The sequence below is a fragment of the Vicugna pacos genome, chromosome 7 (genome assembly GCF_048564905.1).
Source record: "Vicugna pacos chromosome 7, VicPac4, whole genome shotgun sequence".
NCBI lineage: Eukaryota > Metazoa > Chordata > Mammalia > Artiodactyla > Camelidae > Vicugna > Vicugna pacos.
In genome coordinates this window covers 76,582,726-76,863,516 of record NC_132993.1, presented here as the reverse complement: position 1 = coordinate 76,863,516, position 280,791 = coordinate 76,582,726, and the positions used below count along the sequence as shown (strand labels likewise).

At 46.0% G+C, this 280,791-nt stretch overlaps 1 protein-coding gene, 1 long non-coding RNA gene, 1 other non-coding gene and 1 pseudogene across 9 annotated transcripts; 2 read left to right on the top strand and 2 right to left on the bottom strand.

The window, feature by feature from the left end:
- Nucleotides 1-12,473: 12,473 nt before the first annotated feature.
- On the bottom strand, nucleotides 12,474-12,546 carry TRNAA-AGC (transfer RNA alanine (anticodon AGC)). Its single transcript has one exon. It is a non-coding gene; the product is annotated as a tRNA-Ala (tRNA).
- Nucleotides 12,547-52,669: 40,123 nt separating this feature from the next.
- On the bottom strand, nucleotides 52,670-62,390 carry LOC116281331 (uncharacterized). Its single transcript, XR_012074572.1, has 4 exons — nucleotides 62,121-62,390; nucleotides 61,892-61,956; nucleotides 54,087-54,167; nucleotides 52,670-52,878 (listed from the first exon to the last, which is right to left on the bottom strand). It is a non-coding gene; the product is annotated as an uncharacterized lncRNA (long non-coding RNA).
- A 185-nt stretch (nucleotides 62,391-62,575) lies between these two features.
- Nucleotides 62,576-276,646, top strand: ATXN7L1 (ataxin 7 like 1). Of its 7 annotated transcripts, XM_015234556.3 has the most exons (13): nucleotides 62,576-62,783; nucleotides 63,296-63,364; nucleotides 140,344-140,448; nucleotides 231,044-231,266; nucleotides 248,996-249,279; nucleotides 252,475-252,557; nucleotides 253,428-253,684; nucleotides 262,888-263,080; nucleotides 266,397-266,518; nucleotides 267,934-268,239; nucleotides 270,780-271,722; nucleotides 274,676-274,750; nucleotides 276,386-276,646. In XM_015234556.3, exons 1-13 carry the CDS (start codon nucleotides 62,603-62,605, stop codon nucleotides 276,425-276,427), a joined length of 2,883 nt encoding a protein of 960 aa, XP_015090042.1. In that variant the 5' UTR covers nucleotides 62,576-62,602; the 3' UTR covers nucleotides 276,428-276,646. The 7 variants fall into 7 exon arrangements, with proteins under 7 accessions (XP_015090042.1, XP_015090050.1, XP_015090049.2 ...); XM_015234563.3 differs by lacking the exon at nucleotides 267,934-268,239 and having other exon boundaries at nucleotides 62,603-62,783; XM_015234561.3 differs by lacking the exons at nucleotides 62,576-62,783; nucleotides 63,296-63,364; nucleotides 140,344-140,448 and adding an exon at nucleotides 221,274-221,358.
- Nucleotides 200,357-200,926, top strand: LOC140697585 (putative large ribosomal subunit protein eL32'; annotated as a pseudogene).
- Nucleotides 276,647-280,791: the final 4,145 nt, after the last annotated feature.

Below are 280,791 nucleotides of genomic sequence, written 5' to 3'. Positions count from 1 at the left end.
GTCACTTGGAAGCAGGAGTGGAGAAAGGAGGATTTTTTCTGCTGTCCTGAAGTGATGAATAGGACTTGGAGTTGGAGACTAAAGCAGTCATTCTAAAGAGAGGAGCCAGGAGCTGGGAACCAGACCCCTCCTCAAGGCTGACCTGTGGCCATGGTCACTGCCCTTTGATTCCATCCACCACCCCTCCAGCCCTTGAAGAAGCCTGTGGAGGAAGATTGTTGGAGGAGGCTTCTGCTGACGCGGGAGCCATGTGGCCCATCCCCTGGGGCCAGGCATCACCCTGCGTAGTGCTTTCATGTCCCATGCAGCCCTGGGCCAGGTTACAAGGTCTGGTGGGTGAAACACACCTGGAGTCCAGCCTCCACTCAGACGGGGAGTGATGGCGGTGCAGAGGAAGGACAGCGGTGGGGCAGGATGTCCCCTCAACGTGGTGCAGCGGGAAGAGTAGTGGACACAGAGGGAGAAAGTGGGACTCGGACACTGTCTCCTGCTCCTTTCACTCTGGGAGAGCGGCGTCCAGCAGCCCAAGGCTGGTGGCAGGAGAGGGTGGGTGGGCATTGAGCTGGATCCTTCGCACCAGGGATGTAAGCCACAGGAAACCCATGGGTGCTCTGAAGACCACCTATGCCCCGCCAGTGAACCAGCACTTGGATACACAGAGGTCACCCCTGGCCACTTAGTCTGTGTGACACCAGAGAGCTGCCTCCACCAATGGAGGGAGACGGCAGTGAGGGCCAGCTAGGGCGCATCACTGACCCCTTTCCTCCCCCTCCTCCCCACCTTCCTCCCCAGAGCCAGGGAGCCGGAACACAGTCCCACACACAGGCTCCAACTCTGGAGCAGGGGAGAGGCAGGAAAATGAGATTCAAGTCAAGTTTGAAATGGAAGTTGTGAAAACTATCAAGGACAATGAGTAACTGACAGTCACCTGGACGCAAACTGTTAAGGGACAAGAAAGGGAGATGGAACAGAGGCAGATTAAAAACAATGACCAGAAGCGACATAAAACCATTTCTGTGTATCTGCCCCTGAATTGGGACTGCTAAATACACTGGTTAAAGCCCCTTCCCGGCACAAGGAAACTAAGGCTCAGAGAGGGCGACTTGCCCATCACATCCAAACCTTCACCAAACCCTCCTCTAGCCTCTACACTGCCCCCTGCAGCCTCTCTCTCTGCAGGCCAGCTGCCACCACTCGGGCTTAGGTCCTGGCCTCTGACCTGGACTGTCTCATAGCACTCCCCGCGACCTACAGGAAGCCGTCAGGTTAATTTCCCAAAAGTACAATTCTGATCACTCACTATTGCCTCGGGAAAAGTTGATGCCTCCTGTATGAAACAGGAAGTAAAGATTCAGAATGTGAGTCTGTAGGTTTCTGTATGAAATAGGTAAATGGCAGAAAACATGAGTTTTGCTATGTGACTTTAGGCAAATTACCTATTCTTTCAGAATCTCAGTTCTGCTTCTGTCAATCAGGGAGAAGATACCTGTGATGCAGTATTATTGCAAGCAGTACATGAGATAACGAAGTGAAAGAAACTGGTCCCTAATCTGTACTCTAGTATTTTTTTTTCCCGAATAAGACATCTATACTACTGTGGCAAAGGCTGAGACACAGTAGGTAGTCAAAAAACATGGGCTAAAAAAAAAAGATGAATAAATAGTTGCCAAGTTACCAATTCTCACCTCTCAGTTTTTCCTGTCATATTAGTTGCTGTAAATAATCCATTTCATTATGCATAATTAAAGCTGAAGTGATGGCTCAGATTAAGTTAAGGAAGATGTCAGAATAATTAAGCCTTTGAATTAAAGAAACTCACATCTGTTTAAATTTCAGCCTGACTGCACAGTGTTCTTCCTGTTGCCCTGTTTTCACCAGGATAGGGCAAGTCTTCCCCTTCCTGCCCCTCCCTGGTCCAGAGATCATAAGGGTCAGATTTTGGAGTTTGTTGTGAGTTTTTTCTCCTGTGATTACAGTGTCTGTTTCCAGCCCTGAGGCTGTTTCTGCCACTATGATGTTCTATTGTCCATTTGTCGGCTCCCATCTCCTGAAAGCACGAGGTCCCAGCACCAAGGACCCAGCTGAAGGGGACCCTGAGGTGCCTTGCTCTTGTTCCTGACCTCCAAGGTGCTGAGTCCTCCTGATCCCTCCCACCTGAGTCTCAGCCAGGTGAGATAAATCGGGTAGCTTGAGGGCAGGACTGGAACCTTTGGGGCAGGGACCTCTCCGGCTTTGCATGAAAGACCCAAGGAGTTTCTCCCACATCATGTCTGGCCCAGCGATGGTTCACGCCCTCAAAGTACTTAAACGGACTTCGCTGGGCTCCAGCTGCTGCAAGTATCTGATTTGCTAGCAAAGGAGTCATGTTCCAAAGATTCGCTGACTTAGAACTTGGAACACACTTTCCTGTGGATGAATGGATTGCTCGCAGCAAACCCTTAACATTATCTACAATGTGCTTGAAACACTATAGACTTAAGATGAGAAGCGGAAGCACTGCTGTGAATGTTCGAAAGCCCAGCACCTTCTAGCATCCCTGCATCACAGGCCCTCCTTAGGAAGAGGGCACTCAGGGCCCAGCCCACACTCCCAGTGATGGTGGCCACGCTGATGACACGAAGCTTCCTGCAGAGATGGGAACCAGCCCTCTACAGTATCTTCCCTGAGGACCGCTGCACCAGGACGTGCTCCACTCCCACAGTTCGCTCACACATCTGTCTCCAGCCAGTCTCACGGAGCTTTTCCAGGCCACAGACGCTCTGATACTTTGTTGCATCCCTCCTGCTTCACATGCAACAGAGTCAGGTGCAGAGCCAGTGTTCAAACTCTAGTGGACTTACTAAATTAACCTTCTCCTCCCTTGCCCTATACCATTCTCTCCGCCACCTCAAACACCCATCTGGTAGAGCCCTTCAGCTCTTGCGGGGAAGGATACATGCATTTAATTTTTTTGATAGGTGTTGCCAAAATATTCCTTAGAAGTTGCTCCAGTTTATACTCCTACTAAGAGAATGTGGAGCATGAGAATGTAGGAGAGTCCTCAGACCCTTAAGAACACAGTGTTCTTAGACATTTTGCTTTTTGCCAATCTGTTAGGTAAAAATCAGTATCTATTTTTTTAGGGGGTAATTAGGTTTATTTATCTGTTTATTTTTTGAGGAGGTACTGGGGATTGAACCCAGGACCTTGTAGAGAGCATGCACTCTACCACTTGAGCTACACCACCCCCCTAGTATCTCTTTTGTGTTTGCATATCCCTTCTGATGAGTGAAATTGAGCATCTTTTCCCAATATTTAGGAATCAATACTTCCTTTTCTGTGAATTTTCTGTTCATTTCTACCATTTTTCTACTGGATTGTTTGGAACATTTCTTACTGGTTTGTAGGAAGTCTTGATATGTTAAGGAAATTAATGCTTTTTCTGTAATATGCATTGCTGATATTTTCCTAGTGTACCATTTGATTTTTGACTTTGTTTGAGGGATTTCTGCCATCTAAAATTTTTAAAATTTTTGTGTACTCAAATGTATCATCTTGTGTTCTGTGGCTTCTAGGTTTTGTGTGCTACTTAGGCAGGCCTTCTCTCTGAGATAATTTTTTGAATTTCATATTTTCTTCTAGTACTTTGCTATGATCTGGATGTTTGTGTCTCCATAAAACTCATATGTTGGAATCCTAAAGCCCAGTATAATGGTATTAGGAGACGGTGCCTTTGGGAGGTGGTGAGGTCATGGGGTGGGGCTTTCCTGGATAGGGTAGTGCTCTTACAAAAGAGACCCCCTCAGAGGCCCCAGAGAGCTCGCTCCCCCTTCCCCCGTGTGAAGATACAGCAGGAAGAGAGCCCCGACCTGACCACGCTCGCATCCTAATCTCAGACTTTCAGTGTCCAGAAATGTGAGAAACAGATTTCTGCTGATTATAAGCCACCCAGTTTGTGGCGTTTTGTTATAGCAGCCTGGATGGACTAAAACATACTTTTGTGATTTTTTTTGTCTAGTGGAGGCCTCTAGTTTCTTTGGAGTGGTTCCTTCAGGCGTGAGGCAGGATTCAGTGGGAACTTCTCTTTCTAGCAGCTGTCTCTGAGTTTTCTTTAACCAGCTTAGCCAGAACCCTCCTGATCTGCTCCAGGACTTGACAACAATGGAATACTTCTTTTTCTTCATCTCCAAAGGGTGGTTAAGGTTAGGCTAGAACTATGAAACTGAGGAAATGTTCCTCTACCATGTTTCCCACTGGACCAGGAAGAAAAGATGGGGGAAGTTCCTCCAGCCCCGAATGGGCCATTCAAGAAATTTGGGACTTGCCCTGGCATGAGAGAATCAGGCCATGACCAGCTTTCCCTGGCCTTGGTTCCCTTATTTGCATGGACACAGTTGACTGGATGTTCTGTGCCTGTCCACAGTGTACACAGTAATCCCAGCCTACACAAAGCATGGGGCTGAATAGATGGAGAACTGACTCGTCAGTGTTCCTAACTCCCTTGTGGGCACCAAAAATGGGTCTGATTCTTCAGGATCAAGGACACAGTGTTCTCCAACCTCTCAGCCTTTGCCTAAACAGGAAGCTACGTCCTTCTGCCCTTACCTGCCTGCAGTTGAGAAGGCGAGAGAGACTGAGGAGCTGATATACATTCCCAGCCCACTAGTTAGCAGTTCTGGCTTTGAACCTCTTCACAACAGCAGGAATGGCTGAAAATAACAAGTGTTGGCAATGATGTGGAGCGACTTGAACTCTCATATATGCTGGTGGGACTATAACGTGGTATAGCCACTCTGGAAAACAGTATAGCAGTTTCTTAAAAATTAACCTACCACCCAAATGTTCATCAACTGATGAATGGATCAACAAATGTGATATACACATATGATGGAATATTATGCAGACATAAAAACACCAAGAGTAAACTATGGACTTTGGTGATAATGTTGTATCAGTATAGGTTCATCAGTTTTAATAAATGTACCATCTGGTGGGGGTTATTGATGATGGGGGAGGCTGTGCATGTGGTAGGGGGTAGGAAAACTCTGTACCTTCTCAGTTTTGATGTGAACCTAAAATTGCTGTAAAAATGTCTCAAAAAGAAAAGAGTGAAACATCTGCCAATGTATATGAACTAATGAAAACATTACAGTAAATGAAAAAGTCACAGAAGTCCACAAATTATAAAATTCCATTCATATGAAAGTCCAGAATAGGGAAATCTTCAGAGATGGAAAGTAGAGTAGTGGGGGGAGGGTATAGCTCAGTGGTAGAGCACATGCCTAGCATGTGCAAGGTCCTGGGTTCAATCCCCAGTACCTCCATTAAAAATAAATAAACCTAATTCCCCCCCCCAAAAAAGTTTTTAAAAATAAATAAGTTATTTTTAAAAAGAAAGGAGATTAGTCGTTGCTTTGGGCTGCGGATGTGGGGGATGTGATGACAAAGGGATAATAGTTAAGAGGGCTTTTTTTCAGGTGATGAAAATGTTCTAAAATTGTGATGATGGTTGCACAACTCTGAATATACTAAAAACCGTTGAACTGTACACTTTAAAAAAATTTGGTGGGGTAGAGGTAATTAGACTTACTTATTTGTTTATTTTAATGGAGGTATTGGGGATTGAGCCCAGGACCTCATGCTAGGTGTGCACTCTACCACTGAACTATACCCTCCTCCCCAAATTATACACTCTAAATGGGTGAATTATGTGGTAGGTGAATTATATCTCAATCAAAAGGTTAAAAAATAAATCAAATATGGAGCTATTCTGCTTTTAAGTATTTACCCAAAGAAGTGAGAACACGTGTCCACATGAAGACTTGTCCACATAAAGGCTCATAGAGCTTTATTCATAACAACCCCAAACTAGAAACAACCCAAACGTTCATCAGTCGGTAAAGGATACAGACATTGTGGTATATCCATAAGACGGAAGACTGCTCAGCAAAAAAGAAAAAGGGAAACAGAACTACTGACACATTCAACAAGATGGATGAATCCCAAAATCATGCTCAGCAGAAGCCAGGCACAAAAGAGTATATACTGTTTGATTCCATTTCTATAAAATTCTAGAAAATGCAAACCAATCTATACTGTCAAAAGACAGATCAATTCTTGCCTAGGGATGAGGGTGAAGGAAGGGGTAAACTTCAGAGGACCTGGGGTCACAGAAATATTCTGTGTCCTGATTGTGGTGGTTTCATGGGCATATACAGTTGTCAGAACTCATCAGGTTGTACACTTTGAAGGTACACAGTCTATTTTACATGACTGTACCTAAACAAAAAAATGTTCCAAGTCCACTGTAAACTGTAGTGCCCAGGATGTCTATTTACTAGGGGGGAGTGGGAATACCTGTGTATCTTTGGGGAAGTCAACTGGGCCCTGTCAACGTAATCATCTTACATGTAAAATTAAGTGGTGGGACTAGATCATTTCAAGTGCTTTTCCAAAATTTCCTACCTTCCCTTTCTGTGAGCATTTACTGAATACCTACTATGTGTAAGGCCCTGTGCTAGTAGTGGGGGTGCGTGAATGAAAAAGCTCTTGAGGTGCTAACAGGCTGGCTCGGAGTCTCTGACACCAGCTCCCAATGCAACTCTGTCCTGCTGTTGAGGAGGGAAACCAAAAATGCTTTGATAAAAGTATTTTCCTGGTATGTCTTTCTCTGTCTTAAACTTTCAATATAAATTTTTGATTGATTCTTGATTGATAGGTTATACCCTGATTTTTAAAATTCAACCTAAAAGTCCCTTTCTTTTAACAAATAATTTCATTTATACTTATTGTGGTTAATGATGTATGTAGTCTTATTTCTACTCTTTGTTTTTTTACTATTAACCTAAGTTTTTCTTTTATTTTTTTCTCTTTTTCTAACACTGTTCTCTTTATTTTCCTTTTTCTTCCTTCAATCAACTTGGAAGATACACATTCCATTTCTATTGTTTTTGTGACATACTTTATTTTAATATAAAGCATAACTTTATATTTTTCCAAAAAAATGTTAAAATCATTATTATTTTTATCTCCCTCTTCCCAAAACAGACTTGGCTAGTTTTTAACTTCCCTCAGAAACCCCCCACTCCAATTTTCTATGTTTTCTGTATTACTTAACAGTTATATTCCTCCTTGTTTTAAACACAAAAAAGGGTTCGGATTTTTGACCATCAATAGTGTCAATATTTATATTTACCAAGATATTTTGCAGATTGTTTTGCATATCTTTGCTTCTTACATCTCAGTCCTTTTTTCTAGTTTCATTCTCCTTCTGATTTACATCCTTGAGTAGTTCTTTCAAGACCAGTTAGTACTTTGTAATAAATATCTTTGATTTCATCTGCACTTGGACCAAGCCCTTCTTGGCCCAGGGCCTTTGCACTTGGTATTTCTTCTCTCTGGACTATCCATCCCCTTCACTTTCCCCATGACTGGCTCCTTTTCAACACACAGATCTCCAATTAAACGTCCCTCTTCAAAGAGACCTTCCTTGACCACCCACTCCTGATCACTCTCCCTCCAAGACCCCTTGCTCCATCCATCCACAGGGCTTACTTTTCACTGTGTATTTCTTCGTGAGGTCATTTGTTTACAGTCCATCAGACTGCGAGCGCTGTGAAGCAGGGGCCACATCTGTTTTGCTCCTGACTGGTGTCCAGTGCAGGTCACAGTATCATTTACTTGTTAAACAAATGGATGAATCAACACAGGAATGTTGGACCTGAGCTTGCACCAGGGGCAAGACTCTGTAGCAACTCCATCCCAGATGAAGGCTATTACTGAGAATTCAGTCATAAATGGACCACTGATTGTAAGCACATGAATCAATTAAAGCCCTGTTTACATTTCTTTGTCAAACATAATCACTTAGTGTTTGAATTAAGGTCAGGCTCATTGTTTACAACCTTGACTGCACATCAAAAATTGATATGGATTCCACAAGCTTCAACCGCTTGATTCCCACGTAGGGGGCCCAGCCTTCCTCATCCAACTGTGAGGAGCCAGGAAGTACCAGCTCCTCTCATTTTTCCTCTGTAGAATCTGAAGAAGTTAAGCATCTTGTTCCGTCACAGGATAGGTGGAGGCAGAGAAGGGAAGCCGTGGGCTTTGATTTAACCTGGAACCCTGCTCCCTCACTTACCTGCTTTGTGACTGGGCAGGTCACACGATCCCCCTGACTCTGCTTCCTCATCTGTAATGTGGTGAGAAGCAAAGCGAGCATCTGTGTGAAGCACCTAGTCCTGGCACGTTGCAGCTGCTCAAAAACCGTATTCTTGCATCCCACACAGAGTTACTGAGCGGCACAACATTCCCGTGATTTTTAGCAGGGTCTCACCCACTCACGGGTTAGGACGCTTTCCACTGCACCACCATCTTCAGCACACAAATAAATGGAAGAAAGAAAGCAGTTTTTCCCTGAGGTTAAAAATGACTATCCTTTACAAAATTACTACAAACAAGGCCTTCATTGAAGAATTTTCCAGTTACTGTCACTATTCAGCCACTGTCAATCTTTTTTGGAAGTAGCCGGATATTCATTATAAATACATTATACAGGAGACTTGCTCCTCTCTGATAAGCTGTGACAATCAAGTTTATAGTAATGGGAACAGCAGTCATATCACAGCTGTCGATAAAACAAGAGCAAGTACTTTATACAGTGCTCTGGGACAGGCCAGACACCGCTCTACGTGCTGTCTGTGTATTACCCTTTTAGTCCCCACTTGAGTCAGTGGTACTAATATTATGCCCCATTTTACTCAGTGTGGAGGCCAAGGCACAGAGAAGTTCAGTAACTAGCCCAATGTTACAAATCCAAGAAGTGATGGAGCCAGGATTCAAACCTTGGCAGTTGGGCTCCAGAATCTGGGTACCAGATCTCTGCATCGGCAGCATATCTGCCTGAATTACTGTGCTACACAGAACACCTACATACACAAACAGCCCATGTGTCCTCAGATAGCATGGTGTCCCCATCTCCTCCCACCTGTTATCTCTTATTCCTACCCCTGTTTTGTGGAAAAGAAAAGTAACCATGTGGAGGGGTGTAGGGGAAGTACCTCCAAAACTAAGAATTAAATCTGGTTTGGTTCTTTTGTTTGTTGTTTGCTGCTGTAGCAAGAAGCCCCACTGTCAATCATCAGACAGGTAGGTTGGGGATGGGTTCCGTCGTCAGGAAGAAAAGGAAGGTGTCTCTGGGAACTGGGTGCTCGTAGCTCTCAGAGATGGACAGGCTCTTCAGTGTTTCCAGCTCAGGGATCTTCTATTGGACATCAGAACCTGCCGATGAATCATCCAGCTTGACTGTGCAGGAAGGTGAATGAGCGCTTTGTGGACTTTGTTTGGAGAGAGAAGAAGAGACCCAGCCCCGAGCGGATCCCCAGGCAAAGGCCTGGACAGGGGGCTGTGAAGGCAGACAACTGAGCCAGCCAGAACCAGTGTCTCTGCAGTGAGATGCCCCCTAGGGTCCACGGCTGATCCGAGACCAACAGGGCCCCTTTCCCGGGGAGGGGCTCTGGTCCAGTTGGCCTGTGGAACTGCCAGCAGTCCTAGACATACACCTGGGGCAGCAGCCTGAGAGCCCAGAGGCCCTGCCCTCTCGTTGGTGGAGGTCTCCCGGGCTTGGTGGCCAATCACACAGGTCTGGACCCTTGGCACTTGAGAAGACTCGCCAGGGCAGCTAGACTGAGGTGAAGCTGAAAAGAGGAGAGTTTTCATTCAGTGCCCTTGGTTTTGGACACTTCTCCAGCAGGCTTCCAGGAGAGAATATTCCAGCAAACACTTATCTAATTATTCCCAGAAGTCAGTGAGTTCTCTAGGCGTATGAACTTGAGGGGAGAGGGAGGGGAGAACAGGCAAATAGTTTTTACTCAGGTGTTCCCTATTCCGACCCTAACAAGGGGGTCTGGGAAGGAATCTAAGCCTTTTCTCTTTAAGTGTTTCTGAGGGCTTCAGTCTGGCAGGGTCCTTTCTGCCTGAGATGTCTCCATTTTGTCTACATTTTCATTGAATGGGGATAAAGACTCTGCGTTCCATTAAGGGGACATGAGGGAAGAGGGAAAAGACAGGCAGGAGGGAGCCATCGGGGTCTGCGCGGGAGCTGCCCCATCTCTGCCTCTGCAGAAGTGAGTGGTTCCCCAAGCCGAATCCATGGCTCTTTTTGCTTCATTGCTTTATCTGCTTGAGGATCCCTGGCTGCTGTGATCGGTTGACACACTGGTGTCCCTGGGAAGGTCCAAATGATGCAAACAGGCACAAAAGGAAACGCAGAACCATCTGAGCTTTCTTTGGACCAGGCTAAGGACAGCTTTGCTTTCATGAATCAGTTCCCCAGGGTTGGTAGCTTACACTGAGGTCTAGTTAGAGCTGGGGCAGAGGCCAGAGTTCCCTTGGAGAGTCTCCTATAGAATAGGGTTGGTCGTGAGCTCCTTGACTCACAGCCTTTGACAGCGTGTGGTCTGTGGGGGAGAGAATGCACAGTTCCAGCCACAGGGGCACCCAGAGTTGGTGGGAGTGGCTGTCGCTGAGGACAAGTCAATTCAGACCTCCTCAGGCTGCAACCGGGAAGGTGGTATTTGTAGCAGATGAGGTTTCAGAGAAAGATAGCCAGAAGACATTTCTTTACAAATCAGATCAAGGAAGACACATTATGTGTGTATTTGAATGTTGTAATTTGAGTGCCTGGCCTTTGGCAGTAATTCTTGGATTGGCCTGATCAATTACACATGGTGTGCATGCGTGTACCTGTGTGTGAACACACACACAAGAGTAAGTAGGAGTGGGGTGGGCATGCCAGAGATACTGGTCAGAGCCTCCCCATCTCCATCCTTCTCTTGGGGAGCTTGTCCTCCCATGGCTCCTAGCAGGAGGAGCCCATTTACCTGGCTCGTACCACACCCCTGGCTACAGATAACTGGACCATAGTGTTCAACCAACTCAAGGGACATCAGGACATAAACAGGGCTCTGCCTGTCATATTTTCTCTTTCTTTTTTTCTCTCTCAAGTGATCTCCTAAAAGACACGGAGATGGTCAAATGATGGTGGTTGTGTCAAATTAAGACTGGGGAAGTGTGCCAATGAGTAAGTGGACAGGCAGAGAGAAATAGGAGACAGGAGCCAATACCGAGAAAAGCAGAGGAGAGCTGGAGGCTCCAGGGGAGAGGCAGGGAGCCTGAGATCCCAGCACCCCAGCTCCACCCAGAGTGACCAGAGAGCCTTCAGGGCCATCTCGGGGTCTGGAGGTTGCCCATTGAATCCTTGTATCCTGACAGTAACCCTCATTAAACTCAAACTAGTTTGATAGTTTCTGTTCCTTGCAACTAAATAATCCCTAAGATGGTATGATTGGACAGGACGAGGGAGTAGATGTCTAACACCCTAAAGAAGAGCACATCAAAAAGAGAGTTGTTGGGATGGATACCTGTGATTTACTTGGGAACACTTCAGCAAGATACAGTCGATCACATTATTTGTGTGCCAGTTCGTTTAAGCTTTAAGTTTTTACTCCAAGGGCCATCAGTTGCTCTAATGGAAAATTCCACTCCAGGAAAGTCAGCTAGGATTTTATCAGAAAAACCACACTCCAGAAACCTCAAGTGCTTCTGTGATCGATGTCTCACTGAATACCTAAGGCTTTGTTCATTAGCCTAGTGAATGTCAGAAATGGATTTTTACTGTTGAAATTAGTTCGTTGTTAATAAGGAAGATGAATGTTAGAAATGGACTCTGGGTGAAATGAAAGGTATTCGAGATGTGTGGGTTGGCTAAGATGTTTTAGCCAGGTACCGTTCTTCACAGCTCCATGAGATGTGCCGCCCAGGAAGGGCTCACTGCCTGCTGCTTCAGTGCTGCCAGGAGACCCCTCCAGTCACCCACTCCCTCAGGGTTGGCTTCGGTTGTAGAGAGCCTCCCACCCGAGGCCCCCTTCCAGGGGCAGCCCTGATCCAGTGACTGAGCCAGGTGGGGAGAAAGTCCCAACCATTTGACCCAAGGCAAGATGACCCTGATGGGCAGTTCCCAGTCCGGAGCTCAATGCTGGGTCAATTGTGTGTTATTGTTCAACTTTTCCCTCTGCCCGATCTTGATCCCTCTTTCTTCCTTTTAAATTATCTTAAGTTTTATTGAATTTAAATTCTTCTAACTGAAGCACATTCAAATATAGCAGTTACTATTAATAAATAATAATGTATTTTATTAGATTCATAGTACATTAAGTTATTAGCATTGATAATTCCCTCCATTTCTGTAGATTAGAAAGCCCCATCAATTTGGAAGTAAACACCTAGTTACATAGTATTTTTGATCAGCTAGCACAGGAAAACAAGTGTGATCAGTACAGTGAAGTTAAAAGGTCATCTGTACTCTTGTGATATTCAATTATTTTGAGCTTTTTAAAAATTTTAAGCAGAACTTGGTGGCCATATATGTTAACTGGTTTCATGTCATTTGCGTTCATTTATCTTTTTAAAAATCCTGTCTTTCTTTTTTTTTTTAATGGAGGTACTGGGGATTGAACCCAGGACCTCATGCATGCTAAGCATGTGCTCTACCACTGAGCTATACCCTCCCTCACTTTGACAAAAATTTTCTCTGCATTCATTTCTGCTGATGGATCCTTGCCCTTCCTTTTATAGGATCTGATCCCTAATAAACATTTTGCACCCCAAACTCAGTCTCAGCACCAGCTCCCAGAGAACCTGACTGGTGACAAACGGGATAGGAAACCAGTGAGGCTTGTAGCCCTGTGTTCGTGGGCTGGGGCTGCTGTAACAAAGCACTGCAGACCGGGCAGCTTCAACGACAGGTATTTACTGTCACACAGTTCTGGAAGCTAGAAGTCCAAAATCAAGATGTGGGCAAGGTTGGTTCCTTCTGAGGACTGGGAGGAAAGGATCCTTTCCAGGTCCTTCCTCGGCTGTCTTCCCCCTGTGTCTCTTCACGCTGTCTTTCCTCAATGCAAATCTGTGTCTGTGTCCAAAATTCTAAGACCTTGCCAGAAACATCATTAACATTCACATTGCTAGCAACATTCTGTTCATGATGATGTATGTCTTTTCTAAGACAATAGAAACTTTCTCCACAGCTTTCTTTTCTGAGCTCTCACCAGAGTCTTCTTTAACATCAGTATTTCTACCAACAACTTCTTCAAAGCAATCTAGGTTTTTGCTGTCATGCACTTCAACTTTGTCCAGCCCCTACCTTTACTCAATTCCAAAGCCATGTCCACATGTTTACATATTTGTTACCTCACTTCCCAGCACCGAAATCTGTATTTGTCAGGGCTCTCGAGAGAAACAGAATTAATAGGAGATTAGATAGATAGATAGATCATATAAATTGAGAAAGAGAGAGAGAGATTGAGATTTATTTTAAGGAACTGACTCACATGATTGCTGGGGGTAGCAAGTCCAAAATCCAAAGGACAGGCTGGCAGACTGGTAATTCAGGAAAGAGCTATTGTTGCAACTCTTGAGTCAACTGGTGAGTCTGAGGGCTGGAAACTCAGGCAGAATCTCCATATTGTAGTCTGGAGTCAGAATTCCTCCTCAGTGATGTCTCAATCTTTGCTCTCAATGCCTTCAACTGATTAGATGAAGCCCACCCACATTATAGAGAGTACTGCTTTACTCAAACTTTACTAACTTAAATGTTATCACATCTAAAAAAATGCCTTCACAGTAACATCTAGACTAACATCAGCAGCTAAGCACCATAGCCCAGCCAAGTTGACACATAAAATTAACCATCACAAACGTGTACCCTTAAGGATAGCTTGATCCTGGATAGTCAACCTTCTGGGCCTTGGTTAGGAGGAGCTCTGGTCACCTGCTGCTAATTCTCAGTATATCAGGATCCTGTCTCTGGTGGGTTGTTGCCTCTACCTCAAGTGGCCCTTTCACACAAGGTGGCAGTAAGAGCTCCTAAAAGGACAGAGTGCTGGATCTCCCCTGAGCTTACCAAATAGTCTGTGTAAATGATTTTAACCTGTTAATAAAAAACTGCTTAATAACTTTCTGTATGCATGACCATATTTGGGAGATTTGCTTCCTTTACAAACCAGGAGCTAGATTGTAGGGTAGTGGTTTACCCTTATGTACCTCAATCTTCTTTTAAAAGCTATTTTCAACTAGCAAGAGCCTAAGAGCTGTGCACCCCGACCAAACTGACTCAGACCAGTTCATAATAATGGAGATAACGTGGTTTCATCTTAGCTCAGGATTCTCACCGGACTCACCCTCTCGTTTCATTCAGGTCTGTCTGTTCAAATGTCATCCTTTCTGAGCAGCCGTCCTTGATAAATCTAACTTAATCAGCCTGTAGAAATACACAGTCTCACACAGGAGCCACTATCTGTCAGTACGTCCAAATCCTGCCTCGTTCTTCTTATTGGCACTTAATCAAACCTGAATTATCATTAGCAATTTGTTTATTTGTTTTTGTTTTTCTCCACCTCCAGTATGTAAGCATCATTAGGGCAGGTACCTGGTTCACTGCTGTAAACCTAGATCATGGAACCACATGGGCATATGTTAAAAGTTAACCGTTGTGTCTTGATTAAACACATAAATGGACCTTTGCAAAAAAACTACATCTGTCAGGTGGCAACTATAAGGAGCTGGGGCTTTAAGGCACAAAAAGGGTGGTTTGAAACAAGTGGCTAGCCATCAACTTTTGGTTCTGTAACTCTGCCTTGCCATCCTCACCCGCTTGAACACCTGGATTCCTGGTCTTTCACATAAGTTCAGCTAGGTTCAATTTCTGGTTCCTAAGAAACAGTTTATCTGACCAGACCAATTGCATGAGAAGTTCAGCAAATGCTGTTTCTACATCAGGTGATATGTTTTGACTCTTCATAGGTCAGTTGGTGTGCCTCTACAGAAATACTGAAATACAGTGACAGGTTGCTAATTAAAAGGACAGAGCCTAGGGGGTGGGGGGTGGTTGCTAAGCAGAAAGAGTGTGCAAAATAAATTGATAAAGCAAACAAAACTCTGGAGGATATTTTCAGTCTACATAGAAGGACATTCTGTTTTCAAATATTGCTTAAGTAGATAAGAAGCAACTATTTATCTAGCAAAAAAAAAATTGATATGTCAAATACAAATCATTCTTCATTAAAGTAATTCTCCTAAGTTTCTTTACCAGACAGCAGGCATCAGTTTACTAATCAGGTTGTAGCATATATTAGAAAGAAAGGAAAGAAGGAAAGAAAGAAGGAAGGAAGGAAGGAGAGAAAGAAAGAAAGAAATAAAAAGAAAGAAAGAGAGAAAAAGAAAGAAAGAAAGAAAAAAGAAAGAAAGAAAAAGAGAAAGAGGAAAGGATGGAGGGAAGGAGGAAGGAAAGAAGGAAGAAAGAGAAGAAAAAGAAACGATATGTATCATCTCTAAGTAGATCACTCCTCCCAGAATTAGTTTGAATAAAGTTAATTTTCAGCACCAACAAAAATAGCAACATGTGTGACTCAATTAGTGGTGGTGATGGTGATGATAGTGATTGTGGCGATGGTAGCGGTGGTAGTGGTAGTGGTAGTGGTGGTGGCAGTGATGATGGTGATGATGGTGGTGGTAATTTCGGTGATGATAGTAGTAATGGTGGTGGCAGTGATGGTGATAGTGATGGTGGTGATGATGGTGGTGGTATGGTGGTAGTGGTAGTGATGGTGATGATGATGGTGGTAGTGATGATGGTAGTGATGGTGGTGGTAGTGGTAATAACTAACACCACTGAGTTCTTCCTATAACCACAGGCCCTGAGAGATGAACTGTTGAGTTTCCCCCTCCCACCAAATATGGCTTTAGTCCTCTCATTTCCACAAGTTCAGGTTTCATAGAATGTGTTGGGATTGGCAGCTGTGAGGGTTGACCTTCAGGTCCTCATCTTTGCTGAGTTTAGATTTGGAGAAATGTTGCCATCTAGTGCCCCACAGGAGTCTTAACTCTTTAAGCCAATAAACCAGTCTCCCTCTGCCTGGTTCTAGCCACCCTCCCAGATGAGAGATCAGATACACCACACCCCAGTACTGGTCAGCATTGCCCCCTGACCTACAGTAGGAACCATGGAAATGTCTCCAGAATTTTTTTTAAAATTCCTTTTCCCTTTACAAAATGTACAAAGAGTAAGAGCTAGACAGAGGCAAAGGATAGCAACAGAATTAAAATTTAATAAGGAGTTAATATTTACTTATAGAGCTTATTAAACTCAGTGACAAATGGAGGAAAGAAATTAAGGAGAGTTGCAGATACAACAGTGAAATAAGTGAAGGGAGTCATTGGCATGACCTTCACTTGTACTTTGTCACCTCCCTTCTGAACCTTTCAGACCCTCCAGGCCCAGCAAGCTGTAAACCTTCCCACCCTCTCCCACCTGAAGCTCCCCGTCAGTTCTCTCAAGGTTGTCCTCTTGCTTCCTGCAGTAACATAGCTAAATCCATCAGCTACTTTCTGCTCTGTCTCTTGACCCTCCCCCGTCAGGAAGAAGACATGACAACAACAATTAGCTCCATAGAGTGGTGAGTGGCAAGCCAGGCTGGTGGTGGAGATGCTTGAAACAGGAAGCATCTCTAGTACTTCTTGAACCCCAGGCCTGCTGGGCATCTGTGATCTTGTTTTTCATGGCGTATATATCTCATTTAGATTGATATATTCATTTGTTTGCTTAACACTAGCCTCCCCAACTAGTCTGTTAGCTCCAGGGAGTGTGGGCAGGTCCGTTTTGTTCACTGCTACATGCCCAGAGCCTCGCATAGCGCCTGGCACACAGGAGCACCCTGACAAATGCTGAAGAGAAAAACCTCTCGAGTGATATTCGGGGTAGTGAGTGGAGACTGGGAAGTGGAGCCTGGGCACCAGCACTGCCTGAGTAGAAGGAATGCAGTCTCACGATTCTCAGATTGTTTACCCTGGAGCCCTGGGTTCACTTGAAGTCTTAAGCTGAAGCCCCCTTCTCCTTTTGGAAGAGAGCATCGCTTACCATCCCCTCGCCCCCTTCCTCTGGGCCCAGGCAAGCCTTCAAAAGGTTCCAGGCTGCACAGTTTGAAAATAACTGATTCAGTCCCTTTGTTCCCCAGAGCAAGAAGCCCATGGAGAGCGGAGACATGTGGAAAGACGACAAAGGTAAGAGACCAAAGACAAGAAAAGTGTATGTCAGAGAAAGAAACTGCTCTCATCTTTGCCCCTTACCATTCTCCGTAATTCAAGAACACTTGGCATAATCTGTTCTCCCTCACCCAGGAATACATGGTGAGAAACATCCAGGCTGGTCTGGAAACAGAAGAGGCCTGGAAAGAGTGTCGGGGTGGGAGTAGGGGGGCTTGGTGCAGAAGAAGAACCAGGAGGCCAGAAGAGGTTGCGTCGAAGATCCTGATGGTGAAGAGGGTGTGCGCATCGTAAAGGGCCCATCTGGGAAATAGCCGGCACGTTGAGACGTTGAGGACAAAGGCTTTTTTGTCCTTTGCCACCCGTAAAGCAGTGCTTTTCTGAGCAGCTCTAATTATAAATCCCTGTCCCGCTAAGATGGGTAAACTTGGCAGCATCCGAGATCTGCCTTGTGTCTTAACTATTTCTCAGTTGGTTGAGGTTTGGCAAAACCCCAATTGCATTTTGCCAAGCACTCTTTCCCTTAATTTCTAATCCCCCGAGTGGCTTAAGGGAAATTTCATCCATATGTTTCTGAGTCATTTACTGTGAACTCATCTTTTGGTAAAAGAAATATGTTCCCAAGCCAGCACAGTCTAGAGAAGAGCAAATTTTTCAGGCTGAAACAGGTCATGCTTTCTTTGGGAAGAATTTCCTGAATTTTCTGAGTGCCAGAAGGAAGGAAGGAGGGCGATATTTCCTGTCCTCTGCCTGCAGGTCTGTTTCTAAGGTTTACTTGAAAACCTTCTCTATTGTCTAGGGAGCTGGTGAACGCCATGTTTGCATTTGGATCGAAACAAACTACAGATTTGTCGTTTCCGATACAAATTCTCTGTTTTCACCTACGCTGGAAAAGAAACAAGCAATTATTGAATGTATATACTACGTGGCAGGTGCATCTCAGCAGCCTGGTGAAATATTATCTCATAGATAAGGAATCTGAGACTAAAAAACATTAAGTTAGACAAGGCATGGACTTAATAAAAGGCAAACTAGAATTCAGATCTGGGGCTGTCTGTTTCCCAAGTTCACGTTCCTTCCACTGGTCCATGCATGTCCTCATGCACAGAGAAGGGGCTCAACACGGTCTGTTTGGTAATTATCATACAGCTAATGATGACTTCTGGTCAGATGTTTTTGGTAAAGTCAAAAGAAACTAGAGTTGATATTATTGCAAAATAATTATCCTCTTTTTTGATTGCCTCAGGAGAGTCTGGGACCTGCCTTACTCACCATGGGGAGATGTCTTATGTGGAAACTGCTTGTCTTAAACATGAAGTCCTCACCATTACTAATAGTGATGGGGAGGCTCCAGGTGTAATGATCAGCTTACAGAAATGACAGGTAATCAAGGAACACGGTAATCAATACCACGAGGGTGCAATCAGCAAAATCCAGAATGTTGAAAATTCCACAAGACAAAGAGCCCAGTTTCTTCAATAAACAAATGGCTTAGGAGGAAAAAAGAGGGCAAGGAAGCCTATAGATTAGAAAATGCCAGAGATAGTTCAATGGAATGCAATGCATGGATCTTATTTGGGTCCTGATTTGAGCGAACCAAGAAGAAAAAGAAATTGTGAGATAATCAGGGAAATATCTCCACGCCTGAGTATTTTATAATATTCACAAGTTATCATCATTTTTTAGGGTATTGTGATTATGTTTTTTTAAAAGATAGATAGGCCTTGTCTCTTAGACATACTACTTAAGTATTTGCAGATGAAACTTTATGATGCCTTGAACTTGCTTTAAAATAATATAAGGGGGGATGTTGGGAATGGGGTTGGGGGACAGATAGAAGGAGATTGGCCACATATGAACAAGGATAGAAGCTGGGTGATAGGGACAAGGGGTTCATTGTATTAATCAGACAGAGGTTTATATGTTCAAAAGTGTCCATAATAAAAAATTGTTATGATTATGATGATCAAAATGATTCTAATTAATTAAAAATTTCCCCTTTCTCCCACATTTGTATCTTAATCTTCACAACAATTCTATGAGGTCTGACATGAACATGCTATGGGTTTTTGTGGTGGTAGTTGTGGTTTAAAAGAAGAAAAGGAAGGAAGGAATGGAAGGAGGGAGGGAGGGAAGAAAGCTGAGCCAGTGGAGGGGAAAGGAAGTAATTTCTTGACAAAGAGAGTCAAGTTTCTGAAGATTCAGGTCCCCAAAAGCACAGCATTCCTGTGCATTCTGTCTTGGCCTCTTGCCTCTCTGACATCTGGATCACTGAGCTGAATTGCAGGCGTGGGCCTGGGTGCCAGAACCCTTCAGAGCTAAAGGAGCACTTCACCTTGGCTTCTGTCCCTGACTCCATGGAGTTTCCCTGAATGTTGACATGTTAAAGCTGCTCTCAGTCATCTGCGCCACCAAGTATATTGGACCGCAAGAGGCAGGCGTACTTGTGAGATTCTTTTCTTAAAAAAACAACTCCCAGATATTTTTTTTCTGGGTGAAGTTATTGAGGAAACAATTTTGAGTGATCTTAGGCAAATGGTCGAGTAAATATACACTCTCTCTCCAATATCACATGAAAATGAGAGTAAGAACTTTACATTAAGTTGTATAACATCACATGTTCTCTTTTGTAACTTTTTAATGGACATTTTCTGACATACACAAAGAGAATGCATGGATGTGACGTGCTCTCATGAGGTCCAACTCCAACAACTGTCAGTAGCCAATCTTATTCCATACATCCCTTCCCTCCCCAACCCCCGATGGATTTTTTTGAAAACAAATTCCAAGCGTCCTTATCATTATCATCTGTAGAACTTCTGTATGCATCTCTTCTTTTAACTGCAGATTCATGGGATTAATAGATGAGCCTCATGTGGATTTGTAGCATGAAGAGTCCACCCAGAGATAACCAGTCTTGTGGATTTGGAGGTTCGAGGAGACAGGAGGGCAGTTGGCAGAGGCTGTGAGGAAGAGCCGTGGGGGGTTCCTGAGTAAACAGTGAGAACGGTAGATTAGAGGCCTAGAGCCCTGCCTGAGGGCTGCAGTTTCAAGGAGGGGGGCTTCCCTAGCCGATGTCCAGAAGCCAGGCAAGGGCTGGTTACGGAAGAGGAGAAGGACCTCTATGAGCCATGTCATGTGATCACATCATAGCTGCCAGGAAGGGCACCATGCCCAGAGAAAGTCAAGGTTTGGGAGACTGAAACTTGTTCACTTGGACTTTCAAAGCGTTTATTCCCGCCTAATTCAATCGAAGCCTTTCTAAACCATATTACACACTCCTCTGCCTCCTTAAGGAGAGAAGTATAGGGAACATTTAGCCATTTCTTCATGACTTCAGGGCATTACCATCAAGGACAGTTTCGTATTGACCTCAGATATGGTCAACACTCCAGAAACTGAGAATTATTTTACATGTGTGCTCCTAGACCAAATGGCCACTGGATTTTTCTATCTTTTAATTTTTTTAATTGAAGTATAGTTGATTCATAATATTGTGTTAGTTTCAGGTGTACAGCAAAGTGTTTCAGTTTCTATATACATATATTTTCAGATCATATTCAATATCTTGTAACAATCTGTCTTTTTTATTTTAACAGGATAAGGTGAAGACGGAAGCTGTTTTCTCTTCCATCAGCTGTCCATTTTTACCGCTATCAACATGCCTGCTCCTAAGAACCACCTCCATTCTGCTTATAAGTTGGTGCCTCTAACCCGGCTGTGAAGACTGTTGCACGTGTGTCTCAGGTAAGAATAAACTGACTATGAGTGAAAATCCAGGGGACTGGTTTCTGAGCAAAGTGAATGGATTTGGTAGCACCAATTTTGTGTCTCCAAACTCTCTTTGTGGCTTACTTTCAAGTTATTAGCTGAGTCCCGGACAGTTAAGACTGCTGAGTAGGTGATCTGTTACTTCTGTATTGCACAACTGTTTGACACAAGATCAGGAAAGTATTTAAGTCAGATCTCAGCATCTCCCAGCGATAAGAAAATATGATGAGGCATAGGAGATGAAGAGGAGATAACCTGAAAATCGAGATACACCCTCGTAAAAAAAAAATCCTCCTCGATATCTCTGGGTCTTGGTGGGAGTTGAGAATGGAAATAATAATTTTTAGAAGTATGTTTTATTTAAAATATATGTATCTAACAAAAAGAGACATGGAACTTACCTTTACTAAGAACACATTCAACTACATCAAAATCAGTAAGTCTAGGAGTGAGAAGATTCTCATGCAATGAAGTGGAGAAAGATGCTTTCCCAAAACATAATATGAACCTTTGCTTATAAGTAAGAGAACAAGGCCAGAGGGTCAGGTCCTCACACATCTGCTACAAGTCTCAGTTGCCCACAGGAAGAGCAGGGGGTCACCTTTCCAGTTACCTTCCTGATAATCCCTTGCTCAGCAAGGAGACCATATGTTTTAGATTTATTTTGACCAACAAGGGCATGTAGTTGGTGTGCTGGAAATAAGAGACACATTAGGTGAGAAGTTCCATGTTCTGGGTTCTGTACTACAGGAGAGTGGGATGCAGGCTGCTGACAGACAAGGAGCCCAGACGTTAGGAAAGAAGGGTTTCAAACTGCAGAGAAAAGAGAGAAGACACTTTATGCACTGAGGCCCCACTGACTCCCTTCCCGTGCAGCATAATTGTCTGGGGACATTTTTTTGTTGAATTTTCCTGGTTGAGGTATAATTTTTCTAAATCAAAGTGTGCAGAGAGAAATGTACCATATTTAAGACCCCACTTTGAAAGTAAATTTGGACAAATGCATATGCTTTGTAACCCACAATGCTTTCTAAGATATAGGAAAACTCTGTCACCCCAGCATAATCCCTCATGTGCTTCCCAGAGCCCCCTTCCTAGAGGCAACCTCTGTTCGGATGCCTTTCTCCATACCTTACTTTTGCCTCTTCAAGAACTTCATGTAATGGAATCATAAGTAGGTACTTTGTGTGTGTGTGTGGATTCTTTCACTCAGCATCATGATTTTGAGGGCCATCTGTGCTGTCACCTGGATCAGTAGTTTTTCTCCTTGTCTGTTACTGGATCGTATCTTGTGTGGATATACCACAGTGTGTAACTGAGGGATATTTGGATTGATTCCAGTTTGGGGCTATTATTACGAAGCTGCTAAGTCTTCCCATGTATACATATGTTTTCATTGCTCTTGGATAAACACCTTGAAGGAGTGTTGTTGCCATTGGGTCGGTGTGTGTTTCACTTTAGGAGAATGGGCCAGACCTATTTCCAAAGTGGTCACATCATTTTGTTTTGCCAGTGGAAATGAATGAGAGTTTGAGTTGCTCTGCAGTATATGGTTTTGGTTTTAATTTGCATCTCCCTGATGACTAATGATGTTGAATACTTTTTCATGTGCTTATTGGCTGTTTATATTTTTTCCTTTGTGAAGGGCCTAGTCCAGCTTCTTGGGTAATTTTTCAATTGGGCTGTTTTTGTTTTTACTAATAAATTGTAGGAATTGCTAAGATACTCTGGGTACAAGTCTTTGGTCAGATACATGTGTGGCACATATTTTCTCCCACTTGGTGACTTATTTCTTCTTTTTATTAGCAGTATCTTTTAGCGGGCAGAAGTTTTTAATTTTTATGAAGTCCATTTTAACACTTTTTTAATTTTACTTTTATTGAAGTATAATCAGTTACAATGTGTCAATTTCTGGTGTACAGCATAATGTTTCAATCATACATATGCATACACATATTCATTTTCATAATAGGTTACTATAAAATATTGAAAATAGTTTTCTGTGCTATATAGAAGAAATTTGTTGTTTATCTATTTTGTATATAGTAGTTACTATTTGCAAATCTTAAACTCCCAATTTATCCCTTCCTACCCTCTTTCCCCCGCAGTAACCATAAGTTTGTTTACTATGTTTTTAAGTCTATTTTGTAGGTAAGTTCATTAGTGTCTTCTTTTTTTTTGAAGATTCCACATATGAGTGATATCATACGGCATTTTTCTTTCTCTTTCTGGCTTAGTTCACTTAGAATAACAATCTCCAGATCCATCCATGTTGCTACAAATGGCATTATTTTATTCTTTTTTATGGCTGAGTAGTATTCCATCATATACATATACTACATCTTCTTTATCCAGTCCTCTGTTGATGGACATTTAGGTTGTTTCCATATCTTGTCTATTGTAAATAGTGCTGCTGTGAACACTGGGATGCATGTGTCTTTTCAAATTAGACATTTTAACACTTTTTAAAATGATTATCTGGGTAACCTAAAAAAATAAGTCTGGGCCCTACCCCAGAGATTTGGTTCAACTAGCTTGTGTTGGAGCCAAGTGTCTGTGCTTTTTAAAGGCTGCTTAGTCTTTCCACTGTGCAGTCAGTGTTGAAAATCCCAGAACTAAAAGGAAATATGACTTGGAATATAGAGGGCTCTAAAAAATGAAATTCCGAAAATATAATAAGGCATAACCCAAATGAACACCAAAGAGGTACCTAAAAAATCCCTGTGTGTCAGCACGGGGAATGTTTCAGTGAGGAGGTGGAGAAAGCAGGTTAGAACAGAACAGAAGAGGCTGTGATGCTGTTACAGCTCTAGCCTCAGGCCTGTGAAATGCTCAGAGAGAAAAAAAAATGGACCTCAGAAAATTGCCTTTGGGGCAAGAAGATGAACAAGAAAGGCGACAGCCTGGAGTGGCCAGGGAGACAGGTGATGGGGAGACAAGGAAACTGCCCAGCTGTGGTTTGACTTCTGGCCTTGCCATCTGGAAGCAAACTCTCCCACACCAGTAAAATGGAACACAGGTGGTTAGCAGGGAACAGTAACTGGAGATGGATAAAGAGACAGTAGGGGAGCCCCAAGCAGCTCTTAAATGAGTTCAGGTCTCCAGGGCTCCTGAATTAAAGCCCTGGGAACTGGAGGACCTTGAGAGGTAATTGAGGAATCACATTGCAGTCTCTGAAAATCACGGAGCAAGGGAATAATGCCAGAAAACCTGACATGAGAAAATGCTCCTTCAATGCAGCTTCAAAAATGGGGCTGTCAGAAACTGTCAGGTCATGGCAGGGTCCAGCCCCTTCTCCAGGGCTGTGCCCCTTGAGGACTGGGCAGCTCCCAGACAGTGGTCCAGGAAGCTCAAACTTACCCTGCCCACAGCAGAAAAGCAGCTTTGACTTCAAATCCAGATGACAAGACTCCTCTCAGGATAAATCCTGTGAGCACAGACTGGCACAGCCCCACTTCACTAAATATCTGAGTAATAATCCTGTCCTTAATTATTTACATTTATTGAGCACCTACTCTATGCTAGGCTTGTGTTTCTCAAGTTCAAAAACTCTGGAGTCCTCCAGAATACAGCCCAGACAGAGACCCAAACATCCCCAAGACAAGCACTGATTAAAAGTTAAGAGCTGGTGAATGGATAAATAAACTGTGGTACAGCTAGACAATGAAACATTGTTCATTAAAACAAAATGAGCTCTGAAGATAGAGAAAGGCACAGAGGAACCTTAAATGCATATTACTAAGGAAAAGAAGCCAATCTGAACAGGCTAAGTAGTGTGTGATTCCAACTATATGACATTCTGGAAGAGACAAAACTAAAGCGACAGTAAAAAGATCAGTGCTTGCCAGGGGTGCAGCGGGAGGAGAGGAGGGATAAATACACAGAGCACAGAGGATTTTCGGAGAAGTGAAACTACTCTGTATGACACTATAATGCTGCACACATGTCATTGTACTGTTATACCAACCCATAGCATCCACAGCACCCAGACGGAGCCCTGATGTCAACTATGGACTTTGTGTGATAGTGATGCTTCAGTGTAGGTTCACTGATTAAAACAAAAGTACCATCTGTTGGGAGATGTTGATCGTAGGGGAGGCTCTGCATGTATGGGGGCAGGAAATATATGGGAACTCTGTACTTTCTGCTAATTTTGCTCTGAACATAAAAATGCTCTTAAAAAAATGGTCTATTAAAAAAAAGAAATCAAGAACAGAAAATCAAATTTTGGTAGAGAAGATTTGGACTCCTCAAAGTACATCCCTGAACCCAGTTGAAGAAAGTGTGTGAGGTGCTTCATATGCATTGTCTAATTCTTAAAATCACCTACAGGATACATATTATTATTTTTCTAATTTTAGAGATGATTTAACTGGGACAGTTTTAAGTAAATTGACCCAAATCACATTGCAAGTAACTGGCAGGACAGATTACACTTGAGTCTTCCACGAGAATGAAAAACGCATGCTCCTGACCACAGCTCCTCACTGCCTCCCACTGCGACCTCAGCTTACCTGCTGGGCACTTACCTGGCTTCAGCTTGATCTCAGACCTGTGTCAGCCTGCTATGTTTGCGGTAACTGGTAGCAACTGCAATAGAAAATTAATCCACTTTTCATAGGGTAGAGGGTTATTAAATAACTTATTTTGAAAAATATAACTGTTAAGAGGATGAAATGTTCATGCTCACTGATGAATGCATTCTTAACTTGTAGACGTCTTGTATGAAATCAGACTATAATAAAATTGTTTCTTGGTGAGCATAGGAAGCCTGCTTAGTGATTAGGATGAGTCCAAGAGGCTGTTATGTCTGCTTCTACCCCTTACTTACCTGGGCAGGTATAAGGCCTCTGAAAGTGTAATCCAGTACAGGACACGTCTGCCAAGAACTGGCCTAATGAACTGAGCAGCAGTCACACATGGCTGTGGCATTAAAATAGCCTTAGCTCCCTAGTTTTGTTTTTTCACCAAGAAGACCAAAGAAGATGGATGGAAAATAAACCATTGTGTGAAAAGCTTGGTCTTGATGAACCCTCTGTGGGCACAGCAGGTGGGTGCCGTGGAATATGTACCCCAGTGCACACCTGTGAGGTGGTGGTCATGCTCAGGATCACAGGTTCTGAGGACTGACCTTGTTCCCAGCTCTCACATATGAAATCAAGAATGGCCTTGACCCACAAAGTTATTATCTTGGTGTTTTGTAAATCAGAAGTTTAAAATCAAAGTGTGGACAGGGCTGTATTTTTTTTTTTACCGTGGCTCTGCAGGAGAATCTATTTCCTTGCCTTTTCCAGCTTCTGGAGGCCTCCAGGGGCTCATGGCCCCTTCCTTTATCTTCAAAGGCAGCAACATTACATCTCTGTGACCTTTCTTGTGTTGATCACATTTCTCTCTGTGACCACAACTGGAAAAGTTCTCCACTTTTAAGGCCTTGTATAATTACATTGGGTCCACCTGGGTAATCCAAGATACTCTCCCTACCACACAATCCTTAATTTAATCACATCTACATAGCACCTTTTTCCAAGTGAAGGAACATATTCACAGATTCTGGGGATTAGGACATGGACATATTTAGGAGACCGTCATTCTGCCTACCACAAAAGTAAAGGGTAATCTTAATCATTCATACTTCAAGTGCCTCTCATAATGCCAGGATTCGTGAAGTAGAGTTTGAGATTGGTATCGTCTATCTTGAAGGACCATCTTTCATTTGTTAGGTGTAGCAGTATCACAGAACAAATTATTCATTCAAGGGCATTTGCCAAAGCCTACAATATGAGAACAGATATCATCTAGGGAAAGTAGTGCATGATCTTTTAGGGAAAGGCTTTCAAGTATATGTTAATTTCTCACTCCTTGTCCAGAAGGCCCTCACATGCCTCTGGATTTATAGGTTAAATACAAAAATTGTACAATACATTTTTTTTACCTGGTGGAAGTCAAATTTCCGGGCTCTCTCAACTTCAAGCTAATAATCATGGATAATGATACTGGATCAACATTATTCCCAACATAACTTCCCCCTTCAGCTCCAAGATCATCAGTATATCTTAAGAACCTTCTACAAAAAAGCAACTCCCCAAAATTTATACCTTTCAGGAGTCACCCATCGGATCTTTGAAAACCTGAAGAAATGATTTACTTCTCTACTGACTCATGGCTACCTTTCCTGGGAGAGGGAGGGCCCCTTTGTTGTCACAGATGAACCCCTCCTGTCCTCACCTGTTTTAAAAACCACCAGCATGGTGACTGTACAGGAGTACGACTGTCCACAAATTCTTCTTCAAAGAGACCTAGACCAGCACTGTCCAACAGAATCTTCTTCCGTGATGGAAAAATTCTGTAATCAGCACAGTAGCCACTAGCTTCTTGTAGTTACTGAGCACTGGAAATGTACCTCTTGTGACTAAGCAAATGGATTTCTTATTTTGATCAATCAATTTAAATTTAATATAAACAGTCAAATGTGGCTGCTGGCTGGCATATTGGACAGGCCAGATCTGGACCGTCTGGGGAAAGGAGAGCTTGGCCATCAAGGTCATATTCTGACCCTGTTGATCCCATCTAGAGGGATCAGGGATGGGGCATTCTATCATACTATGCGTGGATCACTGCAAACAAGCATTTCCAGAGTCTGAGAAGCTAAGCACCAAACGTACTGAGTCAGCATCAACACACAGCTTCCAGAGCATCCAGAACAGCAGGTTTTCCATTCTGGCCCACAGGACCTGGCCCTGTTCAAGGCAGCAGGCTCACTGTGCAAGGATGCCCAGAAACTTGCTGTCTTTGCATCTCTCCACAGAGAGCAGCAGCAGCAAAATGCACAGCCCACGGCCACTGCTTGGCCACTGTGCCAACCACAGGTTATACTTCCTGTCTAACCCCCAACACCCAGGTGTGGTGGCTGTGCCTCATGTCTCAGTTTGTACCTGCTGTTACCTTTTGTAAATTGAAACTTCTAGCAGTTCTAGAAGGAGATGCCAACGAAAAAGGGGCATATTCAAGGAGTGTTCCTGCGTCAGCTTTTCAGTTAGTCTCTGCCACATGCACAGTAACTCAAGCCAGTGACTGAGTTTGAGTGTAACCGGTGTTATCCTGTGCTCCCAAAGGCAGAGCCTTTCACTGCTAGTCATTGTGTTGGCTCATGCATTTGAAATATAGCTCACTTTCTGTCATACCCACAAGAAACCCAAAGTGACTACCACTGCGTAAGTGTACATATGAAATACATCTCTTTTTATGAGTCCTCCCATAGGTGGATTCAGTTCTGTAGCCTCAGTTTATACCCCAATTTTTGCAAAGCAGGAGTTAAAGATGACTTTTCCTCTCTGCTCTGTTGCCACCATCACCAAGCTGTCGCTGCTCCTTACAGTTAAACTTTCCCTGTTTGTTCTGCTACATTTACCCCAGTTCCTGCCAGCCCCCAAACTCTTAAAGCTGTCCTGATAGGAATAACTACCAGTACAAACATCCTGTGGAGAAGCCAATTTATACATCGCCTTACCCCAGATCAGCTCTGTCTGTAAGATTAAGTTGAAAAAACTGCCTGCCTGGGGAAACTCCCCATGTCAGGAACCTAGTATAGATACTCATCAAAATCCCCAGTTCACCCAATTCTTCCATATACCTCAAACTCTAAGAAGATGAATAACTTCTCTAGTCCTGTTTCCCATTGTCTAGGTCATCCATTCTGTTGGGCTGGAGCCATAGACCCTCCCCACCCACAAAGCCCACCCTCTTCTTATCATCACCTCCTCTAGGCCACCAAGCTTGATGCCTTGTCACAGCAGACTGTTCTCTATCCTGGTCAAAGGCACTAAAGAATTCCAGCGAAAAAAGCTTTAGTTCCCTGTCACTTACCGTGGGTCACTTACCTCAACTGGCCCTCGGTCATTTCTAACACTGGGAAGATAACTGCTCCGTAACGTCCTCATGAGAGAGCATCTAAAAGACAGATCTATACCATAAACTCACTCCAACCATATTCAGAGATGGACAACCAGGACCAGGAGCCCAGACATGACAAGAGAGGTCCTGAGAAGGAAATGGTCCTTGTCTTCAAGTGTTTGGGGGAGAAGTAGAAATAACTTTTTTCTGTGCTGCTCTAAAAGGTATCATTGAGACCAATAGGTAGAGAGTTTTGTAGTGGAAATGCCTTTCAGTTCGCCGTAAGGAGGAACTGTTTCAGCTCAGGCTGCTTGTGAAAGCAGTGAGTGTTAGTGCCCCGTGGCCGGAGGTGTCCCAGCATGGGCTGCGCATGTAACCACCTGCCAGAGACGATGTGCAAGGGAGCCCTGCCCTGCAAGCCTGGTTAGGTTAGCAGTTCTGAAACCAGGCTGATCTTTAGAAGCACAAGGAGAGCTTTTCAAAATGCAGTTTTCATGTCCACCCACAATGGAATCAGAACAGTTGTGGGGGCAAGGACGTGTATTTTAGAAAAATTCACCGAGAATCTGATGAAAAGTCTGGCTTGGAAGCTAGTGGGTGATGACCCCTCTATTACCTTGAGTTTAAGAATCCACGATGTGACACTGAATGAGTTGAATTTCAAAAAGTGAAGCAACAGGAAATGAGGGCCAGAGTGTCTTTGTAGGGAATGGGGACGGGAAAAGAGTGCAATTAAGTGGGTAGCCCCATCCCTGCGACAACCCAAGCACGGCCAGGAAACAAGGACTCCTCAGCCAGCAGGTGAAGTGGATCCGCGGGGACCCTGCTGCCCTCTGACAAGTAGGTCTGTGTCTACTTCCTGCAAACCACTAGCATACAGTTCCTTTGAAAACCATAGTCCCAAATAATCCCTCCCTGGTGGGAACATACGACAGATTCCTTTGTGAGAAATGAGCCAAGTCTTAGACTAAACTAGTCTAAGAGCAGCAGCAGCAAAATGCACAGCCCACGGCCACTGCTTGGCCACTGTGCCAACCACAGGTTATACTTCCTGTCTAACCCGACAGAGGCCGATGTCAGGGTGCTACGGCCGATGAAGGGAACAGAGGAGAGGTGCAGCCTTTGTCACTTTTTAATTGGAAGAAGATGTTATTTCGGGCAGCAAGACATTTAAGAAATGCCATTAATTGTTTGCTGCTGTCACTGATGAGGAGAAGGTGAACAGGCAGGGAGGAGACTTAAAATTAACCGTCTTCAAAAATTAAGGAGGAGTTCCTAGGCCTAGTGGGGAATAAGTGAGACTATTCAGTACTAGTGAAGTGTAGTTACAACAACAAGCACTTTCCTAGTCGATGTAACTAGGTAGGTGCCTCTTGGTTATAATATGGGAATATTAGATGTTCTGGGAGCAGCATTTCCTAAATCTTGTGCAGAGGAGGACATCTGAAAACTTGAGAACTCAAATATGCACCAAACTTTGTGTGTAGCTGGATAAATTAATCTCCCTTGTAATTTTTACTATGATTTCTGAAACTTGTGTTGACGCTATTGTAATTAAGAAAATGCATACATAGTTATTTACAACTTCATTGAACTCAAAGCAGCTTTTCAACAAGAAACTGTCCCGGACAAGGGGTACCCAAGTATAAATGCTATCATCTGTGCGTGCACAAACCTCCTGCGTGAGAGAGTGAAGACGAAGCTCACTCCCGTCGGAAGGGTCTGTTTGTGTTCATTTTCCTCCCATGCACTCCACAAGTAGCTTTTCCTTGGTTTACGTTGAGCTGGTGTCAGGTGTCGACAGGAAACAGATGGGAGTATGGAGAGAGGTTGGAGGAAAAGAGCAATGATTTAGCTGCTTTCCTTGTGTGGTGTGGGGAGGTCTGCTTCCCACCAAGTGAAAACCTTCATACGTTTTGCCAGCAAACAGAGCTCTCTGAGGCTGCCAACATAAGTGAAATAAAGTACAGTTTAGTTTATTTTTTTTAATCCTCTGCCATTAGAAAACCTAAGAATTATTGGGGAGAGGGATCGCCTGAATTATTCATTGCTTCAAACAGTAATCATTGATTTTCTACGATGTACAAGGTTTGTAAACTGCCCTCCAGCAATTTAACAAAATAGCAGGGATGGCACCAGAAAAGGAATTGGGAAGGAATGTTATGCAGACCGACAAGTCAGACACAGTCATTTATTGGCTTATGTTAAATTAGATTATAGCTCTACAATTTGTAAACCGCTTTCAAATTATGAAATTCAGAGCTGGCAAGTGATTGAAAATGATCCACCCACACCCCATGGTAGCAATGTAAATTGATACAACCCTTTACGAAAGCAATTTGATGGTGCACTCAAGAGTCTTAAAATGTTCAGACCCTTGGTTCTGTTGTTTGTGGGAATTTAATTTTCAGTAAACAAGCCAAAGGAAGTTAAAAGTTACATGCAGAAACATTTTCATTGACAATAAAGAAATATTAAACTAAATTACAGTAAGGCTACCAATTAAATATTATACAGCTGTCAGTAATGAGGAACGAAGAAACATGACAAAATGCAGAAGATAAAGCACTGAGTGAAGAAAAGAGAAAGAAAAATAGTATCTATGCCATAATTGTAGCTGAATAAAAATATATTGTCTCTGTTACCTACCAGTAAGGACTGAACAGAAACAGGAAAAAATCTGAATGATTTTATTGTTAGGAATTTGTGAATTTTATCCGTGTTTATCTTAGAGCATATTTACGTCATTATAGAGCTTGCTACACAAAAGAAAGGCTGAGTGTAAGGACAGAAAGGATTTCTACCAGATTTGCCATCTCCTCCACTTGCATATCATAGACTCAAGAGGTCCTTGTCACTAATTCCCAGCCTAAACGTGTCCTTCCCCTTGCAGGGAGGGGGGAGTGGGTGAGGGGAAGAAAATTGAATCTGGAGTGCAGGAGACTGCAGTGTTAGGGTTTTGCCACAAATAAGGCACGGGGTCTCCTTCTGGTCTAGAAGGAGATACAGAGAGATGCATGTTGACAAAAGAGCATCTCACATTGTTATAACTGGGAAACGGGCCTGTACCATGTAAACTGGCCTCACAAAAACCTTATGAAATGTGTTCTTTCCATAGGAGAAAACAAATGCTCAGAGAGGTTATGTGGTTTGCCCAAGGTCACACAGCTAGCTTGTAGTGGAGCCGGTTTTCAAACTTGATTCAAAGCCTTCTCATTCTACTCTCCACACCACTTCCAAGCCAGTTTGGGAGAAGATGAAGGGGTATTGTCTGTGATGAAGTTCAAGTCAGTCTGCACATAGATCGTCAGCCCATCTGGCCCTTGAAGTTTCAGGCTAGTGTCCTGTCAATCCTGGTTGCACATTAGAATGAGGTACTGGGGGTAAACTTTAAAATTTTTGATTCACCTCCAGGAATTTTGACTTAATTGATCTTAGGAGCAGCTAGGAGAGGGGGATGGTTAAAACAAACAAACAAAAAACACCCCAAAACAAATTCCCCCAGTGATTCTTCATGCAATAAGGGCTGAGAATCACTGATTTAGGTCTTTGCATTTCTAACTTTTATCCTGTAACCCTTTCAGCTGGCCCCACAATTTGAGTTAGAATACTCCATTCATTCTTTTCATTATTTTTATTGTGGTGAAATACACATAATGTAAAATTCACCATCTTAGGCATTTTAAAGTGTACAGTTCAGTGGTACTAAGTACATTCACAATGTTGTGCAACCATCATCACTATCTGGTTCCAGATGTTTTCTTCATCCCAAATGGAAACCCAGTCAGCAGTCACTCCCCAGTACCTACTGCCCCCAGCTCCTGACAACCACCAATTTGCTTCCTATCCCTATGAATTTGCTTATTCTGAACACTCCGTATCAGTGGAATTATGCTATATGTGCCTTTATTTGACTGCCTCTTTCATTTAGCAAGCTGTCAAGGTCATCTGTGTTGTAGCGCAACTCCATACTTCACTCTTTTTATGGTTGAATAATACTCCACTGTGTGTATATATTGCGTTTTGCTTCATCCATTCATCTGTTGATGGACATTCGGGCTTCTTCTGTCTTTTGGCATCCATTCACTCTTCTCCTCAAATCTGAAGTTCCTGAGGGCACACCTTTACAGAAAGGAGAATGGCAGAGGAAAGGCTTCCTGAGTTCACAATGGGCTCTGGAGTAGACTCATGGTTCTCAAAGTGTGCTCTCCCACCAGCAATGTCAGTGTCACCTAGGAACTTGCTAGAAATGCAGATTCTCCATCCCTACTCCAGACCTACTGAGTCAGAATCCCTGTGGATAGGTAGTTATAAAACTCTGTTTTAGTAAGCCCTCTGAGTGACTCAGACATAGGCTGAAGTTTGGGGGCCACTGGCATAACTGACACTAGAGTGGAGTTCAACTTGGGGTGTTTCTGCTGCCCTCTCTCAAGTCAAATGGGCCCACGCTTCAAACGAAGCCCCTTCAGAGCAGCGCGGTCCAGCCCCAACAGCGCGGTCCCTGGTGGCCCAGTAACCGCACCCCGTCTGGCGGAGCCCAGGGTGCTAGTGTCCCTGAGTTCAGCTGGTGCACGAGACAAGGTTGACATGACACCATCCAGTTATCACAGTTCTCTGTAATAAACAGACACGTGTTGTAAGAAAATAGACTTCATTAGAGAGCTGACAGCCTAGCAGTTTACATTGTTGAGTGTCATATGCAGGGAACCGCCAACAACATGTTCACTTCGAAAATTCAGAAAAAAACTGGCAAGGTCTCTGCTGTCAGTGTCCTGCTCCTGCCCTCGCCTGCGAGGGTCCTGCTCTTCGCGCCAGCCTGGACTCCTGCTAAGCCCGCAGTCCTGGGGTCGTATGTCATGCCACCCCCGTGCCTTCACTCAGGCTGTCCTCCTCCCTGTGCCACCCTCCTCCCAACTCCCCACTCATTGAAGCCTGACCATCCCTCGTCACTCCGTCACCCTTTCTCTCCTGAGAGCCTGGTGGGGCATCCCAGCGGACAACCGTCTCTTCTCCTCCCGTAGTTCTGCATCACCATTCTCTGCTTAATCATACTGTGTGACCATCTTCTGTTTGGGGCAATTAAAAAAAATTTCATCTTTTAGAGCAGTTTTAGGTTCTCAGCAAAATTGAACGGAAGTACAGAGATTTCCCTTACACCCCCCACCTTCACACACAGCCTCCCCCACTATCAACACCTCCACCAGAGGGGACATTCGTGACAGTTGATGAACCCACACTGACACATCGCTGTCACCCGATGTCCATACTTCACTTTATGGTCCCTCTCGGTGTTGTCCATTCTGTGGGCTTGGATAAATGTATAATGACACATACCCATTACAGTATCATACTGTAATCATTTCACTGTCCTAAAACTCTCTACCCTTTCATCCCTTCCTCCTCCCAAGCCCTGACAAACACAGATCTTTTCACTGTCTCTTTAGTTTTGCCTTTTCCAGATCCTCATATAGTCGGATTGGCTTCTTTCACTTAGTAATATGCATTTAAGTTTCCTCCATGTCTTTTCATAACTTGAAAGCTCATTTCTGGTCATTTCTATTATATTATTATTTTGTCCTTACTTTGTAAAAATTTAACTCGCAACTATTCTGTAAGCTCTGATTCATACGAGGTAGCAGGGGAAACACTATTCAAAACCATGATTGTGACCACTTTCATATATTAGGACATGAATTATCTTCCAGTGAAGAAACACACCCTGTGCGCTTTGATAAGACTTTCGGTGAAACGGGGAGCTCTGGGAGGTAAAGGGGGAAATGGGGAATGAGCTCAGTTCTGCTTTGGAGGAAAGTGACTGGAATTCGGGGGTTGGAAGAAGCAATTAGCAGGCTGATGGCAGCTCCTGGGGAGGAACAAGCCCACGAAGATAGTGACAAGCCAGCGGCTTAAGGAAACATGGCTTGTGATTTCAATAAGGAGCAGGACATTGTGCCTGTACTATGCTGTGCTCCAACTCCTCTGCGTTAGACCAAACTTCGAATACAGGTGGGCTGCCTACACAGCCAAAGGCACAAACGAGGAGGGAATCGGGGCCCTGAAAGGCAGCGGGTGACACGAACAGGGAAGTCACCGCAGGACCTGACACCCTGGTCGGGGGTCGTGGGCTGAGCAGGGGACCACTAGCCCTCAGGACAGTCTCGGGAAATCCTGAGGAGGGCCCGGCTCTGCCAGGAGAGGAGACAGGACTCTGCTGATGAATCTGGATCCCAAGAAGAGGATGAGCCTGGTAGGCTGGACCACCCAGAGTTCTGCTTGTGTCAGTTGCAGCCATGAAATGTCGACCAGGCAGATGCTACATTTGGCCTTTCTGGATCATTCTGCTGTGATGCTGGTCACATAGGGGGAGAGGAGGAATTTGGGAATGTTTCCTGCCAGATAGTTTAGGGGATCCAGTGTACTAGTCAGACATCACAGTAAAAGGAATGAGCGCTGAGTAGACTACAGGTGCCATGTACAGTTGCCCCCTGCCCTTACCTGCAGTTTCACTTTCCAAGGTAGGATTCCCTGTAGCCAACTGTAGGCCGAAAATATTACATGGAAAGTTCCAGAAGCAAATGATTCATAAGCTTTAAACTGTGCTGCATTCTGAGTAGCGTGATGCGATCTGGAGCCATCCAGGTCTGTTCCTGCAGGCTGGGAATCGTCCCTCTGTCTAGCATAGCCCTCCTGTTAGTTGCGAAGTAGCCGGCTGGGTTATCAGATAGACTGTCTTGGTATCGCAGTGCCCGTGTTCTCGTCACCCTGATTTTACTGATAATGGCCCCAAAGCACAAGAGTAGTGAGGCTGGCAATTCAGATATGCCAAAGAGAAGCTGTAAAGTGCTTCTTTTAAGTGAAAGGTGAACTTCTTCAACTTAATAAGAGGAAAAACTATATGCTGAGGTGGTAAGATCTAAAGTAAGAATGAATCTTCTGTCCGTGAAATTGTGAAGAAGGAAGAAAGAAATTTATGTTAGTTTTGCTGTCACACCTCAAACGGCAGAAGTTATGGCCACCATGCATAGTAAGTGCTTAGTTAAGATGGAAAAGGCATTAAGTTTGTACAGTAAGGTATTTTGAGAGAGACCACATTCTCATAACTTTTATTACATTATATTATTATAATTGTTTGCTATAATTGTTCTGTTTTATTACTAGTTTATGTGGTTAATCTCTTACTGTTTCTAATTTATAAATTAAACTATCGCAGTTATATAGGTATAAGAAAAAAACATAGTATATATAACGCTGGGTACCATCCATGGTGCTAGGCATCCACCAGGGGTCGTGGAATGTATCTCCCTCAGATAAGTGGGGACTACTATATTCATTATTTTCCAAATAGCCAAAACAGGAACTGAACTGCCTTGACACCTTTTCAGACTAAAATGATCACAGCCATGATCACAGAGAACTTTGGGTCCACAAACACCCATGTTTCTATGCATTAATGGACTGAGGGTCTGTTTCCAAGGCAAATCTGGCCCTGCTGGCCCATGTGCCCTCACCTTTTCTAAGCCAAGGTCATGAGCACCTTCAGGTCAAGCCTTGAACACATCTGTCAGTCTTATCCTGTCTTGGCTGATGGGGAAAGCACACCACTCCACACTGACACACCGTGCAGAACACCTGCCCCCCAGGAACTTGTCAGGATTTAGACATTTTCTTGAACTCATTGCTGCCTAAGATTTGACAAAGACCATCCCCAGGATGCTGAGTCTAACCAGTTTTCCAGAGCGACAGAGGGGCCGGGGCACAGGCTCCAGAGCCTGTCTGCCTGGCTATGAATCCTGGCTATGGATCATGAGCTCAGGTACCTTAGTAGCTTTCTCAGCCTGTTTTCTGGGCCTCAGTTTCATCATCTGCAAAATGGGATGATCATATCATCACTCTCATGTGGTTGTGGTGAGACTTAAATGAGGCAGTACACGCGGAGGGCTCAGCGCTCTCACTGGCCCTGGGGATGCTCAGTAAGCGTCAGCTATTATCGCCCTGGGGAAGTCACAACTGCCCAGAGCGCCTTGCCTAGACTCTATTACGCTGGCTCTCCATGGAACGCTTCCGGTTGGATTATGCTGTGCCTTGTTGCCATTGGCCTCTTTTAAGGGACAGCCAGTGGCACTTGGTCTCTAGGTTTACTCTGAAGTTGTCAGGGACACCATTTATAACATCGCAGTGTCCTCCTTGGAAGGACTCAAGAGAGATCTTCTCATCTAAGCCAGAGAAGCTGCCCCTCCAGAGCAGACTGGTTTCCTCTTATGAGCGCTGCGAATGATTTAACAACCAGGTGTCTCTCCTCCCGCTGGTCCGGAGGAAGTAAGAACAACTTTGTGATGGGTATTTCTGTACGGGCCTCACATCTGGCTTCATCCCATGATCCTGCCCCTTTGTTTTCCCTCCATTGCATCATTCTCCACCTGGTAATAATAACCATCCACTGAGCACTGACCGTGCGCCAGACTTGCTCTGGGAACTTTATGTGAACTGCCGTCAATGTTCACCCAGTTCTACCAGGAAGACATCATTTCCCATTTAAAGATGAAAAGCCTGGGTGCAGGACACTGATGGGATGTGTCTGGTCCCTGGGAAGAGGAGTTGGGAGAGCAGGGATTCCAGCCACACTGTCACACACGCCTTTCCCGGGTGTGAGGCACTTGTGTGTACTGTCAGAAATCCTTTAGGAAGCAAGGCATGCTATAAGTAAGTAAACAAATCACACTTAAATGGTGTCTTCCCTTTCTAATTCCTTTATTTTACTGGTAGGGCTTTGATTGTGGTGTCTGTAGCTTCACAGCCTTCCAAAAGTCCCAGGATACCCTGACCAACTGCCCTGAGGTGAAATAGAGATCAGGAGGCACCAAAAGCACAAGTGAATTCTGCTGCTGGTGCCATAGATGTGATTTGTTGATCACTCCCCTCCAGGCCCCAGAAGCAACACCAGTTCTGATGGGGTTAGCACTCTGTGTCATGCCTCTAGTTGTTTCAGATCAGTTACATTATCATACTCGGTCCTCGGTTCTCCCCATGTGAAGTGTGGGATCGGGGGATGTTCCCACATGTCCCTGGAGGAGGTAGCATGGCATGGCTGATAAGACCCTGCATTTGAATTCAGGACTAACTACTTCCTCTCACTGTGCCTCAGTTTCCTTATCTGTAAAATGGGTACCATAATAATACTAAAACCGCCTGATGGGGAGGTACTGTAGTATATTAGTTAAGAATACAGAGCCCAGTGATCTTAGTTTGAATCCAGGCTCTGACATTAGCCAAATGACCCTGATCAAGTTACTGAACGTTCCTGAACTCTTCTTCATCTGTAAAATGAAGACACTGATTGTTACTACTTGAGAGAAATACCAGGGAATAACATTAATATTTATTGAAAATTTTAAAACTATGCTTGGTACATAGCACCATGTAAACTGTTAGTTATTACTATTACTGTGCATGCAATGAGCTTAGAGTGGCTGGAATTGATGTTAGCTAGTATCCCCTCCCTGGTTATTAAGACTGAACCATCAGCAGCACTCTGGGAAACCGTGGTCTCCTCCAGGATGTGCAAGGGCAGGAACTCCTGAGCAGCTCTTCTCATGGGAAGCTGAGTGCAAATCCTCCCAGTTACTCTGGCCTTGCTGAAGCACGGAGGGAAGGCTGGAAGGAGAGAGGCGCGTGAGGACAAATCATCTTAGATGCAGCTGAACGAGGCTTTCTCAGCTCAAGACAGAGAGCCTCACCTTTGAATCTCCAAACTAAATACACCCGCAAACTCGGCTCTAAGCAGTAAGCAGACAAATGAGCTCCAAGACCTAAGGACTGAGGATGTGTTTCTGATGTAAGATCACATGAACAAATAGAGCCCATTCTTCTTCCTTTTCCAAGTGACTCAGCCTGGGAACAAGAGGTCAACAGTGGGTGAAGCAGGGGTGAGGCTGCCTCCCAAGGGGGCCCACACCAGCCTTTCCTCCCCCTGCTCCTCACAGCACCTTTCCTCCCCTCTGCCCTCCTCCATCATCTTCTCTTATGATCACACCTCCAGGCACAGAAAGTTACCTTGGCAAATTGGAGATGAGGTCAGAAATAGACATGGGGCATTTACTGAGAAGCATTTCTAAGGAGAGAAAACAAACTATAGAAACAGGTGCTCTAGTAGAACAAGAAGAGGATTCTAAGGTTTCAGGTAAAGAAATAAACATGATAGAGAAAAACACAAATAGGGGAATAGGATCTGAGAATCAGGAAGTATGATCCTGTTTATTATTTAACATTTCTTAAATGCTCGCTGTGTGCCAAGCATACATGCATCATCTCATCTGATCTTTGGAGAAAGGTGGATAGTATGAGCCTAATTGCTTTATAGGTGGGGAAACTGAAGTTTAGAGAGGATTGGAGATTTGCCTGCTTGTTGCTGTGCCCAGTGTAAATCAGGAAAGATGGAAGATTTGGGGAAAAATCCATTAGATAAAGAAAGGATCTAAAATTCCTCTCCTTACAAGAGAAGAGGCCAGCCTTTCTCAGGTTCCTTCCTCTTGTCAAGGATGCAGATGCAATGGTTGGTGCTCCAGCAGTCATTCTGTACCCTGATGTGACCTTGAGAAATGGAGCCACGCCCTAAGATGTGGAGCATCAAGTTAGACATGAGGGCCCATGACATGATAGAGCCACCATACCAGTCCTGGACTGCCTATCTCTGAATTTCTCTTAAATAGAGGAGAAATATACTTTTATCTTGTTAAAGCTACTATTATAGTAGCTTTCCCATCACATAGAATAAATTCAGTTATGACAGATGGACCGAGACTTCTGCTGACATCCAGCTTGCAAGTATAAAGGCAGACTTGGAATAAAACTGATACCATGGGTAGCAGGGCAGAAACAAAAAGAAACTGGATCTTTCAATGTATCATGGAGCTGCTGGGTCAAGCTTTTCCTGAAGCTAATTTTATCACAGGACTTTACAGTTCTGTGAATCAATAAGTTCGATTTTTCAAAGCTAGCTGAAGTTGGGATTTTACAACTTGTAACAAATCATCCTAGTGGATACATGCTCAATAACACTCCTTAGGAGATAACACATTAGCACAGTATTTCCTTTCCAAGGTAAGCAGTATAAGCAGAAGTGTATTTAAAATGCATTTGGGCTATCCTTACAGTGGAATCATCAAACACACAAACAGGGCTGAATGATTTTTTTAATCATTTAACATTTAACATTTATTGAATCCCTACTAGGGACCAGGTATTTGATGTAAATTTTCATTCATCCCTACATCAGTGCTGAATGGCAGACATTATTATTTCAGTTTTGCAAATGAAGAGATCAAGGCCTAGAGGTTTAAGTTTGTCATCCAAGGTCTTGTAACTAATAAGGACACAGCTAGGACTGGAACCCAGGCCTGCAGGGGTCTCACACCCAGGATGTCTGCACTGCCCAGACACCTGGCTGCAGATCCTTCTAGTCCTAACATTCTGCATCTCCTGTTTCTTAATCTTTGCCCTTCAAAACCTCACAGCATGGACAGTTTTGAAGAGCATCTGTATCTGTCTCACCTGCGTGGGTGACCAGCATCTTCCTGGTCAAAGGTACACTTGTCTCCTCTCTTTCTTGCCCCGCCTTGCCCTCTCCCACTCTCTGGCTCTCTCTGGGGAATGTGCACTTGGCCATGTTGACTGTTCTTTCTTGGGACTAGACAGTGTGGTGAGAGCTCCCGTCCTAGATACTGGCTCCAGCTCGTTGTCTGTCTTAAATTCTACTGTCTCACCTCGGCTCAAAGTCTGAACTTCCTTTTCATTTAAGATTTACAGTTGGGCCTTATGCTCTAGAATGACCTTGGCACCGGCACCAGCCAAGTGCAGATGTAGCACATCCAGACTGAAAGTGTGTGATATGCAATTCACACTGGGTCTTTGGGCCCTATTTTTTGCCTATGAATAGACACACTGAAGAGTTTCATTTAATATTTATTGAAGTTTGTCTTGTTCATGTCATGTTCATTGGCTGATATAGGTACTTCGGTATAAGCTAATGCTGATTCCAAGTGTGAAATCATGTGAGGTGTGCTACCTGTGACTGGAGGCTATTTAGAAATGAGCCCCTTCTGTTAAATATTCTTAAACATTTCAAAGCTTTAAAAAAAAAAAAGACAGATAAATAAAATAAAATTTCTTTCCCTTCGCCAAATAGCCATATTTCTTCTTTGAATAAGTCACTTCACGATCACCAAATGAGGTAGTATTAGGAAAAGTGGCATATAAAAGAATATATAAATATTAGTCGCTAACATTTCTTTAATGACTAATGACATTCTGTCTTCCCGGACAAGTCAGAATCTCAAGCTTTCTATACATATACCACTGGAATATGATTTATTGTGGAAATCTCACTACACAAAATGCTATCCAAGCAAGTCTCCCAAATAAACCAATTCTCTAGTGTTTACCACTCCCATGGTCCACTTAAGAGCTTCACTAGTAACAAATAACAGAAGCAACGGGCATTTTTCTACATCCAGGAAATAGGTATTTCCAAATAAGCAACTTAAAAGCAAGAAATTCAGCCTTAAATATATTTTATACGTCCATACCACATCTAGCAGAGCATACTATTAAAATAGTGTACATTCGAGAAATTGAGACAAGAAGCCACAGACTGGGAGAAAATATTTGCAAAAGACACGTCAGATAAAGGACTTTTATCCAAAACAAAGAACTTCTAAAACTCAACCATAAGAAATCAAAAAACTCAATTTTAAAAATCGATATAAACAGACATCTCACCAAAGAAGATATACAGGTGGCAAATTAGCATACAAAAAGATTCTCAATTTCTTATGTCATTAGGGAATTACAGATTAAAACAACAGTGAGCTACCTTTCCATACCTATTAGCATGGCCAAAATCTAGAACACTGACATCACCAAATGTTGGCCAGGACACAGAGCAATATTCCACATCCTCCCATTCATCGCTAGTGGGAATGCAAAATGGTACAGTCACTTCAGAAGACAGTTTGGCAGCTTCTTGCAAAACTAAATATACTCTTCCTATGTGATCCAGCAATCGTGCTCCTTGGTGTTTACACAAATGAATTGAAAACTTACTTCCACACAAAAACCTTCACATGGATGTTTATAGCAGCTTTATTTATAGTTGCTGAAACCTGGAAGCAACCAAAATGTCCTTCAGTAGGTGAATGGATAAATCAACTGCGGTACATCCAGACAATGGAATATTATTCAATGCTAAAAAGAAATGAGCTATCAAGACACAAAAAGACACAGAGGAAACTTAAATGTATATTACTAGGTGAAAGAAGCCAATCTGAAAAAGCTATGTACTGCACGATTCCAACTATATGACATTCTGGAAAAGGCAAAACTACAGAGACAGTAAAGAGATTTGTGGTTGCTAGGGGTGAGGCAGTGAGAGGGATAAACAGGCAGAGCACCGAGGATTTTAGGTCAGTGAAACTATTTTGTACGATTGTATAATGGTGGATGCATATCATTGTACCTTTGTCCAAATCTACAGAATGGCAACACCAAAAGTGAACCATAAATGTGAAGGATGGACTTTGGGTGACAGTGATGTGTCAGTGGAGGTTTATCAATTGTAACAAATGTCCCCTCTGGTGGGGGACATTGCTAGTGAAGCAGGCTGTGCACATGGGAACTCTTTACTTTCTATTATATTTTGCTATGAACTTAAAACTATTCTAAAATAAATAAATAAATACAGTCAGTTTCACCAGGTAATAGCAAAGGCTCGACCAAAGCCAATTCGAACTAAAGACGCCACCATATGCCTTCATTATCCTGAAGGAGGGTAGCGGAGGCTCTTTTTCTGAAATGCAAGAAGTAATACATTTCCACTGGACACAACCATGGAAATAGACTAGAGAAGTTTCTGTAACCCTGGAAACAAAGCCAGATATATCATTTCAGTCTAAAGGGCAGATTCTAAAGAGCCCCAGCGCTATGAAACGCCATTGTTAATGCTGCACGTGTAGTTTCCATGCTACACATGCCAGTCGTGGGAGGTGTGGCAGCAAAGTCCGGATGGAAAGATCAGTCCCTCTGGTCCGAAATTAAATAAGTGTGGGAGAACGTTTAGTGCGAATTATTTCTCTTCTGAAGCTTAGAAAGGTATTTTCTGACTGGTCAGAAAGGCCCTTTACAACTGCTGCCGGCTAAAAGACTAAAAGAAACAACCCCATGGGGAAAATAATTGTCCTTCCTCAAGACTTCTGAGGAAGTTTGTGATCATCAACATGAAAGTGGACGCAAATAGCTTACACATCATGCTAGACACTGCAGTTTGGAGGTTCATATTTAAATGAAAATAACCATATAGTCCAGCCCCCTCCCTCCTTTTTAGAAGCTCTACCAAGACCCAGACTTACAATTTTGGGTTCTTTGAAAGGACCTTGAAAGGCATTTAGTCTAACTTGCAACCCAATGCATGAATCTCTTCTACGACAGAAACCATCTTGCTACCTTTGCTTACGGAGAGAGAATTTGCTTTTCTCTAACACCCCTCATTCCACTGGGAGGACATTTTTGCTTATTGTTAGCAAATCCTGCCTCCATCCAACTCCCAATCACTGGGGTTTGCCTGCCCTCTAGAACCGGAGAATCGGAATATTCCTCTTCCTGGCTCTAGCCCTGATTTGCTGTGTGACCTTCAGCAAGTTACTCAATTCCTCTGTGCCTCTGATGTATCCATTAAAAGGGAGATGATACCTCCTAGGGTGGAAATGAGGCTGACATATTAGCAGGATGCCTAGCTTATGATCAGCAGTCCATAATTATTAGCGTTTATTATAATTAGGTGTTGTAAACAACCACCCTTCCAATAGCTATGAAACAGTGATTCTATCATAAGGTTTGCAAGGAGTAGAGCCATTCAGATGACCTCAGTCAGTGATTGACAGTCTTCCTGTGGATGGCCAGATTTGGGGGCTACACACTTCAAGGGTTTAAATGACATCCACAATTATCCTGGGATCCACCTGGTCCCCTTCTGCATCACTATTTGGATTTGACCTCACTTCCCCAACAGACAAAGTTCTCACATGTTCTTATTTCTTTGGCACCAGCTTGCCAGGAGGTTCCACCTTTAACCCCTGACCTCTGACCCACAGCAAGCTGGACTCTGGCTGTGCACCAATTCACGGTAGTGCTCAGTTTAGCAATCTCACTTTCTGGAATTGCATAACAACAGAGATGCTAAAAAAAAAAAAAGTCTTACATGTTGCCAAAATTTGGCAGCACACACTTGGGGAGAATTTGAGGCTGTGCAGGAGACTACCATGCATCAGTTGAGAAGCACTGTCTTAATTAAAAGGACTTTATCTGGGGGCCCCCCTAAGATACAGAGGAATCCAGACTCTCCACCGCAAAGCCAGGCCTCGTGGAGACCAGAGCTCCATCCAGGAGCTGGAAGGTTGCTTAGGATACAATGTGGCTCTAACAACTGGGTTGTAACAGTAAATAAAATTGCCATCTGTTGCGCTCTTAATATGGGCCAGGCACCATGCCAAGCATTTTACAAGTGCTAGCTATCTTTGTTTTAAATCTGTTTAAATTGTGGAATAAAATACTCTTAGATTAAAGTGTTGAAAACAAATGTAACAGCATCATGAACAATCACAAAGCAAACACTTGTCTAACTACCTCCTCGGTGAAGAAATAGATTACCTCCAAGCACAGCAGAATCCCCCTCCCCTGGGGACTCCCTCTTGGCCCCAGAGCCCTCCCATCCCCCAGAAGCAGCCACTCTTCTGACTTTTGTAGTAATCTCTTCTTTACTTTTCTTTATAGTTTTCTCAACAATATATGCCATACAACAGAATCTGTACAGTATAGTTTATAGTTTAGTTTTGCTTATTTTTAAGGTAAAATTATATACTATGTATTATTTCTTCGGTTTAACATTGTGTTTATAAGAGTCATTCATACAGTTCCCTATAGCATAGCTCATTCATTTTCAGGGCTGTAGAGTACTCCATGTGTGACTCTATCACAGCCTGCTTATTCATTCTACAAGTGATGGCTATCTGCATTGATTCTAGCATGAGGCCATGAACAGAGCTCTGGCCACGAAGTTGCATATGTCCCAGTGTACATGAGACATTCCTCTTAGGTACCTCCAGGAATAGAATTGTTGGTGATGGAACGTGCATGTGTTCGGTTTTACTAGATAAATGCCAGGTGTTTTTCCAAAATAGTTCTACTCATCTACATCCCACCCCCCACAGCATAAGGATTTCCTGTTGCTCCACATCCTCACCAACACTTAATGTTATCTGATTGTTCAAATTTTGTCAATCTGATGTGTGTGTGTAGTTTTAGTTGTAGTTTTAATAACTATTTAAACTTTAAATACAATAACTCATACTTCGTACATTCACCTCTATCTTATGACGTTAGCTTAACATTGTGTTTATAGAATTCATCCTTGTAATTGCCTGTGGAATCTCACTGTATTTCCCTTGTTATTAATGAGATTGATCACATTTTCATATATTTTTTAGCGATGTTAATATCCTTTTTTGGAAAGTGCTTGTTCAAATCTTTTGCTTGTTTTTCTACTGGGTTGGCTGTCTTTTTCTTATTTATCTGTAGATTTTTTTTTCAACTTTTAATTCTGGATGCTGGTTCTCTGATGGTTTCATGTGTTACAAATATCTCATGTATATCTATTTAAGCCTTACAACAAGCCTGATAAATAAATACCATGGTGTCTATTTTATAGTTGAGGGGAACAGAGCAGTGCCTTAGAAAAGTCTAGTGACTTCTTCAAGGTCATCCAGCTAATCAGCATCAGAGGTGGAAAATCAAATGCAGATCCACTCAGCTTGAAAGCTGGCTCTAAACCACTTGGCTGTGGTCAGGGCTGGGGACCACCAGCCCCTCTTTACTGCTCTGTGGGTCTTCAGCCACTTCTCTCCTCGGCTTTTGTCTTCTCTCCTCCTTCCTTGCTCATGACTTGGGCTTACTCATGACTTCCTCTTCCTGCCTTATTGTATGACCTTTCTTATGTCCCCTAGTTCCAAATGTTGCCCATCACTTGAGTTCTTCTTCACATTCCCTGAAGGAGGTGTCATCAGCTCCATCTGGCACTGTCCCCTTCAGGGCAGGCTTTCATGCCGTAGCATGGTCACACTCAGGCATTCTCTGGGTCCAGTTGGCTGTGGATTGGGGGCAGAATTACATGGTCACTGGCCTCAGGTGGAGCTGTGGGCTTCACGGCTGCTCTCCAAAGCAGGTATCTCCACTGGATCTTCACTTTTCAGGCTAATCCATCACCTGCTCCTTTGACATCTCATCATCATAATGACGCCTCCCACTCCACCTGTCCCACAAACCTGGGAGTCTTCTATGATACCACCCTCTTCCACACTCCCCACCCAAGCCCATTGAAGCATCAGTTCCTATCCATTCTGTCACCTAAATAACTCTTAAATCTACCCACTTCTCTCCACTTCTGGCCTCCACCTTAGTGGTACCTAATCCAGGTACCACCATCTCTCATCTGGACTCCCCAAATAGCTGTCTCATGTTACTTTCCCCTCTTCCTCATCCAGTCTCCACACAGCAACCAGAGGGATCTGTTCAAAATGCTGATCTGATCATGTCATATTTTTTGAAACTTTTCGTTGGCTTCCCTTTTCCCTTAGGATAAAGACCAAAACCCTTAAGGGAAACCCCAGGGCCTGGCAAGATTTGGCCCTTGCCTCCCCCTTCACTCTCCTCCTTGCTCTCTGCTGTTTGCCCTCTGGGAAGGTTTTTAGTCCTGTTGATATGCCAAGCTCCCTCTTCTCCCCACAGGGCCTTTGCATGTACCGTGTGAACTGCCTGGCATGCCCTGGTCACTCCTCCCCACACCTCTGCATGGTTAATTTTAGGCCACAGCAGGGCTGGCCTTTCTGACTTACACAGGCAACCTGCACATCCCTGTGTAACTGCTATTTTCAGTTGTAGGCCAAAAGTGGTTCATGTAAACAGCGAGATATTCTCGTCTTTGTATCAGACAGGCAAAGACTGAAATGACTGATCATATCCTGTGCTATTGAGGCTGCAAGAAAACATGCACTGTGATTTGCAGTCTCATTCAGATACAATGAGTGGTAAAAAATATAGTAGCATTTATTTTTTAACATTTTCATACTTTTTGAGCTAGTATTTCCATGTCTATGAATTTATCCTTTAGAAATCAATACTCCCACCATATGTAAAAAGATATGCAGAAAAATGTTCTTTGCCACATTTTACAGTAGTGAAAAAGTGGAAACAATACATGTCTATCAGTAAGACACTAGTCAAACTGGTACATCCATAAAATGGAGTATTACTCAGACATTTAAAAGAATGAGGTAGATTTCTTTGTATTCCTGTGGAAGAATGCCTAAAATATAGTAAGCTAAAAAACATATATTAAAAAGAGTATAGTTCCCTTTTTATGTGTCTAAAATATATTGCATTTGTGTTTTAAAAGTTGGAGGAAAATGCACAAGCCTATTGACAGTGGCTGTCTCTGGGGAAAGATGAGTTTTTTTAGCAGGGGTTTTTTTCTGTATTATGTATTTCTGTAATGTTTGATTATGCTATTTTGTTATTATAAAATAATTTATAACCTGAAAATATGTAATGCAGAGAAAAATATAATTACATCACTAAAATATAATTACATCTATGTCTCTCTTCTCCCTAGAATATAAGCTCTCTGAGGTCAGCAAATGCTTCTATCCTATTCAGTGCTATTTCTTCACAGCCCAGTCAGCGCCAGGCATATAGTAGGTGCTCATTAAACACTTATCAGCGGCATGAATAAATGAATGAATGAACTGTTTGTATGACCCTCTAAAGCGTGGTATTCACTCAGAACTCCAGAAACAGCCTGTGCCTACCTCCCCACCTTGAGCTATACTCTGCACTTTAAAAACTTGTATAAGTGCCTCACCTTTTACAACAGTCCCATCAGGTTCTTTGCTGAGGCTGAGCTTAAGGGATGTGGTTCTGCTCTACCACTCCCCACCTCAGCACCCAAAAGGAGAAATAAAGTGGGCATATAATTCCTTTAGTATAACTGGCTTCCCCAGTTCACAGATTCTCGAGAAGCCAGAATGGGTTTGGAGAATGAGGAATCTCTTCATAAGTGATCTCCATCTGACATGCTGCCAATACCCATTGGGAAGGAGAAATGCTTTTGAATGGGTAACAAGACTGAAATTATTTACAAATGAGCCTTGCCCACTAGAGAGGGTTTGGGCTTTGCTTGTATTTGATTTCTCTCCCTCCCCTGCACTCTGGGGATGCTCGTACTGTAGCCAAATGAATGCTTTGGCTTTTGTGATATTGAATAAGAGTATGCGGAGAGGGAGACCAAATGGCACTGACTAGGGAGAAGGGAAATTGGCTTATCTTCCCCCAGTTGAGGGATCCCTAATGTACCTCGTATAGAAGTATAGTACTGGCGGAAGAGGTCACTCAAATCCATAGGAGGGTCATTCCATAGTAAAAGTACTTTCAAATCCCTGGTCTGGTCCTGAGTGGCATCATAAACCTGATTCTTTGCTGATGGAGCAGTTATTGCATGAATTACTCTTTAGAATTCCTTGGCAAAACCAGACAGTAAAGACTACTGAGGTGGAGCCTTAGCCCCCATCCCCAGACTGCCACCATGATGGGGTGCTCTTGAGAAGCTGTCAGTTTGTGGGGTTTGGTGTCCTGAGATTGCAGCTGGGCTGGCCCCTGGAGGCCCCTCTGCTAAACAACAGGGGAAGAGCTCTGAGAGCTGAGAATGGAGACAGGTTGCCTTAACTCAGCATCGTGCTGGTGGTGATCATGGCTCTTACATGCAACCCTCACTGATGCTCAAGACCTCCCCTTCCCACCCTAGAGGAAGCAGGCCTTGGATGAAGCCAGCCAAGGGGACTTCTGTGAGGTCTGTAAGTGGGGGGACTCCCTTCTCTTCCTGGAATAAACACTGAGAGGGCCAAATATGCACAGAGAGGGCCAAGGAGAAAGCAGGAGGTGCAGGTCTACCTTGAGAGATGAAGAAGGGGTCTTGGGGGCTTGCATGGGGTTCAGTGCAGCCCACCAACGTGGAAGCCTGGATACAAGCTCACCTACAATGGTCCCAGCTGGAACTAGTTTGGCTGGGGTGCTCTCCTTACCACAGAAAAGTAGCTCTGCCATGAAGCCTAGGGACACCTTTCTACAGAAAGCAGCTTGCTCTGGGGGAGCTATGACAGCCTGTGGCATGTCCTTGACTGTGTATTAGAATCTTGGGTTGCTGCCACAGTTCCTGAGAACACATCAGTGCAATTGTAAAGCACATCAATGGGACAGTGATTCACTCAGCAGAAATCTAAACAAACTACTCCTTTCTGACTCCCATTACAGCTTTTCATGAAGGGAGGCGTACGTGCTTTATAGTAGAGGAAAAGAATGTGTATCACCAGTTCTTACTTGCAGTAACTTATCTGCAAATTAGTAAAGTGACTAAACCCCTTCTGGGAGATACACTGAACCATGGAAATGGAAACAAAAATTATGCCTGATCTATCTACAATGCCTACACTGGAAGATTCGAAACAAGGGGCTCTAGGGGTTTGAGAGTATCCGATAAAATCCTGCAGATTTCTCAGGTTAATTTTGTTGAAAACCTAGTCCTTTAAAAAGAAGTCCATAAGAACATAAGAGGAAAGACTGATGAGTACAACTACAAAAAGTAAAGATTTCTGAATCTACATGTGTGAATACCCCTACACACATATAAGCCTATCATAAAGTTAAAACGCAAATAGTAAGTTAGGAAAAATATCTTGCAACTTATAACACAAAGGGTTATGTAGTTTAAAATACAAAGCTTTCACATTTCGATGAGAGAAAGATAAACACTCTAATAGAAAAACGAGCAATTTATTAAAAAGAAATACACATCATCAACAATCAGAGCTACAACTCAAATAACCAAGAGATGCAACTCTTTACTGTCAGACTGAAAAAAATGAAAAAGAATAACAGATACAGCACAGAAGAGGCTATGAGTGGGAACTCTCATACATGTGGCTAAGCTTGACAATTTAAAAATTTTAAATGCACATCCCCTTTTACTTATCAATGTCACACATCAGAAAGCATCCTAAGCAATCAAGAATGTGTGAAAACATTTAGCAGCAGAACACATTCATTACAATATTGTTAATAATAAATAAAAAGGAAACAACCTAAGTGGCTCCAACTGAGGATTTAAATACGGTTTCAGAATAACCTTTCACTAGAATACTATGCAGCCTTTAAAATTGATTATTTTAAAATGTGATTACATCTGTCTATTTAACTATGTTATTATATAGTCCTAAATATATGCTTTTATATAGTAGCCATATCTAGATATGTATATATGGAATGCTCCTCCAAGTGGCTTGGTTTGGAGATTGGCAAGCTGAAATATGTAAATATGACAGATCAATAGATAGAGATATGCATCTTTATCAAAATATTAACACTTATTTGTGGGTTTATGATATTCATCTTATTTATATGATATTCATCTTATTATATCTGAATTTTTTGCAAAGATTGCTTTATATGCAAGGGGAAAAAAACCCCCAACCATTTCAAAAATACAGAATGCACTTCTTGGCAAATACCCTTAAGCTGGAAGCATCCTTTTGGCCATGAGGATTCCCAGAGTAAGCAAAAAAAGTCCAAACTAGATCACTTAGAATTAGGGTAGCCATACAATTTATCATCAAAACAAGACACTTTAGAGACTGAAAGGGGAAGCTACTAATAACTTTGCATAACCCAGGACTAACTAGGCAAGCTCAGCCTTTTCATCAGCCTACTTAGAATGGAAGGTCTGTTGAACTTGTCTTTGAAGATGACCCAGTATTAGAATGTTAGAGGTGAACCACAAACACAGAGACTGCCCTTTTATCAGTACAATTGGGTACAATTTCTCAACATGCCGGCCAGATGGCTAAAGAGCCTGGAAAATTTCAAGTTTCTCACCTAATTAGCTCATTCAGATCTATAGAGTCCTAATTTTAGAAATTTGTTCTTGATTAAATAGTATTTCTCAAAGAAATATGCCATTTGATTAAGAACACACAGTATTATTACCCATCTTATCTCACCCTATAGATTTTCATCTTGGAAGCATCGTGTTCGCAGTTTGAAACCCTGTCTGATTCCAAATCCCCACGTGTCTTGCCTTTTTCCACCAAGAGCTTTGTTTGAGGAAACCAACTACGTGACCTGAGGTGCTTTACTTAAGATGGTCACTGTTCCCATCCATCACTCTTCTGCCCACTGGCTATTTATATCTTCCAGTCTTTTGCAGCCCAGTTCAAATTCCTCCTCTCTCCCATGCCTTCACCTTTGCTGCCCACCACAGTAACCTGTCCTGCTCAGACACCTACAGCATCTATTATCTGCACATCAGATCAGCACCTCCTCACAGGCTAGTCTGTTTTCCAGTGATTGATGGCTTATGCATCACCCTGAAGCAAGACTGTAAGCACCTTGTGGACACAGCTACTCACCTGGCACATAGCCAGGCAGGATCAGTCCATCAACCTCTCTTATTCTAATCATAAAATGAGGGTTGTAATTCCTTTAGATACTCCGCCTCTCACCCCACCTTGGGTGTTTGCAAAGCATTATAAGAGACAATCATTAGATTAGCCAAAGTTTCTGAATGCCAGGGTATTTGCATAGGTGAAAAAATGAAAGGCTTCTCAAGTGAGGCAACCGTGTGATGTCTTTCCCCCCTTAAAACACCGTGAAATGGCACAATGAAGATTCAGAACAAAGACAGAACAGAATAGTTCTGTCGTAGAGTAGTGTCTGCGTGTTCAAGATGGTCCCGTGGGTACAAAGGATGAAAGCTCGGACAGGCTCTGTCAACACATGCAACACTATCACTTCAATCTTACAATATTTTACTTGTACTTTGACTCTCCCTGTACAGGGCCAAAACAAGGAAGCTCACCTGGGGATCGATGCTCCAACATCTGCCCTCACTTCCTAAGAGTCCAGCACCTGCCATCACTTGGCATCGATCACAAACTAGGCAGCACAGGGTTGCTAATCAATCGTGGGTCAATCCATAATTGAGACGATACTCTTTGCACCTCCTGCTGCCAAATTTGTTAAACTGATAGACGTGTCAACGTCTCTTCCTCCAAGCCAAGTTTAGGATGACTTAAGCTGTAGCTGAAGGGTGAACAACCAAACTGAGTTACCAAGATCGTTTCATTTCTACCATCCAAAGCATTGTGTTTCTCATACATGGGAGTCTTCTTGGGAAATCTGCCACCTCAAATGCATTCATTGTAACCCATATCATTCTACAGTACTTTACAATTACACACATGGTCAGCAAGGGATGGTGACCCCCGTTCAACCAAAAAGTAAAACTCCTAGTTGAGCTGTTAACATAGACAGAGAGAGACCAACAACCCGCTTCCTTCTGCTAGTTCATCTAACACCTTAGTGAGCTTTTGGAAAAGGCGCAGCTTCTTCAAGAAACTTTATTTCCACCTGTTAGAAGATAGTCTTCATATTCCTGATTTTGTTAGAACAAGGCACTTTTGTGCCATCTGCCAGGAAAATTGTTACAATAAATCTACGATGTCTGCGATGTGAATGGCAGTCCCTTAAAAGTGGCCCAACTGTGCAGTGCACAACCAATGCAGCAGCCTGGCCAGGGGTAACCTCAGTGAGAGAGAGCCGTGCTTTATTTTACATCCTCTCTGCACCTCAATTTCATCATCTATAACCTGGCAGTAATAAAAGCTATCCAGCATGGTTGTCAGCGCTGATCAACCTTCCCATTAAAATAGGAAAGCAATGGTCTGTAAAGGATTCAGAGAATAAGACATGAGCACATTACTTGATTATCGCATAAGAACTACTTCCATAAGATAAAGAGCTTATGTTTTCCTTGATTCTACAAACACAATTCATCCAATAACATAATTTGCCCTTCATATGTTGAAAGTGAAAAGACTTGGGTTTCTCTCGTAGCAATGACGGGTCCCACAGCCCCACCACACCCTCACCAGGTGTTGGCGTGATGGAAGAAGCCCACGATGGCAAAGTAGTAGATGAGGGCTAGGTGTTCATTGTCTGGAAACAAAAAAGAAAAAGAAGAAAATTGGAAATTAATCGCCTTACATCTGGATTTCTGGATCCCCTCACTGTCATTTGGGGATGGATAAACCTTCATTGTTGGGGAGATGGCTGCGTATCGCATGATAGAATGTTTGCCAACATCCCTGGTCTCTGCCACTGGATACCAAGATACCATTAGAACCCCTCCACTCCCTGTTACAACAACCAAAAATGTCTCCAGACATTGCCACATGTCAGGGTGGGGTAGGGTAGAGAAGGGGGAGGCAGCATCATCGTCCCTGGTTGAGAAACACTGGCCTGTATGGAAATGTAAATTTAAAGTCTTAGAATCATTTTTGGGAAGCAGTAATCTATGAGTGAGCTGGCCTCCAAACAACGGGGACTTTGAGCAAACCTGAGCTTAGCTCTGCAATGGCTAAGGATGGCTTAGCTTTATGGCTTTAAAGACACTACGTTTCTACTTCCTGTCATAAAAGTATAACCCAAACTTCAGCCTCTCATTTCCAGGATTTCCTCCTTTTGAGGTCTGGGGCTGGAGGAAAGGTGTTAGATGGGGATGCTGGGGGCTGACCTGAGACATTTTAGTCTAGGCAACCCCTCTTCCCTACTCACTTTGTACCTGGCCACCTCCTGGGGCCTGAGGACAGCCATCTTCTCTTGAATAATGGTGATGGCACTATACAGGACTGGCATGAAGTAAAACTAGCAGCTTTCAACTATACTACTCTGACTTTCATATAAGTATAAGCCTGTTGCTTAATTTCCCACAGCACAGGTACCTATGACCAGGTCATTAGAAAACTTGAGGGAAGCAAGAGAAATGACAGCCCAGAAAACCATAAAATGGGATGGATACTGGGTTGAGGGATTCTAGAGTCATAGCTAGGCCATCCCAGTCAGTTCCCCTTCTGGACGCTCCCTGGCCAGCTCGCATCCCGCAAGAGGCTCTCACCTGCGTCTTCCCACCACCTGGGGGAACTTTGGTCCTCTGCTCTCTGGGAGGTGCAGGGGGCCAGTGCCTGTCTCAGGCCTGCTCCCTCCCTCTCCTCCAGGCTTCACTTTCCATGGCTCTTACTCCTCTCCCAGCATGACTGACAGATGGGAACATCCACAGAGTCTCCCCCACTACCCACAGGGGTTGGCTTTTTCAGAACACTCGAAAGACAACCTCTCAGCAACTCAGTTCCTTAAGTCTGATATACCTGCTTTGGAAAATCATCTTGGCAGAGGCTTTCACCAAGAGTCCAAGCTGGGTGTAGCCACTGGGTTCCCCTTTGTGGTACCTGGTGAACAGGAAGTGAAGTCAGGCTCTGATGATCTTCTTGACCTGGCCCAGTCTCCATCATGAGATGTCTTATGACAAATGCTGAACAACGACACATTTAATGCACCTCTCAGCAATAAAAAAAAATACTTTTTTAAGAGATAGAGTGCTATGGTCTGAATGGTTGTGTTCCTCTCTGAAAATTCCTGCTATAGTCCTAATCCCAAAGGTGACAGCAACAGGAGGTGTGGCCTTTGGGAAGTGATTAGGCCATGAAGGTGGGGTCTTCGTGATTGGGATTATAAAGTGCTTTTATAAAAGAGACCCCAAAGAACTAGTTCACCTCTTCTGCCATGTGGGGACACGGTGAGAAGGGGCCATCTATGAAGCAGGAAGCCCTCACTGGACATCAAATCTGCCTGCTCTGTGATCCTGGATTTTCAACCTCCAGAACTATGAGGAATAAATTTCTGCTGTTTTAAAGCCACTCAGTCTGTGATATTTTGTTGCAGCAACCCGAAAGGTCTAAGACAGAGTATCCATAATGAAGAAAAACCATTTTTTTCTAACAGACAGCAAAACATATTATAAAACAAGAGTAATTAAAAGAGGAATTGGTGCTGGGAAAGACAATTCAAGCACTGGAACACAAAAGATCTCAACACTATTTACAATAGCCAAGACGTGGAAGCAACCTATATGTTCATTGACAGATGACTGGATAAAGAAAATGTGGTGTATACACACACACTGGAATACTACTCAGCCATAAAAAAGAATGAAATAATGCCATTTGCAACAACATGGATGGACCTAGAGATTATCGTATTAAGTGAAGTAAGTCAGATGGATAAAGATAAATATCATATGACATCACTTATGTGTGGAATCTAAAAAAGAGATACAAATGAACTTATTTACAAAACAGAAGTAGACTCATAGACACAGAAAACAAATTTATGGTTACCAAAGGGGATATAGGTGGAGAGGGATAAATTAGGAGTTTGGAATTAGCAGATACTAACTACCATATATAAAATGGATAAACAACAAGGTCCTACTGTATAGCACAGGGAACTGTATTCAGTATCTTGTAATAGCCTATAAGGAAAGTGAATATGAAAGAATATATATGTCTATATATAACTGAATCACTATGCTGCTCACCAGAAACTAACACAACATTGTAAATCAACTGTACTTCAGTTTAAAAAAAAGAGCTCAAAAATGAACCCATGTATTTGGGAGGTAAATACATGATGGATCTTTATAGAAGGGATAAACTATTCAATATATGCCTGGGAAAATTGGTAACTGTTTGGAAAAAGATCAAAAATTAATTTTTAATTTAGTATCATTAGCTAAAAATGTCTGAGATCTAAATGTAAAAACAAAAACCTATTAAGCATTAAAAAAAAAAACCACGAAAATATTTTATGACCTTGGAGAAGCTCTTCTTAAGCAAGACACAAAAAATAAAAGGCCTCAAGGAAAAGCCTGATACATCTGACTACATTCAAATGAAAAATTAAAAAAAAAAAGTATAGAGAAAAGATGCCATAAACAAGGTTAAAAGAAGAAAATCAAAAAGCTTGAAAATTATACTATTTTCAAACAGACAAAAGACCTAAATCTTGAATGTATAGAGAATTCCTACAAATCAATAAAAAGATCTTAAAAAAAATACCAATAACAAATCATTAGAAGATACTAACAGCAATTTACAGCGTGAAAATACAATGAACATAAGCACGTGTGCTCAAAAACATACCAGAAATGAGGGAAATGCAATTAAACAAGCTACTTTTACCATAACATTGGCAAAAATTAAGATGCTTGAAAATGTGGAGTGTTAATTAGGGCGTGAGGAAATGGGTGCATTCCTCTGCTGTTAGTGGGAGTATAAAGTAGTCAGCTACTTCAGAAGACAATTTGGCAGAACTATTAAAATTTAACATGTACATACCCAGCAATTCTACTTTCAGGGAGAAATACTCCCTCATGTGCTCAGAAAGCATATATAAAAATAAAGATGTTGATCACCCTATTTTTGTAAAACCAGAAACCTGAATGTCAATCAATAAGATAATAGATAAATAGACTCTGGAACATTTTATGGAATATTAGGGAACAGTTTAAAAGAATGAGGTGTTTCCATATGTAATGACACATAATAGTATGTGTGAAAAAAGAAAGTTGCAGAAAAATAGCTGCAAAATGGTCTGTTGCATCTGTCAGTCTTATTTATGCTCATGCAAGGCTTCTTTCTCAACCACGGATAAAAAAAAATATACACACACACACACACACACACTATATGTAATACATATACACACACATATATACACATATACATACATATGTATGTTTCTCTACAAAATGATGCTATTCATGTTATTTAAAAAATAGAAAAGAATGAATACACAGCAATATCATCTACACCTGTAATGATAAATCCATACAGGTGGTAAATGTATAGAAAATGGTATGGAAAAAACGTCTTCAGATCTGGGGCCAGGGGAGTGACCAGTTGGAAGGGGATATTCAAGGGGAATTTCCCCCTTATCTCTACTGTTTTACTATCTCATGAGAACACATTTATACATGATTTTTAGAATTCAGTACTAAGTTTCTTTTACAAAAGAAAATAAATTTTTCTCAGAAAAAAATTAGTCAGAGACACCAGTCGATTTACTATTAAGACAACTGTTTACATTGTCATGCAAAGACTATTTCGTCTCCACTCACACTGGGGATTTGGCAGTTCTTTTGCATAACAAAAGGGTCTTACAGGGTCTTCCCAGGACAAAGGGATATTTACCCTGCCCTAAAGTCAGGATGGAGTTTCAGGCAGAAGAAGTTTCAGACAGAGGTCTCCACCAATTGATGCAGGGCAGCAGGGCAGCAGCCCCATACAAAGGAAAGAGAAGAGCTTTCGTTCCCTTTCTAAGGAGGACATAATCAGAAACAAACACAGAATCAGAGGTTCGGCCTGTTTCTGACTGACAGCTGTTGTAACTGCATTGCATGATGCAATGCAACTAAAGTCATAATCATATGAACATTTACAATTGTCCACTGCATGCCAGGCCTATGCTGAAGGCTCAGTACCGGGAATCTCTCTTAATCCTTGCAACGATCTGAAGAGAAGAATCTTAGTACCCATTTAACAGATAAGGAAACTGAGGGTCAGCTGGATTAACAAAGATTCTCAAGCAAATGACTCAAGCGCAATTCTAATTCGTGCCTACCAATCTTAAGCCTGTGCTCTGGCCTCCCCAGCACTGCCTCCCCAACCACAACACTGATGAGTTTGGAAGGGTGGGCAGGCTTTGCTCCAATTAATGTGTGTACAGTAATGTTAAATGTATTTACTTAAATTTAGGTTAAGGGCTCAAAGTGATTTCTACAACAATACTAAAGAGAAGCTATCTTTTCTTCTGCCTTACCCCTGAGACAGATCAGTGGTTAGGGATGGGGCTGGCTCTACAACACAGCGGGGAGCAGAGGTCTCCTCAACCTGCAGCATCATAGCTGGTCCAGGGAGCCCCAAGTGATCAGTCACAGTCTTCTGGGGGTTTCAAGGCAGCTCTACCTCTAGGTAACATACTCCAGTGTTGGCTTTTCTGCCCTAGTCAGAATGCAAATTTCAGGTTTTTGTAGTGATGTTTATGAACAGAGTCCATATTTATTCAGATCTGGCACATGGCTAGGACCTTATATGGAAACCAATAACCAAGAGCCTGGAATTCCTATTTTTTTTTTCTACTCCTGTTGCTACTGGGGTCTTTGATCCCCGTCCTGTTTGATCCAGCAGCAGGAGAGGAGGGGGAGGGGAAGAGGCGGGCAACCTTATCTAACAAGTCGAGGGAGAGAGCACACCTGCCCTCCAGATGCAGGGAGCTTTTATAAAAGGTAACAACGTATGTAACAAATTTCCCCCCAAATTACAATTCTCAGAGAGAGTGGGTTAGGGAAATAAATTTAGAGAGAAGAGTGGCAGATGGGATAGATGGATTCAATTAAGGCAAAGAACATCAAACAATTCCAGGGATGCCTCATTTTAATGGAACATGTCATTTTCTCCTCGTTGCCTCCAGGTAACTCCCAACAACAGACTACGTAGGAAGTAGGATGCACACACAGCGCCTCGACCCCAGCAGGAGTGTAATATCCTCAAATGAGAGAGCTAATATTGCCTCTTCTCCTATTCTCAGTAATGTGGTGAAACAGCACATGAATCAGACTAAGCGAATGCAGGCTCCATATTTGATGCACATTTCCACAGAACCAGGTGGTAGTCAAATTAAATAGGTATTTTCCATTGTCAACTCCGTTGAAATGATTTCTTTATTTGGTCTATGGGAGAGTCTCCTTTTTAATTAAACCAACAACTGTCATTTTTCTAAGAAAGATAATAAAACAATAATAAAATATTTACACCCCTTTTATCTTCCTAGACATCAATCATGTGGGAAGAAGGTGTTACGCCTTTGTTAGACAGTTTTATCACACAGACATTATACTAACATGCTTTAAATTACTGTTTTGCAGGTCAGTTTGTTCCTATTAAGGATGTATAAGATTCTTGTTGTCACTAAGAATATTTAAGACTATTTGCTATCAAAAAGAATTCAAGTCCGCAATAAATTTCCCATATACATAGTTGATATATAAGTACGGACATGTAAATAATAATATATATGCACCATGTTGACCCAAATATGACTCCCAACTGACTTCAATTTTCATCTAAAGTCAAGTATAAAAGTCCAGTAGTTGAATGAGCAACGTTTTCTTCATTCTCTGGCTCCCAGCGGTGTAATTTAATTGACAGCCATGTTATCCATAGTTACGAAGTCATAGGTGGGTTATAGTTTCACAAAGATGGTATTATCTCTATAGTTGGAGAAACTGTGGCAGGCTTTGAGTAGAAACTACAATTATACCCTATAACTCTAACTGCAATCATGCATACATGGTCTGATTATTAAACATGCTATGTTATCCAAAGTCTTATTTTGTAGAGATGCCAAATCACTTTTAGATTCCAGCCCATACTCTACTAGGTTGCAAACTAAAATCCTCCCAGCTAGAAAGGAATACTATTTGGGCTGTCATACCATCTTCAGGGTGCGTGCAGAAATAACTTCAACTTGAGAAATGCAGCTAGGGGAGTAAACTCATGTTAAAATAGTGAACTGTGGCTTTGTTTCTTCTGCATGTTAGGTGCACTGACTTTTCCGATGATAAACAAGCTTTGATTTTGGGGTGGTGGTGGCTTAAAGTGGCTTCCAGGACGGGAGACCGAACTTTCTAGAAGCTCAAGTCACTGGCTCCCAGCCCTTGGGCTTGAGTCCCTTCATTACTGTACCCTCCACATACGTCGAGGAAGGTAGGATGGGAACAGCCACCAGTTTTGTGGCATCACTGTCAGTAAAGACTTTCTTCCAATAGTTACATCATGACCTTGTTGTTGGCGAACTCTCTATAAAGTAATGATTGAATTTATATATATATATATATATATATATATATATATATAATTGAAGCATAGTCAGTTTACAATGTTGTGTCAATTTCTGGTGTACAGCACAATGCTTCAGGTGATTGAGTTTAAGTAGCAAAAACTCAAGTATCCAAAGGATAAAGATAAGTTACAAAACTGAGCGTGTGGGAGATACTAGTGTAAACCAGTCCCATAAAGCTGCCAACAAATTTCGAGGATGATACACAATTCACAAGAGGCTCAAATGGGGAACAAGGGAACGCTGCTCAGACTTTTTCTTTGTTTAATATAGTAAGGTTTTTTTGTTATTCCATCACTTTCCACCCAAACCATTCTGTATTGGTTATGTATTGCTATGTAACAAGTTACCTCAAAACTTAACAACTTAAAATGACAAATATTAATGAAAAAGGGGAATGTTCTAACTACAGAATCTAATTACGTCTACCTTTGAGCTCTCTCTCTTTTTTCCCCAAACCCAGCCATACAACATACTCTCCAGTGAGGCACTTTCGCCAGTGTCTCTCATGTTTGTCTCCTCTTCTCCACCTCCATGGGACCACCAAAGTTCAGGGCCTCATTTTTTTCACACCAGGAATAGGGCAGCACTACTTTTCTTACCAGCTTCCATAGTCCAATACATCCTGGACGCCAAGGCCAGAGTAATCTCTCTAAATCACGCTTTCTACTTATCCTTTTTACCGCAGAAAGCCCACTAGTGGCTCCTCTTTGTCAAACAAAACCCAAACTCTTTAGGCTGCCATCCCATGCCGGCCATAATTTGACCCAGGCCTGACTACAGAAACTCATCGCTCCCAGGCCCCAAATAATAACCACTATCCCAGGTAAACCACACTTAACACCCAAACACACCTCATTCATGCTCAGCTTAAAGCCTCTGCTAACACAATTACTCCCCCTTCCCTTTGCAAGGCCAGTCTTCACCTTACCATTATCAATCCTCCCCCATTTCTAAGATGTGGAGCAGATCCTATCTTCTCTGTGACACATTTTCTGATTACTCCAAACTAGACTTCAGCTCCTCCCATGGACAGGCACAGCTCTGAGAGAGCATACCATTCATGGCCCAGGCCAGTCACTGGGTACCTGTTGTCTTTTCCAAGGATCTGGTTAAGTTTCACACCTTCCTTCTTCCTTAGAGACCACCAGACTGCATCTCTGCGAGAGCTGGGCTGGGTCTCATTTGTCTTTCTCTGCTGAGGACGGCTAGTCCATGACAGGCAATATTTGTTGAAAAGACGGATGGATGGATGGAATGGATGGATGATTGGGTGGAAATGTCAAGCACTGTGTCTGGCATATAAGAGGTCAACAAGAAATAAATATTTGCTAACACCACCAATCCTTAAAATGAGAATTCTCCACTCAGTGACACCTCAGCCTTTTAATGGTTCCTATGTAGGAACCGTTCCAAAGACAGTAAAGGCAAATGAAATTTATCTGGGTCTGACCAAGCCCGTTCACACAAACATTGTATCTGAAGACCAATCCAGAGCTCCTCCTTCATCACCCATCCTAACTCTGACTTTGAGGTACAGGACGCCAGGTGCAGGGCCGTTAGGTGGCACAGCCAGGGCAGAATTTAGTCAGTACAGAACAACTCCAAATCCATGTGCTTCAGCCATGGGGCAGAAACAGAAGTTGTGAGAACTAAAAGGGTGCTGGCGGAAATGAGGAAAAGATATGGATTGGGGGGTAGTGTCCATATATGTTAGGTAATTCCTAGTAAACAAAAGGATTTTTTTTTTTAAAGAGAGAGATATTAGATGACCTTTTAAGCCTTTGCTGCAACCCCCTGAGAGGGGAGGGGGGAATCTCAAAGCATCAAACGTCCAAAATCCAGAGAAAATCTAACGCTTCCTTTCCAGCTGGCCAGAGCAGTTAAACCTGAAGTGAATTCTCCCAAGAATCAGATTCCTGGCCATGGGTTGCCTGCGCTAATCCGGGCCACTCTTACCTCACAGTGTGGAGCGCTGGAAGCTGCTCCAGGGGCTTGGCCCCCCTAGCACTATCTTCTGAGAGTGGGTGAATCCGCTCCCCACTATCGTGATCTTGGAGCAAAGTCTACGCAGTGGTTCCCTGAGAGCAGTGGTTCCCTGAGAGCCAGAGACACGCATTGTGCGGAGAATCTGGGGGGACCGCGGCCCTGAGTTTGAGCTTGGAACGCCCGGCACCCGGAGATGATAGGGCAACTCCTCTCGCCCCAAACTCACCTGCTTTTTAGAACCACTTCCATCTACCCATTGGTTTCAGCTCCCAAAGGCATCCGCAGAATCCTCTACAGCCCAAGGTCCACCGTGAAAGAGAAGAAAGGGTGTAGGGAGTGGTGGCGGGGAGGAGAGGTCACCAGGGTCCCCTCCCTGGTTTGGGGCGGTCATCGGAGGAGGTGAGCTGCTCGGCTCCTCCCCACTAAGCAGGGAGATCCCCGCGGGGGCGCCTCACCGTGGGCGACCGGGACTGGCGAGGGAGGGACGCGCTGGAAGGGCTCAGGCAAAAACTTTCCGTCCTCTAGCGCAACTCTGATGGGAAGACCACCCTTATTACCACGGTCCCCAGGTAGCGCCGCTCCCAAGTCATCCCCGACCCCCGCCCGCACGCCCGACCCCTCCGACCCCCGCTCGCGGCCGCGGGGAGGCCGGCAGTGGCGGCGGCGGCGGCGGCGGCGGCGCCGCAGCATCCCAGCGGCCGGCACGCTGCAGCCTCCGGTCCCGGGCACGCGGCCCCTCCCCTGGCGGCGCGGGTGCGGGCCTCGGGGCGCCTCTCTGCTGCCTCTGGCGGCCGCGGACGCCGAGAGCCGAGACGAGCCGGGCCGGGAGCCGAGCGCCGACTCCTCCTCCTCTCTCTCCCCTCCTCCTCCTCCTCCCTCCTCCCATCCCTCCCTCCCTCCCCCTTTTCAGAACACTCAATGTCGGAACGTTCCGAAGATGACGTCGGAGCGTTCTCGAATCCCGTGTCTCTCGGCTGCTGCTGCCGAAGGAACAGGGAAAAAGCAACAAGAAGGAAGAGCAATGGCGACACTGGATCGCAAAGTGCCCAGTCCGGAGGCGTTTCTGGGCAAACCCTGGTCCTCCTGGATCGACGCCGCCAAATTACACTGCTCCGACAGTAAGAACCCCACCGCCTCCTCCTCCTTTTATTATCCTGTAACCTTTCCATTCACCTAGAGCCACTGGGAAAAAGTGTGTGTGTGAGAGAGAGAGTGGCCCCCGGTGTCCTCCATGCTTCTCCCTCTCTCTAAATAAATACACACAGAGACAGATCATCAATGCACAGAGAGAGGCCCTGCTGCCAGAGCTGTCTGTCTGTCTGTCTGTGCCCGTTCCCCGTGGCAGCCCGCGGGGTGGGCTTTCACAGCCCCACGGTGTATCCGTTTAAAAGGCTACTCTGTTGCTGCTTGCATAGTTTTTTTTTGGTACCTATCTGGGCCAGGTAGATGGAAATCCGGACTTGGGAGAAAATGTTGCATTGTCAATTTTTGAAAGATTTTCATATCCAGTATTTATATCGATTTGTTTGCAAATAAACACTCTCCCTCCCCCCCCCCGACTTTGGCTTCCCCCCCTCCTTTTTCTCTTTTTTTCCTTATTTTCTTTTTTCCTTTTCTTTTTCATCTGCAGATGTAGATTTAGAAGAGGCTGGAAAAGAGGGTGGAAAAAGCAGGGAGGTTATGAGGCTTAATAAAGAAGGTAAGTGGAGCTACTGGCATTTTAGTGTTAGCATGTGTGGCAGAATCTTCACAGGATTTCGACTATAATGTGAATTGTTCTGCTGGGTACAGAGTGACTAAGGCTTGTCAAAAATTGAGCACGCCCAGGTGACTACTGCTTCACGTTAACTTCTCTCAAAGTATAAATACAACTGGGGGGTAGATGGGGGGAGGCTGTTGAAGGCAGAAGTTTCCTGCACTTCAGCTGGAGTCCACGTTTGGACCTTCCGATGCACATCTGCCATTGGCCTTTGGAGCGTTATTGCCAAATGATGTGGGGCCGAAATCTCTGAAATGAGGTGCAGGGCTTCCTCCACAAGCATCCCAGGCTTCCTTGTGGGTGAATACACAACAGCTCAAGGAACCACACATGATCAGTCATTCCAGCAGCTACTTCTCCACTCTCCACAGAAAATCATGGTACATGGCAAACCTTTGCAGCAAGTTCCACTTGACCCACTTTGTGTTTGGTCACAGATTATTATGTGGGGAGCAGTGTTAGGGGTGTCTGTGTTTGCAGTACCCCCAGCCGGTCACCCGTCTCTGTTTCCCCAGCCTGGAAAAACTGTACCTGAAATGGGACACAGTGACTAGATAGGTCATCCCAGGCTGAGGCATGCAAGTGAAGCCACAGCATGCTGGAACTGGACATCAAACACATATGGTCATCATAAATAAATCATATCCTGTTCGCCTTTGCAAGCCTGCCATATGTAACTCTGGCCTAGGGGCTTCACATGGAGCAACTCCAGAGGCCACTTGCTGCTGAACAGATAGATGGGTTCATTTGAATTGTGATTTACTGACCGATGTCTTGTAAACGCAGTTGGCTGAAATTGTGGTGGGCGGAGGTGCCGGGGCAGAGAAGGTTGGCGGGAAGTGTTGCAAGAGTTCAGCCATAACTAGGCCATAGGAGCCAGGCTCCTCGAAAATGAATGGAGAAAAGGCCGTTAGATGCTGAGGAATGGTCTCGCTGGAGAACTGGGATGTACCCCAGTAAGGCAGCGGAATCCTGCTTGAAAAAATGGAATTCATTTTGTGGCTTGACACCTCAGACAGTTGGTTTTCTATGCCCCATCATATCCTGACCATCCAGTGAGAGGAAAACTTGTGCTTCAGAAAAAATGACATGGAGGTTGAAATGCATGCATATTCAAGGACGGCTCTCTAGCGTGGTTTCTGCTAATTAAGCACTTTGGGAACGAAAGCTTATTCTAAAGATGTTTGCCTCTAAATATCTTCATGTGATCTTGACATGTGTCTTTAGGATGCACAAGGGGATGGTGTCAAGTGGACTTGTTACCAGTGGCAGCTTATTTGTGCTAGATGTCTATGCATGTTGGCATTGGAAAGTGTCGCTAGAGATTGTCTTCACAAACTCTTGAGATCTTTAGAGGCTTATGGGACTCAGTTACCAGACCACTAGCAGTGAAAAGGTTTCCACGAAAGAAGACGAGGTTGTGAAAACCTTTAAAGTTGAATAAAGGTCATGGTCTGGCCCAGAATTGGCACCTCTCAGGCCTGATTGATAGATGATGTCTGTAGCACACCAAACCCAAATCCCACATCCTCCTCCCGGCTTCTATTTCAAAAGATTCTGATTCTCAGAGTCTTTTTGCCTCATGAGAAATAAATTCTTTTAAGGAAAAAAATGCAAAGCTCTCCTTTCTTCAGAAGTCACAAGTGGTACATCCTACTTATTGTATCCTTTGTCCTGTAAAGGTACAAAGATTTAGCTCTTAATTATATACATTTACATTAAGGACCCCCACTGTTCAGTAAAACCTGCAGTTGCTGAGTTCACCAAATAGCCATGTATGGGCTGAAATCTCTTTGTTTGTGGGCCTGGTGGAGCAGACCTGGGTTAGCAATTCCTGAAGGTCTTCCTGGTAGGTACATACAGTTTTCTTTATGGATAGAGTATACATGTGCTAAATACATATCTCCTCCCTACAGTGAGTTTAAAGGTTGAGCTGAAACTCGATGTCAGGGCGTTTGGTTGCCAGGATCCCCAGAAACACTGCTTGCTTTAGTCTTGCCATTGGCCTTCTTGTTGGAGTCGTCATGTGGGATGTCTCAGGATGGATACATATGTCTGGATGGGTCTCTGCAGGACTCAGCATGGCCTGGGTGTGATTGTGTTTCTCCATATGTGTGGATATACGTAGATTGACCTGATATCATTGGTAGTAAGCAGGTCTTGAGAAAAGATTCGTGCTTTAATAGCAGTGAACGAATAAAACTTAGGAATTCCAATTAAGAAATGAAGGTATATGATTCAGATTTTGATTTTTTTTATTGTGGTAAAATAAACATAACAAAGTGTTACCATGTTAACCATTTTAAAGTATGCAATTCACTGATACTAAGTATGTTCACAGTATTGTACAACCATCAGCCCTGTCCATTTTCTGAACTTTTTCTTCATCCCAACCAGAAACTCTGTCCCCATTATACACTAATTTCTCATTCCCCTTCTCCCAGGGCTGAGCATGGGTAACACCATTCTGTTTTCTGTCTTTATGAAGTTGCCTATTCTAGATACTGTGTATTTGCAGTATTTGTCCTTTTGCCTGACTTCTTTTGCTTAGCATAATGTTTTCATGGTTGATCCATGTTGAAGCATGTATCAGAATATCATTCCTTTTTATGGCTGAATAATATTCCATTGTGTGTATATACCATATTTTGTTTATCTATCCATCTTTTTTGTTGTTGTTGTTAGGGGGGAGATAATTAGGTTTACTTATTTATTTATTCTTAGAGGAAGTACTGGGGATTGAACCCAGGACCTCATGCATACTAAGCATGTACTCTACCACTTGAGCTATACCCTCCCCCCTCTATCCATCTTTTGATAGCCATTTGATTCGTTTATACCTTTTGACTATAGTGAAGAATGCTGCTATGAACATTGTGATATGATTTATTTTATAGACTAAGCTCAGAGAAGAAAAGTTAGACTGGAAAAGTGAAAAAAGAATCATTTTGCCTTCTGCCTTCATCTGGCCACAGTTTCAGAAAATATAGGAAAGTCTTGCAGACTTTTGAATAATCTGTAATAAATTTCCTTCTCCAGTCTTTTTACCTTTTTCTACTTCAGTTCTCCACCTATATCAATATGGAATATTAACTGAATACTTTGAAATTTCTGTAATAAAGTCATCACATCCATTTTACTATTTCATCCAAAGTTAGCTAAAATTATGGTCAAAAGGAATTTGGCAAATACTTTTGAACCCTGGCAGATCATTACCTGGGTTCAGAGGTGTTGCTAATTCCATGCTTGGACGTGGTCAGCCTGCAGCAGTGGAAAAGCTTTGAGTCTGCTCCCTAAATTCCTGTATATGACCTTGGGAACATCACTTCCCTTGTCTGGGCCTGTTCTCTTGCTTGTAAAGTAAGGGGGTGGATTAAACATCTCCTGAGGTCCCTTGGAGACCTCTGAACTTAAGTTTCTCTATTGAATGTACCTACATTTTGAGATACAGTCATTTAGACAGGCTCTTTTTGAGGAAACTTTAAAAAAAAAAAAAAGGCAAGCTCTCACATTAAAAATATCTTTACTACATACTGGGTTTGTTTTCTCCTTGTATAATCTCTTGATGGCAAAAATCACTGCATCTCATACAGAAGCATATTCTGCTACAAATAGTTTGTGACTGGTATGTGGCCTTTAGGCCTCTGGGAAAACGGAGGGTCTTAGTCCAAAACCCAGGGTGATGTGTTCCCGGTAGTGGAGTGGGGGTTGACCTCAGTCAGCCTGGACCTCTCAGGCACTGAGATTTCCTAAGAGGAGGGGTCTCAGAAACCTGATTATTCTAAAATAAGATGTGAACTGCAGTTACAATAGAGAATTCCAAGGAAGGCCATTCATCTAGCTAACCTTTTAAAATAATCTTTTCTCTCTAGCTTCAAAGATTTATCTGCAGGCTTTTTTCAAGCTAATTGGGGGAAAGCTCTGTGATTTAAAACGGTACCTCCTTATTCTAATTGCCTCACCTGAACTTTTTTCTTAAGAATGTCAATTCATAAATAAGGACCAGGTGCACATGGCTCATAAGTGTCCTGAACTATATAAGGAGATAATAACAGGGTTGTTGTGAGGATTAACTGAGATAATACGAAAGGGCTTAGCACATAGTAAGCGCTTAATGATTATGTACCTTTATTGGTTTTTTAAATCTTTTTGTGATTATCATCATCATGAATTAATGAAGCTAGTTCTAGAAAATTTATTATAATTAACTAGGATTTTTAACTATTCAGTGATGAACAGAAAAGACATACTCAGTCAGAAATTTCATTTTTAGAGTAAACCATGTTATCATAATTTTATAAAGCTAATGATTTTTTAAAAACGGATTTTTATCCATATTTTTAATGGAGTGCCTTTAAATTGTAGTCATGGATAAGTTTTATCAAGAGCTAGGGAAAAATACTTTGGCAGTTTGGGGCTTATGGCTAATGGGTTTACAAAGTTCTTTCTGAGAACTGGGAGGTCTGAAAAATAATTTCCAAAATAATCGATGCATTGTTTTATCTGATCAGTGAGGACAGAAAGTTCTTAACAGACCATCCATTGGGTCTTTTGGAAGCCTACCCGAGTTACTTCAGGCATTTGTCTGTGTTTCAGTGTTCCTAGGTGTTTTGATTTGATGTAGGTAAACTTGTGGAACGCTTCCAATTTGAGAAGTGTTCTGGGGCTAGTAAGATCTTGCTGTGACTCCTGAAATGCTAAGAGTTTGCTGTTCTCCTGAAATGCTGGTGGAGTCAGGCTGGAACACAGGAGGAAGCAGGGAACGTGGCAACGTGTTCAGTTCAGGTTTAGGAGTCTTGCAGTTATGGCTGGATGGGGGCAAATGGGAGAAAAGATGGCAGCCGACCTAGTAAGAACGAAACGTTCTTAGAAGCCAAGCAAGGGCAGCCAGAGACAAGTGGTGGAGATTTATGGGAACCTGTGGACGGCTCTCCTTTATCATTATACAGACAACTCTGTTATCTATGCTAATAGGAGATTGGAAGACACCAAGTCCACAGGTTACACCGATAAACCTCATTTTCGCCATTAATTTCAACTTCTTTCTCCAAGAAGCCCACCATCCTCTCCTTTTACTAATAAGTGGCAACATTTGTTCACTTTGGCGTTTCATTATCTTCTCCCTTCTCTTGTCCAGCACTTGGGATGAAAGGACAGGGGAGACAGAGTGGCCTCAAGGTGGTAGGGACAAAAGATAAAAAGGAAAAGGAGGAGAAGGGCTTGAAGAATGAGTCAGCTTCACAGTTGCTTCCAGCCGACAGAGAAGGGGGAGCGGTGTGACCGAGACAGCGAAGCTGAGAGAGGGCATTTCCAGCCCCATCTAGTTTTGAAAATACAAAGCCTCTAAAATGAGTACCTCTTTACACATACAAGCATTTCTTGTGTCTGGGGTCTCATGGGGAGAAAATGTGGCTCTGGCTCCTCCCAAAGCAGGAAGTTGGGCGGGGAGGGGCAGGCTTTGAAACCCTGTATGTGATATTCCCTTCTCGGCACTGTTACCCTGTGCTGGATTCTTGTCCTGTGTCAGTCTACAGGAATGATGCTTTAATCTCTGGAAGATGTAGATTGTTACTCTCTCTCCCCACCCCCCTCATTTAAATGCTTCTTTTTTAACAGAATAATGCTCACGTTACAAAATTGAGAAGGGTATGCAGTGAAAAGAAATTCTCCCTCCCACCCTTGTCCCTATTGCTTGTGTATTCTTCCCAAGATAGTCTGTGTGCATCCAAGTAGATACGTATATAGCTTTTCCCACACGGATGATAGCATCCCCTAAGTATTGCCTACCATCTTGCCATTTCCATTTATCTTAGAGAGCAGTCCACATCAGTTCATAAGGAGCTGCCACATTCTCTTTTTGGTGCATAGTGGGAGGACAGTTTAAGCCCCTGGATGTCTTGCTTACTTTTTAATAACCTCTCCTGCTTTCTTGGCCTCCATCTTGCATTTGAGACTGGGTGACGGTGGGCGGGCACTGGGCTGGGCCTGGGGGGACAGCAATGAAAAAGCACAGCCCCTGCCCCCTGGCACTCCCATCTGAGCAGTGAAGGCAGATATTAGAAAAGTCACGGGCCTGTGGTGAGTGCTCTGAAGGGGGAAATTGGGGTACTGTTGGAAGACACAGCAGGGGGGCCAAATTTAGGTTAGGGGCTCAGTGAAGAGATTTCATTTACGCTAAAACCTGGAGGACGAATGACTGGAAGTTATTCATGTGCAGGGCTGGGTGGGGAGGAGTTAAAGGAAACAAAATATGTGAAGGCTCAAAGTGTGAGAGAATATAGAATGTTCTAGAAACTGAAAGGTCTGTCACTAAGAGTGGTCTAAAGTTTCTCAGCCGTGGCATTACTTCTTTGTGGTGTGGGATGGAGTCCTGGGCGTTGTAGGATGTTTGGCAGCATCCCTGGCCTCTATCCACTAGATTCGAGCGGCACCTTCTCTTCCCCTGAGTTGAAAAAACCAAAAATGTCTCCAGACGTTGCCAAAGGTCCTCAGAGAGGGGTCGGGGGCCAAATCACCCTGACAGAGAGTCACTGGTATAAAATGAGTCTAGAAAGGTAAGAACACAAGAAAATAGACTCAGCAGAATTCTGCTACTGTCTGTCCCTGTCTCAGGCCTAAGTTCCAGGTGAGGCGACCTTACTGAATTCTCAGCAGGTGTGTGTGGAGCTGTGACTGTTCCTTGCACAGGGCTACATTTGGGAGCATCTAAAGAGGGAAGACTCCATCCCTCAAGAAGCTCTCCTCCATTGGTTTCCAAGATGACCCCTCCAAACCCTAGAGTCCTTTCTGTAGTAAATGGTGACAGCAGTGAGAGGCAGGTTCTATTCCTGGGTGGCCCAACCCTCCCTCGTGGTGGGTGGAGGAGACCCCAAGGCGCTGATTCTGATAATGATGGCATTTATCGTCCGGGGGGCCCTGATGTCAGCAGCAGCACGGTGAAGCATTAAGGATTTCAGTTTATATTTAAAGACAGGCTGGAAATACAACTGGCGTTCTGTGCAGTTGATTACCCAAGGGATTTGTCTGAAATGGGGATGCGCCTGGTGGAGGGCAGAGCGGCTGGCTTCAGGATTTCCATGTTAAGGGCTAGAAAATAGGAAGGGCAGACGAGGGTGATTCCTGAGGGCTCCTGGCTGGGGTGCCCAGTGGTCTGCGGCATTACTTAGGACCCAAGGGCCTTGTTCACACCAGCCAGTGGCTCACAGGAGCCTGCAGTCTCTGCTTCAGAAGCGATTTAGGAAAGTTAGAAAGCAGACTTGGGTTTTGCCTGGTTTTCTGCATGTGTACATGGTGTTTATACCCTTTGGGCTAACCTTGCATTCGTGGTGCTTTATTTCATTCGTGACATCTTTTGGAAGTAGACATAAAATGGCAGCAGCAGACACAAGGAGACCCTGTCCTAGTCACATCTCTTTTATCCAAGGACCTCATCCTCTGGGGTGGCCCAGGGTTCACATCAGGAAACTAGGATCCTTTAGTGATGCCATAGAAGTGATGTCACCAAGATGGTGACATTGGTCATTCCCGACTTTGCTTCTCCTCACAAGAATGACTACCAACCTTTTGTGGACAAGACACCACTGAGAAAATCCTGGAACATGGCTTTGAGGCTGGAGCACACCCCTGCACCACAGAGAGCAAGACAGGCGGCTTTAGAAGGTTGACGGGAGTGGCTACATGTGACTGCATACCCCTCCCCCAGGCCAGTCCCCTCTCCTTGCAGACAGCCCAGCCTCCTCCAATGGGAAGAGAGCCAGGGGACATCCAGCTCCCCCAGTGTTGTGGATCACTTCTTGGGATCCCTACTCCGGTCCTGCCTCACAGGGAGTGTGGAGGACTCCCTGGGGCTTGACCACTGGGAATCCAGTCGTGACTGCAGTAATCGATGGTAACCATGATGGAGAGGGAAAGGGATGGTCAGTGGGTTGGCCTTTCTCCGAACTGTAGAAGCTGAATGTCAAGGACTGACTTCCGTGTCTCTCTCTCCTAAAACTCTTGGTGGGATGTTCTGCTGAGGATGTCCCAGCTAATGCTGTTCAGCTGGCGCTCTCTTCCTCTCTCCTGTGGAAGAGCTCAGATTGACCCCTTCAGCCACGTGGACCCGGAGGCACCGGAACTAACGATGAGAGCCTGGGAAGTCCCCTCCTGCATGGGGGCTGAGACAGAGGCCCCTTACCCTTCAGGCTCCAGCAGCTGCCTCTAAGTCAAGCTGGAATTCCACTGTGGGGGAAGCTTTTGTTTTTCTGTAGATGCTTTATCCTTGTACATGTAGTTTCATAACACAATTCTGCTTGCCAATTTTAGGGATCAGGTGCTTGCAGAAAAAAGGAAACCAAGTAAATAGTCCCTAGGGCAAGACACAGTAACACCAGGAAGATGAAAGTGCCTCGGTGATGGGCTCTTTGAACATAGAAGCAGTTATCAGCGTCCCTGCTCCACGAAGCTAATTGTGGTTCTCTGAACATGAGCAGTTCAGGGACACCTTGGGTGGGGGTTGGGGGGAGCAGGGAGCTCTGTGACCCTGCCCCAATACACCTGTCCCGGAGCTCTGCAGTGTGGGAGGGAAGACAGGACCAACTAGGGCATGGAAGATGGTTGAGACACCTTCCTAGTTTGGTCCTGTCAGGCTGAGGTGGTGTCTGGGTCTTTGTAAGAGCATATTGGCCACAAAAGACGAATACTGTATGATTCCACTTATATGCAGTTCCTAGAAGAGTTAAATTCATAGAGACAGAGAGTAGAATGGGGGTTTCCAGGACTGGGAGAAGGGGAAGTGGAGAATTAATGTTTAAATGGGTACAGAGTTCCAGCTGGGAAAGATGGAAAAAAGTTCTGGAGCTTGATGGTAGTGACAGTGAACTGTGCACTTAAAAATGGCTAAAATGGTAAATTTTAAGTTATATGAATTTTATCTTAAAACTACATTGACAGCACAGAGTTGGATGCTTCATGGGGCATTATTTAAATCTTGACTCAGCCGCTTAGTACCTGTATAGTAAGATAACTTTTCTGAGCCTCAATTTCCTCATTTTCAGAATAAGAATAATAGTGTTCTCAGGGTTGATATGAAAATAAATGAGATACTATCTGGCATACAGTAGATACTTGATAATGTAAACTTTTGTTATGATGGTTGTTTTCATCAGGCACTTTGTCCTCTTCCTTGTCTTAGCGAGCTGCCACTTCCGCAGGGCAGATGGCATCCTTACTGCTCCGGAAGTATGCCTGGGGCTCGATAGCCATCTTTGGTCAATATTTTGTCCTTGCTTAAGGATTCCAGGAATAAAAACAAAAGGATCTGGACCCATGTCCCTGCACTGGGAGTTTTCAAGAGTGAGTCAGTTTCAGTTTTCCAAAGTGTGGGCATTTGGAGGACCCTGTGTTGAAATCACCTAGGTACTTAGCATCCCAGGATGCAGTGACACTGAATCAGAAGCACTCGGAGTGGAACACAGAAATGTCCTTTTTTTTAAATTTTAAACAACCTTATTGTGGTATAATTCCTGTACAGTGAACTACACACGTTTCACATGTACAATTTGATGAATTATGATAGATGTATATACCTCTGAAACCACCGCCACAATCAAGATACTTAACATCAGAAATGTCCTTTTTAACATGCTCTCCAGGTGGCTCTGATGTTTACTGCACTTTGGTTACAGGAAGTGGTTCTTGACTCTGCCCACCTTGGGAATCCTTTGTGAAGCTCTTTAAAAACAGACACCAGGACCACTCCTAGATACTTGGATTCCATTGGTCCAGTTTAAGGGGTTCTGGGGAGCTGCTTATGTGTTTTTAAAATTTTATTATTATTTTGCTTATTGTTTTTAAAAATAGCAATCCTAGCTGTCATGTATGGGCATTGAGTAGGTGGCAGACACAAAGCTAAATGTGCATTTTTCTCATTTAATCCTCGTGAACACCCTCCAAGGCAATTCCTATAGCAACCCCATTTTAGAGATTAGGAAACTGAGGCTCAGAGAGGTTAAGTGGTTTACCCCAAGGTGATACAGCAGGGAAGTAGGAGAGCTGGGATTCAAACCCAGAGACGGCCAATTCCAGAGGCAGTACTCTCAGTACCGTGCTATTGTGTCCTAATGTTGCACTAGGAGCAGGGCTGGACTAGGGTGAGGCCGATGGGGCACCTAGGACACACGGTTAAGGAGGGGCACAGACAGGCTTCTACAAGTGCAGAGCAAGGGCCTCTGTAAATGTTGTGCCCTGGGCACCTCACTTGCCTCGCTCTAGTACCAGCCCTGCCTAAAAGATTGTGTTCTTTAACCAAGATGGTTACAGTTTTCATCCCCCTCATGCGTGTAAGCCAGTGGCCCACCCATGGGGCCCCAGATCTCACTGAAATGCTGTCTTATCCCAAGGCCCCAGTGGTCAGAGCCCTGGCCTCAGGGAAATCTCAGGAGCTGACTCAAACTGTTCCTTTTTGGGAGAAGGTGTTAGCAAAGATGGTTGCCAAGCAACTCCAGGGCATCTATCTACAGTGATGATTTCTCTCTTTTTTTTTCCCCCTTTTGAACATCTCGAGGCCGCTTTTCAGTTTCCCTCTTGGCGTTGGGATTGTTAGTGATTTCATGAAGGGTGTGCTCCTTTGGATGATGGAACAAGGCTTCCTTTTCAATACCCGCTGGTTAGAGGTGTCCTTTTGATGGGCAAAGCGCCTGCTAAGTGGGTGTGAAAGACCTTTGCCTTCTTCAGCCATGGAGATACCCTAGTTGTCATTGGCTCTGAGGGACAGTGACAAGATTCCGTGACTGGAGTGGCCGAGAGAGAGGCACAGAATGTATCTCCCATGTGAGGACAGGGGGACACAGGGATGTTCAGTCCATGACTGGATTTCACATTCCCTCTATTCACCCAGGCACTTAGCATTTTATACATGGGGACCTGGCTGGTCCTAGAGGAGCTGGAGTTCTCTCTCTCAGTGGTTTAAAAGACCTGGGGGCCCTTGACCTGTGTTTCCTCTTCAACGCTGTCCCTCCTGCTCAGTCCCCTCATCAGTGTGGGGTTTCAGGTGACCGTTGATGGGTCCCTGTCACTTGGCCTGCTGGCCCACATTTTGATCCTCCTGGAGAGGACTGAGAGCTCGTGGGCTGGAGCACTTTTCCCATATGACAGAACCTGCCCCAGACTAGCAGGCCGAGAGGGAAACATCAGGAGATCGAGACCGGTCACACTGGGTGAGGTTGGCTCTATTGGGTCCACCCACCAATGTCCCTGGCACCACGACCTTGACCTTGACCTTGACCTTTGTGTCCTTCCTCATGCGTCCTCTTTTGTAGAAGCAGGGCAAGACCCAAAGAGAATATGGAACTCAAATGAGTCCTGCCACTTTGGGAGGTTCAGACCAGACACTTAATGGCAGAAGACCGTTGAAAAGAGACATCCACTCTGTTTTGTGCAAACCCAATTTGGAATAATCCAGCCTTGGACAGATTAGGGGGCTATTTGCTTTCCAAATGAAATTACTGGGGACTTCGTTAAATGGTAGAGTGCCCTAGAGCTTTCTGGACACCTTAGTTTTTTCTTCCAAAGTTTTGGTGATACCCACTTTGACGCCTCTCCTGCTAGCTCCTCTCCCCTCTGTGTGGTGATGCTAGCATGTCTACCTCCAGCCCTGACTTCTCTTCCACAGAGGGCCCGCTCACCCCTGTGGTGTACTGCGTCCGACAGCCCCTCGAGGGCATCCTTACTGCACCCCCAGCCCCCCTAGACCCAGTGCAAGTGCAGAGCCTTCCTTGGGTCTTCCCTCATCACTGTCTCCCTCCCTCCCGCTCCCCTCCGAACAGCCCTTCTCTGCATCTCTCAGTCTCTCCGTTTCCCTCCACTCTCTCAGCCCCCACCCTGCTGGCCTGCTTTGCCTCATAGCCTACCTCGGTTTTTATAATAGCTGCTTAATTGGTCTCCCTGTCTCTGTCTTCCCAGCATACCAATTCAGAATTAATCTCCCGATAAGTCACATTTTATCAGGTTGTTCCTGAAGTGAAAACCTTTCATCACTTCCCCCTAGACCACAGTTAACGCCGTGTTCCAGGTCCCTGGTGCCTCAGTCCCGTCAAACCCTGACAGGTGGCTCACCCCCAACAAGCTCCGTTCCTTCCTCATCCCCATCCCTGCCTCTGCGGGGTTCTCTGCTTCTAGTGCCTCCCTGTCCCTTGGCTGCTCCTCGTTCTGTGAGGCCCAGACCACATTCCCCCTCTGAGGAAGCCTCCCTGGCCTCTCAGGCTGCACAGCCCAGAGCTGCTGTGGACCCTGTGCTGCTGGCCATCCCCACCACATTCTGGCCCCTACGTCTTGTACTTCCCAGACATTCCATTGTTAACCTGATGTATTTTCACAACTGCGTTATAATCTTGTGGATTTGGGGGTGAGGAATGGGGGACTGTATCTTCCCTTTTTCTTTCCTGAGTTATTTTCAACTCATAGAGTGTTACTATTCAGCTAGGCATCCAATTTGGCTTTTAAGTATGTGTCTTGATATACCTGTATTTTCATTTCTTTTCTTTCTTTTTTTTAATGTGGTAAAATACAAATAACATAAAATTTATTGTCATAACCGTTTTTAAGGGCACAGTTCAGTCATGTTAAGTACATTCACATTGTTGTGCAACTCATCTCCAGAACTCTTTTCATCTTGTAAAATGGAAACTCTATATCCTTTAAACAACTCTACATTTATATTTTCATTTTTAAAAGCAGTCTGGAAATGACCTGTGAGTCCCTTTGATTTAGCAGCTGATTTTTTGATGTTGTTGAGATTCTAAGAACTGGCAGGCCTCCTGAAGTTTCTGTTCAGGTGGCTATTTGGAGCCACAATGCAAAAAGGCCCAGCTCAACATAGTTGTAGCCCCAGGACCTTCCATGGGCTCTGCGTCAGTGTTGAAAACCCAGTGGAAAAGTGCTGCAGTTTGGGCCAGAATCACAGACACCTTGGAGCAACCTAAAGTTTCTCAGTTCAGCTTTGGTAGTAAACCCCTACCTCCTGGCACCCTTATTTCTTTTTCTGCCTCACCATCTTGATGTACAAATCAAAATTTTTCACATACATAAAAAAAGTTGAAATGATTGTACAGTGGTCATTCATCTGTGCAGCACCTAGAGTTAAAAACCAGTTCACATCTTATCTGATGTGCTTTCTTAGAAAGATAGCTATTTCTGCACCATTTGAAAATCAGTTGTAGACAGCATGACACTTCACCTCTAAATATTTATCATTTTGACACATCTTGATTGTGTAACCTTGAGCTACTCAAGTTCTCAGAGCCTAATCTTATGTAAATAGGTGTGTGTGGCTTGCTGAACCCTTTGGAAGTAAGTCACAGACCACATGACACTTCACCTCTAACAACTTCAGGATGCATCTCCTAAAAATAAAATCATTCTCCGATGTAATCATAATACCCGTATCACACATAGAAAACTAGTGGTAATCCCCAAAGAGCATCTAATATCTGGTTTGTATTCAAATTTTTCCAATTGTCCCCCCACAAAAAGCTACAGCTGCTTTTTTCCATAGACTTTTTAAAATATATAACCAGGACCCTGTCAAGGTTCACACATTACATTTGGTCGATGTCTCTTTAGTCATTTTAAATCTGGAACAATGCCCCCCACCATGTGTGTGTATATATGTGTACATATATATGTGTGTGTGCGTGTAGATGTGTATGTGTATATATATATATTTTTCTGTATATACGTATATAAAAATTGTCCTTTAAAATGCTTCTCATTCTGATCTGTCTGATCACTTCCTTGTGGTGTCATTTGCCTTCTTTTTCTCAGCCCCACTTTCTCTCCATACTGGAAGTTAAAGCTAAAAATCTCAGCTTCAGGCTTGCTGTTTCGGTAAGAATACGTCCAGGGACGTATTCTTCATTAAACATCTCATCCAAGGACACATGGTGTCGGGGTCCCCTTACTAGGTACTGATCACTTGGTAAGTTGGTGCCCACCTCTTTCTATTGCAAAGATATGTTTTCCTTCTGCGATCAGTATGTCATTCTGTGGGTGATGTTTTGGCACCGAGTGGGTACCCCATTCCCTAAAAAGAAATTTCGTGGGATCGCCTTGTTCTCCATTGATGATCCTTGCTGGACCAGTTGTTTCTCTGCGAGTTGTAGAATGGTTATTTTCAAATTCTGTCATTCTGATCTACATTTATTGGCTGACATTCATCTATAAAGAAGACTTCTTACTCATCAACAGGGATGAACTATTAAATTTCTTCTTAAAAAGGCAGGAGGAATCTTTGGTTTGGGGTCAGGGGTTCTTTGGTTTGTGGTCTGTCTTGAGCAAAGTGAAGGGTTTTTCTAATTACCAGTTTTCAGAGTAAGGAGTTGAACACCCGTGATTTAAAGCTAAGGAGGGACAAGGGCAAGGACTGGGCATATTTCACTAAGATGCATGTATAATGTGAACCCCAGTAATCAATGGGAAATTGTCGATAAATAGAGTGAGCTTTGTGTGCAACCCTCTGAAGTAAAAGGGGACCACTTCTTGGTTGGTAGAGTATGAGCTTAAAAACACTGAGAAACATTAGCACACCCACTCAGGTGAGCCTTTTCTTTGACTGGGGGAAAGAAGAAAATAATTATGCTGAAAACAACCCCTCTCCCACCTTCCAGCAGGAGCCCAGCATTGAGCCTGGGTCCGGTGACCTGCTGAAGGGGATTGCAAACCAGGATGAGGGATGCTCTTGAGGTTCTGAAGCCAGAGTGGCTCTTCCTGCATCACCCGTTCACTGGAAAGTGAGCGAACGCCCAGGCACTGAGTGGGCTGGTGTGCAGGGTGTACCAGTGGAATAGCCCTGGCCCCTGCCCTCCAGAAACTGAGGAATGAAACATGAAATTCATTCACTTTGTGAATGTGCCTTGAATGCATGGGACCCCGAGAAGGAAGAGGTTTCAGTCTGCTGCCTGCAAGACCTTTGACCTGGGGGGAGGGGCTCTCTGGTTTGAGGTTCTATCTGGAGCACAGTGACTGGTGTATAATGGAAACCAAGTTAATGTCTGAAGAATGAATGAATGAATGCATGCATGCATGCCCCATCATGCAAGGCTGGGATTTGGGTTAGACCTAGTGAGGGCTGCCGCTCCTAGGAAGTCGCTTTTGAAAAAAGGAGTTAGGATGAATTCTGGGTCTACCATTAATACTGAAGAGAAGACAGTTTATAATATATTCCAGTTGCACACCTACTTAATACCGAACACAATTCAGTTTTTTATGGCGTTTTCAGGAAACAGCCACCTTTTTTGGTAATGTTTGTGTGTGTGTTGCTGTCTCTATTCAGTGTGCCGGGGGCAGGATTCTCTCTCTTTCCCTCTCTCACACACATATATATACACACATTTTTAGGTCTTGCTGCTCAGTTAATCTGCAAGTTCTTTTCTATCACAATCAATGTTGTGCTAGTAAATGTTTAACAACCTGCTCTCTAAATAAATTTCCCCATGTACCTGTGTATGTTTATCCTACATTTTACTGATAAAAGACTGTTTAGCATAACAATTTACAAATAATAAAATATTTAACACTCTTTATGGTAAATTTCATATCATCAGTTGATTCTCACCAAATGCTTTTGTTGATTTTTGCCAAATTCTTTTGTCCCTGGCCAACCTAAGATCAAAACTGACAAACAGGTGTCAGTCTGATGTCAGTGTTGGTTGATGTCTTCATTTAAGTCAGTGAGGAAGATGAAAGTGAAAGAACAAAGATGTATGTTGGAGCTTTGCTCGATGGTTGGTGACAAGAGTGACTTCCTTGCTGAATTGGATAATAGTTCTTGAGCACTGAGAGAATATGTCCTCATTTTTGTGTGCTGCTCAAATACAGCTGTATCAACATGATATACTTAAAAATCTGCATTACTGAAGTTTTCTACGTCACTTTCTTAAAACTGGGTAATCAAATCAATAAGAAATCCAGCCCTGATTTGTAGCATTTGATGACTTCTGTGGTATAAGCTCTCCTAGCCCCACATTTCAAGCTGTTAGTGTGGGACTCCGAGTTGGGAAGAGGCGGGCATTAGAACACTGTCACGTAAGATTTCCTCCATACAGAGACAATAGATGTAAATAACTTCAAGAGCAGCAGTCAGCAAACTGTCGCCCATCAGCCAACTCCTTGGCTCCTGTCTTTGTAAATAAAGTTTTACTGGAACACAGCCATGCTCATGTATTTATGTATTGTCTCTGTTACTTTTGCACTCAGCACCTCGGCAGAGTGGGATGGCTGAGACAAAGACACTCAAAATAGTTACTCCCTAACCCTTTCTAGAAAAAGTGATCAACCTCTGCTCAAAGCATAGATCATAGTAAAATGTAGCAAGGTATATAGAAGTGAGAAGTTTTGAGCATTTATTCTATTTTTTAAAATAGAACACACTTAATTTTAGCTTATCTCATCTTAAATCATTTCTTAATGATTTGTTAAATTTGGCTTACCGAATACCTAAAAATTTAATAATTGGCTCTTACGAGCCTATACAGGCCAGACCCAGCTCCCTACTGCAATGCTTTGAGGGCTCCAGCTCATAAGGCCAAAAAGCGAAGCTGTCACTATTAGGAAGAGGCAGCTGGCAACACCAGATTGGAGGGGGAGCCACATGAGAAGGATTGGAGCTGCTTGAAATTGTGGACTGATTTCCATAGAAATCCGAAGAAAGCATTCTTGAGGTTAGTTTTCATATAATGTTTTTCCCCCCTCTTCAGGCCTGGGGTTTGTTTTGGCTTCTCAAAGGAGTTTCCTTCAGAGCTAATTTAAAAACTCAGTACAGCATGGGTTTCTGACCAAATTTTGCGTGCATCTGTCTCAACCCCATTTAGCCCGTGACAGGCGCCCGGCAGCTTTCAGAACTCGCACAGATGCTCTGTGTCCCGCGAAAGGAGGACTTCCTGTCGCTGGCCGCGGGCGAGAGGAGTTGCCTGGTGCACGGGTTTTCCTGGCCACCACTTCCTGCCGGCTGCCTTTGAATGGATTACACAGGGTTAGAAAAAGACTTCTTGGCACAGCGAGAGGACCAGTCTCTCGTGCTTTGTGGGGAAGGATTTGTAACAGGATGGCAGTTGAGGCCGCCCCAGAATGCGCCTGGCTGCCCCAGCCTTACTGGGGAAACCAGCTGCCTGTGGGGACGGGGTCTGTGGAGGGAGGGAAGGGGCAGAGGGGAGGGGATGTTTACATTCAGGTGACACCTTTCATCCAGTGGGATCTCGAATAGCCATGTGTCCAAAGGTGTTAGGCCCCTGAGGAGATGAGGCTCCTGGGGGTCAGGTATTGAGGTCATGTTCTTGGTGTGTCAAGCCCTTATGGGAAGTTGAATAAATCCTCATGTCTTGTCAAAGGGAGGTAAAGGCAGGTGTGGCTGTTGCCTTTTTTTTTTTTAAGTCACTATATAGAGCACATTTAATCTTTAAACTTTAAAAAATACATGTAAAATAATATTTACTATTTTAACCATTTTAAAGTGCTCCATTCTGTGGCACTAAATACATACACAGTGTTGTGCAACTGTTACCACTGTCTGTTTCTAGAAGGTTTCCATCATCCCAAACAGAAACTCTGTACCCATTAAACAGTCACCCCCCCCTTCCCCCTCTCCCAGCCCTGGCAACCTCTACTCCACCTTCTGTCCCTATGATTTGTTCTAAGTACCACAGATAAGAGGACTCACACAGTGTTAGTCCTTTTGTGACTGGGTTATTTCGTAGAAAGTGGCGTAAAACAGATGGCTCTGTTCTTTGACCAAAGATGGTGCTGGAAGGTGGGGGGTGAGGGGGAGAGTGGTGGCATTTTTCTTTAACGAAATTATTCAGCACTGCATGCAGAGCCTCTGCAGGGGTGTCGGGGAGAGGGGATGCAGGACCAGGATCTGACTTTGTGTGTGTGAAGCCCTCCGATGCCCTGAAGACCCACGGAGGCACAAGCGTGGAGTTTGTGTGCCCACTTTTTTTGTGTGTGGGGAGGGGTTCTGTGGCTTTCCTGAGATCCTCCTCAAAGATTTGGCACTCCCTGCCCCTTTCCCCCCAAAAAAGGTATTTAAAGAAATTTCTAGCTCATGGTGGAGAAACACATGCCCAGATATAACGGTCTACACAGGACAGGGATCCAGGCAAGCAAGTGATGTGTGTGCTGCTTGCAGAGGTGAATTGTGGTCTTAGGGCTCATGACAGTTTTAAATCTCCCTGGAGGAAGAGTCCTCCCTGGGTGGGGGTGGAGTGCAGGGGAGAAGGCAGGGTAGTGGAACCACTGGCCCTATTGACGTGACTGGTACTCAGGCTTTTTAACCAGAAAGAGAGACAGAGACACAGAAAGAGATAGCGTGGTACACTAGATGAAGAAGCCACCTGTGAGTCTCATCCCTGTGTATAATTGATGCTGGTAGAGGAGCTTGTTGGTGGAAAAGGAAAAACACAGACTTGGCAGGCAGATCTTAGATTACATCTTGGCCCCAATGCCTGCTTGCTGTGTGACTTTGGGCAAGGCACTTCACCTCTCTGTGCCTCAGCTGGCTCATTATGACTACAGTCTTGGTGCCAGGAAGGGTTCGGGATAACTCAAGAGCTGGCACACCGCTGATGGTCAGGAAATGGCAGCTGTCACTGTTGCCTGGCAGAGGGGGCAGGTCTCAAAAGTCCAGTAGTTTCCACAGGTTAGCTGCTGGGTTTTGCATGAACTGTAGGGTGAGCAAAAACGGGCCAGAATTTGAGATCGAGGGGAGGGAGGTGTTGTGGGAAGGTAAGTTTGGAAGCTTCTAAGTGAAAAGATGGGTTAGAAGGAAGGGGGCAACAGGAAGAAGTAAGAATTTACATGACTAGTTTGGGAGCGGAGACCTGCTTTTTGCCTCTTTTGATATGGACTTTCATTCTCTCTGGTCTCCGACTTGATCTGGTCCTCCAGCTCCTGTAGGCAAATGAGGATTCCAAAAGGGCAGACCATGTGGGTCCCGAGTGGGCCTGGGATGTTTGACAGCAGATGTCCCATGCTTGCTCTGTGCCTCCTGTCTGGAAGCTCGAGGTGGTGGGTTGGGGCGGGAGGGAGAAGGTAGAGCCTAGTGGTAGAGCATGTGCTTATTAGCATGCATGAGGTCCAGGGTTCAATCCCCAATACCTCCATTAAAAAATTATTTTTTTAAAGAAAAAACGAAAAGACAGCTCAGGGGTCAGTGCTCCACCTCTTGAGTTAGAGAGACCTGAGAAGTCAGATCACCCCTCAGAGCCTCGTTTTCCCATCTGTAAAATGGAATAATTTCAGGACTGTCATAGGCTTATTGGGAAGGTTGAATGAAAGGAACTTCCAGCACTTAGCTCAACGCACAGCCCATGGGAAATGCTCAGTATACATCTTTCATCGCCATTGCGTCTCCTCCAGAGTGGGGGCTGAGGGGTGCAGTGCCTTGGCAAGGGGCTGTGTTCTGGTGCTGCTGGACTTGACAGCTCATAAGGGAACACCATCTAGAAATGGCCCTAAAATTGGGGACCTAAGCAGGGAGCTGGCAGTTTGCACACCTGGTCCATCATTCAGAACATCAGTTCTACTCCAAGGTTTCTAGGAAAGTATTACTTTTTTATCATTATATTTCATAGGAAAAAAAAACTGCCAATTAAACTATAGCCACTATTGATTCTAAGAATCCATCCGGATTTTAAAGATGTTACAGTGACATGGTGGCGAGGGAGGGGAGTACAGCTTAGAATGAATGCAATGTAGTGGGGCTAAAATAGAGTGTAAAGCAAAATTTACATTAATTTTTAAGATTAAAGCATGAAAGTTTGAAGGGAAACACCGAAAGCTTTGGTATAGCCCCAGAATGTGAGAGTATGTGTGAATTTGCCTCCACTGTCAGAGTGATTCAGTTTAAAGGTTGAGGGTGGGGAGGGAGGAACGGCCGGATTTGATCTCCTTGTAAGTTTAGGTGGAGAGTGGGCGGTGGGGGGAAGGGACCACAAACTCCAGAGTGCTCTTTGTCATCCTGGGGCCCGAACATCCTCAGGGAGCCATGGTGTGTGTTCACTTCACTTGGGGGAAAATTTGCACACAGTACTTTCAGAAGGAAGGGACCATCATGAAAGCATGCAAATAACCCCACACCTCAACAGTACTGGAAACCACAGAGCACGCCCACCCAGGGAGAGAAGCTGCTTCCTGTGAGCCGCAGAGCAGCACCTCTCCCAGTGGGTATTTGGTAGAGATTGTGGGGGACACCGAATGTTGCCCTTTGGCCCTTAAAACTTTGTGGCATGTCTCAGGTGGTTAGAAGGGGTCTAGTGGAGCTGCCTTCTTTCTGCCCGGGCCCCTCGGCTCCTACCTGCACAGCACCACGTGGAGACAGGCCTCTGGGCAGGGCTGGTGTCAGAGAGCCTTCTGCCTCGTCTTTGGCAGGGAAGTGGGATCACACCTCCAGGCCCCATTGAGGCTAACAATAGACTGGTAATAACGGTGCCACCAACTTCAACAGAGTAGTTCTATCTGTCATCTGTCGGAGTGCTGGGCTCTGAGGGTTGGAGGGGAGGCTGGCATTGTGTCAAGGAGCTGGCAGGTGGAGGAATGGAGGTGCTGAGAGACGTGTGATTCCCTGAGCTGATTATTAGTGCAGGGGAGGATCCAGAGGAGCAGACCCAGACCTGAGGACACCCTCTGCGCTGGAGGAGGAAGGGACTTGAAGGTGGGAGTGGATATTCAGCAAGCTGAGGAGCCGCGTGCACTAGGCTGGGCACACTGAATGGGCATTCGTGGAGGGGTTGGCGACTCTATGAGTAAATATATTTAGAAAAATTTTTTTTCCTGATACAAAAGTACGTGATCACTGTAGATAATACACACCAACAAAAGAAGAAAAAAAATCAGCCAATAATCCTGTCACCTAGAATTAACCAGCACTGGTCTTTTTTTTTTTTAAGTAATTTACAAAAAATGAGATAATTTAATTATTGTTTCGATTATAGAGAGCATCTTTCCAAGCTATTAAGTATTCCATTGTATACGTGTTCCGTAATTGATTTTACCAGTTCTCCTTCATTGGATATACTGGTTGTTTTCAGCTTTTCTTTATTAAAAATAATTTTGCAGTCAGTAAGTGAATATCCTTGTAGCTGAATGTTTGCACACGTTCATGATTATTTCCATAGTATAAAATCTTGGAAGAGGAGTGCTGAGTCCTGGAGTATGCTGCCACTGAGGCTTTTGATACTCATTGCTAAATTGCCCTCTAGGAATATTGTACCAATGAACATGCCCATCAGGCGTGTATGAGACTGGCTGTTTTCTGACCTTTGGCCGATACCTCACTGAAGATTTTCAAATATTTGATTATTTAATAAGTTCAAATATTACCTTGTTTTCATTTGTACTCTCATGATTACTAATGAGGGTGAAGATTTTTCATGTATTTATTAGCCACTTGTGTACTTGCGTGAGTTGTTTTTCTCATGGTCTTTGCTTAGTTTTCTATTGGCCTCTTAATCTTTTTCATATTGATTGGTAATATATATTAAAGCAAATTTACCATGTCTGTTATTTATATGTGGATCATATGATTTTTGAAATCTTATAGCTCCAAAATTCTGTGGCTCTCTGATCTAGCCTGGAAGACCAAGTAGTTAGGAAAGTAGAAATTCCCAGGTGATTCCCAAGCCATAGGGCAAGTGTTACTAAATGCTGGCAAGGGCCACTGGTGTTAATAATTATGCGACAGAACTAGGAATAAGAGCTGTCATTTACTGAACAACTGTTATTTAACAGGCATTTTGCATATAGCAGCCTTTCCCTCCTATCATCCTGCAGAGAGCTGAGCAAACTGGGGCAGAGAAAAATTAAGTCCCTCACTTGCGTTTACCCAGCTAAGTGGCAGAGCCAGGATTTGAACCTTGAACTGCCCAACTCTGCCCCCCCCCCGGCGTTCTGCTCTACCAAGCCGACTCTCATTCTCAGCGTGAACCATCATTTTCCAAGTCAGACCTTCCTCAACTACTTCCACAAAGAGTGGCGAGTTGGCAAGTGGGTGATAACTGGGCATTTAAAGATGCCCTTGCAGTGAGCTTGCCTCCCAATGTAGTCTCCCTCTGCTACACTTGGCTAACCCTGTGATTCGAGGGTGTATGTGTGTGTGTTAATAATAGCTTTATTGAGATATAATCCATATACCATAAAATTCACCCCTTTAGGCAATTCCATGTTTTTGGCATATTCACAAAATTATGCAAGCAACACCACTACCTAATTCCAGAACATTTTAATTATCAAAAAAAGAAACCTCATACCCACTGGCAGTCACTCACCATCCCACCTTCCCCCCACCCCATCCCTGGCAACCACTACTCTGCTTTGTCTTTATGGATTTGCTTATTCTAGACATTTTATATGAATGGAATTATACAATATGTGGCCCTTTGTGCCTGGCTTCTTTCACTTAGCATGATGTTTTTAAGGTTCATCCACGTTGTGACATGCATCAGTACTTCATTCCTTTGTATAGCTTAATAGTATTCCATTGTATGAATCTACCATATTCTGTTTACCCATTCATTGGTTGTTGGGGTTTTTTCCCACCTTTTGGCCATTGTAAATTGTGCTGCTATAAAATTCTGTACAAGTTCTTGTGTAAACATAGTTTTTCACTTCTCTAGGTTATATAGGAGTGGGATTGCTGGGTCACATGGTATCTCTATACTTAACTTTTTGAGGAGCTGCCAAACTATTTTCCAAAGCAGCTGCATCATTTTATCTTCCCACCAGCAATGTATGAGGGTTCCAATTTCTGCACATCCTTGCCAACATTTGTTATTGTCTGTCTTTTTGATTATAGCCATGCTAGTGGGTGGGAAGCAGCATCACATTGTTGTTTTGATTTGCATTTCCGTGATGACTAGTAATGTTGAGCATCTCTTAATATGTTTATTGGCACATATTGCCAATCTTTTTTTTTTGGAGAAGTGTTTTTAAAATTTTTTGCCTAATTTTTAATTAGGTGGGTTTTTTAAAATTAATTTGTGAAAGTTGTATTCTGGATATAAGTCCCTTATTAGATATATGATTTGCAAATATTTTTTGAGTTGTCTTTTTGCTTTCTTGATGGTATCCTTTGAAGCATGAAAGCTTTTAATTTTTATCATGTCATGTGTATCGAATATTTCTTTTGTCACTTGTGCTTTTGGTGTTATATCTAAGAATCCATTGTCTAATCTAAGGTCACGAAGATTTACTCTTAAGTTTTCTTCTAAGAGTCTTATAGTTTTAACTTCTACATTTAGATCTCTGATCTCTTTTAAGGTATTTTTTTGTATATGGTGTGAGGTAAGGGCCCAGTGTCATTCTTCTTCATGTGGTTTTCCAGTTGTCCCAGCACCACTTGTCGAAATCCTTTCCCTCTTTAAATTGTCTTGGGATGCTTGTTAAAAATCAGCTGACCATAGATGTAAGGGCTTATTTCTGGACTCGCAGTTCTACCCCACTGATCTGTAATGTCTATCTGTACGTACCAGACTATCTTGATTACTGCAATAAGTTTTGAAACCAGGAAATATAAATTCTCCAATTTTGCTCTTTTTCAAGATTGTTTCAGCTTGAAACAATATGAGCCTTTAAATTTGCATATGATTTTTAGGAGCGGCTTGTTAATTTCCACAGAAATGTAGCTAGAATGCTTATAGGGATTGTGTAGATACTTCATATGACTATGGCCTCAGCCGACATCTGATCCTAAGGAAAAACTGCCCAGCTGAGCCTAGTCAATCCACAGAACTTTGAAAGATATAACAAATTGGGGTTCTAAGTCACAAATTCTGGGGGTAGTTCATTGAACAATAATAGATACAGCAGGAATCCACTGGCCTGACTCTTTTAGCCATACCTTTCTGCAGGAACTGTGCAACTGACTGTACAGTGCTGTTTTTCTTCTTTCCTCTTTTTGGAGAAGGCCCTGAAAAATGATGAAATGGCCAGAGGCAGCAATAAAAAGAGGCACCACTGGGCCCAGGGCACCCACATCTAGGTTAACCATCCTACACCATGGTGGTGAGTGGTCCATTTTCAGAAAGGTCCTTCCCCAGCTGGACTCTGCATTTGCTTTCTGCAGAGTGACTCAAAACTCACAGTGTTCATGTATCAGTCCACCTGGGGCCACTTTGCTGCCCCTGTACCACAGGAGGGTTTTGCTTCAGTGTATGCCCAGCCCTGACTTTGGCTGGCATTTCAAGCCATCTGCTCCCTTAGCTTCTGAGATGAAGTGGTCGGGTGGCATTTATCCCTAGCTCCCCGGCTTTTCTCAGGCCTGTGATTGGTTCACCAGCTGAGCATCTCACAGCATCCTTTTCATCCCATCATCAGCCCTTGGGCAGAGTCAGGTTGCCACTCTAAAGGTAGAGGCAGTCACCAAAGCCCATGAAAACAGATGTGCCCCCAATAATTGGCAAGAGGAATGGAGCAGGATGGGCCCCAGATGGATGTGAGAGCTCTTGTGAGCCTGTGCAAATTCCCAAATCCCTCCTCACCCCTAGAGTCCACCATTTGCTTCCTATACCTAGGAACTAACTGACCAGGGATCCTATCTGTTGTGTATGAAGTTTCCCTGCTGCCATCTGCATGTCGGTCAGCTCTGTGCCCAGATACCAAGCCCCATCTTCATCTAAGAAAAGAGGCTTCATATCTTTATCTCAATTACTACAATATCAAGAACATAAAATTGTAATGCACGTGAAAAAATGCTCAACATCATTAGTCATTAGGGGAATGCAAATCAAAAGTGCAATGAGATATCACTTCACATCCACTAGGATGGCTATAATATATATATTTAGGGGGAAAAGAAAATTGTAAGTGTTGGCCAGGATGTGGAGAAATTGAAACCCTTGCACATTGCTGGTGGGAATATAAAATGGCATAGCCACTGTGGAAAGCAGTTTGGCTGTTCCTTGAAAGGTTAAAGGTAGAATTACCGTATGATCCAGCAATTCCACTCCTACGTATATAGCCAAGTTCACCCAAAACTTATACACCATTGTTCATAGAAGCACCATTCACAATAGCCAAAAGGTGGAAATAACCCAAATGCTCATCAACTGATGAGTGGATAAACAGACAGTGGTGTATACCCTACAATGGAATACTATTCAGCCATAAAAGAGAACGGAGTATGGACACATTGCAGCATGGATGAACCTTGGAAGTTATGCTGAGTGAAAAGCCAGAAGCAAACGTATCATATGATTTCATTTATATGAATTGTCCACAGTAAGCCTAGAGACAGAAAGTCGACAATGGGTGCCATGGGCTGGGGAATAAGGGGAATTGGGAAGTACAGGCTTTCTTTTGAGGGGTAGTGAATATTCTGGAAGTAGATGATTGTAACGGTTGCACAACATTGTGAATCTACGAATAACCACCAAATTGTATACTTGAAATGATAAATTTTATATTGTATGAACTTTATCTCAATAAAACACTTCCAAAAGAAAAAAGATACACTCTAGCGGATATTGCTGTAGATGATGATATACATTGTTTTCCTTGTAAAGACCCTTTCTAGGGAAGGCTAAGGAACTTGCTGGAGAGTAAGTGCTTCCCAGAGTACCTTGATGTGTCATAAACAGTGTGGCCTAGGAGCCGAGGAATTCTAGTTCTGCACCTCACATGCCGGCCAGGCAACCTCAGGCAAGTTCCTCAGCCTGTCAGCACTGTGTTTAAGTCATCTCTGAATTGGAGATCTTTCTCTAATAAATGCTTATAAAGTGCTCACTCTGTGGAAAGCATTAGTGTTACTCCCATCTGGAGAAACTGAGATGCGAGGAGGTGGAATACTTCTCCAAAGTCAGAGCCAGTGAATGGCAGAGCAAGGTTCCAACCCTGGCATCCGCAGCAGAATCCGTGGTCTCACTTTCTTCTCCTAGGACTTTGTCACCCCGCTACCTCCCGTGTCGTCATGGGGATCTGAGGCAATTACACACTGCGAGATCCTCCAACGAACATGAACACTATAGAGCTCACACAGCCCCAGTGTTACTCCTGCCTTAGATATCAGCAGTTAGAATTATAAGAAAAACACCTGGGGCTCCTCCGCCCCAGCGAGCTGTCCTCATCCTACCCTAAATGCATTTCTTCTGGACTTCACCAAGGAAATTAGGATTATCATCTCATGTCCAGATTTCTCTGGTCACAGAAAAATATCCCAGAAGTGCTTCTGGGAAGACGCTAAGACTGCCTCACTCCACAGGGCCCAGGCTTAGGGGGAAAAGGTAGACCAGATAGATCCTGGAGTTCCTGCTACTAGCTGGAGCAGGTTAACCTGGAAGGGTGACCTCATCTCCAGTAAGTTATTTGTGGCTTGTATTTGGCAAGGGGCCTATGTGTAGGATCAAGCAGGGAGGACACCCCATTTCCTTCTTGGAGCTCTGGTCCTGGAGCCTGTGGAGATGCAGCAGAGGACAGGGAGGCTCCAGGGCCCTACATCTGACACTTGGGTGGGTGAGAGGTTTGGAAGCCGTGGGGGGCAGGATGCATGATCTGGAGAAGATATGAAAGGTAGAGCTGGAAGCCAGAACGCTGCTCAGATTCTGGCAGGGGTGAATCTGAGGATCAAGGAAGTTCAGAAAACGTGGCAGTGAGAGATGGTGTGTTGGCAGGCTGGACAGAGACCAGCTTTTTAACCTAGTGGTGCCCAAGCAGGCCCCAGGCAGTCCTCTCTCCCCTCCTGCCTGCAGCCCAGAAGCACTTCTGCCCTGGCCTCCTCCTCCTCTCCCTACTGTGGCAACCGTGGTCCACGCCCTCATTCTCTAGAACCTTTACCACAGCCTCCTAACAGATCTCCCTCCTAGTTACTGCCTCTCCAATCTAGTCTTACCATCTCCGGAATACTTTTTCCAAAACTCAGGGCTGATTGTCACTCTGCTCAGAGCCTCCCTGGGGTCGACTGAGTGAGGCGGGCATGTGGCCCTTCATGCAGCCCCAGACCCCACTCACCTTTGCCTCTTGTTCCTCGGTTTCTCACTCTGTCTTGGTCTACCTGGCCGCTGCCCATGCATCCATGCAGACCCAGTTCAAATGAGGTTTCCCAGACCCAGCCCCACCTTCAGCCCCAGGCATGATTAACAAAGTCCTGTCTGCTTCCTGGTACATTTCAGGGGGCTCTGTAATGGCATCGAGCATGTCTGGTTTCTTATGCACCTCTTTGCTCTGAGTTCCTTTAAGACAGGGTCTGTGTCTCTTGTGTGTTCTTCTTTCCCGTGCCTGACACATAGTAGGTCCTTAATAGGTGTATTTTCCTGTGCGTGTTCACAGGCATGTAGACTCCTTGATGTTCTCTATCCTGCATGCAGGGCTGGACGTGGGGCTGCCAGCCCTCATGGGGCATTGAAGTTTTCCCTGTCCTCTGGGGATGCTGAGATACAGGGAGAAAGGGAGGAAGACTCAGCTCCTTCTGCCCTGTGCTTGAACTAACAGCTGCTGTTCAGATGCCCCAGATGGACCGTCCGACATATAGGCCAAATGGCCGAAACAGACTCATACGTGCTAATCAGGTACTGTCTGGAACCCAGTCCAAATGCAGAAGCTGCCAGCAATTATACCCATGTGCCCAACAAGTCAGAAGTGAGGTCCAGTAAAGAGCATGTTGGGCTGAGGCTTGGAAATCCTCACGTTGGATTTGGAGTGCTTAAGCCAGGGAGAGATGCCAAGCCATCAGGCAGGCATCTTCCAGGTTCAAATTTTGATATTCGTTGTTAAGTGCACAAAATCCAGACGCTTCATTTTTTCCTCTTCTTTCTTTCCTTTTTTTTTTTTTGGCATGCAGCAGCAACAGCTTCCTAAAAAACCTCTCTCGGCTGAGCTGCTGCCCATAACAGCATGCCGTTTGGCCTTTGCAAAAGGCAAAAACCTCTGTATTTGTATCTAGAACACCCACAGCTGAATGTGTCAGATGTTGTTGGCTCCTTTGGTTGGTTGCTTTGCAGGGGTGCCTCCCGCTGGGGCTGGCTTCCCTAAAGTTGAGTGGGCAATTCGAAGAGTTTTTCAGTGTTTTTGTTCAAACCAAGGAATGCATGTTTGAGCAGGGCTTACCTTTCATGAAGGAATGGATTCTTTTGCTTTTCTGTTGGGAGTGACCAAGGTTTCTCAGAATCTCTCTCGAGTGCAAAGCCGTGCCCCCGCCAACCCTTCAGATGGGGCAAGCAGGTTGATAATGGCTCATTCCTAGATTCCCAGAGAGCTGGCTGGCTTGGCTTCCAGGGATCCAGGAGTCCAGGTCATCTCTACACGGTCCAGGCCTCTTGCTCCCATGCCAGACTCAGAGAATAATTAGAAGGGAGTGGAACATTCCAGGGAAAATTAAGTCGCCGGACTGAGGGCTTTTATATTGTCTACCGGTTGAGTAGGGGCTGATCCAGGTGGGATGGAGTCAGTTATACCTGGACTCCCAGCCCCAGCTACTGCTCCTGGCTGGGATCTCACAGAATCTAACAGATCTCCGCGTTGGTACTCCCCTGGTACCAAAAGGCTGAAATCCCTCGGGGTGTGGCCTATGGAGCAGCTGTTTCTCCTGATTTCCAAGGATGGTGTCAAGTGCCTCCAAGTGTGTGAGATTCTGGCTGAAAGTGCATGATGGATATGCTTTTTCCATTAAATCATCTCCTTTCTGGAATAGGTGTTTTCCTAACAACCCTTATGCAAATAGCGGTGAAAAGGAGGAAATGGTAAAATGTTGAGTGTCATCGGCTCCCGACAGCAGCCTCAGCTGAAACCTTCTGATTTTCCCACCACCCGTCTCCCCACCCCCAAAGAAAAGGAGTAGAGAGAGAAGAAAGAAAGGCAGAAGGACCGCCTACCCTCGGTGTGGCAGCCGGCAGACGCAGCCAGGAGGCCTGTGTGTGGATCCTCATCTGCTTCTTGGAGGGCAGGATTCTGTTGGAACACTGAGCCTTTATGGGTCTCTAGGACCACATCTTGTGCTTTATTGTCTACACCACCCCTGTAAGTTATTGATTTGCAAATGGGCAGCATTCCTTTCCAACTCCCTTGTAGGAGGCTGGAGGGAATCTATTTTCCGAGGGAGAAGACTTGGTTCATTCTCTGCAAACACATTTCCTGTGCAGCCTGACTCCTGCTTTTAGGACCCGCGCCATAGCAAGAGGATGCTCGGGTGCCGTGTGCATTCACGGGGAAGGGGGGCACTGGGCATGCGTCCCCCAGGGCCCAGCGCGCACACCTGCCTCTGGTCCCACAGAACGTGCTCACTTGCCAGCAGGCTCGCAGTGAGAGCGGAGAAGGATGCCTGGGGACCGGTGCCCTGCAGCCTAGTCCACTTTCCACGGAGATAGTAAATCAGATCCATGGGGAGTCATTACTGGGCCTGCTTTCTTCTGTGACACTCTGTTCCATGCATCCACCTGCTTCTCAGCTTTCCCCCCATAGTAGGAGGAGGGCCCTACATTCTGGGTCCCCCTCTCATTGATGCTGGTGAGAGGGGTCTTGGCGTGGCGGGGAGAGGTGGTGTTATGGTTCTGTGCACCCCTTCCTAAAACAGCCTACCATCCTTCATGCTTCTAAGATGCCCACTGTTTTCACAATTCTAACATCTCTAGAGCTGAGGTGGTCTTAAAATTAATGCTGTGTCATCAATTTTTTCTTTTCCAGTACATAAAATATTGGTGCATCTTATGGCATTGTAGGTTTGAAGAAATAGGGAGTAGTTAGAAGAAGGCCAGTCAGCTGTCTAATGCATGACTTCAGGATAACCTCAAATCGAGTATTTGTTCAGGTCCTGGTGGTGTGGAGGGCACCGCTGCCCTGTGTGAAGCACTTTGTTTTGGGGTTTCTTATGCCACCTGATCACGTTTGCTGTCTGCCCCTGGGTAATTCACTTTCCCTTCACCTCATCTCTGGAAGCATCACCCTCCACCATGCACAGGGGTCTTGTCACCCTACCATTTAAATGTGAGCATCCCATTTTAATTCCTAATTGCTTTCTCCCGGGCTTTTAACACGTTCATCTCATTTCTTAGGTTTTTTTTCTGGTCCTCAGATCATTTTTGGTTGTTTGAGTGACCCTGCAGCTCTTGTGTGATTCAGGGACTGACGTTTTCCTGGTAGAAGAGGACTTCAGCTAAATATATTCTCGTCCACGTGATAGAAACATACATTATTTCCTGCGAGTCATTTGCCCTGTTGTCACTGTCATCTGCAGACTGATTAGTGATCCGAGGACAGTGCTTGGGGGATGGGGACCCAGTGAAATTCTGAACCACTGGAAGCTCCTCATTTCTGTTGCTATTTATGAGGCTCAAGAATATTTGTTTGCTGCCTCCAAGGTCCGTGTCATAGACACACTCCCTTGGCAGGAGGGTTCAAGTGCCCTGTGGGCTTCCTCTCTGAGCCCTCATCCCACTCTCGTCCTCCTCAGGCCCCTCAGGTCTAGGCTCTGCCCGCTCCGCTCGGTGTCACTGCCCTGCTCGTTTGTTCTGGGGGTGAAGCCCAGGCCAACTCGTCCTTCCCTCGACCATCACTCACCAGATCGTTGATTCCACCTCAGAAGGAGCCTCTCACTTGTTTGCTTAACCTCTGTCCCCTCCCACTTTCATCCTTTAGCCAGTTGCTAAGGAAAGTTCTGATGGTTGTTTTTTTTCCCCTGCTATTCTCCCCTCTTGAAAATAAAAACAAAAGATGAGAAATCAGGGTACTAGCCAGGCTTCCCTAGAAAGTTTTTTGTGTGTGTGTGTGTTATTTTTTTAAAGAAAAATGACAGCCTCTGTCACCGGTTCTGTAAAAGTCCCCCTCATGCTCTCTGTCAGCAGGGCTTTACTAGCCTTTATGAAAATCCTGTCTATTTTGGCTTCATGAAGGGTCAGAAAAGATCTCGCTGGCCAGAATCAGAACTGTCTCCATTTTCGAGGGAAATATATTCTAAGTTCCAAATGAGGACTTACCAATGAACTTTTGGAACAAAACCAGTTTGTAAGGTGAGGACTACTTCTCCAGTGAATGTTAAGACTGAAATGTTGGTTACACTGAAGTCCTAACTGGAATATTGACATACTAAACCCAAACGGTGGTCTCAAAGAGCGGTCCCTGCCAACCTTGTCCCCTTTATCTCTGGGATCTACCTTTTTTTCTTTTTTTTAAAGTATAATCAGTTTACAATATTGTGTCAATTTCTACTATGCAGCACAATACTTCAGTCATACATGAACAAACATATATTCATTTTCATACACTTTTTCACCATAGGTTACTACAAGGTATTGAATATAGTTCTCTGTGCTACACAGAAGAAACTTGTTGTTTATCTGTCTATATATAGTACTTAGTATCTGCAAATCTTGAACTCCCTATTTATCCATTCCCACCCTCTTCCCCCCTGGTAACCATGAGTTTATTTTCTATGTCTGTGAGTCTGTTTCTGTTTTATGAATAAGTTCGTCTGTTTTGTTAGATTCCACATATAAGTGATATCATATGGTATTTTCTTTCCCTTCCTGGCTTACTTAACTTAGAATGACAATCTCCAGGTCCATCCATGTTGCTGCAAATGAGAGCTATTTTGTTATTTTTTATGGCTGAGTAGTATTCCATTGTATAAATACACCACAACTTCTTTATCCAGTCATCAGTTGATGGACATTTAGGCTGTTTCCATGTCTTGGCTATTGTAAATTGTACTGCTGTGAACATTGATTGGGATGCATGTGTCTTTTTGAATTAAGGTTCCCTCTGGATATATGCCCAGAGTGGGATTACTGGATCATATGGTAAGTCTATTTTGGGGAACTACCTTTTTTTAAAAAGTTACAAAATTGTTCAAAAAAAACCCAGCAACAAATAGCTCACAGTCCAGAGGGACATGGAGTGGAGAAGGTAGCTTCCCCTCCCCGCCCAGCCCCAAGGATGCCATACCTCCCTCTCCTGCGTCCTGCTCACTGCTTCCCTTCAGCATCCAACCTGATTGTCTTCCCACCAGAGTTCAGATGGCTTGGCCTCATTCTGTGTAAAGGCCACAGAACGTTCCATCGTTAGATTGAACCATAATTTCTTTAGTGAGTCCCATAGACTTCTTTTAACCCCGGGAAAGCTGGTTCTGGTGGAGGTTCCTAGTGACACGGTGGGTCAGGGAGACCTCAGTCCGCGTCTTCTGTCTGCAGCTCTCTCCTCACCATTGGTCATGAAGAGGCAGTCTCAAATTTTCCGTAAAGAAAAGTATCCCTCACCATTATTCTCCAAGATTTGGCAAAATTAGTTTAGTTCTGGTCATATGTTCTTGTAATGTCATTCAAGATATTCTTCCTGGTGCCTACAGTATGCTGGGCGCAGTGGTGGAGACAGAGTAAAACTGTTGCTCTCCCTTAAGAAATCTACAGACTCATCCCAGATAATAAGAATATCCCTCTTCAGTGCTACCTTTCATCAAGGCAGTAGGTATATATCAGGATTCTAAACTGTTAGGACATTTGACCCTGTGGTTGCACTTCTTGGAGTGTACGCTGAGTAAATAAACAGACTTAGGCACACAGATTTATACACAAAGATTTTCATTACTCTATTGTTGATAAAAATTAAAAACTGGAGATGGGCTGCATGTCCAAAGATAGGAGACTGGTTCAACAGTTTGTGGCCCGTCCATCCAGTGACATTGTGTACAGCCATTTGAAACAATGCTTTCAAGACAGTAATGACATGGGAAAATACAATAAAATATTCAGTGACTCATGTAGGATACCAAACTGTAATCAATATTTTCCCAAGCTTTTTCCCAACAATTTTCTTACAGAATTTTGAAATTATGAAAAATTTCAAACACAGAATAATTGAAAGAATTTTACAGTGAACACTCCCTTCTAACTACCACTAGTTCTACCATTAACATTTTATTATATTTGCTGTATCATATATATAAGTACATGTTCGATATGTGATAGATACATACATCTCCATCTATCTTCTTTCTATCCATCCAATAAGCCATCTTATTTTGTATGCATTTCAAAGTAAGCTGCAGGTATCAGTACACTTTCCTGTCAATACTTCAGTGTGCATGTCATTAACTAGTGTTCAATATTTGTAATTTTTTCATTTAAGGGAAAAATGACATACAATGGAATATACAAACTCAAGTGTACAATTATTGAGTTTTGACAAATGCATACTCTAATCCCTATCAAGATATAGACATTGGCAATTATGGTGATTATTTTCCTTATTAAGCACACATGCTTATTTGTGAATATATTTTTATCTATGCAGTGTGATTCTAGGGATGATTTTATTTTCATTATATTCTTTATTTTCTGAGTGATATACAGTGAGTACACCTATTCATTCTTCTTTTCAACTGGTATTTATTGGTGATGTAGTGTATGCCAGGCTGTGATCCATTGGTCAACAAAACTGCAAAACTCCCTGCCTTATGGAACTTGCAATCTTCTAGGGTCAGAAAGAGTCAGTAAGCCAAAGATAATGCAGCAAGGAGTGGAGAGTGAGCGATGCGCTATGAGTGGCAGGGGAGGAGGCGGTAAGGAGGTGGTATTTGATCAGAAAATTGAATGATGTGAGGAGAGAAAACAGGTAAGAGTCTCGGGGAGAGGAATCAGCAGGTGCAAAGGTCTAGAGGCAGGAAGTGAGAACAGCTGCCCATGGCTGGAGGAGACTGAGTAAGATGGAGTGTAATAGGAGAAGAGGTCAGATTTGGGGGCAGGAGCCCAGCCATTTGAGGCCTTGTAGGTTACACAAGGAGTTAGGATTTTATTCTAGTGCTTAGAGAGGCTATTGGAGGGTTTTACTCAGGGAAGTGACTCCATCTGACGCTAGTTTTTAAAAGCTCTGTGGAGAATCGGCTCCAGTGGGGTAAAGGTAAAAGGGAGGCTTATCCTGGGGGTAGTGGTGCATGTGGTTGGCAGTGGGCACACCCAGGACACCTTGGGGGTACGTAGAGCTGACCCTCCTTCCTGAGTGATTGAAGGTGGGTTTGGGCAGGAGAGAGAGAGATGGAGGATGGTTCTTATTTTCTTGGTCCAAGCAGCTGAGGTGAATGATGGGGGTGTAACTGAGATGGGTGAACCTGTGGGGAAGAGAGAAGTCAGGAGCTCTATTTCAGACGCATTGAGTACAAACTGCAAACTCCACCTTTCAGACCCTCGAGAGTCAAGCAGGCAGGGCTGGGTGAGCGTGGGGGAGAGGGTGGGCCCAAGCTGCTCCAGTGGGGTCCTCAGTAAACAGATGGTGCGAGGCCATAGACAACCCCCTTGGGGGCAGATGGGTTTCAGAATTCAGCTTTATTCAAATTTTAGAAAGATAATCCATGAACACTCCCATTAAGGTCTGGCCATCACCTGTAATCAAACGCACAGCTATGTCTGCAGCAAACTGTAATGATATTCAGTAGTTCAATAAAGACTAGAAACAGCCTCGCGTCAGTTAGGATCTGGTGTTGTCCTGAAACAAGTTTTGGCACCAAAGTTATGCAAAAACTTGATTTTAAGAATTTCTGTGTCGGGTGGGCTAAGAAACAGCACACAGACCTGTTATGCCCAAAGAGGGCTGAAGGGTGCATTTTTTTAAGTCCTTCTTTCATTCATTCGTCACCAGGTATTTACTGAGTGTCTGCTATGCTCCAGGCACAGCTCTAAGAATATGACTGTGAACCAGATGGGCCAGTCCTTGTCCCCTGTAGGAGGGAGACAGACAGTAAATAAGTAAACAAGCTAATCCCAGGTGGTAAAACCTACTCTGAAAGAAACGAGCAGGGGTGATGTGGTGGGTGGGGAGGGTGGAAGACTGGAGCTGACCTTTGTGCTGAGGCCTGAATGCTTAGAAAAGGGAAATGTAAACGCAGCCAGTGTACTGAGTGTAGGGAAGTGCCCCCCTGCAGGGCGACCTCTGTCCAGGACAGGGGAGGGTCCTTTCTGAGAGTCAGGTGGAAGGACTCCAGGAGGAGCTGGACGATGAGGTGAGACCTGCATGCAGAGGGGGTGGCTGACTCCCTCTGCAGGGAAAGGGGGCAGGAGCAGCCTGATCCGGGGCAGAGGACACCTGCCCAGGAGGGGCAGAGGCCCAGGCTGGAAAAACCAGGGAGAAAGTTATGGATGGGCAGGTGGGCCCAGGCTGTGGGTTTCGTCTTCTCGCACGTGGACCTTGAACCGAGGGTGATGTGATCAGAGATTTGTCAGAAAATGACCTGGGCAAAGCATGTGCTAAATATGCTCAGAGGTTGCCCCTGGAGGCAGGGGAATGCGTTAAGAGGTTATTGCAGAGGGAAAAAAATCCAATTTACTATTGTCAGTAAAAATTCTTCCTTTGGTTAACACATCTTTGTCCTAGCATTACAGATTTTTATCTTTATCAAAACCAACCTATACTGTAAGTTTTGTAAGAAAAATCAGCCACCCCCTCCCTTTTCTTGATTTCTATTCCCCAGATGCAAATAATTCCAAAATACTTTTTACTATTTTTTTGGTGATATTTTCTTTTATAATTTAAACTATATAACTGTTTTTTATGCCTTTTCTAGATATTTCTAATATTATCTAGTCACTTCTGGCCATGGAAGATCAAGGTTTATTTCTTTGATAGGTCCTCCATGCAGATACTTCTCCTCCATCCATCCTTCCAATCAAGTTACGTGGCCGTTTTTCACTAAATACGTGTGGAGGCTTGTGTCATTATAACCCAGTAACTGTCACTCACAGCTGAGTCACCTAGTGTCCTATTATTTCACGTCCTTCCTTAGTCAACTCTAATTTCTGCAGGCTTCACCCAGAGTGAGGATATCTGGTTATGCAGACTTTCCAGCAAACTTCCTGTGTTTAGCCCTCTTCTGACCCCTGTTTTTAAGAGTAGCTTGTGCCTCCAGTCCCAGTTTCCTGGAACTCTGGGGCTCAAATCAGCCTGAGTCCGTCTCCCTCCCCACCCCACCCACTGGCTGAGGTTTACTGAGTCCTTTGCCGTTTGTCCAACTGCTCTCCAGCAGCACCCAAAATTTTGTTGGCATCTTGGGTCTACTTTTCCCTCTTCTCTTATTCACATTGTTCTTACAGTTTATGCCTTTTAAAAATTAAATTTACTATCCTTTTAGGAGGGCTTCAGAAGAGGGTACGGTTAAGCTTGGTGATCAATCTGCCACATTTAACCAAAAGTCTCCCAGAGCATTTTTCATACTTCCTGGCCCACAACCTGCTCTTAATAGAAGTCGGCAAATGTTCCTTACGTAACGATTTTGTCCACTTGTTGCCCAGCTCAGCCCGCAGAGTTGGAAATTGGGAATTTGGGGGCGTCATTACCACAATCAGTGGCTTTCTTGAAGGCATTCTAAATCCCTCGTGATTTTCCCCTGAGCAGTTTAAGGAGAACTTCTGAATGGGCCCAAGGTGCCTTCCCTCTTTCTCACTGCAGTGATGAGACTAGGTGGCATTCACATTTATTCAGTTACTTTGAAGCAGAATCCTTCCTGCTAGCCGACTGGTGAAAGGGGCAGGGCATTGAGCCAAGCAGCTGTGTGACAGCGTACAACTTACTCTCCCTCTCTTAGCCGCGTCTCTGTCCCCTCATCTATGATATGATAAAGGTGGACTAGAGCACCTCATTTCTTATCCCAACCTTGCTGAGAGCCCTCTGTAGGAAACAGAGGATGGGCAGAGGGCCCTGGGCTGAACCCTGAGATACTTCTGAGGTGCTCCAGAGCTCCTGGGAACTTGGACTGGGAAGCGCTGGACTTGACGGTGGCTCTAAAGTCTCAGTCGGGCAGCTCTGTGAACCTTGCCCTAAACAGCATTCACCCTGCCATAGTCTATGATAAAATACTGTTTGTGAGTCGTATCCCAGGATGTGCAGCCCCCTCCGGTCTCCAGGGCCACTGTACATGCTGGGCCTGGCACGCGCTGTCCTAACCCTTTCCCCACGCGGGGGCGGGAATGTTGGTTCTCACTGCCTCTTAAAGAAGGGACGGATTTGTTGATTTATGGGTTGGAGCCCTGGGATGGGAATCCTCCCAACACGGGCTCTGTAAGAAAACAGGAATTTGTTTTCCCACATTGTTTGCTTTTGATTTACTGTTTTGATGTAGTGCTGCTTTATGACTCAGATGTTATCTTCCGTTGCCAAATCATGCGTTAGGTATGTATAACATTTCCCACGCAGTGACATCTTATCCTCTTCCTCAGTCACTACCGGCCACACCCCACGCCCCACTCCCCTGTGGGCGGAGCGGGGTTGGTGGTGGGGGGAGAAGAAGGTAAAAAGCTCTTCTAGTCACAAATCAAGGCGTGCCTCAGGCGTGGGGCTGTGGTTTTCAAAGTCATCATCTTTGTTGTTGATGAGGCTGTTTGCAGAGTAGGACCAGTTTCCGAAAACCAATCTTAAGCAAAAGCTTGCTCAATAAAACAGATAAGATGGAACCCCAGCTCGGATTTAGTGGGGGGGTGAGGATGGCTGAAGACCCCCGGCAACCCCTCCACCCCCTTCTCCAGCTCTGCTGGAGAGACCCCGGCTGAGGGGACAGACCCTGGTGTCGGCTCTTGTTCTGCCTCCGATACTTGGCATAACCCAGACGAGTGACTCCACCTCCCAGAGCCTCCTCTTCCTTGTCTGTAAATTGGGGCTGCAGCCACTGGCTCTCGGGGCGTCCTCAGTGACAAGGACTCTTCTTGTAACCTGCTCCTTAGAACCCGTGCACCAGAGTGGGCACCGCAGGCTTCCCCACAGCCTTCCCATGGGTATGGTTTTAGGAAAGCTGACTCTACCCCAACCTCAGGCAGCAGTTTGTCGTAACTGGATATTTTCTTTTTAATCCCCTTCTTTCCAGAGAAGGTCCTTGTAAGGTCATTGTAACATCAGTTGTTAAGTGCCTGCGATTTTACTTGAAATGTAAACAACATTCTGTCTTTGGCCCGTGTTCGGAGAGGAAGTTTTAATGTTTTCCCCTCTGGCAGAAGTAGCCTTACTTTGGTAAGTGCATTTTGATCATCCGCACTGAAGTCTGCAATTTTGGTCAACGTTGTGGAAAGTGGCCCTGGTGTGGATTTCTCAGTGAGTGTGGATTTGTAGGTGTTTTGTCTCTATTCATTAAAATCATTAAATTATCACAAAATTCCACAGTTGTTTCTCTTCCCTTCTTCACGAGGCCTAGAGGAGCTCTGTCTCTGGGTGGGAAATGGCTGTGTTTTCACTTTGCACATTGAGGACCAAGCCTGTCAAAGGTATTGATTGCCTTCTCCAAGTTGGAGATCAGAAGCTACGTATTTGCTCATCTTCCCTTGTGAAAAAGCAAACTGCTTATCAGGCATTTAAATTCTCTTTTCATTTACTCAGTCAAAGGCATTATCCCGCGAAGACATAATTTGAAACGTATCTTCATAGAAAATAGCTCTCGTTGCGTAAGCCGTGAATGCCCAGGCCAGAAAAGCCCGTATGTTTCTCCTATAGAAATCGGTACTGTTCCCAACCTCTCGTCTCCCTCGTGAGCATTCTAGCTTTTACACTTTGTGCTTTTCCTCCCACCAGCTCCTTCTTCCCTTTGTGCTCTGCCCCTGAAAAATTGTGAAGTGTGTAATTCTGGATTCTATTTTCTTAGTGAATTGACCCTTTCACCATTATCATCTCTTTCTTTCACTCTGGTAATTTTCTTTGTTTTGAAGTCCATTTTGTCTTATATTAATATAACCAGTCTGGCTTTCTGTGATTAGTGTTTTCATGGAGTATTTTTTTACTGAGAAAGCACTGTGTCCTTAAGTATGAATGGTCTATTTTACCTCTATAAAAATGTTTATTTGTTTAATGAATGTTTCAATGTTTAATGAATGATATAAAAATGAACTTTACTGCCTGGACATGAAGAAAGTACAGTTTATTTTTGAAAGAGATTCAGAATCCAACGAAAGAAATCAGTTTAAACAAATATGGGTGCCACTATGACTGTCAGATCTTTCTCTTGATCACCCCAGGGCTTACTTATGCTAGCAAAAACAGAGTCCTCAACCTTTCCTTTTCAAACTCTCCTGTTCTGCATGCATCAGACACAGGTTGGAGTGAAGTCCGGGGCTGTCTCATTCTGAGAGGCTGTGTTTCCGGGACACCCGTAGCTCAGGTGGTCCCTTTTTCAAACCTTTGTACTCCATGTCAAACCCTGTCAGTTCTTACTTTGGGAATGCATCCTACTTCTCTATCCCCAAAGGCAAAGGATTTTTAGATCTCTTGGTAAAATATTACAGCTTCTATCTTTCTCATCTCTTTCATCTCCCATCTCATGCTTTTGCCAAAATCATTTACCCCTAGGACTTCTCTGCTCATGTTAAGATCCTTGGGCAGGTCCTGGCCCTTCACTCCCCTACATGCAGCTTAGACCTTGTTTGACCTAAGCCTTCTTGTCTGTTTGATTACTGGGCCTTTGTTTTTTTCTCAGTGGTCAGGCTGTGTTCTCTTCTTTGACCAGCCTGAGTTTTCTTCCCTGCTGTACTCCTCTACAAATCCGCTGCTGCTTACGTCCCTCTGTTCCGGCATGCCACAGACCTCTCTTATTGCAAGTTCTTCCCAAATGCCTCAACTATGGGTATGTGTATATATATATATATATATATATATATATATATATATATACACACATTTTTTTCTCTTTTAATGTAATAAGGTGCTGTTTTCTTAACACCAATGCTAAATAATACTAGTTGCAGTCCAGGAATTCCAGCTTCAGTGACAACCACTAACACTGAAGGTGAAAAAAAAACCCCACTATATTTGCATATTAGAATTATGCAGTCATGAAACTGTAGGGTTAGGAAGGACCCTAACCCCTCATTATAGGAAGCGTCCGAGGCCAGGAAGTGAACAAGCGTCATGCTCAATTGCACACAGTTGGCTGGTGATAGACCTTGAGCCAGAGCCCAGGTCTCCAGGCTAGTGTCCTTAATAAAATTTTTAAGGTGCTCTTTTCTTTTCAAAGTAGTACAGGCACAGTTTCAACCCCAAATAACACTAAAAAATGTAATCAAAGAATAAATAGTCCCTCTTGCCATCTCCAGCCACACCTCATCCTGTCCCCCTGGAGGTGACCACACTTCACTCTTTTAACTGCTTCGTCTGGTTTCTGCCTCTATGAAACATGCGCCTCTGAGTACCTCCTCATTTATCAGTTTAGGTACTTCAGAGATGATCTGTGAACCTCCAATTACAGGAGAGGAGGGCTTGGCCCTCACACCCCTCCACTCACTTTCCTTCCCCCGTCCCTTCCCTGCAGCCCGCACAGTTCCCTGTTAAGGGTCTGGAGTTACACTAGGCTTATGTAAATATCCAATATCTAAATCTTTTTAATTCTTTGTCAGATAACAAGTTCAGATAATGAAGGGACCCCATGATTCAAATGTATGTGGTTTCCGGGTTTCAGATGGAAGTAGTGGGAGTTCAGATGGTGAGGAACAGATCTCCCCAAAAATATCCAAACGTGTTTACCTCCTGAGGATGGAGAGTGAGGGGCATCTGCATCGTTCACTGCAGAAGCCAGGAGTCCTCACCTCGCAGTGTCTTTAAAATACTTGTGTTGGCTTCGTCTTCATTTATCAGTTTTAGACCTTGGTGTTCACACTTTCTCTTGTAGATAAGTTTTTGCTTGTCCTGTTGATTGATTCATGGGTTTTACTTGTGTTCTTTTCTATATATGTAATTTTGCCCATGAGGTTGGATATGGCCCACCAGTCTTTTTTCCCCAACTGGCCAGACATCAGACAATCCTTCAATTCCCCTGTATTCTCTGGAGCCCCGTTGGCCACCTGGCCTGCTGTGCCCTCCTGGGACCTCCCTCCCTCATCGTCCCAGCAAGTCCAGTTGCTGCTGGCCTGGTAAATCCTCCTTGATTTACCCCCTGTTTGCTAAAACACCCCTTCCAGATGCATACAAGGACATTTCCCAGAACTCAGGAACATGTATTCCAAATTGAAAGGGCCCACCTGTGCAATGCCCACTCAAGGAACGAAGGAAGACCTCCACAGCACATTATCAAGAAATGAAAGGTAAGTTTTTTGAGTCCTTGGAATATGGAAATGTGTTTATTCTGCCCTCGCATTTTGATTAAAAATTTGGTGGCTATAGAATGAATATTCAATGCTAGAAATAATTTTCACTCAAAATTCTAAGACCATTTTTGTATTGTCTCCTAGTTCTCACATCAGTCTTAATTTTAGGTGCCAGTGCTTCGTGTGTGTTCCTGTTTTCCTCCCTGAAAGTTTTTAGGATCTTCCCTTTGTCGCTTGCTCTGAGATTCCTTGGTAAGGTGCCTTGGAGGTCTTCTTTCACTCCATGAGCAGGCACTGCACAGGTGGGCCCTTTTGATTTGGAATACATGTTCTTCCGTCCTAGGAAGTGTTCCTGTGCTGTTTTTTGATAATTTCCTCCTCCTTACTTTTTTTTGTTCTCTTTTCCTGGAATTCCTCTTTTTCAGATATTGGACCTTATCAGCTCGAAAAACTACTAGTTCCTACTTTCCTTTTCCCTTTTTGTTTTCTTTGTGGAAAAGTTACTCTACTTTATCTTGCGGACCTTCCATTAAAATTTTTATTTCACTTACCATTCTTTTAATTTCCAGGAGTTCTTGATTGCTCTCTATTTATTCCCTCGCCCATTACATCCTGGTTTTGGTTGATCTCTGAGGATGTTAATAACAGCTTCTCTGAAGTTTGCTTCTACTCACTGTGTGGTTGCCACGTTCCTCTATTTATGGCAGTTGTCCCCATCTCTTTCCTGTTAGTGGCTTTCTTCAAAAGTGTGCTGACCCTTGGTCATTTGTATTTAATTTTTTTTTGGCGGGGGAGAGGTAATTTGGTTTTCATTTATTCATTTATCTTTAATGGAGGTCCTGGGGATTGAACCCAGGACCTTGTGCATGCTGGGCACACATTCTACCACAGAGCTATACCCTTCCCTTGGTCATCTGTATTTAAGACACAGTGGCTTGGACGTTCTGGGTGTGTTAGTGGAACTTTTGACTGGTAGGGGGATTGCATTGCAAACTCATTGTTTCTTTGGAGGATTTTCAGTTCTTAGCATATAGGGGCCTTTTCTTGAAGGCCATTCTGGCTTTTTCAGAGATGAGTCCTCCTCTTCCCTGGCCAGAGGGGGATGGAAACCGAGGTCAGCCTACCTTTTAGTGTGGCCATTCTCCATCCTGCTGTTTTTAGCCTGCCCACCACCCTGTCCCTTCACTAAGCCTCCTGTCCCCTAGTCTGGAGCCTCTTCTAATCCATTTCCCTAGGAAATACACCCTCAGACTTTCAAGTAGCCCCTCATCAGATCACCCCTACCAACTGGGGTGTACAGTCTCCAGCCCCCGAGCCTGCCAGGGGTAGTGACCCCGGCAGAAACACTCACCCTGCATCCACCTTCCTTTTTGTGGACCTATTGGTCACCGTTTCCTCCACTCTGCCCAGTCAGTGATCACTCTTCTTTTGTCTTCCAGAAACATTGCTTATTTCTTGATATCCCCATTTCCACTCTCACATTCATCTTCTTTTCTTTACTTTACTGTCATGTTAGGGGTGTCTTAAGAGAAGAGAGAGAAGAGAAGAGAACAAGGAGGGGTAGTCCCTCCACCATTCATTCACTCAGTCAACAAACAGCAGACGTGTGCTTACTGGATTCTGGGCACTTCTAGGGACACAGCAGTGAGCAAATCATATAACTCTGTCCTTCAAACTTCCAATATTGTGTTTACTAAAAGTACCATGCTCTTAAGTGCCACCAAATGATGACAATAGTGACATAAACTTTAAGAAGCTTGAGTTTGTTATGATTCAAGAACCAATGTGCAGCCACCTGTGTACCCCTATGCCTATGTGAACCTTGGCTGTTTGTAAGTGGTCACAAATGTTGCTGGAGACGTGGGGTGCCTCTCCGGGATGAGCTGGGAACCGCCATACTTGCATATCACAGGAATCCTTTCACAAAGAAGGATGATTCACATCAGCTCTGGACTCTGTGGGAGATAGAAAACGCTTTCTATGACTCTTTATAAAATCGAGGTTATCACTTCACCAGGCCGTGGTGCAATCTGAAGAATACCCACCACTAAAATTTCCTGACCGAAAGTCACTAATAATAGTAAAAGGAAGAGAAAGGAGCAGAACGATCTGTGAATTTCCAGTATTAGGAAGACTCTTCCTCAAGCTGTTTCAAACCTGCACTCTTATCAGCTAAAATTTTTGGAGCTGGCACCCCAACATAAGTGTATTTAATTATAAGTTATATACATATACTATCCTATAATTATAATTCATAATGTATATTGGGAGTATTATGACACGAACAGGTAAAAAATTTTTAAGTTTAAAGGGTGAACTAAAAATAACTAGAATTTCTGTGAGCCCAAAACTGCACTAAAAAGTAAAGTGTTCATTTTTAAAAGAAGGGGGAAAAAACCAGAATTAGATGTTTGAATATGTGTCCCCTCCCTAGTAGATCATGTGGGGCATCTGACACTCACTTAGAAACAACCAGGAGAGTGGGAATGAGGATTTGGTCACCGATCCAGCATCACTTAGCCGTGGGGTATTGGGCAAGCCACTTGCTTCTGGGCTCAGTTTCCTCATCTGTGCAGTGATGAGGAAAAAAGACTGCAGTTTCCCAGCCTTCCTCGTAGAGTGGTTGGGTTTGTGAAATGGGCTGACCCCTTCGAGGGTATTTTATAAAATGTAGAGCACTCAACACACAAACCCACTAGTGGACCAGTTAGCCTCCTCATGTCCCTGGCCAATTCTACTTTTCCAGCATCCAGAAATCCTTCCTGCTGGTCATAAGCAGTAATGGGGTGAAGGTGGGCAAAAAGCAACCCTGAGCCCAAGTCCTGCACTAATGAATCAACAACATCCTCTCCAGTTACAAAAGAGCAGTTTCCCCAGCAGCTCCAGGGTGTTGTGCTCTGCTTCCTGCAGACATTAGAAACGTTGGAAAAGTCAACCTGTTGTTGAGAAGCAGCAACAGTGCGTGAGAGGCTTTCAGTGTGTCCAGCTCCAGTGGAAGAGAACGGCTCCATGCCCTCAGCCAGACGGCTGTGCGGGCTGCCTGGCGGCAGGTCTCCGTGCCCTACACGGATCAGGGAAGGTGTCTGGCTGGGGCTTAAACAGCTGGAGTATGTGCAACGCCACACTGTAGCAAAACTGCATCTCTGGCATCAAGGGAAGGAGAGGATTCATGATGCAAGGGGAAAATGAAACATTCCATGTTCCAGTTAAAATGAGCACCGTGAGAACTGTGTTAACTGCGCTGTGCACTGACTTCCCTTATGCCAGCCTGCACGTGCGTGATCTCACTCAGTCCTCACTGTTCCATTCCCATTCTTCAGATAAATAAACTGAAGATGAGGAGGTTAAGTAGCTTCTCCATAGTGCCAGTGGAGCCACATTCAAACACAGGTGCCCCCGTCTCCAGAGCCCATGATCCTACCCGCTCTACTCTTCCCCATGATGACAACTCACCTCTCACAGACATCCATGTAACCCATGTTTTATAGAGCTCTAAGAGGACCAAACCTGGAAGGAGCCTAGAGATCTCCTGGTCCAGCCACTTACCCGGGGCCAAGCTGGGATAGAACCCCAGGCTCCCACCACCTGGCACGGGATCTTAAAGCAGCAGCAGGTCACATGTTGGTGCATTACAGCCAAGTGTTCCAAAGACATGGAGGAAAATTTGCAATTAAAAAAAAAAAATCCTTCTCTTTGACCTGAAGCTGGAGTGCAAGTGGGAAAGTGATGCCTTTCCCATCAGCAGCTCAGCAGAAGGCAGCTGCATGTCTGAGCCTTACAGCGCTGAGAACCATGGCTGTTGTCCATCCCACGTGGGGGTTCAAACGCTTCACTGAGGAGCTGGGTGAGCCTCACAGATCCCATTCCAACTTCATCACCTCCCCCAATAGCCCAGGGTGGTCCTTCACCTCTTTCCCATCCCCTGATGTTCTTTCTTCATTCGTTCCAAAAAGCTTTGCTTTCCAAAAAGACAGTAAGCTGTCTCTACCCCAATGTGAATTGTAAGCTAATACATTACTTCCTGGTACATTTGAACTATTTTGTTGAATATTACTTTGAAAGGCTTAGCTTCTATTTCTGTGACCTACAGGCATCAATATCAGACAGGATAGAGGACATTTGAATGGGGCATAGCTATTTTTTAAAATTACAAAACAAGTTAATATTTTTACTTTTCTCTAATTTTAAGCTTTTTAAATTGTTAAATATCCACCACAAATGCAGAAAACTTCATAAAAGAAATGTACAAATTTATATGAGGCCAATGCCCTTGTAACACCACCTGTGTCGAGAGAGAAACTTTGTAGTTACTTAATACATCCAAGTGCCCTCTCACCCCTGCTCCCCACCACCAAGAGTAACCTCGATCTTGAAGTTTAAAAATCAAGTTAAATTTAATGTGAAAAGTTAGCCACCCATGTGTTTAACAATAAGGGACGAATACAGGCATAGTCTGTTCTAGCTGCAATCTTTTGGGGTTCTACTTGGCTCCAGTACCCTAGTTTTCCGGTAAAGTATGAATTATTGGGTACAGTAGAAATTATTTTATGCAGCTTTATCCTGATGCTCGTTGGCCTCCATGCATGCTGCAGACTTACCCAGTAGTACCCAAACTTTTGGGGGTCCTCCTTTCTGGAATTATCTGGAAGTTGGAAAGACAGTTGGATGGTTCCTTTGTTTTGAACTAAAGCTGTCTTGTGCAGACTGATCACTCAGCCTTGAATCTGGGCCATTCCAGAGTCAGGCAAACCCTGAAAGACAAGTTTTCTTCCACCTTGAACATTCTAAGATTGCTCTGCTGGTTCTAAAGCTATTCCGAAAGACAAAGACTTTAGCCCAGGCAGCTTGTGAATTCTGGGTCTGGTGTCTGGCCCTCATCCAAGATGCTTCTGGAATGTTTGTGAAAGCATTGTTGTTCATGGTTTCACCTAGGATGCCAGGCATTCATTCTATTTTCTGTTACTTAAACTTTTTATTTGGAAATAATGTCAAATTTACAGAAAATTTTGAAGAATAATGATGGGACAGAGAACATCCTACAGCTTTTACACAAATCCAACTGTTGTTCCCATTCTGCCTTATTAGCTTTATTGTTCTCTCTTTGGACGGATAGACAGATACAAACATATATACCTACATAGAGGGCAGGAATATACAGCTACATATCCATATGCCTTTTTTAATAGTCACAGGTAATATTTTTCTGAACCATTTGAGGGCAAGTTACATTCTCCTTGGTACTTTACCAATTACTAAATTGGTGTGTCTGAGAAGAGGACTGTTTTATTATGTAACCTCAGTGCAGTTACCAGCTTCAGCACATGTAACAGCCAAGCATTTAATGTGATCAGAAGAAACCACCAAAGACAACTGGTTCCTTTTCTTCTGCCCGCTGAGCACTAGGCTTCCACTCTCCTGTGGTGTGCGTACAGTAATCCTCAAGTCTAATTGTTTCAATCATCTCAAAATCGCCTTCTCCTATATCAACAATAGGTAGAGGGTGCATATTGACTGTTCTGTTTTCAATCAAATATTTATTTACTTTCTGCCTTCATTAGGATCTCTAAATACATCGGAGAAATAGCAAAATAAATACCCCACTCCCAGGTCTTGGAAATGAAAAAGAGTAAACGCCAGGATAATTTAACACTCTCCTAGTCCAGTGGGGAAATGTTGCCTTTTTCTGTCTACAGCCCTTAAGGAAGACACGCTCTCAGTTAAATAAAATGTCATTCGCACCCACTTCGCCCAGTTTCCCCTTTTGCTGAATGACTTTCTCCGTGACCTCTGTCAGCTGGGGTACAGTATTGATAAGTGGCCCGTGCCTGTTTTCCCTTGATTGTTTTCTAAACTCTGAGGTCACTGTTGGTGACACCTGTCATCAGCTGCATCTCACCCAGCTCCCCACACCCTGTGGCTTTCCTAGAGTTCTTGGCTTCTCCTGCCTAGACAGCAGGCATTCCAAAACATTCCTGAACATTCCGGCTCACAGCTGGAGGCAAGTCTCAGCAGGCTTATTTCCCAATCAGAGGCCACCACTTGGGCCGAGAACAGATGTGGTGAGGGTGAGCATGCTTCGGAGAAACTCCTCCGTGGATGAAGCCCTCCCTGAAGGACACGGAACGTCCCTGTGCCCCAGGCGTGAGAAAGGAACAGGCTTTACAGGAGTGCTGTGCTTGGAGGAAAATCCCGTTCTTGGGTTCTGAATCCACACCATTTCACGCTAAGAATTTTGTAGTGTTTCCTTCTTCACCTTAATCTCCCTCATGTTGGGTTGCTTTGTCACTCCGTTTTCCCTATTAAGAACTTTCTTATATAAAAATTGCAAAGGAATACATTATTTTTAAAACTAAGTTCTATTTTTCTCAGAGTTTTATTAGAAAACACGTTTAAGAGTCAAACAGCAGTGTCCTTCTCAGCCCCTCCCAGCCCCCCAGACCCAGTCTCCAGAGTGACCGCTTTAAAACCTTAGCTATTTCTTCTGGTATTGACCTCCATGAATTAGATGCTTATAACTGCGTTTCCTGATTTATAGGTTTTGCACACTGCCTCCCAACTTCCAAATGATTCCTTTGATGGTTTCCCTGTTCCTTCTTTCTGGAACTCCCTGTTAGTTAATGTGAGCCAACTTAGGACGCCCTCTAAGCCCTTTGCCTCTTCTCCTTGGTCCCTTTTCTTTTATGAGTCTGTTTTACCTGCTGGGCCATTTCCTTGACTTTACTCTCCAGTATCTTCCACTGAACTTTGTATTTCAGTTGACCTGTTTTTAATTTCTAAGAGTTCTTCCTGTTCTGATTCTTTTTTTTTTTTCTCAAACCACCCTTATTTCCTGGATGCAATGTCTTATATTACCAATGATATTAATTAAAGGGTTTTTTGTTTTTTTCTCCCTCTATAAGTTTTCTTATTCTTTCTGAATTGGTTGTTTTCTTTAAGTTCCAGTTACCTGATGATTTTGGTCAAATGATGATTCTTATCAACAGGGAGTCCTTCTCCCCCTAAGGACATGGGGCCATTCTGTTCTCTCGCCTGGGAGGTATAAGCCGTGGAGGGCAGGGGCTGGTGCTACAACCGCAGTTCAGAACATAGATTTTCGCTTCATGCCTTGTTTTCATTGGGCACCAACCTTGTGCCCTGACATGTCTGCCTGTAGCAGCAGTCTCTCCTGAGAATAAGGCTCTCATTTCCCTGACAGTGCTGGGCAGGGATCGGGGAAGGACAGAGGGAACCTCTAGAGTAGGAACCAAGTCCAGCCTTCAGCCAGCCCTCCTGCCTATCCATTCCCTTTCCCTGTCCACTTCCTCCAAGTTATGGCGCCTCCAGCTCTGAGCCTTCGGGGACCAAGTGGGAGATTGATCTGGTTTGTGCACATTTGTGCATGGAACTGCAGGCCCTCAGGGGAAGCCTGCGCGTGTGCAGGAGGGTGCCCCCGGGCTCTTGCATGTCTCTGTCCTCAGTGTTTGACCACTTTAATATCTTTAATATATTCTTCCAGGAATGTATGAAGGAAAGGAGATAAACATATGTGGTCAAATCAGCTCTGTTTCAAGGGAACTATACTTTTTTTTAAAGCTAAATTATCTCAATGTAGAACATTTAGAGAGAAACGGCACCTCTTAATAATAAGGTAGAAAGGCAGCCTGCAGTGTGCGTACCTTCTCCAGAGCCCAGTATGAAGTGCACATGTGTGGCTTCTGTGGCTTCTGACTCTCAAGATGGTCTTACACCTGCCACTTCTCCCCTTCTTCACTCCACAATGCCTGATTCTCCAGGCACAAGCGAGCAGTTTTCAGAATACCGGTGAGAAAGGGAATGAACTCCTCCACTTACATCTAAGAATGATTTCTCATTTTTTCCCCTGAAGACAGGAAAGTGAGGTGGGGATGGAGAGGTGGGAGAACACCCCACCCACACACACTCCCTGCCAGGACCAGCCCCCTCCACAGCCCAGCCCTCGGCCCCTCTCAGTGTCATTTCTCTTCGTTGCCTGTTCCCGGTAAATGATCTTCAGTAACAGTCCTGTGAACTGATTGTTCTCGACTCGCAATTTCTGTGAAACAGAGTAGCAAATACAAAGCCCCAGGAAGAAGCTGTTCTGAACATTCTCTTCTTATTTAAAGAAGATTTCTTTTCTTACATCAAACTTTCTGTATCTTCTCTGAATGCCACAAGGAAGTGAGAGACAAATTAAAACGTTATCTTTTAAACTATACTAGTTCTTTGCAACTCTGTCAGGCCCTTCCTTCTGTCCTCCTTTCTCATACACTTTTTTTCTTTTCTTTCTCTCTTCTTTTTCCTTTTTTTTTTAAAATTGAAGTACAGTCAGTTACAATGTGTCGATTTCTGGTGTACAGCACAATGTCCCAGTCATGCATATACATACATATATTCATTTTCATATTCTTCTTCTTTAAAGGTTATTACAAGATATTGAATATAGTTCCCTGTGCTATACAGAAGAAATTTATTTTTTAAATCTATTTTTAGGTATAGTGGCTAACATTTGCAAATCTCAAACTCCCAAATTTATCCTTTCCCACCCCCTCTCCCCCTGGTAACCATAAGATTGCTTACTATGTCTGCAAGTCTGTTTCTGTTTTATAGATGAATTCATTAGTGTCCTCTTTTTCTCTTTTTTTGGATTCCACATATGAGTGGTATCATATGGTATTTTTCTTTCTTTTTCTGGCTTACTTCACTTAGAGTGATGATCTCCAGATCCATCCATGTTGCTGCAAATGACATTATTTTATTTTTTGTGGCTGAGTAGTATTCCATTGTATAAATATACCACAACTTCTTTATCTAGTCATCTGTTAATGGACATTCAGGTTATTTCCATGTCTTGGCTGTTGTAAATAGTGCTGCTATGAACATTGGGGTGTATGTATCTTTTCAAGTTAGAGTTCCCTCTGGATAGTGGAGTGGGATTGCTGGATCATATGGGCAGTCTATTTTTAGTCTTTTGAGGAATCTCCATACTGTTTTCCATAATGGCTGCACCGAACTACATTCCCACAAGCAGTGTAGGAGGGTTCCCTTTTCCCCACATCATCTCCAGCATTTATCTTTTTATCCTTCCTCACATGGATTTTAAAGGATTTCTAAGCATTGGAGTCAATGAATCCCTGAAATGAGGGAGGAATTAGAAGCAGGAAGAAAAAAACAAACCAGGAAAAAACCCAAAAACCCATCTGAGGGTCAAGTCACACTAAAATACCTGTTAATGACCTACAAACATATGTAAATATAATCCAGTAGCTAAATACATATGGGCATCCTAGCTTCTTATTCCCTGAAAAAAACCTGAAAATCCTGAAAATACTGAATTGATCATTTCTCCTCCACCACCCAGTCATCATCATCACGGTCACCCTCAAAACCTCAAGTACAGTGGGAGAAGGGGGCAACGATAACGTTTATTCAAGTTCTCTAAAAGTCTTCTGGCCTGTGAGCTGTGAGCTGCCGGTCAGTTTCAGGTCAGCATGGTTGTTGGCCTTGCTGTGGATGGTGATTGGAAGCTGAGTGAGAGAATACAACAGTAACACAGTGGACAGGTGGGGAAGGTCCCTGAGCAGAGAGTGTGTCTTGAAGGATAGGGTCTGAGCACCCAGTGGCGATGGGAGGGTACCGAGTATGGAGGGGCTGTGAAGTTGGTCTTCATTAGGAAGATTTCCTGAGGACAGCATGTCTAAGAAAGGTAGCTTTTATGTAAGCTGAAATGAGGGGAAAAAGAAGTTGGAGGCCAAAGAGCCCTTAAGGAGAAAGAGTTTTTAAATGGACAGTTTACTAATAACTGCATCGTTTTAACTTGAAGTGCTTGGTCATTGGACCAAAATTAATGTCAACCAGGTAAAATTGGACCTAACAGTATTTTTATGACATTTACAGTACCTCTTGCCCATGGCTCATAAATACATGTTAACTCTAAGGAACTTGGTAGGGTTTTCCTAGAAATGCTTTATTATGAAAATATGTGCTGCTTTAACCTAATAAAGTAATTTACAGTTTAAAAAAAGAAGAAGAAAGATTTGCAGGCTGTGAAGGTGGGATTCATAATTAATAACTAGAGGAAATTGGAGTTGAGGATAGATGGAGAAATTATCAGAGAAGAGCCACTAGCTCTTTTAAGTTCAGGTTTGGGGTCCAGAAAATCATGTTCTAGGATACTGAAAAAAGCTGAGATGGAATTGCTTTTGGTGAACTTGGCAGAATTGCAGAGAAAAGAAGTCTCGGAAGACTAAAAGTAGTCAGTGTGTTTTTATTTCTTTTATGTATTTTTTTTTTGTTTTCCAAAAAGGAAAGAAAATTAATTCCAGAATTGACAGGCCAAGGGATACTCTAGACTGCACTGTTAAAATGGTTGATTCTGAACATTAGAAGAGAAAGTGGTCATCACCAGGAGCCAACCTGATTTTGCTAGAAACTTCCCACGCCAGAGAAATACCACGTCCCCATCTGAGAGGCTTCTGGGCTGAGAGGTCAGGGAATATCACAGTGTCCCTGCTTTTAACAAGGCATTTGCCAAAGGTCTCTCGTGAATGTCTGTGAATGAGTGGAAAATCTTGTTCTAAAAATCATGCAAGTAGATAGATCTGTGGCAGACTGAAAGGCTCTACCTGACTATAGGTTGGTGAGGGAATCTGTTTTGTTCCCTGATACTTAGAGCAATGTCAGGCACACAGTAGGTGCTTAGTAAGTATCTGTTGAACAAGTGGGCCATTACTAAGCCAGAGAGACCCCTCTAGGGGAACGTTACAGGACTCTTGCCTGCCCTGCCCAACTGAGTGTTGTGTTCACGGCTTGAGTAAAGAGACTGATGATGTGCTCATTAAAGTCTGCGGAGAGCAGAAAGCAAAGCCTGAAAGCTAGTATTTTCTTTCCACTTTTATTAAGATGTGACTGACATATAACTCGGTATTAGTTTATAGTGTACAACATAATGATTTGATGTACGTATATATTGCAAAATTACCACAATAAGGCTAGTTAACATCTGTCACCATACATAGTTACAAAAGCTTTTTTTTCTTGTGGTGAGAACTTTTCAGATCTACTCTCTTAGCAACTTTCAAACAGACAGTTCAGTATTGTTAGCTGTTGTCCCCTCGTTGTACATCATATCCCCAAAGCTTACTCATCTTTTACCTTGAAGTTTGTGCCTTTTGACCACCTTCACCCGGTTCCCTCACCACCCACCCCCTGCCTCTGGCAACCACCAGTCTGTTCTCTGTGAAAACTAGTTTTAAACTGACAGAACCAAGATCTCAAATATCTCAGTAGTCTGAGCCAAATCAATCAAGATAAATGTTTCACAGGAAAATATGTAAAATCTTATTCCTGAGACGAATCGACTGTACAAATACATGACGGGGAGACAGAGCTTAAGAAACACATTAAAAAGTTCCTGTGTTTTAATTGACTGTAAACTTAGTGTTAATACAGGTTATGATGCTGCTGCCATTAGAGGCTCAGTTCAATCATCTGTTTATTTAGTAATTAATTTCAGCAAATGTTTATTGACTGTCTGCTCTGGGCCAGGTGCAGTGCCAGAGAGCAGGCGGCATACACAAAGACATGTTCCCACAGACCCTGTAATACGAGGTGAGCCCTAGAATGGAGGTTAGGATAGTCCTGGCGCCGGGCACTGGAGAGGGGAGTATTGGGGAGGTCCAGGGCGTTCACAGGGCCAGGGGCTCTCATAGGCTGAGATCTTACAAACAAGGGAGGGAAGGGGACAGCTGGCAGAGGAGGTCATACGTCCAAAGACAAGGGGTTGGGGGTGGGGGGGTGTAGAGTGACAGGTTCGGTGGCCCAGCCGGAGCTCAGGATGCAGGGAGAGGCTGCGGTGTGTCACCAGTGAGGCCTCAGTCCACCAGGAGCGCGAGAAACCACTAAAGAAAGGTGGGCTCCCAGGGTTCCATGCCTTTGGCTTTCCTCCCACCCCACTGGCTACCCCATCCCAGACTCTTCTGCTAGTTTCCGCTTCTCCCCCGTCCCTCAACTTTCGGTCACCCCAGGCTCAGTCCTCGGCCCTCTTCTCTTCTCTGTCTACTTTTATCTCTCACTGATCTCCTCCAGGCTCATGACTTTGAATTCTATTTGCAGACATGTCCCAGATTTCTGTTAGCAGCCTGGGCTTCTCTCCTGAACTCAAGACTTAGATATCCCACTACCTTGGCATCTCCACGTTCAACATACTGAGAATGGAATTCCTCGTCTTCCCCTTTATATTAATTTACCAGGACTACCATGACAAAGTATCATAAACTGGGTGGCTTAAAACAGCAGAAATGTATTCTCTTGTAGTTCTGGGTACAAGTCTGAAACTGGGGTGTTGGCAGGGCCAGGCTCCCTCCAAAAGCACTGGGAGAGAAGCTGTCCCGGGCCTATCTCTCAGCTTTTGGTGTGGCCAGCAATCTTTGGCTTTCTTTGGCTTGGAGTCACATCACTCCAATCTCTGCCTCCTTTGTCACATGGCGTTCTCCCTGTGTCTTCATATCGTCTTCCTTCTGAGTGTGTCTGTGTCTCTTTTCCTCATCTGATAAAGACGTCAGTTATATTGCATTAGGGTTCACCCTAGTGACCTCATCTTAACTTGATTAATTCCACAAAGACCCTATTTCCAGATAAGGTCACATTCAAATGTTCTTGGGTTAGAACTTCAACAAATCTTTTGGGAGGTACAGTTTAATTCATAACACCCCTAACTTGTTTTATCCCTAGTCTTCCCATCTCAGCTAATTGCCACTTCAGTCTTCTAGTTGCTCTGGACAGAATCCTTGGTGTCATCCTTGACTCCTGTCTTTTCTCTCACCCATGTCCAGTCTACCAGGAAACACCACTGACTGTATCTTAGGGTTAAGTCCAGAGCCAACCAATCACTTCTCCCACCTCCTCTTCTGCCACCCTGATCTGAGCCACCATCACCCAGATGACTACAAAAGCCAAGCAACATATCATGTCAATCATCTGCTCAAAACCCTGCACTAGCTTCCCAAGTCACTCAGGGTCACCACTGCCATCCTCATGCTGCATCCCCACCAGCTCCCCATGCCATTCCTGGCTTCATCACCTTCTAGTCTGGCCCTTGTTTGCTCTTCTCCGACCACACTGGCCTTCCTGCTGTTCCTCATGCATCCTATGTCCACCCTACCTCAGGACCTTTGCACTAGCTCTTCTCTCTGCCTGGAGCTTCATGATTGACTTAATCACCTTCATCCAGTCTTTGTGCAAATATTGTCTCAATGACACACTTTTTAAAATTCTGACTAGCCTTCCCACCCAGCGTTTCCGATCCCCTATCTGCTGAAGTGGTTTCTTCCATAATACTTTTCCCTTCTACATACTGAATGTTGTTGGAAGTTTTTATTGTTTACTCTTTGTCCCACCTGCTAGCATGTAGTCCGCATGAGGCAGGGATCTTGTTGGATCATTTTTGTTTCCTGAGTGCCTGGAGCAGCGGGTACAGTCAGAATTGAATCCACGTCCTCCCAGCTCCCTTTCAGCAGTGAAGGGCTGCTTCGAACTATACAAAGGTGAATCCCTCAGACGCTGCCTCTTGTGTATTCTGCCTGTCCCAGCCTCTGCCATCATCCTCGGTGGCTTCAGTATCTCTGTAAACCTATTTGCCTAGCATAAAAATTTCACAGTGTACAGAAACAATGCCGTGTTTATCATGTTCACACCAGCTGAGCCTGGGCACCTTCCTTCACCCCCTGTACCTGAAGAAGAGATAATAATCATACTCTACCTCACAGGATTTTTGTGAGGATGAGCTAATGTACATAACTCCTTGCCATGCAAACAGTGAGTACCATGTCAGTGTTGTTATAAGAATAGAATATATTTGAACTTGAGGGCACCATGCTTAGTGAAATAAACCACAGAAGGACAAACACTGTGCAATTCCACTTACGTGAGATGTCCAAAGTAGTCAAACTCAGAAACAAAGGGTAGCATGCCAGGGGCTTGGGACAGGGAGGAAGTGGGGAGTTGCCGTTCAGTGGGTGCAGAGTTTCAGTCATGCAAGATAAAAAGTTCTAGAGACGAACTGTACAACAGTGTGCTTATAGTTAACAGTGCTGTATATTTCAGCATTTAGGAGGGTGGATCTTATGTAATGTGCTTATTTATTTGGCTACAATAAAAGAAAAAAATGTATCCATCACTAACCCACCCCTTCATTTTTTATCGTATTTTCTCAAGGTTAAGGGACCTGCCCAAGACCTCACCTCTTTTAAATGGCAGGGGGTGACCAAAATCGAGCCTCTGACTCTCCGAGCATTTTGTTCTGCCCAAAGCTGGGCCTTAGTCCTGTCTGTCAAAACCCAGCCGATTAACAGGCCGTGATCTACAGTCCCGGAGAGTTCCATCCACACCCCGTTGGGAGAAAATGCCTCACTTTTTGGCTCCATAAAAATCCTCCTATGCCCCATAGGTTGGGCAATGAGAAATAAATAATCCAGACAGTGATGTTATTGATGGGCGGCTAGGGCTTTGCAAACAGGGGGAATAAACAAAAGAACCATATATGTTTCAAGCTTCATTAGAACTAGCAAAGACTCCAAGTCATTTTTCAAAATGGTGGGCGGCATCGGGAGTCTGTCCCTACCTGGAAGGGGCACTTGGTCTATAAAAGCAGCAAAAATAATTGTGTCTTCTTTGTCACTTGGGTAGACGCTCCTGTCCTAATTAATTCTTCCCTCCTCCTCCCTTTATAAATACGCTTGGGGAAAGTGACATCCTTGCATTTTTCTGTTGTTGTTGTTTTCTTTCTTCTTAACAAGGAATTCTCTCTGCTCAGGCATTTCTGGTGATGATTTTTCTCATGTCCCAGAGATGCTTCTAATTAGTCGATGCTTCCGTCTCATAATAGTTCACCATGAGAGTGGGTCCAGACTGGAGGAGGGAGGGATTTTGTGACTTTATCAATGCGCCACTGATCAGGTTAGCTTTCTTGGCTACTCATTCATTTTTGTTCCTCTCTGGGAAAGGAAACAGTAGGCTCCTTGCTAGGTGGGGTGGAGACGCCTGGGTTTGCAGTCTCCAGAAAGAGTTCCTCCAGCACCCTTTGATGAAATGCTGTCTTGAAGCCTTTGCAGTAGTGCTCACTAAAGAGATGATCTCCTTCCTTTCTCGTCAGTGGAAAAACACTAGGCTGGGGACGGTATGGCAGAGGCATGCAACTGTGTCACCTTGTCCCCAAATAACCCAGCACCTGCCAGGGGCCGCCTGCTGGTTGGGGGCAGGCCCAGCGTTCATCCTTGAGGGGAGGTAACCAGAAGACTGTCCCTTTCCCCTCTCCCTCCAGGAACCCAAGGCCCCTCCAGGCCAAGGGTGGTGTTGTAGTCTTGGGGTGGTTCTCCCATTGCTGAAGGAGTCTGTAGAGATCCTAGGATTCACCACCACTGCTTCAGAGCTCGAAGGAGACCCTAGTTTGGGCCTTCTTTCAAGACTTTCAGCTTTTGCTGTGAAACAAACCACCCCAAAACTTGATAGCTGAAGACAATAAACAACACTTATCATGATTCTGCGGGTCATCAGGGTGGTTTCTCTGGTGTGGATGGCTCAGCTGGGGCTGGATGGTCGAGAGTGGCCTCACGTGCCTGTCTGTCTGGTGCTTAGGATGCTGGTCAATCCCGTTCTTTGGGAGGCCAGCTTGGGCTTTTTCATGTGAGGTGTCAGGGTGCCAAAGAGCAGCAAGAGGGCAAACCCCAGGGCACAAGTACTTTATGTGTGTTTGTGTCACATGCGCCATTGTCCCATTAGCCAAAGCGAGTTCCATGACAGAGCCCAGAATCAGTGTGGGAAGGGAACATGGAGGGACATGCATCTGCAGGAGAGCACACGCATGGGGGTCGTTCTGCAAAGATCTGCTTCAGGAGTGGCTGTCAAAGGCGTGGGCTCTTCTTTCCACAGATGGGAGTGTGCAGGGTCTGTAGGGGGCGGCTCTTTCAAGGAAGACATTAATGAGACAGGTCCTTTAGAGACGGGGTGTAGAGTGGACTTTGACCCATTTACTAGCAGTGTGACTACAGGCAACTTCACTTGTCCGAGGCCCAGTTTCTTCACCTGTAAACTGGGCCTAAGCAAGCCTCCTTTACGAGCTCCTTCAGAAGACTGAGGCGACATCTGTGAAGCAGCGCTGTGTCAGGCTCACGGTCAGCACCCTGCTAACTGCTATCACTGCAGGCAGCTCGAGGGCACCCGTGGCGGCGGGTTGGGCAGAGGGGGATGGGGTCTCCCATGTACAGGGGGCGTGGCTGAGTGATGGAGCTCAGGAGGCCAGGCGAAGACCCCAGAAGGGCAAAGAAGCCTCTCCTGGCCCCTTGCAGATGCCAACCTTGTTCAAATATGTGTAAACCAATCACACTTCCTTGGTTGTTCCTGTCCCAGCAGTGGCCGCTTGGCTTCCTCACCTCACCTTGCCCTCCAGATAGCTTTTGCTCCTCGTTGTCAGAGTCATCCGATGCTTTGCACCGTTTTCTTACTTGAGGTCTCTGTGCACTGGACGCCTTTGCCTGTGTCCTCCTCGGTGCCTTCTTGTGGCTCACTGCCTGCCTCTCTGAGCGTCCTTTCTCAGCCTCCTGCACCAGCCTCTTTCCCTCCTCTGTCCCTTCGTGGTTGGGGTTCCCTACTTTCCACCCTCAGGCCTGCTGTCCACAGCATCATTTCACAGTCTGACCCCCACCACATTCCCGAAGATCTACATGCCCACAACGATCTCCGTCTTTCTGTGCCCCCAGCTTGCCTCTTGGACTGCAAATCAATTGCTCAAATTCAGTAGGTTACAAAACAAATATAACTGGCCCCCTCTGTCTCAGTCCCTCAGGCTGCCAGACAAAATACCGTAGCTTGGGTGTCTTAAACAGCAGAAACTTAGTTCTCACAGTTGCAGAGGCTGGAAGTCCTAGATAAGAGTGTCAGCGTGGCAAGTCCCCTCTTCCTGGCTGGCAGACAGCTGCCTTCTCGTGGGATCCTCACATGGCAGAGGGAGAGCGAGCCCTGGTGTCTCTTCCTCTCCTTACAAGGGCACTAATCCCACCATGCATGCCCCATTCTCATGGTCTCCTTTAAACCTGTCTCCCAAAGGCCCCATCTCTAAACACCATCATGTGGAGTAGGGTTGGGCTGTCCACATTTGAGTCTGGGTGGTCGTCATTCAGTCCCTAGCACCGTGCATGCCCTCCTGCTGTATTCCCGTCTGCCTTTCCCTCCTCCCAGTATCCTGAGCCAGAAAGCTACAGGTCATTTCCCACAGAGGGTCAGTGCGAACAGTCTCTTGGATCCTTCATCCTCTCTATCCCTGCAGGCTCTGCCCCCAGGTCAGACACCAGCAACCTCCCCTAGACCAGTGCAGCAGCCTCCTCACCTCCAGGCAAGCTCAGCATCGCCTCCAAAACACCCACTCCATCTCTGCTCGCCATACTCTCCTACACACACACACACACACACACACACATACAGAGTGAAGTCTGGCCTCCGCACCTCCACGCCTCTTCCCGGCATCCTCATCTCTTCTGTGCTCACCTACCTGAGGCACCCTGAACAGGCCACACCATCTCACTCCTCTGCTCTCCCTCTCCCTGAGGTACCCCTCCACCCTAGCCTGCCTGGAGACCCCTCATCTGTCAGGACTAACCCCTGGGGTCCCCTGGGGAAGCCTTCCACCCTCTGCTGCTGCCCTACTCTGTACACTCCCTGTTTATCACATGTCATGCCGTCTCGCGGGCCAGCTCCCCTTAATGACTGGGAGCTCCTTAAGGGCAGGAATTATCTCATTCATCTCTCTGAACCCCAGTGCCTGGCATATAGTAATGGCAATAAATCAGTGTTGAATGAATGAATCAATGAATGAATGAATGGGTCTGTGAGCTGATCAGGGCAGTGGGTGGCAATCTCCTCTTTCCTGCACCAAATCACCTTCAATAACCTGATGGCGCAGGTGCCATCAGCTGTGTGTGTACACACAGGAGGCATGAGTGTCCCCCTTCCTGCCTCTCAGCACCAGGGGTCCCCTCCAAGGTCCTCCCTCCTGTCCACGTAAATTATCCTCCAAAAGCAGCCACCTGCCACCTCCGCCCAGTTCACTGCTCCCTCCCTGGCTACTTGGCCCTTTCTACCTGTTCTGCTCGGTTCTCCCGTCACTTTATGCTGTCCTGTCCTCTGGCTGTCGCTCACAGATTAGCTGTTCATGATAACAGTGTGTTCTTCCGTCTGGCTTGTTCATCGTTCTGAGAGTGCACGTTGTCCCGGCTACACCCTCGGGTAGATGGTGCTGCTTCCACACTGCATCAGTCCCTGGATGTTTGGTAAAAGCTCCTCACAGGCCTTTGCTTATAACCAACCTCGGAGTTCCTGTCACTTCCCCACAGTTTCCTTTCCTTCGAGCCACCATCTGCTTTGGAAAGGCAGGATGGCCTGGGCATGGAGAATCAGCCAGCCGATCAGGGTCACGTTCGGGCTCCACCATTTTCAAGCTGTGAACCAGGGAGCAAATAGCTTACCCTCTTTGAGCTTCTATTTCCTCATTTCCTTATCTTTATGTGGATGGAGATACTGGTTGGAGATACTCTACGGAGAGACTGTCACCCCTGCAGGGCTACTGTGAGAATTAAATGAAGCAATCAGTGTAAAGCACTTAGCGCAGTGCCTCCCAGGGAATAAATAAATAATAGGAAATGTTGGCTGCAGTGATGGATGTTGTTTTCAATAATATTATTTTATCAATAAATCTTCCTCTTAAGATTCTAGCATAGGCCAGACCCTGGCCGGCACCTACCACATGGCATCAGTGTTTGTAGAAACGTCAGGCTGGCATGTCAGTGGTTTCATAGGGCTGCCCCGGAAGTCCTGCCCCTGCCTTGTGACTTGGAATGGAGGCTCATCTCCTCTGGGATGGAAGAAGGGGGCACATTTCCATTCATCTCCAACAAGAGCTCCGCTCTTCTCCGAACTTAACGCTGTTTCTGCATCTTACCTTGGTAATGGGGTGGGTTGTGCTGGCTCTTCGAGAGGCCCCTTTCATCAGGCTTTTGTAGAGATGAGACAGCCAGGCCCTTTCTGTCTTTTCACATCAAGGGGTTAGGGTTGCCTTTTTCTGGGTCAAGTTGGGCTCAGCCCAGCTGTCACTCATCCTGAAAGGCACATCAGTGCAGGAAAGGCAGCCTAGGGGACCTGATAGGGCCTCCAGGGCAGAAAGGAGACCTGGGCCATGCCTGTCTGGCCTCAGGGGCGTGGCTGGGCCCAGGTGCCCTGGCTGAAGGCCGCCCTCTTCCTCTTCCTCTTCCTCTTCTCACCGAAGGAGTCCTGTCTACTGGAGGGTAAGGTGGGGCTGAAACCTAACCAGGGCTCCACCCATCCCTCCCCTGCGGTGGCCCCTTTCTGAGCTGCCATCTGTGGTTGGCTGGTGGCCACTCAGCTGGACCAGAGAGGGGACAGTATTCAGGCCCTTTCTCTGTTTACTGGGGAGGCAGGTCGACAGATGAGTCTCACTCCCACGCTTTCCCTTCCCCCTCTCGGCTCGTAACTGGGTGAAACCATTTAAAATGATACTGTTTTTATGGGAAGGGACCTTTGAGGGAGTCTAGCCCAGTATTGGGTTGATCTGCTACATCAAACTCCCCTGAGAAGCTTTGTATTGTTTCAAAATACAGATTCCTGGGACTCACTCCTAGAATTTCTAATTCAGTTCGTCTGGCTACGAGCCAAGAATCTGTACCTTAAAAGTGAGAGATGCTGCCACAGACCTCGCCCCATCGCCTTGTTTCAATGGGGGAGATGGGGGTCAGGGCGCTTTGGGGACCCAGAGAGGTCTTATGCCTTGACAAGTTAGTACAGAGGTCTGAAGCCCTAGATATGGTCATCTTCTCTCAACAGCCAGGGCCGGAGTTGTCCCTCTGCTGGATGGGATCTGGGTCCCTGGGGTGCTTGCCCCAGGGAAGCTGAGGAAAGAGCCAGGGCAGAGAAGAGGGGCTCTTTAACTGTTCCTGGAAAGGGCTTGTGGTATATGTGCCTTTACCCCTCCATCACCACGCTCCCCAGCCGCCCAGGACAGTGTCTGGGGCCCCTCTAAGACCCACCACTGCTGGCAGCTGGAGAGTGTGGTGTGTGACCTGCACTGGGGTCCAGTTAAGAGTGTTCTTTGAAGATGGTGACCCAACTGGGTAGATTTGACACAGAGGTAGATTGGAGACCAGGTCTAAGTTTACCACGCCCTGAGCACATGTATCTTCTGATCCGAGCATTTGGTCCTTCTGGAAAGATGAGACTGTCCAAAGAGACCTGGCCCTGCCCCTAGCAGTTTACTAGGGAAGCCTCTAAAAAAGCAGGTGCAGACCTCACAGAGACAGGCTGTGCATCTGGATTGAACACAGAATCTATACCAGGAAAACAAAAATACACACACCCTGGGCAGCCCTGGAAGGGGACAGCTGTGCAGGGTGCTGGAGGAAGCCTCCTGCCACCGGAAACTGAGCGCCCAGAGCTGCACTTGCTTTGGGAAAGCCTCTTCTTAAAAACCACTCTCCCCAGGGCTGCCGATGGCATTTGTGCTGGGGAGGCCAGCTGCAGGCCTGTGGGCGCTGGAGGAGCAGGCTGCACGGCGGTGCTGGGGCTGGTAGTGTACCAGGAAGGTGGGTGATTTTTTTTTTTTCTGGTAAGTGAGAAGCAGTTTGATGGCACTATGAAAAAGCTTCCCCAGGCATGCAGACCTTAAGTAAATAAAAGCACAAAAATAGATTTTTCAAACTGTGTCCTTCTAGAGCATAGTAGGATTTACTGAGAAATTGGATTGAGTTGCCCCTGACTCACCTGACTGCTGAATGCAGGAATTCAGAGGAAAAGTGTGTGTTTACCGCGGCTGTATCTGCTGAAACAGGGCCAAATGCAGGGCTTACGGCTCTTAATGGGTGACCTTTGGAAAGGCAGCTGGGGGTGTCTGAACAGCACGCTGGGAATTGGGGCTGAATCTTAGCGGGGCTACCCCTATACCTGAAGCCCCATTCCAGGGAATGAGAGAGAAATTTATTGCAGAACTCTGCTCTGCCTGGATGTTATGAATGGCTTTCCTGCAGATTTGTTGGCCACTGGGCAGCCCTCGGGAGAACAGGGGTGTTTTTCCAGTGGTGATGAGGGCTTGGCCCTAAAGCATCCACACCTTGATTCCTCTCCCCCGGGGTAGCAGGACTGCGATCTGCTGGATAGCCAGCCCAGTGCTGGGGTTTAGGATCCAACCACAGAGCACAAAGGAGGTCTTCTCCTGAGCCAAACCACTAGAACTAGAATACCCAAACACCATTAGCAAGGTTTTTTAGGTGGGTTTTCAGAACCCAGGCTTTACCTGGCCCCAATCAATCCAAGGACCTAAATATAGTGCCCTAGACCACCTTCCACAGAGTTTAGATTCCAGCATGGAACTTTATTATGGATAAGAACCGGTGGAGTGCTGGTCTGCCGGCTCTCTGAACAAATTTAAGAGCCTTGATTTGGAAGCCTTGCCGAGGTGTTAATACACCCACTATGGTGAATTTCAAATGACCAATGTGAAGTCACTAAATGTGGAATTGGGAAGAGAGGCACACAGTTGGCTCCAGCTCACCACTGGACCATGTCTCTGATGCATAGTTCCAAAGAGCTTACAAGTAGAGGTACCTAAGAGGGGCACACCGAGCCACATGCCAGGGGTACCCACAGTGGCACCCCTACATGTACAGAAAACTCCTCCCTCTTGGCCAGCAGAACCTTTTAACCAGCAAGAGGTTTCATATGAGCCAACTAACACTGGATGTACCAGTGAGTGTCTCCCCTTTAGTAGTTTCCTGGACAGTGATTGGACAGATTGTTTGGGTTTATCACATCCCTTGAGGAACTTGTTTAAAGTGCATCCTTTTGGGCTCCACCCCTAGAGAATCTCATTCTATAGATCTGAGACAAGGTCAGTCTACATTCGGCCATCAAATTACAGGTAATAGTCACACTTTAAGAAACCCTCATTGACTGTTTACTCACCCTATGGCTTTGATGACTGAAAGTGCAACATCCGGTGGCTTTTAACATAATGATTTTATTCTCAACACTCACTGTTTTGCTCCCAGTGAAACAGGGTTGTTTTCTGATAAGTCCCATCTTGCAAAATTAGATTCCAAATCATAGTAATAGCTAACATATATTGACAGCATCCCAACCACCAGACATCAAATGTGTGTTGCCCCATCTTATACTGACAGCTGTCCTAATGTTACTATCCCCATTTTGTAGATGAGGAAACTGAGGCCCAGAGGAATTTTCCAAGGAGGTGGTGCTAGGAGTAAAATCCAGGCAGGCTGACTCCGGAACCTGCCTTCTAAGCATGACACTGAGCTGTCTCTGTAAAATAATGGTTTTCTGCAAGTCTTTGGCTTTTGACTTAGTTCAGTTCAGGCTACAGTTCAGTTCAATTTCATGGACATTTGAGTACCTATAAAATCCTGGCACTGGCATAAGTTACCCCATTTAATCCTCCCAGCAACCTTGTGGGGAGGAAATGACTACTCTTTTCCAGAACAGGAAAGGCAAATCCAGAGAGGTCCTGTGGCTTGCCCAGTGTTGCACAGCCAGCTCAAGGCAGAGCAGGAATTACTTGCTTATCCCACTGCCCCACAGCTGCCCCCACTGTCTCCTATGTGGTCCCTTGGTCCAAAGTAAGGCCGTTGAGGCATTGGCACTCCTTTAAGCATTTGAGCGTGTTTCTGACCATCTTAACGTTTGACTGTTAAATGTCTGAGTCAGTATATAAAACATCAGCGTACAAATGGGGGCAGATAGGTATATCTATCTGTAAGCCCCCGGTACAGTGGGCTAAGTGCAGGGATAAACGCAAAGGACTGTTCAAATACAGAGAAAAGTAATTGTCTCTGTGGGAACCAGGCAAGGCTCCCTGGAATAGGTCTCCGTCAAGCTGGCCTGAAAGGATGTGCAGGACTTTGGTGAGGATGGAATTAGGGTAAAGGAGGGGCAGTGATGGGGGAGGACGTGGGAGCAGCTGAACCTGGGACTTGGGGGCAGGGCTGGATCCCAGAGCCTCAGGAACCTCGCTGAGAGTCTGTCTCCCTTTTCTCCCCGGGCTCAGAACTAGCTTCATGCTTGATTTGTGATTGAAGACACTGTGATTTTTCTCCTCCAGCTGATCGATCCTATTTTCCATTACATTAAAATAGGTTTCTGTAATCCTCTCTATGGTGGATTTTTTTCTTCCTTGGCCACTGTGCTCAGAAGGCCACCACCAGCACATCTGTGTGGTTGCGAAGTCAGTGTGACTGATTTGAGAAGCCTGGATGTGAGGATGCTCAGCGCCTCTTTTCGTTTTCTTAGAGCAAAGGTCCTTCCTGTCCCTTACAAGCACTGGTGCCGTGGTAGGTCCAGCTGGAGTGGCTCTGCCCCAACCCTGCCCCATAGGCACCCCTTTCCCAGGGGGATGCCTTGGGATATCTGTCCACCACTTCCTGCTGTCTGGCTGTCCCAGTGGCTTGAGTGCTTCGGACACTGATTCCCAGGGACATTAAGCAGTTCTCGCCACTGCCCTTTGGCTATGCCAAGTGGATGCCTCTCATAACAGAGCCAAATGGCACGTTTACCTCTGAGCTCTGGCAGCATCATCTAGGTGATCATTGTAATCTTAAAGGGCACACGTGGGGCTCCATAGCCTTGACAAAAGGGAAAAAAATATCGCTGCCGCTTCTTTGCCAGTTATGGGTAACCCAGCTCTGCTTTGCACTCAAAGCCACTGACAGGAGCCTCAGGACCCAGAGATGCCTTATCATAGACCCTCTGAGTAGGAATCAGCTCCCCACTGCTGTGGGACCCCACAGGGCCACCAAGCACTGGGACTGCCTCACGTGCCTGGCCACAGTCTGACTAGTGCTGAGTCTGAGCCTCTTCATCCCCGAATCTGCAGGCGGAGCATTGATGGGACCCCCATCGCTGAGCAGGGGTTGGCGTGTCTGAAACTTTCTGGGTGGGCGTTTTCGTGACCCTGCACTCTCCGCCACATGTTCCGGTGGCATCTGTAGCAATAACCTGATAGCTGAGGCCTGCTGCAGGGCGTCACCTGGAGGCCTCTGCTTGTGCCTTTAAAAGTGTCACATTTCCCGCCTTCAGGAGGCGCTTCTGGTGGGCTTCTTCTGGACTCTGCTCTCAGCGTAGTCCTCATCAAAGGACTTGCCCAGATTGCTGTTCTAGGATGGGTGGAGGGTCTCTGAGGTGGATGCTGTCTGGACCCTCCAGACCATTTCTGAGTTTACCTCTAGACAGTGACTGAGGGCCTCATGGAAGTGCTGTTCCCATCATGGTTCTGGTTGGAGCAGGGCTGTGAGAGGCCTCAGTCCGCATGGTTGACTCCCACAGACCTCAGGGGACCCCAGACCCACCCTGTCCCTTTGCCCTGGGCTCTTGGTTTTCTTTTCCTCTGGGCCCATGAGTCTCAAGAAGCAAGATGGCAGGCGTAGGGGTGCTCAGAGCAGCGTCTTTTGAAAGCCTACAGTCTATTCAGGTTTCAGAGAGAAGGCTGGATTCAGGGAGGGCTTCGATTCAGACTCCTGCTTGGCTCCTGCGCTGGAAATGGGGGAGATGGAGCTGTGCATGAGGCTTAGTCCGTGCTCTCGTGAGGTTCACGGTGCAGCCCCTGAAAACCAGCTCTTTTTTTTTGGCTATTGTCTAGATTCTTTTTTAAATTTAATTTAATTTTTAAGATTTTTATTTATGTTTATAAAGCCGTATCTCACCCTTGTCACCCCAAAATGGAGCATTTGTAGCAATAAGCCAGACTGAGACCAAGTTAAGTCCATCTCAGAACCACTTGGTGCTCAAAACTATAATGCTTCCCAGCATAGGAAGAGAAATAGTAGAGAGAGATAAAAAGGTGAGAGGTGATAGATGAGATAGAGATGGATGTGACAGATAAGACAGAGAGGTGGATGTGACAGATATGACAGAGAGGTAGATGAGATATAGACAGAGATAGGGGTAGAATAGATAGATAGATCTAGAGAGATGACTGATAGAAATGATACAGATAATAGGGTGGGGAGGGTATAGCTCAAGTGATAGAGCGCATGCTTAGCAAGCACGAGATCCTGGGTTCAATTCCCTGTACCTCCTCTAAAAATAAATAAACCGAATTACCTCCTCCCACTGCTAAAATAAAATAATTAAATAATACAACAATAAATTTTTTTAATGATACAGATGCTATCATCTATGTGGGTATTATCTCTATAGGTAGATAGGGAGGCAGCTATCACTAACTCCTCTTAAGAATAAACCACTCAGATTTTGTGCTCTATTTACCTTTTCCAAGGATTTCCCTTGTAACACGGGTGTGGCCTCCTCCCCCTCCTCCCCCCTGCCACACACGTTCTTCTCCTGACACACTCCCTGACGGACCAGTCATCATAACTGCAGAGCCGGAAGGGAACTAGGGGATCAGTTAGTCCATCCTTCAGACTCAGCTTGCCACAACAGGAAAGTGGACCATTGTGTATGAAAAGACACTGGAGGAGACGTTTTTATTGATTTCCCCAACCCATTTAAGTTGTTCTCAGTAACAACCATTCTGTTCAGTCTGAAAATTCTCTTTGATCATAGCACGTCTTGTAAGGAAGAACGTCCTGTGTGGGTCACCACGTCCTCATCCCCAAACCTGCTGGCCCCTTTCCTGAAAGATGGCCCCTACCTCCTCCTCAGAGATCTCTTTTGGGTGGGGGTGAAAAGAGAGAAGGCATCACAGACTCTGCCAGGAGACCTAACCTGGACCCAGGAGATGCCCCCGGACGGAGGTGGGAAGAGTCGTCCCGAATTGGCTGGAAACTGGCCTCACAGACAAGCTTCTTAAACTTCTCTCACCAGGGAGGCTCAGGGGAGGAAAAGCCTATTCCAAAGACACAAAGCAAGGCCTGCTGAAGAAGAGGCAAGGGCAGATGCCAGGGGCCCTTCTGATTTTGTGAAAGCAAATATTATCCCAACTATAGTTCTCAAGTAGGCAATAATGTTCGTGTAAAGATTTAAGTGACTGCTGAAACTTAAATGACCCAGGCGGGAGAGCCTGGGAAGGAAGGGAGTGTGCAGTGACTTGTGACCTTTCCAAGGCACCATTGGCCCCTCCACTTGTCTACTTTTTAAGTGTCACTAGGCAGGAAAGTCTGGGAAGAGACTAGAATCTCCCCCAATACGTTGATGCTTCTTTTCTCTCTCTAATTGAGTCATGGTGAACTATACAGTCTTTACTTCCAGGCCCTTCTCAAACGTGCTGTACCCATACTGTCCTCTTCTCCCCGAACTTCTCCCCGGCTGGGCCAGGGCTCAGGGGCCAACTTGGTGAGGGGCAAACAGGGGTGTCCTGTCCATGCAGCTCATCTCTAAGGCCAAGCAACCCTTGTGTAAGAATTGCTTTAGCCAGGTTACCTTAGCAAGACTTCGCAACCCACCAAAGTGGTTATGTGTTCCTCATCTGTCCTGAGGGCCAGAGGTGGGGATGTCAGGCCACAGGCCACCAGCTGACCAGGCTGGAATGATGGACAAAGATATGTCTTCTGGACAGGGAGGAGCCTGGGTGTCCCTGTAGCTGCTTGAAAGAGAGAGTCAGGGCTGCGTTGACATCCCTGGGGACCCTATTTAGGGGCAGATGGTTGGCACTGCTGCCTAAGCCAGGCATAGGCAAAGGGGAGCCCTTTGCAGAATGATTCTCTTGGCTTCCGGGGTCATCACTGGCTGGCCAGCCAGTCAGATCCTCCGCTACATGGGGCTCAGATGGCTCGGTGTGTCCTGGGCTGAGCCTGCCTGCTGTGCTGGTCCAGGTCAGACAGGCCAGAGCTAAAACAGGAAGAGGTGGAAGGAGTCTAGATCTTCCAGGTCCTGGTTCACCCACTGTCCTGTTGTACCAGACACATTGCAGCCCCAGGTGAGGAAACAGAAAACAGGGCCAGAGGGAGCATCCCGGAAACACCCTAAGCCCACCCCAAACACTGGCTTTTAGGGGGCCATGGCTGGGAATGGGCGGGGAGTAGCCATGTTTGCCCGAGAAGGAAGTTGCCAGCCTTCATGGTCCTGGCACAGCGGGGGCGGGAATTAACCATGTCTGCGCTACAGTGGCCACCCGAGCACGCCTCCTCCTTGACTTCAGGTAGCACGTGTCTTCCAAGGAGCTCAAAGAATGAACAGACAATTATTGACCTCGTAATCTTTGTGGATTACGCAGTGTGGATACTAGGACAATGTATTGTCATTTACCGCTTGCCCCTTTGACAGAAGAGAAAATGAAGGAATATGGAAAGTAAATCAGCTTCTTGGGAACTTCAGCCTCATTAGCTTATTGACATTCATTCAGCACTGTTTGACTATGGACACAGGAAGGGCAGTAAGTCATGATTCCTGTCTTCAGGAAGAGCCCAGTCTGGTGAGAGAGGTGTAAACCAGTGAGTGACTCCAGTGCAGCCTTAGGAAAGCTCTGGTCACGTGGCTGAGGGCATGCCTCTAGGGAGGGAGGTATGGAGACCCTGCCTCCCCTCTGGGCATGTCAAAGGAGGCCTCCCAGAGGAGTGGATGGGTGAGTTGGAGAGACAGAAAGAAAGTCATAGATGATAATGCAGTATATGTTTGACATCCTTACAGTGTGCCAACCCCTCCACAAATATGTCGTTTAATCCCCGATGAGGAAAGAAGCTTAGAGGGGTGTGCCAACCACCACAATCAGGATTTGATCTCAAGGCTGCCCGACCCCAGAGCTCAGCTCTCAGGCTCTGCATTTTATAAGGCACACCTCTGTTAGGTTTTTTTTTTTTTCTTCCCCAAACTCTGGGCCTCAGTCACCCCCTGGGTCCAGCTGCATCCTGTCTGTCTTACCTCCATGTGCCGGGGGGTGGGAGTTCTGCGGGGTCTGAGTGGGAGCCGGAGGGGAGGCTGGTGGGAAGGGTTGGCCTGGGGAACACCCCAGGCCCAAGTGCAGCCGGCTTGCTTCAATACACCATGAATGCGGGTCCTGGGGAAGGAGGGAGGGGCTGCCTCGCGTGGCCACCTGGGCTGGTTGGCGTTTGTGGGTGGGTTGGGATGGGGAGTGGGAGGGGATGGTTCATGAGGCAGACTGGGGAGCCTCCACCTGCTCCCAGACCTAGCGCCTGGCTCCAGCCTTGAAGGGAGTGCCTCGTGGCCCAGCCACAGCCAGAAGATGCTGGGGCCTTTGGAGTCCTTGGTTTATAAGAGAAGAAAGGCTCTGTGCCTGCCGCCCGCGCACACCGCCTGCCCGCCCTCACTGATGCTGCTCACTGCGCTATGTGCTTTTCTAGTCCTGTTTCAGTTTCCGTTTCCAGATTTCATTGTTTTTGAAGCCTTCACAGTCAGGCCCTGGGTTATCAGAGATCTGAAAAACGGAAAGTGACTGCATTTTTTTTTTTTAATTTCCCTCGAGGGGAGTTCAACATTCTGCTGGGGAGTGGGAGGCGTCAGGTCTGAGGTCATTGCTTTGAAAACCCCACGTTGTTTTGTTCTGGGAATTTAAGGAGATTTGGGAGTTGGGGAACACATAGACTTGTGCTGTCAGAGCAAAGGAGAAAGGCTTTTTATACCCCCTCACTCTTTTTATTTGACATAAGTGATTAAAATGCAGCTGAAAACTCCACCAGCAGAGAGAAAAGACACATTAATAAAAACTGTATCATGAGTGTGTTAAGATTAATCTTAATCTTAATCACAGCCTCTCCTGGTGTGAAAGGTGCTTCTCCGGAGGAGGCACACGTCATTTTTGTAGGTGCCCTTCCGTGTCCGGACTGGGATCTGCTTAGAGGCAGTCATGTGTGTCCTTTGAACCACGGCTACTGTTCTTCCCAATAACTTCCCCTGTCTGAGTTTATGTAAATGGAAGCCCACAAATCAAAACCACTACCAGCCACCAGCTCATCTTTCTGACAGTTTGCCAGGGAAGTCCAGTGGTACCTGCCATCCAGCCATCATCACAGGGCCGTCGCATCTGCAGGTCCTACCAAGGTCTGTGGATCCATTACCCCGTAGGGGCAGATGCTCTCATTTACCTCCCTGGAAAGGGCTCAATATGTTGAAATTACATAAATATAATCTCAATTTTTTTCATTACAATGTTTTTTTTTAGAGTTGGTTAAAAAGGGAAGCATAATTTTAAAATTCTATGAAATTGTTGTTATACCAGAGGCGTATGCTACCTTGACATTTTCCTAATTCCTATAGCAACCAGGATGGTTTCACAACCCTGGAAAAGACTGGGGAAAACCTGAGGCCATTTTCTGGGGCGTTATTTTTTTCCCAAGAAACTAAAATTCAAAGTTGTCTGTCTTGCCATCTTCCTTTTCCCACTGCGGGATCGTCTACAGCGAGCATCACCCATTGCTGATAAGCTGTCCCACCCCCTTCAAAGCGAGTGTGCTTCTTGCCGCTTCTCTGTGCCGCTGATTCTTCACTTGGTGTTCCCACTTGCAAAACGAAGCAATCAGTCCGTACTCACTCTTTCCTAAGTTGTTCGTCTTTTTGCTCTCACCAGTTGTTGCTTTGCAATGCCAACATCTCGCGCTGTGGAAGGTGGCCAGGGGCAAATTCAAAAGCACACAGCATCAAGTTTGATCCTGAATCCACAAAACCAGCCGTCTTCCCACCCAGGTCCCGTACAAATGGTGAATTGGACACGTCAACCTGCCTTTTCCTTAACAGCAGCCATTTTCACCAGGTGAATACTGGACGTCAATGATAGTGTATACACTCACAACTTTGCTTGTCGGAAGTGGTCCCCTAAAAGCTGTTTACAAACTGCTCCTCCCATTTTGCCCATTTCTTTTTCAGTACCGACTTAAGAAACGGTTAATAAACTACACCAGGAAATCAGAGTTATTTTTCTACCTTCATAGGAACCATTCTGTCGCCTCTTCCTCCACCACGGCTGGGCTCTGCCCCTCCGTCCCTCCTCTGCCATCTGGAAGAGGAGAGGGAAGTAGGGTGGTGGTGGTGGTGGGGTGTTCAGGGGAGGTGAAGCCAGACAAGGCCTGTGGGAACCTACGTGCTGTCGGGAGGGAGGCCGAGGATGCCATAGGTCGATAAAACATGAATGCTATTGACAACTGACTCAGCCACAGATGAGAATTCTACCAGAAGTTAAGGAGGAGGAGAAGGAAGGGCCTGCCTGCTTTAAATAGGGGCACTGAGAATAGCCTACGTGTGATACATTTGTAAGCAGCATTACTTTAATACTTTGAGACTAATCTGTGAATAATCGGCACAAATAACGTCTAAGGAGGAAGCATTAAATTGACAGACAGTGGAAAGAACTCAAGTAACTTAAGTCTCCATTCCCCAACGCCCTCTTCTCACCACCAGAGCTGGATAAGTTGCAGCCTTTTTGTGCTCATATGATACAGAAAGTAATCGACATGTTTACCTGGCTCTGTGGTTTATTTGTTCCTGGGTTAATGATCGATACCATTACCATACTTGTACATTAATATAAGGATTCTTAATATAATCCTCCCAAGTTCACAAGAGCCTTTCTGCATCAAACCTCATTTTCTCCCTTTCTATAACTAGGGAAGTTGATCCAGGGAAGAGTGATGCCACAGTGGGTGCTAGTCAGTAGTGTGCTGGTGAACGTTTTCACAACCAGCTCTCGAGGAGAAGCAGCCTGGTCTGTAGAGGATGCCACTTCCGGTGGTGGGTATAGTCCCGCCGTGGCCGGTTCAGGCCCCGACCTGCCTCGCTGAGTGCAGAGCGAGCAAGAGATACGATCAATGCCTGTGAGCTGGCACCATGGAGTCCAGCATATAGCTAATGACTAATGATTCAGTTCATGGCTTCAGACTCCCAGGTGACCACTGAGGACCAGCTTGGGCCTCTATAAATCCCCAGTTAACTCTCAGGCTCAGCCCCTAACTCACCGGATTGCCTCAAAGAATGTTTTTTAAACTTTGAGTTGTGACCCAGGAAATTAATTTCAAGATCTCAGTGAGCATTTTTTTCAATGAAATAGAATAGATGAAACAAAAATGAGTAGAACAGAACATATCAGAGTGTAATGGACATGTTCCAACAATAGGTGATGGATGGATAGATAGATGGGTGGATAGAAAGACAGATAAGATAGGTATGCATATGTGTACAGGGGTGGGATAGAAAGCAAAAAATACCAACCTCCTCTGCAAAATGGTGCTATGGAGCGTGCTCTTGCTTTGCTCATGATCAGCCCAGGAGGATGACTGAGGTCACCTCTGTGACTGCTGTAGCAGGGCTGGCATCGTATCTGACCTACAGTTGATTCATTTGCAGTTGCAAAATGGGGCAAAACAGATAGGCGTGGCTTTGTCTGTCTGAGAGATGGTTGAACCACGTGTTTGAAACTGAGCAGAGTCCCATCATCTTTCTGCACGTTTTCTCCAGATCCAACGACAGCTCTAGAGCTCTAGAGAGCGCTATCCCCATGGCTCTCAGCCCTCATCTTTCCACATGCATGTACAATGGTACACTTGCACCCACAGGAAATCCTGCAGGTCAGAGGACCCCCAGGGTCCCGAGGAGACCAGCTGTGAATGGTCCTGAAGGAAAATCAAAGAATGTGCTGCCTGGAGCAAGAACTCTCCCACTGGAGAGACAATGAGCTAGTTTTGAAAAACAGGGGAGAAGATCTTGATTCAAGCTTTCCCCATATGCTCTCCCAAATCCCTAGAGGAAGAAAATACAAGGCCAGGTAGCTTTTTCAAGCCATCGTAGCAACCCAATGAGGCAGGAACTGTGAGCCATTTCATGGATGAGGAAACTGACCCTCAGAGAGGTTGGGCACCTTCCCTTAGGTTGCACAGCAAAGAACACTGTGCTCTAAACCCCTTCTTCTGACCCCAGGCCTGTGCAAAGTCCAGCGGCTCTTTCAGAGCCTGGGACAACCCATTAGTCATCCAGGAAACCCTTCCAAACTGGTTTCTTCATCTGCGAGATGGAATCTCACTCTTACAAAAGACGTGGCCTTTTGCTAAGGAGGAAGCATGGGCTTTCGAGTAGGAATCTTTTCGTACTTAACAAATCACTGCTTTGGGAATCTCTTACCTTTGCTTCCTTCCCGGGAAAGTGGGATGATGGCAACTTCATGGGTTAATTATGAGGACTAACTAAGATAATGTTATCACATAAGGAAGTCTAGAAGGATACATATTCACATGCCAACAGTGGTTATCCCAAGGTGGTGTCATTGCAGGTGGTTTCGCTTTTCCCTTTTTTCCCCATCTTTGTTCAGAGGTGCACTGGTAAGTGTTTAACAACACAGCTCTCCAAAAGAAAAGACTAGACCCGATTTGTAGCATTTGCCCGTTTCCGTGGTGTAATTGCCCATTTCTGTCTGGCTGATTTCAAGCTACCACCTTGATCTCACTAAACAAGTTGAGAGACTTGCACAGTTGGCTCTCGAAAGCTGGTACAAGCCCACTTCAACACACCACTGATTTTATTTTTAACTGTGTGCTGAAAGTTCTATTTGGGTGGTAAATTGAGAGAGAGAGAGAATTAGTTAACAGGATAGCTAGCATGATGCCAGGCATAGTAGTTGCTAATGCTCCCTGGCCCCCAGCAGGCAGCCCACTGGCTGTGATGGCCTGGCCCCAGGCAGTGGTGATCTTCCAAGAAGCCAGGAGCCTGATCTTGCCTCTCATTGGCCAGGCTCTTAGAACCTGGGCAGCCTGTAGAGGAGACTCCAAGTTCTGGCCACTGAGGAATAATCAGGCAGACCAACAGGTCCTCTTGGTTTCCACAGGAGACATGCTCGGAGCATACGTGTACACGGTTGAAGCTGCCCTGGAGGAAACCAAGAAGGGTCCCAGTGGAGCGAGAGGCCTAGGGTAGGACACCACCAGGGTGGCCAGTCTCAGACCAGCCTAACTTTTACCTTCAACTCACTATACAGAAGTGTATGTGTGAGGGCAACGGGAGGTCCCACAGGTTTCAGAAGGAATACAGATGTGGGAAAGCAACCAGAGGCCTGACGGGTCTTGGCAGATCATCAGGTGCACATGACAAAGATGCTCCCTGCATGACACATGTTCCCTGCACCCTGCGTCTCAGCCCCTGCACCCAGACCAGCTTCTGGCACAGAGTAGGTGCTCAAGAAACTTCTGTGAGCGTGCTTTTTTTTTTTTTAATGCGTTTCTTTCGTTCCTTTATAGCCTGATCTATTGCAGAAAAGATGTGAGGCAGCTCAGGAAATGCTGTTGAATAAATAAACGCCTTAGCCCTTGCCAGCTCCTGGTTTCACATGTTCCTGGATAGAAAATGTGACTAAATCTAAATGAGATGCAAAGTGTTAATAAAGGTTGCCAGTGATTTTTTTTTAATTTCTTCTGGCTTTTCTGTATTTTTCAAATGTTATCTTCAAAGAACATAGATCACTTTTGTTATAAATATATATATATAGTAAAATCGTAAAAATAATCTGTAAATAAAAAGGAAAGCGGGGGTGGTGTCAGCAGTGCAGGACCAGAGGCGTCCTCTGCGTGCTGAGAGGCTCTAAAGCAAGGGGCCGGGACGCGCTGGGTGGGCCAGACCTGGGCCGCCCCACGCTACAGGCCTCGTCTCACAGCTGGGTTCTCTCTCAGCCTCTCTTTCCATGGGCCTCTCGCCTACCAGGCACTGACTAATAACGCTCCCCTCCGGTAACAAGTCTTAGTCAGAGTGGAAACAGAGGCGAGTCCTAGAGGGGAAATAACAGGCCACGCCCGGAGCCGCAGATGATGCAGAGATTCAGTGCGCCTGCGCCCTGGCCTGGCTGCATCCCGTTGTGGGCACGCGGGGTCCTCGCACCTGGAACCTGAGGGGTCACCGCAGTGGGAGCCTGTCTCACCCGGCCAGTTTCAGCCTTCTCTCGGGCAAGGGGAGCTGGGGTCTCCGCTCCTGGCCATGGGACAGATGTGTTGGTTCCGTCTCCTCTAAGCAGCGGGGCAGCGCAGAGTGGAGAGCGCTGTGGAAGCATGGGTTGGGTTATAAACAAGCCGTCCCTGCTTCAGGAGGAACTCTGCTTCCCCTGTGGCCTCGCCCTGCAGCTGGGGGAACCATCGTACGTTTGGTCGTTTTCGTTAAAGACACAGGTTTAAATCTGAAAAATGAGGGCGTTGGGGGCTGGGGAGAGGAAGTTTCAGGAGGTCTGTGCCGCAAAGCACTTTAATGCAGACAGTGCCTTTTATTTCTTCCATCTACCCTGTCAGGGGTGGTGAATGAACATCCTGCTCTCAGTGGCTCTGGGACCAGTCAACTAAGAGAGGCACAGTGCCTTCCAGGGCTCTGCCTCCACCTGGCAGTGCCCGAGGAGGTGTGACCACTGGTTTCCTCGAAACTGATCTTTTTTTACTCTTGAAAGCTTTGTTGAGATGTAATTCACATATCATAACTCACACATTTAAAGTGTACAGTTCAGTGGTTTGTAGTATATTCACAGTACTGGGCAACCATCACCACTGTCAATTCTAGAACATTTCATCACCCAAAAAGGAAACCAGTACCCTTTATCAGTCACCCCCCCTAGTTCCCTCCAGGCCCCCCAGCCCAAGGCAGCACTAACCCACTTGCTGTCCCTATGGCTTTGCCTCTTCTGGACATTTCACATAAATGAATCATATAACGTGTGACCTTTTGTGGCTGGTTCCTTTCACTTAGCATAATGTTTTCAGGGTTCAGCCATGGTGTAGCAGGTGTCAGTACTGCATTCCTTTTTATGGCCAAATAATATCCCGTTGTATGGATATATCACATTTCGTGGACGCATTCAGCAGTTGATGGGTGTCTGGGTTGCTTCCGCCTATGGGCTATTATGAATAATGGTCCTGTGAACATGCGTGGACAGTTTTTTTGTGTGGACATAGGCATTCCTGTCTCTGAGGCCACATAACTGATCTTCTGTTAGTGTATATCTGATCCTGTCACTTCTATGCTTAAAAACCTTCAGTAGCTCCCCACTGTTCTTAAAGTCAGGCTCAAAATCTATACCTCGGTCCACAAGGCTTACGTCTCATGGACTCACCACTTACTCTTCTGTTCCAGCCAAGAGGTTCCTCCAATGCACAGTCTCATTTGTTGGCGGGCCTGGAACTTTCTTCTCCCTCCTCTGGCCTTTTCTTTCTCTAACTTTCCCTCAGGGAAGCATCTCCAATGCCTCAGAGGAGGTTAGGGCCACCTGCCATACACTCTCAGGGGACACTGTACCTCTCCTCCTTGGTACGTACCACAGTTATAACCACACAATGACTTGTGTGGTTCCTGGTTAATGGTTCTCTCTCCTGCCCCAACAGAGCAGGGCTCTCGTTCTGATTCACCAGTTATCCCCGGCATCCAGCATGGTCCCCAGCACAGTTAGGCCCTCGGTAAATATTTGCCAGATAAAGAATGGGTGATGACAGCAGCCAACAAGCCACTCATCTGGACGCTTCCTTTTCCCCTGGTGTCTCCTGCAGGCAATGGGGAACCCAGGCAGCTACTGAGGCCAGGATGATTCCTCTCTCCCCAGGCCTTCTCACCCCCTCACTCACCTGAGAGGCCTCTGCTTACATTGCAGTGGGTTTGGGGGAGCTCCGTCCATCCTAAAATAACTAGAACCTTGTTGGGTCCCAGCTAACACTGGGGCCTGCTTTCAGGACAGAGTGATTCCGCACAGTGTGACTCCAGGCACCCCCACCCCACTGACCAAACCAACAGTGGTAGCTGTCCATTTGCAAGGGAAATGAGGAGGGATTGTCTGAGGCCGTCCCTTTCCTGGGAGTGGGGAGCCGCATTATGACAAACAGCATTCCCTTTCGTAAGGATTATTGCCTTTCTGCATGTCTTGTTTGAAAAATTGTCCTTGAGGATATTCCAAGAAGAAACCATACACCTTCAGAGACTTAGTGGCTTTTTCAAAACAACCTGTTTTCCTTTCCCCCACAGATATGCATTTATTTGGCCACTACCCAGCACACGACGACTTCTACCTCGTGGTGTGCAGTGCCTGTAACCAGGTCGTCAAGCCGCAGGTCTTCCAGTCCCACTGCGGTAAGTGGACTCCTGCCCTGGCCGCCGGCCAAAAGCAGGGAGAAGCCCTCCCCTGTGCTCCCACCTGGGGTCCGCCCCAGGTCTGCCTTGGCCCTAGGCCGTGGGCGAATTCCCCCTGGGGCTCTGCCTCTGCTTCCAGGCTGACTACCTTAGGAGCTGCTGTCTTTCTGCTGAAATGCTCAGTCCTGTCCGGACACCAGAGAGAACCTCCCACTGTTTAGGTCGATGGCTGGTGACCTCCACAGGTGACAGAGGGGAGGGGCAGTGGTGGCTGGAGGAACCATTCCTGCAGCCTTGCTGCCTGACATCTGGTTTCCTGGAGAGGGAGGGCCGGCTGGAGTCTCCCCAGGTTGACTCACAGGAGGGGCGGCACCAGGGCGGGTGCTGCCCCTGGGAAATGCGAGTGGTAAAGTCACAAGGTCAGCTTCTCCTCTTCCAAGGATCATCCCTGTTTTAAAAAACCTAGGCGTGTTTGGGAACTTGCTTTCCCTCTGTATCTTAACATCTTCAGTGTGAGAATTTCCCTTCTGCTGTTCCGCAGCAGAGGCTGGCCTCCTTCAGTGCAGGCCGTGGACATACAACAGATAATGTCCACGGGCCGCTCCCCTAGGAACAAATAAACAGCTACTGTCCTGAGACAGGAAGTGACTTAACCTCTCTGGATGGAAGTTTCCTTCTCTTCAAACGGGGTGTTGGACCAGCCATTTTCCAAAGCTGTAATGTGCTCTGAGTTCCAGAACAGTATTTTCCGATCTTTTGACTTAAGCTCTCCTCCCTTTGGATGAACAAAAATCCAAAAGCCCCCCTTTACTGGTGAATTTCAAAGCGCATTACATATTGTGCCTAAAAAAAAGTCAAAGCAATTATAATATCGAATACGCTTTTGCAAATTACATGTTTCCCCTTTCTCACATGCAGAATTTCTCATTTTCCCCCAGCGCTTCAGTTATCACTGTTCTGTAATAAATAGGTATAAAATAAAAGGAGATGAGCTTATTTAAGCTCTCCAGTGAATGTACTTGGGACTATAGAATAGTTTATTTATATTCATCCTAATATCACTAATGAATATGTATATATGTACATGACATTTTCATAGCTACATATGTGTGTATAATCTGTGTCTGTGTATATGCTGTAGGTGTGTTTTGTGTTTATAATATGTAGAAAGAGAATCCAGGCTTCAGGGGTACTTTCTGAGACTTTCTGACCAGCATAGGCACAGAGGTTCCTAGAAAGTGCTGGACAAAGAGCTCTGTTGAGAGATTGAGTCTCCAGCCCCTCCCAGCAGCCAGCTCTGTGACTGGGGCTACTTGCTCAGTGTCTCAGGGCTTTGGTTTCCTTGTCTCTTCCATGAGCAGTGGCTTTCGTGGGCACTTCTAGCTCTACCATTTTCGTTTCTGGCAGAGAAAGCACGGAAGGAGCAAGTCGTGTGCTGGGCGCACGCTGACCTCCTTGCTCAGCACTCTGTAGCCAGTGACCCTCCTTTCTTCTGGGAAGAGAGAAAAGGTCACAGCTCTCCTGGGGAGACTGTCAGAGGCCCCGTGGTGGTGCTGCCAGCTGAGGTGACAGGTGGGGGAAATGAGAGCAGAGCAATGGTGAGAAGGTCCTGCACTGCTGGCGGGTCAGTGAGCCACCGAGGAACCTCGGCGGCCCAGCTTCTGTCTCATCATGGTGCAGAGAATGATTGTCATTCATTCATTCAGGGGATACGCTTCTGTTCTGGGCACTGGGGTACAGCAGCGAATGAGATAGATGAAAATCCTATAAACCATCAATACCTATGCTGGGAACTTAATTCACTGGCTGGATCATTGATGGAAGGAACCTAAAAGGGCCCTGGGACCCCACTGTGCCCTGCAGAGTCCTGCCCAAGGCAAGACCCCATCTCTCCAGCAGAAGAGGCCTCTAGGGCTTGGCTTGGCTGAGGTAGGCACCTCCTTCTGTCCTAGGCCTTTTGGTACAAGAGCAAGTTGGGCTCAGGGGCAGAGCTGAGGGTTTTGTGGCCATCTGCTCAGAGCAGAGACAGGAAATTAGTTTGGGGGTTTGGGGTTACTGATCTCATCACCCAAAGCCCAGTCTCCATTGAGCATCTTGCTGAAACGGCTGACAAGCAGCGATGGGGACACACGCAGCTCAGCAGATGGAAGCACCTGCGCCTCCCTTGTCTTTCAGGTGTGTGTCCCAGGATTCTCAGCGCGTATTTATCAAGGGCAGGAGAGAGCGAGGCGGCGCTTAGAACCAGAGCAATGCTGTGGGGGCAGCGAGGATTTCTTAGTTGCCCTAAGAATTCCTCCTATAGTTTTCTGGTATTTGTCTTTTTGCTGTTTTACCTCCTATGACTAGCCTTGTTGTCATCAGCAGGTTAATGGGAATGGCATTGTGCTGAGCACTAGGAGTTGTGCTATGTGCTGTGTACTTTCCTTATCTTTGAACACATAATTCTCTCAACACCCCCAAGAAGTAGGTACTTATATGACCCCCATTTTGAACTTGAAGGGCTAAGGCTTAGGAGTGCCTTACTCTCGAAGCTAGACAGATGTAGAGCCTGATTTTGAACGCAGGCAGCATCACTCCAGAGTGAGGGGAGTACGTGCTTAGCCTGCCTGCTTGCTCAGCCACTGTGCCTCACTGCCTCCCTGTGTGGGTCACATGCCTTCCTTGTCCCAAACTCCACGGCCTGACCCATTCACATGCCAGGTAGCATATCACAGTACAAGGCTGCAAACTCTGCAAACTTGTTAGCAGCAGAGCTTTCTTTCCAATGGAACCTCGTCTGTCGAACCTCAGTATAAATGTATGTGCATAGCAGAGCCGCAGGGATTGCAATTGGGGTGGAGGCTTGTGCTCCACCTCCCTGACCTACTCCTGGCCTCCCAACCCACCAGGGCTCCACTGGGCAGCATTTGGAGTTTATTGTAGTGGACAGAACTTGGGCTTTGAAGGCACACAAAGCAATTCACGTGACTCCCCCGTTAACTGTGTGACCTGGGGCAGGTAGCCTCCTCCCTCTCCATCTTGTCTGTAAAATGGGTACTCTACCTGCCACAGGGGGTTGTCGGTGCAGAATGAGTGGTGAGAGGCACCTTCCTGCAGGTAAACCCAGAACACAGGGTCATTCCCTCCCCCTTCTGCCCATGGTGTCTTTCCCAATTGCCACCAGCTGGACGTGATTCATCCTTCTTCATATCTGTAGACCTCTGTTCTCCTGGGCCACTTCCCACCTTCTGCCAGCATATCAGTTATCTGTGGACTGTCTCAGCACATCCAACAGCTTCTCGGACCCTCTCAGGACCAGGGATGTACCTCTTCAGCCCTGTATTCCCAGCACCGAGAAATACGTTCACCATCGCTGGCCTGGCCCTGGGAAGCAGAGCTGGGGTACGGTGGGAGGGATGCAACCCAGGGCCCAGCACACCAAGGGCCAGATCCCAGCTCAGCCTCGCCCAGCTCTAAGACCCTGGGCTTGTCACCTTTTTAAATGATGGGGAACGGCACTGTGTATTCTCTTGGAAACTTGTTCCTTCTCAGCACTTGTGACTTGGCTCCTGATTTTAGGGATTGTAGTGTATACAGAGAGATGGATGCATGCAGCATTCAAGATTTCAGTGGTCTGGTTAAGCTGAACAAAAAAAGTGTGTGTGTGTGTGTGTGTGTGTGTGTGTATACTTAGGCAGTTGGTTCTGGGGACTTTGGAGATTGACAGTAATGTGAAGAAGTGAAAGCCATTGTGGAAAAATCATGAATTTTGGAGTCAAACAGACCCTGGTTACTAGCTGTGAGACCTTGGGTTAATTGCATGACCTTTCTGAGCCTCATTTTCCTCTAAGGTGAAGGCAATAGTTCCTGCCTTCCAGACTTACCATGCGAGCAGAGATAAAGTAGAGTTTCCTGGCACATAGTAAGGAAATAAAAGGTAGCTATTCTTGTCAATACAGTGTGGCTATTTTTTATTAAGTTGGATGTTTCTTATGAAAAATGGGAAAACCAATTCAGTCAAGTGCTTCCTGTCTTCGTTTCTGGCCCTGTCTCGGGGGATGCACACGCGGAGGTCAGCCGACGGACTCTGGCCTGTGATTCATCTTTGGCTTCCCACACTCTTGGAGGCAAGAGTTGTCAGGCTGAAGATGATTACATCTCCAGGAGTCCTGAGGCTGTGGCTTTAGGAATACGATTTACATTCACGTTAGGCCCCCACATCAGCTCCTTTGGAAAAACCACGAAGCTCCCAGCATCTCTCTGGGGTCCCTGCCGAGGTCCACCAGGCCTGGGCTACCTCCCCGTACAGGGGTCACGTGAGGCCCCACTCCCAGGACTGGCTGCATTCCTGTTGTTCCTGACTTTGTGCCCCAGGGTGGTGTCCCGGATGTAAAAAGCAGGCGTGCGGGCTGCTCAGGGCAGAGGGACCCTCCGCTTGGCACGCGGGTGGGGGATCTCTGCAGGCCACCTTCTGTGCCACCCCACCTGTGTGGGCCCCTTGGGCCTGTTTCCTCAGTCTGTGCAAGGGCCCTTTAGATGCTTTTTAAATCCCTACCCTGTAGACCTAGGATTTTGAGGGATTGGTTTGTTTCTGAAGTCCCTTAGGTGATTTGATGAGGTTATATAAGCATAGCGGTAGAAAAGGGGGGAAAACTGCCTCCTTTTGGAAGTCCTGACCCCACTCTCCACGCATCCCTAGCCCTCAGAGCTGTCCAGCCCGAGTTGTGGCTTGATGCACTGACCAGATGTAAGAGCCTTGTGGTTGAGACTAGCCTCTCTGGGGTCAGTTTGCTTAGAATCAAGTTCAAGCTCTACTGTTTATTATCTGTGTGACCTTGGGCAGGTTACTTTGCCTCTCTGTGCTTCAATCTCATTCTTAAAATAGGATAGTAGTTTATCTCCTAAGATTGTTGTGATGATTAAAAGAACTCTCTCGTGGAAAGTATTTAGCACAGTGGTGGAACAAATCTTGGTTAAAAAAAAAAAAGTTAAGCTATCATTAAGTAAGTGATAAGCTACAGAGATTTATAATGAAATCTTGTCCCAAGGATTTTCACTTGTGATTACCGTGGAGTGTGAGGGTGACATTTGTGACTCGTCCTCTTGTGTCTGCTGTGATAGGTCCCAGCCTCAGCCCAGAAAGAATGTTACTGCCATATCTTCCCAGAAGAATCCTCTGTGTGTGGTGCGTGCATGTGTGTATGTGGCGGATCTCATTTGTGTGCATGAGCCTACATATAATCCCCAAATGGGAGGTGCAAGTTACCTGCAAGGGAAAAATATTTTTATTGCTTTTAGTAGTTTCATAATTTTAATCAATTTGAAATATTGTAACTAAAGGGAAAAATAATAGGTAGGTCCAAGCCATGGTTTTGTAATTGAGTTGAACATTGATGAAGTTGTGTGATTTGCCTAAATGAAAGGAGATGATTTTTTTCTGGCCTCATCTCCTAATATATTTACATAATGAACTACCGTAAAGAACGGTTTCTCAACAGCAGTGCTATTCACATGGAGTGGGGGCTGGATGATTCTGTGCTGGGGGCATCCTGTGCACTGTAAGACATTGAACGTCTTCCCTGGCTTTTACCCACTAGATGCCAGTAGCAGCCCCCGCCCCCAGTCATGCCAGTGAAAACTGTCTCCAGGAATTGCCAGTGTCCCCTAGGAGACAAAATCGCCCCCAGCTGAAAACCACTGACATAAAATGTGACATCCCCGTTTGTCACATCATATTCTGCACTTTTCCATATTTAAGTTTTTCTCCATGTTAAAATGAGCATGTTTGCACAGGCACACTAAGCTGAGAGATAACTTCTGTGGAATCACATGGCAGCATGTAGAAAGTTTACTATTTCAGCTTCCACAGAGCTGGTGGTCAGGAGAATTTTCCCATCACAGTCATGCTCAAAGGGTAAAACAAGATGTGTTTCAGAAGTCCATAAAGTTGCAGTCCTTCCTACCTCAAAATCAAAAAAGGGGAAAAATGGCAAAAGAAATAACACATCGCTATACATAGATCCTTCAGAATTTTTCAGCCACATTTGGTGCTGAAAAGCAGAGACCTATACGGCTCCACACCCCATCCATCAAACAGAGACAATTCTTGGATATCACTGCTACTTAAAAAATATATATGTTAGAACCAAAGAACCTAGATGTCATTCAGTAGATAAGAGAGGATTCGTCTTTTTTCCCTGTTTCTCAGAGAGGACACTTTATTCCCTCTTCTGATTATATTTTTGAGTGCCCTTCAAGTAGCTGTTTTGCATGTTGATGGTGATGCAGTAGAGTTTAATGAACTGTGAGCTGAAGCAGAGGGGCTGAGCCGCAAAATAAATGAGTGACAGTCACTGGCTCCTGGAAGCTGGCGCCTCCATCCCTCCCGTGCACATCCAGATGCCGATGCTGGGTGGGTACCAAGAGCAGCGTCGCCCAGCAGGGCCGCACATGGAAGCCTCGTTAATGACATTCCAGGGTTTCCTGCAATTGTACTTTTTATTTTGTCTATCTCCGGGTGACCTCTAGTTGAGGAGGAAACAAACCATTTGTGCTGCTAAGCCCTAGAGAAAGTCAGTCCCTCCCAATGTCAGTGCCCCTGGGCTTCCCTGGGATCATCACCAGCTAATTATCCTGCCAGGACTTCGTTTCTGACGGTGTAGATTGTCACAGAGCAGGGCTAGAGTTTTGGGTCAATTAAGTTGGATTTGTGTGTTGAGATTAAATTTCTGTTGTTATTGTGAATTGTCTCTTATGAGACTAGATTATTTATACCAGAGGAGTATAAAATAATTAAAGGAAATTGGGCTCATCAAACATATTCTTTGTCGAGTCTGACAGTATTAACTAATCAGGGTTGGCAAGAGCATGTGAATCTGTGCAAACTTGATTTTGTTAGTGGGATTCTTTTTTAAACTTAATTTGATGAATGTATCCCCGATCCAGAGTGACTCCTGGCTTGATATATCTTTCGGCCTCAGAAATAATATCTGTTATTGTTTCTTCTTACTTCATCTTTCCACCACCCCTGTGAAGTGCAGCCATACGATAGGTCCTAAGGAAATCCCTGTAATTGATCCTAAGATCCCTAAGGAAAATAATGATGGACTGACTAACAGATGGGTGTCTTAAATCAAGCATTACATCTGACAGAATCTACAATGAAGTAGGACTACCTTTGGCTCCACTTCAAATTTTGTATTTTGAAATTGCTGCTGCTCAAATTAGAATTAAAGCGGTGTCTCAAACACAGCCAGTTGACCTGGCCCCAGACCCTGTTTTTTTTTTTTTCTGCCTTTTCTTTTTACTCTGCTAATAATGGAAGACAAAAATACTAAGAACAACAAGAACAATAATGGGAACGTACTTACTGCACTTTCATATGCTAAGCTTTTTGTTGTGTAATCCTATGGCCACCCTAAGGTACTATGGTCATGTTATCCCCACCTCACACCCAAGAATGGGGAGACTCAGAGAATTTAAGAAATTTCCTCGAGGTCAGGCTTTCATAAGTGGAAGAACCAGCATTCCAACCTATGTCTGAGTCTAGATCATTTTAATTGCTGTACTGGTTAAATGTGTTGGATTGCAAACTCTCTGCAGCACCATAACTAAACCTCAATACAGAAGGGCTGTTTTTGTCCCCTGTGGGATGCTGGAGACTGAATGACGGGTGCTTCGGGGCAGCTGAGCCCCCTGTCTCTTTCTCACCTTTCTGACCTACGCCACTGATGTTATCTGCTTGGTGGCACAGCTGAAGAACTTGGGCACAATTTTGAGGGAAGTCAGCAGGGAGGAATGTGTTCAGAGCCTTGGCCACAGCACTTGGATAGCCCTTTAAGTATCAAAAAGTAAAAAGAAGCAAGCTTGTAGAAGAGGTGAAGTGGGTACCATCATCAGTTCTGCTACAGTTTTTTATTTATCTCCAACAAATGAGCAGATCCAAGAGACCTCCGACAAACAGCAGGTAATTTCCTCTAAATTCAACGAAATTCCCTATTTTTTTTGCATGTTTCTGTAAATCAGGTGGAAATGTTGCAAATAAACAGCAAATGTAATGGTTCAGCTCATATTTAGAGATAGATTAATAGGGTCTTCATAGCTTTAGGATAATTGAATTCATCTTTTACTGGGGAAAAAAAAAACACCTACTTATACTCCCATCCAAACCTGTTTCTTGAAGGCTGAATCTCTTGGAGTACCTTCTTCAGGGTCACATGGCTTTGATTCAATTGCTTATTTGAGAAGTATTTGTTGAGCACCTACTATATGCCAGGCGTTGTTCTAGTGCTGCAGATACAGTGGTGAAAAAGACAGGTAAGAGTGTGGCTTTCCTGAAGCCCGTGTACTGGTAGGTTAAATAATGTAAACAAAAGCTCGATCGAGCTTTATGAAGAGCACACAGGCGAAGGTGTGTGTGAGGGCTGCAGAGAGATGAGTGGGACCAGAACTAAGAGTCCTGTAAGGGCAGAGTCCAGAGTTTAGATTTCATTGTCAGTGTGGAGGGCCCTGCATGAGGGAAAGACATGGTCTGGTTTGTGTTTTTAGAAGATCACTCTTGTGTCTTGGAGCCCAGGAGACCTCGAAGGGACTGATGCATCGCTGTGTAGATGGACAGTAGAGGATAAATTTGAGATCGATTTTGGAAACGTAGCTAACAGAATTTACAGAGGGATTGAATTAGAAAAGAGAGAGGTCAACCTTTAGGGTTCGTTAAACGGGGAACGGCCAGGGACGTGGTAGGAAGAGCAACAGAGGATGATGACATGGAAGCCAAGAGAACAAAGTGTTTTGTAGAAGCCAGTCAGATGCCAAGTGGTTGAATGAGAGGAGAAAAGAGCAGAGGTTACTAGATTTGCCACCGAAGGCTGTTGTTGACCTTGACAATAGCCGTTTTTAATGTCTTGGGATTTTTAACCAAGTGCAGTTGACTTCATTTTTACATCATGGATAGACCTCTTTTTAGGCTAGCAACACCCTAAGTGTCCACATTTCTGCTGAGCTCAGCTACCACCCGACTAAATTGGCAGCTGGTCCCTGTACCCCTTGTATCCCCACATCCTCCCCAGATCCTATGGCACCGATCACTGTGTAGCAGAGTCACCCGTGAGCGCTGGACACTGAGCTCCCGAGGGCTGATACTGTGTCTTAGGCATCCCTGAGTCCCAGCATGAAGCACATTTCCTGACTTGGTGCACAGACAGGTAGAAGGAAGGACTCTCCAATTCCAATTTAAGTGCTCTTGGCACCCGCCTCTTCACCAGCATTAGTGTATATGACAGCCGTTGCAAATGCTTGTTTACTTCTCTATTCCTGTTGTGCACACGTGTGCGCACGCACACACACACCCCACAGGCTCGGAGTTTCAAGGAGCCCTGCCATTGTGCTCACCATTGTGTTTCCTGCATCAAGACACAGTGAGTGCTGGATCTACAGTAGGTGCTCAGTACATGTTTTAAAAAATGAATCTTGGAAGAAAGGAGGGAGGAAGCAAGCATGGAAGGGAAATTACTTGCCAATTGTGAATAAGCCAAATCCCCACGTAAGCGAGGAGGCTCGTGTAGAGGATGTCGCTCCTTGAAAGAGAATGACTGTCTCTGTTCAGATGCAGCTGGAGAGGCTGATGTGGGGGACTGTCCTTCCTCTCTGAGCATTGGGCAGGCTGCTGCTTTGATCCCTGACCACAGCTGAGCTCTGGATGCCTGTCACTGTTCCATGACCCCTGGCTTCTGACTCATCACTGGCTCGTCCTCGCTGTCCAGGCTGCTCCATTGCATTCCTTGGAGCTGCATCACCAAGGAAAATGAGGGGAACAGTCAATGCTTTATTTAAATCCGAGCAAAGAATGTTGCCAGCACTGATGCAAAAGGTCATTTTGGAATTCTCCCCATCCTGAGCCGCAAGCCGAGCAGCATTTCCCGAACAGCATTTCCCAAGCAGCAGTCCTTCCCCGGAGCAGTGAATCAGAGTACTCGAGGGCTGGAGTTCGGGTGAACACACACGCCTGGGAAAGGCTTTGAGCCAGATGCACCCCCAGAGGTTCTCAGCAGCTATCAGCCTATCAAAGCACTCACAAGTCTTGGAGTCAAAAACAAAAACGCATCTCTTTTGCTTTCATGTCCCATCACTCTTCATTTATCTGAATTTAACCACATGCACTGGGTGATGAAGATAATAATAATAATGCACTTTTTTTCGTTAATAGTGTGGTCCCAGATGCAAGCCAACCCCTTCATCTGGTGCCGAGCAGAGAAACAAAGGTCTGTTCCAATCCTGGAGGAAAAACTGGTCTTGGAGAGAGCCCACTCTCCCCAAAGTGTGTCTACTGTACATTATGAGAAGGGTTTTCAAGGGTGGTTTTGATTATCCATCATCTTCACCTCTCTCCCCGATGGTACCAACCGTTCTGTTCAACCTGCAATTCCACCATCACAGTTCTCTTTTAGGAAGAGGTATTCTGGGATATTTGCTTGGGGAGCTGGTTCTGAGTGCTTAGCTGGGTTCGCTGAGAATTCCTTCCCAAGGTGTCACATACAAGGAACCATGTGTAGGCTCCCCTCACGGATGCTGGGGGTCTATAAAGAAGCTTCCAAGCCCTATTGTTTCTAAAGTCAAAGTACTTCTTCCCGTATCATATGTTTAATTACTATGGCAGATTTTCTTTTTTCCTGGAAAAGGTGCTATTAAGTTGGTGTGGCATCTTACAATTGATGATATCCTGGAATTGAGGACATATGTAGTAAAGAGTTTGCCGGGGACCCTTCCTCTGTTCTTTTATAAGGCTGAGCACTTCTGGAAAATGAGTGCGGATTGGGGAACGCTGTGTAGGAGGCACATGGGAAATAAATAAGTCTGGGGGGAAATGTATATTGAGGGGAATAAATGATGAAAGAGTAAGTAAACCATTTCACTGTGATGAATCCTACTTCCCATAGAATGAATAATCATGTTTTTCCAGAGACAGCAAGTGTAGTCTTTGTTTTACAAAACTGGAACTACAGATTTCTGTGTCAGGTTTGGTTTCTGACTAACCCTGTTCTTTGTTTGTTTATTAGCATCATAGATGCTTTGCTTTTCTCTCCCAGGAATTATTTCTTCAAATTCCTGAGGCTTCTCCAGAGATATATTTTTCTGAGATGAGTTTGGCTTCCCTCGTGCTATGCGTGGCTGTGGTTTTCTGCTCATCTCTCTAAGTGGCTGCCCCCACCCCATACATACGCCTCTGCCTCTCAGACTTGCCTGCCTCCACCAGGATCCCCGCTGCGTCTCGCCCCAGTAGTCAGGTCGCATTGACTCCAGCCCAGGCTGACCTCCTAGCCCAGTGACCTGAGATACTGTCAGCTCTGGGGCACCATCCTGCTGGTGGCACTCTCTCCAGGCACCTAAGAGTCAAGTTACCAGTGCGTTCAAGGAGGGCAGCAGCTCTGAAAAGTCTTGTGCCACTTTCTCAGCTGCCCCTGTCATACTCTTACCACTGTGACACTCACCCTGTGGCTGGGGAGCCTCTGCTCTGACAACAGACCTTTGCCTCAACTACTCTTTGAAGGGAGGCGGTGTTGGTGATGTTTGGGAGGGGCTGGGAGACAGTGAGGAGGCCCGGGGAGGCAGGGGTGCCCTGAGAGCTGCCCCACTCTGTGGCTTCTGTTTGTGAGCCAGGAGCCCACTGGGCTGTTTTGCCCACCCTAGGTGCCCATGGCACAAGCAAAAGAACTATGGCCTTCTCTTTTATTTTCTTACCGTTCCATTCCCCCAGCCCCCACTGACCCACACAGCTTGCAGGCCTGTCATCAGTGTGATTTGATCAATGTCGCCCCCATCCTGCATTCTATCCTTTCTGGGTTGTTGATGTTTTTCTTTTTAGTATTTCTTTCATTATTCCGCCAGCCACTGGAGTTGTGTTGAACTGGCAGCACCATCCAGAGGAAGGGCCATTGGTTGGTTTTGAATTGGTTTGAGGGGATTTCTTGGGGGTGCACTCTCTACCCCTGGGACACATGGACCTATATTTTTCTTGTGTGTCTCCTATGCAGAATTCCATGATCATTTTTTAGAAGTGCTTGGCCCTGTGAAAGAGCAGACAGAAAGTCCCATACAAAGTGTCAACTACAGGATTTGCTCTATTCCAGGACCCTGTTAGTCATAGGATGCCGTGTCACTTGAATAGCCCCTTTTCCCAGGTGCCGAGAGCACTTCCAGGATAGTCTCTGCATCCAACCGGTAGTGACTAGCAACAAGAGACAGGTGTAGGGTGGCAGAGCGGGCATGATCTGGGGAATGAGCCAACTGCAGCTTCTGGTGCTGTGTGACTAGGTCATAATTAACCCACGAACATCCCTTCTTTTCTTCCTGGAGTCAGGTACTTCACCTTCCCTTTGGTTTAGAATTTAGTTCAAAGTACAAAATAATGAAGCTATAATGGCTTGGGGAGTTTCCTGTTTCTGGTGATACCCCTGACAAATGTCATGTAAATTAACCTGGTCCCATAGCAACTAGGCCACACGTAGAAAAAAAATCACAGCGTTGCCAAGTGGTAATTGAGGAGTGTGGTTTTAGTTTCCAAACATAAAGGGTGCTGAGGAAGGCCCTACTATAGTTTTATTTTTGATTTCCAGTTTAATTTGTGATGGCCAGGGAAAGTTATGACTTAGGCTACTTCCTCTGCCATCACACTAGCATGTGACCAGTGTGCTTTTTTAACGTGTCGTGTGTGATTAGAAAATTTGTATCATCTCCCTTTTACGTGCAGAGTTCCATATATTAATTGTTTACTTTGTTATTCAAATCTTGTATATCCTCACCATTTTTGTCTGCTTTGGACTTTAATTTCTGAAAAGGGGTTTCCTATGATGGTTGTAAGTGTGTCAGTCTCTCCTGGAATTCTCACACCTTTTACTTTACAATTTTGAGGCTGTGCTAAGGATACATATAAGTTTATGACTCATATCATTTTAGTGGTGGAGTCTTCATCGCTCTTAATGCTTTACCTTAGACCCTATTTGACCTGATTAACACTGTTGCCCAGTTTTCTTTTGGCTGATAGGTATTTGCCTTATCTCTTTCTAATCTTTTATTTTCGTGTGTCATTTTGTTTTAAGCAGTATATAACTGGCTTTTTAAAAAGTCCAATCTGTTAGTATCTTTTAATAGGGTAAGTTTTATCCATTTGCATTTATTGTGATTACTTTTCTATTTGAACTTCTCTCTGTCTTTTAATTTGTGTTTCTGTGTACCATATTTTATTTGCTTTTGTTCTTCTTTCCTGCCTTCCATTAGATTAGCAAAGTTTTCTTAACCCTCTTCCCATTTTTTCCTCTGCTAGTTTGGTCACAGTACATTTTATTTTACTTGTCTATTTATTTAGTGATTACCATTAAGTTTGTAACATACGTATTGAATGATAATTTTTTTCTAGTAAAGACTATAGTTGTTCAGGATCTCTATCTTCTCAAACAACACGTATTTATTCCATTTTCACGTACTTATTCCACCTAAAGTCAACTGGTAATTACAACAGAAATAGAAATCCTGGTTCAAAACACTGCCATGCATTTTCAGCCTCCCGACTCACAGGAAGATTAGAAGCATCCTGATCAATTTATAAAGTATGAGCTTTTTGCTAATTCACTCTGTTTTACACCCTGGGATGTTTTGGGTCATCTCTCTAGTTGAGAGTGATACATTCATTCCCAGCTGATAAAAAGTTCTCTCTCAAGTTCCTGGAAATGTTCTGAAGTATAATTGGACAAAAGAGGGCCCAGAATTCTACAGTCCACTGTTAGGACCTGTTCCCATAAATCCTGTTTGTCACATGTAATGATTCTCAGTGTGACAATCCAGGGGCTCCTCCCTATTAACACCTGCTGACTTACCCCTGGATTCCCAAGGGGGTTTCTTGCTAAAATGCAGATTCGGATTCAGCAGGTCTATATTTCTAACATGCTCCCGAGTGAGCTGATGCTTTTGGTCTATGGACCACACTTTGAGGAGCAAGTGCTTGGAGAATAAAATGTAGCTAGGAAAAGTGGAGCTGCAGCTCCAGGTCAGGGTTCCTTAATTCTTTACAGAACAGCAGAATCTGGAAGAAGCATTTTCCTTGACGTGGTGGAGTTCAGGGTCATTTTAATTATGAAGGTCTCCTTAAGGCCCAGCAGAGCCCTCCCCACCCCTCTTCTGGCCCCAAGCCGGAAGTAAGTGCTCATTCAGCCCCCTGTGAAGTCCCCGTCCCCTCCCTCCCTCTGGAGGTCAGCACAGCACGTGCTTAGAGTCCCAGGCTCATCACTGTGTCATTTGGATGTGACTCTGAGTCAGTGCCCTGAGGAAGAGCCTGCCTGGGGCCAGGGACAGGCTTCTTGGTAATTTATGTTTAAGACAAGCTTTTAATAGAGATACACTTTTAAATAGTAACCAAGAAAAAGATTCTGTCCTCTTAACGGGTATCCATTTAGAGGACTCAGCTGTTGAAGCTCAAGGGTAGCATTAGGCTTAAGTTTAATCTCCTGTATACAGTAATTTACAGCACTGAGTAAAGCATTGTACGTACAACTATTTCAGTCATTTGCTGTGATAAATAGCTGTGGCTCTTGGCGGAACAGAAACGCCATCTCTGCTTTCCATTTATGAATATTGAATGGTCTCAGGCAGGCTTTTGCTGTAAGTTTTTAAAGGGGAAATCCTCACCGATCACACCTCCTTAGTGGCCCAAAATGTAATTTCCGTGCTACGTGCACCAGTCAGATCTGCTGCACACGTGTGTTCCCGGTGAATACTGCTCAGACCACTCCCGAAACTTCCAGGTCCTAGTCCTGCTGAAGGCTGCCATTTTGCGCCCAGTGCCTCGGGCTGTTAGGGAGAAGATTTAGCTGGTGGCAAGAAGCCACCAACAGGGATCAGGCAGATATCTTAGAGGTGATAATCTGATGCAGGAAAAATAAAAGGGGTGTGATCCTGTCGGATTCCTGACGATGAGAAGATGGTGTCAGCTAGGGAAATTGAAACCAGTGAGGGCAAAAGGGGGAAAAAATGCCCAAGCTATAAATCTTTAGGGACCCCCTCTTTAGGAACTCAGAGACACGCATGCCTTCCTCCAGACTTCCCTTTGTTCAGATACTTTATTTCCTGCCAGCTGGAAGGAGGCAAAATGGATATTCAAATATGATGCTCAGGTCAAGTTACCAGATGTTCCCAGAAATCCAAGTCCAAGTCGACTGGTCACCCTAGACTCAGGCTTCTGGAAGTCCCCCAGTTTATTTCCCACAGATGAGCTTTCTGCACCCAAGAAACTCAGAGTTTAGACTGGCCTTCTTTGGTTGGTCTCATGTTTATGAGTGCCCACTGTGTGCCAAGTATTGCATTGGATGGTGAGAGAAGGACTCGAGGGCGAACACGAGTAGAGATGGCAAAGGAGTGAAACAGTGCACTCTTGCCTGCTTTGGGATGCGGTGACGTTGACTGCCGTGACGCCGACTGCCTTCCGTGGTCACGCTCCCAAATGCCACTTCTCAGCATTATCTCTAGAAGATGATTCCTTTGAAAACAGAGATGAGAGGCTTCTGTTCTCACTACCGCCTTTTGAGGGTGATCATATATCTTTAGAAATGTCTACAGCATCTTGCCACTTATGAAGCACTCTCACGTAGCGTGTTCATTTTCAGTAACAGCTCAGTAAGGTAGACTGGTGGGGGCTGGCTTCCCAAATTTGGAAGCTCAAAGAAGTTCAGCAACTTTCCTAACGTCATGCACCTGATAGGGGCAGAGTTGGGACTAGTACTCAGGACTCCCAACTCTCACCGCAAGGCATTTTCCATGAACAGAGACCCCAGTGGGGGGAAAAAATGCACAGCAGCAACAAAAGTAGTGTGTCCACTATTGGAGGCAAGTCTTCCTTTCTGAAACTCCCAACCTTTGTAGTTTCGAATTCCAGACTCCTTGCAACAAACAAATACATCCTTTACTCTCTCATATCTCTTTCACCTGGGATCCGAGCTCTCTCTAATAACTATTTGAAAAACAATCTTACAGTTTTGACTCTGAAGGAACATTACCCAGTCTTCTTATAGGTTATGAGCTACCCTTTGATTTCTTGGCCAGAAGATTCCATCAGAACAAAAGTCACGGTCATTTCAGCAGATGCAGAATGCAGTTGGTTGTGTTCCATGGGAGACAAAATCCACTCAGCATTCTGATTAGTTATGACGGGTGGCAAGAGAATTATGCAGACCACAACCTCCACGTATGTGTTTCATACATGTAAACCTACTAGTGAGAATGGGTTTTGGCAGAAAGCTAAGCATTGATGTTCCTGCCACATGAGCTTGGAGTTGCTTGCTAGTGTTCTGGGAGCTGGTGTGCAGACACAGATACAATACAACTTGATCTTGATAACATCTCTCACTCCCAAGCCTTTGATAAGTTTATTAAACAGGAAGATGAGAGGAAGCAATCTGGAGAGAGAATTGTGTATAAGTGGCTCAAGAGACCTGGCAGTTTAGGACTCCTTGGCCACCTCACTGTGACCTCCCACCTCTCCTTGCCCATCTGTGGAATGGGCATGGCAGCTGTGCTCCAGTTTATTATTCAAAATGATGAACTTGAGAACGCCTGGGCATGTGACTTGTCCTATAAATATGCCTCACTGCCACATGGAAAATAGGAGGTTTTAGCTGAAATGTATAATGAGGTGAGCAGGGAACATCAGTCACCAGCAGCAGGAGCGTTGCCAGAGGCAGGAGGTCTGAGGCGAGGGGACCAGGTGTTTGTCTAAGGAAGGAGAACAGAGAGACCACCTATGAAGCATCTGGGGCGGCATGGCGGAGTGTTCAAAACAAACACACACAAGACAGACGTTCGGACGTCTGGCCTGAATTTCGAAACCCATCAGGGGAATGGAGATGAGCCTCTGTCTTTTCACACTGCAGGCTTTGTGCTCCAGTTCTGGCACCCACTGAACTCCAGAGGCTGGGACAGAGAAAGGCCGGGCCTGACCAGTGCCCACATGGGGCCCGCTGCCGTGTTTGAAAGAGGGTTGTGGTGGAGAGGCAGCAGCCAGGTTAGAACAAGCCAGATCCTGCAGCCAAGCTGTCTGGGCGTGACTGTGGCTCTGCTACTGACCAGCAAGGTGACCTTCAGCCAATTCCTCAACCTCTCTGGGCCTCAGTTTCCCCATCTAAAAAAGGAGGATAATAAATAGTAGTACCTATTTCATAGATCATCAGGAGGGTAAAATGAGTAGATATAAGTACAATGCTTAGAAAAGGCACCTGGCATCTGGGTTCATAAGCAGAGAATGAGGTGCCTCTCCAGCCTTGCGAATTCCAGCACATGGCAGAGAGGAAACACAAACTGGAGGGGTAGAGGAAAGTTCACCACCAGAGGACTGAATGTATCAACCGTGACTTATATGGACATTCCCAGAGAGGAAGCATCGGCTGGAAAGAAGGGAGAAGGGTCACAGCCAGAATGATGTCCGGCCTTGGCTGGACCACTGGCTGTAAGCAGAGGGGTTGTGGAGGGCTCACGTTTTGCTCAGGTCTTGAAACCATCTTGAAACTCCAGTGTGCCTCTTCCTTGTTCCCAGGGAAGTTGGAAGCTTGGGGTGGGGGGTTGGGGGGTAGGGAGGCTTTCTGTATCTGCAAAAGCAGATTCCAGTGGCCAGTATCCTAGGAATTTTTATCTTCTTGTCTTACACAAGTCAGTCTTTCCCAGAGTCATTTGCTGATACTGTCTCTCTGCTCTGGAATCCTGCAAAATCATTCCTCTGTTATCTGTCTGCCTCAACATGGGAAAAATCCCTGTCATCTGGAACTCTTCTCCAGTGCCTGCCATCCTGCCTCACAGCAGTGTGTGGGCAGGTCTGCTCTCTGCTGCACACATCTGCGGAATGACTGGATTTCAGGCTTGCAGAGCCAGTGTCTTTAAATCCACTGGTGAAAGGAGACAGCAATCATCTGCCGGTTGGTGTTTGCCAAAAGGTGGCCTTATAACGGGATGAAGTGATGGCTGCTGGCATGAAATCTGCTTCCCCCTGGGCGTACACCCAGCCTGAACAGCTCCTTTAAAACCAGAAGCAATTTGTCATCTTTTGATTCTCTTCCAGCACCGTCCCTGTCACAGGTAGATAAATGAGGCGGCATATGGGTGTCCAAATGCAGGATCATCTAATCCCAGCGGTTTCTCGCGGAGAGCCGTCACTCCGCAGGGATGGAGAGCACAGTGGCGGGGGGAGGGTCCCTGGCTTCGGGATTGTAACCATAAGCAAATTTTTTCCTCGCATGTGCCATTTATATGCATGAAATGCTTTCTCAGAATCTCCCAGCCTCCAGTGTGCCATCGATAGGTGCGTTTCTCATTTCAGAATCCTGAGATAAATCATGCATTTGTGAGCTCAACATCTCATGTCCGTAGTTCCACAGAATGCCACTCATCAAATCAATGTCTCAGCAGAAGCCAACAAGTACCCTGAATTGAAAATAGATAGGGGTTGGATTTGATGTCCTAAGAGCCTTGACTACAGAAAGCCAGTGGGAAACATGGATGTGTTTCAGTCCATCTCGAGTTGCCTGCTCTGTGTGTGGCTTGAAAGATATTGGCTCGATTTTCCACACAGCCTGCATGGACTTTAGATTTTTTTGTTGCATAAAACTGAAGTCACCAGGTTATTTCCAAGGATACAATAGGCAGAAGATGTCTCCTGATGCCTCTTGGCTGCCTCATGGGTGAACCGTGATGCCCTTGTAAAGGAAGGCTAGGCCTGTGTGATGCATGAACTTGGCTGGCCAGGGCAGGCCTTGTACTTGTGCCAAAGGGCTGAGTATGTTGCTGGTCCGGCCAGACAGCTGTGATTTCTCCTGTGGCCACTGGTCACACCCTTCATCCCCGCAGCTGCCAGATTAACTGGGCATCTGTGGTCACAAGGGCCCAGGCTTGGCTGACTTAACTCAAGTTCATCCCCAACCACAGGAAAGTCATCTGCCCCGATAGTGTTCCAGCAAGTCCTTGAGCATCACTGAGGCAGCCTGAGAAAGGAGAAGATGTGGAGCATCTTCTCAAAGCTGAGTCTGCTGAGCATGGAGCAGATTCTCACACAGGCCATGATGCTGGGGACCAGAAGGAGTTTAGGGCCAGTTCCTGATTCTCTGTGGTATGGAAGGAGAAATCTAGCATGAACTTGAACATTTAAAAATAAATCCCCTGATTGAGCTTTCACCAGTGGTTCATACTAGCCGTCTTCTAGGGGAGGTGGTATTTCCTCTTGTATTTCTCTAATTAATCAGTAGTTTTAATGAGCAGCAAAATGACCCAGTGGGGCTTAGTCTACAGCACATGATAATTTGCATGGTGTTAAAAGATGGGCCTGGGTTCCTGTTCCTGCCTCTTCCAGCTTCTGTTCTTCATCTACACACTGTGTTGGCTGCATCTGCTTTATAAGGTTGGGGAGGATCAAGTGCGTTAAGGAATGGAGCTATCCCGAGTCCAGCCATAGGAATAACATGGTACATCTTAGCTGTTATGCCTTCCTTATACTTACAGAAGAAGAGGGGAGGAAGTGTGGCTTCATGGAAGATGATGAAACAGCAGGATAGCTTGTTCGTTAAAGGACAGGCACAAAACTTTAAGGTGATTTTTCATTTCATTCATGGTGAAATCACATAATCTTTTTTTTTAAGCTAAAAAGGCTGAGCCAGCTGTACACGATATAGTAAACCCACACACTTACTTACTTTAGAGAAGTTACTATTTTGAGGGTATGATCAATCCTGAGGGGGAAAAAAATTTTTGTGTGTGTGCCTCCTGCCCATTGAAAAGACTCTATTCATGTAAAGAGTGGTTTCCATTTCTTGGATCAGTGTCTTCGAATTCTGCCCTCTTCTCAAGCTTTGTCATAAAGCAAGGGACGGGAAGACTATGAAATCCTTGAGGAAGCAGTTCCTTCTAATTCCTCTTGGTTGCCCCCGAGTGTCTGGCAATTAGTAGGCACTCAGTCAATGTGGAAGGAAGGAAGGAAGGAAAGAAAGAAAGAAAGAAGGCAGGCAGGCAGGCAAGGCAGGCTTTAGATGTTTAATCCTTTAAGTCAGTGATATTCAGCCTTTAGCCATGCCATCAGAATTGTTCATTGTGGGAAGTGGGGGTGGGGGCTGTTAAAACACAGGCTGGACCTCAACCCCGGAGTTTCTGATTCAGTAGGTCTGGGGTGGGGCCCGAGAATTTACATTTCCACCAAGCCTGCAGGTGCTGCTGATGCAGTTGGCCCCAGGGCTATACTTTGAGAACCACTGCTTTGAGGGCCACTCCACTACTTAGGTCCCCTGCCTTTTTTTTTTAACCTTTTCCAAGCCTTCCAAGAGATTGACGCCTGTAACTGTCTGACCTTGGCCCATAGAACTGAGAGAGATTTTATAAAATTTACTAGGATTCGATCAGATGGAAGAGTTGCCTGGATTTTTTTTTTAATCAAAAACTACATGTTGCCCTCGTGCGATTACGAGAGAAGTGAGAATCAGATCCCTTCCTGATTCTTGACTGTGGCAGGGCTGGAGTAGCGGCGCACACCTTGCAACATTTAAGCCAGACTGCATCTCCATCCAGTTCTGGAGTCCACATTTAGCGTCAGATACACTTAACTGCAAAGCTGAAAGGAGACCGTGACCTTTTGCAGAAGCTGCAGATGAGCAAAAAGGGTACAGGAGAGGAGCCTATGATACATAAGGAACATGTTACTTTGCAGAGTCTTTTCCTGCTGGCTGTCGGCCTGAGTGAAGTCATTAAGCCCCACCGGGTTCAGAAACAGAAGAGAGTTTCGTGGCCTGAGGAAGACTGCTCTCTGCCAAAAGTCGTTCTCCTAATTCCGGTGTCACTTTGGGTGGCAGACAGGGAGCTAGAAGTCCAAACCCAGGCCCCAGGAAACTCCTCCCCTCCACCACCCGCTTGTCAGCAAAGAGCCCTCGAGACTGCGAGGACACACACCAGGCGCCAGGGACGAACCAGTAGAGGATACCAGAGGGACCCCAGGCTCCCTGAACAGAGAGATCAAAATGGAACCTGAGAAGAGAATTGAAGGGAGGGAGGGAGGGGACCAGAGCCTTCCTCTGAGGTAGCGACAGTGTATGAGTAACCTATTGCTCCATAACAAATGACCCCAACAATTAGCAGCTTAAAACTATAAATATTTATTGTCAAGACATGGGGGTAGCTTAGCTGGGTGGTTGTGGCTCAGGGTCTTTCACAATGTGGCAGTCAAACTGTCACCCAGAATTGCTGTTGCTTTAAGGCTCGGCTGGTGTTGGAGACCCACTTCCAAGATGGCCTGTCACCTGGCTGTGGGCAGGCGGCCTCGGTTCCTCACTTTCTCTCCATAACGCTACTCACAGCATAGCGGTTCACCTCCCTCAGAGCCAACCACCTGAGGAAGAGAGGGGGAAGTCAAGATGCTTTTTATGACCTAGTCTCAGAAGTGACACACTGTCTGTCACTTCTGCTCAAATCTGTTGGTTATGCATGACCAAGTCTGGCCCACACTCAAGGGGCAGGGGATGAGGCTCCACCTCTTGAAGGAGCACCACCACCAAGGGAGCCTCTCGCACCCTCCTCTTGCTGTGCTCAGAAAAGCACAAGGATAACTGATACAGGGCCTTTGGTGAAAAGACAATGGGAACTTTGGAAAAGACTCCCGAGGGGGCAGTGGGGTTTTGCCTGATTGGGCAGAGGTGGTGGAGCAGAGGAAGAGGCATTGGAAACTCTGTGGGCTCTGAGCCCACCATCCTGTACAGGTCATGCAGACCCCTACTCTCTTTCTTAAAAGGGACTGAAGCCACCTATGAGTCCCAAGGCTCAGCTTTGGGCCCAGAGAAGAGAAAGAAGGGGTTGGCTGCTTAGAGCCAGTTCTGCACTGGAGAGAAAGCAATAAACAGCACCGTGTATCTTCTAGGTTACCTGGCCCAGCAGGTCCCCAGTAGGGAGAGAACAGGGACTTAAACCTGAAGTGTGGTCCTGGAATAAAGAGGAGCTTCTGAGCTGTGCCTCTCAGGAGGGTATCTGGGGGCTGGGGGGGAATGTTAGGGGCTGGGGGGAAGCCTCACTCCTTTTTGGTAACGGGATCCCACTCAGGATGATGGCTCAGCACCGCCAGGCACAACTGCCGTCAGCCCTCTGTGCCTGTGGCTCCTGGGTCCCCCACAGACATCCTCCCACAGGGGAGATGTTCACCTGCCACCCCCCACTGCTCCATGAATGGATTCTGCTTAGCAGTCTGCTCTGGAGGATGCAGGACCGTTGGTGGTCATATCAAACTGTCTGTTCTTATCTCCCCCATCATCCCCAGGGAATAAGCTAATCAAACTTGCTGATGATTTTACACTGAGAAGGAGATAGCTAATAACTTGGATGACAAGTATTAGAATACAATGTGATGTGGATAAATTGGGTCCATGTATTAAGGGCTATAAAATGAGATTCCATCAAGGCATGAATAATGGTGCCTGTGGAAAGGATTAATCAAATACCCTATTAAAAGGTATAGGAATTCTGGTCAGATAGCCCCTGTTTAATTATACTCCTGCCCCTACCCACACCCCGACTCCATGCCCCCTGAAACTGCTTTCTACTACGAGATATATAGAAAAGAGTTTAGAGGAAATAATTGGAAAATTGGGACATACATTTTGGTAGAACAAGATCATGAAGACAGATTTAAGCAACCAGTGTTTAATTTAGAGGGGGAAAAAAAGGCAATTGGCATGAGTAATCGTTTACAAATGTAATTTCCAAAGGAGCCCTGTTGATACCATTCAGCAAATGCCAACAAAGCATTTACTTTCCAAAGGGAGAAAGCAAGACAAGAGAAATGAAGGCATCTTCAGGAATGGACCGGAGAACAGCCAAGCCATAGAGCAGAAGCAGGTGTGAGCACAGACAATGCAGAAGATAAGAGTCAACTTCTGAAAGATCTCGGAGGACTGACATTGTCTGGAGAAGGCTTCCTGAAAGAGGAGACTCCCGCAGAGCCCCAAAGTGTGGACAAGCTTCCATGTACCACAAATTCGTGAGCACACTCTGGTGATAGGGTTTAGGGAGAAAATGGGCTGGAGCAGAGCACGGGGCACCTGTGGGATTCTTCCCTCCATTTCCACCACCACCACCACCACCCTGATCCAGACAGTCATCACCTCTCACCTGGATAACTACAAAAGCTCTCCAGATGTTTTACCTGCTTCCACTCTTGCTCCCCTAGAATTCATTCTGCACACAGAAGTTAGACTCAGAGTTAATCATATCATTCACTTGACTTGTGGCTTCCCATTGCTCTTAAGCTAAAAGAAAACATCACTAGCATGGCTACAAAGTCTTGCGTGGTCTCAACCACATCCTGTGCTGGGCTCCCTTTCCTTCTCTATATGCCAGTCAAGGTGGCCTTTAAAATTTCAGCACATTGGGTTTTCCTGCCACAGGGCCCTTGCACGTGCTTTTCTGTCTCTGTATATGATCTTCTTTTATCTCCTCTTTCTGAAGCTCTGATTCATCCTTCAGAAGGCATCTTAATGATTACTTTCTCTTGAAAGACTTCCTGATTTTCATAACTAGGTTTGCTCTCCCTCATACCTTAAAAACAAATGTTTGTTGGGTAGATATATAATTAATATCTGTCTCCCCTACTAGGCCACAATCTCCATGAGGGCAGGGACCCAAACTTTGCATCCCCCAGAACCTAGCACAATTTAAATGAATAGGTATTGGCTGCATCATGACATTTCATTAGGAATAATCAGACTAGTTGAGAAATTCTACTTGACCAGTATGTAGGAGTGTGCCACGGTGAATTTGTACTGGCATAAAACCCTGAATTCATGTCCAGACTCTGCCACCTGCTGGCTATGCTGTTATGAATAAATCCCATATCCTCTCAGAGCCTGTTTCCTCCTCTGTAAAATGGAGGTACCAATAGGCACCTCACATGGTTGTAGCAAGAAGTTAATGAAATAATATAAAAGCATTTTCAACTGTAAAACCAGGCATAAATATACATTGTCATTTTTCCTACTGGCTGGCTCTATTGGGTCATTATACATCTGTAAGATGGTTGGATGGATGGATGGATGGATGTACAGATTATCGGTTATGGAACCAGTACAAGAGCCAGGAGGGGAACCTGGCATAAGGATAGCACAATGGAAACCAAAAGAGGTTAGAATTTCACGAAGTAGGAGGAGTCTTGCTAATCGCCCAGAATATCACAAAGAAGAGGACAGGTGAGAAGAATGAGGAAGGGGAAAAAGTCATTTAATTTGAGTTGAGGGAAGTCACTGGTGACCTCAGAGCAAGTCCTCCTCAGCCTTTTCTTGTTGTCTGTGCTTTCACTGACATGCCTTAATTGTAACTTAATCCCTTTACTGATTTTTATCTTTTTGGGGGTGGAAATCAAATTGATTTGCACGTACAGCAGAATTGGCAAGATTACTCCAGCTGCTGCCAGCAGGTGCTGACAAGTGAAGAAGTGAACGTCAGAGGATAAGAAAATACACTAAACATTTATTTTAATAAGGCCTAGAAAACCTGAGTTATTTAATAAATTGCCATGGATAATTAGGTTTCGCTTTCAAGGGTTGTTTCACGTTTAACTCTCTGCGTTCCGGTAAGAATAGGGCTGTATCTGTAGTCAGGGACCTGGGGGATGAGATCCATTTTTGTCTCTTTGATCACCCCCCACTTCCAACCACAACCATCCACGCCGGCTAAGTCTCTCACACACGCGTGGGCGCGCACACATGCACACCAGCCGAGCTCCTAGTCCTGTTGATTGGTTACTCCTGCATCATGGTGGCCGAGTTCACCTTCCTGCTGGGCCCTGATCCAGCCAGTCTGTCTGTCCAGAAACACAAGGACAAAACCTCCTGCTTCAGACAGAATAGTGTAATGGTTCACAGCTCAGCTCTGCCTCGTTGAGCGTCCACCTTCTCCTAGCTTCAATATCATGTGTAGAAAATGGGTGTAATCATGCTTCCTCAGTGGGGTACTGTGAAGATTAAATGCTATGATGCCTGTCACGTGCTTAGACCGAGCCTGACCTAGCCTAAGTAGTGACTTCATAGAAGCCAGGAAGCCATGATGGATGTAACCCCCTTTCCAAGTTCTCTTCTGTCTTTGAGCATCACTGCTGGCCACTAGCCCAGTCTGCCCTTTCAGAATTTCCCATGGTGGGTGTTTCATTCAATGGGTAGCTCTTAGAGGCTGGAGTTGGATATCTTGAGACGACGAGTCCATGAAGGGGTTTGGGGTGGGGGTTGTGGTGGAGGCAGAGACAAGACAAGTGTTCAGGAAAGAACTCTGTAGAGTTCCCAGGGATTCAGAGGTGGGGCCTGGAAGGGCAGCGGGGCCAGCCAGGGAGACGAGGGTTCGACTTGAAACAACGGAGTAACGGTGACACCAAGCCCAGCAGGAAGGAGCTCCAAGAAGGAGCATCAGACATTTCAGAAAGGTAGACGAGACAGTAACTCAGAAAAAAAGCTTCTGAATCATATTTGCCTTTTCAGTGAATTCAAATTAACTTAGTTTTGAGAATTTTAAACACACACATCATAATCATTGGAAATACCCTAGAGCATTGTAAGAAGCGGGGTTGGAAATCACTTTACTATCTAGCTCTAAGAGCAGGAACCTGGTATTGGAAGCAGATTTTGAAAACTCCTGAGCCCAGGAAAGAACTCAGCCTGGCTGTCAAATCAAAGCAAAGCCCTGCTACTCCCTGCCCCCACGTTGTCTCCACTGTTAGCAGGGAGGAAGACACACACGCCTGATTTCTTTCTCAAATACGATCCCTAAAAGGACCAAGGAAAGAAATAAGAATAGAAAACCAGAATGTGATCAGATACAGCCTCTGCCTAATTCCTTTTATCCCCTCCACCATGTCTTTTAGGCCCCTTTTTTGGCTGTACAACCAATGCTGTAGTGAAGTTTTGAAGGTGTTGTCAGTGGCCTGTGGGGTTTAAAGAGTGCCTTGACTTTTGAATTTTTTATTGTATCCATCAATTTGGGAGCCTTTTTTTTTTCTTGTGCAAATCAAAGCACACTCCATACATATTTAATTTTAAGCATTAAAAAAAAAAAAACCTTCCATCTCCGAGTACGACACTGTTGATTTCTTTTGTCCATTATGTGGGTGCCACTGCCTGGCAGCATATCATTTAGGGTCCTGGGCCTACTGGGGGTGTCTGGAGGTCACTGTTAAGTGGATTGCACTTCTTTATGAAGTCAATATTTGATAGAGCCTTTTGAAAATGCTAATAAGTATGTTTGTGGGACTGCCTGCTAAGATTAGAGGAAAGGAAAAAATTTAAAGCTAACTTTTATTGCTCCAAACCATAAGTGGCCAGATCTATCTTCCTTTCATCTCTCCTTTATATTTATTTCTTTTGGTGAGTCTGGTTAGTGGTTTAGATTCCTTAGGTTTTTTACTACATCCAGCCTCCTATTATGCAATCCTCTCTGATAAAACCTAATGGTATATATACAACCCTGGACCCTGGAGCATCACATGACACCAAACCCCATGCCAAACGTGTTTCCTACTAAAGCAAACTACAGCGGAAGATGTTAAAGAGAAGCATTCCCCCGGCCAGTTCCAACTGCAAAAAGGAAAAAAAAAAATTCATGAATCACTAGTTCCACAGAGAGCTCCCCCCCGATCACGTTTTTCTCCCTGCCTCGTTACCTCTGTTTTGAGAGCTCCCTTTGCCCACACACTCCTGAGAAAGTGATTCTGGTGGGTTGGGCCCTCCTTAAGAGCATGGCTTGCATATAGGATTTTTTAAACTCGTGATTATTTGCATTAAGAATGAGTACTCCTGGACGTGTTGGCCTGCACCAGGGGCAAAACCGAGACAGTAGAAAACTGCAGGGTAGACGGCCTGAGTCTTCAACAGAAAAATTGTAAGAAAAGGAAATAGACAAAGGGGACCTGATTGCTTAAAAGGAGCTTAAAAGACATCTAAAAAATGGGCAAAGCTAAACTCCAGTGTCTAAGGATGCACACTTGGGTGATAAAACCATAAATGAACAAAAGGAGTAAAGACCTGCAGTCAGGAGTGTGGTTGCTTTGGAAAGAGGGAGGGGCTGTGACTGGGACAGATGCACGGAGGGGCCCTGGTGGCCGGTGGGGCTCCCTTCCTCCACCTGGTATCCACTACAAGGGTGTCTGCCTTCTTCTTAGTCCCAACGCAATGCATTTTGTGTGTGTGGGTTTGGATGTCTTGTGCTTTGTTTTGCAATACAAAGTTTTCTTTTAATGAGCCCACTTGGGATTCACGTCACCTACAGTCTTTTCAGGAATGTGGCTTGGGCTAGGGGTTGGGGGGTGGTTCTTATAATAAAATATGTCTTACTTTTCTCACGAAGAGGAATACTGTAATTCCAGCTGGAAATGCACCAGTGGGGTTATCTGGTGGCTTGGTCAGCACTGAAAAAGATGGTCTATTGATGGAGATTTTGGGGGGTTCTGGCTACTGAAGACTCCCCTGGTCTTTCTTACTGAATTTCATTTATATAGTTAATTATCTAGTTCCTTGCTTTTTATAATGGATTAAGCCCTTGCAAACCCTCCTCGCCTAAAGTAAAGCTGGAACCCTGACAACAGCCACACTGCTCCTGCCCTCAGTTCCTCCCTGATCTTGGGTCATCTTTAAAGACCACAGGGTTTGCTTGATGGACTTACCTTACTTCCTCCACCTCTGTTGTCCCTGCAGATGCCAGTGTGAAGTGGCCACCTTAGTGGTGTGACTTTAGGGTGACCTCTGCCAGACTTGTCCCTCAAGCTGGGGCGTCATTCCTTTACTGCAGGGTGTTCATCAGGGCATTGACCACCTTAGTATGAATAAGTTAGATCAGAGTTCATTTCAGTAGAGGGTGAACTCCTGAAGAGCAGGACTCTGGAAGCCTGGGGCGAGGGCCCCATAAGGGAAGACCCAAAGGGGAGTTGGTGGGAGTTTACCTTTTCTTCTTCTTCTTCTTCTGATCAGACCTGGCCTCAAAGTGTTAATATTTTTCAGCTTCAATCTAGAATCTCACCAAAACACAACATTTCTGTCTGTCCCTGGGGCTCCATGAAGCTAATTGTCCAACTCTGTCAGTGCACAAGCCTGTGCCCAAACCTATTTGCGAATGAACAGTGTAGGTCAGCTCTGGGAGGGTGGGGACCTCATCTGGTTTTGCTCCCCATTCAGCTCTCAACCCCTGGCATGGGGCTTGGCACCTAGTAGATGCTCACTAAGCACTTGGTGAACAAATGAACGGATAAACAAGGGACCAGGCCGACATACAGTTTACAGCAGCAGAGGAAGCACAGATGGGCAGTGAGAAAGCCACCACTGTCGCTTTGCAGGCTCCTGGGGACATCACCTTCCCCTCCCACAAGCATCTCCTTATCTGCAGCCTAGGGTTGACCACCTCTGCTCAGTGCCCCTCTGTCCTCAATAAGAACATCGGCCAGTACCTTGTTCTTGGGAAGTGGCAGCTCTTATCACATTTCTCCCACTTGTCAGCACTCTGGGGCTGTAGAAGTATTCTCCCACACATCATCTAAATTTGCACTCCTCAACAGTCACATGAGGTAGGTAATTCCCACTTTATAGAGGAGGAAACTGAGGCCAAGCAAAGGATTAAAATGGCTTTTGAAGGGCAGAGCTAGATGTAGAACCTGGAGCTTTGGGTCCCCCTGTCCAGCATCCTTTCCGCTGCACTGCCCTAGGCACCCCTGGAGACCCAAATAGAGGGGGATCAAGGGTCAGCCCTTGCCCTCAGGAAGCTTAAAATCTAATTCAGTTTACTACCGTGAACTACAAACATAGGTCAGTAAAGATATTGTCTTACTGTCCGATCCTTCCTTAGTTTTCTTTCACAGAGATGCCGTGGAAGGTTGTTTGACTGTTGTTTTTTCTTAGAAAGATTCTCTGTGCAAACTTACAGGGTATAGACTGGGGTGGCTCAGCAGCCTTCGGCTGTCTGCAGTCATTGGGAGGGGAGGAGGCAATAAATAATAGAAACCCCAAGGAAATCCCAGAGACCTTATTTTCACCAGCAGTGCCAGCCTCACACTGCAGCGCATCTCATTAGAAATAACCATGTTGTGGACAGAAAAAGGAAACCAAGGGGTCTAAACAATCCATGATCTAGATAACCGTTTCCTGACACTGGCATGTCTAGAACAGAGTTAACACTGCTGCCTTGCACACACGGATGTCCGTGCTTTTGGACTTGCCTCCCCCTCTCCCTTTCACATTTCTTGCCTCGTCTAATGCTCTCCATGGCCCCACGCAGGAGATGGGGCTGTCACTGAGGCTTAGGGGCATTACGTGACTTGGCCAAGGCCCCACGGCCGGTTACTGGCATTGCAGGAACTTGAACCCAGGCTGTTCCTGGCCGCTACCTCTTTTCCCGCTTCCTTTCCTTCAGTGGCCTCTCTTGGGCTTCTCTTTCTGCCGTCCTTAAGAAGGACCCAGCAGTGGCAGCTCCACCACCCGTGTGCCCACAGCCCTGGCTGTCACCAACACTTCCTCGCATTATACTGGTTACATGTTCACTGACCACTTTGCTGTGTTATAATCATTTAATTAGTCTATGCCTAGGAGGAAGAGATGCTTTATTTAGAAGCTTAATAGTGAAAACTTCTGAGTCTCCAGTTCACTGTGAGTTGGTTGGCTTTGGGAGGATCTCAGCATCTGCCCACTGTGCTCCTGATCCACTGAGACTGAGAGGTTAGCCAGGGAGGGCTTTGTCCAGGACACAGCCAGTGTGCCAAGTAGGGTTGCAGCTGGGTTCGAGAAGGAAAGACAGACAGAGGCAGCAAGGCAGGATATGAGAAAAACACCATTTTAGCCAGATCTCTTTATGCTCCTCTTGGGGCCAAAAAAGAGTAAAACTTATCATCTGGGACCCCAGCCTGGGGACAGCACTGAGGTTCATGTTCATCTGTCAGCCTCAATTGCATGTTAGGGTGACCTGGATATACAGTTTGCATATGTGTCATGTATCCTGATGGCAGGCCTGGTATCCATTGTTTAAAACTCCGTGCATGGTTCCAGTGTACAGCCAAGCTTGAGAATCAAGGGTGTTTGTGGCTTGTCAGGTGTCCACTTGGCTGGGCTGAACTACGTTTCCCAGAATTCCCTGTCCTCTGGGTTGCTCATTGGATGAGCTGCAGAGAGATCCAGGGAGAGCTGGAGGATGGAAGGGCAGCAGCAGCTGTTTTGTAATGTCCGTTGTTACCTGTCAGCTGCTCCCGTCCCTGGCCCTGGCAGCAGCCAGATCTGCAATTTCTCCATCTTCCCCTGGACCTCCTTCAGCTTCCCTGACTCCTAGGCCAGGTATATGTGTTTAGCTCCTTGATGAAGGGCCCTGGCTTCTGGGGGATGCACATAGCTTTGAGGTCAAAGGCAATAAGAATAGACAGGAGTTTCAGTCTGTTTCAGTTAAGGCTTGTGGGCTCCAGATTGTTCTTGGTCTCTGCCACTTCTGTCCTCCTTTCCTTCCTACTGCCTGCCCCGTGGACTTCACGCTTCCGCTTTAGACACAAAAATAACAGCCTTAGAGACACCATTTAACCAGCAATTGCTATGTGAAAGGTCAAATATCTGGAATAGATCCATAGATAGACAGGTACATGAACGTATATGTTTGGATCTAGCCGTGTAGCTCTGCTTCTTGGATTGGATGCTGACTGATACAGGGGGAGGTTCTGTTTAAGAAAAGAGGTACGAGTGGCTCTGATTAGAGGGGAAGGGAAGTCTGACAGCTCTCTGTCTCTGCCCCCAACCCCCAGGGTGACGCCTGAGGGGCCATAAGTGGTCTCCAAGTCTGGGGGTGCATGGGAAACCCCTGTGAAGAATCAAACATGCAAATTCTTGGGCTTCACCTCACATTTAGGAATCAGAATCTCAAAGGATTGGGTCCGAAAGTGAGAATTTTTTTAAAAGCCTCCTTTACCCTGTCCTTTCTGGAATGCTGGTAACTTCCATTTCTTGATCTGGGTGCTGGTTACATGAGGGTGTTTTGTACATCCAGCGTCGTCGGGCAGCACATTTGTGATTTGTGGCCTCTCTTGTGCACGTGTTATACCTCGATTTAAAAAAAAAAAAAAGCCCTACCCCCTACCCTTCCACTCCTCCTAATCCCATGTTACATTGACTGGCCAAAATTAAGAACCACTGGACTAGAAAATTCCTTGCACCCTTCCTGGCAAAATTCAGAGAAGAGGAACAGAAAAAAAATTCAACAATTGAGGAATAGTTAAGATGCATCTGTAATCCTAGTAATACAGTTCTCTGCAGTTATTACAACATGAAAGAAGAATATGAAACAGTGAGGCAACAGGCCAGCTTGAGGTGATAGAAGTAGGTTTCAAGGGGGATGGGAGGGGGCAGTCCAGAAGATCACATTGGAGCCAGACCACGGAAAGCTTTGAGTGTTAACCGAGAAAAAGGAAAAGCCACTTTCAAAGGGTGAGGGCTTTATTTTAAGGAGCAGTGAGGAGCCCCTTACAGATTTTGAGAATGGTGATTGATAAAAGTGACATTTTTTGAAAATGCAATTGTAAAGATAAAATTATATTATCCATCATGTTTAACTGCTCACAAAATACATGTTTGAAATGCAAACTGGTGAAGGACAGAGCAGGCCTGGCACTGGGAGTGGGGATTTACCTTCCTTTGGTGTGAATACAGACTTTTCCATCTCAGCTTCTTTCTGAAGTGCCTGCAGTCTATACACTCTGTTCTGGAATGCACTTAAATAGGAAAAAAAAAAAAAGGTAAAGCCCCAGTTCTCCCATCTAAAGCCTGAGAGGTTCCTATGGGGCACAGCTGTTACAGGTAAGGTAAGATTTTATAATCATAGTGCAGGTAGAAATTTTATAAGCTGATTCACTTTTTAGTAATGTGAATTTAATTACGGGGACTTTTTTTTGAGATATAGCTGACATATAATGTATTTGTTTTAGGTATGCTTTGGTCTATATATGTATTTTTTTTAATTCGCCAGATCAGTAATGCATGTACCTACTAAAAAATTCAGAAGTACCCAATGGGTCCACGCCGACAAGTCGCCCTCCTCCCCTTCCTCCCACCACCCATTCACCCTCCCCAAGGCCTTGGCTGTTAAATCCTCCCAAAGATGGGCAAGCATAGATGGGCTTATTTCTTCTTCTTTTTTTTAATAAATGGAGGTGTAGTATATGCACTCTTCTGCTCCTTGCTTTTTCGACTTAATGGGCTCATTCATTACTTTAACAAATGTATACTGAGTTCCTATTCTGTGCCAAGTGGCAGGAGTACAGGGGGAACCAGATTCCCAGGCTCTCAGAATTAAGGGGATAGAAACAGAAAACAAATAAGCCTGTGACGTCAGGTGAGGAGAGGTCAGTGTGGGAAGGGCAGGGAGCACTCCTGTACACAAGCTAGTCGGGGAAGGCCCATCTGAAGAGGCTTGAGGCTGGGCCCTGTGTGACAGCAGAGGGAGGCCTTGAGGATTCTTGGCCAAAGGGCTCTGAGGGGCAAAGGGAGCAGTGAGGGACAGACCCTGAAGCTGGCCATGCTTCTGGGACAATGAAGGAGCAGGATACCTGAGCTCCAGATAAAGCCTAGTGAGAAAGGGGTGCACCACATGGGGAGGCCCAGGCCGGTAAACCCTTGTAAGGACTTGGGTCTTATTCTAAGTGAGACAGAAGTTCTTGGACAGTTTTGAGCTGAGGGGAAATGGGCTCACTCCGGCTGCTGGGTGGGGAGCATACAGTGGGAAATGGGAGAGGGGGTCAGACACCATTAGAAGGTGCCTGTGGAAGTCCAGGCGAGAAACCACGGTGGCCTGTATCAGACTGGTGATGGTGGCACTGGGGAAAAGCGGGTCTGAATTTATCTGGAAGAGGGGCTAATAGCATTTGCTGGTGGTTCGGCTGTGGGACGTGAGAGACCACAGGAGATTAGGGTGGCCCTTAGGTTTGGGCCTGGACAGCTGGGTGAATGGTAGTGCTGGACCTTGATGCAGAAAACAGGGGAGGGGAGAAATCTTGCATTCAGTTTGGGATGTGTAACATTAGACATGCCAAGTCAGTGGGCAGGAGTTGGCAGATGGCTGGATACGGGATTCTGGACGTCAGACAGAGGTCAGGGTCAGAGAGACAAATCCGAGGCTCATTAGCATATAGGTGGTCCTGAGAGCCCTGGAGACAGATGAGATTAGAGCAGCTGGCCAGCGTTTTTCATACTGTGGTTCCTCTGGAGTAAATGGAGAGAAGGACCTTGACCTTAGGGCCTCCAGCCCTCTCCTGACAGGGCCCCCCAACCATTGCCCCAAAGGCCAAGGGAATCGATGATCCTATCACAGCTGTCGCTCCTTTGCAGCCGAATGCATTGTGTGGTCACACAGGGCGAAGTGAAGAAAGAGCCCTGGGCGGGGGTCAGGACCTGGAGTCCAGGGTCAGCTCAGGCACTGTCAGCTGTGTGACGGCCAGCCTGAGTTCCCTCCCAGCCTGGTCCAGTCACCTGGAGGGTTTGAATTAGGTGATCTCGGAGGACCTTCCAGCTGTAACATCGTTTGCCTGTAAATCAAGTGGTATGAAGAATACAAAAGGAATTCTGATACATCACACACATTTAAACAAATAAACATTACAAAGTGAAAGGGAGATAGTGCAGTCAATTGTGGAGTGCTGTTAGGTGGGGAGGAAGGTAATTTCAAACTTAGGGAAAAGTTGCAAGGATAGTTCGGACACTTCCCCCACCATATGTTATACGCGCGCACGCGCGCGCATGTGTGTGTATACACTTTTACATTTTTAATATATTTTATACATTTTTAAACTGTTTGAGAGTAAGTTGCAAATATCATGTCCCTTTACTCCTAAACATTTCAGTGTTTATTTCCTAAAAACAAAGGAATTCTCTTATATAACTGTACTACAGTTACCAAAATCAGGGAACTAATATCACTATTCAAATTTTGCCAATTACCCTGTATAGCCAAAAAAAAAAAAAGTTAAAAATCCAGGATGACCTGTGCATTTAATTGTGATGGCTAGTTAGTCTCCTTTGCTCAGGGACCATCCTTCATTCAAGCCTTGACACTTACAAAGATTCTAAGCCATACATTTTGTAAAATGTCCTTCAATTTGGTTTGCCTGATGTTTCCTCATGGTTATTTTCAGGTTTTGCACTTAGGGGTGGAAGGCTTTTTAAAGGGGGTAAGATCTGAGTCTGGGAAGTTGAGACAAGGATGAACAGAGATCAGGACAGCCTTCTGGGTGGAGACCCGACTGCTCAGAAACTTGAATGTGAAGTAAAAGAGAAGATTCACTTAGTGCTTACATAGCATATGTGAAATACATTCTGAGCTAACATTTTGGCGAGAAAGGGGACCCTCTCCCCAGTAGACTTATTCTTCCCTACTATTCTGAACATATCTGATAAATCCCTGCTTCTGTGAAAGGCTTACGTGGGCAGTGACTCGAGGGGCGACATTGTTCCTCTTGAATGGGAGAACTGAGGCCCAGGGAACATGCGCATTAAGGGGCAGAGAGGGGATTACTCCGGGCCTAGGCCTCCGAGCTCACACCCTTTCCACTCGACTGTGCTATTTCAGACCTGTTAGATCGTTTTCTCCATCAGCCCTTGCTTGGCTTTTCTCAAAACAAGGCTTAAATACTCTATCTCCGTTTTCAACTCACGTCAATGATTGGTACTTGACTCAGGATCACTGTGATTGAGGGCATAATTTGCACAGATGCAAAGACCAATTTTGTTGTTACTGAGGCAGAGATCTGTTTCCTCAGATCTCAGTTATCAAACAGAGTTGGAGGGAACCAATAACCACCGAAGTGTTTTGCTGGCTAATTCTGAAAGGAAGTCTTGCCACCTCTGGCATCGTGAGCTTTTATGGCAGTAGACCAGCAGGCCAGAGTCAGAAGACCCAAGTGCATGCGTGTGGTCACCACCTGGCTACTGCGCTGCAGCTGTGTGGCCTAGCACAGCCATCGACCTCCAAAGTGAAGAAACCTCTGTGAAGCCATCACTGCCTTCTCAGTGTCGCCCTGAGGGGCACGTGGAACCCTGGAGGGACCGCCTTGTGGATTTGACAGATGTGTGGTGGTCGTCATCACTTTACCCAGGCAAGAATTCCTGAAGAGATTTCCTTCCTGTCAGAAGAATAAGTCAACTGGGGAGAGGGCTGAGCAAGGCTGCTCCACCCACTCTCAAGGCAGCTGTTGGAGTGCTGGGTTCAAGTCCAGCTCTGCAGCCGACTACCTGACTTCTCCGAGTTTCTGGCAGTGGGCTCAGTGTGCTGAGCTCCTGGCCCTAGTTCCTGGCACAGATACGCATTCGTCCTTGATTTTTCCTCTTCTCTCTCCTGTATTTCCTGTCCGACTCCTACTCCACGTTGCTTTCGTGATCCTCCTTTCCCCTCTCTGACTCCCTTACTAAAAGCAAGAGTTGTATCTTGTACCAAAAGATAAATCAAATACAATGGTTGGGAGGCCCAGTCCCATTCATCTCTGAACAGGAAAGAAAAAACTCCAACAGATCCCAGTTTGGAAAGCAATGAGCTTGGCCTTAGGAGACTGGCTCTCTCCAAGGAAGCATTCACTTCATAATTCTAGCTGGAGGATCAGGGCTGGATGCTGGGCTGGGCACAGGTGTGTTGAGAAGGGGAGGGGCAGGCAGCTGGAGGCTGGAAGACATCCACTAGGGGTAGCTGTAGGATCACCCGCCAGTGACCTGTTCTGTCGGAGGGGCCAGACTGTATGTATGCGTACGGGGAGTGGGGTATCTTTCTTCATTCAGAATTAACATCGCTTTCCTGAAGTATAACTGGAAAAAAATAAACAGCCTGAGAGCTTAGATGAATGGTTGTGAATGAGAAATGGGTCAAGAATGTAAGTATTTAGAACAGCACCTGCCCCCTGGTGAGCCCTCAGCAAGTGGTAACCATTTTTTGTAGTGTTTAATTAAGGGCATGGCCTCTGGGACTAGATTGCCCAGGTCCACCTTCCAGCCCCGGCATTTCTAATTGTGCAGCCTTGAGGACATTACTTGACCTCTCTGCGCCTCGCCTGGTTTCTTCATTTGGAAAGTGGTCATCGTCATAGTATCTGCAAGATAGGGTTATTGTGGAAATTACCTGAATTCATATTCATAAGACATTTAGAAAAGTGCCTGGCATATCTTAAGCACTATGTAAGAGTTACTACCTCCTGTACTGATGAGAAGGTCAGTGAGAAAACTGGATTTTGCTTATACCCAGGCACATTTGAGAACATCAGTGAAGAGACTGGTAATCTTGAACTTTGAACACAAGCTGTATTTCAGAGCTAGGTCCCTGCTGCAGATAAAGCCGGGCATCTGGACTGCGGGTGAAGTCACACGTGGGACAGAGCATGCTTACTCTTCTGAAGTCCTAGTTCTCCAGTGGACACATATGGGTCTCTGCCTCCACCCATGACAATGTGTTCTTTGAACAGAGATATTAACACTCATACTGTATTAGTTTCTTAGCGCCGCTGTAACAAAGTACCAAGAAAGAAATTTATTGTCTCACAATTCTTTAAGCTGGATGTCTGAGATCAGGTGTCAGCAGGGTTGGTTCTTTCAGAGGGCCATGAGAGACAATCTATTCCAGGTCTCTTCCCAGCTTTTGGTGGTTTGCTGGCCATCTTTGACCTTCCTTGGCATGTAGGTGCCTCACCCCAATCTCTCCCTTCATCTTCACGGTGTTCTCCTTGTATGTAGCTCTCTGTATGTCCACGTTTCCCTTCTGTAAGGACACAGTTATCTTAGATTAGGTCCAACCCTAATGACTTCATCTTAATTTGATCATCTGCAAAGAGCCTGATTGATTCCAAATAAGGTCACATTCACAAGCACTGGGGATTAGGACTCAACATCTTTTAGGAGGACACAGTTCAACCCCTGACATTCACAATCCCTCAGGCCCTTGTGGCTGGATTGCAGAAACTGCCCTCCAGCTGACATCCTTTCCCCCTCACCCCCGTTCCTGCTTATCTTCCACATGGCGTGAAAAGTCATCCTCCAACACCATTTTCACCACGAGGCATCTATTGCATTCCTGATGACTGTGATCTGAAAACAACATCGAGCTAAACGGGTCAAAGTCAAACACTATCAAAACGTTGAAAGCCAAACCCATACCATGTTGCAAGGAGGGGTGTGACCTGGTTCTCGGCAAAGAAAACTGAGGCTTCATTTTGTGTGAGGGACTATCCGCTGGCCCAGTGCTCTGGCTGAAGTTTAGTACAGGGAAGAAAGGGGCCATTCAGGGTCATTTGAGTTTTCTCTGGGCTCTTTTCCTGTACCCAGAGGCGGCCCCACGGTGCAGTAGAATTGGTAGAATTAGCATTTGGAGTTGAGTGTCTTCTCCCCTCTGCTGCTGCCCAGCTATGTGAACTTGGACCTGCCTCTCTGGGGCTTTTTTTTTTTTTGTGTGTGTGTGTGTGTGGAGGTACTGGGGATTGAGCCCAGGCCCTCATGCATGCTAAGCACAAGCTCTACCCACTGAGCTGTCCCACTCCCATCCCCCTCCCTGGGGCTTAGTGTTCTCATTAGTCCACTGAGGAAGTTGGATTCACAGTGAAGCTCTTTATTTTGTTTAATCCTCACAGCAAGCCACTAAAGTGATTGTTGGTATCCCCATTTCACAGATAGGAAACCTCTTAATTAAAAGAAGCCTTTAATTAAGAAATTAAAGGACCCACATTTTTGTAAGTGACCCTGCCTCTTTAACTAATTCATAAATCAGTGGTTTCCCAGCTCAGCCACAGAGCCTACTCACTTGGGAGAACTTTGGATTAGTGGTCTGACGTCTCTGGGAGTAGGGCCCGAGTACCCCTAATTTACAAGAGGTCCCCAGGTAATTCTGATATATTTCCAGCATTGAGAGCCACTGCTCTAATCGTCCTGTGTTCCCTCTTGGTCTAGAAGCTAGAGTGATGCACCCTGTCTCTGTGATCATTGCTAAACCCTTGGCCTGGAATCCTGGGCTTCCCAATAATCCCTTTCCTCACTTCCAACTTCCCCAACCAGTGCCCCTTTCTTGTAGTTTCACACTTCGTGATCAGCTGCCCCTGGGGTCCTTCATGGGCCAGACTGGTTGTCATGGAGCTGGATGCCCTCTACCAGGTGATACTTACAGGTTCTGGTTTTCCGGCCCTGAAAAAGTCATCATCCTTCACTCACAGACTGTCTGCACCATGTTTTTCAAATTATGGTGTGAACCCACTAGTGGATCATGAAATCAATAGAGTGATGCATTTAAAAATAAAATAGAGAAGAGAGAAAATAGAGTAGGTCATATAGTAAGGAAAGCAATGTTCTATGAAATTTCTGTTTCAGCTATATATATATGTATATATTTCAAATATCTATATGGGGTGTCCATGAAAAGCACTTATATTTCTTAATGTTACAATGCAGACAAAAAAAGTGCCCTGTACTCACATGTACTTATCACTGCTTTCAGAACCTGGAGTGAAATGCTCCTCCTTCAAGGGCATAGAATGTTAGAGCAAGAGACCTAGAGGTCGTCTGGGCCGCTGATCCCCAGAACTGGTGTCCCGCGGCTACGTGAGGATCCCTTTGGGAATTTGTTAAAATGCCAAATCTCCAGGACCAGCCCTACAAATTAAAATTCCCTTGGGGGAAGGGTATAGCTTAGTGGTAAAGTGCATGCCTAGCATGCATAAGGTCCTGGGTTCAATTCCCAGTACTTCTGTTTAAATAAATAAATAAATAAACCTAAAATTACCTCCCCTCATTAAAAAAAATAAAAATAAAAATAAAAATAAATTCCCGTGATCCAAGAATGTGTATTTTCTGATCCTCAGGTTCATGAACCACAGATCTAATCTTCTTTCTTCATTTGACACTGAGTGGCATGCCCAAGGTCACACAGCTCATTAGTGGCAGAGCTGGGATTCTCCACCCCCTTGCCCTTCTCCATCTTTCCATCCCACAGGTCTCTAGGGAAGGCCTAAGCAGTGGTCCAGACCTGGAACATATGCAATAAAATTACCTGAAAAGGTTTTTTCAAAAATGCGGATGCCCTGCCCCCACCGCAGACCAATTAAGCTACAATCTCTGGGGATGGGCCTGAGCGTCTGGCCTTCTGGGAGCACCTCTCAAACGTTAATATGCATATGACTCCCCTGAGGGTCTTGCTGCAGTGCAGGCTCTGCTTCCGAGGCCTGAGTGGGGCTTTGAGATTCTGCATTTCAAAACAGACTCCCCTGTTGCTGGCCTGAGGATCACACTTTGTGTAACAGAAAATAGAGCCTTAAGATTTGATCCCAGGTCCCCAGGAACCTGCAGTCTTCCACACCTCTGCCAGCATCTCACTTGCTTGCCTCAGCAGTGATTTTCCACTGTACCCTTATCAAAAGTCAGCCTCTCTACCCACCCCTTTAAGCATCTCTACAGCAGGGACCTTGGTTCCAAATTCTTCCCCCTTGCCCTCCCCAACCCATCCACCTAGGCCTGAGCTCTTCTCTGCAAGCTTCCTGATAAAGGTGATGATGCCATGACCAGCCCCATCCATCAGCAAATAGGGCACATCCAAAGAGACAACAGGCCCACACCTACAGCCTTTCCTGGGGAGCCTGCTGTCCGTAGGGGAGATAAGCCAAGTGCGAAGGTCACTGTACCTCCTGCCTGCTGAGAGGCACGGGTAGTGTGCAGAGGGGTTAAGAGCATGAAGCCAGATGGCCTGAGTTCAAATCCCAGCTCTGCTACTTGCTATGTGGACTTGGGCACATTACTGAGCCTCAGTTCCCCCAGTTATAAAATAGGAACAAGAATAATACACAACCAGTAGGGTTGTCTTAAAGGTTAAATGAATGAACAAATATGAAGTGCTGGCACACGTGGTAAGCCGTATGCAAGTGCTGACATTATTTAGTTATAGGAGGAGAGAACTGAAAACAGTATCCTGACATGCTAGAGCTTGAGAGAGTATTCATCCCATTTAGACCCTCCAGAGACAGAGAAAGACCATCCCTAGTGATGGGAACAGCATGGGCAAAGGCACTGAGGCACATACGCAAGGACGCCAAGAGCCGGGAGTTTGGTTTGGCTGAGGCTGCCGCTGCTGCTGCCCGGGTGCCTGCAGGAAGCGGTAGCTGATGGGCTTAGAGTGTCTGCTGATGCCAGGTGGTGGAAATCCTCCACGGTCACACTGAGGAGTTCAGATTTTCTTCTGGAAGCAACAGAGAGACAGTCCTGGAAGCTCTTTCAAATGTATCTTTTCATGTAAGAGTTGCACCATGTGCTGTTGCTCTGAGCAGAACATAACAACCACTTCCCTCTTTCAGGCAATTGCAGTTATTTTCTTCATACCTCCTCTTGTCCACCTGCTGGTGTTGATACAGGCTTCTCTCATTGAGTGAACATTCAGGGCAAGGAAGTGACCTTGGGCCAGGCCACCAAAAGGGTCACATAGCACAGAATCCATCTAATCATTGGCGCTCTCAGCCCAGAGCCTCTGAGCTACTCTTTGCCAGTGGACGCCTGTCACCTCCCAGCCGCAGAACTCTTAAAGCACCTTGTGCCCTAGTTAAGAGCTTTGAGCAGGAACCTGCAGCTCCAACACGATTTCTTCCCCCTCCCCCTTAACTCTTAACTCAAGAATGCTATACTCAAATGGTAGACTGTGTCTAAACTCACACACTGCACGTCAGTCAGCGGCAGAGAGAGCCGCATGCTGCTGTGCGACCTAGTGGCAAGTTGCCTAACTTCTCTGTGCACCCAAAGGTGAGGAATTCATCTGTAACATAAGGATAGTAAGAGTACGTATTTCATTGAGTTGTCAGGAGGGTTAAATGAATTAGTACAAGTATAGCAGTTAGAACCCTGTGTCTATCACGGGGTCAGTGATCAACAGGCATTAGCTATTATTATTACAATGGAGGAAATCTGAAAAGCTCATGGTCGGCCACATTAGAATGAGAAAGAAAATGTAATTACCAACTGGAGAAGGAGTAAAAGAATTATAAAAGCATTGTATGTGAAAATCTATGGCAATAAATTTGAATATCGAGAGGAAGTGGAGAATCTCCTCGCAAAATATAAATGATCCACGGCACCCACAAAGAGGTAGAACACCTGAATAGAGCAATAACCATGGAACACTTTAGATAAAGTTTATTAAAGAGATACCTTTTTTTTAAAGCCTTTATGGTCTGGATACTATCTAGTCTTCAAAAACCAGGTATAGCCCTTTTTATTCAAACTATTTCAGTCCATAGAATAAGATGAAAATTTCCCTCAGTTCGTTTTATGAAGCCAGCATGACCTGAATATTCAAACCTAAAAAGCGCATGTCTCTTCTGTCTGAGAAGCTTTGAGAAAAAAGACCCTAGCAAATAAAGATGGAGAAAAAAGCAAGACAGGGTGTGCAGAACGTGCTCGTGCTGTAAGCAGTAGGTCTCCACCCGGGGGAAGAATCACCTGAGCCGCCCCAGGTCCCACTCCCAGAGAGCCTGATTTTGTTAGTCTGGGGAAGGGCCCGGCTGTAGATTTGCCGTCAAGCTCCCCAGGACCACTGCTCTAAGGTACCTGGAGATCACCTTAGTCCACAAGCTTAGTTTATGGTTCCAGACCATCCCAGCACGGCTGCAGTTCGAGGAGAGACTGTCTGCCAGTCCTGCGAGGTGCCCAGGACTGGAAGAGGCAGCTCTTGGCCACAGACACACCACACCTCCCGTCAGAGACAAAGGGGTTCCACAAAGCTGCAAGTGCCCTGTCCTTGGAAACCAAAGACTTAGCCAGGAACAAGACGGCTCGTATTGGTGAGTTCATGCCTGCTGCACAGAAGGCCAGGAAAGCAGAGAGTTTTCATCCCTGGAATCCAGTGGGATTTTGATGACAGACCTGTTTATGATTGTGCTTCGAGGAAATTGTGCCCACGTGGTAAGCAGTTTTGTGAATAGATAATGAGCAGTGTGTGCACGTAGTCAGTCCATGTGTTTAACTCCCCAGTTCCTGGATTCGGCACCGATGGACAGCAGTGTCACCACCAGCTGAAGCCTCGTGCAGCCGTCCTGCAAGCACCACAGAAGAGGCAGGGATGTCCTGGGTCCCATTCCTCCAGTGGTTGGGTTCCCTGACCAGGGACTCTTGGGTCCCTTCTGACCACCCGTGCTCCTCAGAACCCAAGACAGCTGTGTTAGTTATTTATCATCTGTCTTCAGCCAAAGTCTTAGATACAAATCTCATTTCTGCCCCTTGTTTCATTAAATAATCATGATAATTAACAATAAGGCAACGTGAACCATTCTCACCATGAGACAATATAAAAAATGAACAAATGAGTAGGTTGTTGGCTTCGGTTTCGGTAATTAATATAGGAGCAATGCTGACTGTATTCCTGTGCTCCGTGCCACCTCCATCCACAGCAGGACGTCTCACTGGGTTCTCAGAGTCACTGCATCTTTAAGCAAAGGGAAAGCAAAGATGAAAAATGCCAAGGGCTGGGAGTGAGATGGCGAAGTGTCTGGTGTTTGCTTTATCACCTTCCCTGAAAGGAACAGTGGGAGGTGGGACTAGATGAAACAGAATCGGCAGAATATTAATTGTTGAAACTGGGTGGTAGATTCAGGTGTGTTTGTTGTACTAGTCTCTTTCTGTATGTTTGAATTTTTTTGCATAAGAAAAAAGAAAAGAATACAGGGAGAGACAACATGTTGATGGGGATGCACTGCCATCGGCGCATAACTGGCAGAAGGTTCCAGACCCTGAAATAAACAGGGGAAAGTCCCCAAAGAGGCATCTTGATGCAGATAAGCCTCCCAGGCGGCTGGCAGTTGGCACTGCCTGTTACAAGGCTGAGAGCCATGCCTGGCTCGGAGCAAGGGCTCTGTGAAAGGTAGCCTGCCGGTCTCATTGTTGTTATTACAGATGCTGTTACTGCATCTCAGGACATGGGGATCTAGTAGGAAAGAGCCTGAGAAAAAAAGAATTTCTTCTAGGTATTTAATATGAAGCCGTTTTAGCCTTTATAGGTGAGATCACAGAGGAGGGTGAGTCTTTGCTTCCATAGAATAAATTTGCCAGCTCTGTCTGAAAGCTTCCACCTTTTCAGTTACTGCTGACAATGTCACGTCCTCCGTCAGGAAGAGAGAGCATATAGAGAACAGAAAATTCCAGAGTTTATAGAGAAACCCAGTCATGGCTCTAGGAAGGCAGTCCTCATATGTATTCTCTCTCTGCTTGCTCCGTTGCCGCCTTGCTGTCTCGTATTCTCTCCTCTCCTTCCCCTGCTTCCCCCCGTCCCCCACTTATTCACTTTGATTAGATTTTGGAAGACTTACAATCTCTTCCCTTTGAAGAGAGCCTGGCCTGGTCATTGATGTTTATATGTCAACATTCGGGAATCACTTTCATTTACTAACAAGCTCTGGCTTATAAGAAACTCCAGAACCAGCCAAGTCCAAGTTTTTTACAAAATATATAAAAGGAGACTGAAGGCTGCTAAAGCTTCAGAACAGCACACAGTAGACAACGGCCCACCAGCTGGAGGGGGACGAGGGCGGGAAGAGCTGGTACACGCTTGAATCAAATGCTAACCCAAGATTATTGATGGTCTACTTAACCTGCAAAGGATTACCTTAACAGGAGTTGGGCTGCCCATCCTGATTTTTGTTTAACTGTAGAATCTCTGAGTGATGGCGGATTGGCCCCTCCAGCCACAGCAGCTGCTCCGACTGAGCAGTCGTCTCAGGAGAGGGTTCAGTCTGAGTTTTTCTTTTGTTTGTTTGTTTGGCTTTTAGTTTTGTTTTTAGCGTTTTTGCTGGCTGAGAATTCCCTCTCTGAGTTTAGGACTTTATGGTGTAGAAAGCGTTATCTCATTTGATGCTCCCGGCAGTGCTGTGAGGCAGGCTGTCCCGGGGTCTCAAACCCTTGTATCCAGATGAGGAAACTAATACTCAGAGAATTATGATTTTTCAGGGTCAAATGATTTTTCAGGGTCGATAAATTGGTCAGTGGCAGAGCTACAAATAAGTTGCACAGTTCTCTGCTATTGGGATGGTTAAGAATCCAGAAAGACAAAATGAGGTGCCCAGTACTGCTTAAATATACAATGTCTGACACTAAGCAGGCTCTCAAAGGATTGGATGGGTGGATGGATGGATGGATGGATGAATGGATGAATGGACAGGTGAATGGATGGAGCTCTGGCCAGTTGGAAGGCGGGTCTTACCTTGTACTTCTGGTGTCCCCGATAGTGCTTTGACATATAGGACCCACTTAATTAATATTTGTTGAATGAATAATCCACTTCAATATTGCATATTCTTTTGTACCAAGACAACCAAGAGTTTGTGAATAAGGCAACTTTCTAAGCTTTAAAGAATAGACAGGACTAAGAAATACAGTGTGAGTGTATTTATTATTGTTCACCAAGGCATATTACGCACCATACTGTGATACAAAAACTCTCCCATTCATTCCTGTATTCATTCAACAGGTATTATTGAGTACCTGCTAAGTACTATGTTTTATTCTATGTATTAGCGATAGAACAATGAACAAAAAAAGGTGAAGTCTCTGCTCCTATGGAAATCACCTTCTATTTAGGAATGACATAATACACAGCTAAATAGACAACATGTTAGTACGGAGATAAAGAAATTAAGTCAGCCAGGGGAAAGAGAATGATGATGAAAGGGTTACTCTTTTAGCCATGAAGACCTCTCTTATACAGTGACATTTGAGCAGAGACCCAAAAGAAGTGGCAGGAGCAAGTCATGAGGTTTTCCAGGGGAAGAGCTTTGCAGGCAGAGGAAACAGCAGGGCACGGAGGTAGGAGCATGCTTGGCAGATTTGAGGAAAAGCTAGGAGCCCAGAGTGACCGGTGGCGAGGGGGTAAACAAGGCAGATAGTTCCAGGAGGTTAGAGGACTTTGAGCAGAAGAGTGATGGGATCTCCCCAGGACTTCCCTGCTCTAGTTCTCCCCAGCAATTGCCCATGTCTAAACCAGCAGGTAATGGAACGCTCAGGCGGCAGACCCGGTAACTAATAGTTTCACACGAGGCTGCAATGACCCTATCCCCACCCATTACAAGCTCCATTTTGCTCAGTATTGGCCCACAAATGCCACTCCAGGGCAACCTCTCACATAGCTTGCCAAGACCTCAGTGGCCATCACTGGGAGCTGCAGTGGCCTGGGGGGTCAGCTGCCCCCAGCCGCTCAATCAGACTACAAGTTCATTTCATCTGTAGTTCAAGTAGTTGGCCTCCTAGTCCTAAAATCTCTCACAAGTTAAAAATCCCCTGATCTGTCCTTGTAAATTTGAAATCTGTGCTTCGATTTTGGCTTTTTTTTTTTAAGAAGGGATAGGAAATAATGTCTAAATTAAAGGCACACTTTTTTAATAGACTTTATTTTTCAGAAGTTTTAGACTTAAAGAAATATTGAGACAATAATAGAGTTCCCACATACCCCACACACAGGTTCCCTTATTACTTCATATTTGCATGGTATATATAACTTGTTATATATGCTTGGAACCAATACTGATCCATTACTGTTAACTAAAGTCCAAAGTTTATTCAGACTTCCTTAGTTTTCCCTAATGTCTTTCTGTTCCAGAATCCCACATAACATTCAGTCTCCTTAGTCTCCTCTTGGTGTGCCAGTTTCTCAGACTTTCCTCACTTTTCCTGCCCTTGACAGTTTGAAGGAGTGTACTGGTCAGGCAGTGTTAGGAAGCCCCTCGGTAGAAATTTGTCTGGTACTTTTCCTCATGATTAGACTTGTGATGGGTTTTGTGGGGTGAAGACCTCAGTGGTGCCTTTCCTCCCAGCTTCACAGTGTCAGCAGGGTTTACCACTGTGGAGGTTGCCCTGGGTCACTGACTGAGGTCGAGTTTGTCAAGCATCTCCACTGTGAAGTGACACCCTATCCCATTTCCTACACAATACTCTTTGGAAGGAAGTCCACACTCAAGGACTGGAAAGAGTGCTCTCCCTCCTTAGGATGGAGTGTCCACATTTGCCCGTCAGTATACTCAAGCTGGAAAAAATAATCGTGTTCTATATTGTGTGGCTGAGTGGGACAGAGAAGACAATCCGATTGCTAGTTTTTAATTTGTCTTAATGTTTCTCCCCTTACTAGGAGGTAAGACTCATCGTGTGTTATTTAAAAGGACTTCATGCTGGGATGACTCCAAGTGTTTCTAAAATGTTAACAGTTATTTTATGAGAAGAGGGGCAGTGTGGTATAGTGGTCTACCTGCTCTCAGTCACGGATTCTGAGTAGCTGCTGCACAGTTGTATGGCTCTGTAGGAACTCCTTATTTGCCTGAAAGGGGCCTGGATGCCACAAGCACAGAAGGACCGTGGTGGCAGATGCAGGGTGAGATTCTTCCTGGCGTCTCATATGCCTCTGATAAGTAGGAAGCTCGTGAGTTCATTCATGCAGCGATCACGGATGGTTGTCTGCTAAGAGCTGGGCATGGGGATGCTGTTTTGCCATCCAGTTATCCAGACAAGCTGGAAATGCCCAGGATGCCTCTGTGGAAGTGGCCACTGCATCACTGAACCTTCATTTTCCATTTGGTTGAGTGCATGTTGTACGCCAGGCATGAAGCCGGCACCGAGAACACAGAGGTGAGGGTGGCGTGCTGCTGCCCCTGCCCTGAGTTGGCTCACACCAGCTCTGCCAGCCATCGCCTTGACCTTTGGCTCAAGCTTGGTTTGGTCATACTGAGTGGCATGTGAGGCCCTTTTTGTGCTACCTGAAGGATGGGGGGCATGTTAAGCACCCTAAAATAATGGGGACAGTGGAGTCAATCCTCCTACAGGTACCACATGTCCACCGTCTCCAGTGTCACTCTCACAGTCTGCTTTGTGCCCCTGGAACTATTTCCCAGGTGACTGGGAGTTAGGATGGTTGTGTGCAAGCTAATAACTTGCTGTGCTGCTGGTTCATGAGAAATGGAAAAATTAAATTAAGTTACAGTTGCTCACCGTGTCCCCATTCTGATTAATCAGAACCAGGTATGTGCTTCACATTCAAAGAGGAGATTCCTCTAAGGAGGGCTGTACTCACACAACCTGTCAGCCGTGGGCAGGCAGAGCTGGTGATGTCTGAGGACAAGGTGAGGAAGGATGCAAACGGATTTTTTTTAAGGTTTATGGGGCAACTTTCATTGCACACTAATTATTGGGGGTTTATTCTCCCAATAGCCCTACTATTGGCTGCCACTGGCTGCAGAGCAGGGACTGCAGAGATGGACAGGTTCTGATTGCTTCCACTTATAATTGTTTTCTAGCTTTTCTCAGAGCAGAGGGGCTTTCAGAATTGTATTCTGGGTCTTGTTTGTCCTGTGTAGTGGGTTGAACCCCTAAAGAAGATATGCTTAAATCCTACCCACCCCAGCCCACCCAAACCCCACCTATGAATGTGACCTGATTTGGAAATCACATCTGCACATACAATCCCGTTAAGATGAGGTTGTCCTGGATTAGGATGGGCTGTAAACCCAAGAGAAAGGAGAGAACATAGGGGAGAGGGCCCCTGAACCCAGAGGCAGAGATTGGCGTGGGGCGGCCACAAGACAAGGGCTGGCGAGGATTGGGTGACGCCAGGAACAGAGAGACCTGGAACAGATTCTCCCTCGAAGCCTCCAGAGGGAACCATCCCTGCCAACAACTTGATTTTGGGCCTCTGGCCTACTGAAGTGTGAAAGAATACATTTCTGTTGCTTTAAGACACCCGGTCTGTGGTGCTTCGTTCCAGCAGCCCTAGGAAACTCAGGCACCCTGCCTTTTGTTTCTCTTGAAAACAGAGGTTTTAGTTGAGGAGGGTCTAGCTCAGCGGTAGAGTTCATGCCTAGGATGCAAGAGGCCTAGAGTTCAATCCCCAGTACCTCCACCAAAAACAAAAAAAAAGGAGAAGAAGAAAGAGAGAAACCTAATTGCCTCCTCCAAAAATAAATAAAGTTAAAAAAAACTATTAAAAAAAAGAAAACAGAGGCTTTAAATCCCAATATTCTGTTTGCATCAAAGAAGATTTAGCCCCTCACTGAGCAATGACTTCCAATTCCAAAATCTAGCCTTTTTGGCAAGTATCCCTTCTCCTGTTCCTCCCAGCTTTGCAGCAAAGACAAGTGCCACTGGGACAAATTTTTCCTTAATCTTTTTAATTCAATGTATTTAAACTAAAAACAAAAACAAAACAATTCACCCATTTATCTCACACCCTACCCCCTGCCTCTGGCAACCACCGATCTGTTCTCTATATCTATGAGTTTGAGGTATGTGTGTAATATTTATATTTATATTTATATTTTATTTCATATATGAGAGGTCATATGGCATTTGTCTCTGTCTGACTTATTTCATTTAGCATAATGCCCTCAAGGTCCATCTGTGTTGTTGGAAATGGCAAGATTTCATTCTTTTTTATGCTGAATAATATTCCATTATGTGTGGAATACACACACACACATTATACACACACACACACACAGATTATACACACACACACACATATAACACAATTTCCTTATCCGTTTATCCATTGATGGTCACTTAGTGTTGTTTCCATGTTTGGCTGTTGTAAGTAATGCTGCAGTGAACATGTGAGTGCATATATCTTTTCAAGTTAGTGATTGTGTTTTCTTCAGATAAATACCCAGAAGTGGAATTGCTAGATCATGTGGAAGTTCTATTTTTCATTTTTTGAGGACTCTCCATACCATTTTCCATAGTAGCTGCACCAATTTACATTCCCACCAGCAACACGAGGGTTCCCTTTTTGCCACATCCTTGCCAACACTTATTTCTAGTGCTTTTAATAATAGCCATTCTAACAGGTGTGAGGTCATATCTCACTGTGGTTTTGAATTTGCATTGGCCGTGTGATGAATGATGTAGAGCATCTTTCCATATACCTGTTGGCCATCTGTGTGTCTTCTTTGGAAAAATGCCTATTCAGATCCTCTGTCCATTTTTCAGATTGTTTGGGGGTTTTTTGCTATTAAGTTTTATGAGTTTTTATATTTTTTGGATATTGGCCCATTATCATATTTATGATTTGCAAGTATTTTCCCCATTCAGTAGATTACCTTTTTATTCTGTTGATGGTTCCTTTGCTTGTACAAAGCTTTTTAGTTTGATGCAGTCCTACTTGTTTATTTTTGCTTTTGCTACTTTTGGTGTTAGATTCAAAAAATCATCACCAAGACCTATGTCAAAGAGCTTACTGCCTATGTTTTCTTCCAGGAGTTACACAGTTTCAGGTATAACATTCAGATCTTTTTTTTTTAATCTTTTCTTTTGGAGGGGGAGGTAATTAGGTTTACTAATTTATTTATTTTTAGAGGAGGTACTGGGGACTGAATCCAGACATTCAAATCTTTAATCCATTTTGAGTTAAGTTTTGTGGATGGTAAAAGATAGTGGCCCAGTTTCATTCCTTTGCATGTTGCTATGTAGTTTTCCCAACACCATTTATTAAAGAGACTAGTCTTTCCCTGTTGTATATTCTTGGCCCCTTTGTCATAAGTTAATTGACCATATATGCATGGGTTCATTTCTAGGCTCTCTATTCTGTTCCATTGAGCTATGTATCTGTTTTTATGTCAATACCACACTGCTTTCATTACCCTAGCTTTGTAATACAGTTTGAAATTAGGGCATGTGATGCCTCCCTACTTTGTCCTTTTGTCTCAAGATAACTTTAGCTATTCGGGTGGTTTTATGGTTTCATACAAATTTTAGGACTGTTTGTTTTATTTTTGTGAGAAATGCTATTGAATTTTGATAGGGATTGCATTGAATCTGTAAATTGCTTTGGGTAGTATGGACATTTTAACAGTATAAATTCTTCCAATCCATAAACATGGAATATCTTTCCATTTATTTGTGTCTTCTTCAATTTCTTTCACTTTAAGTCTTGTTTTCCATGTATAGGTCTTTCACCTCCTTAATTAAATTTATCCCTAGGTATTTTATTCTTTTCAATGCAATTGTAAATGGAATCATTTTCTTAGTTTCTCTTTCTGATAGTTCTTTATTAGTGTATAGAAACACAAGAGATTTTTGTGTATTGATCCTGCAACTTTATTAAATTTGTTTATTAGTTCTAACAGTTTTTTGTGTCCACGTGGCCTCTGAGCTACTCCATTGGCAGCCAGTATGAACTAGTCTATAGAGTAGCTCAGGGGTGGAGTGGACACATGAAGCCTATTAGCTCTGACCCTACCGCCCAGCTCAGCAGCCCAGCATAATGGAGCTGCTGCTTGAGGGTGGAGCTAGAATCCACAAACAGGCCAAACAAAAAGAGTTTTGACCTCCTTGCTCTGTAGCATTCACGGGAAAGAGGCTGCAGGGCTGTGGGCCATTCTGGTTTGTGCCAACCTGAAACACATGGGCTTTGCCACGAAACGCACGTTCAGGGTCCAGAAGTTGGGTGGGCAGCCTAGTCCTAGGTTCTCTGTGGCCTCTTTCTGCCTGGCTGGTATTTTCCTTCAAAGGGTCCATTGCATCTTCCTTTAAAAAATATCATAAAATTGTGGGATTTGAGTGCTGCAAAAGACCTGGGGTATGATTCAGTCCAACTTCCCACCTCATTTTATTTATAATAATACCATCTGCTATTTGTTGAATAATAATACAAATAATACCAAATATTTATTGAGTAGATACTATGTGCCAGGAAATTTTCTAAGTGCATTGCGTATATTCACTTATTTAGTCATCACAGCAATGCTCTTCAACAGGGACTCTCATTATTCCCAATCTGTAGATGAGGAAGCTAAGGCGCAGAGAGAAAAGGAACTTGCCCAAAGACCAACAGATAGCAAGTGGCAGAATCAGGATTCAAACCCAGGTTTGTCTAACCTTGAGCCCTTTTAGCTCACTGCTCCGAGGAGACCCCCAACACAAAATGACCTACCCCACTTGATGAAGCCAAAGAGCGAGAGTATAGAGATCTGGGGCCACAATGCCAGAAAACTTGAAGCAATTCTGTATTCTCTTAATATAGACCCAAGTCTAAACCTACATGCACATGCAGGCATCTGCATGCCTGCACCCATGCTCTCACTCTCTCTTTCTCTCAGCTCTTCCTTCATGTCTGAGGGTTGCCTAGTGGGCTAGTGTCTGTGACTGAATTAAAATGCATTTTGAAGTCACTATGGAGAGGAGCTTGTGTGATGAGCCAGAATCACCACTACCTGTGACCGTTGCCTTTGGGACACGCAGCAGAGTGAAAACAAAGCTGGGAAGCCATGCGGGCACAGAAGCAAGCGCACGCACACACACACACACACACACACACACACACACACACACACCAGCCCCTTCCAAGAAAACACAAGCTTAAAGGTAGGGACTTAGGAGAAAGACTCTGTTGTATTATCAGTTCGGCTATCCTGTTCTCAATGTAAAACGTTTCTCCAAAATGAGTTTCACCCGAGTTTCCCTCCCAAAGGTACACTAGTCAGAGCTGGCTCTGAGAGGGGCAGCCACAGGAAGGCCACAGCGGGCCATGTTGTCTCAAGATGAGGAGCCGGCAAACAGGAAGACAGAACCTGTGGGCTGTGTCTGGCTGGGCAGGGCAGTGGGCTGAGGCTGCCAAACCAGCCACTGGGAATTCTTCCAAGTTTCCCTCTGGGATGGCTCTCCCCTCTGGTCTAGGGTGTTCACAGTTTTTTCAAGATGAGGTCACAGGGAAATGACACCCAATCCATGCCAGCACGTGTCCCGTCCCCACTGTCCCCCACCCCCAGCCCTAGGACCAGGCCTCTTCCCCACATGGTGAGGCCTCGGGAGTGGCTGTGAGAGGTACATTATGTGAGAGAGAGAGCAGGATATGGAGGGGAGGGGATCGCTGCGCTCCAGCTGGCCCGCCACAGACCCGCTTGGTGGCTTCTGGAGGACAGTTATTAATGATGAGCTGCTTCAACACCGGCTCTGCCGAATGACTCCAGAGTCGTTCCAGCAGCTCAGTGCAGCATCCTGTGGTCGCCTGCCTCTTGCAGTACGTTTATGTGAGTCGGGCCTTCAGTTCCTCCCTTCTCCTGCTGCCCTCACGGGAGCTGGAGGCTGTGGTGGGCATCAGCAGTCAGAGATGCGGGCTGGCCTCCATGCCTCATTGCCCTGTGACTCTACACGTGTCCCTTTTCCCCGGTGCCAGCTGACTGCGCAGCAGCCGAAAGGAGAGGTAGGGTGGGAGGGCTGTTACCGTCTGAAGCTGTGTCCTGGCCCTGCCGTCCAGCATCCGGAGACGGCATCTGCGCTTGGTTTGCTGTATTCATTGCTGCCCAGACTGTTAGGTGGGTGGAGGGTCTCCTTGCTAGGATTTCGGTAGAGTCAGAACAAGGGCAGAGAAGCCATGTGTAGGGAGCCGAGGAAAAGTTCCTGTAGCCCCAGGTCTGAAGGGAGTGACAAGGCCATAGGGAGGCAGTGAAATAAGTGGCTTTGCTGATGTGGAAGGAGGCAGGGCTGCCTGTGGCAGTCTCACTAAGGTTTGCTTTTCTGCCAAACAGGCGGAGAGCGCCCTGGGACCTCCCAGTGGATGCCCCAGAGACATCAGCTCCTCTGAGGCAAAGAGAATGTGCGTGGGTTCCTAAAGCAGAAAAGAGCCGTGCTGGCTCTGCACGTTCCAGTCTACACTCTGCAGGTATTAATGAAATAACCACCTGCACTGAGAATGGCTGCCCGGAAAAGGAACTGTGGTCCAAAGGCTGTACCAAGATCAAGATGTCAGGCTTCCTAAGTGGTATTCAGACTATTTAAAGAAGTAGATTCCAGGTTCCAGATTCCAGTCCACGCCCCTAAGTTTCTTATGGCTTAAGATGTAACTTGGCTTTGGGTAGTTATCCGATCAGAAGACATTTAAGGGATTATCCAGTCACCAGAGTTCGGGGCACTGCTAAAGAGAGGCTCCTTTCCTAGGCTCTCTAGCAGCCCAGTCTTTGAACACAATTCTTGGCCAGAACTTTCACAGTGGCTCTTTCTGTTCACCACCGCCTGCTGGAAAGCAGAGATATACTTCAGAAGCACTGCACACTCCTTATGCCATTGCTTTCTCTGTAAGTGGTGGGTTTCAGTCTGTCTTCTGTCTGAGGAGCCGCCAAATCCTGTTTCCGTCTCCGCCGTAAGCTCCAGGTACACCCCCAATTTACATAGATATCAGACACATTACTATATGTGAAGTGGGTAAGCAGCAAAGACCTACTGTAGAGCACAGAGAACTATATTCAATTTCTTGTAACAAGCTGTAATGGAAAAGAAAGTGAAAAAAAATCTACGTATGTATACGTATAACTGAATTGCTTTGTTGTACACCTGAAACTAACATTGTATATCGACTACATGTCAATAAAAGATAAGAATAATTTAAAAAAAAAAGATATCAGATTGGCCCAAAATGTAATCTAATCATTCCTAGACTTAATTCTTTCCGAGAAGGCCGGGACCCCTGACCAGTATCCCCTGCACTTGCTCCTGCTCCAGTTTAAGCAGAAGCCCTTGGGTACCTCTCTGGTGTGTCCGGTATTTTAGCCATCAGCATCTTTGCCTCAGGGATTTTCACTGGAAACCTTTCACTGCATAACTAATTGGCTGTACTAACAATATTAACAAAAAATAAAAAGGGATATAGTGAAACATGAAAAATGAATAACAAAATTTAAAAATCTTTGTTGTGAAGTACAAAATATTTGAATACATTTTAAAAGCGTGTAGATTCATAGCAATCCTATGCAAGTCCCTGATTTTATTTTGTGGGTTGTACCTAAGCACTGGTCTTCTAATTCTTTCATTCATAGTATTTTATACTTTTTTTTTCTTTTTGCTGTTGATTCATCTCCTCATTTGGCATCACATTTTGTCTTTTTCACTAAAATTTTTTCCTTCATTGAAAGAGGCACCAGCTTCTAAATACTAGGATGTACATTTGTAGCTGAGCTTTATGTTACGTTGTGAAGGCCTCTACACTGTTGTGTGTTCTTGGTGTATTGTCACATGTCCATTGATAGACTGTCCAAAGTTCTATGGGAAATGTGGGTTCAACTCTGTACCTTCAAATCACTGAAGGATTTGCAAACTGATATGTTATCATTTTCTAGTAGCATGCAATCTAGCTTTTATTTCACACTTCCCATAAGTTTTATCACTGCGTTTTCTCTCAAATCGATATATGTAATGGTTATCATCCACTATTTTAAGACCGCCACGTCTGCTGGTCACTGTATGGATCATTATAAGGGCTAAGATTTATGTGATATAAAAATGAGAGTCCTGCATCAGTGGAGAAATGAAACCAGACTATCAACTAGTTGAAACCAAACTGTCAACCAATTATTTTATCTTTTACAGCAAAATTGCCTTACGGCCAATTAGTTCTGCAGCAGAAATGCTTGTGGCAAAGATGCTTACAGAGGAAGTTCCCAGCATCCCTCTCTGGGGTTCAGTTAGAGCCTCAAGGCATTTTGGAATCCTTACCTAGTGAACCAAGAGACAAGGTTATGCATGAATTTAGGAAACCAGAACTACCCAAAGCCCCAGGTAGCAGTTTTGTATACGGAAGCTTTTTAACCTATAAGGCCTTACACAAATGTCTGGGATAATGATTTTTAAAAGTACCCATGTTCCCCGGAGAGGGCCTCCCAAGCCCTCAGAGGTGGGGCAGGGTCTACCCCATGGGCACCTCAGGGACTGAGTGTGGGAGAAATGTGTTCCCCAGAGGAAAATCAAGGTCTGTTTGTGGAAGAAGAGACGAGAGGGGATGAGTGCTGAGCAGGTCAAAATACCAAACTCCCTTTTCCCTTTCCTTAGTTTCCCTTCACTTATCTGTCCTTCAGCTACCAATTACCAAAGAAAAAGAAAATCTCTCTGTTGTGTTGGCAATGCTTGTGGGTCTGGTGACCATTGTGGACTGGTCTCCGTCCTTTCTTGCCCATCTGGAATCTGGGGGTAATATGGAAACACTGCAGGCAGCTTGATCCCCAGCTTCTGTTCATCCCCTGTTTGTGATGTCTCTCTGTGCCTGGAGCAGGTGCTTCTTTGCTCACCCAGGGACCCTCCCCCCAGAATAAAGCCTTTCTCCCCATTCTGCGCTCCTGTGCTGCCGCCTCCCTCCAGCTTTGGTCTTGTTCTGGACTTCCTGTTCTATTTTTGAGCAGTCGGAGCCTGGACGCAGGCCTCGGCAGACTCATGAGTCCGTGTGAATGTTAAGCATCTGACCTGAATACCTGCCCTGCCGTCAGTGACATGCGTTTGCCCCACGGGCCAGGTAGTGGCCTGCCTGTCACCCTCCCCACTCCTAAGCCGGCCAGCCTCATTTTCTCCTCCTGCTGTCAACTGCCAGGGTGCAAACTGTGTGTGAAGAGAGATTCCTTGTCTGGGAGATTCCAGAGTTCACAGGTCTGTGCCTTGCCTCTCAGGGGAGCCCTCAGGCATCCACACCAAAAAGTGGGTGAGGCCCTGCCTCTTTGGAACAGCGAGTTGAGCAAACAGTGCTATAGATTCCTTAAACCTTCTTCAATCCTGTCCACCCTGATGAGGGTGAAGGTGGAGCCCATTTTTATGTGTCCTGATCACTCAGCTCACAAGTGGCACACAGGAACTCAGAATTCGGGCCACTAGCTGGCTGGCTCTGATCCAAACAAGAACCTCTGCAAAATGCCCTGCCTTTCCTGTGGCCACTGGGGCCGGACCCATGTGGGTAGGTGCCCACGAGAACGTTCTTTCCCCCTCAGGTGTCTTTATCTGGTTAACCAGGAGGGTCTGGGGGCAACCTGGCATAGGCACGGGACTCAACCCCAGAGGTCACCTGTCATTATGTTTATGTCTGGCGCTTTGTTGTTGCTACTGTTGTTTTAAAAGAGGAAGAGTTTTAAAATGAGAATTCTGGGGTCAGCTTTGGTGACAAAGATTTTTTTTATCTGATTTAAACCTTACTTCCCCCTATGTCTTCTCCCCCGTCAAAAAATTAATGCTTGATGATATTAACCATTTCACAGTTTCAAGTCTTATTAAGAAAGAATTATCATCTTCCACTTCTGATTTTAAAATATTTATATTCTTACTGTTATGAAAAATTCTTGCACATTAAGGACAAAAAAGAAAATACAGTAAAGAATGGGAAGGAATAGGTAGTTCAAGAGAGGAGAAATTCAAGTGGCCAATGAACATGAAAAATGTTGAGTCTCACTGGTCAAAACAAAAAGTAAAACAGAATATTTTTCACTTTTCAAAATGGCAAATGTTTAGAAATTAATAATACCCAGTGTTGGTGAGGAAGACGGGAAACAGACTTTCTGTGGAGCTGGTGGGTGTGTGAATTGGGTCTCCCTTTCTGCTGGGCATTTGACTACATGTAGCAAGAGCCTGCAAGCACAAATTCCACTTCTAGGAATTTATATAAGAAAACATACAGAAATGTGTACAGGAACTTAAAGGATGTTCATGACAGAATTATCTATAATAGCAAAAAATTGGAACCAATATGAATACCAAACTGTAAGGACTGTTAGAATACTAAGTAGATCTTAAAAAATTTTTTTAATATTTAATGACATGAAGACATATTTATGATGGAAAAAGTGAGAAAAAACAGCATTTAATGCGAAGTGCTCAGTATAGTATCACATTTTTTAAAATATGCATGTATGCATATTCTTAAACAAAAAGTTGTAGTGACTATGGGTAATTTTTATTTTCTTCCCCATTCATACCTGAATTTTCTAAATTCTTCATTACACAGTGATTGCTTATATAATTAGTTTTTTTTTTAATTTTAAAGAACAGATAACTTGCTAACAGTGCCAGAGTTGAGGTATATGAGAGCCCACTTTGATTTTGGAGTTTTTAAGGGTTTGAGGATTTTTTTCTGGACCAGAGTCTAAAAGGATCAGGAAATAGCTGGGCCCCCATGCGAAGTAATCTAACTACCTTCATGGAGATCCCCAAATCCTGAAGGAAACAGAGGAAAGATAAGGTCTGCTCAGGTTTTCATTTTTCAGCCTGGAACCTTTCATTGAAATTTTTCCTTCCAGATATGAAGAGTAAGTATTTACATGTCCCAGTGGGATTTTAATTTATATAATGGGGCTAAGATTACATTTTTTCTTTGTCTTTTAAAAAATCCTTAAACTTCTGCCTGTAGCCCGTTCTCCTAATTGAAAAGCAGACCTGACAGTGGCTTAGGGATGGCATTATTGTTCCCTTCTTCCTCTCCCACGTCCTTCTTCTCTCCTTTTTTTTTTTTTTTTTTTTTTTTTTTTTGGTGGAGGTAGGGGGTCCCTTTTCTTTGCCTTTGCCTTTAGCCTGCTAGTGTCTGATTGGGATGCGCCAGCCCCAACGGAGACATGAGGGCTAAAAGGGCTGGGTTGGTTTGGCCCAGAAAGGACTGGAATCATCATTGCAGTATTTGATCTGTGCTTGGAGCTGATTTTTCTTTACTGCTATCCCTGCTTCACCTCTGGGAAATGGGGTTGGGTACGTTTTTTGATAGACATGCCAGCGGGAACGGTTTTACCAGGTATCATCAGGTAACAGAGATGGGAACAAAACTATTGCTTAAATGTTAATTTCTGCCAGTCTCAAGTGAGCACTTCCCCCACCCTTGGGGTTGGAGCCTTTGACAGTATTAGGAGCACGTGCAGACCTAGGTATTAACGATAGTGCCTTTAGGCATTGTTCAGATAGCTCACCACTCCAGTTATCCAAGACTTCCTTATTCTTTTTGAAAGCTACTCTCAGTTTTGCCACCAAAGGAGTTCAGGATTCATACTATTGTAAAGCATGATATGAAAGGACATGAGTTTTAGAAAATTGGGAAGCTCTGAGAAATTACTGGGACTGCCCTGTACAGAGCATTTCCTGAGTATAGATTTGGGCAGTTATCTCACTTCATGCCCACATGCGCTCTGGGAGCTAGATACTACAGTCCCATTCTCCAGATGAGGAAAAAGGAAGATTAAAGAAATTAAGTTCTTTGCCCAAAAGTTCCAAGCTGGTAACTGCTGCTGGAGCTGGATTTTGAACCCAGGCCTCTTCTTCCTGGCATACCAAGCGCTAATGTATCGATCTGGCCTGGACAATGAGTTTCCATCTGGGTTGCTTCTGATACAGGGCTTCTCAGACGCGAGCGTGCAGCAGATCGGCCTGGAGAGCTTGTAAAGCGCAGATTCCAATTCAGCAGGCTTGGGGTGGGCGGGACCGTGTGCTGTCGTGTGGTGCTCATGCTGCCGCTGCAGATGCAAGGCCCCCACCTGGAATAACGCTGTCCCAGGTGTGGCAGCAGGCAAAGGCTCTTGGTTGCAGACTTTGGATTTAAGTTCTCACCCTGCCAATTAGAGAGGGTGGCTTGGGCGAGCTACTTAACTGCTCTGGACTTGCTTACTTGTCTTGAAAATAAGGATTGAAATAACAGCTACTTCTTAGAGTTGTGAGAATTAGACGATGAACCACATGAAGTACTCACAATTGATAGTTCTTTATCAGGGTTTGCTTTTATTTGTAATATATGGAGCCATGATGTCCTGAGATGGAGGAAAGTGTTGTGGCCTCAGAATCAGAAGGTTTGAGAGCCTGTCTAAGCCATTTCTGTAAACCCGGAGTCTTCCTGGGGGGCAAGGGTTCTGCAGAGCCCTCATGTACCTCCAGGCAGCAGGGCTGATGGGCACCTGGGTAGCTTCTTGCTATGGGGACCAGTAAGGTGCTTGAATCCCAAGGTTTACCTTAGAAGTCCTCTGGGGCCTCCTGACAGGTGTCCTGAGGATGCACGCATGGCATCCAGGGCCCACATCAGACAGCTCAGCTAGCACACAGCAAGTACCCTGTGCCAGGTGGCCTGCTGGAGTCCTAACCTTCCCCCTTTGGGCCTTGAGTCACCCTATTGCCGCTGTGCCTGCTATGGTTTAAGGGCCTGAAGCCTCGCTTCCTTTTCATTGAAGCTTTTTATTTCGTTTCTCTCTGGGAAGGCTCCATGAGCACACATCATTTGGAAAGGAAGACAGAGGCATAGGCCCTTGCCCTCAGGGCCCTCTCTGGAGCAGCCTCAGCCACTTCACCCATTTCATTCCCACAGCACGTTGGGCTCTGGTGCAATCAGATGTGTATACAGTGCAGTCCTTCCCCTCGGAGCCCAGCTGCAGCATCCTGTTCCATAGTGGGAGCTTAGTCATTTAGAGCCGTCCTGCACTAAGTGTGTTCTGGCATCACCATCACCAGGCCCCATCCCTGGCAGTTTGAAGGTACAGGCTTTATTATGATTCAGATACAGTGAGGCCAACCGATCAGGAGATAATTGCCATTGAAAAGATACTTTATTATTCACAGTTCCCAAGAGAGGTGGCATGCCCTGTCACAGAGAGCCACACGGGGAAACACCTGGGTCAGTCAGGAGGCAGAGGGAGTGGGGAAAACCTGAACAAGAGCCTTTATTGAGGTTTCTATAGAAAGGGACGGGTGAGGCAGAGTAAGCAGACTTAGGGCTGGCTGGGTTGAATAACTGAAACAGACTCAGGCTTGCAGGGGCTGCCTCTAGTCATCTGGCTCCTGACCCTGGGGTGACTGGGGCAGGGAAATAGTGGCCTGGAGTGTAGGGCTGGATAAAGGAGCTGATTGTGGAGGTGGGCTTTGGATTGGCTGGTTTGCATATGAAAGTTGCCCTTGCAGATGAATCCTTTCCTAGCTTTAGAAATTGGCCAGCCCAGGATCAGCAAGGCCCTAAGATGTCAGAGCATCAGAAATACAGAAAAAAAAAAAAGGCATGATTAGTACACTGACCTACAGAATCAGAATCTGCCTTTTAACCAGACCCCTAGGTAGCCAATGAGCACATAATGCTTGAGAAGCACTGCTATAGGGCGCTCTTCCCCAACACTTTCAGCTGGGTTTCCTAAAAGCAACAGATATTCTAAGCCATTCTGTGTACAAGTAAAGATGGTGACGACGGGTTCGTGAGACTAGGTACACCAAAACAAGGCTGAAGTCTTAAATGGAAGAATGTCCAGCTCTCTTCCTCGACGCTACCTACGGAGGTGGCAGCCATCTCCTAGTCGGCATCGTGGCCGCCCTCAGACCCTTCGTGAAGCCCAATATCGTCAAAAAGAGGACCAAGAAGTTCATCCGGCCCCAGTCAGACCGATATGCCAAAATTAAGTGGAACTGGCAGAACCCAGAGGCATTGACAACAGGGTGCGCAGGAGGTCCCAGGGCCAGATCCTGATGCCCAGCATTGGCTACAGGAGCAACAAGAAAACAGAGCACACGCTGCCCAGTGGCTTCTGCAAGTTCCTGGTCCACAATGTCAAGGAGCTCGAAGTGCTGCTGATGTGCAACAAATCTTACTGTGCTGAGATTGCTCACAATGTCTCGTCCAAGAACCGCAAAGCCATTGTGGAAAGAGCAGCCCAGCTGGCCATCGGAGTCACCAGTCCCAACACCAGGCTGCACAGCGAAGAAAATGAATAGACAGCTCGTGCACGTTGTATTTCTGTTAATAAAGCCATGAAACTCAAAAAAAAAAATGTCCAAGGGGGAGGGTATAGCTCAGTGGTAGGGTGCATGCCTAGTATGCACAGGGTCCTGTGTTCAATCTCCAGTACTTCCATTAAAAAAAAAAATCCAAGAACATTAGCAATGCTTTCCATTTCCTGAGCATATGCCTCATAATATTCTTTTGATTATTAATAATGACTGGTGTAGGGGGAAAGGTATAGATTAGTGGTAGAGTGTGTGCTTAGCATGCACAATGTCCTGGGTTCAATCTCCAGTACCTCCATTAAAGATAAATAAATGAATACAAACCTAATTACCTTCCCTCAACAAAAAAAATAAAATAGTGATTGGTGTAGCAGCCATAGATACTGTCCAGACAGATGTGGTGTTACCTTCCATAACAGAACTTACTTAAAAGGAGGGAACCTACAACCTGATCAGTGGATGGAGAGAAAAGCCATATTTTCATTTCATTTTTATAATGGGAAAATTGGTCATTAAATTATTCAGTGAAAGCCTGGCTTCCCAGCACCCTCAAATGAGTAATGCCTCAGTTTCTTTTAATGGGGCATTCATCTCTTTGGAGTGACCAGTTATCTCTTCAGGTGACCAGTACAACTTACGGTTATCATCACACACAGAGAAACTTTTCTGGAAGGAGCCTTGACTGGCCCACTCCACTTGGAGAAGAGTCAGTGTCAGGAAAGAACAGAGGAGAAGAGGAACAAGAACCAAGTGTGGGTGCCACTTAGAGTCCCTGTGCTTGGACATAAAGGACCTTTGAAATCATCCCATCAAATCCCTCATTTTAAAGACAAGGACACTGAGGCCAAGATGTTTGTAACTTGCATGTGGCCCTGTGAGTCCTTGATGCAGAGACAGGACAGGCTCCTCCGCTCTCCATAACACACTGACCCACCATGGAGTTCCCCCTACCCCCTCACCTGCCCATTTCTACAGAGCACCTCTTCCCTCCTAGATCGGAGCCAAAACACTCCATGCCCAGTCTGGCGGTGCTGACAATGCAGCCCTGCATTTTATTTCTTCGCTTTATTTATTTATACCCTGCCTTGTTGCAAAAGGAATTTGGGCCATTTGTAAGGTTGCAAACAACAGAGCAAAATAGAATAAATTTAAAACAAGTGAGAAAGATGAGACAAAGGAATAGTAGCTTCACGGCAACGTTGACCGTTGCAGTCCTCCTGGGGCTATTGAGTAACTAGCCATTAAATCCAGGTGATTAGCGATGAGTCCTGTGCCCACAGCACCTCTACCCAGCACCCTGGTGGGGTTTGCTTCCTGGCTGGTTTTAGAGCCTCTCCCTCTTTGTTGTTGATTGAGATGCCCTTGAAGGTCACTTTGAGGGACTGGGGAGTAAGTAAGTCCCATTTGTAGGATGTGATCACACTAGTGTTGGTGGTAGTGACAGAGTGGTGGTTGTCCTACCGTGGCTCCGTGAAGACCAGGCAAGGGAGGAGAGCTAGTCGGTATGTGGAAGTTTCAAACCCTGCGAGCTGGCCAGAATCGGTGACCTTTCTGGTCCCTCTGTTACCTATACCCCGTAGGCTGCGAAGAGGAGGCTGAGTGCAGCTGGGGTTCAGAGCCAGTGCCTTGGCTTTTCGCCACCCACTGCTCATCCATTTTGCACCATTTTGAGCTCTGCTCAAGCTCCAATCTGTTGGTCCTGTGAGGCCAGCTCCCTTGCCGCCCTGACTTCTTCATTCAAGGAACCCAGTCATCCTCCTCTCAGGACCTCTGCTTTCTCCCACAGACAGATCTTGGTCGGGGTATCCCTTGGCCTCGGGTGTGCTCCCTGACTCCCTGGGCCTAGTCCCCAACCCCCCCTGGTTTGGGTGGCCTCTGTGAGATTCTCCTGCTGCGAAATGAGTCAAGGCTAACCTCAGCAGGAATCCCAGTACTCACGACTCTCACCCCTGGAATTGTTTGGAAATGTGCATTTTGAGGCTGTTGCAGCATTGATTGGATCAGAAGCACTAAACCCTCTGCAATGCACGGGATGGTTCCACTCAGGGAAGCATTACCCCACCAAAAATACCACGTGCATCCCTACTGATAAACACTGATAAGAACTCAGAAATGCCTAAATATTTGCAATTGTACAGTAGCATCAGAACACCCACACTGCAGATTTCTTGGGTTGTTCCCAAGAGTTCAGTGGGAGGAAATCACTAAATTATTTTTATCCACACAGTGTGGTTAGAAAGCATGACATCCTGAAGGGTCAGACTATGCTGGGAATTGCTTATTTCATTAGGCCGAAGTCCCACGGTTGGCTCAAGCTGGGGCCCTGCTCGGGTCACGTGTTGATCCGTATCTGGGACCTGCTAACTTCTGGCTTCAATGGGCACCCGGAGTTGGTGAGAGCTCGGTGAGCTGCCAGCACAGGCTGTCATGTGGGTGCTATCGGACCACCCCAAGGCCCCGAGGAGAGGCCCTGGCTGGCCCAGTGTCAGGGAGTGGGACCTGGCTGCACTGGGGAAATCTCTCCAGAGGTTTTTTTCCTATAACAGGCCAAGGAGCAGAATGCTCAGAATTAAAGAGTCTGTTGCCTCTCATGAAAACCCACTATCAGGAAAAAAAAGACCCACTATCATTCCCTTAGGCTTAAAAAATTATTTTTGAGCTCACTGGCTAAGGCAAGTAATTAAGGGTAGCTAGCCCTCAGACCGCTGGAAATTGCTGGCCCGCTGATTGCTGCGTTTTCTCATGCTTTACTGTAGGTTGGCTAATTATTTCCTGATTTATCCATTCACTATCTGACACGCTTTAGTGCCTTCTGTGCACCAGTACTAAGTCAAGGTCCCTGACTTCGGCTCTTTCTGGCACAGTGGAAGAGGGAGGCAGGTCCTTCAGAGGTTACAGACCCACGTGCAGGTGCTAAGGTATGGGCAACGTGCCCTGGGAGCACTGAGCAGGGACTCACATGAGACCTGGCAGAGGCGCAGGGTGACCGGGGGTGCCTAGGGTTCTCAGACGTGGTCATGTTTGAAATGGGTCTTAAAAAATAATGACAAGTTAGCCAAGGAGAAGAACGAAAGGGTGGACAAGCATTCCAGGGAGAGAACACTGTGCACCAAGTCACAGAGGCATGACACAAAGGCTCTCAGTCGTCCAGTGTGGCAGGGGAGGGGACCTGGGGAAAGGGATCCAATGAGTCCGGCACCTGGGCCCCTAGAGACCAGGAGAGCAGCGACAGGTTCCTAGGGACTGATTCTCCTGCAGCTCAAAGACACGAGCGGCCATTAGACATCCCTCAGTGCCACATGTCAATCAAAATAATTAAAAGCAGAAGAACTGAAAATCTGGTTCATGTGTTCCAACATCCATTCAGCTTCCCCCACCCCCACAAAAAAACTTTTGATAAAAAAAGATGAAGTGCCAAAAAGATGTGTGTTCAATAGCGTGACATCAAGCAAGTAGGGTAAAATAGGAAAAGAAAGACAGAAGAAAAAAAAAAACCCACAATCCCTGCAAAACTGAGTGATGACTGACTCTGGGTAGCAGCACATCCTTGGGTTCTGAGTCAGACAGACCTGAGTTCAGGTTCTGACTTTACTAATATAAGTTTTAACCTCTCTGGACTTTGATTTCCTCATCTGAACATGGGGATGATAATACCAATCTCATCACATTTCTATGAGAATGAAACAATGTAATCCCAGTGGTTTTTACTACCAGTTAGTTTGTTGCTTTTTAAAGTACTGGCTTAGAATGCAGAGGGTATAGCTTAGTGGTAGAGTGCATTTCTAGCATGCACAAGGCCCTGGGTTCAACCCCCAGTACCTTTGCTAAAAAAATAAAATAAAATAAAATAAACCTAATTACCTCCCCCCAAAATAAAAATAATAATAAAAATTATCTTTAAAAAAATAAATACTGACTTAACACAGGGCAAGCAATAGAGTATGGTCTGTGAGGATCAGTTATGACTAGTGGAGTAAAGATCACAGATTACAGTTAAGGAAATAGACTCTAGAAATAACGGAATTCCTATTCATTTATTTATTCACTGGACAAAAATACTCATGACACGTGGTCTATGCGCAGGCACTGCGTGAGGCTTGGAGACTAGAATACTGAAAAAGACAGACCTGGTCTTTGCTTTCAGGAAGCTCATAACCTGGTGAAGCGGAATCGGTACCGGAGGATCCCATGCTGAAGTCTACCCATTTCAGCCTCCCCTAGGGGCATGTTTGTTGTGGACTGGCCTAAGCTGGTTTGGCCACGCAGAACTTTTAGGTTCTTTTTTGGTAGAAAACAGTTGCCACTATAGAAGTTTGTAGAAGGTCGAGGTGGTGAGGCTTAACTTCTCCCCCACAACCTCGCCACCAGGTGTTAATGAATGCGAGTGTTAGACTGAATTCTGCCGAACATTTATCAAGTTCATTCAACCTATTTGGTTGACTTGGTGAAGTCCCAGCCCACTCTCCATAGAGTTGTTCCAACCATACCTCAATAGGAAAGGTTCACTCAAGGCAGGTGCAGGAATATTCCAGAGACAGGGCTCTATTTCCCCAAATTAGCACCATGCTCTCATCAACCCTCCTAATGTGACGGCTGCACACAGGGCACCCCCAGGTACCCTGTTTATACAAGGGTGGGGATGTTGCTATAGGTTTTTCGCCAGGCTGCATACCTGGGATACCTTTAATTTCACCAATAAGGACCTATTTCTTTTTTTTTTTTCTTTCTTTTTTTTTTTATTGTAATGGCTGAAATACAGGATGGAGGTTGGGTGCAAATATAAGGACCTATTTCTTGCATTCATTTTAATAAGTCACAGGTTTCACCAGTAAAAGCCCATTTTTTTGGTGTTCAGAATTTTTATCCAAATACAGATAGCTAGAGGACTTAAAGCAGCCAGTATTGCAGTGTGACCCCCTCAGATTAATACCAGTTGCCCAATCTAGACTCTGTATTCGTCATAGCATGTGAGCTGATCACCCCTGGAGGTAAAGCTTAGACTTACTGGTTCAGACACAATAAAATGTCAGCTACATTCAAGTCCTTTTTTTTCTCTTGTATTTATTTATTTACATACTCAAGTGCTTTAAAGTAAATTAGACATGTAACCACGTTCCATTTCTCTCTCCTGTTCAAAAGGTATGATGCAGCGAGCAGCAGGGGAGAGGGCTAGATTACATGTAAAGTGACCATAAATCCTGCTTTGCCTGGGAGAGTCACAATTTATACCTGATACCCTGGGGCCCATACATTTAGCACCCGTTTTTACTTTCAGAGATGTCCAGTTAGGGTAATAAAGCGCATGTTACTCTGTTTATAGAGATTGTGCCGTGGCACAGAACACAGAGAACGAGCCCAGGAAAACTGGGTTTGAATCCTGTCTCTACCAGTTCCCAGTAGGGTGGTCTTGGGCAAATTGCCTCCTCTTGATAAATCTTATTTTCCTCATTTGTGAACTGAGAATAATACATTTGCTCACCCTCCCTCCTTAGTCATTTTTGGGAGCGATATCCCTTGGATGTGAATACACTTTGCACAGAGAGCAGCACTAACACAAGTTAGGGATTATTCCTGTCCTTAAACCCAACATCAGTTTATGCTTTGAACTGACTCTGGCTTGGTGGAAAACCAGCTTCAGAATCTAGACGGCATCAGCTCTTAACCTTGACTTTCTGGAGAATGGAGAGGCCTGTAGCCTGCTTCTGGGAGGGGGGTAACTAGCAGAGGCCACCTGCTTGGGGATTTACATTTCCCTTTAATTCCATCAGAGAAGAGAACATGACCCTTAAAAATAAAACCATAAGCCCTTTCTTTGCCCTAAAATTCATTAATGTGAAAAATTTTCAATAAAGATTCAACATGTCCTTCTTTATATAAGTAGAACTCTTTTAAAGTTTGAGAAGACGTCATAACTAGTGAGGGATAAGTGTGACAGCTCAGCATGAGTGTGCTGCCTGGTGGAGGCATAGATGTAGCAAGTGTTCCCATGGGAACAGTCAAATACACAGGTGAGGATGCAGTGGGGGTGCCCCAAACAGAAGTACTGTTTTGCATAATAATGGAGAATTGTACTTCTTCAAAGTGAAAATTGATTTTTTTCCTTATAAAAGTAATGCACTGTAAAAACTGCCAACATTTCAGGAAATAAAAGAAGGTAAATATTTCAGTGTAAAACTTTCCAATCTTTTTTCTACGTGTATGTGTTTGTCTATGTGTTGTACATGTGTATTCATATGCATATATTTTATATTTAAAAAAATAAACATGGAATCCTCTTATAAACGTTGCCTTGAAATCTGCTTTTTTTTTCAACTACAATTCTTGTGGACACATTTCAGTAAATACGATCTACATTGTCATTTTTACAGCTTCCCAGCATTCCGTTGAATAGATGTGCGAATGGTTTATTTAACCAGGGCCTGATTGCTTGTTATCTAAGTTTCTTTAGGGGCACAGTATCTACCCCCTTTGCTGTAATTTTTTAAAATCAGTATACAATTTCTACCCCAACCGTCCCCACAACACACATGCATGCATGACACACTTTTCAAAATTCCACCAGGAGAAGTTTCATGTATGTATTAGTTTTTCTTCTTTGCATTTAGGTGGGAAGACTCCTGAGAGTTGAGGTGTAGATGAAAAGGAGCTGTAATTACAGGGCAAAGGGCAGCTCGGGGTGGAGAGTGAGATACTGCGCTGTTACGAACTGCCTGAAGTAGGCTCAGTTACTTTAGGTAATACTTCCTCGTACACTGGAGCCCAGAGCTGGTCATTCATGAAGCTACATTGCTGCCAGAAGCCACAGTGTCATTCAAGAGCCCTTCCAGCCTGAGGCCCAGTCATCGGAATACTCCTTTCAAAGAAGAAACACTCGCGGTTTACACGTGGTACGTCTAGTAACACCCCAGTGTCACAAACTGTGCCAGAAGCTCTGAGCACAGAACACCCAGCCCCACAGGGCATCCACGGGGCACCCTTTGGGGTTTGATGGAGCAGCACTTTACACGTAGTTTAGACATAAGAACTGGCCAGCTGGATGGTCCAATTTCCAGGTTTGGCTAATTAGAACTCTAAGGAGGACTATGGAGGCAGGTCATTGACGCAAGGGAAAAAGTAAAAGGCAGAAAGTGGGGACACTGAGGGCCTTTTATAGTCCTGCACACTTTCTCAGTGTCTGTGCACCACTTATGATGGGGGGCAGTTTAGTGAGCCCTGACCAACACTTTCAATAATGGAATAGAAAATATCTGACTGTTTGTCACTTAGTAAAGGCTAATTTTTGTCTCATACATATGTGCATGCTAGGTTGTAGCCAGATAAAATTCATTTCTTAAGGTGGATCAGGGTCAAAAAGTTTGAAATACAGTATGCCCTGAGCTCATCACCATTTTGCAGCAAAGTATAGAAATGAATGCCCTTAACAGTGATCTTGAGTTATCAAAAAAAAAAAGGATCAAATAATGTTCAAAGTATACCATGTAAGAGGGCAAAGTACAGTGGAATGAAGGTCTTTGGAAAGATTCCCATTACAAAGTGGCTACAGATTTTTTGAAGATTTACTATTTTTAATTTTAAGAAGAAAGCCTTTTTGCCTTCTCCCTAACTTGAACCACAATACAACTTTTAAAAAGACCAAATTTGACTGAGGGAAAAAAAGGAAGCCTGAAAAAAATAATAAAATAAAATATTATACTCTTTCAAAATTAATCAAAACATGAAATTTCATGCATACTTAACATAGAGATTCACTTTCCAGGTGCATCTAATAGGGTCCACATCTGTCTTTGTGGTTCACATTAACTGAAACTTCATTTAGTCATTCAGAACCTGTGTTTAAAAGACACACCAAGGCTTCCATACCCTGGCGAGGCGTTGGCTTACAAAGATAAGTGAGACTCGGCCCTCAAGGAACCCTAGGTCCAGTGGTCCAGGTTGCAGTCAACCCACGTTTACTGACTTGTACTATAAAGTCATGTTTTGAATTGTGGTGCAGTATCAGCTGAGGCTGGTTGAAATTGGCTCTCTCCTGAAAAATCTAGGGTATGTGGCCCCATGTGTGCAAAACTGTCCCCGTTGCTTTGGTCATGAGTACACATTACAAAGGATTAGGCTAAAAGCCAGTTCCAGGTACGATCGGGCAGGCTGGCCCAGTCTCTGTGAAGCTGGGTAACAGGGCAAAAGGGAAGGGTGTGCAGGCGAGCTGCATCTCTTGACTCGAAAGTCTGCAGGGGATATGTCAGGGGAAAGTCAAGTCTGCAGCCTGTGGTAGTCACAGCTCCTGCTGGGCTCACCCGGCCTCTCTGTCTCCTGACAGCTCAAGCCTCCATCCTTTTTTTTGACCAGCTCTGCACATATCCAGGCCACGTTTTAAAGACCTCACTGGGTCCTGACCAACTTCCTTCTCTGTATATGTACTCTGATGCAGCAATGTACCCTTTCGCTGGAGGGGCGTCTAAAAGCCCCAAGCGTGGACAGAGAACCTCAGCTTTGTCTCTATCACTGCTGTCATCCTCCGGGCTGGAGGGACTGTGCCTTCCTAAAATCACCATATCCGTGAGCAAAGCACTGTTTTTGTCTGGTCTACGGTAGAACAAGCTTTGTTAAGTACGCTAGTACCAGCTACAACAAATTAATGCTAATGACCCTTATTCCTCGATTAGCCCACTTTCACTAATTTTACTAGTGGCCACGCCTCTCAGATTTTCAGAAGTTGATTTTAAATAGCCACTTCTGTCTTCCCTAAATATGCCACTGCTTGTCAAATCATGTGTCCTACTTTTTGGGTTTGAAAATAAAAATGGTCTCTGTGCTCAGAGGAGTCATAAGATGCATGGAAATATTCTTCTCACTTTGTGTCTTGTAAGCAAACGAGTTTTCCTGCTGAGACTGCTCTGATTTACCCAGGCCCGTATTCTTTTCAGGCAGCATGGATGCAAATGTCCTCTGGTTACCAAAACAACCTCAGTTAAACAGTGGGAGGCACCACCTGTGCATCTCAACCAATCACAGAGCTCCTCCAGTCAACAGCAGCACGCAGATTTGATGCATCCTCACGACCTAGGCTGCTTTAGTGACATTCAACGTGATGTCCACCTTGGCACCCAGCTTTTCTGTCTTTTGGTCCTATGTTTTATTCTATTTTGTTTTCAGGGAGAAAGCAGGGGGAGAGATAGATTCATAAGGCAGTGGCGGTGGCGGCAAAACACTCTAGAACCTTCTATCCAGCACCTCCAGATCTCTCCCCTCCTGCAGCCCACATTCAGCATCTCTGGTCAAGCCCCTGAGTGCCTGAGTTCCTGACGAACGTCCCCCTTCACTGCTGCCAACCTTTGACTGCACTAACTCACTACCATGTCCCCTCAGAGGCAATGCCCCCAACCGACAATGAACCTGCTCACGTGTATCACATAATAGTAATATCGCCCCCTATCAAGCTGGGAGTGTGTCCACTTGACACAGACAGGGAATTTAACAGAGGGGCCCTTCGTTTAGTCGATTATTTTCCTCCGCCTCTGTTGCAAAAGAACCCAGTGAAAGCATAACCTTGAAACACACGAAGAAAAGATGCAGCCAGATCCTTTCTACATGTGAGACAGCACACCTTGGAGATGCCAGCTACAAGGCACACAGCTTGGCAGGCCTGCTGGGGCATCCGCTCTGGCGGCTACTTAGTCTGGGATTAGGTGAGGAGCCAGAGATTAGCACGTGGGTGAACTAATCAGATCAAAGCAGGACAGGGTGCAAACTTGGTGGAGGTGGTTGCTTTGCATTGAAATAGTAGCTCTTGAGTACAGATGTCCGGAGCTCTCCACAAGAGTGTGGAGAGGAGCCCTCCATGTTAGGGAGCTGTAATCTGTGAACTGAAAAACCACAAAGACTTGGAGTTTTGGGAAAATCAAGGGAAATTTCCCAGTCAAGGTGGTGGAGTGGTAGGACCATGAGTTTGCCTCTTCTCATGATCACAACAAAACCACAACTGACTGCTTTAAACAACCATCAGAAAAAAAAGACTGGAACCTAGCAAAAAAGATCGTCTTCAACTGGAAGCATAAAGAAGGAACCACAGTGGGACTGTAGGAGGGGCATGCTTGTGATATAATTGGGCTCCATACCACCCCAGGTGGGCGACCCACAAGCTGAAGAATAATTAAGTCTTGGGGTGCTCCCACAGGAGTGGGAGTTCTGAGCCCCACGTCAGGCTCCCAGCCCGGGGTTCTGGCCTTGAGAGGAGGAGACCCCAGGACGTCTGGGTTTGAAGGCCAGTGGGGCTTACTCCAGGAGCCCCACAGGACCAGGGGAAACAGAGACTTCACTCTCTTGGGAAGCGTACACAGAGGAAATCAAAGGAGATGATGTGCCTTTATAATAAAACAACTTTTCTGGACTTTTTCAGTTCTATCATTATGTGTTTTGGAAACTTGATAGAGGCAAGGAAGGAAGGACTAGGTTAGGAGGTAGGGGACCTGATGCTGTGTGTGATTGATTTGCAGTTTGCCTTGAATGTGATTTGTAGCGTTGCCTTGAATGTGATTTGTAGCCTCTCCAAAATCTCAGTTTACTTGTCTGTAAAAATGAGAATAATAAAGTCTGCTACTTTTAAAATGCTTTGCAGATAATAAAGCAGCACAAGAAGCGTTCGTGGGGCAGAGACCAAGGCTTCTCTGGGCCTCAGTTTTCCTCCTTTAAATCCTTTAAATGGGGATAGTCATACCGGCCCTCCCCTATCTCCTAGGATGTTTCTGAGAATCAAATAACATAATATGTGTGGAGGGGATACATAAACCATGGAGTTCTCAGCAAGAGGTCGGACTCACCAAAGTTCTGGGGTCGCTTTAAGAAGTCATTTGCCAATCCAGGGGCTGAGGCTTCTGTGAGCCTCACTTTGCTGACCTGAACCTTCTCTCCAGCACATCCCTTCCCTCCTTCTCTCGCATTCCTCAGCCTCTTCCTGCCTTTTGCTTTCCGTTGTCTGGGATGCTCCAAACTGCCTTTGCTCTGCTTTCTTGACCCATCAGGGAAGTGCTGCGTTTCACTCTAGGGCAGCTCCACCTCAGATCCCATTGAAACCGTTTCTATACATAGTTTGTAAGAAAATGTGGGTTCATTCCGGAGGAAAGGGGCAACTGCTGTGTGGATTCATATGCACCACCATTGCACTGGTGACCCCAGGAACCAGAGGGGTGACATTTACTTCCAGGATAAACACAAACCTGGCCCACAGTCACAATAGCTTTTATAAACAACCTGTTTCTACCTGCTCATTCCTTTCCCCTAAACCTCTGGTGTGGGGAAGGGGCAGCATTTTATTCTTCAAATCAGAGACAGATGACCGATAGGGGGTGGGTCAATTGTCTTGGTCCTAAAATAAGATAGTGTTTGATGCATTCTGGGGAAGATATGAAAAACCTTGTTAAATAAGCAATTTAAGCTTTCCTTTTTATTTTACTTTGCCAAATGCAAATACTTTATTCACTGCCACCTGTCAGAGGGCACAGCCTCCAGTCCGGATGAGGGAGAAAGTTTGGCCCCAGTAGCCCTAACCTCAAAGGAGAGAGGGAAACCTTCCTCAGTACCAGGTCAGAAGCAGCCCAGGGGCACTGTCCCCTCCATTTGCTTCCTCTGTGGCTCAGGGGCCTCACTGCATGGAGCAGGCAACTTTGAAGTCCCTTTCCTGTGTCTTGAAAACTCCATTCAGCACGCCCCTTTTTTTCCCCTATGGGATTTACCAAAGTTCAAATTCCAATGCTCCTGCAGTCACCCTAGATGTGTACCAAGGCCTTAGAGGTTACAAAATCTCTTAAGTCAATCTCTAAGTACAAGATGCTTCAAGGAAGCACCCAGTTCCTTCTGCTAATAACCGCAGTTTGTCATGTGACACCTGCCCCTCCCCCACTCCCCCATTCTCTCCGAAAACCCCCCACCCACCCCACCAGTAAACTAGGTTGACGTCTGTCCTTTATCGGCCAACATCTGCATTTCCTTCGAGGTGGTAATCTTCTGCTTTTGTTATTTAATTTCGGTTGTCTTCTTAATTGTTACCCAATTGCTCTGGAGCTTGCATTCACGGTTAACAAAAACACTGCGCACGAGGCAGCCGTTTCGCTTTCTGGGCTTGTTGTTCTTGGCACTGGGTCAGTTCTGTGAACTTCTGGTGTCCAACTGGTAGGACCTGAAACTCTGTGTTTAACAAGTGCCTGTAGTCAAAACAGTTGGCGTGTGCAAGCTCGGATAGCTGGTACTGACTGCAGCTGGTCAGTGGTCGGTCTCGGATTGTGCAGAACCCTGAACCCCAATCACGGTGCTCTGTTCGGGGGTTGGGCTTCTGTTGTTGTTTAGTTTGGAGGGGATGGCTCTCTCTCTCTCTCTCTCTCTTTTTTCTTTTCTGTGATGGCATCCGTGCTAATATGGATCGCTTCAGGTTCCAAAAGTACAACGTGTTTACAGTCGTCGTAGAATCAGATTAAGTTGGCAGCCCGAGTCTCTCTGTAAGTGGTTTTAGTTTACATTTCTTCTTCTAGCAGGATGTTTTGCATAAATTTTGCTGATCCTGGGTTATTTATAGACTTTTCTGAAGAAACCGGGATGCCTGAGAGTTTTCTAACTATGGAAAGTGAAATCCGTTTCTGCAGTTAGAGAAACGGCCGGGCATGTGCAGCGGAGGGTTATTTTAGCTCTTGAAAATTAATTTCTCCGCCAGGTCATTTGATAACATTCCCGAGCATACTCTGCAGCTGCCGACATCAGATGGCATAATCATCGTCTTAGGACGTGTTGTTTACTTTTGGTTGCTTACAAACGCAATAAAATGAAAGTAGTGATGCCATTTCCTCCGGGACGCTCCGGGGGAGTGGATGCAGTGACTGGGTATTGTTTCAAACGTCCGAAAGTGGTTCGTGGTGGTTGTTTTGTCCAACCCCCGGGAGCAGTGCAGCCGGCCCAGAAGCCGGTCGGCGGGACTCTCCGAGAGCCTGGGGGAGGGGCAGAGGTCGGCCGGCCGCAGGAAAGTTAGTGGGGTTTCAAGTTTGTCCTCACCTACATGAGACTGATATTCAGGGGCTTATAGTATTTTTTAAAAAATAATGTTCAACTACAAGATGGCCTGTCAGCTAATGCATCATCTGTTTGATTTTTCTGGCCTTGTAGGGAGCATCTTTGGGGAACCTGTAAGTGTTTGAATGAGAACTAAATCTGGGCACGTTGGAAATCACTAAGCCAGCATTAGCACTCTATGAAAGGGTTTTCCATAATATTTACTAGAACGGTTGGCTAAAAATTGCTCTGCTTCACCCGCTGAATGGCTGTGTAATTAAATCAGCCCTGGAGAGCCTACCTTGAGCACCTCCCATCTCGGTGTCTGCGCGGATGAAATTTGCATGGGTAAGTAGCACGTTCATCAGCGTAATGAGTGTGGAGTCCCAGTCTAATGGTCTAGGAGAACGTCGCAAATGAGACACTTCATTGTGCCTCGGGTTAAATATTTTAAACCAAACAAATCGAAAAAGAGGGAGAAAACCTCATCTAGGCCTTGGGAAAGGCCTTCTGAGCAGGGAGTCTGCCCTGATCCAGGGCGGTGAGTCCCTCAGGGACAGGTCCAAACCTCCCCGGACTCCAAGCATCACCCACTCATGTGCGAATGAAAATGGACGGTTGAAATGGAAGTTTCCAAGCTAGTAAATGTGGGAAGTGGGGGTATAGGTCAGTGGTAGAGCGCCTGCTTAGCATGCATGAGTTCCTGGGTTCAATCCCCGGTACCTCCATTAAAAAAAAAAAAAAAAAAGACTGTAGTTGAGTGTGACCTAGGCCAAGGGGTGACATAATTCTCACCATGGAGTGCTGTCATGAGCAGATTTCTTTTTCTCGTTTCTCTCATCTATATGAAAACAAGGTTTTTTGCTGTTTTGTTTTGTTTTGTTTTTTGGTATCCTCTAATCTTGCGGAGAATAACGGTGAGGCTTGCTTTCGGTCTTTACGGTTTAGTGCGTGTCCTGTGCTTTTTCATGGCAGCCCCACTGAACTGGGGAGGGGCGAGCCGAGCCCTCTGGTCCTAGCATAAATTCAGGACAGGGGCCTGGCCTGCACAGTGGGGCTGGGGAGCTAGAACTCGGGCCACCCTGCACATTATCGGACCACCACCTCCTCATTGCCCCATTCAAACTGGGTGAACTGGCTGCAGCACAGAGGTTAAGACAGTCTTTGTTCTGATTTGTTTCCAATCTGCCCCCACAAATGGGGGCCCTGTTACCCTCCCCTTGTCCTCCTGGCTTTTAGGCTGGGATGGGATGGAGACTCACCTTTTGAAGGCCTCAGGCAGAAAATGTGTGCTGATCTGTGTGCCTCCAGCTACCCATCCCACAGTGTAGATAACCTCGTGGCTGGAGTGAATGAAGAGCCCTGAAGGGAAACCACAGACCTAGGTGTTGGAATGGTAGAGGGACGGCGGTGAATACTGAGTGGTTTTCCAGTCCTCCTCACCCTTAGGCTTTTGCATTTGAATCAGCCAAACCCTCCCACCCTTCCATCTTTGGGAAAGCCTAGTTGCTTTGCAGCAGTTCAGCGTGCTAAGCTGACAGACCTGCCTTCTGGCAGCCTTAGTGCGTCTATAGGTTCTTCCTTGGCCTGACAGGCAGGTTTCTGCCAGTGGAAATGGTATCTTGGAGAGATTTATAACAGTAATAATCATAATGCTGCTCTTTTATGTTTGCATAGCCTGGCTCAACTTTTAAACCTCTTTTACATTCCTGATCTCATTGACTCCTCCCTACAGCCCTGGAAGGACAGATATTGTTAACCTCAGAGCATACAAATTCTAGGAACTAGCTGGGATTCCGACTTCAGCTCTCGGATACTGGTGCTCTTGGTAGTGATTTCAGCTGCTTAACGTCTGTATTTGGTTGCCAATAAGGAGGGTAGTTTGGGGATTGGAAAACCAGGTTTTTTTCTATTATTGTATTTCTTGTCAGTTATAAAGGCACATTTGATTGCTCACTATGTGTAAGGCACTGCTGAGAGCTGTACACTTAGTCCTTCAGCCACTGGTAGGAGGGCTGTTGTTAGTCATGCATGGGATCCTTACCAGTGAAGGTGGAGAAGTGTGGACCAAGTGACACACCACCCTGAATGGCAGTTGCCTGGCTGGAGCCGCGCCTCAGGAGTGCTGTTCACAGGTCCCTGTCACACGAGGGGTGTATGGGGTTTCATGCTTGGCCCCATCTTCTTCCACGTTCTGAATGAGGATTTGAAAGAAGAATGACGCTGGTGCCAGTTTCCCAAGGTAGATTTAGAAGGGAGCATAGTTACATTAATGAGTCAGGGTCCAGAAAAATCTCAACAGGCCAGAGCAGTGGACTGACTCCGACAAGGTGACATTTTTAAAGGATACCTGTGGCTAAGCAGCTTGGCAGCAAAGCGTGTGAAATAAGGCTTAGGGGTGATGCAGCTCTCAGGAAAAAAAACTCCAGCTTGGCTCTCTCTGCATTAATAGGAAAATAAGATGCAGAACGCAGCTGGGAGCCGCTCAGACCCCACCTGTAGTGTTCTCCCTGCTGAGTGCCACTGTTTAGGAAGGACAGTCGGTACCAAAGGGGCCCCAGAGATGGGGAAATAGTGAAAATGACGTTTCGTGAGGAATGGTTTTAAAAGATGTCTGGGAGTATTTAGCCTAGAGAAAGAGATTTCGGGAATCCAACATTTGGCAAGGCGTCCCGTGGAAGGGGAATTGGACTGGTTCAAGGTGACCCCCACAGGGCAGGAATGGGATGGACACGCAGGCATCACAAGTCATCTTCACTCTCCAGGGGCCGTGCTGTCTAGCCTGGTGTGCACTTGGAGAGGACACCCATGCCCGTGGGGAAGCCTGGCTGGGCGGCCCCTTGGCTGCAGAGCTGAGGAGGTGATGACAGCCCCAGAAGGGGCCAGCAGGGGGTAGCAAAGAATGGTTACCTGTGGGGTTTCTTCTTGCTTTTGGGGAGTCTGTGATTATGTCCCAACTTCAGGGTTTAAGACCTGAGTCCCCTTGGTGGAAATGATGGCTGTATCAGGGTAGAAGGGGCTGGCAGAGATGAGGGTGCTGTGCCTCAGTGTCCCATTTGTAAATGGCTAGTGCAGCCCACGTGCCTGGATGTGGGTGTAATATTGTTTAAGACTAATCACCACTTCATTGTGGACCCGAATTAACCATGTTTAGGAACTGCTGTCTTGGAGTGCTGTCTTAGGAACTATCTTCTGTTGGCCATCCTAGTTACCTTAACTTAAAAATTACTTTCTTTAAGGGATTCCAAGAAGGGTTTTGAAGGTAACTCTCAGTTATTCTGAAACTGATCGTGCTGTTTGTGGATTGTCTTGGCCCTTAACTTGCTGCAGTTTTTCTATGGGGGGGGGCGGTTGTTGAGGTGGAATTCAAACAACATAAAATTAACCATTTTGAAGTGAACAATTTGGTGACATTGAGTACATTCACAGTGTTGTGCAACAACCTCCTTTATCTGGTTCGAAATGTTGCATCACTCAAAATAGAACCTCATACCCACGAGGCTGTTTCCCCTCCCCCCTCCCCTCGGTCACTGGCAACCACCAGTCTGCTTTCTGACTCTTATGGATTTGCCTATTCTGGACATTTCATATGAATAGACTCATGCAGTATGTGACCCTTTGTGCCTGGCTTCTTTCATTTGCATGATGTCTTCTGATTCACCCATGTTGTAGTGTGTATCAGTACCTCATTCCTTTTTATGACTGAATAATACTCTGTGGTTATGTATATACCATGATTTGTCCATTCATCCATTGATAGACGTTTGGGTTGTTTCCGCCTTTTGGCTATTGCTAATAGTGCTGTTTTGAACATGCCTTTACAGGGATTTGTTTGGGTACCAGTTTTCAGTTCTTCTGGGTGTATAGTCTAGGAGTAGAATTGCTGGATCTTATAGTGATTCCATGTTTAATTTTTGGAGGAACCACCATACTGTTTTCCATAGAGGCTGCACCATTTGAGGTTCCCACAGACTGTGCCCACAGGTTCCAATTTCTCCACATCCTCACCAACCTTGTTATTTTCCGTTTTGGGGTTTTTTTGGTTGTTGTTTTTTTATATACATAGCCACTCTAGTACGTGTGAAGTGGTATCTCATTGTGGTTTTGATTTGCATTTCCCTGATGACTAATGATGTTGATCATTTTTTCACGTGATTATTGGCCATATGTATATCTTCTCTGGAAAATGTCTGTCCAGGTCTTTTGCCCATTTTTTAATTGGGTTGCGCCTGCCTGTTTTTGTGTTCAGAATTAATATTCTTGAGGAGAGGGTACAGCTCAATGGTAGAGTGAGTGCTTAGCAAGCACAAGGTCCTAGGTTCAATCCTCAGTACCTCCATTAAAAAAATAATAATAAATAAATAAACCTAATTACCCCTCCCCAAAAATAAACTAAACAGAATTAAGGTTCTCAATTTGCTGTTCCTCAGATGCCTGAGCAGTATAAATATTGCATCTTACTTTCTTAAGTCATATGTTTGCTGAGAACCTAGGCCACCTACGTATTCCCAGGCACCTGAGGTGGGAGCAAGAACAGGGTGAAAAGGCAGGGAAAGTATTCCAGAAAGACCAGAGGGCTCCGGGAGAGCTGGTCCACAAAAGTTGTTAACATCTCTGTTCTCCAGGTCATCCTAGAACTCTCAGCAAACAGTTACCGGGAAAGTTACTCACAGATATCTCTGGAAAGACTCAGGCTCCCAGGCCACGGAGCCTGCCCTTTCATCTGTGTTTCTTCTGAGTATTGCAACATCCAACAGGCCTCCTCTTGACGGTCCCCTGAGTCGGGGAAGTGTGCCCGTGAGCCCTTGACCTGCTAGCCTGAAGTCTGGAGGACGTGGCTCACAGCCTTACCTTTGGGAGCAGACTGTCTCTAGCCCCCGAAAGTGGAGCTGGAATAGGTGGGTGGTCGGCTCACAGCCCCTCATTCCTACTGGCTCCATTCCAAAGACATGGAATTGGAGAAACCAGTTCTGCTTTGGCAAGCAGCACGGCCCCCTCCCAGCTAGAAACGGATTCTCCAGTATTCAGAGAAGAAACTCTGTATAAGAGGGGGAAAGGAAGCCCAAAGTCAGAGACCCCAAATCGTGTTCTCCTGAATAATTCTCCCATGGGAGACTCCCTCTCTCTGGCTTTGGTTACATGGTCAAGCTGAAGGGATGGTCCCAACTTGAGACGGCCTTATAGAGGCCAATAAGCACTGCCTAGCGTACGTGGCACGGTCTGGGATGCTGCCATCTTCCCACAGTCTCACATTCTCTGGTAGGGGCATACTTCTGAGTCTGGGAAAGCTTTTGTCTCTTAGAGGTTTCTTTTTATTTTTCCTTATTAAAAGGTGTACACTCTTCTGCCGGGGTTACCGTAAGATTTATCAGGTAATAGGTAGTTTTACAAAGAAACATTGCTTGTGGTGGGGGAGGTGGAGGGGATGTAAAAGCTCAATGGTAGTGCACATGCTTAGCATGCACAAGCTGCTGGGTTCTATCCCCAGTACTGTCACACACCAAAAAAAAAAAAAAAAACAAACAAAGAAAATTTTAAAAATTGAAGTACAATGTATCAATTTCTGGTGTACAACACAATGTTTCAGTCATACATATACATACATATATTTATATATTTGTTTTCATATTCTTTTTCATTATGGGTTACTACAAGATAATTGAATATAATCCCCTGTGCTATACAGAAAAAAAATTGTTTTTAATCTATTTTATATATAGTAGTTAATATTTGCAAATCTCGAAGTCCCACTTTATCCCTTCCCACCTCCTTCCCCCAACTGGTAAAGATAAATTTGTTTACTAGGTCTGTGAGTTTGTTTGAGTTTTGTAGATAAGTTCATTAGTGTCTTCTCTTTTCTTTTTTTAGATTCCACATATGAGTGATATCATATGGTATTTTTCTTTCTCTTTCTGGCTTATTTCACTTAGAATGATGATCTCCAGGTCCATCCATGGTGCAAATGGCATTTTTTTATGGCTGAGTAGTATTTCATTGTATAAATATACCACAGCTTCTTTATCCAGTCCTCTGTCGATGGACATTTAGTTTGTTTCCATGTCTTGGCTATTGTATAGAGTGCTGCTGTGAACATTGGGGTACATGTGTCTTTTCGAATTAGAATTCCCTCTGGATATATGCCCAGGAGTAGGATTGCTGGATCATATGGTAAGTCTATTTTTAGTTTTTTGAGGAATCTCCAAACTGTTTCCATAGTGGCTGCACCAAACTGCATTCCCACCAGCAGTGTAGGAGGGTCCTCTTTTCTCCACAGCCTCTCCAGCATTTATCATTTGTGGACTTTTGAATGGTGTCCATTCTGACTGGTGTGAAATGATACCTCGTTGTAGTTTTAATTTGCATTTCTCTGATAATTAGCAATATTGAACACTTTTTCATGTGCCTATTGGCCTTTAGAAACAAAGAAATGTTGCATGAAACACAGGAGAGATCCTAGTAGATGATAAAAATACCTGAAACACACTTTACCACTGTTTTGTTTTTTTGTTTGGGGTTTTTTTTTTTTGAGATGGAGGTGAAATTCAGATAACAAAATTAATCATTTTAAAGCAAATGAACTGTAATTCACTGAGTTGATTCACAATGTTGTGTAAGCGTCGCCTCTACCTAGTTCTAAAACACTTTCATCACCCCCAAAGGAGACCCTGTACCCCTAAAGGAGTCGCTCCTCATTCTCTTCTTCCCCTGATAACCACTGATCTGCTTTCTCTGTATGGATTTACCTATTATGGATATTTTGTATCAGTGGGAAAATACAACATGTGACTTTTGGGGACCCATTGTCTTTTTAGATATCCCCCTGCCCCTCAGCCAAATCTACTGTCTTTTGCCAAGATCAGGGAATAAACTATCTGAATATTAAGAATGAGTGAAAACTCTCCATTAGAATTAGTAGTTAAAATGTCCCACAAAAGTATTTTTCAATCTTTATTATGACGTCTCTACTCTCTCCAAAGCATACTGGTGGGATCTCAGTGGACTCTGCCCATCAGGACCAACAGGCCGTACGTGAAGAGGGTGCAGAAAGGCCGGAGGCCCCTGCAGGCTGCCTGGGGACCAGGCCGAGTACGGCTGTGGGAAGGCCCCCGCCCTTTGAACACAGTGGCTGCTCAGATCCTCCTCTGAGGAGCCCACTGCCTGTGACCACACCTTGTGTGTGCCGTTCAGGAAAACCCAAGTTCATCTGCCAACTTCAGGATACAACCCTGGCTGTTCCGGGCTTTTCTTTCTGCCTTTCCCTAATCGCATCTGGGCGTGCTCTCTTAAAGGGGAAGTGGTGCGTTCTGACTGGCCAGGGCCCTCAGCCAGGAGCCAGGAAACGTCTTCCAGGAGTCGCACTGCCCAGCGTGTCACTGGCTCAGCCTCCTTATCCAAACGGCCAGGCTGTCTCCCGGGATGTGTAAGTGTGAGCGCAGGGCACGCTTGCCACACAGGATGGCGTGGGGCCGGGCCCGGGTCACGGAAGAGAGAGCCCGGCAGGCGGAGCGTGCTGTCAGCCCACGATCCATTTAGCAAGTCCGAGGTTTAGCACAGACGGTGCTCTGTGGGCTGTGGGTTAGCGCCGGCTCTGAGACAAGGCTGAGGTGTGGAGTGGGGAGAGTAGCTGCCTGAGAAAGAGGTCAGGAGTAGGAGGCTGGATTGGGGACCAGTCCATTTTGGACAGCCCTACTGGAGGCGCAAGCTTCAGGGCTGGGTAGGAGTGGAGTGGAAAATTTCAGAGCACACCTCTCCTGGCTCCGGGAAGCGGCTCCCCTGAACATTACCAGCTAGTCACCCCCACTTCTCTGCAGTTACGTGCAGCCCCAACCCCACCTGAGGCATCTGTCTGCTCACCAGTGATTTTTCATGGCCATTTTTATGTGCAAGTGGTGTTAAGAAATGTTTCGGGTCTCTTTCACTCCAACTTGAAAAATTGCTGGAAACTGGTGACCTGGGCTTTTCCTTCTTTCCTTTTCATGGACGGTCCTCTGTCCAGTGTGTGCACACGGTGGGTGCTGAGTCCACATTGGTGGCCTGTCTCCAGGCACGATTCAGGGTATACCTGGCCTGTCTTCTAGATCAGGTCTTATTTCCTGTGTGTCCACGGAGAAATGCGGGGGGCACGCTCACGCACGCTCACACACACAGCCACTTCCTAACTCAGTGCCACAAGTGAGTGGCTGATGGGGGCCACACAGACCCTTGCTATATTTTAGACTCCTTTCTGCCTTTGGTTTTTGTTTGTATGATGGTGATGGTTAAATCATGTAAGAAAAAAAGTTGTGTTTTCACTGAAATAATTCAGACCTCTTGCTCTTGAAAGAAGTTGAGCAAAGGGAGCCCGGAGGGGGCCAGAACAAGCGGTGCCTCTGTGCGTGAACACTGGCAGGGCACAACCACACCCTACTTCAAGACAACTTCCTGTTTGCCACTGCCAACTGCCACTCCAAGGAGAACAGAAATGGTTCCGTTATTAGTGGCTGCTGTGGGACCACGACAGCCTGTGGGTGAGCGGTTCTGAGTGACGCTTTGAGCTTAGCATTGAGTTGAGACTTTGCACCTTCTCTTGTAGGAGACTGTGGCCTGCGCTCTTTGAAATTCGAGGTTGGTACAGATAGAAATCAAGCAGCCGTGGCTTCTCCTCCCTCAGCCTGTGTTCCTTAAACAATGTGCTCCCATAGGACTCTTGTAAATGAGATAGTGTTAATTCGGGGACAGGAAGAAGGCAGGGAACTGCCCGCTTAGGAAGGCTACTACTTGTATCTTTTTCCATCTACATTTTCGCGTTTTAGGGGAACTCGTATGAAGTGCCGACTGTGAGTCTTATCAGTCCTCACAATGCTCATTTCTCCCACAGTGAACATAGCATGTGCCTATCAGGGCCAGACCCTGGGCTGAATGCCAGGGACGAGAGAGGGCACAAAACAGCTGCCCTCGGTGCGTCCAGTGACAAGATACTTAGACCAGTAAACCAGCGATGACAACACGGGACGTGTGTTGGTGGGGAGGGCAGGTGCCTCCACGTGCAGTAGGAGCCCCTGCCCACTCGAAATCCTGTGATGTGGGTATCATTGCTCCCGTTGTATAGTAAGGAAGCTGGGGCTCAGGGGGTTAAATCATCTGCCCAAGTCACAGAGCTAATGAGCGACAGAGCTGGGATTTGAGCCCAGATCTTTCTGATTCTGAAGACAGCAGTGTTTGGTCCCCATTTCCAGTGACTCCCAAGGCTGGTGCAGAGCAAGAGAATCGCCTCAAAACCTTTTTTAAAATGCAGATTTGGGGGCCCTAGCTCTGCTCTGCAGTGCCGGGCCATCTCTGAGGTGTATAATGGCCTGAGCCCTTTCCCCACCTCACGCATCCGGGCCCTCCCACCCTTCCTGCGGCATGGACTGCGCACGCCTGTGACAGGGACCGGGGCTCTTTCTGTGCTTAGCCCAGGGTACCTTGGGTGAAGGCCACTGACGTTGCCTCAGGACAGTCCCAGGAAGAGCTGGCCCAGCTGTTCAGGTATTTTAGTCATTGGGAATCCTGGTTCTTGTATCTTTCCACCAAAGACACCCCAGCTCTGTCCAGTGTCTGGCAGCCTGCCACCCCTGTCCCTTCGGGGCCCCTGGGGCAGGGATAATGTCACCTGTGCCATCTTAAGGTAAATTCAACAATTTGTCATAAGCTGGAAGCCACCAGTTTTCAGCTAAGCTGTGGTAGAACTATGTTTGCGCTCTTGTGACTTAACCAAGTGCGTATGTTGGTGGTTGGGGTGGAGGTCACCCAGGTGGGGAAGTTAGTACCGTGAAGATGGAATTCCTTGTCAACCCCTCCACTGCCATATTGGCTCTGGACGCGTGGGAACAGCTGGGGCAATCGAAGGCGAGGGTGGCAGCTCTGTCCCAAGGGGCAGGTGGGCTGGTCTGGTGTCAGGTCCTCCAGGCGGCAGCCCCACCTCCTGAGAGGACCGTGTTCTCTACTCTCAGGGTGACCAGGTGATGGCCAGCGGGGTCTGGAGGGTGTATCAGCTCCCTGAGGGAACCCTTGGGCAATGGCAGAGTCTGTCTTACCACCACCATTGTATTTCCGTGCCAAGGAAATGCTTTAACAAGTGAATGAATGAATGAATGAGGTGTGACTTGAACACATGCTTTTCTCTCCTTCCTCCCTTTGTATTTATACCTGTTTTCTCCCCTTTACCCTCTCTGGCTAAGGATGTGTCAGTGTGTTTGTTGTTTGTTTGTTAATCTTCCTTTTTTCTTGTATGGCCTTGAAAAACATCTTTAACAAAAACAGAGCGATCTTATATCCTTTCCTTTTTTCCTCGTCTGTCTATATTGTATATTCATGTATATATGAATATGTTATGTATTTTTGTTTTTATAAAGTATTGGTTAGTGTTTACCTATTATGGCTGATATTTTTAATTTTCTTGTAGATCTGAGCAGTTCTGTCTCACACACACATTTCCTGAGACTGAGATAACCCTCGTAGCTGTCGGTTTCGGTTATTTTATTCTAGATCAGGTTGATTGCGGTCGTTTTTACTATTGTAAACAGTGCTGCTAAGAATATTATCCTTAAACTTTTTGTGGAGGGGAAGGTGGCGAGGATATTTCCTGGAGGTCTATTTTCCAGACTAAAATTACCACATTACCAGATCAAAGTCTGTGAATGCCTTTTGCTTCACGAGGTTGCTCTCCAGAGAAATGTCATCCCTTGAAAGTACCCTAGCAGTGTGTACGTGTGTTTGTTTCCCCGCTAGTCTATAGTGCTGTGTTTTTTTTTTCTGTTTCGGCAAGGTTGTGTCTAGTGCACGCATCCTTGGGGCTGATGAAAATATTTCAGGGCCCTGGAAAGTCCCTGGGACTCCCCAAATCCTACCCAGCAGTGGTTGATGCCAGAAATGTATACCTTAGTATAAATTACCAACCAAAGAGCAGGTCTGGGACGGGGGATGCTACTGACAGGGAGAGGTCAAAAGCATCCCAAGTTATCTAACTTCAGAGTTGTGTCCTGCACCAGCTCTGAAAACGGGCAATGCTTTGTCAAGAATCTTCGGAGAAGTTGTGTCGCTGAAGTGTAGAGGGAAGGGACCCTCGCAGAGGGAGGCATGATGGAAAGGCCATTGGCTCTGGGGACAGGCAGGTCTGGGCTCTCCTCCCAATGGCCAAGGTCGACGTGACCTTGGCCTTTTTTCAAAATCTTGCTAAGCTTTCATTTCCCCGTCTATAACGAGGAGCCTGACAGTATCCACTTTGGGGGTTGTTGGACTGATGACCTGAGCTGGTGCATGTAAAAGTAGCTTGCTCGGTGCCTAACACATAGTAGTCACCCAGGAAACGCTGCTTCTCTTCCTGACTGACTGAATGAACGAATGGGCACAGAGTGACCAGATGGCCGAGAAACCAACCCAGAGCCTAGGGGGGGTTTGAGAACTGAGCTGGCACGAGCAGGGTGGGCACTGGCCCACGCTGGCATTTGTCACATGCCCCAGACAGTGTGCATTGCCTGGCTGGGTAGGAGGTGAAGAGTAAAGAAGACCTAGCACCAGCTAAGTGGCGACAGGCACCCATGCTTGAAGACACACCTCTCCAGCCACTCAGGCCTGGACAGCTTTCAAAGAGTCACTCCAGCCCGAGGAGGGAGCGGGCTTCTGAGGAGCTCACAAGCACTCCCGGCACAGGAGCTGCTGGGCATGGCTCTGCCTGCCTTAGTCACTTGACTTTCCTGTGTCTTCATTTCCTCCCCTGCTGAGGAAGGCTGATTTAGTATCCCGGCTCTAACCACCGTGGCACTATGTTTAGTGCCCTGCTACAATTGCAGCAAATGAGACCACGAGCTCAGGAGCCAGCCCCTGCTCTCCGCTTTCTAGACTTACTAGACTTGGGACAGGTTTTCCAAATGCAGCGGGCCTCAGTTTCCACAGCTGTAAACTGGGAGAATACCGGCCTCATTTCCTCAGCAAGTGGTCGCAAGGTACAGCTGGCGTGGTTCCTGCATGGCTCCCCCGGCTGAGGTCTGTGCTCTGCCCATTGCCCTCTGGCTCCAGGTTACTTTTGGAAGGTCCCTTGGAGTTCAGGGTTGTCCTTTATGGAAAGCATCCTGACCGCAGCTACTAAAGCAGATAGAATCCATTGATAAAATAGAGCCCGGCTAATGATTTGCCAAGCACCTGCTTTCCGAGCTGGGGGTCGAAAGAGACTCAGCACCGTCGAATGAGCAGACCAGGAGCTGGCTTCACCCCAAGTGAGCTTACACAAGCGTGGCAGGCTGAGAGTGACTGAGGTGCACGTACTCTATTGGGGTGGAGATTGGTCCCTTAAACACCATATTGGAAAATTCCCAACAAGTTCTTTCTAAAACTGGTACAGGGAACCACACTGGGTGTTGGCAGCCGGCTCAGCCATTCATGAGGCATCTGTGCTGAGGTTTTAAATGCAGGACATTGATGCTATGAGTTTAAAAATATCTCAGTGAACAAGTGTGGGGGGAGGGGAGGGTTCCGAATTTTTCCTGAAATGGAATTGCCTGAAAACCTGGTGGAGAGAAGGAGAGAGAATTGTGGAGACACCAGGGCTCCCCCCACAGCATCTGCCAGCCCCCTGCACAGCTGCTCTCCGGAACTGTGCCCTGGAGTCACGCAGGGGTGGTTAGGGTGTATGTGGTGGAGCAGGTGGTCTTAGAACAGCCAGTGGCTGAGGCCATGCTCTGGGCTTCCTGTGGGGGAAATGCAAGAAAGTAAAAGGATTTGGCTTTTCATTTCTCTGGTCCTGGGGTCCCCAACTTTTTGGAGTTGAGGTCTCAGGCTGGCTGCTGATTGGTACCAAAAAGCTGGCAAATTAGGTATTTTTTCCCCTCCCCTCCCTAGGGGAGTTGGGTGCCCTGCTGAAATGCTCATACTCAGTGGGCAAGGGAGGTACCCAGCGGTCTTCCTGGCTCTCCCTCTCGGCTGCAGCATCTTCTGGGATTTCAAGGAGGCAGAGCTCAGGGATAAGACCACAGGCTCTGTAGACATCCCAGATCTAATGTTTCCTAGCTCCATGAACTTGGGCTAGTTGTATCTCTGACCTCAGTTTCTTCACTTGTAGAATAGATATAATCATTGTACCTCTCTTAGGATGTTGTAAGAATTAAATACTATAAGGTAAATCAAGTGTTTAGTAGAGTACTTGGCACATAGGAAAGTCAATAAGTTACTGTAACTACTGGCCAAAGGACAGAAAGGGTGAGACCAGAGGTTGCTGATCCAACATCATTCACTGAGGTTGTAATTGATGGAGTGGACACTTCATTCTGCATGAGTGTCCTGACAGTGATTTTCTGTTTTCACTTCAGTAGGTAAGTGGTCCTCATATTCAACATCTGCACTATAGATTGCTTTGGTCTTTCTGTCCCACGGTCTAGAAAGAAGTGTGTTGCAAGAGCTATAAACTATTGCAACTTTTTTCACATTGGTAACTATACTTCAAAGAAATAACCCCAAATTGCTTTTTAAATAAATTGGAAGAAACGGAGCCAGGGGACAAGTAACTAGTAAGAGAATAGCTAAGTTATGTATAGCATGCCAGTGACTGAATATTACCTAACCATTTTAAATGGACCAGTATATGGGAATTAGAAATGTAGACTAATGCTAGTTGAAAAAGAATAGTCCAAAATGTCAATTGATTATCAATTATCAATTGTTAATGCATCTATGTGCATTAGCCGAAAATGAGAGAATTTGGAGAGAAAGGCTCTTTTTCTCTAAAATTGCTTCAGTCTATAGAATATTTTAATAGTGAGTAAAAAAATACAATGCTCTGTAAACTATTTCTGGGCAAAGCAAATGAAATTAGAATACTTATAGGAATCCACGGAAGGCAATCCCTTAACCAAAATGGGAAAAAATGGGTAAGCCCACCGTAGGTGAGTTCTTGTATCAGAATGATTGTGATGTAAGTCTGGAACACTGGAACACTTTACCCGGAGACCTTCCACCTGCCACCCACCTCTCCAGCAAAAGACAAAACCTTGTGAGTTATCTACAGGCAGGTCTTCACAGAGTAGTCTGAGAAAAACAAATTGAAAAGGAATTGCATCTTTCTGAAAAACCTACTCACTCTGCCCTACCCAGATGTCAGTTCTACCCAATTTCAAAAGTTTAGCCAAATGAAAAATGTAATGCCCACCTCCTGAGTCGGGCTCTGATCACTCTGACCTTGTTTCTCCACTTCAAATTCTTACACAGCCTTTTTGCCTGCACTAGTGGCTGGCAAGCTCATACTCAAAGCTCAGGCGACAGAAGTACAGATCTCTTTGTGGGAAACCTTGAAATAGTGACAGATTTAATTCCGTCTGATCAATAAGGAACAGTTTCACAAGTAGGAAATACTGCTTTAATCTGTTTCTTACGACACAAAAATCTCATAGTAAACAAACAAAAAACTAAGGGTGAAGGGCTATCTTCCAACTTTGATGAATACTCTTTCATATGCAATTTGTTCTTTCCGTTGGTCATTCAAGAGGGATTTATGGGAGTAAAATATAAAACCAAGAAAAAGGCCTATCTATTGATTTAATTTTTTATGTTTCATTCAGTGTTGGCAGGGTCACTAACCGTAAGCCTCTGGGAAGGTGATTTTAGAATTGCTGTTCTGTCCCGTTCAATTTGTCCTTATTGTCACTCTTCCTTGTGATTTATCTGTGACTACCTGTGTTATTTTCAACTCTTAGTTTAGCAAAATAAACGTTCTCTTCCTTATCAGAGCTTATCTCCCCACCAGAGCTGAGGAATATTTCTGCACATCCTTTCCCCTCCTCCCCCTGCCAGCTTGAGCCTGTGACAGCAAAGGAGTGAATGAAGTCTGCAGAAAAATCCAAAACAGTAGTGGTGAAAATCAAAAGTCTTATTTTAGTCTTGGAAACCTCTGCCAAAAAAGAAATGGTGAAGCAAGGCATTTCTGAAGGACAGAAAGAACTGTGGATTTGAAGTAAGGAGGCTTGGTTCTAGTCTCAGCACTGCCACAACTAGCTTTGCCCTGCAGGCTGGTAACTGATAACCCCCCTCACTGATAACCTTATCCATCAGCAAGGAGATCAGAGGAGCTGACTTTTGAGATCCTGTTCTAACCTTCAGCGATTCTAAGTACCTGTACTACCTAAGTTCCTGGCTTCACATCTTGGTCCCGGTACACTCCATTTCCTGCCTTCCTGAGAAGCGGCTTGGCCCCTGCCCACGGCACAGAGGCCTCACTCCTCGCCTGGCCATTGCCCCTGACCTTGGCGAGTCACCTCCCCCTCTGGGTCTTCTTGGGCTGGTCAGCCGTGGGGAGGGTGGGGACGGCTGACTGCTTCCTGCCTGTCTCACAGGAGTTGTAAAGACCAGTATAATTTCACAAAGGATGAATTCCTCCAAGGAAGCTCCTGCCTGAGTGAAATATCTCAATCCTTCAGCTGTAATTATTGCTATAACATTCAGGAATCATGAGAGAAGGGAAAAGGAGGAGCAGGTATAAGTATGCCTTGTATTTATGGTCATGGAGTAGAAAGAGGCTTTCCAGGCCATCCGGGGACCCACCTCATTTACAGATAAAGGCATGGGAACTGAGAAAGTTAAAGCAGTAAACTCTAGGCCATAAGCGTAATAACGTGCTGTGGTTGGAGTTAGACCTCCTGGGTTTTCTCCGTGACATCAAAACAGAGGCCCTGGAACTAGCAATTGGCTTTGAAAACTTTGAACAGGATAGCTCTGAGCATGTATGCAAGTTCTCCTCTGACCCAGTCAAGAAAGATTCCCCAGCAAAGTTATTTAGTGCAGGCAACCTGTGAACCCTGCTCAGGCAAAAACACCCAACAATCAGATGATCCTCAGAAATCCACTTTTTTCCATCAATTCCCACTTGATCAGAGGAGTAGAATCAGTCTGCTTTGAGACAACCTGGCAGCCCATTGGTATCGGGGAGCACAGAGAAACCCTGAAGGCCTGTCCCAGGTAACCAGGTGAGACTGGCTTTCTTCTCCCAGGTCAGGGTGCCTGGAATAGCAGCCAGAAATGTCTCACTAACGAGAAAAGCCTGAGACTCAGCTTGGAGATGGAGGGAGAGTGGGGTCTGCCTTCTTTGTCCCTGTCTTGTTCATTATCATGTTCAACCCAGTTCTCCAACCTCGTGATCTCTCAGGATATCTGTTATAATTTTACTTATTTATTTGACACGTGGTAATCAAGCACTGACTATATGTGGGGCTCTGTAGCAGGCACGAGGGAGCCAGAGGAGACTTGGGATTTCAGAGCGTTTGTCCTTCGGGGGTTCCTTCCCATAATTATGTACAAGGTTTTGGGGCACGTGTAAATGTGCATTTTTCTTGGGAGGGGTCCTTTAATCAAATCTGTTACCCTCTAAGAGTTAAGAACCACCAGAGCGGGCGTGCACTAGAACTTCACTTTGTGCACCTGCTCTCCAGGTCAGACTCTTCATCCTGCATTGAACTGAGGCCACGGGAGCTGACTGAGGGTCAATAAGTGAGGCATGTCAGCCCAGAGCTCTGGTAGGGAGCTGTGCCCGGCTACCCAAGTCCGGGGCCCACATCTGCGGATTCGGCCTCAAGCATTGATGTCCTGTGGCCCTGGGCCACTTCCTGAACCTAGGGGGCCCTCTCATTCTGCCCTGCTGGTCCTTGTGACTTTAGTGCTCCTGCTAGGGTTCGGCTTCCAGAAACTGTTATGTGTTCTCTTAAAAGTCCTACCCTACCAACTACACTGAGCCATGCTGTAGCCTCTAGGTAGCTATCTGAGGATGACTTGGGCCATGTGGTTATCTCACTGTGTGCAGGCGACACTGGTGTCCCCTCCGCTAATCCTGCAGAAGTGGTTTTGCAGGAGGATGGCCTGATAAATGCCTCCCGTGAGAACCTCGGTGCGAGTTCAGTGTGCCACTTGATGCAGACGTTGGGAAGGTAACCCCTGCCAGCTGGTGGGACAGGAGCAGATGTCAAGCAAACTGTAGTCAGAACTGAGGCTTCGGGCTTGCGCACACTGCGGGATCAGAACTCTTCTCTCTGCTTGTTGCGTCCGTGAGTGTGCATGTGACTTGCTTGCTACAGATGACGCACTGAGTTCTGTTCTTTCTCCCTCTGTAGAGAGAAGACACGGTTCAATGTGTAGACCTTCTCCCTCCCCGGCGTCTCCACCCTCCAACTCTAGGACATCACTAGTCCAGGTGAAAACAAAAGCCTGTCTCAGCGGCCATAACTCTGCCAGCAGCACCTCAAAGCCATTCAAAACGCCCAAAGACAATCTACTTACCTCCAGCAGCAAACAGCACACAGTCTTTTCTGCGAAGGGATCCAGGGACAAACCATGGTGAGTGTTGTGTGCTGGCAGCCCATCTGTCCTCGCTGCTTGTCCCTGTCTCCCAGGGCTTTGTTCCTGGGCACCATATCCAGGAACTGGGGAAACTGAGGTGGGAAGGGACAGAGAACCAGAATGATGGCATGAGAAACCTGGAACAAGGGACCTTGAAGTGCCATCTGCCTGACAGGAATGTTTTCCACTCCTGGGAGCTGAGGCAAGTTGTGTCTAAGAAAAGGGTAACAGGGAGATATCGCTCAGTTTTATGGTCACCTCTCAATTTTCTGCCCCAGTGACGAGAAGCGTTGGTATAAATAATCCAAAGCGCAGACAGTCTGCCCAGCGGGGAGTGAGGCCACAGTCCTGCCCCGCAGCCCCGGGAGCAGGCCCCCCACAGAGCATCTCCCATAGCTGCCCGCAGAGGCAGGTAGTTGGGAGCTGAGCGCAGGAGGAAGGAGGGGAATCCAAAGAGAATGTCGCCCCTTTAATGGGATGGGAGAGGGCTGGCTGCAGGTGACTATGAAAAATCAGGGGCTTGTCATTCCCTTTTTTATCTTAGTCTTTCGCTAAGTCAGAAAAGGTTACCTGTGGAATGGGCACATAGGAAACCAAACTGAAAACCCAGAACAGGAAGCGGGAGATGAGTACCTTCAAATGCCGAGGACCCAACTTGGGACCCTTAGGGACCACCTTATGGTAGAGCCTCCAGCCTTATCTTGCAGGCCTTGTGAAGGCAGATGGGGGATAAGTGTGGAATCTGTTCATTTATATGTTTAAGGGGAAAAAACCTCCTGTTAATTCATGATAGTTAATTACGCTGAAGTTCCTAGCTGGGAAGGCAGTGGACTAAAGCCATCCATCAATTGGTTTGTCACCGCACGCTGGAAATTATGATGACTTTGTAAGGAGCTCATTATGCCAGATCAATTAAGGAGCCTCTTGCAACAGCATGGAAAGGTTTAGATGTGGCTGTCAAGGAGGGAAGTCACCTGTCATACAGCCAGGCCTCACCGACAAGCTCTGTCGTCTTCTGAGTGTTAGAATCTCCATGCTGTAGGAGGACGTAGCTGGTTAGGGAAGACCCAGCCTGAGAATGACAGTCGGTGGCCTCTGGGCCTGCCCTGCGTGTAGTGTGAGTCTCCCTCTTTCGGTGACCTCGGAGAACACCTGAAAGTTTTTTTGCCGAGGCAGCATCCGGTCTTTTGATGTGAGCACTTCCTCTGTCACTGCCCGTGTACAAATCTCAGCTGGGTGACCTTGGGCAAATGGCTTGATCTTGATGGGCCTCATTTTTCCTCATCTGTAAAATGTGGCTAATGGTATCTCCACCCTGTGGGATTTTTATGAGGATGACTATGAGCTAATTTTTATAACAGCAGCAATAATGATGTCTGGCACAGAGCGCACTTTGGCTAAATGGTTGATGATACTGTTACCACTACCATCATCACGTGTGCCAAAGGACGGAGTCCCTGTAACCTGGGATAAAAGCTGAGAAGCCAAACCTCCCTGAAAAAGTGGAGAAATGGCTCTTCAGACTCAGACTCAAATTGAAAATGGAAAAGGATAAAGTCATTTATTCAGAGTCCAGAAATAAGCTTCAGAGCAATCAAGTGAGGAAACCGAGGCAAGGGGCTCACGAGGAATAAACCAGAAGGAAACCCAGGGGTCCTGGAACATCATAGCATGAACACAATAAATGACAAATGGTAAATGTGATCCAAGGAGGGGGAGACGCAACAACAAGAATTCTCCCAGGATACCAGCCTTCGGGGAGACTGTGGGGTTAGATCAGCCTCTACATTTGGGGCAGACCAACTCAACACACACTTATTAAGCCCTGGTCTGTATGGGCAAGGCTCCTTCAGCTAGAGGCAGAAAGTGGTTTTGAAAGAATCTGAAAAAAAAAAAACTAGCAGGGCCAAATAAGAGCAACTGAAAGGGTTGCAAGGAGGGAGATATCCCTCATGAAAAAAAAAAAAGGCTCCAAAAACTAGAGCACTTACCTCATGTGAAGAGTAGAAAGCTTGTGGGCAGTTTACCTGACTTTGAGTAGGTAGATATCTGAAGACAGACCAAGGGGTGCAGATGCATGAGGCTGAGCGTTGACGGCGCCTACCTGTTCTCACCTCCGATCAGCCCATCCCCTCCCACCATCACTGGGCATGCGTGTTGGAAGGCTGGGGAGATTTGGTTTGGAGGCTTCAAGGGCCCCACCTCAGTTAGAGGAGGCTTCTCCAGAGGGCAGTGTGGAAGAAGGGGCACTGGCCGAGGGGCAAGAAAAGCCAATTCAAGTCCCAGCTCAGTCACTAACTTTCTGTGTGTCCCTCAACAAGTCACTTAACTTCTCAGAGTCTTTGTTTCAAGCCTGACTATTTTGTGACTTTTAAGTCACAATTCTCTCAAAAATTCTCAAAGACTCCCCATTGCCTGTTGAATTAAGAGGTCGGCCCTCAGCCCAGCATAAGGGACTCTCTACAAACTGGCTTCAACCCCTCTAATCCAATCCTGATCATCCAGTACCATCCCATTATGCCAGCTTCCCCACCATGTCTTCCCCTGGTTCCTTTGCCTGGAATATCCCTCTGTCTTTATTCAATTTAACATTCAATGAGCACCTACTATAATGCTATGTGCCAGCTCTGTAAAAAAGTCCTGAGGATATAAAGGGCTTGTCACCTTTTGTGCAAGTTAGGAAAAGGCCTAGATATAGCCCTAGATCTGAGTGTACAATTGGCTGATGGTCTTCAGTCACTCCTCACTTCCTCAACCAAGCATTTAGTGCAGTGCACAACCTGCACAACTGTACACTGCTGCCCTGAGTATATAAAATTTAAAAAGACACACTGTCCTAGGGAGTCTGTAAAAAGAGACATACAAGAGACATGTGAACACAGAGTACAGTGTGGTAAGAGCTAAGGTATTGGTAGCATAGAAGAAGGGCACCTCATCCAAGCTGAGGACTCAGAAAAAGGTTTTTCAGAAGAGGTTGCACTTGAGCTGAATTTGAAGGATAAGTAGGAATAAACTAGATAAAGAAAACCAGATCAGAATGCTAAATCTGTGATAGATATTTTATCACAATAGAAAAACTTTCTTTAAAGAAAATGGGAAGGGTGTCCCAGGCAAAGGAAACAGAATATGCAGAAGTATTTGCTTATGGGAAGAGGCAGGACGTGAAACTGAGTAGATGAATGAGGGTCAGCTAGATTAGAAAGTTTTGCCATATGTGCTAAATTCAGGAATTTGGGCTTTACCCTGAGAACTGCATGGGGCTGTGAAAGGAGCAGTTTTCAGTTGTATTAAGATCCCCCTGACAGCAGCATAAACGATGGCTTGAGGGTTCACTCAAGAAGCAGCCAGAACAGTGAGGATGCTTTTGCATAACCCTGGTGACGTGTGGTGACAGCCTGGACCCAGGCAGCGGTGCAGAATGGGCCAGGTGGGAGAAATAAGGAGGAAAACCCCACAGGACTTTGGAGCTGGTTGTATTACGGCTTGTAGTGCAAGGGAAGAGTTTAGGGTAATGTCTAGGTTCCTGGCTTGGACAGCTGGGTCACTGGTCCTGCCACTTCCTCAAGAGGGAAAAAAGGGCCAGAGTTTAGAGTGGAGAGGAGAGGATGAGTTCAGCCGGGGAGTCAATGGAGTTGGAAGTATCTGAGAAACTATTACATGGAGATGTTCGGTGGGCACTGAATGTCTGGACCCAGAGGTCAGGAGAGAGGCATGGCTTGGGAATGGAGATTTGAGAGTTGTCAACACAGACACCAGCATTGAAGCCGTGGTCCAGGCCAGGCTTCCGGTGAAGGTGCATGGCTTGAAAAGAGCAAGGACCGAGGACAGGGCTCTGGAGAATGGGGGACATTCCACTGCATCCTGTCCCTGCTCTCCTGGCTCATACCCTTACTGCTCTTCACTGCCCATCCCATGGGCCACCTCCTCTCTCACTCGCTTCCTCCTTGCCATCCACCTAATATGCCGGTGTCCTCTTTTAATCCCCGCCACACTTCATTGTGACCTTCCCTGTGACTCTTTCTGCAGTGCTGTAGATGAGACCTCTGCATTCTTTCTGCTCTGTGCTCATTGCAGGGCCTCCTATACTGCAGGTCCTCACACTCAGCAAACACTGTCCCCTGGTCAGTAAATATTTGTTGAATTGAACGAAATGGATCTGACCACTGAAAAGGATTGTAAGATTTCCATTCCTGGAGATGGTTAACCTTTTATCCAGAATTGTTTAAACTGGCAGTATCCAGTCACATGTAATGTGCATCACACATGTAATTTAAAATTGCCTAGTAGCCACATTAAAAAAAGTGAAATTAAATTTTAACAATAGGTTTTATTAAACCAAATATAACCACAGTATTATCATTTCATCATAATCATTGAGATAGTTTATGTTTGTTTTGGTTTTTTTTCATAAGTCTTCAAAATCCTGTGCGTGTTTTACTCTTACAGCGCATCTCCTTTTGGACATTAAAATTTCATCAGAAATATGTGATCCATATTTAGATTTCACTTTAAAAAATAGCGATTATAAAATAATTTGCATGCCCAAGTTGTTCCAAAACATAGGTAAAACATTTTCTAATAACTGAATCAAGTACCTACTTTTAAATGTTAATGAATTTAAATACAATTTAAAGTTCAGCTCATCAGCCACATTTTAAGTGCTCAGTAGCCACAAATGGATAGTGGCTCCTGTATCAGACAGCACACCTGGGCCAGGTGACCTGGGTGGATCCCTCTGGTTCTTTATTCACATGTATGTTAAGGTAGCCCCACGGACCTCTAAAGTTATGCTCCCCCGACAGGAGTTGCTAAATTCCAAGGTGAAAGGAACTCTCCTGCTTTCTCACATTCACCCACTGGTGCTGGGGGTGCAGTGGGAGCAGACCTGGAGGACCCAGGTTGGCGATGCAGAGAATCCCCTGCCAAAGTTCTGTTCCCTGCCCCCAGGAGCCCTGTAACGGCCCTTAAAGGCCAAGAAAGCATAAACTGTGCCTGCAGGGGTGGGCCGTGGCCTCTAGATTAGATTTAACTGCAGGTTAGGGACACCCTTTTCCAAGTAACTCAAATTCACGTGTACAGCAATAAAACACCACACCTCAGTTCAGGCCCACCTCCTGCCGTCTCACACAAGGTTAAATGGCCTGTGGATTTGTTTTCTCCCGTCTGTGCCTGGAGAGGTTAAAAAGTAACTGCCTTAGAAGAAAGAGGAAAACAGCGGGGGCATCCTGGTGCTGCCAGACTTGGCCCCTGCAGATCTGCCCGGCAGCACTCGCGGCTCGCCTAGGCCCAGGCTGTCAGAGCCCCTCTCCACTAGTTCACTGCCCTCCCTAGGGATCCAGACGCCAGAGAATCCCCTGCCCGACGTCTATGGAGCAGAGGGAGGCGGGTAAGATGGTTCCGTTCCCAGGTGTAAGTCCAAAGGGAATTAGGACTATTTGGCTCTTCTGAGCTAAGACGAGCGTTTCAGACTTTATGTATGAATCCCTGCTCGGCTAGGGGACCAGCTCCTTGTAGGGGGTCAGGATCAGCCAGTCTGACTTTCCCACCTGCTGCCACTTCAGCTCCTCTGGTCCAGCGTGGTGGGCAGACTAGGGAGCCCAAATCCGCAAACCCGCCGCTGTGGGCGGGAGCAGGGAGGAGGTTTTCCTCCCCTGCATGGCTTGTTGCCTTCTCTTTGGGCCTTATCACTGTGCTCAGCTATTAAAAATGCAGATGAACCTGCCGCTCCAGAAGGAAAATGAGCCAGAGCACAAGAAAACTCAGCAGGCTCCCGTCTCCCTGCGTGTGCCGGCGGCAGGTGGGGGAGGGACCCTCTCCTCACGGCGGGGGGGCCCCTGTGGGTGCTTAGGAGGGGAGGCCTGTTCTCCCTGGGCAGTGGGAACTGGGGGTAGAAACGCTCTGGAAGCTCTCCTGGCACTTCATGGAGAAAGAAATGACAAGTGCAAGGCCCTGCCAGGCACCTTGGGAGAAAGGAGGCTGGCTTATCTCACTTCTTCTCTGGTGTTGGCCTGAAATGGGGGCAAGACCATGGCTCAGTCAGTACTGATGGCCACTTCAGGACGTAGGGAGTCATCTCGGGACTTTGGCTCAGGCTGGGAAGTTCTAGAGACCCAAAGGGCTGCAGACCCTGCACGTAACCCAACTGCTCCAACCACCCCAGATTCCTCAGCAGGATTCTTCCAGTGGCCCCTACCTCGTCTCCTGGCCCTTCCTCCGGGCTGCCCTCTGCACCCCACCCGAGTGCTGTGCGCCCCTGCCCTTCAGTGGCCCTCGGTTGTTTGCCCACAGAGTAGGAGCTTTACCCCTTTGCGGGGGGATACATGATCTGGCATTTCCCACTTGTCCAACCACCACTGCCAAGGTTTTATTATCCCCTTTCTTTCATATTCCAGGTGTCCCAATCTAATTATAGCTCCTCAACATGCCTCCATGTATTGGCACTGTTTCCTTTGCCAGGAACAGCCTCCTTACTTGTCCTACGAATGCTTAAAGTCTCTGCATGAGTGTCACTTCCTCCATGAAGTCTTCCTAGACTTTTTCTACAAACTGAGATGCTCCTTCTTCTAAGTTCCTGTTAACAATCAAATTACCGCTGTAAGAGCTACCATCATATACTGCACTTAGCTGGACCTCTATCCTCCCCTTCCCCACTGCTGTACCCCCATGGTTTAGCGTGGAATCTGGTATCCAGCAGGTATTTCATAAATGAATGTATGGTGAGTGAATGAATGAAATGCTCCTCTCCCGTCCTCACAGAGATTTTTTTCTGATACTGAAAGAAACAACAGATATAAAAAAATATCTTTTGAGTTCTTGAGGAGAAGTCAGAGTGCCATTTTCCCATCATGGAAATCATTTTCCCTGTTACAATTATTAGAGTTAGGAAAAGAGAACTAGATCCTGGATGATAAAAAGGGAAAACCCTCTGTGCAAGAAGGGAAAGGTATTTTCTTGCCAATTAAAGAGACGACTGTGACAGTCATGCCTGTGCCACAGTCCTGGTGTGTCATGTCCCAGGATGCACTTGACCACATGAGGAGAACCCTAATCAGAAGGGAAGTGAGGAGGTGATGCAGCATTCCACACGAGTCCCTCCCTGGATTCCCACTTACAGATCCAGCCCTTCACACAAGAGATGGGGGAGGGGGACATTCTGAAGCCAGTTTTTGCCCCTAGTGGTGCAGGTTTGGGTGTCAAGGGAGAAGTGGGGCAGAGGATGAGGGAGGGAAGATGGGTGGACTGAAGTAATAGATGGAGGTTACTCTGAGGAGCTGCAGAGGGAAGGAGGGGAACGGGCAAGTGGGTTGAGGATGGAAGGAAGACAGGTTAAAATATTCAGGCATCCAGAGGGGATAATGTCCCTGCCAGGACAGGGAGGCAGCTGGAACTTAAACATCAAAGTGCCACCTGTTCACTGGGTTTCAGATGATGGAGGTAAGAACAGTGGACAGCTCCTGGGGTGTAAACTCAACTGACCTTGTGAAGTCACAGAAATGCCCAGAAATAGGGACTAGAGTCTGGGGAAGGAAGATACAGGCTAGAACAGCTGGGGAAGGAAAGAAGTTGGCATGACAGAAAAGTATGAGCCATGAAGATGACTACCCACGGTCCTTCATATTTGTATAGCACTGTAGTTGCAGTTTTTACATGCTTTCACAGCCCCACTCCCTTTTGAGCCTTTAGGCTACTCCATGATGAGATGAGGAAGGAGAAGCCCAAGGTGATGAAGTGGCTGGGCTGACGTGACAGGGATGGTGCTGGGGTTCGGTCCCTGGTCTCCTCACTTCCAGCGCTGTGATAAAGAGCACCGTCCTTAGAACTACCTGAAGTCAAACCCCTCTCCACCCTTCACTTTGCTGAATGAATGTCCTGAGGCCACTTTTCTAAGCCTCAGGTTCCTCCTCTATAAATTCAGGGGGGGAATACTAACCACGATCTCCAGTGTGCAGGCATAGCCTGCCGCCCAGCGCCTGGCAGGTGCTCAGTGTGTGCACGTCAAGAGTGAGTGAGAGGAGTAAGGCATGGGGGGAGGTTGACAGGCTCCCATGCTCCCGTTTATCCACACTCTGGCTCCTCTAACAGAAAGAGAGACAGCTGCAGGCTGGTCCTTACCTAAAGCATTTGTGCTGGTGGAGAGCTGGTTTGCTTTGTATTATGTTATGTGATTGAACCTTCACTGTGATCATTTGCTCAATCATCAAACATTTATAGAGCCCTCCCTAAGTGCCAAATAGTGTGTGTGTCGCTGGGATAACTCTGGAGCGATGTTTATACTTGGTCCAGGTCCCTGTCCTCAGGTAGCTCATGGTCTGGCCAGGCTACAGAGACAATAACTGAAACCTTGCTCTTTGATATGATAAATTCAGCAGAAACACCAAGGAAGGCACAACCAGCCCTGAGAGAGAAGAGGATGTTTCATCCAATCAAGGCAGATGGGACGTGTTCACCCTGAGGAGGGGGCAGGGCACACCAGTAGGAGGAACCATCCACCCAAGTCAAGGTCCAGAGCGAGGCAGATATTTAAGGAGCAAGAGAGAGTCCCACGAGGCTGGGAGAGAAGATGCCGGGGTGGGAGCTATGGGGGGCGTGCTGCAAGGTTGAACTAGGTACTCTGGGCGGTGGGGAGCCTGCATAGCTTTCTAAGCAGGATAGCAGGGTCAGATTTGCATTGGTGGAGACGGACTGAGCACAGAGAGATGCTGGCCGGAAATTTCGAGGGTGGGATTTAGATCAAGGTTCAGCCAAGCAGTGATGATCGTGATGATGAGGCCTGAAGTGGTAACGCAGAAAGAGTGACTGAACATTGGGGAAGGTCTCCAACTGGTGATCTTCTTAGCGTAGAGCTTTCTAAAAATACAAAATGTGTTTAATTTGGGACAAAGCATTTCCCGAGTTTGCTGTAGGTCAGTGTGTAGACTAAACTCTTGAGGGTTTAAACAAAATGTGCTCGGCATTCTGGATGGAAGTGGATGGGGCGTGGGGATGCCTGCCCAGTGCTGGATTCCAATACAGAGAAGGAGGAAGAGGTAGAGAGGAAAGATGCTTCCTGTGGAAGTTCCCCGTGAAGGAAGCTGGGAACGGAGGCTGGTGTGCTAGCGCTGGCCAGGGATTCTCTACTCAGAACAAGCTTCCTGAAAGCAAAAGCACTGGGGGCCCGAGCCAGGATTCTGGCTCCCCGCCTTTCCTGGCAGAGGGTGGAGGGTGTTCTGTGAGGGATCCTGTCTCTCCCTCTGGGCTGGTGCTAGCTCTGGGGCTTGAGGGAGGCAGTGAACACTGTGGCTGTGCTGGCTTTGGAAGGTGAGGAGCAGGCCCGGCAGGCATGGCAGCTTGGAGCTCCAGCAGTGGGAGCCAATGACCTCTGGTGGCTGCAGATGGGAGCACGCCCACCGGCATCTCAGCCCGTCCTGGGCCTGCGCTGGGGGTTCTTTTCGGCTCTGCACAAGCGCTCTCTCCAGAATCCACTTGCTTCCTGGACTCTTACATCTCCAATCCTGCCCTTGAAGGCTCTGATACCATTTATGCCTTGATGTGAATTTCACTAGGTGTTCATTTGCATTGTGAGGCTTTTCATTCTCATATGTGGAAGGAAAAGCACTGAGCCAGTACTGTGATTTGGTCTGGGGTTGTCTTAAATTCTGCCTGGACTCACTGCCCAAGGCTGCACCACTGCAGGCAAGCTGGTCCCAAGGGCACTCCAGAGACAGCTGCTGTGCCGGGACTCTGTTTTCCTTCATTATCATCTTCTCTCCTCCAGCTTGCTGATTTTTCCCACAGTCTTGGGGCATTATGACTCCCAGGGAACGTCAGGGCATTTAGTGCCGGTTGAGCTCACACTGGGTTCGGAGACCACCTTCTGAGTTCCATGCCTTGGGAAGCCCTGATTAGCAGAAGTACCAGAGACACTGACAGAGGCTGGTGCTGGGGCCTCCTGCTTCCAGGGAATCTGGAGCAGCCTAGAAGGGGGCACGAGCAATTATTCCTCCGGAAGTGCCTCAGGGCCAGCAAGGACCCCCATTGCCTCACACACTCAAGAGTGCAGGAGACAACATGTTTGTAAGAGAGGAGGCTGGAGTTCCTCTCGCTCGTCCTGAATGTGTATCCAGGTGGGAACTCTGACCACGAGTCCAGGCTCGGGCAGTGCCAGGAAGACTAGGGATAGAGAAGCAGGTGGATTGGGAAGTAGGGCTGAGGGCTGCTCCTGGAAAGGCATCCTACTCAGGTCTGTCTTTCCCCTTCTGCATCCCCAAGAAGTGGTCCTCCACTCTGGGTGAATCTGAAGGCTGCCTGCTCCCACCTGTCTTCTGCTCCTGCCTCCTCCTCCTCGTCCCCTCCTCCCTCCACTGTGGGACCAGAAGGGCTAAGAAGACATATAGCTCTGATGGTGACGATGACCTGGGCCCAGATGAATACCCCAGAAGCATCAGGGTCAGTAGGAAGAAGGGATGACGTGATCCTCTCTTCCCTTTTTGTTTTAGCTCCAATTTATGAAGGGCCAACTGTGTGCCGAAGCACTTTATATATATTATATCAGTTAATCACTTTAGATCTCTATCATGACCTCCATTTTACTGATAAGGAAACTGAGGCCAGAGTAGGAAAGTTTTGAGATGAGCCAGGCTGGGCAGCCTCACGCGCCTGCCTGGGTTTTGCCCTACAAGGCCGTCCCGTCAAGGAGGTGAGAAGGGACTGAAGCCCGTGCTCACCCACTCGCCAGGTTGGCCACCCTTCTTCCAACTCCTGTAGGAGTCAGATGGCTTTCCCACCGTGATGCACTAGTAATAGAAAAGGCAGGGGTCAGAGCTAGGTTTGTCCGATTTCATAGCCTGTTTTTCTAACCATTATCCTAAGCTATCTTGCAATACACGCCACCTTCTATGACTTTACTAGAACAGCGACAAGGCACAGACCCCGATACAGTCCTACTTGTCCTCCCTGATTTTATTTTACTTGCTTCTAGCCACGTTTCCAGTTCATCAAAGCCAGCTTGTTCTCTCCCCTGCTCCTAAGGGACAGTCCCACATCACTCTTCCCAATTGCCTCTTCCCCCTGTTGATGGATGCGGTCTTGACCTATCAGCTAAGTCACTGATGAAGGCTCTTTAACCTTCTCAGCCAGCAGTGGGCCCCTGCGAGCTCCACTGGGTACCACTCTGGGCTGGCACAAGACCCTGCTAACCAATCTTTTTTTGCCTCTGCTGCCAGAGCCACTCACACCCAGTAGCTGTGTGGTCTAACCGTGTTTTGCCAGCTTACTGAGGGCGTGTGATGTGGGAGGGAATCCAAAGCTGTGCAAAGGCCAGGAGAGATTATGCACAGTGCAACCTCTCTGCCCACCAGGCCTGACACAGCCACAGAATAATATTAGATGAATCTGGCATATTTCCTTATTTGCCATGCTCTGTGGTTGATTATCCTGTTTTTCATTTGCTTAAGGTGTTTACAAATTGGCTTTCTGAAAGTTTCCCTAGTCTTTTTCCAGGTTGAGAAAAAAAACCATCTATTCATTCATCAGGATTTCTATAGCACCTCCTGTATCTGCTGTACCATGGTTGAACTTTGTAGCTCTCTTTTTTTTTTTAACATTTTTTTATTGAGTAATAGTCATTTTACAATGTTGTGTCAAATTTCAGTGTAGAGCACAATTTTTCAGTTATACATGAACATACTTATATTCATTGTCACATTTTTTTTTTTGCTGTGAGCTACCACAAGATCTTGTACATATTTCCCTGTGCTATACAGTATAATCTCGTTTTTCTATTCTGCAATCTTGAAATCCCAGTCTACCTCTTCCCACCCCCCGCCCCCTTGGCAACCACAAGTTTGTATTCTATGTCTGTGAGTCTATTTCTGTTTTGTATTTATGCTTTTTTTTGTTTTGTTTTGTTTTGTTTTCTTTAGATTCCACATATAAACGATCTCATGTGGTATTTTTCTTTCTCTTTCTGGCTTACTTCACTTAGAATGACATTCTCCAGGAGCATCCATGTTGCTGCAGATGGCATTATGTTGTCGGTTTTTATGGCTGAGTAGTATTCCATTGTGTATATATATATATATATATATATATATATATATATATATACACTACATCTTCTTTATCCAGTCATCTGTTGATGGACATTTAGGCTGTATCCATGTCTTGGCTATTGTAAATAATGCTGCTATGAACATTGGGGTGCAGGTGTCATCCTGAAGTAGGGTTCCTTCTGGATATATGCCCAGGAGTGGGATTCCTGAGTCATATGGTAAGTCTATTCCTAGCCTTTTGAAGAATCTCCATACTGTTTTCCACAGTGGCTGCACCAAACTACATTCCCACCAGCAGTGAAGGAGGGTTCCCTTTTCTCCACAGCCTCTCCAGCATTTGTCATTTGTGGATTTTTGAATGATGGCCATTCTGACTGGTGTGAGGTGATACCTCATTGTAGTTTTGATTTGCATTTCTCTGATAATTAGTGATACTGAGCATTTTTTCATGTGCCTATTGATCATTTCTATGTCTTCCTTGGAGAATTGCTTGTTTAGGTCTTCTGCCCATTTTTGGATTGGGTTGTTTGTTTTTTTCTTATTAAGTCGTATGAGCTGCTTATATATTCTGGAGATGTAGCTCTCTTATTTAGGCTGATTGTTAGTGATTAATTGCCAGATCTCAGCTTTTAAGGATATCCCAAGTATTTCTTCAATCTAAAGAATCTAAATTTGAGATAATAATATCCTGATAGCAGCCCCCAAAATGCATCCAAGAGAGCCAAATAGAATTCCATCTCTGAAGGCACTAAAAGATAGAGTAAATTCCTTTTTACTCGGGATGGCTTACATGCTATCCCTGCTTAGAAGGCAAGAGGCTGGGTGAGATGACCCTTTCAAGGAATGGCCAGTGAATCGGAGATTCTCAAAATTCTGCCAGGCCTGGAGCACAGGCACATGGGCCTTTGTCGAAGGAACTGGTGGGAAGAAATCAGACAGCTGAGAACCCTCACCAGACATGTAACCCAGAGCACAAATACCATATGTCTTCAGGCTCCTGCCTTTCAAATCCATCTTTCCCCTGCGCTGGTAAGTGGAGCAGGGCTGGCGATGATTTCTTCAGGCCTAGAGATGTTCTGAACCATTCTTTTAAGGCTTATCTGTTGATGATGAAAGCATAAATCACGATCGCCAGGAAAGCAAAGCTGGCAGGAGAGCAGCTGGTTCTGCGACACGTTGGTGGCCCTCGAAATGGCCCCATGAGATTCTCCACCTCTGCTCTTTTGCAGACATCACTGGGCAGGGAAGGGAATCTCCTTGCTGCTAGGAGACCCATTTTTCTTAAAGCCAAAGGACCCTCCTTGGTCCTGAAAGATAAATTCAGATGGGAGGAACACCCAGGAGGAAGACCAGGGCAGCCAAAGCAGCACTAAAGAAGCAAGGCAGACACAGCAAGGAGGGTGAGGGAGGACTGTTCCGGCTGTGGGATCCCTTCCTGGGACCCGAGACAGAAGCACAGAGATAACAAGGAGATAACGACTCCCGGAATATTAGGCGCAGCAGGGAACATGCTGCAGCCCGGGGCTCCCTGAGAGAGTTCATCCCAAGCGAACAAAACAGGCATTATGAAAGCAGCGGGGGAAAGAGTGGGGACTCGTCTTTCCCTTTCAAACATTGCTCCTCAAAGAAAGGACAATAGCGGGTTGATAAATGCAACTAATTGTGAGACCTCGAGAAGTGTGTAAGTGCATCCCTTAAGATTAAAAGGGAAGGAACTTGAGGGGCTTAGGCTGATCTCGGGGGGAACCGCTGGGCTTGTTTATCGTCCAAACAGACCGATAAGCTGCTTGGTTAGTCATCTGAGTGGTGCCAACTCTCCACCTCTCCCAGCACCTAACAGCACTTGGAGGTGTTGGGGTTTCAGTGATTAGACACAGAAAACAGGGGAGATGCCCCAACTGTGAGAGCTTCTTTCCAAATGGGAAATAAAGTAAATCTGTTACTCAGAGTCCGCTGCTCAGAGCTGGGACACTGTACTTCCTGGTGGGAAAAGTGATGGCAGAGGAGGGACGGAGGTGACAAAGGGGACAAGGGGAAAAAGTAGAAGACAGTCCTGAGATGATGGCGCCCTTACGCACTCAAAGGTCTGTCTGTGAGGCAAGCAGGGGCCGGGGCTCTTAACAGTGTCTTATGTCAGCAAGAGTTCTTTGCTGGCAAGAGACTGAACCTCTGGGATTGGTTTTCCAAATCATATGACACCACCTTGCTATCATTTCCTCCTTTGTTCATCAGTTTGGGTTCCAGGGGCTGTTGCCAATAGTAGTGAAGAAAGGGGACTGAATTCTCAAATGGCCTGATGGCTAATGAGGGTGGTGGGGTCAAATAGGAAGGACCTTCACTTCTCTCTGTCTGTCTCATTTCCTCTGAAGATGTGTTTGACCCTTCGTACTCTGACTGAGCTGCCTGCTTCTCTGTCTTAACTCCCAGCAGAGGTCTCGGCTCAGGCCAGAGGCAGATTACCTTAGAAGGGAAGCCCAAAACCTTTGGGGGAGAGAAGGGACACCAAAGGGAGAAGGATCAGGAGCAATCCTCCGTTCCGTATGGAGAGCCCTTCGCCACGAGCTAGCGTGTAATCTTAGAATTCGCACCCCAAACAACTCAGTCTCCCTTCTCCTCCCACTGCCAAGGTGTGGCCCACTTACCTGGCTTCAGGTGTGTTTACTCAGTGGCTCCACTCTTTACTGGCTGACCTGGTCTTTGGAATCCTTTCAAACCTTCTTGATTCCAGTCCAAAACAACTCAGTCCCAGAGGACTGCACATCAGCCTTCCCTTCCTGTTTCTGATGGGCTTCAATTCCACATCCTGTCTCTGGGCGCTGGGAGTGAAGTCCAGCCGGAGTTCTGAAAGTACTGGCAGTAGAGGGTGTGAGTGGGCCACATTCATGTAGCAGAGGAAATCTCAAATTAGGAGATCACAGACATTCGCTGGTCTGGCTCAAGCCATTACTAACACACACTTGGAAAGAAGCATCACCAGCGAGATACGTCACCTGACACTATTCCAGTGCCTGGACCTCGTGCACCTGTGCTGGCCTGGCTGCCTCAAGGGATGTGCTGGAGCCGGACGGTGACTTTAGAGGAGAAATGCAGGCTGCACTGTGAGCATCTGAGGACCACTTGGCTTGGTTTTTCATTTATTTCACTTGGTATGACTGCTCTGGATTATTCTGTCCCGACATCACATCTTTGTCTTCTCAGCTCATGAGTACTCAGCGTGTGACTCGTACTGGCTCATGCGACAGGAGCTGGACTGTGAAGATCCTAACTTCCTTTCCAGAACTTACTTGGCTTCACAAAGAAGTCTATCAGAGAAGGCCACTCAGGTGCTAGAGAATCTTCCTGCCTGCTGCTAGTCCTCGTAGTCACATCAACACTTAAAGTTTAATTTTTTTTCTAAAATAAAAGTCAGCAGGTCAGAATAAGGGTGGCAAATAAACCAACAAGAGCTTTTTAAGTGGGCTCCTAGAATATGTTTTTTTAAAGTCAAGATATTGAAGTATAATTCTAGTTACATGAGTTTTGTAATTTGTGGTGGTTTTTTAGTTTGTACATGTAAATTTTTTTAAATTATGATAAAATACATATAACAAAATGGATCGTTTTGTTTAATGTGTAATTTAGGAGTGTTAAGTACGTTCACATTGTTATGCACCTGATCTCCAGAACTCTTTTCATCTTGGAAAACTGCAATTCTGTACCCACTAAACAGCAGGTCCCCGGCCCCTGGCAACTGTCATTCTACTTTCTGTCTCTGTGAACTTGACTACTCTAGGTGCTTCACACAAGTGGAATCATGCAGTATTCATCTTTTTCCGACGAGCATAGTTCACTTAGCGTAGTGTCCTCCATGTTCATCCATCCATGTGTCAGAATTCCCTTCCCTTTTAAGGCTGAATTCCGTTGTATGTATACACTGCATTTTGTTTATCAATTTATCCATAAGTGAACATTTGGGTTGCTTCCACCTTTTTGGCCATTGTGAATAATGCTGCTGTGAACATGATGTACAGGTATCTGTCTGTGACCCTGATTTCTGTAATTTGTGTCTTTTAAAACTGAGTGGAGGAATGAGCATGGAAGAATTCCATATCCCATGGCTTTGCATTTTTTACCATTTCGAAGAAATCAGGAATGCAGCACTAATTTCACCAGGTAATATCTTTACAGCTTCTTCGTGTGCTGACTTTTCAAGGGCTCCTTGTGCTGTTCTTCAGCGATATGTGAGTGCTTTGAGAATTGCCATTAAAAAGAATGTAGCAGCGGTTCGGCCATATCTCCGTGGCTGAGACACTGATCAAAGGCAGGACCGTCATGACTGGGTGTATCACTAAAAACCACTGTTCCCGTTTCCCCTCACGTGGGACTTGAAGTCCCACCCCATGCTTCCTCGGGCCAAGAAAGCACGGGGTCCCAGGGGGCAGTCTGAAGTCCGGCAGAGCGTGCTCCACCTCTCGGTGCCCTTCCACTGGTGAAGACCTATAAATAACATCTGGGATCCTGTTTCAAAGTCAGAAAAGAGGCAGGGGCTGGGGGGTTGCTGACATAATGCCACAAACAGACTGACCAAAGAAATGATTTCTGAATGGATCTTAGAGAAGGACAAGCCAGCCAGCCGTGTGGACAGATGAGACTCCTCCCCTGCAAAACCAGCCTGCCTTTCATGCCCTACATTGTCTGCAGGCATGTCTGAGCCATATTCTAGCCCATTTGGCATTCAGATAGCCAAGTCGGCTCCACTCGCAGCTCAGACAATTGGGGTCTGAAGTGTTAGCATTCTGCCCTCCTGCAAGGAGGAAAGGGAATCTAGTTTGGGAACCAGAGCAAGGCTTATTCATTTCATCTCATCTTTTAAGACCCAGAGACAGAGTCCTCCACAGCCCCTCCAGACACACGGTCCTCCAGCTTGAAATGCACAGAAATCAAATGCAATAACTATTCCAGGAGAAGTGGCAGGGACTTGGGGCCAAGGTGACAGATTCTGAAGAGCAGACATACACCTTTGTGCTCTGTCTTCTTAAAATTCATCCTCTCACCTGCCAGCCTTGAGCATTGCCTATTTACATAACTAGCTGCCTGAAATGGAATGTTAGATAACGTTACATGGCGTCTCACTCAATTTGAGCCCATCCCCAGGATACGAGTGATCCAGAAGTCCTCCGACAGCGTGTAGCGTGGCCCGCTGGCCTGCAGCCAGGCCTCCGTGTGGTGTGAGCCTGTCAGCACTCCAGCTAAGCAGATGTCAGGCCCGATCGCCCGGGTGGGAGACCAGCAGAGCAGCAGGGGAGGAGGCGTGATCCAGCAAGAGGCTCAGTGGCACTTCGGGGCGTCTTCGGGGACAAACAGCATCGCTTCCTGAGCCTCACAGCAGGCGCCTTGTTCTGCCCAAGGTGCTGTCTCCCAGACTGCCAACAAAAGGGGCTGAGAGGGGGGGAGCTGCAGGATCTATGGGGACGGCTGGTACAGGAGGTCATAGTCAGCTCTGATACCATCCCTGGCGCTGTGCCAGCCTCACACCCCCTGTTGGTCCTTTCCAAGGCATGAGTCTCCCATCAAAACTGGAATCACGCTGCTCGCTTGTAGGAGGAGTATAAATAAGTGATAAGGAGGTGTCCTGATAATGATAAGCGGAGCTATCTTCTCAGCAGACCAGATGTATCAAAGAAGGCAATTGTGTGTGTTTGTTCATTTATTTTTCAGCGTTCCGGTTCCCGTAGTCAGCTTAGAGAAAATTCCTAACCTAGTGAAGGCAGATGGTGCCAATGTCAAAATGAACTCTACAACCACTACTGCGGTCACCTCCTGCTCCACCCCGTCCTCTGCCGTCTCCGCCCCATCTTTAATTAAGCCGCTCTCGATGTCCAAGTCAGTGCCACCTTCCCCAGAGAAGATCTTAAATGGCAAAGGGATTTTGTCCTCCACAATAGACAAGAAACACCAGAATGGCACCAAAAACAACAACAAGCCTTACAGGAGACTTTCAGGTACGTGTCTGTGTCACTAGAGTCTGGTTGATGCTCAGACTGCAATTGAGTGACGTCCGTAAGGAGCGAGTGATGCGTTCTTCTGATTAAGCAGGTCTGTTTCATTTCAAGGGGAACACATTGTTTACCTGCAGACAGGACCCCTTCACCTAAAAATGCAAAGGAGAGCTGGTTCTCTTATTCCCCGGCCAGATGAGGTCCCTCGTTCAGCTCAGCACTTGATGGGAGTCACCCTAGTGACCTCGAAGCAGGAGGCTCTGCGCCCCCAGCAGCAGCCTGTGGACTCTGAGACTTGTCATCATGTCGACAGGCTGAAGCACCCTCGGGTTCCATAAAGCCTCACAGCCATGAAGTCAGACAACCCACAGTGAGAGCGTACAGTAGCCCAGAGCAGGCTTGGGACAGTCCCCCGGGTGCCGCCTGCCCTTCTCTATCCTTTGGTCTAGTTGGTTTCCAGGTTGATTCTGTGGTCTGGGGCCACAACTGCCTTTCCCACACAAGCAGGTTGGCACTCCCGTTTCCTGAGAACACTGGGACTGGCACAGAGGAGGGGTACAGAGGGGTCTCTCTCTGATCTACTGAGTTATGTGAGTAGGCACTTGGGGTGCCTGGAAGGGTGCACACAGCCAGTCCTGGAGGCAACGGTTGCCCTTGGGGGCCCCCACGTGGCTGATACTTGCTTTGGATTGATGTGGAGGCAAACCTGGCAGTTCTGCTTTCTCCAAAAGACCAAGAAAAGTTATAACTTCTTCATACACCATAGGCATTTCTCAAATGTTAACCAGAAAAGAAGGAAATACAGTTGACCCTTGAACAACTCAGAGATTAGGGCACCCACCTTCTGCACAGTCGAAAATCCCCATGTCGTTTATAGTCAGTGCTCCATATCTGTGGTTCCTCCATGTCCACAGATTCTACCAACCTCCAATCTTGTAGTACTACAGTATTTACTGTTGAAAAAGCCCTGCGTGTAAGCGGGCCTGCACAGCTCAAAACCCGTGTTGTTCAAGGGTCAGCTGTGCAGAGAAAGCCACCCTATGAGAGAGAAGCTATGTCCTGTAGTATGAGCATAATTCCTAAGTGCCCAAGAATTGTGGGTCATTTTTATTTTCTACTTTGCATTTCTCTGTATTTCAGTTTTTCTATCATACATCTGTAACTTTAAAAACACTATTTCTTAAAAGTACCTCAGACCCAAAGCGCTCAAATGACAGGTATTTTACCCTGAAAACCTCTCCATGTCCTATTTACCCTCCGTCTGGAAAGAAAGGCAGAGCCTGGTGCTCTGTTGGAGGGTGTGGGGCCTCACTCTGCAGACAGCGCTCCCAGCTCCTGGCTCTCTTCCTGCAGGGAGGGTTCACTTTCACTCCGCAGAGGAGGCAGCGTCCCTGGACGATCCAGGAGGCCTGGCTGGGCTCCGTGTCCTGAGGCTATGCTTTCTTGTCCTGGCATAACCACAGCGTCCAGCCTTCACCTTAATCTGAAGTTGTTTGGTGATTTCTTAAATTAATTTATTATTATTATTATTATTATTATTATTATTATTATTATTATTATTATTTATTTTTGCTGTTTGTTGGTAGTTTTGTCTCATTGGGTCTTTTGCTTATTTCTCTCTCACTTTCACATTTGGCAGCCAGCTCCGGCCCCCAGCCAAACAACCTGCCCAGTTCCAGGCCAGCAGGGGTGCTGGTGTGGATCTGGGCTGGGGTCTGACTCCGATAGGCCCAAGGAAAAGGACTCACACCAGGTGGCCTGGGGGCTACGCCCAGGCCCTCCTCGTTGGGCGGAGAGGGCTCACAGGGGAATGGGCTTCTCTAGGCATAGCAGTTTTCTGTTCTTAATAGTGAGGAAAAAAAAAAAGAAGCAGCAGCAGCAGAAGACAAAAGCAAAAGAAGGGGTAGGATGCAGCCAATTAGGAAACTTGTCTTGGATATGAAAATGGTTTTATGGCAAACATCATCATCACCACTGTTGCAAACACCCTACAGCTCCCAGACCTTCTTTTAAAAATAGAATGCATTCATTTATTATGGTAAGAGTTTACCAAGTTCAGAAACTTTTTCAGGCATGGCAACCTCTTTTTAGCTTGCAGCCATCTGAGGCCCTTAAGGAGACATTCCACCAAGTTTATATACACTCCCCACCCAGCCGCCCGCCAGCACTGCTGCCCGTCTCCCTGAATGCCCAGAAGAGCTGTCTTACTCCTGCCCTGCAGGACTTGTGTTTGCTAGGTGCCTTCCAGAAACAGCACAGGCCATCAACAAGTGGAACTTTAAAGCCTGAAGGGTCCTTAAGAAGTTGCCTCATGTCCTCTCATCTTCCAGGGGAGGAGAGCATTTCTGTAATCCAGAAGGGGCATAAAAAGAGCAGGCTTCTTAGAAGTAACCTCGACAGGCGCTGTCTGCAATCCAGCGGGATGGCCGGATCCGGGAGAGCCTACCTCCCTTAGTGAGCCTTCATCCCGCAGGGACAGCTTGCCCAGAGTACTCATTCCCACCTGGGGCAGCAGACCCCGTGCAGGGGGCAGAGCAAGCTCTGAGACTAGCAGGCCCGCCCACATCCAGTCTTCTCCTGTGCGCCTGCCTGTGATGCTGCCCAAATATCTCTGAATCAGGGAAATGATTTTTTCCAGCCAGAGAGGCTGCATGGAAAGCTGAGGACTTTGCAAAGTATGAGAGAGGCAGGTCACAATGACATGTCAAGGAATAATCTCCAACATTTAAACGGCTAAAACTAGCGGGGAGGCAGGGCAGGGAAGGGAGAGTGTTGTGTTCTTGGAGCTGCCCCAGGGAAGAAGTAGCCCCTGGGCCTCAGGTGGCTGTCCCTGGTCTGCAGCCAACTATGCCCAAAGTGCCAGATACCTGGGGAACTGTTGGGAGTGAAATAAAGTGTGAGAGCAACGTGGCTCCTTTCCATCCGGTGCCCACCCCCACCTATCCCCTTGTGCGTTCTGCATCCCTGCCGAAGCTGGACTTGGGAACTCTGGGATTCAGAGGGGAGCGCCATCTTCCCCCAGCAGTTCTGAAGCATTTTAGCAGCTGGTTGGGGAAAAAAACAAAAAACAAAAACCAGATTGCCTGACAATGTCTCACTTGTTGGTGCAAATGTGCATTTTTTAAAAAATGTAGTCTTAATGCCAAATCCTATTTAGTCTCCTTTTTTCTTATATTTTTTGTTTGTTTCTTAAACCAGAGAGAGAATTTGACCCAAATAAACACTGTGGAGTATTGGATCCCGAGACAAAGAAACCTTGCACAAGATCCCTCACCTGCAAGGTATTTCTCTTTCCATAAAAAATACTTCCTGCTCTCGCTGGGGCCTTTGTCGAAATGTTTGCATGCCACTCTCTGCACACGGCAGGGTGTGGAGCCTCGACATGACCCCCAGCTGTTCTTTGTAAGGGAAATGCTTTCTTCTCTTCCATGGTAGCAGAGTGCCTGCCTCAAGCTGGCTGGCTTTTTAAGAAGGAAAAAAAAAAATAGGCTTCCCCTGTTACTTGTGAGGCCAGACAGTAAATTGTATTTATAGGCACTCACAGGCGGTTCTAAACCCTGCTACGTTTTAATGTATGCAGGAGCGGCGGCAGCGGCGGCAGCGCCCTGAAAAGCAGCCCCGGAGGGGAGGACGAGCCGCCGCGCCCCTGATCCGGCCACACCGGGGTGGCCAGGGGACAGCTGACCCAAGGCGGCCGCTGTCAGGTGGCCCCCAGCCCCATATTTCTTACTGAACGGCTAATGCCTCTTGGGATGGAGGCTGTGGCCCTCTCTGCTTGGTGGGTCCGTGTGTCTGGGCCAAAGCGAGCCCCCCACCTGCACCTGGATTAACTCCAGCACGCCCTCACCATTGCCTTTCATCAGAGAGGTTCTCGTGGGTTCTGTGCTGAAACTCGTCATCTTGTGCTTTTTTCTTTTTTTTTTTTTTTTTTTTGGAGGAAGCTTTGGCTTCTTAACGCCAGGAGTGTAGGGCATGGTTGCGTTTGTGTGGTCTCTGCCTCTTCCCAGCCAGAACAGGAGCCGTTGCCTTGAAGTTGACTTTTCAAGCACCTCCAAATTCCCATGAATTGCCGTTTCTGAGATGGAGGGCCCGGGGAAGCAGGTTTATGTGCTGATCAAAGAGGCTGTGCTTCCCGTCTCTTTTCTCCTTAGACACATTCCCTAAGCCATCGGAGGGCAGTCCCAGGCCGGAAAAAGCAGTTTGACCTCCTTCTGGCGGAACACAAAGCCAAGTCCCGGGAAAAAGAAGTTAAGGATAAAGAACATCTCCTGACTTCGGCGAGGGAAGTACTTCCAAACGCGTCCGGGCCGGCGCAGGACTGTCTGCCGGGATCTTCAGGGACCTCAGGCCCAGAACCTAAAGTCGCGTCCCCTGCGAAATCCAGGCCCCTTAACTCTGTGCTTCCCAGGTAAGTCCCACCTTGGTGAGGAAGCCTGGAGCCCGCAGTCAGGTGACTCTGCCTGGCCGGGTTGTGTGTGGTCTGAGCACATTGTGAAATGGGAGTGGCAATAGTCCTCCCTCGTAAGGCGGTTGTGAAGTTCAAACCAGAGAGTGGGCGGGAGGGGCTCAGCCCAGTGCCTGACGTGTAGCGCTTGGTGGATTTTACTGCTGCCACGATTGTCATCCTCACTGTCGTCATCACTGCCATCATCATCACCCTGCAGAGCAGACCCATATCAGACGGCGTGGGTTGTTCACAGAGAAAGAGTAAGCTGGAAGTGAATGCCTGAAAGAATGACACCCACCCACCGGGCAACTTTCTGGTTGCCTGGGGTTTTAGATTAGTTGGAGATTCCTGGAGCAGAGAGTAGGGGAAGCCTGGGGGCATGGGTGGGCAGCACAGCTTAGGAACCTACTTGTCATATTTTGTGCATTTTTCCCCAACTCTCAGAGATGGTCAGGGTGAAGGGGAAATAAGCGTAACAGAGGCTATTTGTCCTTACATTTCCCTCCACACCAGGGAAGGTGAGCCACCTCTACGGGGGGTTGTTTGGTTGTCCTGGACAGAAAGGAAAGAAGAGAGAACAAACCCCATTTGGATTAAGAGGGATTTAGAATCCATACGTGTGTGTTTTAATGGGCAGTGGAGTGCCGTATTGAGCCACAGACCAATTTCTAGGTAATAGGACAGGGAACCCTCCTTCAAAAATATTAACTGAGTGCTTGCTCTGTAACCAAGGGGCCCAGGAAGGTGAATGAAACCAGATCCTGCCTTTCAAGAATTTAGAGTTTAGAAGATGAGACTCAAAATCCAGAAGATCATAGAAAGGGCACATTAATAACACAGTATTAGAAGTGCAGGTAGTGGTAGCATCTGATGATTTGGGGGGGTGGTGATTAGGTTTATTTACTTATTTTTGGAGGAGGTGCTGGGGATTGAACCCAGGACCTCGTGCATGCTAAATACTCACTCTACCACTTGAGCTATGCCCTCCCCCATCTGATGATTTTTAGTGCCTACAGTGAGTCTCAAAGAGTGATTGTCCAGCCAGCCAGTGGGCATTAAGAGGACGTAGTTATGAAAGATGGGGAAGGAACTTATTTTTAAAGCAAAAGCAGATATTCGATGATCATTGTTACCAACCCACCAGGATATCTTCCACCTTCCACTTTGACGTGAGCCTGACCCATGTGACAAATAGAGCCCCTCTCTCAGAATCGCAGACCTCAGCCTCAGGCATCCGGGAGGATGGAGTCGGACGGAATCACCACCCACACATTTCCATCATCACAGTCATTGTTGCATCGTCATCATCCATTTACAGGCCACTTTCCTTGCCACTCCTCACGTTGCAAGATCATTTTGTAATGACTTCTCACTGTAATGCTAAATGTTGGTGAAGGATATTACCCTTGCTTTAGAGTTGAGAAGACAGTTCTGTTCCAAGCTTCTAGGAGGGGCTTCAATTCTATATACAGTTGTTTTCAAACTTCTTGGTGGCTGAGGAACTTTTTTATTGCCTCAAAACATTACATGGTACCCAATATAAGAGCAGACCTGCCTCCACCGGAAGCCAGCTCAGCCCTGCTGTCATCGCACATGTGCCCAGAGCCCACTGTCCCCCAGCCCACCCAAGGGACCATCTTGGATTCCCCAACAACTCCAGGGAACTCAGTTTGAAAACTTTCTTTTCTTTTTTATACATTTCTCCATCAATTTTGACTGATGCAGGCACTTCTCACCTAAACAGTGGTACCTGGCTTAACAGAGAAGCCAGGGGGCAGCTGTTAAAAAAATGAAACAGGAGACAGTGGAGCCTTAAGAGCTGCTTCTTTCTGTTCCCTTTTGGTTTAATTTTCAGGAGAATGTTTGTCAACAGAAAAATGCCAAGTGTTTATGTTCTTTAGGGAAGCAGAAGAGAGTGGGTGAGGTTAATCAGCAAAGAGAATGTTTCAGAATAGAAGGGAGAAGCAAAGAAACACATTACAAATGTTGGTAAGAGAATAATTTTTGAGGATGCTTTCCAAAGTTGATGATGAAGACGCTAAAAAACTCAGGGGTGAGCTCTGTTCCAAAGTTCATGGGAAGCAACGTCCTCTTTCACTTGTTTTCAGTTCAGACAAAACCCCACGCAATCAGAGATTTCAAACGCATAATCAAGGCAGGAGGGTATAGCTCAGTGGTAGAGTGTGTGTTTAGCATGTGTGAGGTCCTGGGTTCAACCCCCAGTACCTCTATTTAAAATACACACGCACACACACACACACATACACACACACATAAATAAATAAATAAACCTAATTACCTCCCCAAAAAAGAAAGAAAAAGCATGATTAGAAGTTAATGTGCTCAACATTTTTTCCCCTCATGTTAATGATATAAATATAATAGCTGTTTCGTTCACACTCATTACCTGTAATTGGCAAAAAAAAAAAAAAACCATCACACATGAGTGGAATTATGGTACCCCCTCCCCAGTTGTGAATTTCTCTTGCAGGGACTGCTAACATGTGTGAATTTATCTCTTAAATACTGTTTGGGTAACCTTGAGAATACTCCAGTTCTCATATTTCTGAGTTGCAACCCATTCTGTTCCTCAAAGAGGGACTGGGGTCCAGGATTGGAAAAGTGAAAGTTAGATAGCAAGGATCAGAACAGGATGGAAGGACAAGGCTCAGCTCCTTGTCTGCTCACCCCGTGAGCAGGGTCATGTTGCTTTGCCTCTCTGGCCTCAAACTGCTCACCTGTCAGATGGAGATAAGAAAAATGATGGTAGGTAAAGTCCCAAGCTCTTGATAAGTGCTCAGGTATGGTAGCTGGTAGCGAGAGCTGGTGGTGTCAGTGGGGAAGCAGTGCTGAGTCAGTGAGGGCCTTGGTGCTGCCTGCTTTCCATTCACCTTTCCTCCTGGCCTCTGGTCCTCAACCCGGGGGCCCTTGAATAACATACCGATATCTCTGTTTCTTTGTCCCCAACTCTAAGGGAGCACATTACCTGCCCCACAGAGCCCACAGGCTGAGGGTGACCAGGACAACCAAAACCATCAGGATTCTTGTTGGAAGGGGGAGAAGGGCAGAGGGTCTAGCTGGGCTGTGACAAGCCAGGCCCTGGCCCCCAGGAGAGTGGGAGGAAAGGTCGGCTGCAGGATCAGTGCTGACAAGATCTGGGCCCGCTCCCCTCTGTCTCATAGATGCTCGCACATCTCATCTTAAAGTATAAAGTGGCAAACACTGGTGAATCTTAGACTGACAGGGGCAGTGGGGAGAGAGGCAGAAGGTCCTAGATACCTGGAAAGGGCAGAGATGAGTCTGGAGTGAAAGCAGCTTCCGTTCGTGATGCATTAGGCAGTGTTATTGCCAACTTGGAAGCCGTTTCTCTCCTTGTCTTACGTTTGTTACTGTACTTTTTCTACAGCCATTTCTCAGTATTGGGGCTTTGAAGTCTCATTTCCACCTCCTATTAGTTTGGCTAATAAGTGTCCTCACTGAGAAATGTGGGTCATAATTATGCGCACCTAAGGCAGTGGGTAACTTGGAGGAGACAATGCACATGACACGGCTACACTTCGGAGGGACACAGTTAAGGTCAATCGCCCTGTGCGCTCTTCCCCAGAGCACTCAGACTGATGCTCATGCTTCCTCAAAGTAAGGAGTGGGGGAGGGACTTTCTCTGAGTTTCCCTGAGTGAAACTGGACAGGAGCCATCATCTCATGCACGGTCTTTAGACCAGACTGGTACGTGGAGAGTGGAGGGTGACATAGTGCTGGGGAAGAAAGATTGGGTGGCAGGTTAACGCACTTGCATGACTTTTCCAACGCTTTCTCCTGGCGAAGTGCCCCGTTCACCATCGCTCCTCGCCTTGGCTTTTCTGAGACACAGGCGGGTTCCAGGGCAGCGATCAGAGCTGGGAGGTCTTGAAAGCAGCCGCCACTCCATAATCGCCAGGAGGGTGCTTGCACCCGAGTGAGACATGCTACGAAGGAGAAGCCCGAGGGCTCTTTCTTCACGTTGTGCATGTGCACACAAGTGTCCACCATCATCACTCAAGTTTCTGTCTTTGCTCACAGGGCTGATTCTGCTCCAGAGCTCACAGTTTCCATGTTCAGCTTTACACTCTCCATGATTCTCCTCCCCTCACATCCTCTCTTTTCTGGCAACTGGACTTACTATTGAGTGTCTCAACCATTTTAATTTTTTTTCTCAACAAAAATTTGTGAATTTTGTTGGTTTTTTTTGTTTTGTTTTAAGAACATGGAAAATTTAATTAATATATATTTTCACTCCTTTAGGTGGAAATGGTGTGTATTGCAAATACTACCTCTAGAAATACTAAATCCAATTATTGTATAAAATATAGTTATTTTAAAAATTATTGTGATAAAACACATATAACAAAATTTACCATCTTAAATATTTTAAGTGTACGATTGAATGGCATTAGACACATTCATGATGTTCTGCAACAAAACTTTGTTTTTAAAATCAAAGTAATAGGCACCTAGTTCAAAACCAAATAGTTCTCAAATAGAGTGAAAAACAGTGGTTCCTGCCATCCTGGAACTCTCTCTACCCTCTCTGTGTGAGAGCACCTGCTTCCTGGATCCCACTGCCTTCTTCTCTCTTGGTTTGCTCCTTTATTTTGATGGAGTGTCTTTTCCATTAGCTTCCTGTGAAGGGGAGTGGGAGGGCAATGTGTAGCATCCTTATATGCCTGAAAATGTATTTATTCTACCCTCATGCCTAATTGTTAAGCTCTCTGAGTATATAACTGGATTGAAAATCATTTCTCTACCGAATTTTGAAGACCATTTTTCCATTGGGCTCCTGGTATCAGAGGGTTTTGTTGAGATGTTTAATATCATTCTGGTTCAGTTTTTATTTCTGAAGCATGGGGCTCTGAAACTTCCCAGGAATCACCCTTGATGTTGGTATTTTTTCATTCATTGTGCTGGGTACTCAGTAGATCCTTTCAATCTGGAAACACCCATTTCTAGGATATTTTCCTGTATTACTCCCTAAATAATTTTCTCCCCACTATTGCCTTTATTCTCTTTCTTAACCTCCTGTTAGTTGGATGTCGGACTGTTTGCTTTAGTCTTTTTCTTTCTCTTACCTTTTCTCCTATTTTCTCTCAATCTCTTATTTCACTTCTAAAAAGATTTTTTACTTTCCCTTCAAAACTGGATATTAAAATATTTATGATGTACTTAAGTTTTAGGATCTGGTTCTTCTTATCTGATTGCTTCTTATAATATCCTGCAAGAGACTGTCACTGGCAGAGATGATACTATTCTAATATCTTTGAAGATAGGTTTCTTAGTTTTTCCTCTTTCTTTCCTTATCTTCATTTCCCCCAAGTTTATTTCTTGTAGGTGTTCATGTGTTTGGTATTTGGTTGGTCAGCATCATGCTGAAGGTGTTCCAGGAATGTTTGGTGATTCCTAACCATTCATATTTAGAAGAGAGGCGCTGACAGGTTGATTGGAGGTCTGTGTATAGGACTGTCAACCAAAAGGTCATCACGTCACCAGTCAGCCTTCACTGGAGGATTCCCAAAGGCAAGATGTGGCAGGAAGCCTTTTGGGGCCATTGCGTTTTCCAAGGGAAGAATCCTGCCTGCTGGTGTGCCTGGCAGCAGGTGTTCTGGGAGTGGTGACTAAGGATCTGGCCAGGGACAGCCCGCAACCCCCTGTTTCTAGCCATGTGCCCCCATCTGGTCTCTGTTGAGCCTGGTGGCCCCATATCTAGAGTCTCTTTAGTTGTTGGAGAGTTGATTGAGGGGCGGGGGCTGGCAGGGGCGATGGCAATTCACCTGGCTGTGTGAAGTGTTAGTGATGACCCGTGGGTCCAGCTGTCACCTGACTTTCAGCTCTCCCGCTCAGTTTAGTCCTCACCTCGGACTTTTGCGGCCCTAGGTGCTCCAGGTGCCCTGCTTCTCAGAGGTTCTGTGGCAGGTCAGCTCTTTTCCCGTCGGTTAACACTCTCCAGTCACAGCCTGTCATCTTAAAATGGGTTAAAATCTCTTATTCACAGTCGTATCAGTTGGGACACTTCACGGGCAAGTATCGCAAAACCTTGCTTACTAAACACTCAACAATTAGGACATTTCTCACCGCAGGTGACAAGAAGTTCAGAGGTGCCAGGGTACCAGTCCCCAAAGATCAGGGGCTGGCTCTCCTTCTCTGCCCCTCTGTTACTCCACCCGCCTCAGTCCTTTGGCTCCACCTTCAGAGTCTGTGGCAAGATGGCTGCAGCGCTTCCAGGCACATCCAGAAGGAGGTGGAAACCACCTTTTCCTTGTGTCTTGTGTTTAAAAGTGAGAAAAACCTTTGTGAATGCCCCCCCCAGCCCCCCAAATGTATTTTCTTTGATATCTCATGCCCTTTTCCAAACCAGTCATTAACAAGGTGAATGAGAGTCCCGTGACTAGTTGAGTGGAGGCTAGGAAGTCGTCATCACAACCTCAGCGTAATTCCGTTGACCTTGTTCTTCAGCGCTAATGCCTTTGGTGTCCCTTTACCGTGATTTTGAACACTGTTTTGGGGGAGAAGAGATAATGTGTTCGGTCCACCTGCTCCATTTACAGGAAGTTCTTCAGCCACTTTCCTACACGCACCTGTACTACCAGCTCTCTTTCTTTGTGTTGTCTTTCTGTTACGAAATTTTCCCCATGTACAAGAGAGTAGAGAGAATACCATGACAAACACCTGCATACCTAGTTTTAACAGTTGTAATATTAATATTTTGCAATTACATTGACTTCATCTACATTTTTAGTGATACATTTTTAAGTAAATTGCAACTATCTTGGCATTTCACCTCTAAAGATTTCCAAGGCATCTCTAAAAAGTAAATGTCTCTTCCTTTAAAACCATGATACTATTATTACACATAACAAAACCCAGCTCGCTTTTATCTCCTGCAGGATGGGGAGGTCCTATGATGTTGGGGAGGGCTTGAAAAAGGGGTTATGGAAGCAACTTAAATCTCCATCAATAGACTAGTTAAGTAAATGATGATATGTCCACACTGTGGAATACTATACTGGGGGATATTAAAAATGATGATAGATTTCTATACATGGAAAGTTTTCTACAACATCACTAGGTTAAAAAAAAAAGCATAATACTATGTACAGTGTGGTCTAGTTCTTGCTTAAAAATGCACGTGCCTCCTTGCCATACACCGGAAAGTAACACAATATTGTAAATCAACTACAATTCAATGTAAAAAAAATTTTAATACATTTTTTAATACATGAATGCATAGTAAAGAGGTCTGGAAGGATATAAATCCAAATGGGAGTAGCCCTGGGTCTTGAGTGACAGGGTCATAAATGCTGTTTTCTTTCTTTATGTTTGTGCATCATCAAAATCGTTTCACCGTTTGGGTCTTCAGCTGTAAACAGGCAGTGGTGGTGTTGCCCTTCTGACACAGGAGAGTAGGGGATGCACCTGGGGAGATGGGGTCTCTGGACTATATAGACTTTTGACTTGTGGAATGAATGGCATCTTTGTTTTGTAAGTATAGGAAGGTGATGTTCAATAATAAATTGTCATACCACAGAGTTCTTGTAGTAATGCTGAAAAACTACCTGTGGCCTTAATTGGGGATTTTGTGGGTTTCTTTATTTGTGGCATTATACACATACATAAAATTTACCATTTTAATCACTTCTAAGGGTACCGTTTAGTGACATTAAGTACATTCATGTTGTGGTGCAACCAACACCATCTCCAGAAGTTGGACCATCATCCAGTACTGAAACTCTCTGCCATTAAACACTAACTCCTCATTCCCCAGTGCCTGCTAACCTCTGTTTTACTTTCTGTCTCTATGAATTTGACTATTCTAGGTACCTCGTATCAGTGTAATCCTACAATATGTGTGCTTTGTGACTGGCTTATTTCCCTTAGCATAGTATCTTTGAGTTTCATCCATGTTATCGCATGTATCAGAATTTCCTCCCTTTTTGAGACTTAACTAACATTCTGTTGTGTGGATGTACCATGTTTTGTTTATCCATTCATCTATGGATTGATGTTTGGGTTGATCTGCTTTTGTGGCTTTATTTTTGTACGACTGTGCTTTGGGGGTCTGGCTTGAAGTCAAATATTTGACACCGAGAAAGATTTCAGAACGACAGAGAGTCCACAGTGAAAATGAGGGAGGAGGGGACACATCAGCAGAGCTGCTTCATGTTATTTGAGGGGGCAGCTTTCAAAGCAGAATGCAGAAAACCTTTTTTGTTTTCCTCCAAAATTTCTTTTTTCTCCAGATCTTTCTCCCTGGTCCATCACCTGGTGAAAGTGGAAAAGCAGTAAAAACAGCCAACAACTAACTCTGACTGTTCTTCTACTGACGTGGATATTTGTTCTGTTTTGTTTTTTACTGCTTAGGAAACGTTAGTGCTACCTCTTACTGTGACACTGCTTTTCCATAAGCTTATAGCCATAACTGAGATGCGATCTGTTGGATTGTTTATACACATGGAATTCATTCATTCCTTCATTGAGAAACATATTTCTTCAACACCTACTGTTGAGTCAACCATGCCAGCCCGTGGGTCTGTCTAGTGGCTTGTCAAAAATTAGATGGAAACATTCATCCTCAGAAGACACAGTTAAACTACATGTGGCTTGATATTAAGAAACAGGCTTGGCTGTGGGGTAAGGAACTTGTGGCCCCATCACTGGGACAAAACATTTTTTTCATGCCAGTATGAAAAGAAATTCATAAAGCCGTAGCTAAGTAGCTCTGTTTGATCGGTTTGAACTCATTTACCTGGTCCATCTTCCCATAAGGGTCCACTTTCAAAGAGAAGCAACCTCGGGGCAGGAATACGTTCCTCACATGCAAATGAACGATTTGTAACTGAATTCATGGAAGACTAGTTTTAAGTTAAATGAACGTGGTCACATTCCTGTATTTTCTGTTCCTCATCCACTGAAGTTGTCCCTGATGCCCAGGTTCAAGCTCCAACAGGTCACTGTAGAGAGCTGGGGGCTGCTAATCCCCTCTGCCTGAATTTTCCCCTTGTGTCAGTTTGCCACTGACCCCCCTTCCTTGATGCATCAGGAAGGCTTGTGGGTCTGCCTCCCTAGCTCTGTAAAGCTGGGTGGGACTTGTTCTGTCAGAAAAGTTTATTCTGTTTGCTCTCTCTTGCCCTTAGACCATCATCTGCAAATAGCATAAGCAGCAGCACATCTTCAAATCACAGTGGCTACACTCCGGAACCTCCGCTGCCCCCAGTTGGAGGAGACCTTGCCAGCCGACTGTCGAGTGATGAGGGGGAGATGGACGGGGCCGACGATTCCGAGAAGTTAGACTGCCATTTCTCCACCCACCATCCCAGACCTCTTGCGGTAGGCCACCTTCTCTTTCTGTCCAGGCATTTTTCTCCCCTGTGCTTTGTGGTATTTAGGTGATTGGGTCAGAATGCATCCTTCCTCAGGAGAGGCCTCCAGGACAAGGTTGTACGAAAGGGCTTCCCCTGGGGTTGAATGATTGCCCCCTTGAAAATCACAGAAGGGAAGGGAAGGGCTCCCAGCTGATTATAATCCTTTAAATCCCTGAGTACTTGTGGGCCACCCTGAAGCCATCCTGCTTGGTGTTTATAGAGGATGAACAGGGAGCTAACCTTCCTGCCTTGCCCATCAAAAATGGAGCCTCTGATTTCCAGAGTTTGTCTAGCCCACTTGCTTTGGAAACCGTCTGTCTGAGCAGTGTGCCAGTGGCCAGCCCTGGCTGGTTTTCTCCCCTGTTGGTTCTGAGTTTTACTGTTATTAGGAGGTGTGACCATATGGCACCAGAACCCAGTGTGTGTGTGTGTGGAAGGAGTTCATGTCAGCATGGTTGCTGATTAACGAAAAGGTCAGTTTCTTCCCAGTTCCTTGAAAGAGTCCACTTTAACAATTCAGAAGGTCATTGGAACTGAGGTGGGAAGTACAAAGGGGCATGAGCTGGAGGCTTGTTTGTGTTTTCCCTACGGGCACGTAAGAGAAGACTGCCTGGTGCCGCCAGCACAGAGCCGAATTCGGGGAGGCCTGTAACGTGGGCCCCCACGGCCGGCTTGCCCTGCTCCCGGCTTGAGCTCTGCGAGATGAGCTCTGACTACCCCTAGGTCTCATGGACTCTGAGTGAAATCAATCCTGCATCAAGATAGAGGGAGTCCCTCTTCCCTTCTGTCAGTGTGATGAATAAAGGCCAGATTCACTTCCGATTTCTGGGGAGGATGGTGGCCTGGGCTTTCCCAACAGCCTGAGCCTCTGCCTCTTGGCCAGGACAGAGATAGGGACAATCAGGGTTGTCTTTGACTGCCAGTAATAGAAAACTCAGCTCATACAAGTGTATGCACTTCGGTCACTGACTGGCCTCACATCACAAGAAGTCTAGAGGTAAGTGGCTCCAGGCTTGGTTCGGCATCTCCACAACGTCCTAGTCCTGAGCAAGCGTCATCTCTGCAATCCTCTTTACGTTTCATGCATGATCTTGAAGCATCAGCTACAGCTCCAATATCACATCGTCACCCAGTAGTATTCTACAAAGGGTAAAAAGGGACAAACAGAAAGGGAGTCTTCTTCTAAGCTGCTATCTTATGTCATTTCTTAAGGAAGAAAATCTTCCTCCTCACATCTGCCAGAAGAAGGTCACGTGCCCAATCAGTGGCAGAGAAGGATGGGACCGTAGTAGCACAGGATGAAACCAGCCGTGATTCATCCCAAGGTTCTGGGAAGAGACACACCTTCCCTGCTCACTGCTCCATGTCGGGTATCACTAAGAGTGTGGTTCTGTTAGCAAGGAAGGGGCGGGGAGAGCGGGGATGACAGTTGATGAGATTGGCAACCAGTTGGGTCTGCCAAGGTGTTCAGCACAGTCCTCTACCGCCCAGCATGGGGCATATTATGCGACCAAGGTCTGGAGCCTCTCAGGGCGTTTAGCCTGGCTCCTGTATTGAATTAGAGACACAGGTAGCACAGACAGTCAGGGGCCTCCAGCTTCCAAGTCTGGAAGTGAGTCCGGGCTCTGCCAGACTCTGCAGCACGTCAGGATCTTTGTCCAGATGACAAGCTGCCAGGCACAGTGGATGAGGTCAGCTCTGGGCCCAGCAGGTTTGTGTGCCCTTAATGTTTTGCTGATTTAAACGGAAAGGCCATGGATTTGTTTCTCTGCTTTGCCCTTTCTCTCATGGCCAATTGATCCATTAAATCATTTTTGTAATGAACGCTTGTTCAGGGTGTCTTTAGCAAGGAGATGAAGGAAGAAAAGATGTCTGGACCTGGACCGGCTCCCACATGCTGCTGGGGACCAGCCTCCGTGTGAGAGGACTCCCTTTGTATGTTTTCTTGCTTGGCCAGGAAGCACTTAATGTCAAAGTGTGGAAAAGAGTTTTTTCAGCAGGAATACCAGATTTGGTGGGTGGCAAGATTTTAACGTAAGCCCCCCTCCCCCCTAAACATAAGCAGAAACAAAACAAAGGGAAGTTCTTGCATTTCCTCCTAAGAACTGTTCCAAAGGCCTGTTCCAGGAAGGGCTCGTGGAACGGGTGCCAGCCCAGCACTGTGTCTGGGATGGAGGCCAGGGAGCTGCTGGGGGAGGCCTGGGGGCGGGGGAGAAGCTGCATTTGAGTTATAGAGTCATTTGCAGACTCGTCTGAGCTCTGACCAGCCAAATGTCACCTTCGCGGAGGCCGCTGCTTGCATTTCTGTCTGCTGGCCTTCTGGCTGTCCTAACAGCATCATCAATGATGTTGATTAAACATCTGACTGCTCGTATTTCAGCCTTGTGTTTTAAATGTGATAGTTTGCTTTAAACACTTTGTAGGACTTTATCTGTGTCATCTATCCTTTAGCCTAAATCCCGTCTATCCTCAGATTGAGGAAGAAGAAGAAGAGAATGGGGTCCCTGGCCTCTGTACATTTATAATCCAGTCGGGCACAGAGGCATCCTGTATAACGTAAAACAGCCACATGGTAATTCCCAGGTGAAACATCATGGAGTGTGTATAGGTGTTGGTGGGGGTTCAGAGCGGCTCGGTGAGTCAGTTAAAGTCTTGATTAGGGCCCTGAGGGAGGGGAGCATTGGAACCGGCCCAGAGAAGAGGAAAGGGGATGGCAGGCGGAGGGAACAGAATGAGCCTAAGCTGGGAGGCAGTGACGTGCTCCGGGGCAGCCCCGCCTGCACGTGCTGATAGGAGTGGGAGGTGAGGTTCGCACCAGGAAAGGAAGGAGTTTAGCTGAGCTGGATGTGAAGTGGCTCTGTTGACAACAGATAGAAAAGGTATGACCAGTTGGCAAGAGAACATCAGAACCAGCAGTTTCCATCACTGTGAGGAGAAGCAGGGACCCACCAGCTTCCTTGAGAAGATGGCTGGTGGGACAGGCTGTTGCTTTTTTTTCCCCCAACCTAAAATGCTGGGTCAATCCCAGGTGTGGAGAAGGTAGCCCTCGGTGCCACGGAAGACTGAACGGCACTATCACTGAGTCATCCGGTGAGGTTCTGCAGAAAATCGAGACGCTCTAAGCACCACAGAAATATTTTTGGTTTCAGTACCATTGGCTTCTCTTTATCTTGAGGAAAATAGTGCCCCTGTGTGTTTTTATGCAAATGTTACTTTTCTCTGTATTGTGTATACTAGCTTATTAACCTGTAGTCAGAATTAAATTTTTTTTTTCTTCACAGTTTTGCTCATTCGGGAGTCGGCTCATGGGACGAGGATACTATGTGTTCGACAGAAGATGGGACCGTTTTCGATTCGCACTAAACTCCATGGTAGAAAAACACTTGAATTCACAGATGTGGAAGTAAGTAAGCGGCTTTCGTGCAGTGTAAGATCAGAGTTGCCCCACAAGTGTCTGAATCCTAGCTTGCTAAGTGAATGTCACCAATTGGCTTTCCATAGAACGAAATGATGCTGAAATCAGGGTTCCTGATTAATTTTTCAATGTCAGCCCTTCATCATGACTCGCCTGTAGTTTTTCAGAGGCTGTATGATGTGTGCTAAGCTTTGTCTTCTTTGACGACCATTTATGCATTGGCAATCTAAACAAAATGAAAAGGTATTAGGTAAGAGCTTGTTTATTGAACAGTGTTCAAGGGCCTTTTTGCTGTGACTAAGAACATTTAAGGATATTAAGAAAAATGCCTCTGTTTGTAATGTTAATGCTACGATGTCAATACTAAAAATTTCGTCATGGTTCTGGACCAATTTGTCATTGTTTAATGTCCCATGATAAAAGGACATAACAGCGGCCAACAGGGCAGATTCTGGGCCACGCTGCGAAGTTGTTTAAGCTTGTCTTTGGCCCTTCCCACCTCCCTAGGACGCTCTTCTCACCTCTACCTGTACGTCTCTCTACCCCAATCTCAGCTTATGTCCCATTTCTCTAAGGTCCTTTTATTCTCCCACACCTCCCGATATATTTACATTTTAATAGATTCATAAAAAGGGAAGAATCAGCCTTCCTGACTTGGGGAGGTGCTCTTGTGCACAATGACAGGCTAGACCCTCTCAGACCACAGCATGCAAGGAACTGCCATTCCGGCCACTTGGTAGTGCCAGGCCAGCCCCCGGCTGTCCCCAGCCCCGACTCCCACAAAGGTGAGCTCTGAAGATGGCATCTTTCACAGAACCATGGATTCCTCAGCTCTAGTCCTGCAGGGTCCAGGAAAGCCAGTGCTGTACCCCTCCCCCTGCCCTGTGAAGCGCAGGAAGTAGGATGGGGACGGAATTCAAAACCTGCCCTCTCCCAGGCAGTGATGACACCTCAGCCCCTGTTCACCACGATGCCCAAGGAGCTTCCAGAACTTCCAAGAGAAGTAAGCCCCACTGCGCCTGCAGGCTCTCAGAGTAGACTTAGGACCGCATGTTGACACTTCCTGTGAAGTAGGAAAGGGCCACAAGAGAAGCTTATCGTTTCTTCTCACCTAAGTGACTGCCCAATGTGTCTAAAAGCCCCCCTGACATCGACCTGTGTCCCTTCTAAACAGCTGCCAGTTGGCACCTCCTGCGGGGTTGCCAGGCTCTCGGTTACTCTGTGGCTGAGCCTTCTGCACGTGTGTCCCCAGCATGGCAGCCAGCCCGGTGGTCCCCACAGCCCTTTTTTGCTCTCCTGTGTTGTGGAAGTGTAAATCCCGGACACGTGGAAGGAATGTGTTGATCTGTCTTTCGCTGCCTGGTGTCCTGTCAGCTCAAGCTCCATATTCCTTTCCTCCCCAGGAACAGAAACCCGAGCCACAGGGCATCAGGTCCCTCCCCCCTTTTCAGGACTTGCCTAACCAATCTGCTGTCACTGAGCAACATTGGGGCTGCCTGGGTGTCAACACTGGAGAGCGTAGCACCCCGCTACCCTCTCAACCTCGCTGCCCAAACCCCAGGCCCCGACGGGCCCGAACCTGGAGGGATGGCAGCCGATGGGGGCGTGGAAGACATTAGGAAGAAAAGGAACGGCCAAGACTCTTTTTTCTTTAACAAGCATTTAACTCTGCATCAGGAGACGCCAGCACAGTATTCTCTTTCAGCCAGGTCAGCATCTGGATCTCCATGCCAGCTGGCAGGGGAGGAGGGGCGCTGTCAGTAATTTATTCGCATCTGTGGGCTTTTGGATGGGACTTCCCTAGGCCAGTGTGCAGAGCTTAAGCCAGGGCACAGCCTGCCAAGCTGAAATCCACTGCTATTTGGCACCTAGAAAAGCACATTAACTATCTAGCGTTGGGGGAGGGGTTCCCGGGAACAGTGAGCTGCCACACGCCCCTTGCCCTGCCTCTCCCCTGCCCCATGTCCCCTCCTGCCCCTGCTGTCCACTTAAGATGAGCAGGGAGAGGAAGGAAAGAGGTAGAAAGTATGCAGAGAAACAGCATCCATCCCAGTGCTGAGGCTCAGCCAGGGAAGCCTGGGAACTCCAGCTCTGCCAGTTAGCACATGCTGAAGCCTGAATTCATACTATTTAATGGGAAAACGACAAATCGGGATGCTCAGAGTAGACCCTAGTTACGGTCATCGATTGGGGTCCTCTGCAAATGAGCAACCGGTATTTGTCAGTAACTTTTTATTACAAGTAACTGCCAACCCTCTGCCCACATGGATTTTTCTCTGTACTTCAGCTGGTACGAAGAAGTTTGAGTCAAGGCCAGATGGAGTGGGATGCCTGTTAGAACCGTGGGAGGCACCCGACAGCAGAGACACTGTGGTGTGCTGCGGCTGCGGGCTCTGACAAATGGGCCCTGGGGCTGTTAGGAAGGGGTTGTGCAGTGCCAGACAGTTCCAAGGGCGTGTGTAGACCTTCCCGGTCTGATTTATGGGAGTCCTGGCCCGGCATGCATAGTTACGTGGCTGCTGAGAAATCACCTGCTCACCCATCCACCACCCATCCATCCATCCATTCGTCTACTCATCATTCATTGCAACAGGTACTAATGAAGCACTTGTTTAGTGTTGACAGGATCTTTTACCTTCTTTAGGCTTGAGAGAAAATAGATTTTCAAACACCATCACAGCCACGCTGGGTTCGGCAATATTTTTCTCTTGTATGTGATCTCCACAGTCTGATGTTTTCAAGGACCCTGCGCTTATATGTTCAAGGATTGCTCTGAAGTCCACCCTAAGGATGGAAGCCATAGGCTCCACCAAATTGCAGGCAGAAAACTGAATCCTCAGAGAGAGCAGCTTCAGGAGAGCCACTTCCTCCTCAGCAGGGCCTCTGTGCAGGGTCCCAGGCCCCTTGGCCTGACGCCGCACTGCAGCCAGGAGGGGGCCTCCAAGGGGAGAAGGGACTGTGGGAGGACCCCGCTCACACCTGCACCCCTTTAGCACTGCTTTCCAAGAAGCAGAGCTGGTTCCTAATTTCTGGGGAGGTCCAGCTATACTGAAAATGATTTCCAGGGGCAGCGGGGAGGGGAACAAGGTGAAAAACAGGAAAGAGCCAGTTTGAAAATACTCACCTGGTTCCTGAAGTCAGCATCCTTTCCTAAAAAGCCAGGGATAGATGGTGGCCCCCGAGGCCCCCATGCTCCTCCCGGTCCCCAGAGTAGCAGCAACATGGACCCAGGTCATGGTTTGGAAGTAGAAGCTGCTGCCAACCAAGTCAAAAGACAGAACTTGCCAGGAGGCCCCAAGAGTTACCTGCCACCTGGTGCTCACCTTGGCTCCATAGTGTAGGAGACGGAGAGTTTGTTCCCAACTCTCCCCTACCCCCAACTTTCAGGAAGACCCCGCCCCATCTGTATGTTCTCCTGCATTTATCTCCAAAACAAACTAGAAATTCCTGATCCCTTCTCTGGATCCACCAGGGTCCCCGTTCTCTTCCCACTTCCTAACCAAGGGCCAGGAAGACCTATTGGAGGGCAGACACGCCCCAGTCATAGCTCCTGAGTGAGAGCTGAGGCAGGGTGAGGCGAAGAGGGGAAAACAGGGCCAGCAGCTGTGAGCTGACGTGGACATGCCCCCCTGCAGGGTAATCAGAGGCTGCAGACGGCAGGAGGATGCTGGCCTGTGAGGAGACAGGTGTTTCCCAGAGTGCTTCCAGCCAAGAGCAGGGTGGGGAGGTAGGGGACCAGAGGGGCTGGGAGGCCCTGAGAGGCAGTGGGCGGAGCTGCAGGGGTGCAGGGGGATGCTGTGGCCCACGTGTGCAGGTGGAAAAGCCCCATTCTCACACTTCTTACTTCAAGCCAGGACCTAAGTGTGAAATGACCACTCCTCATTAAAAACCACCTTCATCACTGCCAGCGGGGAAAAAATGGAGAGGAATATGGTTGGGGAAATTTATATTCTAAATAACATTCGCCTTTGATTCATGAACCCAAATCAGCCATTATCCAGTAGCAAAGCATGGAGAAAAGGATGTGAAAACCTGAAAGTGATGAAAACTAGGTTGCTGGATGTTGCAATGTGGGGGGACCATAGGGGAGGGCCATAATTCAGATTTTGCCATCCGTCAAGGCTTCATTTTCCATAGTCTGGTTCCACCAGTTTTCTCTGTAGCCCTGATGCTCACACTTAATCGAGCTTCTGGAGCAATGCCAAGCCTATTTCTCACTGTTTCTCTTTCACTCTTCTCTCATGTTTAGGAAGATCCCACCTGCGGCAGATAGCCCCATGCCCTCGCCAGCAGCCCACATCACCACCCCTGTTCCAGCATCCGTTTTACAGCCTTTCAGCAACCCCAGTGCTGTATATCTTCCTTCAGCTCCCATCAGCTCGAGACTCACCTCTTCTTACATAATGACATCAGCCATGCTCTCAAATGCAGCTTTTGTGACATCGCCGGACCCGAGTGCCCTCATGTCACACACCACAGCTTTCCCTCATGTGGCCGCAACCCTCAGCATCATGGACTCAACCTTCAAGGCCCCATCCGCCGTGTCCCCGATACCAGCTGTCATCCCTTCCCCATCCCACAAGCCATCCAAAACCAAAACCAGCAAATCCTCAAAAGTCAAAGACCTGTCCGCCCGTAGCGACGAGTCTCCAAGTAACAAAAAGAGGAAGCCGCAGTCTTCGACTTCCTCCTCCTCCTCCTCCTCATTATCCCTGCAGACATCCTTCTCGTCCCCATTGTCAGGGCCCCACAAAAAGAACTGTGTTTTGAATGCCAGTTCCGCTTTGAACTCCTATCAGGCGGCCGCTCCCTATAACACTCTGTCCATGCACAACTCAAACAATGGGGTGAGCCCACTCAGTGCCAAACTGGAGCCCTCAGGACGGACCTCGCTGCCCAGTGGCCCCGCGGACCTAGTGAGACACGTGGGCTCGGTGGGCGGCAGCAGTGACTCCTGTCCCCTCTCTGTGCCCTCCCTTGCAGGGGACCTCTCTCTGGCCTCACACAATGCCGTGTCTTCTCTGCCCCTCTCTTTTGACAAATCAGAAGGAAAAAAGCGTAAGAACTCGAGTTCTAGTAGCAAAGCCTGTAAAATCACTAAAATGCCTGGAATGAATAGTGTTCACAGAAAGAACCCGCCCAGCCTCCTGGCACCGGTGCCCGATCCCGTTAACAGCACCTCCTCTCGGCAGGTAAGGGACCCATCCTTCCAGGAGCCTCCCAGCACCACCCTGGGGAGAGGGGCCGGGGGAGCTGGGGAGCAACCCTGCTTAGCCAGGTGGCCCAGACAGGTAACGCAAGCCTGAGTCCGGTCCTCGCTGCCCTCTGGGCAGTTCCACCCTCTGCTCTGAGAGTAGTTTATTTAACAAACACTTTCTACAGTGCCCACTACGTGCTAGGTGCTGTTCTAAGTCCCAAACAAGTATCACCTCATTTAATCCTCACAACAACCCAGCGCAGTGAGGGCCGTAACCACCACCTTACAGATGAGGAAACTGAGGCACAGATTCTGAGTTTCCTGCCCCGCCCTATTGTGAATCTGGTGTTCTGAGGAGGATTTCATTGAAGAGGTCTGTTGCCGGGCAGTCTTATCTGATCTCTTGGCAGCCCCTTAGGAAGAACGAGAGACCCAGGCCGGTTACATGACGACCTGGGTCCCACCCAGGGGGTGGGAGCTCGTGCTTCCAGCTCCCAGGTGACTGCTGTTCTCACTTTACCAGGCTCCCTTCTCCTAACATAACTTTCCTTCCTAAAGGGACCCTGCAGCTCACACCAACTGATGCAGAAATGTTCAAGGCCACTGTACAAAGAGGAGGGAATATTGTGAGGGGAGATGGGGGAATGTGACCTAGTCCAAGGAGAACATGTGTTTCTCTCCCTTGAGCTCTGTTCTCACCCTCAAGTCTAGTCTTCACCTTGGGCTGGAGAAGCCACTTAGGAAACCCCCCAGCTGACTCTGGTGCCATTTGGTAGAGGAGCAAGCAGAAGGGGGAGGGGCTGGCCCAGGGTTCAAGTCCAGCAGGGACTGGGGGGGACCAGCCGGGACAGCGTGCACAGACTGTAACACCAGCCCCAGGTCCACAGCCACAGACTTCAGTGGGCCTGTCCCGAAGCCTAGGCCCCTCTGGGGATGAGGACTTTGGAGAGATGAGAGGCAGTGGTTAAAAAGCTGTTTTCCTGTTTTGCGTCATCTTTATATGAGACTTGTCAACCTCACGAAGAGAACATCTTGAGGGGGATTCAAACACAGTAGAAAAAGCAAGTTTGGATCTCAGGGGCCAGACAAGCTGCAACCTGAGGTCCAGGTATGGGTTGGGGGGGACATAGGTTCTCTCATCAGAGCCTGGACACTCAGACATAGCTGCAGATTCCCCAGTTCCAGGGGTTCAGGGGAGGGGGCCAGCACCCACAGGGCCCCACCTGAGACTAAATCTTGGGTTGATGTCACCTCCAGGTCTCAGGATAGAGGCCAGAGCCAGGGCTTTGTAAACTTGAATGTGCACATGAATCCCTTGCAGTGGGGAGGGGTCTTGGTAAAATGCAGATTCCAGGATAGCAGGGCTAGGGTGGACCCTGAGAATCTGCATTTCTAACAGGCAAGCCCTAAGCAGCAAGGCTATAGTGTCACCCATGTTGGATGAAGTTCTAGCAGCTAACACATTCTTATGGGATGGTTTCTATTTCAAGCACTTTAGATATATTCACCTGTTATTACCCCCATTTTACAGATGAGTAAACTGAGGTACAGGAAGGTTAAGAAATGTGCCCACAGTCACACAGAAAGTAAATAATAGGGGTGGGATTTACACCCAGGCAGTTTGGCTCTGGAGTCTGGGCTTTTAACCTCCATGCCTCTGTATTGAGTAAATGTGGCTCTGTTGAGTCTTTGGTCTGCAGGACTATATGAAATGTTTAGTAAACATGAATTCATCAAAACCAGTGGTGAAAGGACCAGACAAGCCTCCATCAGAGAGTGCTCGTCAGGAGGGAAATCCAAAAAGCTGATGGATTTAACAGCTACCTTGGGTCTAGGCAGTATTGGTTCTTTAATGCATGTATATCTGGATGCTTGTCACCAGGCTATTACAAAAAGGCTTTTCCAGGGTCACCACTGGTGATCTCCAGGTGTTGGGGAACAGCCTTTGGAATCTGTGTTGCTTCTGTTAGGAGATTGGAAGGAGGCATGGCGTGAATTAGGTTGAGAAATTCCAGGTAAACACGTGCTTTGGGGACCAGCTGGGGATCTATTTAATTGTGTCTGGTAGGTGTAAGGCCAGAATTTGCCACGGAGATATTTAATCATACAAAAAAAAGACTGCAACTGTTGGGCAGATGTCTTTCTGCAAAGGCGAGTTAGAATTAAGGTAGAAAACGAGCTCTTTATTGGAGCTGCCTTGGGGTACCGTGCTCCCCTGAGGACCCAGCCCACTGAGTGCCCAGGTAAATCACGGGGAAAGGGGAGGAGCCTGACCGTCACACCCACATGCCCCCAGGGCAGCCCTCCTAGGAAAGACCCCGCTCCACCTCCCGCTGGAAGGGGACGTCCAATGCCATCTTGCTTTTTTTCTTAAGAAGTATTACGGGAAAACCGACTCAGAAAAAGACACAGACATTCATTCCCAGCTGGTCCAAGGGAGTCTGGACTGGAGACAAGATGGGTCTGGTACTGCGCTCACAGGTGAAAAAGCTGAGTTCAGTGCTCCTAGGAGTGAGTCTGATGCCTTAGTCCTCCTCCCTGAAACTTGCAGTCTGGGAAGCGGAATTAAGAGTTTTCCTCCTGGGGAGGGTATAGCTCAGTGGTGGAGTGCATGGCTAGCATGCACGAGGTCCTCGCCAGTACCTCCATCAAAATAATAAGTAAATAGGTAAACCTAATTCCTCTGCAAAAAAAAAAAAAAAAAAAAAGAGTTTCCCTCCATTCCGCTTTGCCTCTGGGATGAGAAGGGCTCATCAAGGTCCCGCAAACATTCAGTTCCTCTGCCATTTAAGACGGAAACACGAGTCCCGAGGCCCGGGCAGCGGGAGGAGCGCGCGCGCCGTACTGCGCAGGCTCCCCCGCTGGCATCACGCTACGTCACGTGGTGGCGGCGGGTCTCTCCGCAGCTGACGCCTGCGTCTGAGGAGGACTTCACTGGTGTCTTTCAGGTTGGGAAAAACAGCAGCCTAGCTTTGTCACAGTCCAGTCCTTCAGGCATATCCAGCCCCGGACACAGCCGACAGGTAAGTTCCTGGGGGGCAGAGGGCCCTAGGGTCGTCAGCAGGATGGGAAGAATGCCGCGGGGTGGGGGCTGGTCAGAACCTGGTTCGCATCTCGGGTCCAGCTAAGACAATGGCTGGCCGGCGTGCGAAGCTCGGTCTTGTTGTAATTAGCTGTGTGCCCCTGGGCAAGTTACTGAACTTCTCTGTGCTTTAGTTTCCTCACCTGTAAGGTGGGGATCATCGTGGCCCCTCCCTCATGTGGCTTTTGTGAGGATAAATTTAATTTAGTCACATAAAGCCTTTCCAAAATGCCTCAGACATAGTGAACACACGTATCTGCTGTTACTGTTAGCAGCTGTATGATAGTAGGCAGATTCTCTGAGTCACGGTTTCTCTGTCTGTTAAATGGCAAAACTGTTGCCTACCTCCTCGGGTTATTGTGAAAATTAAGATGCTGTTGACGAAGGGGCCTTGCTCACGGCCTGTATCAGTCTGCGCTTTCTCAAGGCCTCTGGTGAGCTGTAGCTGCCACTCAGGATGTGGTTTCATGGTGGGACTATTCAAAGTGGATTTTGGAGTTTTCCTAAACCTGAGGTGTGAGAGTCGTCAGTGTAGAAATGGTTTTGTTCAGTGGACTGCGTGCACGCCCCGGGGAGGCCAGGGAGGGTGGGGTGGGGGGATTGTGTGTGTTCTGCATGGTTGGAAAACCTGCATGCGTGGCTGTGATGTTATCTTCGAAGTGCCCTAGGTTTCGTAGATACCCAGTTGCAATGTGTCTGCACTTTGGCCTTTGAAGTTTCTCCACAAATTTTGGGTGGAGTTGGGGTGAAGGTTATAGGAGACAGCTTGTCAGGGAGTGTGTCTCCATTTGAGTCCTTGTGGCTGGTTTGGGCCTGAGCACCTGCAGCCCATCCTCTGTGCTGGGGATGGACGTGGGGCTCCATCAGTCTACCTGTTGAAGGCAGGCCTCCTGCAGGGCTGCCGGGCGCGCTGGGAAACGGCACCTTGACCCTTACCAGGCACTTACCTGTGCGATCGCCGACTCTGGGAACGCCTGCTGGGTACCTATATCGCTGGCGGTCAGCCTGAGCGAATGTAATAATAAAACCGACACCTGCCAGTCGTTGAGCCCTTTCTCCGCAGGCTTGTGCTCCGTCCCTCACATGCGTTACACACATTTAAACCTCTTAACAATCTGGTGGGTGGGTGGGGACAAAATGATTATCCTCCTTTTATAGATGAAGATGGAGGAACTTGGAGCCAAACCTCTATCTCCAAAGCCTCTGTACTTCACCCAGCACTATACTTCTTCCTTATTCTCCGTGCCGTTTGCAGGTTAGGTAGGAAAAGGTGAACTAAGAGAGGAAAAAAATGAAGACATGAATTATCCTGGTTCTCTCCCCTGGAGAGGAGCCCTGTGAATCTACGGGATTTGTCCCTGCGATTTTTCCTCTACAGCTAGGATCTCTGTGGCTCCTTTCCATTTACAACCGTCACCCCACTTGCTCTTCCCAGCTGTCTTTTGCCAACTTGCAGGAGCTGGGGTGGCAGCCTTTTTATTATAGAGGAGGAAACTGAGGGTCCCCTCTTTAATTCTCATGGGCAATCCCAAATGTATGTTTTTGAAAGAAGCTTTTCTTTTCTTTTCTTTCCTAGAAGACCACAAACAGAACTGGCAGGATAAGGACTCTTCCATAACAAGACTATGAAGCCACTTCCAAACCAATGCCTGGCCCCTGGACCCCACCCTTGGAGGCTGAGGCCGGAGGAGGGAGGGGCGTGGGCAGTGGGAGAGAGTCTATTTCCTGTGCCCTGCCTGTGGCTCTGGCCTTTCTTCTTTTTTTAATTGACCAATTTTTAGTTTTGAGGAAAAAGAAAAAAGGCAAAAGAACTCAAATTTGAGACTTACAGAAAACAGTACCAGTGTTTTGTTTCCGTTCTTTCATTTGCCACGTGTATACCTTCCTCGGAGTTTGGGGTCATTCCTCTCGCTTCTGATGCTGCTACTGCATCATCTTGCTCCTGCCCCGAGAGCAGACACTGCAGAATGTCAGTTCCTGGTTGGCGTCCTCTGAAACTCTTGAACTTGAGCACTGGTGGTGCTGCTTTCCTCGTTCTCTCCCACCCATCCCTTCCATCACCTCCTACCTGCCACTCTCTGGGTCCCCACAGGCCATCAGAGGAGCAGGCTCTCCCAAGCTCCCCTGTGGACGGCATGCTGGGGGAGAAGGGTCTTTGCTGGGAAGCAGCCCGTGTTTGGGGAGAGCTGGAGAGTGGGCTGAGTGCCCTCCTCAGGTTCCTAGGGCACTTCAGCACAGTGGGAGCCAGATGCGTGGGCAGAGTTGAGAACAGCGGCCATTTAATGATGGGGCTCATGCAGGACCGCAGTCCAGCTGTGCAGCTCGGGTTAGGGGAGGGGCGGGAACAGGCCTAGGACGTGGCGGGAAGAAGGGCGTGGGGATGGGAGAAAGTATCCTCAAAAGATGATGGGAACTGGGCCACTGTGATCATCTGAGCTTGGAATTCACGCTGCAAAATCCCTTCCAGGGCACCGGGTTCGAGGGCCGAAACCTGGGTGAGTCCCAGGGGGAGGAGTCCCAGGGAAAAGGGCAGGAGGCCCCAGAAAGCCACAAAGGAGGAGGCACGGTGCCCACAGCTGTGGAAGTTCCCAAGCTGCCCTCCAGGGCTAGGCAAGATGAGGAAAAGCGGGGCTGAAGGCAGGGCCTGCGGGAAAGCTGCCCTGGAGGGTTAATTGCCAAACTGCCAAACCCCCGGTGAGAAGAAATACTAGCGTTGCCCACCCATCTCTGTGGCCTGGGCTACAGGGCCCCGTGGACTCTGCACACCCATGGGTCAGCTCCAGGCAGATTATGAGGAGCTCCCACGCAGACACCGCCACCCCAGGAAGGAGTGGTCAGGCCACTGTTCATGGAGAAGAGCTGGGAGGGAGAAGCTGGAGGCCTGCAGCTGTAAAATTGTCACACTGGGGTTTTGAAAGAACTGCAATATCCTGAGCTCTAGTTGGGAATCATAATCAGGAGATGAATTCACCATATATAATAGGTATTCTGTGCTGTGAATCGTGTAACTTTGCATACGATATAATGGCAGAGAATCTGAGGAGGTTTTGCTTCAGCCCTAAGTCAGAAATGAATACCTATTTTGCAGCTGGACATAAACCCTCATCCCCACCCTGAAGTTTTCCTTTTCTTTCCCATTCCCCACCCCTACCCCGAAACCCAAACCCAAAGATCAGACTACTGTTCAGTTTCACCACGTGATTGGATTTTGCAAAGACGGGAGGCAAATGGAGTGATTTGCATCAATGGAGTTGCACTGACAGTGTTTCTTAATAGGATTACTAAAATTTTTAATATAAAATGATTTTTTAAAAATCAGGAGTTGATATTAGGTACTAGGACATTAGTTCAGATGATTTCATTTTTATTTCTACAGTGTTAAAAGTGCACTTATATGCTGGTTTATTTCCATCTTGGGAAAAAGAGACTGCAAATTGAAGGGAAGATTGTTACTTTTTTTCTTTAAAAAAAAAAAGGTTAAGGCAGATTTTAAGACTTATAAATGTTTAAGAAATTATAAACAAGGTTAGACCCTTTGAAAAAAGTTTAGAAGATATTCTTAAAGTAAATTTTTATAGTGTTAATTTTGTAATAATTTATGTTTTACTATATTACAGAGCTAACTGACCAGAATAGTTTCAGAAACAATATGAAACTTAGGAAAGTTGAAGCAATGTTTATATTTTTAAAATGTTCTTTGAATTATGTTTTTATTGTACATTTCTCCAGACTGAAAAGTATGTACATATCTTTGTTATTTTTGCACAATTTTTGTCTCGTTCGGTTTTAGAAGTCTTTTTTTTTAATAATTTATTTTGAGTTGTAATACTTGCAGGAGTAAAAACAAACAAAATCTCAGCAACAAAATAACCCTCTGATTTATGAACTCTTACACTCAAAGAGGGAAAACAAAGGTTGAGAGATTAAGTGGCTGCTTCTGAGAAATAATGTCTCGACAGGGACTAAAGGAGCAATTCAATGGATTTTAAACATTTTAGCACTCTACATCTTGAATTGCAAGCTGGAATAAAGAGGCTCCCCACCGAATGCTGCTTACTTGGTGAAAGACTGGCTCTGACCAAGGTGAGGACATTTCTGGAAAACTGAGCAAAAAGGGAAAACCCACGGTGTTCCTTCCTTCACAATCAACTACAGGTTTACTTTATAATGATGTATTCAAAACTCACAGCTTGAAACGTGGAATGCAAATAAAAGGTTTTCTTTCGGTTTGTTTGAATGGAGTTCAACTGGACCCGGCTATAAAGCATCATTAGGGGGATATCCTTTGGGTACTTGTGTTCTGCACACCCCACTCAGCCCTCTCTCCCAGCCCCTTGACTGCACACACCCCCGTCTGCCTGAAGATCTAGTGACTTGTTGTCAGCCACAGAGGCTCGAAAGCTCTGGTTGTTAAGCGTCACACAATGCATAGACCTGTCAGCCATAAAAAAAAAAAAGAAAAAAGAAAAAAAAAAGCGACCTGGATAACTTGTATGCCTTCTTTTGTATCAATGTACCAATTGTAAATAATGCTGATCAACCTTTGTAGAGAATAGTTTATACAGCATATTCTATTACTGCTGATTCTCAGTGAACTCTTGTTTTAAAAAAGGAAAAAAAAGAAATTTTCTATTTACACCTTATATTTTGTTATGCTGTCGGCCCATGGCACTTTAACAAAAAACTCTGTGGGTTTTACGTAGCTGGTCAGTCATGGGGTATATTAAATAACTGTTGTTGCACAGACGAGAAATTTGCACCTGCTCATTTGTCCTTTCCTACTACCGATTTTAGAACCTTTTCCAGAAGAATTTTGAAGAAAGCATGTCCAAACATTCGAAACAAATGCCACACTTGTGGAGTGGGTTTCTTTTCTACGATTCATATTTTGTAACACTAAATATTTTCCTTCTTTGTCCCGCACCTTTCTGTATTAGCACTATCAGATAGAATTCATTCCATGCCTGTGATATTGTAAGCAGAATACATGTCTAAAGTAGGTGTAAATAGTAAATTCTATGGCTTACAGTTTTAAAAAGGAAAGAACAAACATGTATCTATTGATACTGCCATGGTTTAGCACCAGGCCTGGAGACATTCTCCAGTGATTGATTGTATTTTTTTTTTTTGCCTTTTTTTTTTTTTGGTAACATGGCTTTGTAAATAAAATAATTTATATGTTTGTAAAACAAAGTCTTTGGGTTTTCATGAAATGTAGATTTTTGATTTGGGGGTTTTTAAAAAATTCTTTAGGTATAAGTGTTCTCTCACCAGATAAGCCTTCCTGCTAGAACTCACATTTAAGGCGTAGGAGAGAGGAGAGTGAGTTTGTTCAACAGATACTTATGGAGCCTTCTGCCTGTGGCTGCCCCTGAGCTAGGCACTCTGCTCCAATGATGAGAAACAGACACAGTCTCAGCTGCTTTTTGGAAGCACCCTGGTGGCGGAGACAGTAAATAAACACTATCAAACGTGTAATTACAGATTGTGGCCAATTCGATGGTAGAAAAAGCTGAGTTCTATGAGAGAGAAAAATAACAGGAGAAACCGATGTAAAATGGGTGGGAGGGTGTTGCTATTAGGGAGTTCCCTCTGAAGGCAGGAAGTGCGGGGGGTATAGTCCCAGGCATAGACGGTCCACAGTGGAGAAAGTTGGGTGAGTTCTTGGAGCCAAAGGAAGAGCCACTGTGGACGGAGCAGGGAGAGAGATGGAGAGACGGCACAGCAAGGTCACAAAAGGCTTCATAGATTGGATTTCATGCTCAGTTCAGTGGGAATCGTTTGAAGGGCTTTACGCAAGGGCCTGACGTGATCTGTGAAAAGATCACCCTAGTTGCTGTGCGGAGAATCCTTTGGGAGCTTTCACAGGAGATCCAGGGAGACATGATGTTAGTGTGGTCCCAGGATGGTGACAGTAGGTATAAAGAGAAGTGAGTAGATTCAAGATACTTTTTACAGATTAAATTGACAAGATTTGCTTAG

Bases quoted from the DNA above. Each gene is read 5' to 3' on its own strand.
- ATXN7L1 (XM_015234556.3), top strand. From the start codon at position 62,603: ATGACGTCGGAGCGTTCTCGAATCCCGTGTCTCTCGGCTGCTGCTGCC. The intron at 62,784-63,295 runs GTAAGAACCCCA...TTTCATCTGCAG, and splicing joins CAAATTACACTGCTCCGACA to ATGTAGATTTAGAAGAGGCT. The intron at 253,685-262,887 runs GTAAGTCCCACC...TCTTGCCCTTAG, and splicing joins CTTAACTCTGTGCTTCCCAG to ACCATCATCTGCAAATAGCA.